Consider the following 288,358-nt stretch of genomic DNA (forward strand, 5'->3'; position numbering starts at 1 on the left):
CATTCCCTACTGATGGCTGATGTAGGTTGTAATTTGTGAAATACTACAGCTGTTTGCTCATAGAGAGTCATTTTTTAAAGACTTCTTCTGGCAAAAATATCGTTTTCTAAACTTCTGTGGTTGATTTATGAAGATGGAGTCTATTGGAAAATTTGACCAGATGATTTTGGAGTTTATCACTATTCCTCATGAACAATAATGATTATACTGTAATACATGAATGGACCGTCAGTGCCCAGAACATCACATATACCCATTTTCCACCAAAAAGAACCTGGTGCTAGTTTGGTACTGGTGCTAGAGCTGGTGCTTAACTGGTTCCAACCTGGTACCTCCAAAGAACTGGTTTGCTTTTCCATAGGCCAAGAGGCAAGCAGAGCCAAGTCGCACCCATGTCGTTATGTCATTGGAAAACGTGATCACATGACTGCGGGTCTGGTGTGGGAGATGCTCGCTTGGAAGCAAATGCTGCTCTTGTATCTTTACAAGCTAATAGTGCATTCCAGAGGCAAAAACCACAAATATTCACTCTGTGGCACGTGTCTTAAACCTAAATATGTGGGTTTCTACATAACATACTGTACACAGAAACATAATGCAAGGATAGTCTGTTAACAGATCATAAGTGAGGTCAGCAGAGCAGTATTGTTACCAGGTGTTTATGTGAGGCACAGGAAAACACAGACAACATGAACTTTATGCATTTCAAATGGATTTATTCACAGTGAAGTGAAAAAAAAAGGCTCAAAAAAAAAAAAAAAAAAAAAAAAGCTTTAAAATCTTTACAAAGGGGAAGAAAAATCCAGGTGCTGTTGCTGTGAATGTGCTTCCTCCTCCATGGACAACAACTGTAAAGAACAAAACAAAGAAACTGTGCTTTAACTGGACATATGCTCCCCAGTGTGGACAATAACCCTGTCTACTGGAACACGGTCCAGTTAATTACTCGGTTTAGTTCTGCCTTTTATGAACCCACTGAGGAAACATAATTTCGGAGACAACACGGAAATCTTAGCAAACCAGTAGCTAGCGTTTTTTACACCTGTAATGTTTGTAGTTTGCTTTAATCTCTAAAGTTGACTTTTTGTGAGCCATTAACGCAGGGGGTCATGTCATCGATTCTTAGTCTGGTCCCGGTTTAGCCCAGTTCAAAGTTAGTGCTTGCCTGGAACTTTTTGGAACCACTTTTTGGAACCACAGATTTGGCCGGTGGAAACACAAAGAAGCGGTGCTAAGTCAGGCACTGGTTCCAAACCAGCCCTGGAACCAGTTTGGTGAAGAGGTAATAGAGAATAGGATGTTTATAGATTGGCCATCGACCGCAGGGATTTTGTCGTACTCTGCTGCATCTGTCTGTCTGTCAGTGTCCGCATGATTATTCTTCACTAAATCATATGATCTTCATGTTTTGGGCTTAGGTGCAACTCTTGGAGAAGGTCTTTGGGTGTCAAACTTGACCTTCATTTTCAAGGTCAAATCGGGGTTGATGCATCAAATTCAGAGGCCAATGTTGACCTATGTTTTTCAGGTATTTTGGGCTCAGTGCATGGTCATGGGGGCAGATAGAAGAAGCACAGATGAGATGAAGAGGCAGTGATACTGGTAGGAGAGAAGGGGACAACGGGTGGCCAAGGGGTCAGTATGAAGCTTAATGTTTTATTCATTTTTATGTTTTATTTAATGACATCCTGACTGATGCGACACTGTCATTGCTGACTGATTCAGAGATGTGTTCTGGTCCACAGCTGCATCACAGTGACATCTATAAATATAACGTTCACAAATCAGTTTTAAGGATGTTCAGTTCTTTGACAAAGAGCTAAAGTCCTGCTCCATGGCAAATTATTTTGAAAAACAGACGTGTATTATTGTATTATTAGGCAATGGAGATACAGTTTTTGAGCCTAGTAAATTTACATGGAGAAGAAAAAAAATTAAACAAGTTTTAGCCATAATTAATATTATTAATAATAACTAGAAAAGCACTTGGAGAGTGCAGACCGCCAAGGCAGATCAGTGCCCCCCGATCGCCACCAAAATGTAATCATTTGTCCCTTATGCCAGTATCAACATTTCCTGAAAATTTCATCAAAATCCTTCCATAACTTTGAGTTATCTTGCCAACAGACAGACAAACCCCAATGAAAACATAACCATAGATTTCAATATCGCTTTTCAAGGCACCCAAAGCGCTTTACATTATTGACCCATTATTCATTTGCTCTCACATTCTCCCTCTGGTGGTGGTAAACTACGTTTGTATCCACAGCTGCCCTGGGGCAGACTGACAGAAACGTGGCTGCTATATCAAACATCCCCTCTGACCACCACCAAACATTCATACACCAATGTGAGTGACACTGGAGGTAAGGTGGGTGAAGTGTCTTGCCCAAGGACACAACAGCACATGACTAGGACAGAGCGGGATTCAAACCGCCAACCCTTCGGTTATTGGATGACCCACTCTACCCCTGAGCCATGGCCGCCCCAAATTGATCTGATGCTTACATTTTTATAACATAATCCTCATCCTGAGTCCAGGAGTTCACATCTTCATTTACTGAATTTGTTCCTAACTGTATTTAGTTCATTTCTGTGTGAATATGTTCACTTCCTGGACTAATGACGTAAGTCTGAGCTCTCATTGGAGGATTAAAGATTCACCCCAGGTCATTCATTTCCACACCCTGGGGTCAATCAGAGCTATTTTTGTTTTCTTGTCTTAATATGATCGGATTATTTTCATTGGGTTGCCATGTCATCTAAGGTACAGATATGAGTAAGACACCTATGCTTTCAGGTAGAATGGCATCCAGAATGAGCATGATAATATAGGGCTGCATCTGAACTGCTGAGTGTCAGTTGTGATCAAGAGATTCCATTCCCATGATGTTCAGGAGGCTTTCACTCTTTGTTTGGGGGAAAAAAAAAAAAAAAAAAAACTCTTCTCCCTGTCTTTTTTATCACCAACCACCACTGAATAAATTGACGCCCTGATCTAGTATGCATTTCCAGATGCAGCACTCTACAGACCCTGTTAGGAACATTTAATTTACTAACAATTCTGAAGCTATTTATTCTATCATCATCAGACTGAGTCTTCCTCTCAGTCTCAGTCCATTTGTTTCTGATTTCCAGGATCCGTTACCGCAGACTGAAAGGCCTGTGGATGCAGTTGGACAGACCTATAACCAATGTTGAGAATAAAATTCACTAAATGCTGTCAAAAATGTGGGACCTCATTCTGTCAGTTAAGCTCTAATATTTGGCTCTTCACAATTAGCATGTTTCTTTTTAAGATTAATTCATTTATTTTTTCTTAAAACCCACTGATGTGAGTTTCAGTGATGGTTTTGACAGCATCAGATGAAACAGATGAAAACGTGTTTTAACAATTATTACACAGTTGTAGTAATGGTCACTTCTATTGCAATGAATTCTGTTGCAATTTTAACTTAAAGTCGAAATTGGCTTTTGAGGCATCACAGCAAAGACAGTAGTATAAGGAAATAAACAAAGAGTTAGTTTTGTATTTATTTTGGTGGACCACCACTGCCTTAGATATTATTTTCTGTTTTATGAGGATGCATTACATGACTGTGCAGAATCCTATAATTTGAGACAATGCACAGATGAAGTAAAGACGAGGCCAAACCCTGCCATGGTGAGAGGGTTATAGAGATAAACTGACGTCACTGTGTCAAATCTCAATTAAATTAGGAAGTTTCGTCAGTGTTTACTCACATATTACCTTGTCTTTTTCATCCATTGCTGTATTTATCTTCTCTCTCTGCTATTTTAGAAAAGAAGATATAAACCCTGCAAAGTTCAAACGTGTTGACTTGGTCAAGGTTTTTATTTGTTTTTCTAAAATTACCTTAGTCAACCAGTTGATATGAATAATGCTTGTTACAACCCAGCTCCACTAGGGGAAGAGCAAGTAATGGAAGTAACTAAAACCAGGTGGAAAAATGGCGGCTTGGGTAAAGTACAATTTTATTGCAGCTCTCAGAGTAATTACAAATCAATTATTTTGAACAGAGCAGGTACTGCCAACAAAAAGGGTATAAGCTCATTTTCCTAGGGCTAGTGGAGGAGCCCAAAAGAATTCAGAATTAAAAAAAAAAAAAAAGAACCACTTCTAGTTATCAAAACACGGGGTGGGGGTGGGGTGTGTCTGATGGCTAACTAGAGTAAGGAAAACGCCTAAATAAAACAAAAAGGCTACTTCTACTCTGGAAGGCCACTCCAACCAAAGTTATAAACAACATTTTAAAGTTTAAAGGGAGCCAAAAGGGCAAACAAAAAGCACTAGCTCACACTGGCTAACAGTGGGCAAAAGACTAACCAAAAAAAGACAATGGGTTCAATTAAAGGTGGTTTCACAAAGACCACAAACAAAAGGTGCAATTCACAGCAGCTGGTGGATCCACTCAGGTCCTGCAACAGATCAAAGCTAAGCAATTAACACAAGGCAAATACTTAGAAAGTTATGTTTAACAAAACACAGAGCAAGCAGAATTCACAAGGGAGCGATATGCAACACAACCACACACAAAAAACATCTGAGACAAACTGAGCAAAACACACACTGCAGCCCAGAGCAGTCAGCTGGAGCTGGTTAAATATGATCAGCTGGTGGGCGGGGCTCAGGCAATTGTCAGCATCATCCAATCAGAGAGCTCCACATTGGTATGCAGAGGAAGGAGGTCTGGAAGGGCAGTCCTGGCCTTTCACAGTAAAAACACACATTATTAACACACAAACAGAGGGAGATGAGGCAGTACAGCCCACAGGGGGAACATGCTAGTACAGGGGTGGCCAACCCTGGTCCTGGAGAGCCACTATCCAGCATGTTTTAGATGTTTCCCTCTTCCAACACACCTGATGGTCATTATCAGACTTCTGCAGAGCTTGATAGGCTTATCATTTGAATCAGGTGTATTGGAAGAGGGATACATCTGAAACATGCAGGGTAGTGGCTCTCCAGGACCAGGGTTGGCCACCCCTGTGCTACACTAAAAAAAAAAAAAAAAAAAAAAAAAAAAAAATCTGTACTTTAACAGAATTTTCACTGTTTATTTTACAGATTTTTCCTGTATTTTTAAGATACAGGAAAATATCAACTAAATGACAAAAATAGACTGTGATTTTACACGTCAAATGTAAAATAGCATGAAAAAACTGCAACTGTGAATAACCATAAAATTTCCATGTTTTAGAAGAAATTTGGTCTTTTTCCTCACAGAAAAATACAATTAAAATACATTTGCAAATACATCGTAATTTCACAAATATTTCTTTTCTGTTTATGAGATTTAACTGTTCATTTAAAGTTAATACTGTAAGAAAAAAAAGTAAAATGAGATGAAATTACTGACAAATAACTGTAAAAGAAGTATTTGTTCTGTTAGTTTAACAAGACTTGTTTGTTAATTGACAAATATCTTGTGGGAGGTTTCACAACAAAAATGTTGAATCATTTTTTTTTTGTGAACGTATAACATGTATAAGCACTGATAAACTGTCAAATTACAGTTTTTATCAGTGGATTGTACAACTTAGTCTTATTAAAAATTATATATATACACACACACACACACACACACATATATATATATATATATATATATATATATATATATATATATATATATATATATACACACACACACACACACACACACACACATATGTATATATATATATATATATATATATATATATATATATATATATATATATATATATACACATACAGGGTGGGGAAACAAAATTTACAATGAACATTTAGTTGTTTTTTCTCAGCAGGCACTACGTCAATTGTTTTGAAACCAAACCTATATTGATGTCATAATCATACCTAACACTATTATCCATACCTTTTCAGAAACTTTTGCCCATATGAGTAATCAGGAAAGCAAACGTCAAAGAGTGTGTGATTTGCTGAATGCCCTCGTCACACCAAAGGAGATTTCAAAAATAGTTGGAGTGTCCATAAAGACTGTTTATAATGGAAAGAAGAGAATGACTATGAGCAAAACTATTACGAGAAAGTCTGGAAGATACTATTAAAGAAGAATGGGAGAAATTGTCACCCCAATATTTGAGGAACACTTGCGCAAGTTTCAGGAAGCGTGTGAAGGCAGTTATTGAGAAAGAAAGAGGACACATAGAATAAAAACATTTTCTATTATGTCAATTTTCTTGTGGCAAATAAATTCTCATGACTTTCAATAAACTAATTGGTCACTGTCTTTCAGTCTCTGCCTCAAAATATTGTAAATTTTGCTTCCCCACCCTGTATATATATACATATATATATATATATATATGTGTGTGTGTGTGTGTGTGTGTGTGTGTGTGTATATGATAGGTAATTTGATTGTTTTAATACATGTAAATATTCTTTATTAAACATTAAAAGTTAAAAAAAAAAAAAAAAAAAAAAAGCAAAATCTCATGTAAAGTTAGGGCAAAAAACTATATTTCAATTATGGAAAATTACTGTATTTTTTATGAGATGGTTAATTTCCGTTATTTTACAATATCTTTTTGGCACCCCTGCTGCCGGAATATTACTGTTTTTTTTACGAGTTTTTTTTTTTTTTTTTTTTACAGTGTAGTACTTCATTTAGACCAGGGGTGTCCAACTCTGGTCCTCGAGGGCTGGTATCCTACAGGTTTTAGATGTTTCCCTCTTCCATCACACCTGGAAGCCATTATATCATTATCAGGCTTCTGCTGAGCTTGATGATGAATTGATCATTAATTAAACCAGGCGTGCTGGAAGAGGGAAATGCCCAAAACATGCAGGATACCAGCCCTCGAGGATCGGGTTTGGACACCCCTAATTTAGACAATATCTATTCTTCAAAACTAGAGATTAAGCCATAAAAGCCTGGTTATTTTGACTGCATTTACTAGTTCTAAAATTCTAATTTGACTTATCAAATAATGAACAAACTCATTTCAGCAATTGTTCAAATTAACATTACAGAGAGAGCGATAAAGAACAGAGTAAAAAGGGTCTATTCAGAGCAGAATTTCCTCACTAAGACAAGTGTTTTCCACAACAGACATTTATCTCTGTGTTTAAACCTCTTTTCAACACAAATGCTGTTTTTAACACCGTTCAAAGTAAACATTTTGAACGTGCACTGAAACATAGATTATATCAGTATATAAGTCAGTTGACTGTGGTCAGCACGGACACCTGTTTTGATTAAATCTATTGAATATGAAGAATACTCTGTAAAGACTTGACAATAAGTTTGTTTCTTCATTGTTTCTCAGCTTCATGACTAAAACCTCAGCATTTGTTGTCGCTGGTATCATCAGAACGTCCACAGTGTCCAACACAAACTATGGTTACACTGTTTCTAAAGGGAAAAGTTGTACAATCAAACCAATCATGAATATCTGCCTCCAATGTAACGAAGAATAGGTGAACAAGTATATTATTTAATTTTTAAACACTTTAACCCATTCTCGAACTTTGCAGAACATATGCAGAAACAGACATAAACATGAGTTGTGTGTCTCTGTGAGTAAAACATAACCCCCCCACACACACACACACACACACACACACACACACACACACACACACACACACTTCTGCTAGATATTAAAATTGGTCAAATCATGAAGAAGCCAACTATTATGCAATTTTTACCAACCAACAAATAGATGCTTATCCTTAAATGAAGCCCTTTTGCAAAACATGGAGGTGGAGGAGACCAAACATTAGTGTAACAGGCTGAACAGGACAAACCTCCATTACCTGTGGCATGTGGACCAGGTGAACCATCTGCTTTGGGTTCATTCTGGAGACCTGGGGCCTCATGTATAAAGTGTGCGTACGCACAAAAACCTGGCGTACACCCTTTTCCACGCTCACGTTCAGATGTATAAAGAGTGAAGTGACCGTGGAAATGTGCGGTCCTTCACGCCAACTCCACAGCTGGCGTACGCACGTTTCTAGTGCTTTGGAACCATTGGCGACACTTAGAGGTGACACTGAGAAACTGTTAATAATGTGAAAAAGGTCATTCCTCCGATTGATGGGCACATCGGAGATACACAGAAGAACAATGAACACACCGGCACATCATCCTGCTGTCAGAGCAGCACATCAACCACCAGAACCAGAACCAATTAGACCCTGTATCCATCAATGCCAATCCTGCCCGGATGGACATTCAGCAACAGCAAAGAGACAAGGACATAAAATTCATTGGTTGATAAATATAGTGTACATGTCTGTGAGAACATTTATTAGTTGGTCCAGTCGCTCATTGACTCCGCCGATTGTCCTCATGATGTCCTCTTGTGACTCGGGTCAGCTCGGACCCATGCTAGTCGGACGGGCATCAGCAGTGTGCTGTGGCGGACGGGAGGACCGGCTAATGCTGGGGAGTCAAAAGGAAGCCTCTGTGACAGGAGGATGACACTGCGTCTGACCAACTACTGTCTCATTGTTGGAAAATAATAAATTGAGTGATTAAAAATGAGTCAAAGTCTATGATTTCCTCTTTGATATCCTGACATGATTACGCATGAATCTTTATTTAGTTTGGCTGTGATCAGACTGTTGTATGACCCGTAGAATGAACTAATGTGTGACTTACACTAATACTAAATATATTTTTATCTTGGGGGTGATCCGCATCAGCCCTGTAAGAAAAGTGTCACAATATCGGCGACTCTTTCCTCAAACGGTCTCAGTTCGTCTCTTTTGTCCTTCTGCCTGTTTCGGCCTCCGCTTCGCGTCCACCTTGACGTCATCGTCTGATCACGCAGACAGGGGAATCCCAGAGGGAATCCCACCTGCAGACCCCGTTTATGCTGATTTGCATATTTAAATGTGGGCGTGGAGAGGGAGGAGTCAGGTACTTCAACATATGCGCTCAATTCCACGCTGATTGGGATGTATAAAGGAAATGTACTTGGATTCGGGCGCATGCACAGTTTTATACATCTGGATTTTTTTGTGCGTTCGGACTTTTCTGGATTTTGGCGTACACCAGGTTTCAGTATGAAATCCACGCAAGTCTTTGTACATGAGGCCCCTGGTTCCTTCTGGATCTCACTCCAGGTGACTTAATGATCTGTTGAAAGTTATCCAATCACATTAAGATAAGAAAATACAAACAACTCAGATCGGTTCCAGGGTGTGGAACTTGGCAACCTGGTGTGAATTTTTAATATGGATCGGGGGGTGGGGGGCCGGGGGGTGGATTGCCAGTTACTGTGGCCTGGTTCCACTCCGCCAATCCCTGGTCAGACCTGGCCCATTAACGTCCCCCTCTGGAACACAGTGACAGACCGTTCTGCGCAGACTCGTTCAGCAGATCCAGACACAGAATGGCATTAAGTCACAGTCAACCATCATATTCAGTCCTGTGTAGAAGTCTTATGTTGCCTTCACATGCTACCGGAAATAGTAACATTCACAAACCGTCAAGTTCAGTCCTGCATAGCAGTCTAATGCTGCCTTCACAGACTGCTCTGTGCAGACTCAGATCACATGGACCGGAGTTCAGCAGATCTGGACACAGGACAGTGAGTCGCAATAAACCGTCATGTTCAGTCCTGTGTAAAAGTCTATAGTCCAGGTCAAAGTCAATACAAAACAAGAGGGCCATTCTATTTTTTCATAATCTGTGTGTGACACCAGTAAGTTTAGCTCAGCTCCCCCATTTTATCAACTCTACTGCTTCTGGAACCTGTGGATTCCCCCGGGTCAATGCGTTAGTAACTATTATATCATAGAAATAATTGCATTTTTTATTTATTTATTTATTTAAATTCATGTTTAAATAGTTATTTGTGTAATTTTAAGTGAGGCAGCATCCCAACATGTGCCCCCTATGGACCAGATACAGCACTGCATGTAGTCATCCAACAGAAGAAAATATCATCAGTGTCAATGGAATGAAATACTCCAGCCAGGAAGTATTGGGAAGTACAGCATCTTTTTCTATTCTATTCTATTCTATTCTATTCTATTCTATTCTATTCTATTCTATTCTATTCTATTCTATTCTATTCTATTCTAGTCTATTCTAGTCTAGTCTAGTCTAGTCTAGTCTAGTCTTTGTTCTATTGTGTACAGAGTGCAAAATGCAAAATGAAGGGTAAGAGGACAGATTTTTTTAGAAAAATGAGGAAGGAAGTTACTGTTTAGAAAATAGTGACGATTGTGTGGACAAAAGCTAATAATGCATATTATCACTTGATAGGGTGAAAAAAAAAATTGCTAATGTTTGGGCTGTGCAATTTGTTATAGGAGGAGCATTCTGTTGTTCAGGGGCTCCTCCTCACATGGGACTGGTAAGTGTTCCCACATCACAGGTAGATAGATGCCTATCATTGTATCAGACTATCCTGGATCCACCCGGTTGCAGATAAACGGTTGTGATTATGAAACTCAGTGCCAGATTGGCTCTGCTCATCAGTCAGAGAAACCTCAGCCTTGTCTCTACGATTATTTCCCATTTAACTAGTTACAACAGACCACAGTGGCAAAACCCCTTTAAGTGCACTGAAAACTGGAGGTTTTAGGCTGAATCCCATTTCACCTCTTGGCCCTCCCCTTTACCCCTACCCCTCCATTTTGCGCGTACACATGAAGGGGTAGTGTTGTCCCGATTCTCAATTAGATAGAGGGGAAGGGCTAAGGCGACATGGAGATTTTCCAGGACCACACAACGAACAGAGGGGTAGGAGAAATTTCCCATAATTCCGTTCGAATCGTTGGCAAGATGGAGGTAAACACAGCCAAAAAGTGCAGCAGTGTGATGACAGAAACACACAAATGTACGTATTTTCTTTGTAAACAACTTAATCATTTGATCGACTGTTTAATGCCATTTCAATGTGTTATACAGGGTGGGGAAGCAAAATTTACAATGAACATTTAGTTGTTTTTTCTCAGCAGGTACTACGTCAATTGTTTTGAAACCAAACATATATTGATGTCATAATCATACCTAACACTATTATCCATACCTTTTCAGAAACTTTTGCCCATATGAGTAATCAGGAAAGCAAACGTCAAAGAGTGTGTGATTTGCTGAATGCACTCGTCACACCAAAGGAGATTTCAAAAATAGTTGGAGTGTCCATAAAGACTGTTTATAATGGAAAGAAGAGAATGACTATGAGCAAAACTATTACGAGAAAGTCTGGAAGTGGAGGAAACAACAAAAAACGTACCAAAGCTTTTATTAAAGCTCTCAAATCCAAAATCCTAAAGGATCCAACCAAATCCATGAGAAAAATGGCAATTGAACTTGAGGTAGACAACAAGACCGTTAGAAATGCAGTAAAATATGATTTGAAGATTTAAATTCTGATGACTTTCAATAAACTAATTGGTCATACACTGTCTTTCAATCCCTGCCTCAAAATATTGTAAATTTTGCTTCCCCACCCTGTAGATCACATTTCTGCGGTTTATAGTTGATAGATGCAAAAAGATGACCAAAGCCCATGGAACAGAGGTGGTTACGGCTGCTGACGGTGTGGTGAATACTTTTGGAAATAAAGTTTTTGCATCTGTTTATAGTGGCATCAATGTCTGCTGATGACGTAACAGGTCGCGAAGGGTTGTTCCATTTCGTAGGGGAATGTTTCAACCCCTACCCCTTGCAGCTCCGTTTCAAGGGGTAGTGCCAAGTGCAAGGGCCAAGGGGGAGGGGTAAGGGGTGAATTGGGGTTGGGCCTTACTGTATATCTCTGTTTGGATGAGAAGGGGATTGGACTTTTGATAGATGTTTGGAAGAAGCCAGGATGACGTTTGTAAAAGATATGAAGAGGCTCGAGCTCAAAATGACAAGGGACACTGAAGAAGAGGAAGACGACGTGAGCGGGTGAGCCATGTAGTAACGGGGAAAGAGGAGTTTGTGAAAATACCGCAGGGAACGCCGGGCAGATGGGCCATCTGGACCTCTGAGCTGACAGCTTGACATGTTCTGACTGCAGCGAACGTGGAGCACATTCGCTAAGCAAGGCCCCCTCTTGAGAGAGGCAACACATTACACAAGAAACGTAATTAGAGGGCTGGTGGGGCCTGCAGTGAGTGTCACCGTGAACAGAACGGTCGAACAGAGATCAATGTTCTGCTCTCTAAATTAATGAGGCTAATGTTGATGTGACAGCCTCGTCAACTCAAATCTGCGGGGAATAGGACAGATTTCATGGGGTGTGAATGTAGATGTGGAACAGAGCTTATTAATTTACAGCGAACCGCCAAGAGGAACAAGGAAACCAGGCAAAAAAGAAAAAAAAAAAAAAGCACAAAAAGTGATTGATGAATGTTTAATTTGACCAATTCATATTGCTCACCAATATTTTCATTATAAAACATACTGTTGAAAGTGAACAAAGAATACAGCTGCTTACTAAATACCAACAAATTCAGGGGGAAAGCAGAAATTTACATTAGAAAATTACCATTTTCCGGTGTAGAAAGAGTTGGGAGGGGCGGGTAAAACAAACAATTCACAACTTAATGCGTCGCAAATATAATTAAGAACTCATAACAGATGAAACACAAGCACACACAGATCTGCAGTCTCAAAACAGGGAGGTGGGCGGATTATTTCAAGGAGGGTGAAGCATGGATTTAACCAAAGTTATCAAATGTAAGCAGTGCTTGAAGTTGCTCAGACAGGGCTCTTCTCAATGAAAAATATCTTTGCAGGATCACTTGTTCACAAAGACGTATACACATTACACACATGAAAAAAATACAAAAAAACAAATTAAGCTGACTTGATACCAGAGCACTGCTAGACATGAGAGAAGTTGAGGCTAGTTTTGATTTTTCTTTTAACAGAGTAAATCCTGGATCAGTTACAGTGTGTATAGGGCGAGCCAAAAGCCAAAAAAGGACCCATTTGGCTCTTTGGTATTTGGTGTTGAAAATGGCAGAAACACATACCCTTAATGTACAACATTAACAACATTATAATTTCAGAAAATTACATTTGATCCCCTTTTAGGAACTGGATATTTTTTCCCATCTTTTGCTTCTGAATGCCCTCCTGTTCTCCGAATCAAACTAGATAGTCAAGGCTTGATTGCAATTAGAAACAACTTACAAAAGAATCTGAAAAAGAGGCAAACAGACAAATAATAATAAAAAAAAAAGAAGCACAAAAAAAAATCTTCACCGAAAGTCGGTTCCGAGAGGATAGTTTCTGTCTTCAGGCAAATTTTCACAGGCAGGCTTCATGTAATTTTCCAGTCGACGGAGCTGATTCCTCTTCATTGACAGATATGCACAAAACCTTAACTCGCTCCTTAAATCTTTCCACTCCGCTGAGGCACATTTACACCATGCTAGCCTTTTTGATTAGTCTTCCATTAAAAAAAAAAAAAAAACTCAAAGATGATAAGGTGATGCTTCATATGGAATCGAAATATGCAAACCCACTTTAAATTATACACAGCTTTGTTTGCGGAGCGGTCAGAGCTACTTCATTAAACATTCATTGCTCAGTTAACACTGTTTAAAGCCTCTTGAATTCGTACAGTCTTCTGCCTGTATAATGTTGTTGTCCTCATGGAGACAATAAGCTATTAGCGTCCGTGAGCTCCAGTTTTGGATATAATTATTATTATTCATAAGTGTTCATGAGTCTTCTCTCCAAGGCTCTGCTGTTCACCATAGGACTACGATCCCACAGCTGCGTCAGGATTTATGAAGTGATAAAGCAGGATGAAATCACGGCAAAGCTGATGATCGAAGACCACAGGCCAAAAAAAAAAGACATTATAAAACCTTCCAATGCAAAAGACAGTATAGTCTCGTATTTATCTTGGTCCGTAGTTGGTTGCCCCGTCCCCCATCCCCCCCTCCCCCCCGACGTGGTTTAGATGTATTCTTGAAGGTGAAATGTGGATCCTGATGGTTTTTCTGCATATGTCGCTCTATCCTGGGTTCCTGTCTCGTCACCATCCATTGCAGTTCCTTTTTTTTTTCCCTTTTAAGCTAATGGATAGTAGGCATGTCTCCCAGCCAGGCACCAGGTAGGGGGCGTGGACACGTGTACTCGTTCTGCAACGGAAGAAAGAAAAAGACAATAAAGTTAAAAGACCATTTAACAGCTGGTCTGTGCCAGTTACAGAGGTGGTGGTTACAATGTAAAGTTAATTACAGTGCCCAGTGATTTGATAACAGAACAATGGGGCTGTGACAGTGCCAGCAAAGCAAATTAGGGTAAGCAATTAAGCAGATGATGAAATCCCATGTGCTTCGAGAGTTTAGGAGGCTGAGGTGGAGTGACTTCTCTAATGTCTGAGATTAGACAAAGCCCAGTGTGCAGAACTCTTACAAGTGTTCATTTAGTAAATGTTAATTAAAACTGAAATAATTAAAAACTTCAATTGAATCTGCCCACCTAAACACTGTATGTCATGCATTGTTTTGTAACTATTGATATTGCAATTAGGGATCTTATGAAGCACAGATTTGCATACGAATAACAGATTTAGTGCCAAAAGCCAGTGTCGGTACATATTAAGAGCTGGTGCTTTTTAAACTATTTTCCTGGTTTTAGTTTTTCTGATTACAATAGAGTGTGAAAACATTTCTGGCATTCATTTGAGAACTGATTTGAAATGGTAATATTGGAGGGCTTTAAAGTAACTGTCTTTAATAGGAGTTCATTTCCATATTTAAACATGGACCACAGAGACTGACTGAAAGAGATGGAGCTTTCATTAGTGGAGTGAGAGGTAAATATTTTGCATTCACAGTGAAAAGTCCCAAAAGCAGCGTTTCATTGGACTAGCTTTAGCGTTAGTATGTTCACAATGACATGCTTTATGACACCAGATGATTACGCAGCGTCACAGTACAGGTCATATGTGTTTCTGTCCATGGTTGTAGTGGTTTTGGTCCTAGATCTTATATTGATGATGGAGAGTCAGGCTGCTGTGTGATTGTTCTGCATCACATCCTAAAGATTCTCCTTGTGGTTTAGGTCCATTTGGATGTTCAGAGACCCCCAACACTGTCACCGTCCACACCACTGATTCCCCAGAAGAAAAAAAAAAAACATGTAGGCATTCTTTTTTAAGTGTAGTTATTGCAAAAAAAAAGGTCACTTTTACTTCAATTTTCTCTTTTTTGATGGAATCACCTTCAACTTTATGCTTTCGTGAGACACTTCTTAATGAATGTGCGAACACTGATTGATTTACCGGTAAAACCCATTGAACAGGGTTGTGGACACTAGTTTTTATCTTCAGTTCATCATAACTTTCTGAAAAACTCACTTTTTTCATCAATTATTTCTGTTTTGCTATGAAAACTTTTGAATCAGTAAAGAATCAGTAAATTAAATATAGATCGGCACCTGCTTTTCACACAAAAAATGTAAAATTCAGATGTTTATATGTATTATAATAAATGTTGGAAAATCACTTAGGAAAGGTTAAATGGACAGAATAATTAATTTCACAAAGATATTTAAAGTTCTAGAAATGAGAAGCTACTTGCTACATCAGGGTTAAACACCTAGTTGCAGCTTGAATATATTAATCACTGCCATAAATGTCCAATGGAAGGCTTTTAAGTATTGATAATAATACATTAAAATCCTATGTATTGAATGAATGCTGCTTTCACACAATACAGTTAACTAAAGGTGAAGCGAAGCATCATCCTGAATGCATATTTACACTTCCTATTGAGGCATAAGCTTTAAGTATATATGTAATCAAGCACCAGCCACTTTCACCTTCATCCTTGTTCCACAGTATCTACTGAGAGTAAATGCAGTGAAAACCTGTGAATGTACAGTTTATTCATAGAACATGTTGTGCATGTTTTTTGCCTTACAGATAATAATTTTCATAAATGATGCCAGAAAGTGAATAATGTGAAGAAAACAAATTTGTTTACATGTATGTATTTATCAGGGACAGTACACAAAAACATTAGACTCAAACTAAAGATGTTCTTTTCTGTGCTAGACTGTAACTCTCAAGGTAACTTCCATAGAAATATGGACATACAGGTGGGAAATTTACAGAATTCATTTAATAAATCAAGAATTTCTTTAAAACTCATGAAAAAAGATGACATTCACACTCAGCAGAAGTTTAAAATGCAACTTGTTTTTCTTAGAATACATTTATTCATTTTGATATTTATTAGTATACAATCATGTTGCATAGATTTTTACCACAGACTAAAGTATTACAGCCCAGGCTAATTTGTAATACCAGTTCATAGCTGCAAGTAATGCACAGTAATGCACAATAAATACACTTCTGTACTTTGATTTTTTTTTTTTTTTTTTACATTAATAAAGCCTTACATCCCTAGGGGTATTTTTGTGGTGACTTCAATTTTTTTTTTTTTTTTTTCTATACAGTTCACCTTGATTTATTGAATTATCACCAATTGTTGTTATGATATCCTATGCATTTTTCATATTTCAGTGAAAATCTGCTTTTTTCCTAATTTTAATTCATTGATCATGTAGATGTTCATAAAAGCTCAGAATAAATTCAAGGTTATTATATGTATCGGCTAAAATTTACTTAGGGGGTCAAATGAGTGGCCATTTATGTCAAAAAAAAAAGGTTGTAAGAAATGCATAGAACTGTGTTGAAATAATGCTAATACATTTGTGCACAGACTACTGATATTATTTGACAGTGGAAGCTCTATTTTCAGAAATATTGGATTGTGAATAGCACGTGTATGTGAAAACTTTTGCTGGTGGACGGATGTGACATTACCCATGATGATCTGGTCAGTGCCAGTAGTTTATTAGTAATAAACTTATATACTTACTGTTGCTAATTCTCCTCTTATTCATAAATGTTAGTATTGTGGATCTAAAACAATAACAGCTGACACAAAAACACAAAATGTGTCAGTGGACGGATGTGACATGGTTGTTACGGATCCCATCATACTGATGCTCGGCAGCCATGTCACCGTTTCCACAAATGATCCCTGTGCAAAAACTAGCATCGTAATTATTGATTGTATAGTTTATCATCATACTAAAGAGTAAATAACAATATAGAATTGTTATTTCTTTATAAAAATGCTTATTATTAGAAAAGTGTTGATTTAAAAAGTGACGTGTGACATTCTAAATGTATGTATTGGCGTAACATAAGCAGGATGGATCAGCACCATACTCCATATTGCAACCTGTAAAAATAAAACATGTGATATGTAGTATATAATCTAGTAAGAAAAATTGGGGAATCTAAAAGAATAGAATATTTCTTTTTCAGGTATGTTCAATTAAAATATAACTTGGCCATTTGTGACATGAAAATACAGCATTAACTGTGATGAAACTAGACATTTTTGAGCTGAAAACATAGTTCATATGACCATCAACATGTTGCAACAGAACTGAAATCCTGTAAATTTGCATAACTTGCATTTACCAACACAAAGTTCCTTTGGGGATTCACTTATATTGATTTCTTATGCACAAAGACATAAATAAGACCTCTAAGCAAATTTTAGCTGATATACGAAAAAAGAAAACTGAAGAAAAACTGACTTTTTCAGTCAGGTATACACACAAAATATACACAAAATAGATCTTTGAATTTTTCAGTTGAATATTCAAAAGAAAGTGTCAACACTGTCTGTTACTGTTAAATCCAAAAGGGGACACATCAAGATTCCATTTTATGCCAAACTTTGTACACTGGGAATATACCCTGAGGATTTTACCCATACTAAGAAACAAACTAAAGTGTTGGATTTGGGACTGTTGCATGCCAGGAGAGCTATTACCTTGAACAGGAAGAGCATGGAAGCTCCCTCTATATAACAAAAATAAAAGAACTATCAGAGTGCATTGGACTGGAAAGACTGACTTATATTACCAAAGGAAAACTGGAGGAATTTGGACAAAAATAAGAGCCACATACAGGGTGCAATTTGTCAAAAAAACAAAAAACAAAAAAAAAAAACAGAGGTGGATGTTTTTTTGTTTGTTTGTTTGTTTTTTGTCGGGCGGGGGGGGGGGGGGGGGGGTGTCAGCAGTTATGTACATGTGGGTGGGGTCCACAACTAACAGAACTAACGCTGGCGTGAAACGAAAGCAAAATTTCACATTCTTTCAACGTCCAACTCCCAGGTTCTCTTCCTCTATTAAACAGCAGATCTTACATGAAATTTTCACAACTTCTAACCTGTATCCACCAAACATTCCATGAATTCGTCACATTTAACCCCCCCCTTTATGGCACCCCAGTGCATGGGGACGTTCACGAATTCTGAGACTGCCGACAGTTCGGTTCAGGTGAACGTTAGTGCCACTAATGTAGGATATAGGTGGAAGAAAACTGTCACAACCTGCCTGTTATTACCATTGGTTGGTTGTCCCCCCGAGGATGAAATTCTTAGAGCAGAAGAAGGGATGTAAAGACCAGAGGGGGGGGGGTTGATTCCCCCCATCCCCTCCAACAAATCGCACCCTGGCCATATATGATCATTATAACATTATCTAGAAAGTAGGGGAAGGACATCCAAATTATTATTGTTTTATTGTTTATTGTTATTACTGTTGTGTTTTAATTTTATTTTTCCATATATGTTTATAAGAAAATATGTATGTGTGTGTTATATAAGCATGTATGTGTGTGTGTGTGTAATCATTTGTTCCTTGTGCCAGTATCAACATTTCCTGAAAATTTCGTTAAAATATGTCCATAACTTTTTGAGTTATCTTGCTAACAGACAAACAAACAAACAAACAGGTAATTAAAGCCATCCTCATTAAATTTGGTTAAAGAAGCCCAAATTCAGCCATACAAATGTATACAGAATGCCGGCTGAAGATATACATACAGTCGTGGAAAAAATTATTAGACCACCCTTGTTTTCTTCAATTTCTTGTTCATTTTAATGCCTGGTACAACTAAAGGTACATTTGTTTGGACAAATATAATGATAACAACAAAAATATCTCATAAGAGTTTCATTTAAGAGCTGATATTTATTCATTTTCCATGTTTTCTTGATAATAACCAAAATCACTTCAGTTCTTGCATCAGTAGCTATGGCATTGTACTGACAAAAACAGTGCTTTTAGGCATTCGGTGTTTTCTTTTCTGTCTGTTTTAGTCACATGATACACACAGGAGTTAGTACTTGATTGCATAACCATTGTTTTTGATGACTTTTGATGGTCTAATAATTTATTCCGTGACTGTAAGTGCATAATGGACCTGGTGAATTTCAGTTCAGTCAGAAGAAGAATAAAAATAGTTGGTTTCAGATGTAGAGCCTGTGACAAAGTGCAGGGAAATAAAATGTGCCTCCTCCGTGTTGTTATTTTATAACTTAATACAAGTGCAGATTACATCTCTCGGCCACTTGTGCATGAACACCGGTGTCTGAAACAGTGTGCATCTCAGATCTGAGTATCTGCTGTTCTGTTGTTTGGAAACGACTACGGAAAGACAGAAAAGGCGTTGGAGCCGTTCGGTGGTTGCACATAGAGGACAGTGCAGATGCTGTCAATGCCTCAAAGAAAACGGCAGGTAAAAGTAATGATCTCTACTTCGTATGTACAGCTGTGCACGGCAGGGCCATCTCTGCTCCTACTGGTCCACTGGTCACAGAGGCGTCGGAAGCCTTTGTGGAAACTTCAAATATTTTTGTCAAGTCGAGGTGTCGGTTGGAATCCACTATGTTGCGCTGCACAAGATACACAAGATGGTTATTTAGCAGCCACTGGCGACCAAGAGCATCTACTGATCTAAAATGTGTAACAACTTCTGAACCATTCAATCATCCGAAGATATTTAATGAAAGGGGATGTAATGGTTTAATTAGAATCTTTTGTTGCCTTTAATGAAGACAGTTTTAATTTAACCTATTTCTATATGTAATTAAAGTCTTTGTAACACTAAAGGGGGATGATTATCAAAAACACTGGCATCAGCTATCAGCCATATTGTCATTATATATATGTATATATATATATATATATATATATATATATATATATATATATATATATATATATATATATATATATATATATATATATCAGCTAAAATTTGCTTAGAGGTCTTATTTATGTCTTTGTGCATAAGAAATCAATATAAGTGAATCCCCAAAGCAACTTTGTGTTGGTAAATGCAACTTATGCAAATTTACAGGATTTCAGTTCTGTTCAACATGTTGATGGTCATATGGACTGTGTTTTCAGGTCAAAAATGTCCAATTTCATCACAATTAATGCTATATTTTCATGTCACAAATGGCCAAGTTATATTTTAACTGAATTTACCTGAAAAACAAATGTTCTATTCTTTTAGATTCCCCAGTTTTTCTTACAAGATTATATACAACATATCACGTTTTGTTTTTACAGGTTGCAATATGGAGTATGGTGCTGATCCATCCTGCTTATGTTACGCCAATACATACATTTAGAATGTCACACGTCACTTTTTAAATCAACTGTTTTCTAATAATAAGCATTTTTATAAAGAAATAACAATTCTGTATTGTTATTTACTCTTTAGTATGATGACAAACTATACAATAAATAATTCTGATCCTAGTTTTTGCACAGGGATCATTTGTGGAAACGGTGACATGGCTGCCGAGCATCAGTATGATGGGATCTGTAACAACCATGTCACATCCGTCCACTGCCACATTTTGTGTTTTTGTGTCAGCTGTTATTGTTTTAGATCCACAATACTAACATTTATGAATAAGAGGAGAATTAGCAATAGTAAGTATATAAGTTTATTACTAATAAAGTACTGGTACTGACCAGATCATCATGGGTAATGTCATGTCCGTCCACCAGCAAAAGTTTTCACATACACGTGCTATTCAAAATCCAATATTTCTGAAAATATAGCTTCCACTGTCAAATAATATCAGTAGTCTGTGCACAAATGTATTAGCATTATTTCAACACAGTTCTATGCACTTCTTACAACTTTTTTTTTTTTTTTTTTTCACAAAAATTGCCACTCATTTGACCCCTTAAGTACATTTTAGCCGATATATGTAATAACCTTGAATTTATTCTGAGCTCTTATTAACATCTACATGATCAATGAATTAAAAATAGGAAAAAAGCAGATTTTCACTGAAATATGAAAAATGCACAGGATATCATAACAACAATTGGAGATAATTCAATAAATCAAGGTGAACTGTATAGAGAAAAAAAAAAAAAAAAAAAAAATTGAAGTCACCACAAAAATACCCCTTGGGATGTAAGGCTTTATTAATGTAAAAAATAATAATAATATCAAAGTACAGAAGTGTATTTATTGTGCATTACTGTGCATTACTTGCAGCTATGAACTGGTATTACAAATTAGCCTGGGCTGTAATACTTTAGTCTGTGGTAAAAATCTATGCAACATGATTGTATACTAATAAATATCAAAATGAATAAATGTATTACAAGAAAAACAAGTTGCATTTTAAACTTCTGCTGAGTGTGAATGTCATGTTTTTTCATGAGTCTTAAAGAAATTCTTGATTTATTAAATTAATTCTGTAAATTCCCCACCGGTATGTCTATATTTCTATGGAAGTTACCTTGAGAGTTACAGTCTAGCACAGAAAAGAACATCTTCACAAAAACATTAGACTCAAGGTATACTGTCCCTGATAAATACATAAATGCAAACAAATGTGTTTTCTTCACATTATTAACTTTCTGGCATTATTTATGAAAATTATTATCTCTAAGGCAAAAAACATGCACAACATGTTCTATGAATAATTCGTACATTCCCAAGTTTTCACTGCTTTTACTCTCAGTAGATACTGTGGAACAAGGATCAAGGTGAAAGTGGCTGCTGCTTGATATTAGTATGTAAGTTTATTACTAATAAAGTACTGGTACTGACCAGATCATCATGGATAATGTCACGTCCGTCCACCAGCAAAAGTTTTGACATACACGTGCTATTCAAAATCCAATATTTCTGAAAATATAGCTTCCACTGTCAAATAATATCAGTAGTCTGTGCACAAATGTATTAGCATTATTTCAACACAGTTCTATGCATTTCTTCCAACTTTTTTTTTTTTTTTTTTTTTTGACAAAGATGGCCACTCATTTGACCCCCTAAGTAAATTTTAGCTGTTGGATGTTTCTTTAGCATGTCATGGAAGATAATGACATTCATCTGGGACAGAGCATTGTGGAGTCTGTCACAACATGGATTTTGAACTTTAAAGTGGATCTCAGAGTAAGAAATACACCATTATGTATAGTAAAGAATATCTGAATCTCAAGTGTTATCTATGAAAAGAAAAAAAATGAATCATTCAGTTATTTCTATACAAAAGTTGGCATCAAAATGTGAACCCCTTTATTTTTGCAACTGTGCACTACTACAGATACCCTTATAACCACTACCAGTTCTACTTAATGGTGTTTTTTAATGACAGGGTTTGTGATTTCCTGATACAGAGCAACAAACACTGATTATAAGGCTACAAAAGAGGCTGTTACTGTTTTATTGGGTGACTCAAACCTGATTCAATGCCCTGTTTGAACTCTGATTTTTGGTGGACCTGCCTCTCTCTGTTCTCATTCACCCAAACCACTGCTGAACAATGTCTATAAACTGATCATTAGAAATTATCTATTAAATATTAGAAGATACAACAGTTTGAGAGTCTTTTAACGTCTGGTTTGCTATTGTAAGATTAGCCTATTTATTTCTTCTTTTTTTATCTCCTATCTCTTCTTTTTTCTTTCATATTTTATTCTTATTCTAGGAAATGTTGTTGTACTTTTAGAATGTAAGCCCCTTTTATGTATTTGGCTGTAAATGTTCAGCCTGAGCAGACTTTCCTATATCTGTCATTGTTTAATGGTTTTCTTCCAGTGTATCAGTACTTTCCTAATCTACGTGATGTTTTATTATGTTGGTTGTTTGTCCAGGACAACAGATGGAAATTAGCTTCTCTGCTAAATCTGGTGCATGCATCTGGTTCTTTGCAACTAATGCCAATACACACTGTCCTCTAATTCAATAAATAAATAAATGCTTTTGTTTGTCTGTTAAATGCTACATGTCAGTCTCCATCCGGATACGACCACCATTAAAACAAGTGGTGCCAGGCACAACGAACACCGCCCCTCGCATGTATTGGAGCTTATTTTGGCATCGATCCAGCTGATGTCATCATGTCTATGCATATGCTGATGTCAGCATATTAATTGCCTCTATATATGTGAGAAGTTTGAAGTAAATTGAAACAAAATTGATGTTTTTTTTTTGTTTTTTTTTAATAAACATTTGAAATTTCGCCCATTATAAGTAAATGGTGAAAAAAAAGATTAAAAAAAAAAAAAAAAACTTGGAAAAAAAAAATTGGAACTTTGACCTACTTTTCCCAAAATGCAATCCCATCTATTCTGGGTCACTGGCAATCTATAAACCCAATTTGGTATGAATTCAACCAATAGTTTTGCTGCTACAGACATTTGAAATTTTGCCCATTATAAGTAAATGGGGGGGGGGGGGGGGGTTAAATTCCTTAAAAAATTTTACTTTGACCTAATTTTCCCAAAATGTAGTTAGTTCTGTTATTGGTCACTGGCAGTCTATAAGCCCAGTCTGGTATGAATTCAACCAATAGTTTTGCTGCTAGAGTCTTAAACAAATAAACAAACAAACTGAACCAAAAACAATATCCTCTTCAGGAGGCGGAGTTAAAAAGTCATTATGTAGATGAAAGTGTTCAAAAATGGACTCCTCTCCTAATGTGCAGGTCTAAAATGGACCTGACCCTCTCTACTGAAATGACTAAACATTCTGAAATGTTATGGGCGATACCTAGGATACATTTCTCCCAAATCATGCGTTTTACATAATTTCCTCATGAGTGAGAGAATGAGGATACATCTAAAATGTTCTTGTACGATCACCTAATCTGATACTGTGACCAACATAGAACACAAAAACATTGTGTACTTTCTCCATTAAGTGAATTAACCTTTAAAGACCTTTAAACATTCTCTGTTGACTAAAAGCATCTTCTGATCTAATATGTTTAATAACTTCTGACCCACTAATCCTATCAATAGAGGTAAATAATTCATGTAAGATGTCTTTTCATGGTCATCGGGTATGACCCATTTGGACATTCAAAGGCTCTGGAGCAAATGTGGAAACATTGTCATCTTCCATAAAACTGATTTAACAGTAAAACTCATTTAGTTTGACAAATGACAGTGGATGGAGATACTTGTTTTTTAGGTTCAGTTAATGATATGTTTTGCTGAAAAACTCACTTTGCTCTAGTTTTTGTCTGTTTTCTCTGTGTTTTACTCTGAGCTTTTAAATTAAATATGGAAAAATGCAGAAGATAACATTATAATAAATTAGAGAAATTACTTTAAGGAAAGGTTAAAAGGGGAGCTGAATTAATCAGAAGTCACCACAGAGTTCGACAGTAGTTTGAAGACAATGGTTGATGCTTGTTTTTATATTCAGTTAATGATATACTTTGCTGAAAAAGTAATTTCTGCTTCAGTTTTCTCTTTTTTGGTATAACCTTCAACTCTCATTTTTTTATGGATATCTACATAGTCAGGAAATTAAATATACGAAATTATACAGGAAAACACACACAAAAAAACCCAACTCTACAGTATGTCACACTAAGATAAACTTATCGACTGTCGTGGCCAAAAATCCTTCTGTTACCAATAACAGATTTAAGACGTAACAAGATGGAAATTAGGTTAAATATGTAGCACGATGTAACAAAAGACATGAACCGTATACAAAATGCAACAAGATGGAAAGGATGTAAAAGTGACGAAAAACAATTTGATAAATTCAAGTGTTTGTATAGGTTAGTATGGAGATTTATTTATTTATTTTGTTGCTTTGCATATTTAACCCATTCTCTCATTAATTCTCACAATTTCACATTTTGGCCCAGGAATGTATCTTGGAAACTGCATTTGGACCAGTGGTGATATTTCATAGACTGCAAGGGAAGCTCGGCTTCTCCAGAAATTACGAAAATTAAATGGTTAAATATGTACGGTTGTGTTGACATTTCATTGACTACAAATGTGTTCGAACACGTTCATCTCACAGATGAGTTCGTTCAGAATCAGCTTTATCACAAATCAGCGGACTCGATGTTGTTCACTTCTCATACATTCCTGTTGCGCTGTTTTCTCATTCGATCTCTGCTCAGTGCATTTGCCTGTAGACGCTCAGCATCCATGCACTTCAATGGGACTGAGTGGAACAGTTTTTTTCATTGCCTCAAAACTGGACGGTAATTGGATAAATGCCACCATGTTGTCCCGCCTCCAGCATCTCTGGGGGTGAATGGAGCTGTGGGCGGAGCTTGGCTGGGCTGGACGCCAGGCTTCCACGTACTGATTGGAGGATCAGTCAAAAGGCTGAACCCCGTTTGATTGACAGCTATTTTGAGATCTACTCCTTCACTGACACAGTTCAGTTTAATACCGTCGTACATTCTGCTGTGAAATTGAGAGAGAAACCACTATGAAATTACTTGTTCATTTCTTGCACTGTAAATAAAACACACTCATTGGGCTCCCTTGTTTCAATTTAACATAATTTCAGCCTTTTCTTGTTTACTTGGTACGATAAGGTCACTGACCATTTTCTTAAAAAGGAATGGAGGGCCGAATTTATATTTAAATAACGTGACCATTTTTTTTAATGTAAACCGACAATGAGCTTCCCCTGTCTGAAAGACGAGCAGCCGCCACTGATTTGGACTTAATTTGTCTTTATTAGTGACTCAAACTTTGTAAAGTTTCACTACTTTTACTCTTTAGGCACTTGTGGACGCAGTTACATAAAGCAGTTGAATGCCAGTGTATTATGACCTTTGACCTGATTACAGAACGCTTGTGAATCATAAACTATACAATATAATGCAGTGCATTGTTTGGCCTGTGAACAGTATCAAGTGCTAAATACTTGTATTTGAAACAAACAGGCTGATTCCCATTGCATAACATATTATTAGATCTCTGGATGGAGTAAATTAGAAGTCATGACAAGTGAATAATTTGAGACCTTTAAATGTCAGACCTTTCCCACAGGTCAACTCGAATATGTTGAGATGTTGTTGCAAATTAGTTCGACATTTTGCTCATTTGAAAGCCACAAGCCTTAAATTGATCTTCACACTGAGAAACACTTTCAGCCTGCATATCCAGGTTTGCCTTCGAGCATTTGTGCTCTGAAACGCTTTACTTTATGACTTAACCTTTTAAAAGAGCCTATGTGGGACTTGGCTACAGGTAAATCCGCATTTCTGTAATAACACAACCGCTGTGCGAGTTCTGTCTGTCTAAGCAATTTCTAAAGCTTTCAAAAAATCTGCTCGAAATTATCCTGGCTCAACTTTTTTGCAGCTCGGGCTGAGATTGTTGTCAGTGTGAAGCAGATCTTGTGTAACATAGGGCTCAGATGAGTATGCCCTGAGCAAAACTTTGATTTAAACGTTATCAAACAGGCTGACATGTCTTCACTCAACTCTTTATCCTCTCAGGTGGATGGATATGAGTGAAGTGGAGACGGCTGCACAAATTGTCATACCTTCGACAATTTCAGCAGCGAGCAAAAAACAGAAACAGCTCGGAGTGAAAGCTCAGACTGAGCTGCGAAAACATTAACACAAGCTCTTGAGTGAGGAAGACAAACACATGAACTGAGGCATCAACTGTTGCACTGGCAGACACACCTAATCCTTTCAGTCAGTTAAAAATACTAGGGAAAACAAAGCCCAACTTTAACAGAAAAGTGACAACAGCAGTTGGTTTCTGAAGGGGTTTCAAAGGACTGATGTTTATGTATGTGACGCCTCGTAGTCGTATGAATAAATGCATATAAAAGAAAAAAAAAAAGCAGCGACAACACTGAGTAATACTAATGTGGTGTTGTTTAATAGGGACAAAATGGCCTCCAAAGGTTAAGGAGGTTGTAATATTCTCTATGGAACTCGCCCATTAACTCGCCTAATTTTATCTGCAAAAGTCTTATCTGCAAAACAAACATTAGGTTTGTTGGCTTAGTACAGTTCTGATGAGCACACATATCGTCGGCTTCCTGATAAAACCTGCTAAGTGACATTTTTGGTTGGGAATAAAAACCTGCTATCTCCCTTATTATAGCTTCAAATTTCAGTCTCCTGTGAAAGTTGTTTACATTCCATCGTAAGTACCAACATTAAAAGGAACAGATTTTTTTTTTTTTCGTCATATTTCACAGTTTCCTGTTATATAAACAGTTTTTTGTTTCTCCTGTAAAATTTGCCAAAAGTCACATAGCAGGTTTTATCAGGAAGCCGACGATATGCATTATCAGTCTGTGTATTAACCCATTAAGACCCAGGGCTACTTTTGTGGCACTTCCCAAATACATTTTTCTCCGTCTTTAAACTTTCTTAAGGAAACCATTTATTATAATATTATCCTCTGTATTTTTTTTTTTCTCAGTGAAAATCATATATTTTCCTATATTTAATTTACTGATCATGTAGATGTTCTTAAAAGCTCAGTTTAAAGTTGAGGTTTATTATATAAAAAACAGAACAAACTGATGAAAAAGTGACTTTTTCAGCAAAGATATAAATAACTGAATGTAACAACAATAGAAGCATCTCCATCCACTATCATTGATCCAACTCCATGGGTTTTACTGGTGAATGAATGTTGTAGACCAGGGGTGTCAAACTCATTTTGGTTCAGGGGCCACATTTAGCCCAGTTTGATCTCAAGCGGGCCAGGCCAGTAAAATGACTTAATAACCTATAAATAATGACCAATCCAAGTTTTTCTTTTTGTTTTGGTACAAAAAGCCCAATTAAATTATGAAAATATTTACATTTTACAAAAAAGATGTGAATAACCTGAAAAAAACAGAAATTTAATTAGAAAAAGTAGTGCAATTTTAACAATATTCTGCCTCAACTTATTATTTATACATGCACATTTACACACAATGTTACATAAACATTTGGTAACAGGCAGAATATTGTTAAAATTTTGGAGTCTGGAACTAAAATTTGAACATTTTCTGCAATATTACATCTTATATTAACACAACTACAGATCACAGTGGATCTATAAATGCACAAAACATTTAGTAACAGGCAGAATGTTGTTAAAATTGCACATTTCGGGTTGTTCATCTTTGTTTCTATTTATGTATTTATTTGCATTTTATTGTGAAAGAATAGTTTTGTAAATGTAAATATTTTCACAGTGTAATTTTTTTTTTTTTTTTTTTTTTTTCACTTCAATTTTTTCCACATAATTTTTCACAAAGAAAATTTGTAGTTGTCATTATTTATGGGTTATTGTGTTGTTATTTTTACTGTAGATCACATTGGTCTGTATGTGGAACCTGAACCAAAATGATTGTGATAACCTTGACTGTTCAGGTTCATTTTTGCACTTTCATCCTGCAGGCCGAAATGGAACCTTTGATGGGCCGGATTTGGCCCCCGGGCCGCATATTTGACACCTGTGTTGTAGAAGATGACAGTGTTTCCACCAACTACACAGCCTCGGAATGTCCAAATGGGTCATATCTGATGAGTGTGAAAAGATGACAAACTGCATTTTACACCAATTATTTCACCGTATTAATAGTATCAGTGGTTCAGAAGTTATTAAACATTTTAGGTCAGTAGATGGTTTCAGTTGGCAGTTTCTGTTTGGGTCTTTATGGGTTAACATACAACCCAGATATATGTGAAAAAACAAAAGGTTAAAACAGCTTCTAAAAACCAAAGTGCTCATATTTAGTGTGACCTCCCTTTGCACTTAACATGTCTTAAACCCTTTTGTTCAGACAATATGAGATTGATGGCGTTCATTTTCTGATATTTTAAACCAGGTTTTCATTTAATATATGTCAGATGTTTTTAATTACTTGTGCTGCTTCTGGTCTTGGGGTCAGAGGTCACACTAAATAGTGACTTTAACCTATACAACACATTTAGTTACTCCACCCACTGAAGGGGAGGCAAGGGGTATTGTTTTTGTTTTTGGTACCTTTGTGTTTGTTTAAATTGGTGCTTTATATATAAAAGTGGATTGGATTGGCTCGGTTTGGTCTGTTTATTAACACTCTAGCAGCAAAACTATTGGTTGAATCCAAACCAAACTGGGTTTATAGACTACCAGTGACCCAGAATAGATCTCATTACATTTTGGGAAAAGTAGGTCAAAGTTCGCGTTTTATGAATTTTTGAAATCTTTGTTTGTCTTCCATTTACTTAAAACGGGCAGAATTTCAAATGTCTATAAAAACATCCAATTTTGTTTCAATTTACTTCAAACTTGGCACATATATAGAAGCAGTTGATATGCTGACATCAGCAAACGCATAGACATGATGACATCAGCTGGATCGATGCCAAAATAAGCTACAGTATGGGTGAGGGGCGGGGTTTGTTGTGCCTGGCACCACTGGTTCAGTCTTTGTGTGTGTGTGTGTGTGTGTGTGTGTGTCCTTTAAGGCTGTGCACATATTTCTGGTATTTTTTGTTGTACATATCTTAAGAAAAGAGAATGAGAAATAAATATTTATGTCCATTTCAACCCTGAAAAAAACAACAAAGCTGAAGGTGGAAAAATACTTAAGCACAGGACTGTATATCAGAATAACTGAGCATCAAATTCAAACAAAGTCATCATTAAATGTAGAAATGAACATCAACATAACTGTAAAAAAGCACCATTGTTTGAGGGACATATTATTTGGCCTCAAACTCATTTCTCCCCACTGAAAAGCCTGATACTAAACATCACCCAGTAGTTGGAAAATGTCTGATCTCCTACAGTTTTCTCATGATGGACTAGAGAAGCATGACCAAAACGAAGCCAACGTTCATGATTAGATAGAGCAACACACAGACATTTAAACATGAGCATCAGCATGTCTTTAAACCTTTGGTTCAGACTATATTATATATATTTATGGCTTTACTTTTACAGATTACAGACTTCTTTATATTCATTTGATAATACAGTGTACATACAGCACAGAGTACATCAAACGAGATTACGTTCAATGATTAGGGACATCCGGGCGCTGCTCCTAACTGGTGCGTTGCCACTGAACCCTTTTCATATACCAGGTTTTCATTCAACACATTGTCAGATGTTTCTAATGCCGTGTTTCCACTACGTGGCACCGGCTCGACTCGACTCAACTTGACTTGGCTCGGCTCGGCTCGGCCTTTTTGCGTTTCCATTATGAAAAAAGGACCAGGAATCTGGTACCCGGTACTAGTTTTTTGGTTCCAAGCGATACTAAAACGTGATGTATAACACTGCAGACCGCTGATTGGTCAGACAGTTTTCTCTGTGACCCGCCATTTTACAAAAAACAGATGTGGAAGTTGACAGTAAATATAGCGGTACATTAATCCACATGATGACAGCCCAAAACTACACCATGGTCGGTCGAGGAGATTCAGTCTTTGGTGGCCGACGTAAAAATTCAGACGAGACGACATGCAACGACTGAGTTTATCAGCAACTCTCTGAACAGATGACACGGAAATAACGTGCCGCATCGCTATGACGTCCAGGTACTGTAAAGTCAGTAGTATCCTGTAATGGCAACGGTCTCCAGGAATACCGAGTCGAGTCGAGCCGAGTCGAGCTGGTTCCACGTAGTGGAAACGCGGCATAGTTGTTTGTGCTGCTTCTTCTTGTGGGGTCATAGGTCACACTAAATAGTAACTTTAACCTATACAACTCATTTAGTTGGGTGTCTTGTGTGTGTTTTAACATAGTGCACAAATTTCCTGAATTATCTTGTTGTATCTGATCAAAAGAGAATGAGAAATAAATTTGTATGTTCATTTCAATCCTGAAAAAAACAGACCTGAGACTTGACACCCCCCCCACACACACCTAACACTAAACTAATGGTTGAATTTACACCAAATTGGGTTTATAGATTGCCAGTGACCCAGAATAGATTTGATTGCATTTTGGGGAAAGTAGGTCAAAGTTCAATTTTTTTTATGAATTTAAAAAAAAATTGTTTTCCCATTTACTTATAACAGGTGAAATTTCAAATGCCTATAAATACATCTTTTTTTTTTTCCGTTTACTCCAAACTTGATACATATTTAGAGTAAATTGATATGCTAACATCACCACACACATAGACATGATGACATCAGCTGGATCCATGCCAAAATAACCTACATGTGCAAGGGGCGGGGTTTGTTGTTGCCTGGCACCACTTATATTGCTTTTGTGTCTAACACCTGGGGCACTCACTTCTGCATGGCGATGTGGCGTTTACTGCTGTCAGCCTGACTTTCTACAAAGACTTTCCCATTGCTATGCTGTCGATATGGTTTCATTTTTCCATAAATTTCTGTTCTATAAAAGGGAAGAGTTCAAGGAGTCATATGAGTTTTCATTCAACCTCAGAGCAGCAAAGAGAGTGAGGAAAAAGGGAGAGAAATCACTCATGGGAATATGTTTTTCATGTCTGTGACATTCAGATTCTGAAGACATTGAAACTACAGTGGAATGTGTTATGTGTCAGTATATGTCAGTCTGACTCAACAGAGCTTTTCTCTGTCTAGTTTTGCTATGAGCAGTTTACCACACATGAAATGTATGAGTATGCTATGTTTTACAAATGATGTTCTGCTGTGTGAGGCCTGACACATGCTTACCTCTGCCCTGTAGTTCTCCCCCGTTTGTCCAAATATAGTCACTACTGGCTCCAAAAAAACAAATATTGCAATGCCTAAATCACCAAATACTAGCTTAAATTACAGTTCCTCCATCCACTAATTATATTCAGTCTGAGTAAAGTCGATTTATAATGATGACCGCTATCAATGTGACAGTAACCACTATGTTCCAGACTTAAGGGCACTTTTGGATCTGCATGACTGAGACCACATCCTGACAGATCAAAGCATAAAGTCAGTCAGGGTCAACCTGAACCTTTGTACAGTTCAGGTACAGTGTATTTGGATATTTGTTACCAATTACAGAATGTTATGCAAGGCTATCATTATGAAAACCTGAAGATAGAATGGGTCCATACATTGGGTGGTGGTGTGTATTTTTCAGGGTTCCTACAGGTTCCTACAAGTTAAATTTAAGACTTTTTAAAGACCTTTTTAAGACTACTAAGAACAGAATTTTATGTCCATTTCACAGCCTATTTCATGACCATACAAAGTCGGCTTGCTTGGGCGACACGTGCGTGACTAACAGCTGCATGTGTTGGGCTGAATGTTCTGTCATCATTTCTCACCAGTGGCTGTAAAGTTCACAATAATTGGTTCCTAATTTCAATATAAATTGTGGGATTAGAATGGATGGAAATGGGGCACCGATGGGGGGGCTAAACATGACAAATTCATGGGGCCCAGCATTTGTGGGGGGGCCGTAGAAAAGTGGAGGGGTCCAGTGGATACAGGCTAAAAGTTATATAAATTTCGTGTATGTTAAGTTTCAGTTTCTTTTACACGCTAGCGTAAGTGCCCCCCCGGTCTTACAGATCGACAGCATACTGAATTTTATGACAGGTTCAACAACGTTTACCTTTCTTGGGGCCCACAATTGGTAGCGGCGCCCCTGGGGTGGAAGTGAGTAGACTAATGCCACATTTCCACTATGTGGTACCGGCTTGACTCAACTCGACTCGGCCTTTTTGCATTTCCATTATGAAAAAGGACCTGGAATCTGTTACCTGGTACTAGATTTTTGGTAGCACCTCTGCTGATGTTTCAAGACTGGGGAATAGATACTAAAATGTGACATGTAAACACTGCAGACCACTGATTGGTCAGAGAGTTGTCTCTGTGACCCGCTGTTTTACAAAAAGCAGATGCGGAAGTTGACAGTAAATATAGCGGTAGGTTAATCCACATGATGACAGCCCCTAAAACTACACCATGGTCCGTCGAGGACATTCAGTCTCTGGTGGCTGATGTAAAAATTCAGCATGAGCTTGACGAGACAACACACAACGAACAAGTTTATCAGCAACTCTCTGAGCAGATGACATGGAAGTAACGTGCCACATCGCTATGACGTCCAGGTACTCTAAACTTGGTAGTATCCTGAAATGGAAATGGTCTACAGGAATAGGACCTGGTACCAGCGTCGAGTCGAGCCGAGCCAAAGCAGGTTATAAGTAGTGGAAACACGCCGTAACGTTACTTTCTTTGCAGCTTGGACACATTTCAACACAACACAACCAACAGGTTTATGGCAACATGACTTAAGACCTACCATATTAAATTTAATACCTTTTAAAGACTTTTTTTTTTAGATATTAAATGCAGATTTGTAAATTCGAGACTTTAAGACTTTTTAAGACCCCGTGGGAACCCTGATTTTTTACCTCACATCTTCAATGTTCAGTTCTGTGGGACCAGAGCTTTTCTGTGCTGAATAAACCTACATTCCAAAAAATAGGACCAATGGCCCTGTAGCTTACCAGCCAAATTAAAAGCTTTGGGAAATGTATCCAGATGCCATTTATTTTCACCCAGTTATGTGTATTTATTATATTACAAAAATAGCCCATGTTTTGGTCATGTAATGTTTTACTACGCTATGTTGCAAATAAATATTAATTTTAGATCACATTTACACTATATAATGTCTATTATTATGGACAGAGGCAGAAAAGCCAGGTGTAAATTACTGCACAAAGTGAGAATTTTATTTTCCTTGGTCAGGATATGTACAGTCAGTCCAGCTTGGATTTACAAGGCTGACAATTAATACAATTAATTGTCAGCCTTCTTAATTAATTTGTTTATTATTTAATTAAGACAATTAATTAACAAACAATAACTCAGACTATGAATTATGAAAGAGCTGCAGCATCTGAAACCAACCACAATGAACATTTGAAAGATAAACAGTACCACAGTGCTTCAGTTTCAGCTTCACAGTTTGTCATGTCTTTTATGGATTGGGATTGTCTCTCTCAACTCACCGTAGATTTTTTATTAGTAAGTTTTTTTTTTATTATTTTAATCAATTACTAGAAATTTAGGCGACCCCATTTTAATTCCAGGCAACCCCACGGAAGGTCCCAACCCCAAGGTTGAAAAACACTGCCTTAACAATAATCCCCTAAGGATCATTACAATATTTTTGGCAGTAAGGTTTGAGGATATGTTTCAAAAACGCTGACATTAGAAAAAAAAAGAAACAAAAAACCCTTCCTGTTTATTTGCTCTCAGTAAAAAGGTGGAATCATTATCAGAGGCTGCAGCTGGACACATATGGCCGTTGATGGCATGGTCTAGTATAACAATGGAAAGAGGCTGAAAAAGGCTGAAATCTGTGGATGCATAGGCTGATCACAGTTTGTCTAACCTTAGTGTTGTCTTTTCTATAACTGTAATTCTTACTTTTACACTATGCTTTGAAATATTGAATTAAAGCCAAAGAACTGGTCATTACAAACCTCCTTCAGTGGCTGTACGGCATCAGCGCTGCTCATTATGTACTGCTAACAAGCACACCTGCTGTGTGGATTGTCCTTTTTACTTCAATGGTAAAAGCCACTAAGGTTTCCAACTCCATCCAAAAGGTTAATAATAGTTTAACTATACTTCAGCTCTTTTGATGCTGTAATAAGCAAGCTTCCAACAAAAGAAACAAAATTAGCTGAAAAGTAAATGTTTGTTTGACATGAAAAATTACTGTAAACACTATTCCATTATTAAAAAATAAAAAATAAAAAAAATAAGAAGTGCACTTAGCACTAATAGTTGCTTTTATTCTGTGACTGACTACTTTTATATTTAATGAAAAAACAACAGCATATATACATTTAAACCAAAGGTTTACCAAGTGTGCGCACACAAAAACGTTGCTAATGAGGTCTTGATCCGTTTGCATTCATTATAATCACACTATTTAAATGAGGCCATGATGAAGGGTCCTATTCTCCCAGGGTCAGGGCATAAGAGTGTTGTTTTGAAGCCTTGTTACAATGGAGAAAAAAAAATGGATCAAATGTATGAAAGATTTTGCACTTATCGTGGGCGTTTCCTATGTTAGTCATACTTTGTCGACTTCATCTAACTAGTCTTATAAGCTACTTGTCACAATGCTAATCAAATTACACTGTTGACATGTATTTTCCTTCTTTTTCTAATCAGTAGAACTATATACATTTTGTTATACAGCTCTGTTGTATTGTTGATATGGCACGAATCCATGTTATGAAATGCTCTTTATGGTTTGGAAATCCTAGTAGAACAACATAAAATGCCACAATGTCTGTGCTTCAGTGAAATGAGAGTTTGTGTGCATCTGTTAGACCGATTATGAAACCAGATCATCAGTTCAACCTCCTCTTTAGGTTTTTGTTCTGAGTTTTGGTCCCACAACAACGCCTTGTCTTGTTATGTGGTTTGTCAAGTTTGTTTCTCACATCTCAGAGACACGCTGTCGGATGTAAATTCCCAGCCTAGTCACTGGAAAATGATGTTGCCACTGTGTTTTTCTGGTTTATTGTGTATGTTTCTCAAAAAATGCTTCATATGAACAATTCTCAGTTTATATATTTTAATGTTATAATGTCAGAATTTCTCCTTCTTGCCTTTTTTCAATAGACAGGACAAGATGGTGGATTTACAAGCAATCAAAACAAGGGAAAACAATTATGGTTTGCTTTAAATACATAGCAAGTATTTTTTTTTTTTTTTTTATCTCAACTAGCATCTTTCTGTAAACAAATACTGTAAGTGCAACAGCCTAACCTGAAAATTGTGGTCATACCTGGATATAAACATAATTTCTGACAAGATGCTTCAAATGCTGGTTCTGATCTTCCTTGAGGACATGAATTTTTCATATACTGTCACACTGCAGAACAGCAAAAACAACAGTGGTAATGCTTCAGCAAATTCAGCGGATCATTATTGCCTAGGCCTTCGTAGTGTTGTGCAGACTGTGTTATAAAGGGGCTGCTATTAATTCAGAATGCTCTTCTTACTAATAGCAAACTATATGACCATCTATTTTGCTCTTTACTTTAATAAATGCTTTAAACACTGGAATAAATCCTATAAAATACATTTATATGCAGATGATAATATATAATTTTACAGTTATAACAAATTACATGACCTTCAATCGTTCCTGATTTAAAAGCCAATTTCACTATTTCAACATTAGATGGTAGATGTGAAGAAAGAGTCAACTCTGATGTGAATATTTATGCAAATGATTGGATGAGAAGCTGGCCTTTAATGTTCACAGAGTTCTGTAGGAAAAGCTGGGACTAAAACTGTCTCTTGGGGTACGTATCCTGCAGCACTTTGCTTTGTAACTAACACTGGTTCAGGCACTACTCACCACTGTATTTAATCTGTAAGATGGACGTACAAAAATGCATATGTTGCCTTTTACTGGGAAGGTATTATTAGGGAAACTACTCCAGCCACTTCTCCTATTGTTATTAATGTTCCCAGGGTGAATCAGACCTCAGTAAAACTACTTTTTCCTGTTTTTGCAACATGGGCATAAAATTAATTGCAAAATGTCCCTTTACTGGAAACATTTCCTTTTTTAAATACCTGTGAAGGAAATGTACACATTATTGAAGAATGTCTTTTTTACATAAACCTCTGTTGATGCACTGACTTAGGGATATCAGTGGTTTTACCTTTTTTAAATTCTTCTCTGTACAATATATTTGTGTTGCTTATATTTAGTTTGTCTGGTATGTGAACATGTGTCCTGTGTGACACTATTTGCTGTTGCTGTTTTGAGGATGATATCTTGTATCTCAGTAGGTCTGCTTCCATTAAAAAAATCAAGCACATTTCAGGCAAACGTTTGAACTGGAAAACATCACGTCAAACTAGTTCCCTAAGCTAATTTGACTCTGTTGTGTTGTTAGTAGGTTAGGCAAGTCTTGGCTACATTACATAGAACTCAAATAAACAGAGTACAACAAAAATACTTTGTTGTTTTTCAATCTAAAATGTCCATGCTGTCTTTTTTCCCCACAGATAAAATATAAATGATTTAATCATCTCATCAGTCAGCACAACCATATTTTCAACTTTATTGAAAAATGTGAGAAAATGTAGCAAACAGCTGAGCAATCACTGATAAATGAATTTCCTTGCTAGTGAAAAAAGCTTTTTTGCAAAATGTGTGAGGTTTTCCATAAAAATTTTCTAGTGTGGAATTTCATCATGCACAGTAAATATGCTTAAGGGAACACACCTTCCTGGATAAATAAAGGATAAATAAACTAAATGTTTAAGGCTATAGTTAATAAAACTGAAAAGGAAGCAAAGTAAAAACAGTGACATATTTCAGTATTTTAACTTCTCATTTTATCATGATGCACAAAATAAAGCTAAAGGAAATTATTATGAACTCCTGCACTTGTGTCAAAGTCTCCATTATACATGATGACATTAACATGTTTCCTATTTTATTTGTGCCTCTGGCAGTAGAATAAGTCAAAAATGGGCACATCTGTGCTGTGCAAACATTTACTGTAACCTCATTTCATTCCACCGGTTGTGTTTTAAGTTTGTCCTAGATGTGGACGTTACGCCTGGACTTGTGAAACGTCGTCTACATCCAGGTCGATACTCATTAATCACCGTCAGCCACTGCCTGCACAACAAAACAACTCTAACAATAATTGAAAGACTTGAATCGTGTTCCTCTGCTTTCTGGACTTTCCTGAGGACGATGACTGACCACTTCTAAGAGTGCATTCCACGCTTTTCATGAAACATGTCCAGAGACGTCGCCGCTTTAATCCCCCTCCTCTAACGTCTTTGTATATTTTTTAATTAGGCTTCTAATTAGACGAATATAAACATGATGTAATTAGTTTGCTCCCTGTCAGGACAGCTGGAAGTAACACAGACATATGCCAGCCACTCTCAAAGGGATCACAAGCCTCTTACTCCACTCAGGGCTCCAATTATCCTGGTTCTATATCCCCACCCTGTTCGCCCGAGCTGCCGTGTGAAGCTGAATGTCCTTCTTTCCCCAAAGACTGAGCAAAGATAGGAAATACTGTGTCAGTTCAGTATGAAAACTAAGAGTGAAGTTAATGAGAGAATTTAAATACTGCATGCTAAAAGCACTTCGGTGTAGGAAATAAGAGGAAGCAAGGTTTATGTACAAACACAGCTGCTCTGTTGTGTATTTGGACACGTTTGACTCATCCACTTTGTCAAAAAGGAAATCGTGACAGACATGGGACAACTTTAATTTCCACATGCAGACACAAACAAAGAATAGCAAGATTAAAACCCAGCATCTAAGCTTATTTCTGCTTAAAGAAGAACATTATCCTAAGAAAGGCTTTCCAGGGAGCTGATACCGGTATAAGCTCTTGATCTGTACAACACACATACTTACACTTCCTCTTAAGCTTGTTCTCACTACTTTCTTAAGTCACACATCTAGTACATAGTCGCACTTTTGATTAATAAGGAATGAAAGTGAAATGTGATTAAACTTGGCAATTTGCAATATTTATTAAGTTCTGAGACATGTTTTAGAAGCTGGAACAGAACATACAGTTGTAAAGAAGCCTGTTGAAGTCAGGTTGAAAAAATTAGAACCTAATCACTGACAAGAAGATGGTGACAGGAAGTCAGATCAAACAAAATATAACATACTGGTCTCCCTGCTGAAGGCAACACCCCCCCAATTCCATTAATTGAAAAGTAGTTTTTTTATGATCAACTTGTGGTGGTGAAGGTTGTAGAATCTGCAGACTAGAGTACTGTGCATGATTATGATTGATAAAAAAAGAACTGAAAAATACAACCATTCTAATTGGTTTGTTGATCTTTTTTTTTTTTTTTTTTTTTTTTAAAAAAAAAGGTCTTTCTTTGGTAGTTAAAACACATAGACAATTACAAAGATAAACAGTGAGAGAAATGTTTTTTTGCTGTTCCCATTCTTTAAGTCCAGATTACTATTAGGGATCTCAGTATTTTCTTTTGCATTTTTACTCAAGTGGTATATGTGTTCCCATACATAGTGGAGAAAATCTCATGTTTTAGTAAGACAAGATAAGATAAGATAAGATCAGATCTGATCAGATCAGATCAGATAATTCCTCTAGTGTCTGTACTTGTGAATAATTAAACCATCAGACTTATACTATAGCAGTGGCACAATGTTAACACTATTAGAGACAAATCTCATGAATTCCACTTATTTACATGATAATTATCAAGTCAAATTTCAGCTTTATTACAGCCTGAACATACGATTGTTCATCCAAACACCCATGCAGTTGTATAGCGAAATTTGCAGACGACACAGCTGTGGTGGGACTGATATCTCACAACGATGAGTCGTCGTACCGGCAGGAGGTGGAAGATCTGGTAGACTGGTGTGGGGAGAATAACCTTTGTATAAATGTGGGGAAGATGAAGGTGCTGGTCATGGATTTTAGGAGGAAGAGCCACACCCCATCCCCCTGACTATTAACAGAGCAACTGTGGAAATGGTCCACAGTTACAAGTATACTGACAGTCAATAGAAACTTTGAGGTAGAAATGTCTGCATATTTGTACTTGTAGGGGGGTTGTAATTATTCATTGTGGATTTATTGATGACTTAGTGCTCCGGTAGTTGAGATAATGATGAGTTGTCATGTTGTCATGGTTCATTGCACATGGGTTGGTCTCTTTGCAAAAGTGGACCAAATACACATTGAGCAATACTCAGTGGGTATCTGCACAATTTGAGGATTGGTTTTGAAGGCCTATATAAAAGCCCAAAAAAGCCCACCATTGTTAGTCCAGTGAACGGCATCATGCCACGTCTGTCACGTGAACAACGTCTCCGGGCACTGGGTATGGTGAAAGCCGGTTTGAGCTCCAGTGATATAGCCAGGCATATGTATGGGCTGTTCCCAACCCACAATCAGAAACCTGGTTGAACGCCACAACACCACAGGATCTGTTGACGATAGACTGCGTCCAGGGTAAGAGAGAGTGACAACTCCAGACCAGGACCACTACTGTTGTGACTTTGTGTTTGGCAGGTGCCATTTTCTTTTGTTAAGTTTTTTGTTTTGAAATTATTCTTGAAACTTTAGATTTTTGTTTCTGTATGCCAATATCCTAAACAAATGATTCATATGAAAAAACTCCAGTTTAGGATTTCAAAATAAAAATGATGTCGAAAAATATGGTCTCAAAGTTTTCATTGACTGTGAGTGTACATTGGAGTTCATATTTCCAGTGATTTTAAGTGGACCATAAACGCCTCCACTATAGTGAAGAAGGCCCACCAAGCTTTCTGCAGGTGTGTGGTGGAGAGTACACTCATCCACTCTATCACCACCTGGTATGAGAACTGCTCCACTGCCGACAGGAAGGCGCTGCAGAGGGTGGTGAAAAGTGCTCAGAAGATCACCCACTGTAGTCTTCCTTTCATTGAGGATTTATACATCAGCAGGTGCAGGGGCAGCGCGGCCTGCATAATGGGGGACCCCACTCACCTGGCCCGTGGATTGTTTGACCCCCTCCCCTCAGGCAAGAGGCAGCAGAGCATTAAGGCCAGAACCACCAGGCTCAAATGCAGCTTCTTCCCAGAGGCTGTCAGACTGGTCAACTCCACGGAACACTGATGCACTGAGGTGTTCATTCTGCTGCTGTTCTTAGCCTGTTTGAACATGCTGCTCATTTTAATCATACACTGCAGTTTTTATACATTATTTATTCATTATTTATGATTAGGTTTTACTGTTATTATAAGGTTTTGCCGTCATTATTTTAATATAGGCTTCATTTTTATAAGATTTTTCGATGTACATTGCTGGTCCTGAGTGCTGATTTTGTTTCACTTACAGTATATACTGAAATGAAGCTCAAATTGAAGATTGGCTTTTATTTTAGAAATAAATCCTGTTTCACATTTTCTGCAAAGAAAAAACTTGTTGAAGCTACCTTTCTGCCTGTCATTGATTATGGTGATCTACTGTACAGATGTGCAGCTACCTCCACTTTAAGGAGCCTTGATTCAGTATAACATGCTTCTTTATGTTTTATTTCTAATGCAAAATCTCTCTCACCACTGCATTCTCTATGACTTAGTGGGCTGGACATCATTAGCCATCTGTAGATAAAAACACCGGTTTATGTTCATCTATAAAGCTCTGCTGGGTAAACTCCCAAAATACCTCAGTAATCTTCTGTCTATTAGCTCTAGTAGTTTTCATTTACGTTCCTCCACGTGGTTGCTTTTGACTCTTCCCTGAGTTCTGACAGACTTTGGAAAAACTGCATTTTCCTACCATGCACCATGGTTGTGGAATAATCTTCAAAAAACTGTAAAACTACATACATTAATTTCTATTAATGATTTTAAAAGTATCATGGAGAATGCAGTGAAGGAGGAATGTCACTGTTTTTCTTGATGCCATTATGGTTGAATAGCTGTTATTGTGTTTTATTGTTCGTTGTGTATCATGTATGTCAGAGTATGTCTCATAGACTGCAAGGGAAGCCCGGCTTCCCCTAAAATTATGAAAATTAAATGGTTAAATCTGTTTGGTTGTGTTGACATTTCATTGACTACAAATGTGTTAGAACACGTTCATCTCACAGATGAGTTCATTCAGAATCAGCTTTATCACAAATCAGCGGACTCGATGTTGTTCGCTTCTCATCCATTCCTGTGGCGCTGTTTTCTCATTCGATCTCTGCTCAGTGCATTTGCCTGTAGACGCCTAGCGTCTATGGACTTCAGTGGGACTGAGTGGAACAGTTTCTTTCATTGCCACAAAACTGGACAGTAATCGGATAAATGCCACAATGTTGTCCCGCCCCCAGACGCTGAGCATCTCTGGGGGTGAATGGAGCTGTGGGCAGAACTCGGCCGGGCTGGACGCCAGGATTCCATGTGCTGATTGGAGGATCAGTCGAAAGGCTGAATCCCATTTGACTGACAGCTATTTTGAGATCTACTCCTTCACTGATACAGTTCAGTTTAATACCGTCGCGCATTCTGCTGTGAAATCGAGAGAGAAACCACTACGAAATTACTTGTTCATTTCTTGCACTGTAAATAAAACACACTCATTGGACTTCCTTGTTTCAATTTAACATACTTTCAACGTTTTCTTGTTTCAGTTACATAATTTAATCATTTCTTGTTCGAGTCTAATATCGTTTATAGATAGTTAAATCAATCAAACTGTCGGCTAGGTCAGAGTGAAAGGAGCATCTCTTGTTTAAAAAGGCTGAAGTCTTACACCCACAACACAATGGGCCAAGGCAATCTAAGCAGCCTAGCTCTGCTGGACATTGAGAGGACACTGGTCCAGTCCCTGGAAAAGACGCTTACTTCGTACGATAAGGTCACTGAGCATTTTCTTAAAAAGGAACGGAGGGCCGAATTTATGTTTAAATAACTTGACAATTTTTTTTTTAAAGTAAGCCGACAATGAGCTTCCCCTGTCTGAAAGACGAGCAGCCGCCACTGATGTATGTGTTTCATGTTGTTGGACTGTGTATGGCTGCTACCTTGGCCAGGTCTCCCTTGTAAAAGGGATTCCTAATCTCAGTGGGACTTCCTGGTTAAATAAAGGTAAAATAAATCAATAATAAAGTGAACCTTAGACCTTGAATGTAGGCAGAGTTAAAGGTTAACTTTTTTAAATTGTCCTTATAGGAAAATGTGGTTTCTGTATTTTACTCATCCATAGTACTTAGCAGTCGCAATACACACATATATGGCGCAGTGAGTTGCCATTGCAGGTGTTCAGGAACAAATCCAGGTTTTCCTCATTGTTCTGGTCAGGGGCACTGACTGACTGAGAATCAATCTACATGCTGTGAGGTGCAGGTGCTGAACACTACACCACCGTGCCACCTGTTATATACGATAATGACAAAGAGAATGTGGTGCTGTGCATCAGGGCCAAACATCTCTTTTATCTCAAGAGGCGTTTCTCAGTATGCCTTCTTGTCTGTTCTTTTAGCCATGGCCTAGAAGGCTGGAGAGTCAGCCTGTGACTGAAGGGTCGCTGGTTTGATTCCCTGGACTGGCAGAAAGTTGTTGGCTAATGTGCCCTAGAGCGAGGCACTTAAACCCCCATTTGGGTGCTTGATATGGTAAGCCCACTGCTCCTAGTCTGTGGTGTGTTCCTGCATATTCTAGTGATGGGTTCAAAGCAGAAGGTCAATTTTGGCATGCGGTGCCTGTCTACTGCACACTGACAAATAAAGAATCTTAATCTTAATTCTTGCGATCTCGTGAAACGTCATAAATTGAGGCCCAAGTACAGTTCCATTTAAAAGTTTGCACAAACCAAGATCAGATGGAATTCCTGGACGTTGTTCTTGTCTCCATGTCCCATATACCGTGAATGCACTGGTTGGTGACTCATGTGAACTGAGATGCATTTTGTGCTATTGTCCACTTGAGACTTGTGTTTTTAGGAAGTCCATTCGTTTGGACCATTCTTACCAAGACTGAACTTGATATTGAGAAATGTCTATTGTTCCACTAGTCTTGTTGTTTGTCCAGATACAACAAGTTGTTTCAGAGAGAAGAGGCTTTGTCCTGGTAACCCTTCCAAAACCCTATCATTGAGACTTGCTTCAGTTTTTTCCAATATTATCTCTTGAACTTCAACATTCTGTATCATAACTGAGGCCTGTTGAGTCAGTTTTTTGCAACTTCTCTGAGCTTTGCACAGTCTGAGCTTGTGTTGATTTTGTAGAAATGGGAAGATTCCTCAACTATCTTGAATGTTTTCCACTTGTGAATAATCCCTCTCAGTGTGCAATGATTGACTTCAACATGTTTGTAAATGGCCTTAGAAGCCATTCCAGACTGATGTGCAACAACAAATGCTTCTCTGAACTCATATCATACTATCATGCTGATGTCTTCCATCATTGGCTTTGTGTTACATAGACCTGAATGCTCCAAACCAGCAAACTATTAAAGCTTCTGCTGTTATAGAGGTGGTGACACTTGATAATTTGCTTAGTAACACAGGAATGCAACTTACCTTCTTATTTTCTACAGCAGTATGGGTGTGGGTCGGGTCCACTTCAGTTCACCCAATGAGTTAAACCCCACCTCCTCCAATTTTGATGAAATTTGGTGTATGAATAGTTCATAGCCAGAAAAGCCAAAATTTCCAAATTTAACTTTATTGGACCAACAGTTTTTGAGATATCATAGGTTATTTTTTTCATTTTTTTGCGAAAAAGACAGTGGCAGCCAAATTTCAAATTGCTGTAACTCAGCAACCACTGGTTCGATTTTAAAAAGCAAGGTATTTCTGTAAAGGGAAGACCATACAGAACCTAAATCTACCATTATTTTGTGCATTTGGGTACTTTTGAGTTGGGACACTGTAGGACACACCCACCCTCTTTGACACCATTATGAAAAATGTAGCCCTATGTGTCAACTACAGCATATAAAAAATTGGAGGGGTTTTCTTTTTTATTTTCATGCAATACCATGTAGAATCTGGCATGCCTATTCCTTCAGAGGTCCATTCAGTGTCATTTCTGTATACATATATATTTTTTTCCAAACAGAAGAAAAGACAAAACTTTTATGTGTACAAGGAACTAAAAGCAGAGCAAATACATTAATAAATAGAGGTGATCAAGACAATATAGCAATTGCCATGTACACTAGTAATAGAATAAATTCAATAAGTATTGTTGGGAAAGGAGTGGGATGAAGAAAACTTATTAAATCCCACCCCTACCTCTCATTTATGTGTTATGTTATAATGAAATTGTGGTATCTCGAAAACCGCTCCTCCAATAAAGTAAAATTTTAAATATTGGTGTTTCTGTCTATGAATTATCTATACACCAAATTTCATAAACATTGGAGGGGGTGAGGTTCAAAAATGCCATTTTTTGGGGGGATCTGAGATGGACTGACCAATGTACTTAATTGTTCACACCTGCTTCTGAAGTTTTTCTAAATAAAAAATACCAAGAGTGGAATCTGGTTTGTTTTGTTTTCTCTTGAAGTTAGATTTAATCATGATGATTTATGCCTTGATGCCAAGAGGATATACTTTTTCTGATGGTTGTAAATAACATAATTAGAGGTATTTATAGTTTCAACTGGTTGCATAAGAACAACATTCCTTATAGACCAGACTGACTAAACAGGGAAAAACAGTAGCCTCTAGTACTGTAGGTTCATGCCATGCAGCACAAGTGAATTTGTGAGCCCATAATCAAATTCAACAACCACAACGCCACCATTTAACTGTGATAGACTGACTGTACAGCTGATGCTTTGGTATATACTGACCTACATCTGCTGCAAACGAGCTCAGCGTAAGCTGCTGCAAAAGGAGTCCATCTAAAGTTAAACAGCGACTTCCCTAACAAGCAGAGATGCAATGTGTGGTCTAAAGGTATAGAGCTTAAAGATCTCTCCAAGGAAATCTGAACCAGTGAGTTCTGGCGCAAGCAAAACCGAGCCAGTCCCTGATGAAATGTCTGGTGTGTACGTGCACGCTGCGGGTATGTAAGTGCATTTTTATCTGTGCATGAGCGTTTTGATTTATGATGATTGTGATTTATGCCGGTGATGGATGACCACATTAGGAGCAGCATCTTTTTTTTCTCCATTCTAGTCCCTCTCCCATTTTCTCTGTGTATTTATCATGTGTTGTTCAATTAATTTAGATTTGCACGCCTAAAACAAAACATACTAAAACAAATAAAGCACGTAATAAATTGTTTCCCTTGTTAAATTAGATGTATCATCTAAGAGGTGATGGCTGACAAGTTGTGTGACTATAACAGATGATGGGGTCGGATTGACATTCATTTCTCATGTAATTCAGATTTAATCCCACTAAAGGCTTCTTCCCACCAATTGCCGTGTCATTAAATCAGAAATATGTTTGTCTTGAAATAATAAGCCTCCGTGCCCAGACTTCTTGCTGCATGTGTTGCTAGGCAACATCTAGACTAGCTAAACACCAAAGAGCTGATACCAGTAAAGGGATTTTGATCATGAGAAGGATGGGATTATGGTATATTTATTTATTTCTAGGTCATCATAAATATAAATTTAGTTTCATTACACTAAGTTTAGATTATGATTGAACTCAATTTACTCTCAAAATGTGGATTAATTATAAGAATAGTATTGATTCATAGAAAGCAGCATATTAAAAGGGTCTTTCCTGCAGAGATTTCTATCACCTGACCATCTCCTTAGTCCTTAATCACACTTTACAGCTCAGACTTTCTCGCTCACGTTCTCACTCTCGAACTTCTGAACTCTTGCCGTGTCGTCATTATCTCTGCAGTTAAAGACGTGTTAGCCTCAGCACTTTCGCCACATTAACGCTCGCCCTTTCCTACATTTGTCCTTCAACTCTGCAGGACTCATAGAAGTGACAGTCTTCTTTTTTTCTCATAAGCCACGCATTCATACTTCCCTAACTCCACTTACTTAAAGCATTAAGAGAATGCAAATAAGATGCTCTGGTCCACCTCAGACCGAGATAAAACCATTTTTGTATCTTCGGTTTTGTACATTTTGTCAGTGATGAAGAATCAACACTGGAATTCAAAGCACTGCATTTACTATTATTATTATTTTTTAATAAATGGGTGCTTCTGTGAAACTGGTCCCTAAAAACGGGACATGGGGGCTAAAAATTCAAACCAGATGTAGACTAATGTTATGAAGCAAGTTTGGAAGCATTTTGGGTCTATTATAAAAATAAGCATTTACTGAGATAAAAGAGAAACTATTTTTCAGATAAAACACATTTTTATATAATTTTTATACAAAAATCTACATGCAACAGCAAAAAGGACACGAAAATTATGCGCTACTATTTTTTCAAGTATCTTTTTATTCTGTCACAGGTACATTTTGGGAATCGAACTAATTATACTATAATACTATTGCAAAATCACTCCCAATATATTTTTATTCAAATAGGCAAGTTCTGCATGGTCAAAACACAGTAATGTCCCATCAAAGAGCAAACTTTAATTGATTGCCATTCCAACATTTATTTGCACTTTCAAATGAAATTGTCTCCAGTGGTCTACGTGACTGACTTTCGATGCTACCACGTGTTGAAAATGTCATGTGATTCAGTCACGGGGCCATGACCATGGACCCCTAAGGGTTAAGTGATTGCCATTCCAATATTTATTTCAATATAAAGTAGCTCCTTGTTTTAGATAATCCCTTATGGTCCAACTAAAGCAAAAATTAATTTAAAAGTAAAATGTGGGTCATTTAGCAACACTAATTTGTCAAATTGTCTCTAAAGTGTCCCGTCAGAGATTTTGAATACCGTGTTTTGACCCTACAGTTGTTAACCCTTCAGGGTCTGCGCCTATTTTGGCCGTTTTTGAATACTTTTGATTTTGCCTTTATATACAATATAAAGAAATGTTTACTATACCCATGTTTGGTACATGCAGTGGTGCTGCTTGCCATTAGGCAAGGCAGGCAGCTGCTTGGGGCCCCTAAGCCAGCAGGGGCCCCCAAAGGACCAACAGACTTGACACGAACAGTCTAAAGAATAAGTTCACTGCACAGCGGCAGTGAGAAGTTGCAGTAACAACTAGCTGTCTCAAATTGTCTGAAGGGGCCCCCTGAGTCCAAATTTTTTATTTTATTTTTTTTGCTTGGGGCCCCAGGGGACCCTTTCTGCGCCACTGGGTACATGGGGGCTAAAAATTCAAACCAGATGTAGACTAATGTTATGAAGCAAGTTTGGAAGCAGTTTGGGTCTATTATAAAAATAAGCATTTACTGAGATAAAAGAGAAAGTATTTTTCAGATAAAACACATTTTTATATAATTTTTATACAAAAATCTGCATGTAACAGCAAAAAGGACACGAAAATTACGCACGGCTATTTTTTTTTTTTTCAAATATCTTTTATTCTGTCACAGGTACATTTTGGGAATCAAACTAATTATGCAAGGCAGTGTTTCAAAAAAATGACCACTATTGCAAAATCACTCCCAACGTATTTTTATTTAAATAGGCAAGTTCTGCATGTATTGCGAGTGGACACAATGGGTTACACACGAAACCTGGAATGAGACTGAGGATTCATGAAAAGTCCACGTCTGGATTAGAAAAACCACTAGGATCCTCAAATTTAACTCTTGGGGGTCTGAGCCTATTTTGGCCATTTTTGAGTACTTATGATTGTGCCTTTATATACGATATAAAGAAATGTTTACTATACCCATGTTTGGTGTCTTTATTTCAGCACAACTTCATCTATCTCATCTGCCTATTATTTTTCACTTTAACCTACTATATCAACACAAAAGGCCAAAAAACACAAAAAACATAAAATCCGGTTTAACAAATGTATATAATTTATTGCATAAATAACACAAAGATGTTTAACAAACCTTTTCGAAGACTTTAAAAGTGAATATTGGTTCCAAATATTAGGTATATAAAATCAAAATTGTAATAAATTAAAACTATACTATATTATCTTTACATAGGCGTTTTCTCTGGTTTTCTCACCCATCCGGTCCTCCCGGTTTCCGCATCCGGCTCAGGTGGGGGTCATTCTCACCCTTACCTGTAATCCACAGATTTGGCCAATTTTGAAAACGGACAAAAAATGACGAAGATACGGTAAGCAATATAACGCCTGCCTGAGCTCATTTTCATACTTTTATTCATGTTTGTTTGCTCCGGGTTTAAACCATCATATCTCCGGTTGTATTTATTCTATCAACATCAAATAAAAAGTGGGAGAGTGTTTCAAGTCTGCACTTTCAAATGCAATTGTCCCCAGTGGTCTATGTGACCGACCTCCAATGCCATGACATGTTTAAAATGTCATGTGATTCAGCCACAGGGCCGTGACTGTGGACCCCTAAGGATTAACACAGTGTCTTTATTTATAATGGTATCTTAGACCATTTCAAGCCATTTTTCAAAACAAAATGCATTGAAACCTGGTAACTTTTCATGTCCCAATTTTGGTCCTATTTTTGGCACCAATATTTGATTAAAATTTCATTAATTTTGGGATGGCTCAGAGCAAGAGTATAATTTTTACATCCTGGAGGGAAATATGTCTAAATTTCTCTTTTATTATTGGGTCTAAAAGGGTGGCAAAGTGCCAGGTACCAAAATGAACCCAGTTTCATAGAAACATCCAAATAGAAGTATCAGTACAGGTTGACCAAACATTTAATGAATGGATTTGCATCTAATTCTCCTTTTCATGCACTTAAACCATGAGTCACCACAACCCTTGTCAGAATCATCATCCTTTTTTTTTTTTTTTCATTATTTAGGTTTTTCTAACTATTTTAAGGCTTAGGTGCAATAATCCAGGATGCTTCAGGCAGAACTTTAAGAAAATGTAAAATCAGCTCTTTGGAAGCTGTTTATCATCTCCTCCAGCTTTTCCCAAATGTGTGTACAAAGTTATGGTGATAATTGGTGAAAAATTATGGGAAGTATAAAAAAATAATATTTTCATGCAGTAGGACAAGCTCTGCGTACATGTGTCTAAAACTTGGACAAAATTTGTAAAAATTCTGCAATGGAGACAATAGCTGAGCCCCCAGACAACAAAGAGGAAACTGGGATTATTATTATCAAACCCAAACTATCACATGAAAAGTAAACTGTAAATGTAGCGAAATATCAGAAACAATGAAAAGGTGTTTATCAAAACTCAAGATGACATCCTGAGAACCCACAGGCTTTCAATTCAGTGTTATACAGTTTGAAAGAAACCACAAAACATTCACTTTGAAGATGATGGAGTGTAATCATTTCAGCCAAATCCATTAATGGACTGCACAGCTTTTGCAGGAAAATTACTCAAAATATTGTGAGTGAAAAAGCAAAATGACAGAATTCCCTTCAAGCAGTGTTGACAAACATGAAACACCAGTGTTGCACTTACTATAGGTCATTTCCATGTATGCAAGCTAGGGTATATTCAGACTGGTACATGCATCACCTTCTCCTTCTCCTTGATTTAAGATTTTTTGACATAATAACCACTGTTATAATGGATCAATTTTCTGCTTAGATTCATTGTTTACATCTACAACGTCAGAGAGAGATGGTGTGCATCATCACATTTATGTTTCGTACTATGACTTATTTCATAGCCTGAGATCTGCACTGAAAAAAAAAAAAAAAAAATTTTGGGTGTAGTAATATTTATTAGGTTAACTGTCACAGTTTTTATTTTCTACTTCTAAGTATCAGTGAGAACTGGAATTATTCAAGTAAAACTAAATATGTCATTTGTGTAATAAATAAACTGTGTGGGAAGAGTAAGTTGTATTATGTATTTTCACATAATATTCAAAGGTTGTAGTCATTGCACATGAAAATAGAAATACCAAGTAAGTTTTAATCGGTGATTTAAACTGTAGAAAAGAAATTTAAAATGTGTAAATGTTACTTATATATTGTCCATTAATAAAAGTTAGAAAAAGTATTAATGGAGAAGGTTAGTGTACTTGTTCTTGTTTTTGGGTTTGTTTGCATGTAAAAAAAAAAAAAAAAAAGGAAATTGTGCAACAATTTATTTTCAACTGATGTCACATATGATACAATGTTTGTATTGCCCAATTTCTGTAAAACTCCAAATAAACAAAGGTTGGAAAAAAAAAAAAATGTATTGTAGCCAGCCACACTGATCATAATGGGGGCAGTTTGTGCCAAGTCATGTGACTCATGTAGTTTACAGTGTCACTGAGTCATGTGACAGTGCGCTACCTTACAAGTTGTAAATATTCGTTAAAAGCAAGTGACAGTGTTGACAGTGTTCTGTGTTCTGTAGTTCTATGACTCATGTTCTGCCTATAGGGGAGAGTAGCAGAGTTAACTGGGTGGAAGGAACATTTCAGTTTGACACCATGACTGAACGGTCTGTGCTGCTGTCAAAGGTCTGGGCTGTTTTACACCAGCGTTAACTGAAAGTACATACCACTGTTTCATACGTGTGTGGTGTACTGGAAACTCAGAAGTGTGACCAGTGATCACCCTTCTGTAACTTAGCTCTACCAAAATGTCACAGTATTTATAAATTAACTTGAAAAGCCATTAGCTTTAGGTGCATTAGCATTTTTCAGTTTGAAGCAGTCAGAGTCTGAGTAAAACTTACAAAGAAGGATGAAGTCAAATTCAGTGACCATATTAATAATCATCAGTAAATTACCTAAGGTTTGCTAGTAAAATAAACCTATATCCGCAAGTAAAGCCTACTTGATGATTGCCCTTGTAGAATTTACTAACAATTCTAAGTGCAAATACTTTCCTAAGTTTTCCTAAGGAAATAACACCCCCAACTTTTTTCAGTGTGTGCTGGTTCTAGTGCACAGGTGTCAAACATGCGGCCCGGAGGCCAAAACTGGCCCACCAAAGTTTCCAATCCGGCCTGCGGGATGAATTTGCAAAGTGCAAGTTAGGGCATCGAACTCAAAAATAATGTCATAATAACATATAAATAATGACAACACCATTTTTTTTCTCTTTGATTAAGTGCAAAAAATGTTAAGTTATGAAAATATTCACTTTAGCAAACTATCCTTTAACAATAAAATGTGAATAACCTGAACAAATATGAACAACCTGTAATGTCTAAAGAAAATTAAGTGCAATTTTAATAACATTCTGCCTGTTACTAAATGTTTTGTGCCTTTGTAAATATCATCTGTAATGCACATGTATAAATGATAAGTCGAGGCATAATATTGATAAAATTGTACTTATATTTCTTAACAAATTGCATTTTTTTCAGGTTATTCACATCCTTTTTGTTTGGATAGTTTGTAAATGTAAATATTGGCAGAATTGAGTGTTATTTTTTGCACTAAAACAATTTGGAGTTGTCATTATTTACTGGCTGTCTTGCTATTATTTTACTGGTTCGGCCCACTGCAGATTAAGTTGGGCTGAATGTGGCCCCCAGAAAAAAATGAGTTTGACACCCCTGTTCTAGTGAATTGGATGGCAGTATTTGGGAATCTCCATAAATATGTCAATTATGTTTTGTTATGTCATGGCCTATATCAACATACTACCCAAAGGTTTTAATGCCCAACAGGAACAAGACCAGCTCTTAAAAAGTAACAGTATTAATAGCTAAATGAAAACGTTCTAACACAAGTGACAGTTCTGCTTTGTAAATAATTACAATAATTGCTAGAATAAAAAGCTTTTGGTCAATTTATTGTTTTTTCCCAGCTTGTGGACAGAGTTTTGGTTTGATTTTCCTTGTATATTTTTAATTCATTATATGTGTCATACTAAGGTGTGCCGATAAACATGTAAGACTTATTAAATGTACTTTGACCAAGGCCACAGGTCAACATTTGGTTTCGGACAATGAGATTGGAGACACTTTAAACCTTATGGTCAAATTCATATAGATTTAACTCAATTGTTCATGCCCCCCCCCCTTTTTTTTTTTTTTTTTTTTTTTTAATAGCATGAATAGTTTTGTTTTCCTGCATTATTTGAGGCAAGAAGTAGACTCGCTTGTTGGGTTCAGAATACACATGTTAGAAACTGTGCGTCTACTCCACTGCATGTATGATAAGACTTTATCCCAGGGGTGTCAAACTCATTTTAGTTCAGGGGCCACATTATGCCAAATTTGATCTGCGGTGGGCTGGACCAGTAAAATAATAATATAATAATATATAAATAACGCCAACTCCAAACTTCCCTCAATGTTTTAGAGCGAAAAAAAAAAGGAAAATTATGCAATGAAAATGTTTACATTTACTAACTATCCTTTAAAACAATGTGAATAACATGAACAAACACATTTCTTAAGAAACCTAAGTACAATTTTAACAATATTATGTCTCAGTTTATCATTTACACATGTAAATTGCAACGTACAGATCACAGTGGATCTACAAATACACAAAACATTTAATAACAGTTAGAATATTGTTAAAATTACACTTCAGACATTTCAAAATGTTCATATTTGTGTTTTTGTGAAATATTAGTTTGTTTTAGTGTAAATACAGTAAAATGAGATGAAAATGTTTACATTTATAAAGGGACAAATTTGGAGTTGTGAGTATTTATAGGTTATTGTGATTGTATTTTACTGATCACACCCACTGGAGATTAAATTGGTCTGTATGTGGAACCTGAACTAAAATGATTAATATCTTCAGTGTAATTTTTGCATTTGACTGGACCTTTTGGCGGGCCGGATTTGGCCCCCGGGCCGTAGTTTGACACCTGTGCTTTATCGCAAATGGCTTCGGCCTTCACACAGAAGAGCAAAAGCCACTGTTTTTTTTTTTTTTTTTCAGTCATATTGTCATTGCGGTCCCTTTGTGCGCAATGGAACGATTTGAAAGCATGCATTTTTCCAGAGCATTGTAAGACTTTTAGAAGAATTATGTGCTTTTGCAAGATATGTCGAATGTTCTGTCAGGTTTTGTGGTTGGTATGTCGTGATTAATAACAACAGAATGAAATTTCTACAGTTTATACTGTTAAAAAAAATGGTCATTTTTTCCAAAAAGGCCATTTTTAGTGCGAAAGTCTTTCATTGACTTATTGTATTGCCCACAAGTGGTGTGACACAGTTGGATATGTGAATTATATTCGTGTGCTGCAGCTTGGTAGAAACTTTACATAAATATCTTTGATGGCTGGCATATTCTCAGGACATATAATGAGACGTGATGACATTTTGCCTCCCATCAAACTGTCTCGGTGTATAAATCTAAATCTGGCCCTGTCGTCTTCTGGAGCCCATTTAAAAACTCGGCTGCATGGGGGGTTGTGGTTTGGTCGAGTCGGTTCCCAGCAGGTTCCCTCAGCTGGGTTCGTTTCTCGTCTTTTCCACTACCGTTGTTCATCTACAGAACACGCTCAAATAAAGTTTGCACGTCTCATGAGGACAGACACCTGAATTCTGGACACTGCAACAACATTTGAGTGAAAATAAAGCAAAGGTAGAAATGTGTAGTGTTTACTCACAGGAGCCCAGAAATGAAGTCAATTTTCTAATTTACTGATATTGACTTTTTCTTTTTTTTTTTACATGGGTAATTAAACTGATAAGTGCTAGACAGACTGTAATGACTTGCTGTATGAAATCAGCCAACAATAATTAATGGAGGGAAGAAAAGTCACCCTAAATTAGACTTGATGTGTATTATTACCGCGCTCAAAGACGGTTCAATTAATCAACAATTTATAAGCACGACCAACTTGCTTTGAGGCAACACAGGGAAGTCAGAAGTCTGTTCTGTGATTTCATATCATGACGTCCTATATTATAATAGGAATGTGTGTGTGTCTCAGGCATCACACAAAATCTAGAAAGAGCTGACTGCTGCAGTTTGGCAAAATTGTGTATTTTTTATCGAGGAAGAGACTAGTGAAAACGGCAAGTTGCTGGGATCAATATTTTGGGAGATATTAATCATTTTGGAATACAATGGCCTTCCAATGGCCAATCACGTTGCTATGCCCAGAATCATAGAATCATCATTGAAGTGGGTTACCTAGAAACAGATAAATAATAGGGTCACGTTGCCATTGTGTAAAATTTCATGTGCAGAAACAGACATGCCAGCTGAGAAGTTATTCAACTGAAAATGCCAGTGGAATTTAGCGAGAAAGTAAAGGAATGAACTGGATCAGTGGATCTAGAACCAATGTGCTAGTTAACCCATAAACATATAATGCCAAACGTGTCATATTTGATACATGAGTTTTGAAGCCCTCTACATGATCAGTGTGATATTTTTTTTTCTTGAAAAACCTCATGTATACAATTAGATACATGCAATACACAGATAATCCACCAGTGGGGAGGAATTCATTCACCAGAGGCCTTTCCAGTGACACTTCAAGATTGTCATTAACCCTTTCATGCACAGTGGTCACTCCAGTGGACAGCTATTCTACAGCTGTTCTCTTGTATATTCATGGATTTTGTTCTTTTCGTTGTTTTTTTTTTTTTTTTTTTAACACATATCTTTATTAAAGTTTCAAGACACTACATATCTTTTCTGACATGAATTGGTATCATTATGTAGATCTCTCCTGAGCATAAACCCCCAGAATCACAAGCCCTCACCAAAGTTTTCACACAATTTATCAGTAAATACATATTTCTGTGCATCAAAAATTAAACGTGTGGTGTCCAGCTGAGTGGACATTTTTGCAACTTCATAAAAAAATAGGTTCATAAGATTTTTTTCTTTTTTAATTTTTAAAATTATTTTTATTTTATTTATTTTTCAGAAGAATTTTTTCAATCGCATTGTTTTTTTCATGCCCAAAGAGGAATAAAAACACTCAGGAAAAAAAATTGATTAAGGTTCTCATTATTCGTGCATGAAAGGGTTAATGAGGAAGGAGGCAGAACTTTGCCAATTTTGAAAAAGAATTACCAATTTGTTGGACACTTTTGTGTTATTTTATGTTTTTGTTCAAAAGTAATAATATTTGAGCATTGAGACCTGATGTATCAAATATGATACAAAACTGAAACTCATGCAAGGAAACTGTTATTAGATTTTTTTTTTTTTTTGGTTGTTCAGAAGGACCAGTAAAGGCTCTGGTTTCAAAGAACTAGAATTTTCTGTCAGTGATTTAATGGTTCAGGTTTTACAAGAATAAAGACCCAAACAGCCACTGGCGACCAAAATCATATATCAATCTAAAATGTTTAATACCCGTTGATCCTCTAATATTATTAATACATGTATTATTAGTATCAGTATTATTTAAATTGGTGTAAAATGCAGTTTGCCATCTTTTCATGGTCATCAGATATGACCCATTTGGACGTTCAGAGGCTCTGTAATTACCATGGAAACACTGTCATTTTCTACAACAGTTATTCACCAGTAAAACCAATGGAGTTGGATCAATGACAGTTGACTGAGACACTTGGCTTATATTCAGTTATTGATATCTTTGGTAATAAAGTCATTTTTTCTTCAGTTTTCTCAATTTCTAATATAATAACCCTCAACTTAAATCTGAGCTTTTATGAACATCCATACGATCAGTAAATTAAACATAGGAAAGTATCAGATATTCACTTAAACAAAGCAAAATACGAGGGTAATATTATAATAAATGGTGATAAAACACTTAAGACAGGTTAAATAGAGGAAAAAAATCATTTGGGAACTACTACAAAGTAACGCTGGGTCTTTATGGGTTAAAATACAACTTGCAGGTTCATCTGTATTTCTGCATGGTGTTAAACAGAAAGACATTATGAGAATAAGTATTAAGTTGGAAAGCACAAGTGCAAAAATTCAGAGTAAAGTCTGTGTGTGAATGTGTGAGTGAATGAATAATGGATCAATAATACAGTATAAAGCGCTTTAGGTGCCTTGAAAAGTACTATAGAAATCCAATGCATTATTATTATTATTATTATTATTATTATTATTACTGTTATTATTATTATTATTATTATTATTATTACTGTTATTATTATTATTATTGTTATTATTATTATTATTATTATTATATGTTCTTAAAAACTGGCTTTTTTCCAAATGTGTCAAATTCTGTCACTCAAGGGAATCACCTGATATGGAAAACAAATAAACAAACAAACCAATAGCATGGTAAACCAGGGCAAGAATCCAGTCAAAGTTGGCCTGATGAAAACTGCTCGAAGACATAATATGTTGGCTCTTGTGTTTTTTCAGGAATTATCTACATAAATACAGCTTTTTCTGTATTTCCTTCTTGGCATTGAACACTTTTTTTCTCTCCAATGCTTGGATTCACTCCTATTTTTACACTTATTTCCCCCTTTCAGAATCAGGCTTTTGGAATCAGTAAAGATTTTTAAGAGTTTTCTTAACTCTTTCCCCGCCATTGACGAGATATTCCGTCAATTGCTTCCCAACGCTTCCCCGCCAATGACGAGATTTTCCGTCAATCCGTGTTTTCACTGTTATACTGTAGTTGGAGGTGTTGTGGATCATGTGAATTACTTTCCTTAGTCCAAAAACAAACAATTAAGCAACTTTTTCGGAAAAATGACGGGCCGGGTTTAACGTTTTTGCACTGGAGTCTCCGTATCCCATGGTAACGCATCCAGCGGCAGTCACTGAATGAGGAAATGAAGACTGCAGGAACCGCGCGCAGTTTCAAAAGCCTTAAAGATGATTATGGAGACAGAGTCTGACAATTCAATATATGATGGAGCTACAGAAGAACCATTTAGAGACAGGAACGGAGAAATAGAAGGTGAGGGAGACGGACACGGAACACGGGAAACACGGAGCGGCTCAGGTCCGACACGGAGGTGCGGGTGTGGGGGGGGGGGGGGCACGGAGCGACACGGAGAAAATGACAGACAGGAGGAAGAGAAAAGAGACATTTCTAGTGGACATTCAAGGAGAAGACAGACAACCAGACGTGGGACAAGACAAAGGAAAGCTAGTCTGCATCTGTTAGAGTGAGTTCAGATTCAGACTGAGGACACAGAACATATTCAGCTGTAGAATGTCAGCAGGACACAGGGAAGACACTGTTGGATTTGGCTTTTGTATGAAATAAATAAATACATATATTCATACAGAGATAAATAACTAGATGTCCATAGAATTATTTACAGATCAAACACAGCAGCTGGTCCAACAGGAGGACCTGGTGCAGCCAAAGGCCAGAAATCTACAGTATTTAGTGCATTTGTTTCTTTTTTTCTTGAAAATGAGGAATATTGAGGTGTTTATATCCAAAAGCTAAACTACTATGTGTTAGACTTATAACTGATGTATGTAAATGTGCAAAGTTTAGAAGGAACCTGGTGCTTTACAAGATGTTCGGTCTAAAGTTTGGTGTGGATTCCCCTAACATTTTGTGGAATGATGGGATATCTTAGAGCTGTTTGTTACTATTATTGCTGTTATTATTATTTTATTTTGTGATTTTGAAGACAGCGTTACTGTTGGTAAATAAGAAAGAGTCAAAAATGTAAATAGGAAATCAGTTTTCTCTTGAAAATCAATATCTTTGAAAAAAATGCAATTTTCTCAGCTTTTTGCTCAAAATTCATTTTTTTCCTGAAAATGACCAATATTCAAATGTTTATATCTCATGAACGAATAAAGATAGAATAAAATAGTTTTTTGTGTTTAAAAGTTGAAGTTCTGTTCTTTCTTTTGATGTATTCAGTGTTCACATACTCCTAACACAACATTTTCAGTGAGCCTCCAAAGATTAGTGAAAATGACCAAAACGGCTGGCGCTGGCTACCAACTCACTGGAAAATGCTCTGGCGGGGAAAGAGTTAATACCAACTTTTATACCTTGGGTTTTTACAGTTTTATTTGCATTTTAATAGGTATTTTAAAAAGAACTGACTGCATTTTATGTGCGTGCCATTAGATTTTATGTTGTATTTATGTATGTCTTTAATTTCATACCATAAAATCAAAGTCTTGTATTTATATTGTGAATTATTTGCTTTTCTAATTTGTATTTTTTAATTTGTGGTTGGAAAAGTGCTCTAAATAATATTACTTACTTCTCCCAGAGATCCCAACAAACTGTTCATCTATGACATCCTTTTTTTCAACATAGTGCCTTTTTTTAATCCCTCAAACAGGACTATAAACTACTCTGACCTTCATAAATCTACTCTTAGTTGCTAACATGTTTCTGAATATTGCTGCCTTTTATATTTTCCTCTTCAGTACAGCTCAGTGTTTTACATAAAAATCAGTTTTTCATTACACTACATACAGTTGACCCCCCCCCACACACAGAATGAAGCTAATGATTCACCATACTGTATATGAGTCACACTTTACATCTACAACAGTCCCTTTAACGCCTCAGCTAAATGATCTATGGCTTCAGATTTTAACAGAGCCTTAGAAAATCCCTGTTTTCCTCTGGTCATACTGTTATAAAATCACACCACAGAGTGTCTGTGTGGAGGATGCTCTCAGCAGATGAAAACATGTTTTGCCGACTTTTCTGACACAAGAGCCGAGAGCCAGACCAGCTGACAGAAACAAGGGGTTTCCAACTGGAGTGTGTTGTCCTCAGGATACGTAGGCTGCTGTATACGGTGGGAACGACCCGATAAACACAGCTTCACAACATCAATACTCTGAAGACCTGTAATTTCATACTGAAAACATAGAAGAAAAATACAACTATACTTATCTTGCATATCATTACCTTCACAAATGTTATATTTTTTAATTTTAAATGGAACATACATAGTCTGCATATCAATCCATCCATCCATCCACTGGATAATTACTCTAGTGATTAATATGTTTGTAGTGGAAACAAGTTTTTTAACCTTAACTGATGCAATGAGTAGCTTCTCATTTCTTAGACCAACTTTTTTGGCTCATGACCCCATTTTAACTTCACAAATTTCTGGCGACCCCAGACATTTAAAAACAAAGACATTTTTTGGGCTAAAATTAATTCATTTTTGATCATGTAATAGTTTGCAATACTATGTTGCAAATAAATGTTAATTTTAGCCAACATTTAGTCTATATAATGTATATTATTATGGACAGAGGCAGAAAAGCCAGGTGTAGATTATTGTCATGTTTTGTCAGATTTGTTAATCATGTTAATGTTTAGTGTTTCATGTCTCATCTTTGGTTTTCAGTGTTTTGTCTTTGTTTGATTAGTCACTTTGTTAAATTAGAGTCGTTCACATTTTGTCCCATCTTGCACTTCCTGTTTTATTTTGTACTCATCTCTTCCCTCTTGTTTCAGACCCTGACTTCCTCCCTTTATGTGTTTTCCCACCAGTGTGACTGTTAGCCCCACCCCTGATTGTTGTCACCTGTGTTCCCCTACCTCATGTATAAATAGTCCTGTCTCCCTTTGTCTTGTTCCAGTTCGTCTGATTCCGTCAGTGTTCACATCAAGCGGCCAACCAGGTTTTTTCCACGTTTGTCAGGTTTTTGTTTCAAGTTTTTCTGAGAGTTTTTTGTACACCAAAGAGATTTTTAGTTTGATATATCCTCCTTGAGAGTGCTTTTTGTTATTCACTTTTTCATTATTAAAATACTTTTGTTAAAACCTTCAATTTTTGTGAGTCGTGCATTTGAATCCTCCTTTTCATATGTCAAAGAGTTTTAACAATTACTGCACAAAGGGAGAATTTGATTTTCCTTGGTCAGGATATGTACAGTCAGTCCAGCTTGGATTTACAAGGCTGACAATTAATACTGAACAAACAAGAACTCAAACTATGAATTATGAAAGAGCTGCAGCATCTGAAACTGACCACAATGAACATTTGACAGATAAACAGAACCACAGTGCTTCAGTTTCAGCTTCACAGTTTGTCATGTCTTTTATGGATTGGGATTGTCTCTCTCAACTCATCATATATTTTTTTTATTAATGAGTTATTTGCTCTTTTTTTTTATCCATTACTAGAAATTTCAGGCGACCCCACATGGAGTCCTGACCCCAAGGTTGGAAAACACTGGCTTAGACTGTTATTAATTTGCAGGAAACACATAGATTAAAGCAGCATATGACTTTCATCTCTTATTTTTCTTCAAATTTGTAAAACCCCAGTGATAGCCTCCTTACCACTAACCAACTAGTCTTTCTTTTATGCACCTAAATCACTTCCCTCACAGTGAAAAACTTTGAAGATGACTCCATCACAAGCAGTCTGTTTACATCCAAACCGATATGTCATTCGGACCTTTTTGGAAATTTTGTCGCAAAGTGAATTGTGGGAATGGGAATTTCACGCGACCGCAGCAACAACAAACACAGAGACAACAAGCAATAAAACCATGTCCGAAGAAATGGAAGGAATCACCGTAAGTCAGCTGTCATCTTATAATGTGATTTAGAAAAACAATACTTAAACATCAGTTTCATGGCATTTTCAGAATATGTCATTGTGTAGGTTTATAACACTGGGTTACAAAAAAATGTTTTTTGCAAGTTGTCTAGGTTTTTTCAACTGAATTAGGACCATTTTGCACCGCTAAATCCAAAAATGACATCTGTTTTTCTCAATCAGGTCAGGTTTTTTTGCTAATTTGATTTTGAAAAATTTGATCTTCTCACAAAATATAATAATTAATACCAAAATAAGATCGGTAAGCACACTTCATGAAACTTGTGACTTGATTCCTGTTAGGTACAATGGTGTATTCACCGCAGATGTAGCAGAATACATCAGGCTTATTTTTGCAAGATCTTCTAGTCGAAGCCATTTCATTCACCTGTAATATTAAAAAAAACAATTATAAATTGGCAAAAGTAAAATCTTCAGAACTCATTTATTGCAAGAAATATGAAAGAATTTTGTATCATTTGATGTGAAAATGCCCATAAATGTAAGCAAAACTGTTAAAAAGCCAATATGTAGCATAGTTCAGAAAGTTGACCTGATTGAGCAAAATTAATGTGATTTTTGGATTCAGCACACCAAAATTATCCTAAATCAGCTCAAGAAACTTAAACAATTAATTTGTTGTTGACCAGTGTAATACACGCTTCACAAGCGTACAGTGTATGGCCAGGCCCTCACCCTCACTCACTCCGTACAGTACATGTACAATAAGTCTACACAATGACATATTCCGAAAATGCCATGAAACTGATGTCTAAGTATTGTTTTCCCTGATAACACACCCTGTATTCTTCTGACCCAGTAGTGGACATGGTTTCATTGTTTGTTGCCTCTGTGTTTGTTGCTGCTGCAGCTGCATGAAATTCCCATTCCCACAATGCACTTTGTGACACAATTTCCGAAAAGGCCCAAGTGACGTATCTGTTTGGTATGTAAACAAATGGACTGATTGTGATGGAGTCATCTTCAAAGTTGGTCACTGTGAAAGAAGTGATTTAGGTGCATAAACACGGTTAGTGATAATTAGGCTATCACTGGGGTTTTACAAATTTGAAGAAAAATACGCTGCTTTAAACATTCCCAGGATTCATTGGATCAAATTAAGAGCATTTTCAGACATGGATTGGACACCACAGAGTCCAGATCTGAACCCCATTGAGAATCTTTAGGATGTGATGGACACTTTTGATAGTGATCCAGCTGTCCATCATCAGTACAAGACCATGGCCAGAAACGAATCCAACCGTGGACATTTAAAAGGTTGCTGTTACACTGCATTTAGTGGCATAAAGCAAACCATGGTGAATGTGTCCTGTCATCAAAGCTAAAGGCTGCTCACTGTAAGGATATTAGGATTAACTCACTTTATTATCCCCACTGGGAAATTCATCCTCTGCATTTTACACTTCCTAATATACGCAACACTTAGCATTAGCATTAGCATTTGGTACATTAGGAGCAGTGAGCTGCCACTGAAGGCACTTGGGGACCACATCCAGACGGCAAAAGAAACCAGAGAATGAAAGAAAAACACACAATACAGAGAGAACAGGCAAAAAGGAAGTGCCAATCACTTCACCACCATAAACACTGGATGTGGGGCTTTTGATTTGACCGTGGTTTAACATGTGATCGATTGTCACCAAAACAACAAAGTCAGTAGTTAGCCTTAGCACTGAATGCAAATAAATACAGAATGGCATTAACCCTAGCAACTCAGCTGAAATCCAATCAACAACATGAAGCACTGATCTGCAAATGAAATCTACTACTATGTATTTGTTTGTTTGTTTGGATTCCCATTAGCTGATGCAGGATATTAGCTACTCTTCCTGGGTTCCTCCGATTCCAAACAGATATACAGTATCCACTTACAAGCATAAAAACAATATGATTCACCCTGATATTACCTTCTTAAGTTCACTTAACAGTCAAACAAAACAACATTAACAATAATAATAATACTGCAAGATAAAATAAAAACCGAAAAAAAAACCCCACAAAAACAAAAAAGTAATGACTAGAAAAGCGCTCGGAGATCGCAGACTTCAGCCAAGGCAAATCAGTGACACCCCCCCCACCCCCACGGTTTGTCTGTTTGTCTGTCTGTCCGTGTGCAAGATAACTCAAAAAGTTATGGACGGATTTGGATGAAAATTTCAGGAAAGGTTGATACTGGCACAAGGAACAAATGATTCAATTTTGGCGGTGATCGGGGTTGGGGGGGCCACGGGGACCCGCTGATCTGCCTTGGCGGAGGTCTGCGCTCTTTTTTCTAGAAAAGCACTCTGAGAGCACAGACCTCCGCCAAGGCAGATCAGCGGGCCCCCGTGGCCCCCCCACCCCCGATCACCACTAAAATTGAATCATTTGTTCTTTGTGCCAGTATTTACATTTACTGAAATTTTCATCCAAATCCATCCATAACTTTTCGAGTTATCTTGCACACAGACAGACAAACAGACAAACCAACGCTGACAAAAACATAACCTCCTTGGCAGAGCTAATAATATAACTCAATATAATCATCATGCTACCAAGGGTAAACGTTTATATTCCAGCTATTGCCACTGAATTTGCTGAAGAACCACCATCAAACAGTGCACCATCACTGATACCTGCACTGCTGACGACCAATCACGTGCCAGTTTATAACCTCACCTCCTGTACTCTTGGTCACATGACAGTCCATGACTTCCTTCCAAGTCCATTCACCAGCAGGAACAGAAACATATAAACCACTTCTCCATCCACAGTTTCAGACTGTTTGCTCTGCTGTTGTTTCCACTCCACCTGTACCTGCTACACACTATTTACTACAATTGACTTAGCTGACTTATTTTTTGTTCAGTCTGAGCAATAAATAAATAGGGATTTACTTGAGGTGGACTTGAGACTCCAGTATCTTTTAGAAAACCACAACATTTATAGCACAGTGTCTGGAATAGTTGCAACTGACAATATTGGATTAGTATTTTTGCTTTTACTGTCCCTAACCGCTATCCATATGCTTCTGGGCTGATTCTCTTTTGTTGTATGGCTCAATTTCCCCTCTTTTTTCCTTTTACAGCAAACCGAAAACTTAGACAGAGATGCCTCCAAATGTCCCATAAACTCCTGACACTAGACCAGTTTCCTTCACATTAAATATTGGTGGTAGTTAACTCTTAAAGACCAACTGTTTTGTGGCAACTTCTATTGAATTGCTCTCTCACTTTTAACGTTTCCTCTAAGCAAGTTATCTTATCTAACTGCATTTTACCTGAATTATTTACATGTATTGACAGGATTAGTGGTTCAGAAGTTATTAAACATGTTAAATCAGTAGATGCTTTTGGTTTAGTTCTTCAAGGGTTGCACTTTAATGTGATACACAACACTAAAATGTGTTTTGAGCTCTGAATGGAATCATTAGATTTAATTGCAAAGTGAAAATAGCTCAAATCTCCTCTTCCAGTGTGAAATTCTTTCTAAGACTTCCCACCTCTTTGGTGATGTAGTTTTGTGCTTTTAAATTGACTCTGCATCATTAAAACACCCAATGTTACCACTTTTAATCAGAGGTGTTCAGTCAGATTCTACCAAAACTCATTTATTTTCAGGCTGAACTGTGGTCATTTTGAAACACTGGACACTGGAGGCAGTGATTTTACCTCCTAACATCTGCCTCAGGTGGTTAATTTATTTGTGGGTTTGTTTCCAAAAAAACACCATAGTGACACAAAACATATTCCACAAATGTATGTTATCCGTCTGGCAAATTTGGGAGGTTTAAGATCACTTGAGGACTTCAATTTCCTGTTAGAAACAACTGCACAATGGCAAAAAAGAAGTGTCAGAAGTAATACAGTCTATATGCAAATGTATGGACTTTTAGGCCAGCTTTCTGAAGTGGTAAAACCAGAACAAAATGTCAAACTAACCTTCACATGGTTCTGCATCAGTGTCAAAACACGGTATTTGAAATCTCTCTGACGGGACATTTTAGAGACAATTTGACAGATTAGTGTTGCGAAATGACCCACATTTTTACTTTCAAATTCATTTTTGCTTTAGTTGGACCATAAGGGATTATCCAAAACGAGGAGCTACTTTAGGGTGGTCCAACAATCATGGTAAAAAATGAAGTTTCAGATAACCTCAATTAGAACCTTGCATTAGGTTTTGGCATTCAAAAGATGATTTAGGAAAAAATTTGGAAGAAAAAGGAGATGTTTTAGAGGTTGCACAAGTTGCTGGAAGTTTCCTGGAAAATGACTAATTGTGCATTTTCAGTATAGCCAAGCTGACCTGCTAAGAGAAGCAGCAGTACTATCAAAACCAAGGTTTTAGTGCTTCATCTAGCAATATATGCATTAGATAAGGCCGCCGACATCTGTGGTACTGGAGTGAAGAATTGGTTGGCCTGGCATTCTTTGACTCCAGTGTGACACCAGAGCAGAAGCAGCTGATGGTTCACAACATGATGGAAAATGAAGTTTCAGAGGTTCCACTAAAGTGTTGGGATGCCCTTAATCAAGCAGATTATGAAGGGAAGCAGATCAGGGATTTTGTCACCACCAACTCAATGCATTTCTTTGAAACTTTGGATCTGCCACAAACATTCTTAAGACTTTCAGAAGGCTGCTAAAATTGTGCATTCCAGAGAAGTTGTCAGTAATGTTGCTGAAAGACGGGTGAAGCTTATTCAAGACTTCAACTGTAGCCGAACAAAAAATGAAGATCACAAACAGTACTTAGTCCAAGTTGTCAAAGATCACAGGAAAATTTTTTGTAATTTCAATAAAGCAACAGTGGTTGCTGGACTTTCTAAGTAACATTTTTATGCGAGTTGCAGTTTGATTTTGAGAATAAAATTACAAATTATTCTAATATGCCTTCCTCATTTGGCTAGTTATGTTATAGTATATAGAGCAATCTTCACGTGTCTTGTGCAACCTCTAAATATTAATTCATTTGCATAAAATTTGGACCGAAGTAATTTGGCCAGATATGGAACCAAATGCAGGGTTCTAATCCAGAGAATCTTAAAAAAAAATTTTTTGGACCACTCCTTAGCTACTTTATATTGAAGTAAATGTTGGAATGGCAATCAATTAAAGTTCACTCTCTGACGGGACCTTACTGTGTTTTGGCCCATCAGTGTCTTGGGATTTTCTGTTTTACGGATGTCCCTGAACTACACCTGTCTCCTATCAACACTGGAACATTCAGACACGGACCACCTCCATCTCAGCCTGATTTTTACTTCGTTGCTGTTAGTGGATCAAACAATGGGTGGCGTTAGACTCAGCTACACATTAAATATGCTGCCTTAGCACACTTGCTGTGAGCGCAGTATAAATTTTACTGTCAGGTTTCACTTATGTTTGCCTGTGTGTTTGTCTTGACTGACACAAATCAGTAAAATCTCTTGTTAAAGAACCTAATGTGTTCATGTTGACTTAATGGAATTGAATCCAGGCTTGTCTCCATCCAACACGATGCGTCTTAATATGATTAAGTATTGTTTTAAACACGTTTATTGTTCCATTATTTCCACCGGACAGTATTTTGGCCACTGATTGAAGGCGGAGACTTTTGGCATCAGTCACAAAGAGAGAAGGATGTAGATTAAAGTGGTCTCTGTGACAATGTAATGGTCATGATAAAAACCTCTTTAGGAGATTGATTTTGCTGCTTTTTGACAGATGTGAATTAACGGTGTAATCTAATTTTACTATTAGCAATGTAGAAATCACTCATCTCGTATTAAGCCAAAAATGCTATTGTTTATTGTCGATGACATTCTGCTGTAGTTTCTATGTGTGGCGTCTTCAGTAATGGATTTTGACCATGCAGAGCAGCCGGTGAGTGGAACATGGAAAATGTATTGATGGTTTTTTGATGGCAGAGTTACAGCTCGCTGGAAAAGAACCACCAGAAAAAAATAAAAATAAAAATAAAAATGCACGCATCAGAACAGGTTAAAAGTGAAACTGCTTTATAAATACAACTAATTTTCAGTCAGAATTTGAGTAAGAATGTAACCGTAAACCTTCATAGTTTTGCATCTGCATTACAAGCTAAATATAAATGTGCAGAACTGACAAATTCAGCTGTATTGTGCATCTATGGAAGTGGAAACAGAATCTGTAGATTAATCATATGCACTTTGAAATTCTGGGGCAGTTTTGACTGAATTTGTTTCTACTCCATGGCAACGGTTCTTGACACTCATGGGTATTGTTGTCAGTCATGATGAAATGATGAGAAAACACCAGAGATTAAGCCGAAATAAGTCAAATCAGTGTCGCAAACACATGTCTGCACGGCTGTTTCATAATCCGGGAAAATTCCATGAGCCTTTGTTCCCTACGATTGATGATGGTAAGGCATAAAAAATGTATGGGAATGGAAAATGTAGGGGAGGGAACACTTCCAGAATCAGTGGCTGCTTCCACTTCACAAGGGACAAAGAGTATAGAAGCAGAGATGGGAAATTCAAAGACTGAAGCCTGTTAAAAATATAGCAATTTCTGACTGAACTGTAGCGGTAACACTCCGATAATAGTAAGAAGAGCTTTGGATTATTTAATTTTAGAGGTCGACCTGTGTGGGTTTTTCTACGTCTGATGCTGATTTTAAAAAATTTGGTCAGCCGATGGCCAATATCTAAAGCCGATTTTTGAGGCCAATATTTAAGACCAATTTTTTTTTTTTTTTTTAAGCACACCGACCGTAAAATACAACTGAAACACTCAGTTAAGATTTTTATGCAGCAACATAAATGGAATTGTTAATACATAAACACGTAGTACTCTTTTAAAATTTACTGAACTTCAAGTGCTGCCCACACAGATGCCTGATTAAATACCTTATAACATTTTTTACTACTGATGCAATATCGGCTTTCAAAAAAAAAAAAAAAAAAGGTGATATTGAAAAAAACTGATATATCGACTCTATATATCAAGCAGCCTATATATCGGTCTAGCTCTGTTTAATCTATATCATAATACTGGAAGGCCTACAGTTGAGGAATAGTCCCGTCTCCACATTAAATATCTCAGCAAGTTGATCGGACTGATATTTTCAGAGATATTAGTCATTTTGGAATACATTTGCCTTACAATCCCAGAAATGCAACACTGCATGACAGGAAATCAAGTTAAAAACAGGAAAGCCGCATTTAGTCCCAGCTTCGTCATGCATGCCAAGAGGTTGTAGTGTAGTTGGAGTTTCCGTGTTTAATAACCAGGCGGGTTTCTTCTCAAACTGTGCGTTTATACTAAAACATGCTGCGGCTACAGAGCACAAACGGGTAACTGGCACTCCACATCTAGAAAGTATAAAGCGGGGTGTCAAACTCACTTTATTTCAGGGGCTAGATTCAGCTAAATTTGATTTGAAGTGGGCCGGACAAGTAAAATAATAACATAATAATATATAAATAATGTCAACTTCAAACTTTTCTCTATGTTTTAGGACAAAAAAAGTTAATTTACATTATGAAAATGTTTACATCTACAAACTATCCTTTCAAAAGATGTGAAGAACATGAACAAACCGTGTCATTTTAACAGTATTATGCTTCATTTTATAATTTACACATGTACATTAGAACTTACAGATCACACTGGATCTACAAATACACAAAACATTTAGTAACAGGCAGAATCTTGTTAAAATTGTACTTAGTTTTCTTAAGGTGTTTCCAGTTGTTCATATTTGTTCGGATTATTCAAATTTTTTTTGCAAAATTATACTTTGTTTTAGTGTAAATACATGAAAATATTTACATTTACAAAGGGAAAAATTTGGAGTTGTCATTATTTATATGTTATTAGTTACTGGTTACTGGTTTGACCCACTGGAGATTGAATTGGTCTGAATGTGGACCTGAACTAAAAGGATTGTTAATATCGTCAGTGAAATTTTTGCATGTCACAGCTTCATCCTGCAGGCCTGATTGGACCCTTTGACGGGCCGGATTTGGCCCCTGAGCCACATGTTTGACACCTGTGGTATAAAGTTTTTCCCTTTTGTCAACACAATCTAAAATTACTTAAATTAAAGCGTTTTCTCTTAATAATTATCAGCTTTGTTATGACTCTCTTTTACTAACAATCAACTGAAATATAAATAAATAAATAAATAAATAAATAAGGCATCCTTTTAATATAAACTTAACCCAACATGAATTGCCTGGTTTTCTTTAAACTCAAATAAATTAGTCATAACAGAGGTATTTCAGTAGAACCGCACAGGGAATCTGACTGGGATCCAAGCTTGGCTGCAAACTGGGCCATTAGATAAAGCTACATCACTGAAATAAATACTTTATTTATGAAAATTTTAAGTGGTGATAATGTTTTTTTTGGGGGGGATGGCACACAAAGCCCTCCCTCACAGTTTCAAAAAATCCATGAGGAAACCCTGAGAGAGATAGATAAAGTACGTCCTGGTACTTACGGAGAATTCCCGCCACCCCAGGTCTTACAAACTACCCCCCCACCCCCACCCCCACCCCCCTTCCGTGTGCTTCGTGTGTACCTCACAATTTTACTGTGCAGGCGCGCCTCGGTATTAATACTGTATATTAATTGCTGTTTACTTTTTAAAGAATGACTTACCAAACATTTTTTATGTCACTACTTATAAAATATAGACTAACATATTTTCCCAAAAGTCAACTCTCCCCAGCATCAAAACTACCACATCTAGAACCCGTCGTTCCCCATGGGTCACATACGAGTTTATCATGTTACTGTTGGAGAAATTCTAACATAACTGGTGGTTTTATCAATATTTTAATTGTGAGGAACTCTTTACTATATACTCTGTCCTCTTACAAACCTGGATGTGCTGACAACATGTTTACAGCTGAAGGTTCAGAGACTATATATTTTTGTGTCCTTTACAAAGGTGTGTACACGCATCTGTTATGTTGTCCTTAAGGTTTGGAGATCACCAGGACTGTGAAACTTTGTACAATGTAAAGTGCATTCAAACTAGATCCTTCAATCTCCTGTACTGAACTTGTTCCAATGAATTTTTCAGGTGTAATACTTTGAGAGTCTTCTAAGCATTCCTTGGTCTTCAGTGTTTTTCTACACCTGCTCAAAAAAAGAAAAAAAAAGTTCCCCATCAATTTTCAAGTTTCTGAGCATGGTGTTTTTTTGAGAACAGCCTTCAGCGAAAAATAGTAAAAAAAAAAAAAAAAAAAAATGAGTCTGCTGCAGCTGGTATCATAATACAGCCCAATGATTTTGAAGATTCTGACATGTAGGTGTAACAGAAGCATGGCTTTGATCTGCTTGAATGGAGTCTTATGTTCATACGTAGATTGAAGAGTTATTTTAGTGAAAACTCTTGGTTCCATAACAACCAGTTGACTGTTATGATGATCCTACACAAAGACTAGGACATTACGATCCCATTCCATAAAATCTGAGACGTACTAAATGATTGTTTTGTGAGTTTAAAGTGTTGCAGCAGACCCATTTATGGCAGTGCTACAGTTTATGATGAAGCCAAACCTTGAACCAGACAAATTAATTTACATCTCTTTATTCCGTCATATTGTCAAAACTAAAGGTAAAATAAGGAAACTCACCACACATGTCATTAATCCCTCTCATCACAGAAAACCAATCTACTTCGCTGAACGGTCTTAACTAGGGATGGGAATCAAGAACCGGTTCTTCTTGAGAACCGTTTCCCAGTAGTTCAATTCTGCTGCATCGTTGGCCTGCCTGCTTAACGACTGTGCTTATCGATTCCGCCTTTGTTGCACATGTATGATGACATCACACGCACGCTGCATTGTTTTGGTCAGAACGTAGTCAACCCGGCGTTAAGAATGCAACGCTCCAAAAATACGACACCAGGTCCACTTGGAACACTTGCAAAGCTTCCACTTCTTCAAAAGGGAGAAATCTCTCCAATATGCTCAAACGTTTGTCCACGCAGCTTGTGATTCATTTACAGGAATGTCACGTATTTGATACGCTCCTTAGTGACGCTTGTGATTCTAGTGGCAGAGTGAACACCAGGCCGTCATCCAGGCCCGGGTCTGGTGTGGGCAACAAATGTCCTGCCCCCTCAAATAAAAGTTTCTGAAGGTAGGAGAAAGGAAATGAGGTACACAACAATGGGAGACATAGAGGAATTAGTAAAGTGTCTTAAATTTCACTTTCACTGAAACACCCCCCCGACGTCATCTGTTCTTATTATTTGTACATACTGTATATGTTATATTTTCTGTGCAGAGATGAAAATATAAAAGACAGTTGATGCACTGTACTCTTTTATTCCCTCACCCAATATGAATTGTTTAGAGAATCGATAAGGAATCGGATCGATAAGCAAAATTGATAATGGAATCGGAATCATTAAATTCTTATCAATTTCCATCCCTAGTCTTAACTGTCATTAACCTTAGGAGAATGTTCAGCGACATCAGGGAACTGATATGATTGGCTCACAGTGATGGTAAAGCTTAAACGAATTAGTCACAGTTTAGCCGTTCTGTTTTCATACACTGTGAAACTGGATTGGAATCTATAGTTCTTAGTCCATCTATGTCTGGTGATGTCTTGTTTAGTTCCGATATAGAAGCAACAAGTCAGGGAAGGACAAGAAGCTACAGATGGGACCAATCAGGCGGTGAATGTAGGCACTGACTGTATGCCAATATTTCCAAGTGTGCTTTTTTTTTTTTTTTTTTTTTTTTTTTTTTTTGTCCAAACAGTGATGCATCCCAGGGTTTCCACTCTAAAAGAAGGTCAAATGTTTTGTGGAAACTAAAACACCAGAGTACAGTGGATGAAAACACAACAGAAGTGATGCATTTTAAAACAAAAAGCTCTTAGACACAGTGCCACTTTTCAACACATCATTTTGAGCCATTTTACTTTGTAAGGGCAAGACCTTCCATTTTATAGAAAAAAAAATCAAACAAATCCCCTTGCTAAAACTCCCCTTTCCCTTTTTCCTCTTGTGTGTCTACGCTGTGTTCTTTGTCAGACATCATAAAACTGTTGTGTTGACACTGAAAACCTGCATCGAACTGATAAGAATTGGGCCCATTAGCAAACATGACAATGCTAGGGCTTATTATTGCTATTATAATGACTTTCTACATCAAGATAATTCTATTTATGGCTATACTCTTTTCTTTTTTGTCTTGTTACTGTGCAAAAAACATCACTTTTGTTTATTATTAGAAATTTTCCAAATGTCTTGAGTAAAGAGAAGTCAACCTTTACTTGAAAAGAATCACGCTATCACTTTCCCGTTTCGGTTACATAATTGAGACTGCATCTGCATCCCATGTTGTGGAAAGGACATTTGGATTTGTTGACAATGCTGCTGATATTAAATCTGAAACTCTGAGGAGAACACACTCGAAGCCAACATGTCTCATTCAGTTATTTTAGGCACTTGTTGAAAGGATGAAAAGTATTAGTCATGTGCTTTCCCACCCCCATCTCTGAAACTGTGAAAAGATTTGACCTTCTGATCAAAAACGTGTCTGACGGAGCTTTCTAGGGCATTGATAAGGTTTGGATTTCCATTGATATATTTGATGTAATTATTACCACAATGCTAAACTCATTATTGCAAAAAATAGATGTGTCTTTTGTAGAGTTTCTGCATGCTGTGAGGGGAGGACATTCCTAATGTTTCATCAGTTCCTCGGCTTTATACGAACGGATAAAACCAGACATTATGAAACTCACTTTGCACAGAATTGACAGTCTCTCAGGAAATTTAAATGCATCTAAATATAACAGCCTGTGTCCTCCTTTTAATTCAAGAAAAACAAACACTTTTCTTTAGGCGGTTTTAAAGTTTCGTGGACAAAAGGACATGTTTGTCAAGGCTCCAAAAGATGTCCAGCTAAATTTGTTCATCGATGCTATGATGTTAACAAAATTTTATGTTTTTTTTTCTTCCCCTTCTTTGTTTAGAGCTTTTTTTTTGTGTAGTTTCTGTTCTGGTGCTTACAGTCGGCTTTGACTTTCTGATATAATAAGACTTGATCCTGAAAAACTGCCAAATAGCTGCAGGAGACATCTTTTTCATTTTGCTCCCCCTTCCCACTGGAGTGGCTGTTGACACTTGCCAAAGGGTGCAATAGTGCAATTAGCACTCCTACTGCAACTCATAGTGACACTGTCATACTCAACTGTTATTAAATAGCGAGCGTTATCTGGCATTTAACAGGGAATGGGATGCAAATGATATTATGATTCTGCATCTGATACCCCGAACCTTCTCAACATTGTAGAATAAAAACACTGTGGATGCCAACCTTCAGCAGATATGAAAAAAAAAACAAAAAAACAAACAGTTAGGTTTTATCTGATGCGGTTATCCTAAAAATACCCGCTTTATATAAAAATACGCCATCCCACCCGCTTTCTCTCCTTTTAGCACATTAAACACGACTTTTAGTGAGAGTATATTTGCACTAACTTCAGCTCCACTTCGTCTTTGGTTCCACCTTATGAATCACCGTTTTTACCGCCTCCTCTATATCGCTGAAATCTCTTCCTCTGGTTTTCTGTTCATGGGAAGACGTCTGTGTACTGTTGGCACATGCATACATTGTGTGGGGTAATGGGCCGTAAAGTTCAAGATGGGTAACCTCTTAAAGGCTTCTTCACATCATTAGGTTTTACAGGAGATGATCAAAGGGGAGTGGAATTACTTTGGCAGTATTATGTGACGGGAGAAAATATTTTAATCAGCAGAGAAATAGGCCAATGAAAATGTCAAAATCAGGTGCTTTGATAAACTGATGGATCGGTGTATAAATAGACTTTTTTTTTTTTTTATTCTGTTTTTATTGAAAGAATTCAGATTTTTTTTTTCATACATTGAAAAAACAAACAAATACACAAACTATGCACATCCAGAGAGTGGGTGTAAAAAAAATAGGACCAATGGCCCTGTAGCTTACCGGCCAAATTAAAAGCCTTGGGGAAAAGTATCCATATGCCATTTATTATCACCCAGTTATGTGTATTTATTATATTACAGAAATAGCCCATGTTTTGGTCATATTCCAATCAGATCTGAAAAAAATTCAAATTCCAACTTGATATCATTGATACTTACTGATTTAATGGATCAATCCATTTCCTATCTGTTATAATGGGAAAATTTTTCAAAGTCGCACCAAATCCAGAATCAGATCCGGATTGAAATAATTTCAATACCTTGTGTTGACATGATCATAAAGAAGCTGTATACCAAGTTTGAAGTCAATCAGAGCGGTAGTTTTGGAGAAAAAGACTATTGAAATTTTTTCCCCGTAAGAGCCCATGTTAAATTTACCATAAGTTCCCGGATCCAGAAGAAGATCCTGATCAGCATGTGGCCATTATGTTTTGGTCATCTCCCCATCAGGGCTGGACTGTAGAAATTTACACTGGATATCATTTATATTTACTGAGTTATTGCATCAATCCACTTCCTATCTCTTATAATGGGGAAATTTTTCAAAGTGGCACCAAATCCAGAATAAGATTTGGATCCAAATAATTTCACTAAATTTTGTTGACATCATCATAAAGAAGCTGTATACCAAGTTTGAAGTCAATCGGAATTGCAGTTTCGGAGAAGAAGACAATTGAAATTTTTGTAACAGACAGACAACGACAGACGCCGCATGACAACAGTAACTTACGACCTGTCAGCCGGTAAGCTAAAAACAAAACAAAACCATTTACAGCAGCTCATCATGGTCCTGGCATACAGGATCTCAAAATAAAGAATCAATGTATAAATAAAGATAAATAAAAAGACAAAAACATATTTTCTTTAGAGGATTTTTGGGTTCATATTCATGTATTCATTTCAGCAAAATCAGATCTCAAAGGCTTTACATATGTCACCTATCCCTCCCAATGTTGCACAAAAAAATCCCTCTTCAAATTTACAGTGAAGGTTATTGTTTCCATCCTATAAATTCCCATGGTTATGTCTATCCAATTATTTATTGTTAGTTCTTCTTGTGTCATCCATTGTCTAGTTATTGCCCTTTTTTCCTGCAGCTAGTAATACACGGAATAAGTACCTGTTTATGTTTTTGACCTCTGGAGAAATGTATCCCAAATACATGGTTCTGAAATCAAAAGGTAAGTAGGTATTAACAATGATTTCTATGGCTTTATGTATTTCTTTCCAATAATGGTTAATTTTTGGGCATTCCCAGAATATGTGGAAATGATGTGCAGTATATAGACTATTATTAAAGCTGTAATATGTATTATTCCCATGTTAAAATATCCCAAAACAACCATTAAAAAAAAAAAAAAAAAAATCACTTAAATCCATCTTTATTTATATTGTGCCCAGCATAATGAGGCTTGCCACATATGTGTTGACAATATCTAGTTTAAATATGGATATATTATTACTATATTACTATATAGGACAATATAGAATACTATATGTATTTATATAATATATGTATATGTTTTGTTTTTTTTGTTTGTTTTTTATAGTTTTATTAATATCTGGTAGGATAATTTGTAAATGGGTATTATCATATTAGTGTATATAGGAAAAAAGGATGTGTGGTATTGTTATACTATTATTGTTATTGTTGTTATTATGATATTGATATTTATATAAAATAATAATATATAGTGATAAGGAATAGAGATAGAGTAGGAGTATATGAGTTTTTACTTCTTCCTACTCCTTTTCGAGCATGTATAAATGATAATAACAATAACAATAATAATAATAATAATAATAATAATAATAATAATAATAATATATTTTTCTTTGTTTGTTTGTTTGCTTATCAACCTTTTATGTACCACTACTTATATTTTGTTGGTTGATTTTTGTTTTGATTTCACTGTCTGCATGTTCAAAATAAAGATTTCAATCAATTTAATCAATAATCGAGGTCTTAAAAATTCTATATTGAGAAGAAACCCCGCAAAACCTCAGAGAGCAAGCCAGGAGTGACAGCATGAAGTAAAAACTTCCTTTATGGAGAAGAAAAAACTCCCACTGAACTATGCTCCGTGTAGGGACAGATGTTCTTGACTTGTGTACTTGTATTATGATAAATCAACAATAAACTCAGAGACATGTATTCACTATGGCAGTTTGCCTTTGAATGGGGTCACATCCCTGGTATTAAGATGACGCTGAGATAATGTTAGTGTTAATTGTGGCTGTTTCACTAGAATGAGGTGTCATACTGTGGACACATATAATTAACCCTCAGAGACCTGAACCACCGCCGGCGGCCTAAAGCATCTACTGATCTAAAAGGTTTAATAACTTCTGAACCATTAATTCTATCAAGACAATTAAATAACTCGGGTAAAATGAAGTTTGTCATGTTTTCATTTTATCAAATATGACCCATTTAGAGGGTCAGTGAACGTGGAAACGCCATCATCCTCTCTGACTGTAATTCACCATTAAACCCATGTAGTTTAATAAATGACAGTAGTTGTAGACGCTTGTTTTTACCTTCAGTTAATACTAACAAAGTAACTTTTGCTTTTTGCTTAAATTCTTTATTTTCATATTTCCCTTCAACTTTACCCTTAACTTTATTTACTGACCATCTCCATGGTCAGTAAATGAAATATAGGAACTAATTTTCACACAAAATACAGGGGATAATAATATAATAAATGGTGATAAATCACTTAGGAAAGGTTAAATGTGGGGAAAATTTCATTTGGAAGTCATCCCACAAAAACAGATCTAGGTCTTTAAGGGTTAAAACCATATGAAACTTAACTGCTAATCTGCTAATACTTTGATTAAGAGACACCAAGAAACTGTATATTGTGATGACTTGAAATCTTGCATAGATCAAGACTGAAAATATATCATATCATATCATATTTAAAAATAAATCAACAGTACTGCCATAGGTTGTCTCTTCATTCTGTTCACATATAGGTTTGTAGCTAGCACAGGTTGCTTGACAACTAAGGTAATTTAATTTGGTTTATAATAATACTTTCACACCTGTCTGCACCTTAGACTGTATATGATTAGTGATGAAGGAAATGTGACGCCACCCATTGCTTTGTGAGCAGTTGTTCTGACCACAGTATTTTTGTTTTAGCCGTTGCCATATTAGTCAGAAGTGACCATATTTGGACAAAAGGGGCAGGACTAGGGTCCCCAAGAGGTCTAAGGTGAGCTAATGGTAAGTGTTAGCTTAATGACACAGTCAAACAGTGAACAAAGTCATTTTTCAGTCTTGTTATGAGAACTTACAATTACTGTAGAGCTGTATATGTTTGACATTAAAGTTTGCTTTCTTGAGATCTGATTAACAGAGGAATCACTTATAACTAGAAAAGCACTCGGAGAGCGCAGACCTCCATCAAGGCAGATCACCCCCCCCAGCATCAACATTTCCTGAAAGTTTCATCAAAATCCTTTCATAACTTTTTGAGTTCCCTTGCTAACAGACAGACAAACAAACAAAAAAATCTGTCCCTCCCCCTCGATCACCACCAAAATTTAATCATTTGTTCCTTGTGCCAGTATCAACTTTTCCTGAAAATGTCATCAAAATCCGTAACTTTTTGAGTTATCTTGGTACAAACAAACAAACAAGCAAACAGATAAACCCCGAAGAAAACATAATGTCCGCTGTTCATTGGCGGAGGTAATTAAAAATATATAACATTTGTGAAGGTGACGATATGCAAGTGTAGATTTATTTTTCCTCTATGTTTTCAGTATGACCTAGAAAAGCAAGCCCCCCCCCCCCCCCATCACCACCAAAATGTAATCATTTGTTCCTTGTGCCAGTATCAACATTTCCTGAAAATTTCATGAAAATCCATCCACAACTTTGAGAGTTATCTTGCTAACAGACAAACAAACAAACAAAAAAACAGACAAACCCTGATGAAAACCTAACCTCCACCATTCCTTGGCGGAGGTAATAAATTAAAAAGAAGAATCAAATTGATGGAAGTCCATTGTAAATCAACAGGATCAACAGTTTATTGGAACCAACCCCAGTGGCTGACAGTGGTATTACAACTTTAAGAAACTTCTGCATTGGCTTCATCATGGAGCTGAGGTTCTTGCTGCACTGGTGTTAGTTTAACCTAGTATGTGTTTTGCTTCTACTGCTGAAAATAATGACTGATGAAATAACATGAGGCATTATTGTAAGAATGACCAAACCTCTGTCCAGCTCCTGAACACTGATGTGCGGTGAGTCTGTTTAACAAAGATACTTAAATCCCTATCCACATGGGATTGGCTCTACCTTGACCCTGTGTCTGTTATTTGTACAGTAAAAAAAAAAATCACTGCTAATGATCTCTATTTCAGCAAACCCAGAGGTCCAGTGATAATATTACTACTAATCTATGTAATTTGGTGGAATGTGCAACAGCTTTTGTTTCCTCTGTGTATTTCTTATTGCCCTTTTCTTGCCTGAGAACTACAGAGGCTGCACTGATCATTACAAATAATATTTTTAAGTGTTTTAAGTGGAAATTGAGGAAGCTTAGATACAGATATTCAGATAAAGAGCACACTTAAAAACTATCAGAAATGTAGAGATTGAAAGTATGCTTGACATTGAGAAGCACAGAACTTCCTTTTTTTTCCTTTTTTTCTTTTTTATCCTTTAACCATTATCTAAGTGGTGAAACTGCCCTTCACACCATACCCAGGGAATAATATTAGTAAGTCAGAGGAAAAAAGGGTTTCAATGAAACTCAGATGTAGGAGGTTAATTTACACAGGCCCAGAGCTGTTACAGATTTATATACAATTAGGAGAATAGACTTTTTTTTTTTTTTTTTTTTTACTTCATTTACATTTTGCTTCAATATTGGTAATACTGTGGACCCAAAATGTTGCAAATATGTTTCTAAAAGCTATCACACACAGCCTTGGCCTCCAGGAACAACAACAAAATAGGATCTTTGTCTCTGTATCTCATTGGCGTGTTCTATCAAGAATCAATAACAACTTGACTTTGCAAGGTTGTCAGGTTCTGCTGCTATGGTAGAGTCCTGTGGTCTTGATGCAGGAGATCAATCTCCTGATAGAAGTGGGTGGTACTTTCACTGGAGGAGAACTCAACTCATTAAATCAAAGTCCATATATGACTTCCTATCCGTGCTTAAAGGTGGGGTCTGAGATGTTTTTCTGGAGCATTTTTTATTATATTCCTTAAAATCCCCTTCACACCCCGATTACAACTAATTAATTAAATGCTCTAACACAAAAATTAAAGAAATCAGTCACCTGTGGAACAGACATGACTGAAAAAAAAACATCCAATCATTTTGAGCGCCCACTGGAAATGATTGAACGGTGATATGTCTATCAAACTTAACTGCCATTCACCCCTCCCCCCTTCCCCCTTCCCCCCTCTTCGCATTCCCACAGGCTGGAGCGCTGGTACAGGAAGCATAGCCAGAGCTTGGCTATATTAGTTATATTAGGATGGAAAGTTCACCGGCAAACTGTTTTGTCACTAACATAAACCACTAGGAAATGTAACATTAGTCACATATGTAGATATGAACTGGGGCTGTTTTGTAAGAGTGGGGGTGTTAGAGGAAACTGAATGAGGATATGCAAGCCGGAGGCTCAGCCGGGGCCGTAGTTGGGGTAGGAGCCCGAGGCATACGGGAGCGAAGCAGGGGACGATGGAGCCTCAGCCGGTGTCAGAGACGGTTCAGCCGGACCGGACCGGAGACGGTGTTGGAGCCCAACCTGGGTACGGAGCAGAGCAGAGCCTCAGCCAGCAAATTGTTGCTGTGCAGCGCTCGTGAACCCTCGAGAACAAGCATTGCAGGTGCCACTACTCTGGAGGCGTGGCTTCAGAGGGACGTCTGAAGAAAGGAGTTTGGACTTTTGAACTGAGTGTTTTCAAAATGTAGCTAGCTTGAACCATTTTTCCAAGATATCAGACCCCACCTTTAACAGGAACTACACTGCAAACAGAAAGTTAAGGATATTTTTAATTTTTGGGCTATTTTTTTCAGTTGGGATTCTTGTACAGTTTTTACTTTTTTGTGTGTGAATTGAATTGAAACACATTTTTTTAATGACCAGACACTGTTTTACTTACAAATGGCAAAAATGACAAAACAATTGACCAAAAAAAAAAAAAAAGAAATATCCTTAAGTTTGTGTTTGTAGTGTATATTTATATCTCTAACCATTTCCATGTTATAAACCAGGGTTTCTCAACCTTTTTTGAACCAAGTCCCACTAACTTCATCATGAGCCTACTGGCACCCCCCTATGCCTGAAAAAATTTGTGGGACCAGGGAATGGGGGGTAATGTAACTGTCTGTAACGTGACAGACCTGTAGGTGGAGGACGTGGTGGGTTCTACAGCTCTGTACACTGAACAAAAATGATTTTTTGGTTTAGTAATATTTATTAGGTTAACTGTCACAGTTTTTATTTTCTACTTCTAAGTATCAGTGAGAACTTGAATTATTCAAGTAAAACTAAATATGTCATTTGTGTAATAAATAAACTGTGTGAGAAGAGTAAGTTGTATTATGTATTTTCACATAATATTCAAAGGTTATAGTCATTGCACATGAAAATAGAAATACCAAGTAAGTTTTAATTGGTGATTTAAATGGTAGAAAAGAAATTTAAAATGTGCAAATGTTACTTATGTATTGTCCATTAATAAAAGTTAGAAAAAGTATTGTAGCGAGCCACACTGATTGTAATGGCGGCAGTTTGTGCCGAGTCATGTGACTCATGTAGTTTACAGTGTCACTGAGTCATGTGATGGTGCGCTACCTTACAAGTTGTAAATATTCGTTAAAAGCAAGTGACTGTTCTGTGTTCTGTAGTTCTATGACTCATGTTCTGCCTATAGGGGAGAGTAGCAGAGTTAACTGGGTGGAAGGAACATTTCAGTTTGACACCATGACTGAACGGTCTGTGCTGCTGTCAAAGGTCTGGGCTGTTTTACACCAGCGTTAACTGAAAGTACATACCACTGTTTCATACGTGTGTGGTGTACTGGAAACTCAGAAGTGTGACCAATGATCACCCTTCTGCAACTTAGCTCTACCAAAACGTCACAGTATTTATAAATTAACTTGAAAAGCCATTAGCTTTAGGTGCATTAGCATTTTTCACTTTGAAGCAGTCAGTAAGTAAAACTTACAAAGAAGGACAAAGTCAAATTCAATGACCATATTAACCCTTTCATGCATGAATTGTGAGAGCCGTAATCAAGATTTTTTTTTCCTGAGTGTTTTTATTCCTTGAGGCATTAAAAAAGCAATGTGATAGAAGTTGTTTTTATGAACCCATTTTTCATGGAGTTGCAAAAATGTCCACTCAGCTGGACGCCATGCTTTAAATTTTTGAAGCAAAGAAACAAATTTATTGATAAACTGTGTGAAAACTATGAAATGAAAACATTTTTAATGCAGATAATCTGATGTTTTCTCACATTTTAACATACACTAATACTAGTCATTACTCACTTCATGGAGATAATGTGCAAAAAAAAAAGTAAAAAAAAAAAAAAACAAACAAAAAACTGTTAATTACAGTTTAATAACAATAACTAGCAACTGATTTTCACTCAAACATGTTAGTGCAGATCAGGTTTACCAAGAACCGTAAAGTTACAGTAACGGTATGAATTGTAGTGTATGGGATGGTGCATGCACTGCAAAAATCTAAATCATACCAAGTGTATTTTTCTCATTTCTAGTCAAAATATCTCATCACACTTAAAATAAGACATAATCACCTAAAGAATAACTTTTTTTTTTCTTTTTTTTTTTTTTTGCTTAATTCATGCAAAAAAATCTGCCAACTGAACAAGTGAAAATTATCTTGGTAAGATTACTTGAAATCAGATTTTGCAGATCTATTGTCTAAAAATAGTTCTTATATCTAGCTGAAAAGTTACTCTTTAGGTGATTCTTAGTGTGATGAGATATTTGGACTAGAAATAAGAAAAATACACTTGTCACAGTATTTATAAATTACCTCGAAAAGCCATTAGCTTTAGGTGCATTAGCATTTTTCAGTTTGAAGCAATCAGAGTCTGAGTAAAACTTACAAAGAAGGACAAAGTCAAATTCAATGACCATATTAATACATTCATTCATTCATTCATTTTCTGAACCCGCTTTATCCTCACTAAGGTCACGGGGTTCACTTGGAGCCTATCCCAGCTACATAGGGACGAAGGCGGGGTACACCCTGGACAAGTCGCCAGTTCATCGCAGAGCTGAACACATAGAGACAAAAAATCACTCTTGTATGGATGGATCTTGAAGGAAGCCGGAGTACCCGGAGAGAACCACGCAGACACGGGGAGATCATGCAAACTCCACACAGAAGGGTCCCACCCCCCGTCAACTGGTGTTGGAATTGAACCCAGGACCTTCTTGCTGTGAGGCACAAGTACTAACCACTGCACCACCGTGTCGCCCACCATATTAATAATCATCAGTCAATTACCTGAGGTTTGCTAGTAAAATAAACGTGTATATACGCAAGTAAAGTTTACTTGATGATCGCCCTTGTAGAATTTACTAACAATTCTAAGTGCAAATACTTTCCTAAGTATTCCTAAGGAAATAACACCCCCCATTTTTTTCAGTGTAGACACAGCTGTGACAAAGTGAAAGTGAGTTCCCCTCACCTTATCATTGACAACCTGCTGCCCCCAAATACAAATTTGTGACCAGGGGTGGGAGGCGCACACACACGATGTGCCGAATGATATGATATTCCCCCACTCCACCCCCATGGACCTCAATCTGGACCTCAATACGTAATTCTACAAGTACCTCGACGGACCTGTATTTGGATGACGTGTAAATAAAACTGTGAGAAAGTGAAATTTGATGTGCCGGACGATATGCCCCCCCCCCATCCCCATGGACCTCAGTCTGTACTCAATCCGGACCTCAATACGTAATTCTATTGTGTTAAACTGTGAGAAAGTCATTTGGATCCCCCCTCCCCGTGCTCACGCACCTCAATCTGACACATGAGAAGGGGGAGTATGTGCCAAGTGATTTATAATGTGATGTACAACAGTAGTCGCTAACACAGCCCCATGTACGCACAACAATGTCACCCGCGACACCCCCCTCCATGTGCTTGTGCCCCACTGGGAGAGTGTCTGCGCCCCTCTGGGGGGTATCATTGTTATAAACTATCAAAATTAGTGGATTGCAGACATAATGAGGTTTTTACATATGGAGAAGATTAGATGTACATTAGCAGGATCCACTGCAAAATTCTATAAAGCAGCCTTTTCTAAAATTCACAGAAACTTATAGAATGAGCAACATATCATGAATTTAACACCACATCACCACTCATTACCTGGATAACTGTAGGTATGGTACATATTTTATTTCTGTCTTTTTTTAAAATATATGTATAATTGTTATCTATTCAATTTTATTTTATGTATTTATTTTTGCTTTTACTATGTTTTCATATCTAGACTTTGTATGAATACTATATGCCTCCTGTTTGTAATCCTGATGTCTTCTGGTAAATATATTTACATGTTAATGTTTATATTTAAGTTGGGGGTGGGGACTTGTGTTCAAAAAGACAGTAGAAATGTAAAGATTGTATGATCCATCCATGTTATGCTGTTGAAAATCCACAAATAATATTGTTAAAAAAAAAACAACAACATCAAAATATGGCCCATTATAAGTAAAGACAAATTTCTAATATTTCAAAAATGTGGCAAAAATTCAAAAATCAAAAAATCTACATTTCTCAAAACTGTGATTAAACTTTGTAGACACTGTCCCAGCGAAACTACATATATAATTTGAAATGAATTCGACCAGTAGTTTCAACGGAGAAGACGTTTGAAGACATTGCTAACTAAGACAGTGATGATGAAGCTGATGGACACATGGCCTTCACACTAGCTCATGGCCTGTTGGCTGGTGAGGTAAACACACATAATTCTCCCTCAGCAGATACGGTCCAGCCCTAGGGATGGGCAACAAACACTCATACTAATTGGGCCCAGGGGGCAAATAATTAAACACAAGAGTATCCGTAAGCTCAGAAGTTATTGGTTTTCCTAACGGTACTGGGGAAAGAAAAAGAGGTCTCTTATGTATCACAGGAACAGAAAAAAAATTCTCACCAACTTCATTTCTGGGGTTTGACGGTGATACATTTTTGTGGATTTTCAGTCCAGATCAGAGACCTATATTCAAGTCTCTGACAGCGGCCAGTGTTCAGAATACTTTAAAAGTATTGGATCAATAAAAAGTATCGATCAAACTATAGTACTCATCCCTATCCAGGCTTATTATGTGTTTGTCCAGCGCTTTTATCTTGAAAACCAAGAGCAAAGAGGTAAATCTGCTGCAGGTGAGACTGTGAAGTAATAAACAAACGACCTGGGGCTCGTTTCTAGGTTAACGAACGATCGCAACTTTAGCGAACCCTTTAACGCAAATAGCGAGCGAACGCAGAGGCTTAACAAATCCAAAATCCATTTCTGGGCTGGTTGTGTTTGTTAATGTTAACGCAATAATTAACGAACTAATGAATGCCTCCACTCCCGCTGTTACTGATGGAATTCACCATAACTGAGGATAACCTCACTAAAGCCAAATCTCTGCTTTGGTTCAAAAAGTATTTATTTTGTATTTATTTTATTAGTGTATGATAAAACACAATACGATTTTATGTGATTTGAAGCATTCATAATGTTGATTAAGATTGGGTTCATTCTCCTACGTCAACCCCCCACCCCCCCAGATCCCCCTCTAAGATATTATCAAAATTGTGTTAAAAATCTTTTGCGTTTTCAAAAATACATAATATGTCAAAGGAAATACATTACACACTTTTCTCTCCCCCAAATGTATGAATCTGTCAGTATTATGGTTAGAATGAAGAATTATTATATTCACACATATTATCGTGTCCGGCTGGACGTCCAAGGATGACCCGACTTATTCTGCACTGGTGACTTTATCAACAGAACTCTAAACGGTTACTGATGGTCGTAACCACGATGAACAACAGGACAAAAGAACGGAGAGAAAGCTGAACTCTGCTCTGTTCCCTCATCCACTCACTCACCACACTCATACCTCATCACACACACACACACACACACACACACACACACACACCAGTTCACTGGCTCCGCCCCCATACCCTCTCATTCATTCACCCACCTCTCAAAGCCACGCCCACTCTGTCCTCGGTTGTACGATGTCCTAAGGTAATCTATATCGATAAATCAATGCGGAGAATAAAATTCAGTGAGCGAATCAATCCTCACAAGGTAAATTTATTTTTGTCAGCGTAAAATGTCCAGAGGAAAAATCTGATATTATCAAAATATTATCAAACTTCTGTAAAAAAAAAAATATTCTTTTTCAAATATAAATAATATATCAAAGACAATACTTGACAGAAATAGAGTGAAATGAAGCTACATCCTCCTGCTAACACAGACCTCTGCAGGTCCACCTTAAAATCAGTCCTGGAACTCAGCATTTAACGAGTGCAGACTTTTAACCAACTAGCCCAGAAACAGGATACCACATTTTGCATTGTGTTGAGGTTAACAAATTACCGAGCAAGCCAAAAAAAAAGGGTTATGCAAAATGTGTTACATGGACGCATTTTGCGTTGTGTTGGGGTTAGCGATTTAACAAGCGAGAGCAGAAAAAAAACTTCTGGTTCAGACTATAAAGCTGTGGTTTTATTATTTCATAACCCGATAGCTGCTCCCACATATCTTTAAAACATTACTTTATCTGTAAATATGATTTCTTCCAGATTCACATAGTTGTCTCTCACCCATTAAAGATGCGTGACACATTTTACTCAAACATGGATAAAAAAAATCCTCAGTAGATGAAAATTGTTATAGTTTGCTCGGAGCAAAAATTCATACTGTATAAATAAAGTGAAAATTCTAAGTTTACACATAGATGTCTGTTTATCCCTGTCTGTTTCAACAACGTCTTGGCATTTTTTAATATCTTATTTCACAAATCTGACTTTTTTTCTGCTCAGAAACCAAATGAAAAAACATTCAGTAAACAACATCAGACACATACAAGTCACACACACACAAATAAAAAAAAAAAAAAAAAAATATATATATATATATATATATATATATATATATATATATATATATATATATGTTTTATGCAGTTACTTAGAAGCCACTTCAGCAGCAGACAGATGTAAAATTTGTTATTTTCACAGCGTAGAAACATGACATCTTGTTCACTTTGGCTTTAAAAGCTCTCTCAATTTACAGGGTTTGTTGGAAATGGGATAAGGAAGAAATGATTAAATTTTGGTGGTGATCGGGGGTGGGGGGGCGCACGGGGGGGGGCCACTGATCAGCCTTGGCGGAGGTCTGCGCTCTCCGAGTGCTTCTAGTTTATTTATTTATTTATTTTAAAAAAAGTAAACATTTAACAATGTAACATTTTAAATTTGTAAATTGATGTGTTGGTAGAGTTGGTAGAGCAGCTCGTCCAATAACCAAAGAGTTGGTGGTTCGAATCCTGGCTCCAGCTGTCCATATGTCAAAGTGTCCATGGAAGACACTGAACCCTAAATTGCTCCCAGTCGAACCTGGTGGTTTTGGAAAGAGCTTTGGAGACCGTGAAGGTGGAGAAAATGTGCTAAATAAGTGCAGTCCATTTACCATTTAAATCTACATGTTTAAAATGTTAAATCTACATGTTACTCCATAAATATGTTTACAGTTGGATGTGTTTTTTACAGTGTTGTTCTGGAAACCACAGCTGCCAGTTTTTTTTCCGTAAAAACAACAGGATTTTTTTTTTACAGTGTGGTTTATGTTCACTTAATGATAGATTTTCTGAAAAAGTTACTTTTTCTGCAGTTTTCTCTGTTTTTGATTTAAAAAACCCAACTTTATCTTGAGCTTTTATGACTATTTTCATGATCAGTGAATTAAATACAGGAAAATACCTGATTTATACTGATAAAAGGCAAAATACAGAGGATATTATAATAAATGGTGATAAATCACTTAAGAAAGGTTAAATTTAAAGAAAATTTCAATTTGGAACTGACACAAAAGTAGTGCTGGTCATTTATGGGTTAAAATGAATGTATTTTTTGTAAGAAATATCAGGTTGTCAGGTTATTCACATTTTTTGTGAAAGAATAGTTTGTAAATATAACATCTCCGTAATGTAATTTCACATTAAAACAAAGAGAAAAAAAAAATCAGAGTTGTTGTCATTTATAGTTTTATTATTATTTATATTATTTTACTGGTCCGGCCCACTTTAGATCAAATTGGTCTGAATGTGGTCCCTGAACTAAAATGAGTTCTAGGGTTTCCTCACTTAAAGTCACAGAAAATAGAAGCTCTTGTCAAGTAGAAAAGCAACTCTGGATGGCGTTGCTCTTTTCTGGGTGGCGTTCACTACTGCTCAAAAACCAGGAACACACACATCATGCCTATAGGGCACCATTAAAAAGTATGTGATCTCCACAAATGTATCTGCTCCCCTCTGAAAACCACACTTTAATAATTCAAACATTTGCAGAGATGGAGCCAGAGTCTTGTAAAATTAAAATTAATGTGACAGGAGGGAAAAAAAGAGTACCATAAACACAATACATTTTCAGTAAAAAAGAAAGACTGAAAAGAAAGAAAGCAGCCATTAGCGAAAATCTAAAGGCAGTACCAGGGCATAGACAGATTATGAGCTAACTTTATGAATTTTATTTTCAGAAAATAACACTGAACCACAAATGAGGTACAGAATGTAAAATCCCTACTTAAAGCAAAATCTAAGCACACTTGATAGTGAATAGATGCAAGCTGTTTACTAATCTTTGTGCTCATTATCTAACCTTTCCTAAATGATTTATTATCGTACCATTTAATTTTTCTGCGAAAATAAAGTATAATTAATTTGCCGATCATGTAGATGTTTCAAATGTTATTGTATGAAAATTAAGAAAAAATGACTTGCGAAGCAAACAATATCATCAACTGAACATATAAACAAGCATCTACAACCACTGTCATTTGTCAAACTCCATGGGTTTTATTGGTGAATCAGTGCTGCAGAGGATGACGGTGTTTTCACATTCACTACGGCGTCTCTGAAGATGAAACTGAAACTTCTTTACCTGAATTATTTAATTGTAAAAAGTGGTTAAAAACTTATAAAACATTTTGGATCCCTAGATGCTTTTGGTAAATGGTGGTTATTTCTTCGAGGGTAAAACAAACATCATAAAAATTGGAAAATCAGGTTCTTATAAACGAAGGGTGTGCGGTTCGAATCCCGCTCTGCCCTAGTCATGTGCCGTTGTGTCCTTGGGCAAGACACTTCACCCACCTTGCCTCCAGTGTCACTCACACTTATGTATGAATGCGTATGAATGTTCGGTGGTGGTCGGAGAGGCCGTTTGGCATACAGATGTAGTTTACCACCACCAGAGTGTGAATGTGAGAGGAATGAACCCATAATGTAAAGTGCTTTGGGTGCCTTGAAAAGCACTCTGGAAATCTAATTCATTATTGTCATTATTATTATTTTGGCATTGTTCACCCTGAAGAAAGTAAATTGCTGCTCATTTTTGGTCAGTGGTGTAGTGGTCCCTGGAGAAATGAGTATACTCTAAATTTTTCCCCCGCCCCCCCTATTTTTTTGTTTCTTTTTTTTTAAGTAGTCCAGGAAAATGCCATTTTAGAAACAGTGACTTGTCAGACTACTCTATTTAGTTTACCCAGAAATCCTTCAGTAGTATTTGATCACTATTATAAAATGGTCATGACTTGATCAGGAGCAGTTTGTAGGTTTTCCTGGTCACACAAGCAGCTGCATGAATGTAAATGTATTCAACATGAGGCAAACATAGGATAATGTTAGCCTTTCATAACGTTAGCCTACTCACACAGTTTAACTAATGGTGACAAAATCTCTTCTCCTCTAAATGTGCAGTCATATGACCAGTAGTTTAAAACAGTGACTCATTCTGAAACCACCTTAAAACTTACCTCAGAATTATGTATTCCATGAAAGTAGGTTCTCTCAATATGTGCCACTTATTTGAAAGATGTTTATTCTGCCTTTCTTGTTCACATTTCCAATAATCGTGCATCTTTCATTGAGATGTGCAGTGACTTGTCAATCAACTGGGGTGGTACTGGCACCTGAGGTGTCCAGTCAGGTTCCACCGGTGGCCACCGCTAAGCAGAGCCCCAGGTCTGGCGCTAAGTTAGCAATATTTTCCTTGGCATGACTCGCCCTACTCTGTCTCTTATTGGCTCATCAGTCCTCACATCTAAAGTTAACCACCAATCTAATCAGTGAAGGTACCAAGTACTAGCCAATCAGAGGCAGAGTAGGGCGGGTCATGGCTTCACCATCCTAGGGGAAAACATGGGCAAAATGGCTGCAGATACTACTGAATGGTGCACATCAGGGGGATTTAGAAGTGGGTATACGTGATGATGACTGAAAAATAAGAAGTACCGCTGTATACCCTGGACTATACCACTGTTTTTGGTTAATAAAGTATTGTCATGGTCTTCTTTGGGTGTGGGATTTGAGTGGGAGTCACATTTACATTATGCCCTTTTGTATCCCTAGACAAGGGCGTAACAGCAAAACTAATCAATAGATTAAGTAATTATAAAACTAATCAATAGCTGCAGCTAGGGATGGGAATCGAGAACCAGTTCTTTTTGAGAACCGGATCCCAGTAGCTCTATTCCTTGGAATTGTTTGCCTGCCTGCTTAACGATTCAGGTTATCGATTCCACCTTCGTTGCACATGCGCGATGATGTCACATGTACGCTGCATTGTTTTAGTCAGAACGTAGCCAACATGGTGTTGGAGCAGAAGTGGTCTAAAAAGACGACACCAGGTCCACTGGAACACTGTCAAAGCTTCCATGTCTTCAAAAGGGTGGAATCCCTCTAATATGCTCAAACATTTGTCCACAGCATGTGACTCATTTACAGGAATGTCATGTATTTGATACGATACTTAGCGATGCTCGTGAATATAGCGGCCGAGTGAAGGCCGGGCCCAGTTCCGGTTCCGGTGTGGGCAACAAACGTCGTACCCAAATACAAGTTTCTGAAGTTAGGGGAAAGGAAATGAGGTGCACAACAACGGAAGACGAGCCAAGCTGAGTCGAACTGGTTTGACGTAGTGGACATGCAGCAATAGAGGAATTAGTTAGGCATCTTTAGTTTCACTTTCACTGCCCCCCCCCCCCCCCCCCCCCCCCCCCCCCCGGTCATCTGTTATTATTATTTGTACATACTGTATATGTTATATTTTCTGTGCAGATGGAAATATAAAATACAGTTACTACAAACACACCCTTTTGTACTCTTATTCCCTCACCCAATGAGAATCGATAAGGAATCGGATCGATAAGCAAAATTGATAATGGAATCGGAATCGTTAAATTCTTAATGATTCCCATCCCTAGCTGCAGCTCTGTTTTTCATCATTACTGGACAGTAAAGTCTGCCAGTGTCTATTGTCAAAGTTATGAGTGAATGTTAACTCCAGCTTTGAACTGTAAATGCCTAATGTCTCTGAGGAAGAGACAGAAGAGGCATTTAGCTGTCGTCGATTTCAAGGCTCATGGAGTCCATCTGGCAGGGACGGCTCTGTCTCGACCCGTCAGAGTTGAAGTGGACTGATGCGTCGCCTTAAGCCTCCATTAGGAGCTGCAGCCGTTCTATCTCCCTTTAGATGTGATTTCATGCTACTTCTTGGCTGATTGCACCTTATCCACCAGCCTCACTTTAAATAGCACCTGCAAAATGTGAAGAAAAAAGCCTCCCGTCTTTTCTCTTCTGATATTAGCACATTTCCTGAAGGCTTTTCCGCCCCAAGTTTTCTTAACTCAGTCAAACCTCTGCTTGATCTCAATGGGCAATAAACTGCAAGGGAGGAATCAGATAAGCGACAAGGAAGGTTTAATAAGACAAATAGATCAGGGCTTCAAAGCAGCAGGAGCGCTCCTTCCCAGCAGCAATAAAGCATTACACTAGGGATAAAACTAATGATTACTTTCATTAAAGTTTCAGATGTGCTGATTATACTTTTCTAATGATTAAACAGTCTTCTGTTAAATTTTCCAATCAATGAAATAATCCAAGGTGGGGATCAGGAGGTACGGGAATAAAAACCTTTTCTTCTTTAGCTTTGTAAGTGCACTGAAGATCTTTGCATAAATAGTTGTATTTAAGTGAAATAAACCAGAAGTATATCATACCCTGTACTTACAGTTTCTGTTCAGATGTGAGCTATACAGGGTGTATCAAAAAAAAAAACTATACATTTTTAAAAATTACCCCCAGTTCTGCATTTGATAATTTTTGGAATTTTCTTTTATGGATGTCAGTAGGTAGGGGATTGGTGGATATTTGTCCAAATTTACAGACCCAGGTTTTCATGCATGAGTGAGCAGGGGCAAACTGCGCAATCCAAGTTAAAACTGGTTTGCGCAAAGTAGCAGTGGAATGTAAATCCAATCAAAGGTCATGAGAGGGGACAGTGGGCATCCATATTGTTTTCCACAAACTTGCCTGGTTACAGCATCAACACTTTGGCCACCATGTCAATTTCATTTCTTTACCCATGGCCTTTCCTGCCTTTCAATGTTAATTCAACATGTTTAGGCCTGAAAATGTCACTGAGGACAGACCAAGTTAGGGTTAGGGTTAGGACTGGATTTAAATCCCACCGCTACTTCGCGAAAATCAGTTTTAACTTGGATTGCGCAGTTTGCCCCTGCTCACTCATGCATGAAAACCTGGGTCCGTAAATTTGGACAAATATCCACCAATCCCCTACATACCGACATACATAAAAGAAAATTCTAAAAATTTTCAAATGCGGAACTGGGGGTAATTTTTCAAAATGTGTAGTTTTTTTGTTTTGTTTTTTTACACTCTGTAGTGTGGATATTTTGCAAAACAAGTATTTTTCCTCTATATTTGAGCCTCTTGTCCACATGAACAAAAAGGTTTAATGTTGCAAAAGTGTCTGTTCATGGAAAAACATGATTGGAAACCATGGCGTCACATCCAATTTTACTCATGTCTATTATTGCTTTGTGTGATGAATTTGCACCTGAAACATCAAATCCAGGTTTATAAATCAGTGTCTGACCTGCATTAGATCGAGATCAGCACCGTTATCTTTGGGAGATGGACTGAACCGTCCTTATGGACAAATCCACATCATATAAAGAACACACTTCCACAACCACAACTAAAACTTAACCCAGTGTTTTTCAACCTTGGGGTCGAGACCCAACATGGGGTTACCTGGAATTCAAATGGGGTCACCTGAAATTTCTACCAATTGATAAAAATTTTTTAAAAAATTACTAATAAAACCATTTTTAATGATTCAATATATATTTAATTAAAATCAAAACACCACACACTTTTCCTAATAAAAATTAAGTTCAAATAAAATGCGTCATGCATGTGAAGTTAACGTCACAGAAGAACTCAGGCTTAGCTTGCTTTAGTTATTCCCACCTTTAGAAAGAACATTCATTCATTTATCTCTCCTTCAGTCACAGATGCCTAAATAAACCTAAAATCCAAATGGTGAACTATAAACTGGACACAGCTTCAGTTGGATAAAATGTTAATATACAGTAAATTTAGTCAGATCATATTTGTAACTTTTGGTTTTTAAGAAAATGGTTTGTAAAGCTATTTTTGAAGCTTATAAATGCAATTAATTATCTGTTGTTGTTGTTTCTTTGGAGGTTGGTAGCCTAAAAAGTTGTAATATAGGATAGGCTTTGATAAGCAGTCTGCTTCTGCCTATACCTTTTCAGTCATTATTCAACATATTATTCAACACCTGATTCTTGATTTTGTGATTCTGTGATTTTTTTTTCTTTCTTTTGTGTGAAATGTCAATACTGTGTACAATATTTGGTGTTGTCATGACTGAATAAACTACTACTACTACTACTACTACTACTACTACTACTAACTCTTTAACTCTAACTGTAGCAAGAAGAATGATTGCATAGGCTGGCAAATCTGTGCAACTAATTTACAGCTTTATCTTGTATTTATTTATTTCATATAATCCCATGAACTGGGATTCATTGCAACAGATATGAGTGGACTGGAGGGTGAGGGTGACTGACTGCCTGTTTATTATTTTAGGCCTATTTCTGTTCCAACTGTGATGGAAAACACAAACTTTTCCACCATACTGTCCATGTTTTCAGTAAACAACACCGTTCATAGCCCACCCTCAGAGAATAACATTCCAAACCAGTGGGGGCTGGTGAAAATATTTTTTGGTGTGGCGCAGTATCCAAGTCAGTTTTCAGCTGCATTGTAACCACATATCACCACTAGTACACGCACCACTATTATAAAATATTAATTTAAAGGGGTCGTATTTTGTTAAACCCACTTGTATTAGTCTTTGGTTCATTTATTTGTGTATTTGGACCCTAATAGTTCATAAAGTTTGAATGTGAACCCTCCAGGTGCTGCAAAGCTATCTTTATATTCATTCTGGCAAAAATCGAGTGGATTTCTACAACCTGTTTCAATTCCTGCTTAATTTGTTACCTCTATGACTAGTTACATCACAACATTTGGACATATAAGGTCAAGACTTCCGACAAACATTTCTCTGAGTACAACATAATTGTTCATCAGCAGCAGCGGTTGTAGTCCATACTGAAAATATGTCCAAACTTTGAGCTGATTGCCTAAAATGTTCAGTTGTTGGTTGAATGGGACCAAGCAGCACAGCCAACAAGCTGGAGGGGGCGGGGCCTGAAGTGGCTCATGTGCATTTAAAGGGCCAGCGCTCAAAATGACCTTTCTGGTGTCATTACTCAGAAATAGGGTTGAAGATGGACCTGTGGAGTTGAATTAATGAAAAATTCAGACCCAAGCATAGCATTTACAGTTTATGTAGACCACAGGGAAATGTTTTAAAATGCATAATTCCATTTAAAAAAAGCAAAATATCACTCCCTTAAATTCCAATAAAAATACACAGTATGTGTTTTCAGTTGTGTATTATTTATATGTACATTTCACCCGTCTATCCTTCAGACAAGCACATTTTTCTATGACTATTATTAAAGTCAGACATGTATCTGACAAGTGTCTTTTCACTGATAACATGGACAATGTATTTAGACCAGGGGTGAAGGTAGTGTGAGTCAATCGCATGGCCTTGAAAAAACAGAAAATCAACATAAGGGTTAAAAACATATCAGCGATAACACTTGCACTGACAACTGTAGTCCATTGTGATAACCACTGAATTATTTATGAGTTAACCTTAAGCAAGGGTTACCACGGGCTCTTACTTCTCAAAGTATTGGCAGTAATGGCAATATTGGCAGCATTCAACTTTCAGTAAAGTATATATAAAGACAACTTTGAGAAGCGGTCTACTCAGTGACTACAGTGACATGGCTCCTGCTCCCTCTGAACATACAAAAAGGTAAATAAAATGTATTATCCAGCTCTGCATTAACAACTGTAGGGTCAAAACGCGGTATTTGAAATCTCTCTGACGGGACATTTTAGAGACAATTTGATAGATTAGTGTTGCTAAATGACCCACATTTTACTTTTAAATTCATTTTTGCTTTAGTTGGACCATAAGGGATGATCTAAAACAAGGAGCTACTTTATATTGAAATAAATGTTGGAATGGCAATCAATTAACCCTTTGGGGTCCATGGTCACGGCCCCGTGACTGAATCACATGACATTTTCAACACGTCGTAGCATCGGAAGTCAGTCACGTAGACCACTGGAGACAATTTCATTTGAAAGTGCGGACTTGAAACTCTCTCCCACGTTTTATTTGATGTTGATAGAGCAAATACAACTGGAGATATGAAGGTTTGAAACTGGAGCAAACAAGCAATATAGCATTATTTTAGCGATATAAAGTGTTATATTTCTGACCATATGTTATGGTAAGGGTGAGGATGACCCCCACCTGAACCGGATGTGGAAATTGGGAGGACCTGGGGTGGGGGGTGAGAAAACCCGAGAAAACGTCTATGTAAAGATATGCTATCATGTCAAATATTTGAGTATAGTTTTAATTTATTACAATTTTGATTTTATATACCTAATATTTAGAACCAATATTCACTTTTAAAGTCTTTGAAATGGTTCGTTAAGCATTTTTGTGTTATTTATGCAATAAATTATATACATTTTTCAAACTGGATTTTATATTTTTTGTATTTTTTGTCCTTTTGTGTTGATATAGTAGGTTAAAGTGAAAAAAATAATAGACAGATGAGACAGATGAAGTTGTGCTGAAAAAAAGATACCAAACATGGGTATAGTAAACATTTCTTTATATAATATTTAAAGGCAAAATCAAAAGTATTCAGAAATGGCCAAAAAAGGCTCAGACCCCCAAGGGTTAAATTTGAGGATCCTAGTGGTTTTTCTAATCCAGACGTGGACTTTTCATGAATCCTCAGTCTGATTCCAGGTTTCGTGTGTAACCCATTGTGTCCACTCGCATTACATGCAGAACTTGCCTATTTAAATAAAAATAAATTGGGAGTGATTTTGCAATAGCGGTCATTTTTTTGAAACACTGCCTTGCATAATTAGTTTGATTCCCAAAATGTACCTGTGACAGAATAAAAGATATTTGAAAAAAAAATAGCCGTGCGTAATTTTCATGTCCTTTTTGCTGTTACATGCAGATTTTTGTATAAAAATTATATAAAAATGTGTTTTATCTGAAAAATACTTTCTCTTTTATCTCAGTAAATGCTTATTTTTATAATAGACCCAAACTGCTTCCAAACGTGCTTCATAACATTAGTCTACATCTGGTTTGAATTTTTAGCCCCCATGTACCAAACATGGGTATAGTAAACATTTCTTTATATTGTATATAAAGGCAAAATCAAAAGTATTCAAAAACGGCCAAAATAGGCGCAGACCCCGAAGGGTTAACAACTGTAGGGTCAAAACACAGTATTCAAAATCTCTGACGGGACATTTTAGAGACAATTTGACAAATTAGTGTTGCTAAATGACCCACATTTTACTTTTAAATTCATTTTTGCTTTAGTTGGACCATAAGGGATTATCCAAAACAAGGAGCTACTTTAAATTGAAATAAATGTTGGAATGGCAATCACTTAACCCTTAGGGGTCCATGGTCATGGCCCCGTGACTGAATCACATGACATTTTCAACACGTCGTAGCATCGAAAGTCAGTCACGTAGACCACTGGAGACAATTTCATTTGAAAGTGCAAATAAATGTTGGAATGGCAATCAATTAAAGTTTGCTCTTTGATGGGACATTACTGTGTTTTGACCCTGTAACAACTCCAAAGCATTGTTATGAAAAGGTTACTCTGAAAAGTAACATTAGACTACTCAGTTCAGAAATTAGCGATCCATTAACTGCCCATTAATTTCCAGAGCCTTAATAGTTTCACTGCTTTATCGCTACCTGTATGTGTTATGTTCCTGGCCTGTGAGTTACTTCTAATTGTCATCTTAATTGCCTGTGAAACAGTGGTGAGGTGCTAGTTACCCACACTTCTGTTCAGTATTGGCAAATTTTTTTGTGTCTGTCTGCATGTGTGCCCGCGTTACAGACAGAATTAGATGTTTGTGTGTTTTCGGCAGAACAAGTGAAGGTGGGTGGGTTGATGCTACAGTTATCTGAGGATGAAGTATATACAGCGTCTGCCAAAGCCTGCGGCGAGAGGGGAAGCAGGGAGGGGGCAGGTATGAGATTATAAAATTCAATTTAGGGCAATAGAGGGGGTGGATCTTTTATATAAGGTGCCACTGAGCTGTTTTCCCCTTTTTGGTCTGAGACACAAACACACAGTGAAAAATCTGCTGTAGAATCTCTCTCTTCTCTCTCTCTTTCTTTCTCTCTCTCTGTTGTTGTTGTTGTTGTGATATCCAGTAAAACATAAGATCCCTATTTGTCTTCGCTGCAGGGCCAAGCCAGGCTCCAGATGCTGCTAATAATACACCGCTCATTGGGGTTTGAGTTGAGCATGTGCGCCTCTGTTCCAGCATGTGCGATAGATAGGGAGCAGCGCCTAGGGTGAGGAGCCCCGTTTACACCATTTCAGTACATGCATCATCATCCGGCAAAGCCTCTGCAGGGAGGAGTTCTTTTGAGGATGACCCAGCAATCGCGGGAAGAGGGCATGAAATTGCCCCTCTGAGATAGTTAAGAGGTTGTTGCACTGAATAAGTGGAAATACTTCTCACCGAGGGAGTTTATGTTCGCCATCATCCGAGCAGCTGTTTGCGCCATCCGCTTTATTTTTTTTCCAAATGATGATGGAGACGTTTTTTTCAGCCTTTCCCAATACCACCGAGTTGAAGGGAGAAAAAAAAAAAAAAGCATACATCTCACTCTTATTAGCCTCTGACGCTATTAATGGTCCATTTATTGGCTGTGATCTTGCTTCAGCTTTAGTGTGTCACACTGGGAGTTGGAGGACCTCACTGAATAGAAACCGAAAGGATTTCTATTAAACTTTTTAATAATTCAATCTTTTAAACCCTATCCTGCTTGATCGCAAAAATGATGAATTTAATAATTCACGGCTGAAGAGGATTTCATGATGCACATATTAGAAGGCTGGCCTTTCAGCAGCTCAAAGGGAAAATTTAGCTGGGGAAAAAAAATAAATAAATAAAAAATTGAAGTGCAAATTACTTAACTAGAATCAGGAATATGAGACCTACTGTATATTCATTGCGGCGTCTCTGTGGTGTACGCCTTCGTGCACTTAAGCTCTTAATGGTTCCCTAAAACTGATGAGGTAAAGGGGAGAAGGAGCGGAAAATGAAAGTGTTCTTCTAAATGGTTTTTGGAGGAACGCCTGTCAAGTGGAACGAGACTGGAGGGGAAATTAGCCGGGGGACATGCAAAGTGAGCGTTGTGACTGGCTGTGTGACAACCTCCTCTCTTCAAAGCCATCGGAGGAGGGGGCGGTGGGGGTGGGGGGGTGCAGTATCTCTGAGATGCAGGGAGTGCTTCAGGAAAAGACCAGGGAGACGGTGAACTGCCAGATCGCTTTTTTTTTCGTCCTTATCTTTTTCATGATACAATTGCAACCTTCATTACCTTTCATCATTACAAGTCTGTTTGTGAAGTTTTCCATACGATGGTGCTTTTTAACACCGCTATCACCAGTGTTGTAAACTGCATTTCAGAACAAAATATAGAATATAAGCCCTCTGATGTGATTTGTAATATATTCCGTTCCCATTGTTGTGATGATAAATGTAGCCGTGTGAATGTATTTGGGTACTTCTATGAAACTGGGTACATTTTGGTACCTGGCACTTTGCCAGCTTTTTTAGACCGAGTAGTAAAAGACAAATTTAGACATATTTAACCCCAGAATGTACCTGATAATGACCTCAGATAAATGCAAAAAATATATACTCCTGCTCTGAGCCATCCCGAAATTTATGAATTTTTAATAAAATATTCAGGCCAAAAATCAGACCAAAACTGGGCCATCAAAAACTACTTAGGTGTCAGTGCATTTTATCTGGAAAACATGGCTTGAAATGATCTCATATACCGCTATAAATAAAGACACTGTGTGAAAATTGTCGATCCTAGTGGTTTTTCTAACCTAGACATGCTGGTTTTTCATGAATCAGCAGTCTCATTCCAGGTTTTGCATGTAACCCATCGTGTCCACTTGTGTTACATGCAGAACTTGCCCAGTTAAATGCGTATAAATCACAAATGATTTTGCAACAGCAGTCATTTTTGTGAAACACTCTGCCTTGCATAATTAGTTCAATTCCCAAAATGTACCTGTGAGAGAATAAAGCGATTTTTAAAAAATAATAATTGCGTGTAATTTTTGTGTCCTTTTGAACATGTTACATGCAGACTTTTGTATTAAATATAAAGTAAAATAATATGAAAATGTGTTTTATCTGAAAAATAGTTTCTCTTTTATCTCAGTAAGTATTTATTTTTAAAATAGACCCAAAGTACTTCCAATCTTGCTTCATAACATTAGTCTACATCTGGTTTGAATTTTTATCCCCCATGTCCTGTTTCATAGAAGCAGCCATGTGGCTTTTACCTGAAGTAAATAGAAGCTAGCAGTTTCTGTTCAGATGTGAGCTATACAGGGTGTATAAAAAAAAAAAAACTATACATTTTGAAAAATTACCCTCAGTACTGCATGTGATCATTTTTGGAATTTTCTTTTATGTATGTCGGTAGGTAGGAGATTAGTGGTTATTTATCCAAATTTATAGACCCAGGTTTTCATGCATGAGTGAGCAGGGGCAAATTGCGCAATCCAAGTTAAAACTGGTTTGTGCGAAGTAGCGGTGGGATTTAAATCCAATCAAAGGTCATGGGAGGAGACGATGGGCATCCATCTTGTTTTCCACAAAATGTGACATTTCCAGACCTAAACAAGTTGAATTAACATTGAAAGGCAGGAACAGCTGCCATGGGTAAAGAAATGAAATTGACATGGTGGCCAAAGTGTTAATGCTGTAACCAGGCAAGTTTGTGGAAAACAAGATGGATGCCCATTGTCCCCTCCCATGACCTTTGATTGGATTTAAATCCCATCGCTACTTCACGCAAACCAGTTTTAACTTGGATTGCGCAATTTGCCCCTGCTCACTCATGCATGAAAACCTGGGTCTGTAAATTTGGACAAATATCCACCAATCCCCTACCTATTGACGTCCATAAAAGAAAATTCCAAAAATTATCAAATGCGGAACTGGGGGTAATTTTTCAAAATGCATAGTTTTTTTTCATACACCCTGTATATGGAAACAAAAAGGTGATGTGATGTTTTGTTTGCAACGATTAAGACTATTTACAACAGCATCCATTTTGAGTGAAAGTAAGTAAATAGAGAAGCATGCACTGGTGCACAGCTGATCATTTTGTCACAGTTTCAGATACATACAGTACCGTCCAAACATCAGGTGTGCTAGTTCTGGTGAAGTTCTAATGTCCACACACATGCACTTGTCAGCCTTTATATTAAGATCCAGTCTGGATAAATGTGAACTATGTACAGCAGTAAAAACAGCTGTCTAATACACAGCAGAACCCACTGTTAACACTTTCAGTGCCATGGGCCGATTAAATCGGCTTTACGAAAACAACCTGTAAAGTGCCACGGACCGATCAGATCAGCTTTGGAGAACACGCCATATTTGTGTACAAACAAACCATCCACCCCCATTTCTTCTCACATTTCGATGACGTTCTTTCTGTGTCCCCCTTTTGAGACCAAGCAGACGGGAATTTGAGGTCACGCGACCGAATAATATTTTTATATCTTTTTAATGTTTCTTATTCTCCGGTGTTTCATCAGAGGGAGCCCTCCATGCCGGGGGGCGGCTGTGGACTCCGGGGGCTGTGGCGCCTTCTCTCACTGGGGTCCGCTCCTTTCTGGTGGGTGGGGGTCCCAGTTGGCCGTCTCCCACTAGTTGGGATGCGGGGCTGTGTTGCTGGTGCCTGGTCGCCGGGGTCGGCGGCTGCCTCCTGGTGCGGATGGCTCCCTGAGACAGCGCCTCCTAAATTGATGTTTTACTTTTACTTGTACATTTTTGTTCTGGTCTACCCGTGCTCAGTCAGTCTTCTTAAGTATGTGTGAGCTTGTGGGTTTGCATGTATATGTGTGTGTGTGTGCGGGTGAGTGGGTGGGGGGCAGTACTGATTTTTAAACTGATATGTAAAGCACTTTGTGCTACAGTTTTTAATGTATGAAAAGTGCTATATAAATAAAGATTATTATTATTATTATTATTATTATTATTATTATTATTATAAATTATGCAAATTACGATCAATAATGAATCGGCTGCGTCCGGTGCGTTTTGGATCTAATCAGTGATTGGTCAGATGTTACCGAGCAGTTTCCTGCAGGATTCTTCAAATATTACTGAAATACTGAAAAACGGCCAAATTCTGTGGCACTTTTAAGGCTTACTAGCCCCTTAACTGTCTGGCACTTAAAGAGTTAAGGCAGACTCTAGTCAGTATCCAATGCTTTTATAACAATAAATCTGCTAGCAAACCATCGGGGGCCATATCAATAAACCTCATCTTTTGAACAACATAAACTGCATTACCACTAACAAATGTCATGTCAAATCATCAGCAAGAAAGTTATGAAGCTGAGATGCACTCAGTGTGGGAGTCTGGTTTTGTTGGTGTAGAAACTGGTCACTTCTATTTTGCTCAGTTTCATGTTGATTGTGAAACACAGCTGCCAACTCTGACAGCAGATGTTAATTTTCTCACAAAAATAACTTTACAATTATATTTTTACAGAGCAAAGACATGACACTGACAGGGCATGAGGGAGATGAGGGAGCTAATAACCATGGCGACAAGAATTCTCTGTGTCTAATAATAATAATAATAATAATAATAATAATAATAATAATAATAATTATAATCATAGCAAAACACAGAATTTCAACTGGAATTTTCTAAATTCTCAAAGATGCTTTACTTTAGAAAAGCAAAAACAACTCAAAAACAAAATCTTGAACACCTCATTAGTGTAAACTAGTAGCACAACATAATTTTATATCTCTGGATTCATTTGGTTGGTTTCATTTACAGGAACATCATGGTGCATTCAGGGGTACCTCATAAACTATTGCCGCAAAAGCTATTTAAACTGGAATGTTTGAAAAAATTGTACATTTTCTACAGTCTACTGTAACTTTCCTACAGACAGTACGGTGCCGAGAGCCTTATTCCAACTTTAGCTTTGTTGTTTTTTCAAGGTGGAAATGAGCATACATGTTTATTTTAGTCACTGTTTCCCTCAGATACAACAAGAAAATATAGGAAATATGTGCCCACACAAAAAACTGAACTAAATGTGTTGTAAAGGTGAAAGTGACTGTTTAGTGTGACCTCTGACCCCATGATGAGACACAGCACAAACAATTAACATTTAACATGTGTTGAATGAAACGCGGTATAACACATCAGTAAATTAGTGCCATAAATCTCATATTGTCTGAACAAAAGGGTTACAGACATGTTAAGCACAAAGGGAGGTCACACTAAATACAACCACTTTTGTTTATACAGGCTGTTTTTTCTTGAAGCTTTTGTTTTTCCTTCTGTACGTACTTCACATTCATCCAGATTGGATCTAAATACAGAGACAAATGCTTATGTGTGGACATTAGAACTTTACTAAACCAACTAGGGATGCAAATTATTGATTAATTCATCAATCATTAGTTGGCTGACCTTATTGATCGATTAACGATTAACTGATAAGTAGCGATTTTCCTGAGAACCTGAATTTGTCTTTCGATAGGATCTATAAGAATAAAAGTTAAATATTATTTATATACTAAATTAAAAAATCATGTCATTTTCCTTAATGATTGATTTATTGAACCATTGGATACAGAACAGACAATGACATTTATGGAGTAGAACTAAAGAAATTCAGCAGAGAAATTCAATTAAATAAATGGATCTGAAGAGGGGCAGTGTAGAAGAAATGGGCATTTCTGACTTTGCATCACTGACATGATGGAGCCAGATTCCAGAGGAGATGCTGCCCCCCCCCTGTTTTTCGTGGCCACCGGGGTGACCGCGGGACATAATGTAGGACATACCTGTGGTCTGGATCAGGGGCCTAGAGGATGTTTTCAACTTCTGTCCCACTGACCAGATAGTCCAGATGACCGCGGACTAGACCAACCTCCAGGGAAAATGCTCCGTCCAGGACCCGACCCCACATTTTTGTGTGTGTTTAGGTGGGGGTGCATCGCTCCCACAAACAGACAGGCCGGTCTGTGTTTGACTCCACCATGTCCCTAAAGAGATTCTAACTCATCAACACCATGATCAAGTTCAATGACTGGCTATCCCAGCCACGGCATTGTTCAGCTTCAGCGATGAAGCCTAGTTTGGGCAGTGGTGCCACAAATCCCACTGTGGAAAAGGGCAATTAACCAACAATTAATAATTTAATCGAGCAAATTCTTATCGACAATTAATTGATAGCCGATTAATTGTTTACACCCCTATAACCAACAAACTAAAGTTAGACTGGGACTTTTGTAAAGTACTGTATATACACTTGGACTCAAAGAAAAACATGACCGTAATCTGATTTCAACCCATTTCATTTGGAACTGTAAGTAAATACGTGCCTTTGTGTTTCAGATCACTATTACATTACTGCACCACTACGTGCTCAAGGACAAAGTGGTTTGGAAAATGAACGATTGAATGAATATTCCAGTATCACATATTCAGTTACTCCACACCTCCTGCTGTCACAGACATCACTGATAATTGTTTTGTTGCTGCCTTAAACAGAAGTAGGCACATTGCAGATAAAATACATTAAACATTGTGTGTGGGTTTTGATGAACTCAGCAAACTCCCAGCGCAGCCTCGACTCCAGCACAGGACCAATCAACCAGAATAAATGATAACTCCTCTTTGGGAAAGCTTTCACATTTCCAGCCCAAAACCTTTAAGGACCAAAATGAAACAGACATTTGAGCGTTCATCATGTTTTTCTGCAGGGGTCTGACACCATTCTGCAGCGGTCCGGACAATACCTCACTGTATCCTACACAGCGGGGAAAATGTGTTTTGTTGGCTTTTGTTTCCCTGTATTGCCATCCACGGGGACTACTGGCACTGCACAGGCCTATAATGAAAGGCACAACCAGCTGTACCGGCCAGCAAGATGGCACTTTCATCAAACTAAACCAGGCTGACGCTAGCTTCTCAATTATTAAACGCCTGAAATAAGCAACAGTGTAGACCCCCACCTCCCATCAAACTACTGCAGGCGCCCTTCAGTGGTTCTCAAAAGGAGATGGCTTTGAGATGATGAGATTTGGATTATGTAGAGAAAAACAATACATGAACACTGATTGTTACAGAAATATTTGCAGTGTTTGAAGAGACAGAATCAGAACACTGCTTTTGTTTCGTAGCGAACTGCAGTCAAGCTGAGTGTTGATGCCAGATGCGTGACTAACACAGCAGGTCTGCTAAGCCTGGGTATAATAACCTCTTCTGGCCCAAAATAAACTGGCATGTCAGACTTCACATAATTTGTTTTTGACATACCATGAGTGGAGAATAGCATTAGGAATGTACAGTCATTGGAATCTTGACAGAAACATCAAACATCCATTTGAAGATGTTCAGTGTAAGGTTTGTGTGTGTTCATGAGATTATCTGAAGTTTGTGGTGGATGCCCAGTGGCGTTAGCTTACGGCTTTTCTAGGGTATCACTGGTCTACATGTTTTTAGAAATGATCTGCCACAGTGATTAAAAGTGCTAAATGTTACATACATTAAACCTTTATCGCAGAGGTGATTTCTCATAGACTGCAAGGGAAGCTCAGCTTCCCCTAAAATTACAAAAATTAATTGGTCAAATATTTACGGTTGTGTTGACATTTCATTAACTACAAATGTGTTAGAACACGTTCATCTTACAGACGAGTTTGTTCAGAATCAGCTTTATCACAAATCAACAGACTCGTTGTTGTTCCCTTCTCATACATTCCTGTTGCGCTGTTTTCTCATACGATCTCTGCTCAATGCATTTGTCCGTAGACGCTCAGCGTCCATGCACTTCAATGGGACTGAGTGGAACAGTTTATTTCATTGTCTCAAAACTGGACGGTAATTGGATAAATGCCACGATGTTGTCCCGCCCCCAGATGCTCAGCATCTCTGGGGGTGAATGGAGCTGTGGGCGGAGCTCGGCTGGGCTGGACGCCAGGCTTTCACATGCTGATTGGAGGATCAGTCGAAAGGCTGAATCTCATCTGATTGACAGCTATTTTTAGATCTACTCCTTCAGTTGACAGAGTTCAGTTTAATACTGTCGTGCATTCTGCTGTGAAATCGAGAGAGAAACCACTACGAAATTACTTGTTCATTGCTTGCACTGTAAATACACAAATATACAAATCACAAGGGATGGAGGGCTGAATTTATGTTTAAATAACTTGACAATTTTTTTGATGTAAGCCAACAATGAGCTTCCCCTGTCTGAAAGATGAGCAGCCGCCACTGCTTTATCGAGCACAATAATACTAGCAAAATAGACTACTGGTAATATTATTATTTTATTATTTTATTTTTATATTATTACAACAATTATTATTTTCTCCCTAACTCCCCCCTCTCTTTTTCTCACTTTCATTCACACTCCCCTCTTCCCCTTTTCCCTATCGCCTCTAATCAAGCTATATTGTTTAGTTGCTCTTTACATTTATGATCTTTTTCATTGTAATATAATGTTGTCGTTGTTGTTTTTCAATTCTCTGTCGTTGTTGTTTTTGGTTTGTTTATTTGTTTGATTTTCCCTTTGTTTATGTGTTGTTGTTTTTCTGTCCATAATGTCTTGTTAACGATCACTAATAAAAAATAAAATAAAATAAAATAAAACCTTTCTTGAACAAGTGACTATTTTTAGTCATTTCGCACATATTACAGGACAGTGATAGCAAGAGTTCCAGTGAGGACAGTGAGACAATAATCTCCGGTCCAATGTGGTCTTCAGGGTCTGTAAGGTCCACCTCTGCATGAACAGTGAGTGTACCTGCTTTGTTAGGTACCATGGAGTAATGGTACTAATGTAAGGAATGATGTTCAAAGGGATCATGTGGATGTGGACAGGGGTCTGGATCTAATGATGTAAAATACATGTTCCTTTGACATTACATGCATTTTTCTTGTATTTTTTTTTTTTTAATATATACTTCTTGTACCATCACACACACACACACACACATACGGGCAAGGAACTAAATATGGTAACTTCATTAACCTGGATTTTCCACATGACAATAAAACATTTTGCAAAATTTCACAAAAGTAATACATTCTGGTTATGTACTCCAATAACACACGAAGGCTGAAATTTGAAATTTCAGAGTATTACTATGTGTGACCTATAAAGGGTTAATAGGGTGAATTGAAAAACAAATGATAAAAGTGCTGGTTAGCTCAATGTTTTTGATGTATGTGCTAAAATGCTATTACACATTGGTTCATGGACTTTTATCCAATAAATGTCTAATTCTTCCAGTATAAAGAACCTGTAAAGTTAACATTGTAATGTGCCGACAATGTTTTAAAGTAGATCTGGTAGAGACGAACATACCTTTGGAGTAAAACCCATTGTCATTCATTCTCAATATTTCACATTTTGACACAAGATTCTTGGAATCTGCAGCCAACCAGCATTTTCTTTTTTTTTTTTTTTTTTTTTTCCTTAATTGGTCTTTATTAATGACTCAAACTTGGTAAAGTTTCACTACTTCTGTTCTGGAGGCATTTTACTCATAGATCAGTGTAATTAGTGCTGCAGTCTGTTACAGAAGAACTGAAGAAAGCAACAGCATAAATAAAGGATTTTTGTGTAAAATCTAAACTAAAACCTTGAAATTGGTCCACTGTGGATCTTTTCCTGGATGTATGTAACTGAGACCATCATCAGCATCTTCAACTCAAGTCAAGCTGGATGTTGGCAATTCACTTTCCGTTAAATAGCTACAGAATGGTTTATCTGTTCTGTATAGGTTTATGAGCGTTTGTATAGCATCCACAGTTTATGAGGTGCCTCTGAACGCACCATGACATTCCTGTCCAACAGAAAAGAGAAGCTGGTTGCCTGGAAATGATACCTCTCTCTAACAGAGCTTTTATATGACTACAACACTATTACAAACATGTATCCAACTGTTCGCACAAAACACAGCATTCCTATCAGCTGTTTCCCTGGCAAACCCTGTCTCCATAGTCCGGGTTTTCTCTCCTCATTAGATTAGCATTAGCACCAACAGAGCTGCTCTGGGAGATGAATAAATATTCTACCCTCTCCTGTGTTATTGTTTTCAGTATTTCACTGGTATATTTCAAGATGTTATGAAATATATCCAGCTACAAAAGAGCATAAAAAGCAGGGAGCTAGAATGGATATGAGGAGATGGGTTGCTATGGAAACGATACACTGTGATGTCACATTGCATTGGTCTGAACTGGCAAAAATTCAGTGTTTTATAGACCAGAGTTTGGCAAGTAGGTGCATTTTGAAGATCTTTTTGTTGCATATCTTTGGTCTGAAATGGTCTGAAGGCCATGGCAGGTAAAAGTAATCCTCTGATGATTCATGACTGCTTGGTTTTTGATCATATCATCCCCTTTGCAAAGTTATTTTTTTTCAGGAAACGCAAAAAAACAAAACAAAACAAACATAACCAGAAATTGAGTATTTAATGATTTAGGCAAAACGTCATTTTTTAGCTTACCAGCCGACAGGCCATAAGCTATTGTCGTCATGCGGCGTCCGTCGGCGTCATCTGTTATCCGTTACAAAAATTTCAATCGTCTTCGTCTCTGAAACTACAATTCCGATTGACTTCAAACTTGGTATACAGCTTCTTTATGATGATGTCAACAAAAGTTAGTGAAATTATTTGGATCCGGATCTGATTCTGGATTTGGTGCCACTTTGAAAAATGTCCCCATTATAAGAGATAGGAAGTGGATCGATGCAATAACTCAGTAAATATAAATGATTTCCAGTGTAAATTTCTACAGTCCAGTACAGATGGGGAGATGACCAAAACATAATGGCTACATGCTGATCAGGATCTTCTTCTGGATCCGAGAACTTACGGAAAATTTAACATGGGCTCTTATGGGGAAAACATTTCAGTCGTCTTTTTCTCCCAAACTCCAGTTCTGATTGACTTCAAACTTGGTATACAGCTTCTGTATGATGATGTCAACACAAGGTATTGAAATTATTTCCATCCGGATCTGATTCTGGATTTGGTGCGACTTTGAAAAATTTTCCCATTATAACAGATAGGAAGTGGATTGATCCAATAAATCAGTAAGTATCAATGATATCAAGTTGGAATTTGAATTTTTTACAGATCTGATTGGAATATGACTAAAACATGGGCTATTTCTGTAATAGAATAAATACACAGAACTGGGTGATAATAAATGGCATCTGGATACATTTCCCAAAGCTTTTAATTTGGCTGGTAAGCTACAGGGCCATTGGTCCTATTTTTATTAAAATTATTGTTGTAATTAGTTTACTGTTGATGATCTGTAGTTCAGGTGTGTTTTGCTGGTCAGTGTGGACAGCACAAATAACCTGGAATTAGACATTTTTACTTCCAAACATAGTTCCTTAGATATAGATCTCTCCCTCTGATTGGGTATTTATCGCAATTCAGCGCTGGTGGAAATCACTTGCTCAAAAAAAAGTTTGTCTTTCTCTTTACTCAGATTCAGAAACTTCTATATGAAACTCTAAACCAGTGGTTCTCAACCTTTTTAGGTCATGACCCCATTTTAACATCACAAATTTCTGGCGACCCCAGACATTCAAAACGGAGACTTTTTTTTTTTTTTTGCTAAAATTAATTTGTTTTTGATCATGTAATAGTTTGCTATACTATATTGCAAATAAACATTAATTGTAGATGACATTAGATGACTTGAAAACCTGCTCCGTTTACAAGTGTTTTTATAATGCTACAGAAAAATGGCTCCTAAATAACCAGCACTGCCAACACATATATACATTCTAGTGTCTATGGCAAAGACTCCAGTCTGGTCAAACAAATGAATTACTGTTCTAATCTGTGCACACATGTATTGTATAAACTGTATTGGTTAGTTCTATTGAAGTTTTTAGGACAATAGTTTTTATTTATACTTTTTCTATGTCTGATTTGCAATTGCATAATTAGCTTATTCATCTATTTATTTAGTTATTTATTTATTTTTCTTGCTCTTTTTTTCCCTCTCTTTCTCTTCTTCTCTCCCTCTCATTCTATCTTTTATATCTTGTTCTTGCTCTAGGAAAGTTAGTGTATTTTTAGAATGTAAGCCACGTTTTATGTATTTGGCTGAAGCCTTTCAATCTGAGCAGACTTTCCTATATCTGTCATGTTTAACAGTTTTCTTCCAGTATATTATGACTTTGTAATCTAAGTGATGTTTATTATCGTAGTCGTTTGTCCAGGACAACAGACGGAAATTAGCTTCTCTTCTAAATCTGGTGCATGCATCTTTTTCTTTGTAACTAATGCCAATACACACTGTCCTGTAACTAACTAACTAACTAACTAAATATATAAATATTTATGTGAGAATTTTATTTTCCTTGCTCAGGATATGTACAGTCAGTCCAGCTGGGATTAACAAGGCTGACAATTAATACTGAATAAACATGAACTCAAACTATGAATTACACTGGGGAACAATTTGAAAAAATTTTTCTGTTGAGTTAGATTTTTACGCTGATTTAATCTAAAATTGGCATGCTGATTCCAAAATTGCAGTCAGTTTTTTTCTAGCACGTCAAGTTTTTCCTCCACAGCTTACCCTCCAGACAAGCAAAATTCCACTGATTAGCTGTAGTAAGACTTGCCAGATGATTACGACTGGACTCATCTACAGCTACGTGGCAACTTGTTTGTGCAGTCACAATTGAGACAGTGCGGTGAGAGGTGTGTGCAGCTCCTAATAGGTCAGTACTATCAATATCTGCAAACAGAAAGCTAGCATAGTAGGAATTAAGAGGATTTGTGCTGGCTTTTCTCTTAACCTTGTAACCATGGGCATACCGTTGTAAGTTCTATTTCGTTTTATGCTGTTTTTTTAGTTTCCAAAGCTTGTAACTATTCCATCTTAGTGTTTTATTTACACAGGTATATATTTCCTTTGTTCCAGATCATGTCTGCTCCTGCTACTTCTCGTTGTAAATGCCTGAACAACCCTGACTCCTTTTGCTTTATTTGTGGTAGTTTCACCATTCCAAGTCAGAGGGCAAACATCAGTGCATTTGTCAAACAAGCATATTTTGCATATTTTAAAGTGAAACTCAGTGATCAAGACAAGCCATGGGCCCCTCACAAAGTGTACAAGCAGTTGGCATTTGGTATCCCCATGGTTTGGCGAGAGCAAAAAGACTGCACAGACTGTTACTTTTGTTTAGTGAAAACATAAGGATTTGACAAGAAAAATAAAAGTAAAATAGAATATCCTAATCTACCGTCAGCTATAAGACCAATGCCTCATTCAGCTGAAATTCCACTGCCAGTTTTCGAACAACTACCTCCTCTACAAGATCTGAGTGATGTGGAAGAACGCAGTGACAGCAATGATGCAGATTTTGAAATTCACGAGGATTCAGTTCGTAGGGGATTTGATAGTTCATTGTATATGTCAATATTTGAAATTTTTTATAAAACAAGCACATATCTGTTAAGTACAGTATTTTTCATATTTTTTAAGAAAACGGGGATCCTATAGTTCAAAAACTTGATGTGATAGAGAAAAACTGAGATCAGTTTTGGATTCCGCACCCAAAAATTAGTTAAAAACAGTTGTCAGACCTAACTCAACAAAAACTGTGTTCCCCAGTGTTATGAAAGAGCTGCAGCATCTGAAACCGACCACAATGAACATTTGAAAGATAAACAGTACCACAGTGCTTCAGCTTCAGACTCACACTTTGTCTTTTATGTATTGGGATTGTCTCTGTCAACTCACCATACATGTTTTATTAGTAAGGTTTTTTTTTTTTTTTTTTTTTTATCAATTACTAGAAATTTCAGGTGTCCCCATTTGAATTCCCGACCCCAAGGCTGACAAACACTGCTGTAAACGCTGACTTCATTTGCCTCCATGTTTGGTTGTATGTGACAGCTTTGTGCTTTGTGTACATACAGGTCAGATCAAGACTGCGGCATTTAAAGAATAAAACTTTACAACACTTTTACAGTTTGGAGAGTAGCTCAGCATTAGGCAGATGTTACTATGAATGCTTTAGGACCTGGTTGCTACAGAAACATTACACTTTGGTTTTTAATCGTTTTTGTGTGGGATGAAATCAGTTCAGGCCAGAATGAACTGGAGACACGAGTTGCATTCAAAACTAAGTGACTCTTCTAGGAGAGCAAATTCACAAGGAGTCAAAACTTTCTGCCTAAATAGAATACTAATTGGCTCAAGGTAACATCAGTGTCACCCCTTTATCTCCACTAGACTGTGAAACTCAAGAGCTCCTTCACTTGCAAATAGTGCAAAGAAGACAGTTGCTGATTGCTTCATTAGCTGCTCTTATTAAATCATATGCAGACAGATTGCAAGCACAACTTGCAGTGTCACATAAGGAAATCTGTGGGGAAAGATAAAAAATAACCTCCTTTAAATTGTGCATCATATAGACCCATTCTGTCTTTACTTGGCTGTTGCCACTGAACCATATAAACATTTATTTACCACAGTTGTGAGTTGGTTAAAGTAAACTGTGAGCATAAGGCATCTGGGAAATCTAATATAAAAAATTACAATAACAAGTAGAGCTTGAGGACAATTTAACACTTGACGTAAAGAGGTAAATGCTGGAGCTGCTCCACCATCATCACATCAAGACATGTATGATTTGAACAGAATGAACAGTGAATTACTCAAGATTCATTTTAGTTTTGCAGGAGTTATCTGTAAAAGTAAACAGATCCAGTCTTGATACTTTATGAAATCTGAGTATATTCTGGCTTTCTCTCTACCACAAAAACACAGATGAAATGCAGTCCTTACTATTACTATAATGACAGTCAATAGAAACTTTGAGGTAGAAATGTCTGCATATTTCTACTTGTAGGGGGGTTGTAATTATTCATTGTGGATTTATTTATTTATTATTTATTTATTTGTGTTCTTTTTTTTTCTCTTCTTTTTTTCTTAATGGGCTCCGCTGGCTGACAGGCAGCTGTCTGTACCGGTAAGGCAGCAGCCGACACCAACTGTACTCCCAGTCATCATTGCCCATTTTTTTAACACCTTTGCTTGTGTATCCTCTTTTATTTGGACATTTTACCAGGGAGTATCTCACACTACTTTTTTTTTTTTTTTTTTTTCATTGTGGATTTATTGATGACTTAGTGCTTGGGTAGTTGAGATAATGATGAGTTGTCATGTTGTCATGGTTCATTGCACATGGGTTGGTCTCTTTGCAAAAGTGGACCAAATACATTGAGCAATACTCAGTGGGGATCTGCACAGTTTGAGGATTGGTTTTGAAGGCCTATATAAAGGCCCAAAAAAGGCCACCATTGTTAGTCCAGTGAACGGCATCATGCCACGTCTATCACGTGAACAACGTCTCCAGGCACTGGGTACGGTGGAGGCCGGTTTGAGCTCCAGTGATATAGCCAGGCCTATGTATGGGCTGTTCCCAACCCACAGTCACAAACCTGGTTGAACGCCACAACACGACAGGATCTGTTGATGATAGACCACGTCCAGGGCGAGAGAGAGTGACAACTCCAGACCAGGACCGCTACTGTTGTGACTTTGTGTTTGGCAGGTGCCATTTTCTTTTGTTAAGTTTTTTGTTTTGAAATTATTCTTGAAACTTTTGATGTTTGTTTCTGTATGCCAATATCCTAAACAAATGATTCATATGGAAAAAATTCCAGTTTAGGGTTTCAAAATAAAAATTAAGTCAAAAAATATGGTCTCGAAGTTTTCACTGACTGTGAGTGTACATATCAGCTCAATACAGTTTACCATGGTGCTTTATGTTTTATTGCTGTCTGTGGAAATCTCTCCTTGGGCTGCTTATATTTTTATTTACTTACACACACGAGTGTAAAACCCAAAAGCAATATAGTCTGTGCTTTCATAACATTCTACAAATGCTAGTTTAATATACTGTCCCTTTGTCCTGGAATAACAATAAATACATAAAAAAAAACTACCAGAACTCATTATTTTGGGGGGGGAATTAAAGCCGTATTTGAGGAATAATACTCTTGGTCAGTGTGATTTCTTCTAAATTTGCACTAGAATGGGTGTGGAGGTTCTGAATTAATCTTGGTTTTATGGTTTTATTTAATTGTTTGGTCATTATATGCTGTTGTAACAACGTCACTCTTATAAAACAGACTTTAATCTTAATAAGGAGCTCATCTGGTTACATAAAGGATAGAATGAAAATATATATTATACCATCATGAGGAATCTTTAGTGTTCATTTAAGCCATGTGCAAGTTGTAAATTCTATCTTAAATGGGACTAGAGGTGTGAATATTAACATTTTTTTTGCACATTCAAGCTGTTTTGTGAAAGTTCTCTCAGATTTATAGAAGTGCACTGATACTATGTATGATATAGGGTTGTGTGAGTCACGAATAAAACAAGATAGTGGCTTATTTATTTATTTTCTTCTTCTTCTTCTTTCTACTTGTGTGATGTATTTGGTTTTAAGAGCCAACCCTGTGAAGCTAAGCTATATGAGGGAAAAAATTCCTAAGCAACGGCCACCTAGATACTGGCAGTTCAATGCAAAAAGATAAGACATTTTGACATTTGACAGCCCATATCTATGTGAACGGCTACACACACACCTTGTGCAGAAGAGTGGCCTAATTTTGCATTTTACTTGGTGTAAATGGATTTTCTGTAATTCATTTTAAGGTTTTTATCAATTCCCTGTTTTGACTCTAAAATCTTAAGTGTTACACTAAAGGAACTGAATTCAGGAGGAACAAAATACTAGAATTAGACAATAAATACCTTCTCTGTGCAGCTATCCAAGGTTATTATCGTTAACGAAAATGAACAAAATGACGAAAACTAAAATTGAAAAAAACATTTTTGTTAACTGAAATAAATAAAAACTCAAAATTAAAAGAAAAAAAACGATAACTAACTGAAACTGTATTGTGTGCTTACAAAACTAACTAAAACATATGAAAATTATGTATAAAATTCCCTTAGTTTTTGTCTTTGTCAATGTTGATAAAGGATAGAACGTGAAAATTTCGACTAAGATCAGCGGTATAAGAGAAGTATATAGAAGTCGGGAGGCCAACGGTGAAAGTATGGAAAGTTTCAGTTTCATTTTCAGGTAAATGACGTGTATGGATCGCACCCCCACCTACATTACCCCCTGCAACCTGCTACAGGGAATTTATCCATCATACTGTACATATGTTTGTGTCTCTGCTAAATCAGAGCCGCCCTAACCCGACCCCCAAATAAAGTGTCCAGGGTCACCTCACTTATTTCTTTGAATAGGATGGTGAGGAAGATAAAATATATGAAAAAACTGAAACTAATACTAAAACTAAACATTCAGAAAAAATGACAACTAACAAAAACTTGCAAACCTGCTCTAAACACTAATTTACACTAACTGAATTAGAGAAAAAAAAGTCAAAACTAAATAAAACTAAACTATAATGAAAAATCCAAAACTATTATAACCTTGAAGCTATCTCCAAATGAAACAGAGAAATATAAACACAGACGAACCTGACAACATTTCCTGCTGTTATAGAAAAGTGAAGTGTTTATGTTGAGACACAGATTAGACCAATAGTCACATCCACAATGAGTCTGAAAAAGGCTGTGATTAAAAAAAAAAAGTCTCTCTCCTTCAGTAAATTTTCTATAAGCAGGATTTTTGCTAAATGAGGCTAAAAAAACATATCAACACTGTAGCTTCAACTGAATCAGTCAAAAATAAATTATATTCACCAGTATCCCAATAATTACATAATAATTAAAACTGCAATATCAGATTTATTTGAAATAACAGGAATTATTAAAAAAAAAAAATCCTGATAAGTATCTCTATATATGCACAGGTGAAACTAAAAGAGGAATAATATTTTATCATCATTTGTGCATAAGCTGTCACCTTTTGATGACATCATCTCCCTGTGACCCATCCCCCTTCTGCTGTTTTCAACCACTGTTGTTTTATTTATTTATTTATTTGTGTTTTTGCAGCCATAATTCACATTTCAATTTGATTCTGTACTTTTGTTGAATTGTTCAGTGATGGGCTTTGTTTAACCTCCTGAGACCCAGGAAAGTTAAAGTTTTCACTTTTTTTTTTTTTTTTTTTAACATTAACTAATTGTCTTGGTTAGAAACACCATAATGCAACCACCATTTTGTTTTTTGTTTTTATTTTGTTTTTCTTCCAGATACATTTCTTTTTTTAAAATGGAATTTCCTTTACAATGGACAACGCAGTAAAAGCAACAAAAATCAAATTTATTTTATGTTAAATGTACGAATGCTAAAAAGTCTTGATCTTTGTAAGGTGTATGTGCTAAAATAGACTATTATATGACTGGGTTGAGGTTAAAATAATAAACAATAATATCATTTATCATCATATCATCACAGCAACTGTTTTACAATCATCAGCTCAAATTCTAATATGATGTATCTGCTAACTACTGTTAACTAGTACTAATGCTTACCATAAAATACTTTTGACATATTAGATAAAGGTCAGCCTAGATCTAAACTAACAGCCAGGAGAGATTATTTCAGGGCTCAGGTTTTAAACATGGATGTTTATTTGTCCTGTATTTCACTAATTGACTTGTTAATGTGCTTCCAGAACCTAGCAGATCCCTACAGCTCATGTACCAGTTACACACTGCTTTTACACCCCATAAAGCCAGTTTCATATCAGTATTATCAGGCATCTGTTCACTTTTCTTTTATAATTATGCAACATGGAATTGTCAGACTGTGGATTATCACATAGTTTAATCCACAACCATATTCTATCTCCTTACATAACTTTGGCACTGTGCAGATAACACTAATGCCAATCTGGATCTCTGTAACTTAAAGCAGCGTATGACTTCCATCACAAATTTGAACAATGATGAACAACTTTGAAGATGACTCTATCATAAACACTGTCTGCTTATTTACATAACAAACAGAAACATCACCCGGGCCTTTTCGGAAATTTTGTTGCAAAGTGCAACAATTACGGTAGATGAGCTGCAAGGAGCAAATGTGCCTTCCGGACAACAAAAGTAAGGGCTCATTTCTGCTCTACGTTAAAGACGCAGAGAGATACGGACAGAGGGTTCTGTCCGTTCTTTGTATATTACTCACGTAATTCTGTCCGTTTTGCGGGAGCTTGCAGATGTGAACCCAGATGGAAAATATGGAGCAGTACAACTGGAAACTGCAGAGGCAGTGTTGAGTTTTGAAGAGAATCATTTCCATAAATAGTGATACTTCTCATAGAGCAACTGTATGAGTATGAGTACTGCGTACTTTTGGGGTAATCCTACAACAGATCCCCTTCCAAGCTACAAAAGTATGTTTTTTCGTCTGAAATAGGCTTTAAGACTAAATTCAATGCTGAATAAAATAATTTTTTCCAATAAGTACTTCATGCATTTGGTATTTTTGGTATTAGTACTTCATATACTATTAGCACAAATACTATGAACTACTTTTACTGTGTACTTTTGGAGTAATCATACACAAAAATCCCTTCCAAGCTCCAAAAGTGTTTGTTTTTTCGTCTGAAATAGGCTTTAAGACTAAATTCAATGATGAATAACATTATTTTTTCCAATAAGTACCTTGTGAATTTGGTATTTTTGGTGATAGTACTTCATATACTATTAGCACAAATACTATGAACTACTTTTACTGTGTACTTTTAGAGTAATCATACTCCAGAATCCATTCCTCACTGCAATTCTGTTGGTTGTATTCAGTGGTTGTAACAGATAAAATGTAAAAAAAAGATTAAAACTTTTAAAAGTTTATAAGCTCTGTTATTTTTTGTGACTCCAGACTATTTTTTTGGGCAGAAGAGGGTGCAAAATGGCTCTTTTGATAATAAAGGTTGCAGAGCCCTGGACTAGACTCATTGGACTGTATCATTTTACATTGCAGAGATCTGGCTCGGTTTCTTGCCAAATCTGTGAGAAACCGCTTTCACTTGGTCGCCATTCCAACAATCCACTTTGCAACAAAATTTCTGAAAAGGCCAGAGTGACGTTTTGGTTTGTTATGCAAATAAGCAGACTGTGTTTACAATGGAGTCAGGTGCATGAGTACAGAAAGAGTAATAGATTAGTGATAATCAGGCTGTGGCTCGGATTTTACAAATTTGAAAAAAAATTGTGATGAAAGTCATACGTAGAGATGTAACGATATGGAAATTTCATATCACAGTTATTGTGACCAAAATTATAACGGTTATCACTGTTATCACTGAAACATGCTCAAAATGTTTAAAACGTACTTATACACACACTGAAATAATTTAACCAAGTTGTATTTTGAAAAAAACTAATAAAATTACAGAATCATTAAAATATTAACATGTAAACATCAAACATACAAATGTGCATTAAAGATGGCACCTTATGGCCATAACAGATATCTGCACTAGGGGTGGGAATTGATAGGGTTTTATCAATATCAATACCATTGTTGATTCTGCTTACCAATCCAATTCCTTATCAATTATGTTATTGATTCCTGAGTGTTAGACAGGTCCTAGTGAAGCTTGTTTGACCGTTTTCCATATCAAACCATTCTGAATGTCACAATGAGAGAGAGAGAGAGAGAGAGAGAGAGAGACATGTATGTCTCTGTATGTATGGAGGTGTGTCGGGAGTCCACTATCTGTGGATCTCTGGAGCACTGTCCGTGCAGGTGCCTTCAACCATGTTTTCAGAGGCCAAACATTGCAAACTGCACATACATGCCTGGAATGCCACTGCTTCTCCAGGAAATGAGCAGTATCACCAGGAATTTTCAAAGTGCGGTAATCGAACAAGGTTTTAATGATAATTAGAATTTGAAGGGTCGAGAATTTTCCCGCAGTGTATTGTTATACCGGTAATCGTTACATCCCTTGTTATGACCCTGGGTCATAATCTATGTTTATATATGTGTGTATGTTCTGTGTTCTCCCCCAGTCCTGTAGGTGTGCTGTGTCTGTCTTGTGTCTTTCGTTTTTGGCAGGAAGCTGATTGGTGGAGCGTGATTGCCCGGCCCCTTTAAAAATGGCCCTGGATCCAGCCGTTCGGTCTCTCTTGGTCTGCTACCAGCTCCAAACCCTGATTCCTGTGTGTGTTCTGACCGTCAGTCGTCGTGTGTTCAAGTGTGTTTGTGCATTTGTATATAGTTGTAAATAGAACTTTTGTAATTCAAACCGTTTTTCTGGTTGGGGAGGACGGCTCTTTTATTTTCACGTTTCCTCCTGTTTTTTCATAGGAAGATTAGGTTAGTTTTCTGTATTTTATGTCTTGTATTTATTTTTGTTTAGGAAATTTAGTTTTGAAGACTTTTGTTTGTTGTTTTAGCCATGCTCTCCCCTAACCCTTCTTTAGTTGTTAACAAAATAAATATTGTGAACTTTAGTTTTGACTGACTTGTGTGCTTGGGAGCTGGGAGGGGACAAAGAGCGCATATTATGTACGTCCTGGTAAACCCCTAGGCCGGGGCATAACACCCTAGTCATACGCGGCTTTAAGTGTGACAAGCCTTAATTTACCTGACTGGAAAGTTTAATGTATTTTACACAGCAATGCAATGATTACAAACACAAATGTCACTTGAAGTAAATTTATCAGTGCTGGTAGTTTCACACAAATTAATAATAATATCTATTGGACCAAACTATTCCGTCACCCAAATGAGGACAGGTTTTCATTAATGTGATATGAAGGACCCATTCCCAGACAGTATTAAATTCTGTTTTCACACCACCCCACGGCACATTATCAACAGTGTGAGTAGATTAATACACACTCATTCTGTCTCTCACACACAACCTTTAAACATCTGTGAGCCATGCCATGCTGAAGTAAAGTTAGTAGCTGTGAAAACCATCAGACTGTATCCAATTATTCGCGGTCCCTCAAAATCAGCAGTGAACAAGGATGTGAAGCTTTGAAAAGTGAAACCACCATGACAAATGAAACAGGAATACAATGGTGCAGAACAGTGAAATTGTTGAATAATTATTGTTATGTGTAATTAAAGCCACACTCAATTGACCTCAGCAAACACAAAATCGGTTAATGCGTCGTTGGCGTAATGAAGCAGTCTGACCTCGTGTCATAAACTGCTGGCCCTGGTTTAGATGATCATTTCTATTTTACACTTTGGGATAAAACTTAGGAGCAAAAAAACCCGAATAATTGGACACGTCTAACGTTGAAGTCAAGCGTGTTATGAATCAAGAGACAGAGGTGCTTAGTTGTGATTCAACATTGGGTTTTTACAGGGCGTATTTGATAAAGGATTTACCTCTCTGTTGAGCCTTTGTGTTTTGATTTTGAGTTTTTATTTTTAGGCTGATGCGATGGGTCATACCTCACACTCCCTGGAGCCAGAAATTGTGCAAGTGCAGGAACCGGTGCCATTTCCCAGCACCTCCAATGCCTCTGGTGTGGCAGCAGGGTTGTAGCTCATATAATACTCTTGCAGCTGGGAGCTCAGGTCCTGCTCGGGCTCTGGGCTCTTTTTGCGGCGCTTCCGTCCCACCATAGATCGCTGCTGCAGCAACCTGGTTGCACTTGGGTAGCGACGCCACAACACATAGATAATTGTCAAGATCAGAGACATGGTGAAGAAGAGTGCCACGCTGCCAACCACCACCTTGTGCAGAGTCATGTGCTCAATCTCTGGTGGTGGCGGATGAGTTGGTCTTGCGCGAGAAACGGAGTCTCTCGGGTCTTTGCTCATGTGTCCCGGGAAGGTAGGGTGAGGAATAGGTCGTGGTCTGAAAGGGGGTAGAGGACCAAGAGTGTTGGTTGACGGAACAGGTGGAGAACCACTAGTAGGGCCAAAGGTTGGTTCAGCAGTTGCCTCAGAAATAAGCTCTGACATCGGTGATGGTGTTTCTGTCAGAACATAATCAGTTTCCTCACAAATACCATGGTTCCGAGTGACTTCCATTATTTTCTCTCCCTGGAGATACTTTGGGCTGCTGCATATCATAGTGGTGTCCTTACTACCCCGGAAATTCCTCAGCCAAGCCACAAGGGGGCATATGCCAGGTCCACAGTCCCACATGTTACCAGCAAGGCTGATGGAGGTCAGGGAGATCCAAGCAGAAACCGCCTCCTGAGACACGTTAGAGAGTTTGTTGGATTCCAGGTTGAGGACTTGAAGGTTGGGCAAGCAGTGAAACACAGCCGGGTCCAGGATCTGGATTTCATTCCCAGACAGATCCAATTTCTGCAGTGTGTACCAAGTCCACGGAAGGCCTTGGTTGACCACCCTTATCCGGTTCCATTGCAGATAGAGTGATCTCAGGTTGGCTAAGCGTGGAAACAGAAAAAAGTTGATCCGAGAGAACTGGTTGTGCTCCAGATGCAACTCCATGAGCTTCTGGAGCCCTAAAAAGGTTGTTCGGGTCAGAGCCTTAATTCGATTGTAGCCCAAATCCAGAAACTCCAAACTTCTGCACTCCAGAAAAGCACGAATGGGGATGTTAGAGAGACCGTTGGAGCGAAGGTGAAGGTTTTGCAGCTTTCTTAGGCCGTGGAATTGACCTGGCTGCAGGATTTCTAATTTGTTATATGACAAGTCCAGACTGCGAAGATTAGGAATTCCATGGAATGTTGAATTGTGCAGAGATGTGATCCTGTTGGAGCTGAGTATGAGCTCTTTAAGCCTTCGAACCCCTTGAAATGCTCTGCTGTCCACTGCAGAAATCTGGTTGTGGTCTAGGTATATCCAGAGAAGTTGGCTAAGATGAGCAAACTGATATGGGAGCAAAGTGTGGAGATCATTGTAGCGCAGTGACAGGCCCTGGCAGCCCACTGAGATGTTCTCAGGAACATCCAACAACCCGGATGAATCACAATGGACTGTTTTTCCTTCACATCGGCAGTTATTGGGACAGGTACGTTCGCCAAAACTGTACAACAGGGGGGCTCGCAAGAGAAGGAGGAGAGGGAAGAGGAGGTGGGCCAGTCGTCCATCACTCATTAATGGACCTGTAGCAGAAAAAAGAGACAGAAAAGGAAAGAGAGCAATAATTAAACCACTGACAGTTACCCTTTTTATTACTTAAAATGCATTCACTGAAAATCCTCTGTACTTTTTAAGACATGAAACTTTACATACATCTCAACACAGACATAATTTAAAAAGAAATCAACGACCCTAAAAGTGGTGATTGGAGATTTTGTACTTGAGCTTTAATAAAAGATGGGTCCTCATAAGTGTAAGGAGCACACTAAAGCAACATAAAAGATATTATATTATATGTTTTATAGAGGACTGCAGTAGATTAAAGCATTTTAATCACATCTAGGACAGAGACAGCACTTACTGAAATATCCAAGTTATGTTTTCACTTATGTATCAGCTTCTAAAAAGTTGTAAACTAAGGTAAATACTCCTGCAATTACAACTACTACTACTACTACTACTAGTACTAATAATAATAATGACAAAAGCCCATGTACAATCAGTGAGCAGCCAACGCAGCTTTCAAATACAGCCTTTTTTTTGTTAGTAGAGTACTTCACTGGTTCTTGCTTCCCAAGATGTTGCACCTCAGAATAAACCATATTAATATTCTACACATGACTATTTCAAGGAACATGCACGTCTGGATTAGGATTCTGCACATTTGCTCTGGGTCAAGACATTTGTTCACTCCCAGCTTAAATATACATGTAATGCAGCATGGCAGCGAGTTGGCAAGTTTTAGAGGAGCTCATGAAACTATTGATGATGATGTCTCACTTAAAGTGTATATATGCTTCTGATGACACTGTCTTATACCAGTATATCATACTTATCTTGCCAATGAACTGGAGTTGTTTTGTCATCACTATGTAAATCAGTGTTTTTCAACCTTGGGGTCGCTACCCCACGCGGGGTCGCCTGGAATTCAAATGGGGTCACCTGAAATTTCTAGGAATTGATTGAAAATTTTAAAAAAATAATAATACCAATAAAAAATATCTGGTGAGCTGAGAGAGACAATCCCACTCCATAACAGACATGACAAACTGTGAGTCTGAAACTGAAGCACTATGGTACTGTTTATCTGTCAAATGTTCATTGTGGTCAGTTTCAGATGCTGCAGCTCTTTCATAATTCATAGTTTGAGTTCTTGTTTGTTCAGTATTAATTGTCAACCTTGTAAATCCAAGCTGGACTGACTGTACATATCCTGACCAAGGAAAATAAAATTCTCACTTTGTGCAGTAATCTACACCTGGCTTTTCTGCCTCCGTCCATAATAATATACATTATATAGACTAAATGTCATCTAAAATTAACATTTATTTGCAACATAGTATAGCAACTATTACATGATCAAAAACAAATACATTTTTGAAAAAAAAAAAAAAATCTCCATTTTGAATATCTGGGGTCGCCAGAAATTTGTGATGTTAAAATTGGGTCTGGAGCCAAAAAAGGTTGGGAACCACTGACTTAAGAACTCTATTTTATGGAACTGTTTACAAAATGTCAGTATCACTTGTAGAAAAAAAGATATAAAGATATAATCAAAATAAAATGAAACCTCAAACAGACTAAAATATGTAAATACACCATTAACTTGAATAATAATATTTGTTCTTGCTTGTATAAATGATATTTTAAGTCTGTCAGTCTGTGGGAACTATTTATTCAACAGTACAAGAAGATACTTGGTTAGGGTTTAAGGTTAGGTTCTAACCCTAACCCTAACTTGGCCTGTCTTCAGTGACATTTTCAGGCCTAAACAAGTTGAATTAACATTGAAAGGCAGGAACAGCTGCCATGGGTAAAGAAATGAAATTGACATGGTGGCCAAAGTGTTAATGCTGTAACCTGGCAAGTTTGTGGAAAACAAGATGGATGCCCATTGTCCCCTCCCATGACCTTTGATTGGATTTAAATCCCACCACTACTTCGTGCAAACCAGTTTTAACTTGGATTGCGCAATTTGCCCCTGCTCACTCATCCATGAAAACCTGGGTCTGTAAATTTGGACAAATATCCACCAATCCCCTACCTACCAACATCCATAAAAGAAAATTCCAAAAATTATCAAATGCAGAAGTGGGAGTAATTTTTCAGATATTACTTCATTTTCATTTATATACATATATATATATATATATTTTTTTTTTTAATACACCCTGTATAGTAAATTGATGGTTGTTTAAGAAATGAGTTCTTCACTGGATCACTTAGAATTTCATGCATTATATTAATCACTATAGTAATGATCCAATGAATGGCTTTTAGTTAAATTCAGGTGGGGACTTTGGGAACTTCTTTTTTGACCGGGCCATTTATACTTTGTTAAGAATCTTTTACCTCTTTTGCCCTTAGAATAACTGATGTTTTTTCAGGATAATGACCATCCACATCAGTCATTTTTTAGGCCCAAAGGGTACAGTGTCAAGTCCATCTCCTCACCTCAGTCCAACTGGTTGTGTGTTTTAGGAGCTGAGGACCAGACTGAAGGCAAACAGCCTCCCTGAGTAAAGATGACTGCAGCTCAGGCCTAGGGAACATCCCAGGGGAGGAAACTGACTGTCTGGATATGCCGGTAGGTCAGATTTCAGAGAGTCTTATGTTTACCAGCCAAATTAATTTCTGTCACCTTAGACTTGAGGGCCAGACTGTAAAAAAAAACAAACACCTTAACCCATAAAGACCCAAACAGTCACTGTTGACCAAAATCATCTACTCATCCAAACTGTTTAATACCTGTTCATCCACTAATCCTATCAATACATGTCAATAATTGGTGTAAAACGTAGTTTATCATCTTTTCATGGTCATCAGATATGACCCATTTGGATGTTCAGAGGCTCTGTAGTGAACGCGGAAACACCGTCATCTTCTACAACACTGACAACAACTCAGGAGGTAGAGCGGGTCGACCAATAACCAAAGGGTTGGTGGTTTGAATCCAGCTCTGTCCTAGTCATGTGCTGTTGTGTCCTTGGGCAAGACACTTCACCTTCCTTTCCTACAGTGTTGCTTTCACTGCACAAAAAGCCCACAAAAAATATAAAATCCAATTTGAAAAATTTATATAATCTATTGCATAAATAACACAAAGATGCTTACCGAACCTTTTCAAAGACTTTAAAAGTGAATATTGGTTCCAAATATGAGGTATGTAAATTCAAAATTGTAATACATTAAAATGATACTCAAATATTTGAGATAAAAGCATATCTTTGCATAGGAGTTTTCTCCGGTTTTCTACCCCCCACCCCCCACCTCACCACCCCTGGTCCTCCCTGTTTCCGCATCCAGTTCAGATGGGGGTCATCTTCACCCTTACCTGTAATGCTAATGTAGTCTGTGGATTAGAATCCACAGATTCGGCCAGTTTTTTACATTTCGAAAAAGTACAAAAAAATGACAAAGCTATGGTCAGGAATATAACACTTGCTTTATATCACTATAATAATGCTATCGCTTGTTTGTTTTGGGTTCAAAATGTCATATCTCTGATTGTATTTGTTCTATCAACATCAAATAAAAAGTGGGGAGTGTTTGAAGTCTGCACTTTAGAATGCTATTATCTCCAGTGGTCTATGTGACCAACTTCCGACGCTATGACGTGTTGAAAATGTCATGTGATTCAGTCACAGAGCTGTGACCGTGGACCCCAAAGTGTTAAGAGTTGAATCAGTGACAGTGGATGGAAACACTTGATTTTACTTTCAGTTATTAATCTATTTTGCTGAAAAAGTTACTTTTCCTTCAGTTTCCTCTGTTTTTGACATAATAACCCTCAACTTTAATCTGTGCTTTAACCCTTTCATGCACAGTGGTCACTACAGTGGACAGTTCTTCCACAGCTGTTCTCTTGTATATTCATGGGTTTTGTTGTTTTAGTTCTATATCGACCAACACAGTGGACACTTACGCACCATCCCATAATAATACACTGACATTCAGACCATTACTGTCACTTTGCTGTTCTAAATAAACCTGATCTGCACTAACATGTTGAGTGGAAATCCATTCCTAATTGTTATTAGACTGTAATTAACAGTTTTCTGGAAAAAAAAGGTTTTTTTACCTCCGCCAGGAGGTATTGTGATCGCTTTGCTTTGTGTGCGTGCATGTTTGTTTGTTAGCAAGATAACTCAAAAAGTTATGGACGGATTTTCATGAAATTTTCAGGAAATGTTGATACTGGCACAAGGAAGAAATGATTAAATTTTGGTGGTGATCGGAGGGGGGGCAGACCTGTCTTGGCGGAAGTCAGTGCTCTCTGAGTGCTTTTCGTGTTGTAAAAATGTATCTGAAAAAACTGTTGCATTATGCAGTTTCCAATCAAGACAATTTTTTAATGTGAAAAGCTAAAACTGTCAATTTCCTGGGTCTCAGAGGATTTTATCTTCATGAAATGAGTAATAACTAATATTAGAATATGATAAAATGTGAGAAAACAGTAGCAATTTAGCAATTAGCGGCATTAAAAATGTTTTTATTTCTCAGTTTTCACACAGTGTATCACTTTCTGATGATGAGTTTTAAATACATGTTTCTTTACTTCAAAATTAAACACATGGTGTCCAGCTGAGTGGACATTTTTGTAACTCCATTTAAAAAAGTTACAAAAAAATTCAATTAATTTTTTTTTCATGCCTAAAGAGGAATAAAATAACTCAAAAATGTTTTGACTAAGGTTCTCATAATTCATGCATGAAAGGGTTAATGAACATCTGCATGACCAGTGAATAAAATATCAGAAAAAACATGACTTTCACTAAAAAAAAACACAAAATACACAAGATAATATTATAATAAATTGTGATAAATTGTGCAACAAAAGTTAAATAGAGAAAAATTCATTTGGGAACTGCCTCAAAAGTAGTACTGGGTCTTTATGGGTTAATAATTCACCACTTGGTCCAAATGTGAAAGCCCTTACATCAAGGTTGAAATTCAGCATTTTAACCTTCATAATATTTCATTTAATTTGAAATAAACTGTAAGACACAACAGAGGTGGCATATGAAAACGATGTGGCACAGTTCTTACACATTGTGACAGCGCTATATGTCAGGGGACGCATCCTTGACCCAGGGCTTTCTTCTGGTTTCCTTCTGACTAATGCTCGTTCTAAGGATATTCATAAATCATGGCAGTGCTGCTCTCAGATGTACTTTTATCTCTCCTTGGGCACCCATCCTCTCTCATGTTCAGTTTTGAGGCAGCTGCTTTGGTGTTTCAGGTTTGACAAATGACAAGAAACTAAGTAGTCGGCAGGAATTTAGAAATGAGGCGAGTTTAATTGTGTTTTGACAGGTTGAGTGTTGTAGAAAAAAAAATCCCAAAGCGTACAATACAACAAGGATCTAATTAGTTTTTTTTATTAATGTTACACAAGGTCCTGTGATTTTTAATAATCCATGCTGCCACAAGTACGGAGTTCACGCTTTGAGTGACAGGAGGGCTATCATTTGTTGAACCGCTGAGGTTTTGTTGTAATTGCACGTACGGTGAAAGAAGAAAATAGGTTTCTCCCAAAGATGGGCTGTTAGGAGGCTTAAAATAGAACGAAGAACCAGATTGAGCCAAATGAGGCGGAATCTGAAACGTTTCAATAACACTCTCACTGTCTGCTTGGAATCAAAAATCTCAGTGTAGCCCAGAAGATTGACCTGAGCTAAAAAAAAAAAAAAAAAAAAAAAAAAGCACAGAAATGCATTTATTATAAGATAGTATCTCAGTTTGAGTTGCTGCTCACTCTTCGTGTACTGCAGTAGTTTTGACACCTCCTCCAGCTCATTATATCTACGATGTGGTGTCTGTGAATCTTACAGTCGTATTAATTACGGCACAGATACAGCAGAAAGGTAATTACAACATAAAACAGGATGAAATATAATCCCTTCTACGTTCCTGTACTTTTATATCATTGTTGCCCTCTCTGACAGTCTTTCAAGTATTCTGATTGGGTTATATTATTACCTTTTCGGCGCTACTCATTCACAACACTTAGAGATAAAAGTCTCTATTTTAGGGGTTTTTAAATGAAACAACTGCAAGTGAATGATGTGAATACAAAAAGATCACTAGTAGAATTCTGTGAGAGGTATGATATGGACAGAATGACAGTGTACAGAGTAATGAGGAATAATGATGGCCTGTGCAAAAAGTGATGATCTGAAATGTTCACACTGCGAATTTCAGTTCGAGACAGCCCTAACATGTTTCATAATGCACATATTCAGCTTTAATGAATGACTTTATTGTGTGGCAAAGCACCAGGACAGGACTTGTGAAAGCTAACCTGCTGTTAAAAGACGTAGACCGTTCCCTGGTCTACAATAAACATTATGCAAATCACATTATTATGCATCATTACCAAAACTTGAGGGTGTCACACAGCGCGGTGTACAATTTCATGCTAAACTGGGAAGCATGATCTACATAATCAGCGACCACTCCACTATGCTATACCTCACTGCAGGAAGGTTTGTGTGAAGGCATGGAATTACACAGAAGGAATGACACTTTTCACCTACAGAAAGTAAAGTTTGACTTATGTTTGCAGTACCCTGTAATTTCAGTTTCAGAGTTCCTGCCAATATGATCTAAAAAGTCGGGTTTCTTGCTGCAGTGACATATACATCCTCGACTCCTCACCCTTCAACCACTGAGATACAAGTGGTGAGTCGAGGAGAGAGGAGTTAAAACGCCTCACCTTTATCTAGTAACAATCTACTACTGTGTTGTTGTTTTTTTTGTTTTTTTTCCCCAACCTTTGCTTATTTGGAGTTTTGCAGAAATTGGGCAAAAAATGCTGTTTTACTTTTTACTTTTGTACTTTATTACAATTGAGAAGTTGTACTTTTTTACTTTTGCTTAAGTAAAGGAGTTGAATCAGTACTTCAACTTTTATCAGAGGACATTTTCACACAAGTAGCTGTACTTCTGCTTAAGTACAGAATGTAAGTACTTTTGCCACCTCTGCTTATGATTAATTTTTAATCCAGTTCACAACAGGGTATAATGTATCAGTAGGCAATGTAGGGATGTCATGTATTTTTAAGTTTAATTACCACATACAAGTGTGATCATACATTTGATCATTTAATATTAATACAACCCATGTTGAGGAAAACTTTGATGTTCATTGTGAATCTTTGAAGTGTCACTGGCTGGATCATCAGAGAGTTTTGCCAAGGACACAGCTATGCATCCTGGGTCATTCCATCCCAAATCAACCAGATTTCAAAAAGTGCCCCACATGACCCCCTCAGAAAATTCTTTTCTGCCATCATACTGTTAAAAATGTCCTTTACACCTATGTTTGTATACAATTTGAAGACAATATAGTCATGCAGTTAAAAAATAAATAAATAAATAAAAATAGAACCAGTTCTATCCCAAAGCTAAAATTTTGTGCACAACATCTTGAAACATACATGAGGACATGGTAAAAATTTCTAAATTTTCATTAACTGGCCACATGGTAATTTGGGTGGTCAAAGAAAGAGTATTTTTGTGAAAAACTGAAATTGACCCATTTTATTCGTCGCCTCACAGCAACACTTTCTATTGAAATGTAGTGTTTTTGCAGTATATTGTTGCATCTTGACCATAAGAATCCATGCAAAAAAATGAGGTCTCTGCATTCATCCATTTTGGCACAGTGCAAGCCTGAAGAGAGAGGACATTTTGAAGAATTAGCCTTTTCGCCTGATTTCAAGGCCTCATGAACCGAACATGAAGGCACCTACAATTATTTTGATGCAAAATATAGTCTTTTCAGGGGGATTTCACCCCAGACTGTAAGTTTCAGCAGTGTGGCTTGAATACCTAAGGAGAAATAGCTCCTCAAAGTTGGATCAAAAGCAAATTTGCAAAATTAAAAAAAACAAACAAACAAACATTAATTTTCAAAGGGCTGTATCTCCAAACTATTACAGATATGACATGTGTTCGTTTATCTGGTAGGTGAACAAGTGTGATTTTTTTCAGAATTTTCTGAGGGGGTCATGTGAGTACCACTGGTTGAATTGCCATAGAATGACCCTCCTTGGTCCTTTACCCTCAGTCGTCCACATGCATTAAAACACCCTAGATCTATTTCATGGTCACAATCAAGATCGAAGAGTTGAAGAGGTGAGAAATATTAAGACAATAGCCTTTAAGTGGTGGAGCACTACAGATTTTTTTTTCTTTCTTTCTTCTAAACAAGCACTTCTAGTATTTAATGACAACATGACAATTGAAATAATACAGCGACTGCTTGTATTTTATCAAACTTTGACTAAACAAAATACCTAGATGATAACATTTGTTCACAGTCTTGAAGAAAAATAAAAGTTAGACGATTGATAACACTGTAAATCCTTATCATCTCCCTACACAGTTGAAAGCCCCCTTTAACACTTGTTAATTCAGTAACTCTATTTGGTAGAAAATTACAGTAACACTACATCAGTGCACATACTGCAGGTGTAGAACAAGTAGAATCAATGTTTGTCCATGAAGTCCAATCAAAACTGGAGGTGGCACTTTTTTTTTCATAAAGGTGGACACTTGTTAATCCTTTCAGCTGAAAAAAAAAAAAAAAACATGTAGTGTTCACATTTGGACATACAACATTCTGATTCTGGCAATATAAGTCTTCAATTATCCTAATGTGATTAATAGCTGAGTGATTTATTAAATTAACCTGAAAAGAAAATATTAGATTTCAGATCAGAGCATGTTTTTAATGCTGTATGATATTATCCTGAGACACTACACTGATTTGTGATTTTGTACAGTAAATACACAGAGCAACCCTGTTACCATAGTAATTAACTTTCACTTCCTCCTCACCTCAGTATGCCTTGTCAGTGGTGTCTTCCTGCAAAGGCATCTGTTATGAAGTTATTTTTTACTGTGAGAAATTGGACTTTTGGGCTGAGAGTTGGCAGCTCTGCTTTATAAAGAACAAGAATCTGAGCAGATCTTTGAACTGAAGCTTATGAGAATGTTGGTGTTGTATCTCTCTTTATATTTCTTTTGGCCTTGAGGAGGTTAACAAAAGAGAATTTTCTTTTTATAAAACATAATATAGTTGTATCGATGTGTAAATGGCTTGTTGTGAAATTTTGCAAACTGATGTTATAACACTGGACTGAACTGGTATACTGGTTTTGTAGTTAGCATCACACTTCCACTCAGCAAAAGAAAAGAAATGAGACTACCAAAGCACATTACTGGTGTAGTGACTCCAGTCAACTTTATGGCTGTAATAAACCACTGAGCTGGTTTGGAAACTACTATTAAACACTAAATAATAAGAGGAAGAAGCAAGAGAAATACAGCACTGTCTTCACTACGCTCAAGATGTATAGAGCTCGACTATAGCTGCACCATAATCAGATCCATCATGACTTTTTTCATGTTCTGTTTCCAGTGTTTTTCAGCTGATTTCTTTCAGTAGCTTCATATTGAGCATGTTGCCATACTGGGGCAGTTTTAGTCTGTATTGTCCATTCTCATGTTGCTCTACAAGGCACATAAATAACTATTGGCTTCAGCTTGATAGTAAATCATTGAGTGGCTCATTAGTTTGTTTATAGCAATACTAGTGTGTTGTCCTGTCCAGAGCCCAGCGCACCTCCTCCAACCCCTCACACCCATACAATAGACTGTTCACGCTGCTGACCTCGAGACAGTTTCTTCCCCCTGGCCATAAGACTGGTGAACAGCCAAAGAAAATAGGATCTGCTCCAAACCTGCTGCTGCCCCGTTACAGCAATAATTTGAAGCACTTTATTGCACTATGCACTTTAGTTTTAGTCTTTTAAATTTTTTTTTAGTTTTTTTTTTACATATATATTCAAAGTGTTTACAGTATTTTAGGCTAATTTTATATTTCGCGAGGTGTGTTTTTATTTATTTTTTATATAAACTGACACTGTGGTGAGCTAAGCACTGAAATTTTGTTTAATAAAGTACTGATGGTGGATTATTGAATGACAATAAAGTAAGTCTGAAGTCTGAAGTCTTCTAGATGTGGTACATAACTTACCTCTGATTAGGGCTGCATGATTTTGTCCAAAAATAAAATCCTGTTTTTTTCCTCTAAAAATTCAATTTTTGGGTAAAACTAAAAAAGACAACAGAAGTCGACATGTTGTTCTCTTGTGTAGCCCACAATGCAAGGCACTGCTCCCTACTTCAAATCTGTGACGGTATCACAGAATCCCCAAAAATTCCATGATGGGCCCACAGAAGTTATACCAATATAAGTCAGTGACAGGCATCAGTCGTATGTGCGTGGACCACACAGATGAGTGATCCATGTGTGGAGGAGACTGACCCAAGACACACTGGAGGGATTATATCTGTGGGTTGGCCTGGGAACGCCTCGGGAGTCCCCCGGAGCTGGTGGATGTGTCTGGGCAGAGGGCTGTCTGGGCTCCTCTGCTGAGGCTGCTGCCCTCACGACCGCGACCCGGATCAGAAGACGACAGTACGGCACAGATCTGTGCACGGACAACATAAGATGAGTGATCTCTATGCAGTTCTATTTGAACTGGGGGATCTGTGTGTGGACCATGGTTTACACTGGTATCACTACTGCGGACCCAGCACAGATTTAACCCTTTCATGCATAGTGGTCACTACAGTGGACAGTTATTCTACAGCTGTTCTCTTGTATATTCATGGATTTTGTTGTTTTAGTTCCATATCAGTCAACACAGTGGACACTTATGCATCATCCCATACACTGACATTTATATCATTACTGTAACTTTGCTGTTTTTGATAAACCTGATCTGCAGTAACATATTTGAGTGTAAACCAATTGTTGATTGTTATTAGATTTGTAATTATCATTTTTCTTAACAACATGTTTTGTTTTTTTTTTATATTATCTACATGAAGTGAATAAAAACTAATATTAGAGTATGTTTAAATATGAGAAAACATCAGATTAGCAGCATTAAAAAACATTTTTATTGCATACAGGGTGGGGAAGCAAAATTTACAATGAACATTTAGTTGTTTTTTCTCAGCAGGCACTACGTCAGTTGTTTTGAAACCAAACATATACTGATGTCATAATCATACCTAACACTATTATCCATACCTTTTCAGAAACTTCTGCCCATATGAGTAATCAGGAAACCAAACGTCAAAGAGTGTGTGATTTGCTGAATGCACTCGTCACACCAAAGGAGATTTCAAAAATAGTTGGAGTGTCCATAAAGACTGTTTATAATGGAAAGAAGAGAATGACTATGAGCAAAACTATTACGAGAAAGTCTGGAAGATACTATTAAAGAAGAATGGGAGAAGTTGTCACCCGGATATTTGCGGAACACTTGCGCAAGTTTCAGGAAGCGTGTGAAGGCAGTTATTGAGAAAGAAGGAGGACACATAGAATAAAAACATTTTCTATTATGTCAATTTTCTTGTGGCAAATAAATTCTCATGACTTTCAATAAACTAATTGGCCATACACTGTCTTTCAATCCCTGCCTCAAAATATTGTAAATTTTGCTTCCCCACCCTGTAGTTTTTACACACTATATTAGTAAATACACGTTTCTTGGCTTCAAATATTAAATACATGGTATCCATCTGAGTGGGCATTTTTGCAACTCCATGAAAAATGAGTTCATAAAAAAAAAAAAAAATGTCAGTTGCATTGTTTTTTTCATGCCTAAAGAGGAACCATGGTCTTGTCTGATCTTGTCCCTGTATACTTTCATCTATATGAGCCCTCCCTCTATGTATATGTATACGAGCAAGGAATGGATGAACATGCAAATATGAAGTTTGAGATTGTTACTCAAACACAAGCTGTAATTAAAAATAAATAGTTCAAGATTTTTCATTTTGTCTTCTTATCTTAATGATACAGGGGTTATTTTCTTTTGTTCTGAACAAAAGAAAATAACCCCTGTATAGTTAAAAATGAAGTTGTCCCCCAAAGGGGGGGGGGGCAGGTTAAAAAAAAAAAAAAAAAAAAAAAAAAAAACAGGGAAAAATCATGATTAAGGTTCTCATAATTCATGCATGAAAGGGTTAAGGTCAGTGGTCATTACACAGACTTTTGTGAAAGACCGCTCTCACAGTTAGGAGGAGGAGCCTACGGTAGCCCAGAGGCATGCAGCCCGGAGACATGAGAGAGATGAAATCGATTTGATGATTTCCCTTTTTAAAAAAATTGTCCTAATTTAAAAAATCTGATTTCGCTTTAAAATCAATTAATCGCGCAGCCTTATCTCTGATACAGCTCATTCCTTTACGTTCTTGGTAATTTCCCCTGGCATTTTCAGTTGAATAACCTCTCAGCTGGCATGTCTGTTTCTGCACATGAACTTTGACGCCATGGCAACGTGGTTCTATTATTTATCTATTGCTAGGTAGCCCTTTTCAATTCTATGATTCAGTGATTCTGGGCAAGGCTGTTTTAAGGCTATTGTTTTCCAAAATTACTAATATCTCCCAAAATATTGGTCCTATCAGCTTGCCGTTTTCGGTGGTCTGTTCCTTGACCAAAAATACATAAGTATGCTAAACCCCATCAGTCAGCGCTTTCTGGACTTTGTGTGATGCCTAAGACACACAGAGTCCACTTACCTTTTACAATGTAGGATGATATTATGTTTAGCATATTATCATATTGCTCAAATAGTGATGCAAGACAAGTTTGATTTAACACTGGAATATCATTGAAATCTGGTTGCTGAAGTAGCACACTTTATACTTGTCACAAAACATGTAAGTCCAGCTGATGCTTCTACACCACGCCAGAAACTGTGTAGTGACTATTTAAATATCTAAATGATATTCATCCATAAGCATCCTGACTGACACTAGTATCTAAATCCACTTAGTATTTGGCTCTCAAGCACTTCTCATCATCTTTTAACAGGTTTTTCAATCTGCTGGAGAGAATTGTGCTGAATAGATAATGTTAAATACCAGTGAAGTTTTATGAAGAGTAAATTAGAGGAGCATTCAGTGAAGCAGAGCAAAATAACAGATGACGGATATAAATGAAGTGTAAAGAATGTGAGTGTTTAATCAAGAAAGTTAAAATATCCTAAGAATAAATCCCAGCACTTAGATGCTTAGCCACTAACTCAGCAAACTGGTCAAAAGTCTTAACCAGCATTGAGAAGTGTTAACGAGCCTATTTACATGAATTCAATAAACTGGGAATAATCCGATAACACTGGTCTACAAGGAAAATGCTTCCAGAATAAAGTAATGAAATTTTACCACATGAGAGTCACTGATAAAGAAAAATCGAGTAAAAAATGCTGGTTGGCTAAACTTTCCAAGATACAGCCTTGGGTCAAAATGTGAAATTCAAGAATTAATGAGAGAATGGGTTTGACTCAAAAGGAATATTTGTCTCAGAGCTACAAGATCTACTTCAAAACACTGTCTGCACATTAGAATACATTCACTTTACAAGTTCTATTTAGTGGAAGATTTATAAAACTATTATATAAATGTACATAAACCAATATATACGTGTAATAACACTTAATCATATACCCTGAAAACATAAGCAAACCGGCACTTTTGTCATTTATTTTCCAATTAATCTTATTAAAATACGTAACATTTAGCACATTTAATCTCTGAAGCAAATCATTTCTAAAAAAATTGTAGACCAGTGTAATTGTAATAATCGGATGTGATGTGTTTACATGCACTACAGAAACGCGATAATTGGAAAGCCCTGGTTTAGACATTTCAATCCATTTCGGATTTGTGACGGTAGAATCAAACTTCCTATTAGTGATGTCATCAGAACTGATACTCACGATACCATTCGATACTATGATGAAAAAAGGATTGTCAATACTCACTTTTTTAATAAACGGAAAAACCGATGCCTGCATAAGAATCGATACCATCAATAGGCAAATACTCTTCCTGAATTGAACTAAATGATACTTCTCCTTGCAATGACTTTATGAGACAAAGATTTAATATTGAGAAAAAGAACTGTGTTTTTTGTGAATTTGAAATTGAATCTTTAGAACATTTATTTTTTGACTGCCCATACACCAGGACATTTTGGACAGCATTTCAAGACTGAACATCTAAGAAGGACACTCAATCTTCCAAACTGGAATATAAAGACATTAAATTCGGAGTTATAATGGAAAACAAAAAAAGAGAAATTATGTATAACACTTTGGTTATTATGGCCAAACAATTTATAAACAGCACTGAATGAAATAACAAACTTCAAAAAGACACTGAGACATGTGAAAGCCAAACAAGCCTTGATTGTTTATGAAAATTTGAATGTATTGATTCCTGATTAGACCTATGACTTTATTTTGATATTTATTTCATTTTATTTATTTTATTTTAATTTATTTTTATGTTGTTCTTTACTAATACTGTTCAGATAAGTTTGATATTGTTGCTCAGTCTGAAAAAAAAGTCTTTTTCTATGGAATTCGACTGAATGTAAAACTAGATTTTGATTAATAAAGTTGAAAAAAAAAAAAAAAAACTCTTCCTGAATTGATGGCATCAGTACGCGCTGACAGTACACATGCAACAGGTACTGGAACTGATGAAAGAATGGACACAGCTGCAGCTAAAGCGCCGCCTCCTCTAATGGACAAAAAAGGACCAAAAGTCGTGTGTGGAAGAATTTCAGGTAGAAGACCACAACGTGGTTATGGACATGCATGCTACTGTGTAAACGTCACATTTGTGGAATTCAAAAAAAAAGGGGGGGGGGGGGGGGGGGTACCACGAACCTAGCAAAGCACCTTGGAGACAGGCATCCAGATCTGTTTAACTCTTTCAGTGCCATGGGCCGATTAAATCGGCTTTACGAAAACAACCTTTAAAGTGCCACAGGCCGATCAGATCGGCTTTGGAGAACACGCCATATTTGTGTACAAACAAACCATCCACCCCCATTTCTTTCTCACATTTCGATGACGTTCTTTCAAATCTTCTTGCAAATTATGATCAATAATGCATCGGCTGCGTCCGGTGCGTTTTGAATGTAAGTAGCAATCGGTCGGATGTTACCGAGCGGTTTTTGACCAAGGAAGAGCTCGCGTTTCGTTTTCTGCTTGGGAAATTTTATGAATGAATTTATGAATGAAATCATATGCAAATTAGATGGCCATTTTGTAGTAATATCGTAAACACAGCGATCTGTCAAAACAGTCCCATCTGCTAGAAAATGAGTTCTCATGACGATTCAGACTTCGATTATAAAAACGACACGGAATACTGAAGAACGGCCAAATTCTGTGGCACTTTTAAGGCTTATTAGCCCCTTAACTGTCTGGCACCGAAAGAGTTAAAGAATTCAAGGTGAGTTCAGTTATTCAACATTAAACATGTGACATGTGATATCATCAGGGCTCCACATTAGCACTGGTCCGATGGTCTGACGTAGTTTTTATAGCCTGACCGTTCGGACCACCGCCGATATGAAATGCTGGCAATAAGAAACTATACCAGTGGTCACTAAAAGGCAGACTATGGTCCAGAAGCAGACCCATACAGACCTGGACCTACAGCCGGTAGTGGAGTGCTTCTATTTGAACCAGCGCAGCTTACAGTAAAGTAGATGAGGAAACACACAGACCAATTACATGTATTTAGAACCATCCCACATGATACCACTCAGCCAATCAGGTCTGTGCATTCAAAGCAGTAAACTGTGACTGACAGTGACACAGATGAGAGAGTTGGAGGAAATAGTAATATTCATTTATATGCAGATACTTAAAGTATTTCTTGTTTAAGTTTATGGGTTCTTCTGATTTTAATCTTTTACAGTTTTTTTTTTTTGCTGTGGTATTGATTTGGTATCGAGAATCATGTTCTTTTAGTAGTATCGGTATTGATTCCTGAATTTTTGTAATCGTGACATCCCTACTTCCTATTACAGTCTCCTGCTCATGTTTGACTACATCACTTCTGTTTCCTATGATTTCTTCTGTTTTTTGTTTTTTTTTTAACACATGTGCAAATGTAAAAGAACGAAATAAATTAGACTAACAGGTAAATAAAGTCATCGGAGTATTGGGGAGAAATCCAGATGTAATAATCCAGTTTATCGTAATCAGATTACTGCTGTTATCTGATAAATGCTCTTTACATGATCACTTGAATAATCTGACAACTGCAGAAATTGGAAAATGATTGTAATATTAGTGTGCATGTAAACCGGCTCAGTGTTGTGATACTTATGTAAATATCACCGGTCACATGAGGAAAACTATATCTGAGATCTCTGATTAAGTGTCGTACAAACATGTAAACTCAAAATGATGGCGGATCGAGAGAAACGGCGGAAAACCCAAGATTACAGTATTAAATAAAGAGGCAGAAAACTCAGCTCCTGGTATGTTTAGTCATGTGCTCGGCATGGATTTAATTTCCACGAAGAGCACGGTAATAAAAACCCACTGGACTTGTGTACATCAAACCCCCATGGGAGGCATTACAGCGCAGAGAGGACACTTTCACTTCACTACACACAGATTATCCACTGAATGGTATTCCACACAGGCATCACCGGCTTTTCCTCCAATTTGGTGCATCTTATTCCGTGAGAACTTTAAGACTTCATGCTTAAGGTGAGTCATGTTTCTTGGCAGTTTTGCAGCAACACTTCAAAGACAAATGGAGCAAAACAAAGCTTTATGATAGACCTGGTCTCTGTTGGGATGCTAATGAGGGCAGGAGAAGAAAAACACTGCACATCCACCATGTTTCCAACACCAGCCAATGTGGGGGCTCTTTCTGTGTGGAGTTTACATGTTCTCCATTGTCTGTGTGGGTACACCGGCTTCCTCCCACCACCCAAAGACATGCACCAATAGGTTAATTGGTTTATTTAAATTTCTCATAGGTGTGAATGTGAGAGTGATTGGTTGTTCATTTCTATATACACTGAACAAAAATATAAATGCAGCACTTTTGTTTTTGCTCCCATTTTTCATGAGCTGAACTCAAAGATCTAAAACTTTTTCTGTGTACACACAAGGTTTATTTCTCTCAAATATTGTTCACAGATCTGTCTACATTTGTGTTAGTGAACACTTCTTCTTTGCTGAGATAATCCATCCACCTCACAGGTGTGGCATATCAAGATGCTGATTAGACAGCATGATTTTTGCACAGGTGTGCCTTAGGCTGGCCACAATAAAAGGCCACTCTAAAATGTGCAGTTTTGTCACACAGCACAATACCACAGATGTCACAAGTTTTGAGGGAATATGCAATTGGCATGCTGACTTCAGGAATCTCCACCAGAGCTTTTGCCTGTGAATTGAATGTTCATTTCTCTACCATAAACCATCTCCAAAGGTGTTTCAGAGAATTCATGAAGAAGACTGCATGGGGAAAATGGTGGTCACACCAAATACTGACTGGTTTTCTGACCCCCTGGACCACCCAATACAGTAAAACTGCACATTTTAGAGTGGCCTTTTATTGTGGCCAGCCTAAGTCACACCTGTGCAATAATCCTGCTGTCTAATCAGCATCTTGATATGCCACACCTGTGAGGTGGATGGATTATCTCAGCAAAGGACAAAGGAGAAGTGCTCACTAACACAGATTTAGACAAATTAATGAAAAATATTTGAGAGAAATAGGCCTTTTGTGTAAATAAAAAAAGGTTTAGATTGTTGAGTTCAGCTCATGAAAAATGGGAGCAAAAACAAAAGTGTTGCATTGGTATTTTTGTTCAGTGTATGTCAGCCCTGTGATGAACTCCACGTCCAGGGTGTACCCCGCCCTCGCCCATGGGTAGCTGGGATAGGCACTAGTACCCCTGTGACCCTCTGGAGGATAAAGCAGTTCTGAAGATGAATGAATGAATCAGAACTTTAAAGGAGTGATATTTTGCTGTTTTAAAATGGAATTATGCATTTTAAAACATTTCCCTGTGGTCTACATAAACCAGTGGTTCCCAACCTTTTTTGGCTCGTGACCCCATTTTAACATCACAAATTTCTGGTGACCCCAGACATTCGAAACAGTGATTTTTTTTTTTTTTTTTGCTAAAATTAATTAGATTTTGATGATGTAATAGTTTGCTATACTAGGTTGCAAAGAAATGTTAATTTTAGATGACATTTAGTCTATATAATGTATATTATTATGGACAGAGGCAGTAAAGCCAGGAGTAGATTACTGCACAAAGTGAGAATTTGATTTTCCTTGGTCAGAATATGTACAGTCAGTCCAGCTTGGATTTACAAGGCTGATGATTTGCATGTTTGAAATAAATAATAGGCCTGTAACGGGATACATACCGAACCGAACCGTTTCAGTACACACCTGTTTGGTTCGGTACACAGCTGTACCGAAACGGCACAGTATGTTGAAAAAAAGAAAAAGGAACGAAAGACGCTGTTCGATGCGGAACTTTAAATCCACGCAAGTTCTACACGGATATATTGAAGGAGAGAACATTGACCTGAAATATAAAATAGCAGCGGCCATAAGGCTAAAAAAAAAACAACAAATATGATGTCAACCTGGAAGGAAGAGACTGAAGACCCTCAACCATCAGTCCCATTTGGGATCACATCAGGTCCCGGTGAAAGACAATAACGGGGAAAGAGAAGATAAGACGAACGTTGTTTGGCCCCTATGACCTACTGTAGTTCTCAAACACTTACACCTGCTCTCTCTGTCTGTGTCTGTCTCTCACACACACACACACACACACACACACGCTGTATAATAAGAGGAATAGAACCTGGGATTTGGACAGTGAAAGAATGTAAAGTTTCACTTTCGTTTCACGCCAGTGTTAGTTAATTCAGTTATGGACCACACCCCACGTATACCCCCCCCCCCCCCCCCCCCCCCCCCCAGCTCCAAAAAAACAAACATCCCCCCTTTGTGTTTTTGACAAATCGCACCCTGCACACACATACACACAGACAAAGTACACAAAGTGGCCTAAACAGTTTGATAGCTGTCCTAAAATAAATAATTTGGTTAGTTTTGTTGTCCTTGTTGCTCTTCAGTTTGTTAAAACAGAATACGAGTTTGCCCTCTTGTTAATGTTGCACTTCATGTGGAATTTTTTGACTGACAGATGTCAGACTGACTGACTGAATGATTTTATAACTGACAGAACTGTGATTTGATTTTTGCTGTTTGTTCAAAACTACCTGTCAGGGAAAAGTGCAATACTAATGTTTAAAATACATTTAGTAATATTATATTCATTTTATTTTCTATTTTATATATAGCAGCAGAATTATATTATTCCAGTTTTTCTATATTCTATTGTTTCCAAAAATTTTGAGAAAAATGTTCAAAAATTCATAAATGCTTTAAAGACATTTTGAGGGGTTTTCTTTCTTCCTGTACCGAACCGAAAAAAAAAAAAAAAAAAAAATGAACCGTGGCTTTGAAAACCGAAAATGTACTGACCTGAAAATTCTGTGTACCGTTACAGGCCTGATAAATAAATAAATAAATAAATATAAATGGTTCCCGACAAGAATATAATATGTCTATTCATCTGACCACAGACCAGTTTTCCATTGTGCCTCAGTCCATTTTAAATGAGCTTTGGCCCAGTGCTGCGTCTGGATCATGTTCACATATGGCTTTTTCTTTGCATGGCAGAGCTTTAACCTGCATTTGTGCATGGCACAGCAAACTGTGTTCATAGACAATGATCTCTGGAAGTGTTCCTGAGCCCATGCAGTGATTTCCATTACAGAATCATGTCTGGGTTTAATGCAGTGTCGCCCAAAGGTCTGAAGATCAGCGGTGTTCAACACTATTTTTCAGCTGAGTTCTTCACACACACAGACTTCTTTTCATTATATTATGTACTGTGGATGATGAGATATTCAAAGTTTGAAAATGCTATGTTTAGGAGCATTATTATAAAATAGTTCCACACTTTGTAGCTGCAGTTTTTGGCAGATTGGTAAACTTCTGCTGATCTTTACTTCTCAGAGACTCTACCTCTATAACATTCTCTTTTTAATACCCAATCATCTTGTTGTTCTGTTCCTAATTACTCTAATTAGTTGTAAAATGTTCCTCCATCTGGTTCATTTCATAGCCCATCACAACATTTTGGAGGCATGTCACTGCCATCACATTAGAAATTACCTTTTTTCTTTTCTCACAATGGAACTTCTCACTTTATATTTGACATGTCTTTCATGTTCTATTGTGGCAAAAATGGAGGTTTATGATATTTGCAAATCATTACATTCTGCTCTGACTTTTTTGGAACTGAGGTTGTAGAAAAAACATTTATATTTGTCTCCCTGTTTTGTGATCCATTCCCCCCTAAGATAAACTACAAGCTGCTAAATTAACAACTGACTGACTATAGTTTATAATTCAAGGATAGTGGACATGGCTTGTGTTAAAAAAAAAAAAAAAAAAAAAAATGGAGCGCTATATCAATAAAAGGTGCAGATATTCAGAATGGCCTTAACAGAATCCAAATGATACCCATTTATAACACTGACAGTAGTTGAATTGGCAAATGGTTTAACATTACAAATAAATAAATAAATATTAGTTATAACATAAATCCTGGATTGGCTCCAATATCTATATTCACACCACAAACAAATTGCTTGTGTTTTTTGGCTCGTGATCTAGCTTTTCTCACTTGGATTAAAATAGCTAATAGACAATTAAACAACCAACGGAGTAATAAAGGTAAAAAAAAAAAAAAAAAAAAGAGGGAAAATCCTAAATCTTGGCAGACAACTAATGAATGGGGGTGAAAGGCAACACAATCCATAGAGGCAATAGAAAGTCAGGGATGAAGAAGATAAATGAGGTGTGATGACAGTGAGCATATGAGCATGAATGTGAAATGTGCTATGAATAAGCCCAGTGAGTACTCACTGAAGCACAGTGGCTTCCATTGGGTGAAAAGGAGTTTGACTTTGCATTTCACTAGTTTCTAAAATAGGTAAAGTTGAAGAGGAGTTAGGATGAGCTAGTGAATAACAGGGAGGAGATGAAGGGAAAAAAATATGGTGGAGGAGAGATGTAAAATGTGATTTACTATAGCAGAATTAATCACGTTACAGTGGACAGATCATCAGCTGTTGAGACATTCTGAAGAGGTGCTTCAAACTGAACCATTCTCTGTCTTTCACAACCATATTCGACAAATGACTCTTGTGTTGTTTAAAAAGACAAATGGTTAAAATGCCAGCGATGATTTAAAGTCTCAGAGTCTTAATGCTATTCAATCCCATCTAATTTCTCTCCAATACACTATATCACAGGTGTCAAACATGCGGCCTGGGGGCCAAATCTGGCCCGCCAAAGCGTCCATTCTGGCCCTTTGGATGGATTTGTGAAATGCAAAAATTACACTAAGATATTAACAATCCTTTTAGTTCAGGTTCCACATTCAGAACAATTCAACCTCAAGTGGGCAGGACCAGTCAAATACTATCATAATAACACATAAATAATGACAACTCCAATTTTTTCTATTTATAAATGTAAATATTTTCATATATTTACACTAAAACAAAGTTTATTTTGGAAAAAAAAGTGAATAACCTGAACAAATACGAACAACCTGAAATGTCTTAAGGGAAGTATGTACAATTTTAAAAATATTCCGCCTGTTACTAAATGTTTTGTGCATTTTTAGATCAACTGTGATCTATAAGTTATAATGTACATGTGTAAATGATAAACTGAGGCATAATATTGTTAAAATGACACTTATTTTTTCAGTTTGTTCATGTTATTCACATCATTTGAAAGGATAATTTGTAGATGTAAACCTTCTCATAATGTAAATTTACTTTTTTCGCTCTAAAACATAGAGAAAAGTTTGGAGTTGACATTATTTATATATTATTATGTTATTATTTTACTGGTTCGGCCCACTGCAGATCAAATTTAGCTGAATGTGGCCTCTGAACTAAAATGAGTTTGACAGCCCTGCACTATATGGACAAAAGTATTGGGACACATTGAATTCAGGTGTTTCTTTTCTAACAAGGGTCTGGGATACAAAATATAGTTTCATATTGTGATAAATATCACTACATTGGTTAAGTTGGTTTAAATTGTTATCTTTGCTTCCAAAATGCCTCAGAGATGGTTTTTAGTTAAAGGGGTCATATTTTGCTAAACCCACTTTTATTAGTCTTTGGTTCTTTTAATTGTGTATTTGGACCCTAATAGTTCATAAAGTTTGAATTTAAACCCTCCAGGTGCTGCAAAGCTATCTTTTAGGGCATTAACAGAAAAGCTGGTTTGTTGACGTCTGTGGCAGAAGTCGACGTTACTTTGGAGGAGTCGACTAGTCATGTGTTATTCTCTCTTTCTTCCATCACCTGACAGCATGTGAGCCTTCATTCAGTGCATGTCAATACTCTCATCTTTCTACTTGAAAACATGGAACGCAAGGTAGTGATGTGCAGATCTGGGTCTGGTTGATGAGGGCCCAAAAAATGTCACTTATGCTGTGGGGCAGGTCAAATAATTCTACAAAAGCAGGTTGAAAATTTGAAAAAAAAAGGTGCATCAGTAGCGCAAGGCCAAGACTGAAGGAAGAAGACGACTCAGAGTAGGAACAAAACTGACTGTGATCTAGAAAAACTATGGTCTCAGGAATGTTCTGTGAACCATGTAAGCACCACCAATACTGAATAATAATTTGGACAGACAGTGCAGAGAAAACGCCTACGTAAAGATATGCTTTTATGTCACATATTTGAGTATAGTTTTAATTTATTACAATTTTGATTTTATATACCTAATATTTGGAACCAATATTCACTTTTAAAGTCTTTGAAAAGGTTTGTTACGCATTTATGCAATACATTTTTCAAATCAGATTTTATATTTTTTGTGTATTTTGTCCTTTTTTGTTGATATACTTAGTTAAAGTGAAAAAATAAAAGGCAGATGAGATAGATGAAGTTGTGCTGAAAAAAAAAAGATCCCAAACATGGGTATAGTAAACATTTCTTTATATAGTATATAAAGGTAAAATCAAAAGTACCCAAAAATGGTCAAAATAGGCTCAGACCCCTAAGGGTTAAACTTTAAGGAAATGTTGATGTTTATAAACTATATGGACAAAAATATTGGGACACATCGTGGCTACAGCTGGTAAGATATCCTACTCATGCTGATTTGAGATATAAACATTGTTTTGTGGCCCCAGACCCCTGTTAGAAAAGAATCACTTGATTTCAATGTGTCCAGATACTTTTGTCCATACAGTGTATGTCTGGGAAGAACAGGATTTAATAATGCAACCGCATCCACATTTGTTTACCTGGCTTTCTGTTAGTAGAGCGTAACCAATCAGAGCCGAAGGGGTTTGGAGATTGGAGATTTAATCATATTGGGTTCAATCGTGGACAGTGGATGTCTCTGAGAGTAGAGTAATAATTGAGTAAACAGTGGTGGTGTAACGGACGGAAAGTTTAATCATTAGAGCTTAGGCTGCTGCCCCTGCAACCTGAGCTGGATAAGCACAAGGTGATGCATGGATTGATTATCATTGTGTGAAATGTAGTTTTACCACAAACACAAAGATTGGATTTACTAGAGGTGACATGTTAAATGGTGGTGGGAAAGCAATAATGGATCTCCACCAGGTTCACTAATTCAGCTGAACCCCAAGAAAAAATGGATTTATGGATCTGCAGCAACATTTTACAGGTTCTTCCATGTTCTACCCTTCCATCTACTTTTGGTCTTATTAGTTTTGTTGTAATCTAGCACAAACAAACGGATAAACACAAATGATCGTGTTACCTCTGCCCTCAATAACACAGGATATAAACTACAACAATAAATATCCAGCTAGATTTCATTTGTAGAAAAAACTCTGCCCAGTAATTTAAATGGTTAAGTCTGAGATTAGTTTCAGTGAGAGGAATATAAAAGTTTGAACCTGGTTGTACTCATTTAGTCTGTGTTTTGTTCTGAACATGCTTGAATTTCTCATTAAAGAATACACCTAAAACATCTATCAGCATCACATTACATTTTAATCTAACAAGTATAATATTAAATGTTTGAAATTACGGTTTCGTTTAAGCAGTGTCCTAATGAATGTTGCCCAAGGCTGGATCTGAATGTTTAGTAGTTGAATACTCAGCAGGTAGAAATCAATTTCTGTCTTTTTTCTATCTAAACTGTGGCAATGAGGTAAAATATGCAGAACGTGAAACATAGCAGCGTTAACTTAAACTTCATTCGTCTTCAGGCCAGCAGCTACTGTCTGTCCTGGTGTCAACACTTCACTCTGTTTACACTAGTTTGACCTCATTAACTCTGTAAAGCCTGAACCACTAAACCGTGGACAGAAAATTCCAATTCTTTGAAATTGGAGCCTTTATTGGTCCTTCTGAACAACCCTTTTTTTTTTTTTTTTTTTTCAAATATCACGTTCCTCCAGGTGGTTGCTTTTGACTGTTCCCCGACTTCTGACAGATTTGAAAAAATAGCATTTTCCTACCATACACCATGGTCGTGGAATAATCTTCAAAAAACTGTAAAACTACATCCATTCATTTCTATTAATGATTTTAAAAGTATCAAAGAGAATGCAGTGAATGAGGAATGTCTTTGTTTTTCTTGATGCCATTATGGTTGAATAGTTGTTATTGTGTTTTATTGTTAGTTGTATATCATTTATGTGTTTTATATTTTTTGGACTTTGTATGGCTGCTACCTTGGCCAGGTCTCCCTTGCAAAAGAGATTCTTAGTCTCAATGGGACTTCCTTTTTAAATAAGGTAAAATCAATCAATCAATCAATTTCCATGTATGAGTTTCAATTTTGTATCATATTTGATACATCAGGTCTCAAAGCTCAAATATTATTATTTTTGAAACAAAAACATATAACACAAACATGTCTAAGAAATTGGTAATTCCTTTTCAAAACTGACAAAGGTCTGCCTCCTTCCTCATTAATTTAATCTTACAGTGTCACTGGAAAGGCCTCTGGTAAAGGAATTCCTCCCCCCTGGTGGATTATCCATGTATTGCATGTATCTAATTGCATACATCAGGTTTTTCAAGAAAAAAAAAAATCACACTGATCATGGAGAGGGCTTCAAAACTCATGTATCTAATATGATACATGTGGCGTTATAGGGTTAAAAGTGTTTGGTCCATTGTCTTTAACCTGCTGATCCTTGTGTAAAGTGTTTCAATGTTGTTGTAAAGTCATGATATCGAACATGAAACATCTCCAGATTGTGTTCAGCTGCAGATTCCCAAGAATGTGGTGACTTTGGGTCACAGTGTATCAGAAACATCCCACTTCATGCATCAACACTAATTTACACTAATTTTGTCTTCTTACATTTCTATGTGTTCTGTTTTATCATCTTTACTGTTCACTTTATTATGTTGTTGTATGGATTTCCTCCGTTTTCCCCTCCTATCAAAAATAACTATGTTAGGTTAACTCTCCTGTCAGTTCCCTTGACCAAGATACTCAGATCTGGAGTTGGTTGTCTGCTTTCAGTGGCAGCTATTGCTCATTATGTACAGCAGTGGCTCCCAAACTTTTGTGGCTCGTGACCCCATTTTAACATCATACATTTCTGGCAACCCCAGATATTCTAAACGGAAACATTATTTTTGCTTAAATTAATTTGTTTTTGATCACGTAATCGTTTGTTATACTATGTTGCAAATAAATGTTAATGTTAGTCGGCATTTACTCTGTATAATGTATATTATTATGGACGGAGGCAGAAAAGCCAGGTGTAGATTACTGCACAAAGGGAGAATTTGATTTTCCTTGGTCAGGATATGTACAGTCAGTCCAGCTTGGATTTACAAGGCTGACAATTAATACTGAACAAACAAGAACTCAAACTACGAATTATGAAAGAGCTGCAGCATCTGAAACTGACCACAATGAACATTTGAAAGATAAACAGTACCACTGTGCTTCAGTTTCAGCTTCAGGGTTTGTCATGTCTTTTATGGATTGGAAATGTCTCCGTAAACTCACCATATAATTTTTATTAGTAAGTTTTTTTTTTTGTTTTTTTTTTTGTTTTTTTTATCAATTACTAGAAATTTCAGGTGACCCCACTTGAATTACAGATGACCCCATGTGGGGTTCCGACGCCAAGGTTGAAAAACACTGGTGTACAGTATGTATACTGTTACCCATGAAGTTGGAATAAAATATTTTTACTTCTTGTGAAATAATTGTGGCAATGTGACTCTTATCCTTGATCCATAAAGTGTAAGTGGGACTGGGTATGTAATGATGGCACCTGGTTAAAGGTGTTTATGGATCTGTATAAACAGGAATAAAAAGAGGGATGTGTCTGAAAACAAAATTGCTGCAGTGTATAAGGATGGGTGAGATGGATATGGGAACTTTACTTTATGTGTTATTTAAATGTATGTTACATTGTCAAAGCTATGATGCTGTGAGGTATTTTACTGCAGTGCTGGATTCCTTGTCATGTGAGCACCCCCACACACGTACACCACTGAGGCTTTACTGGTGAAACCCTGGCCCCCAAAAACCTAGACCAGGGGTCGGCAACCCGCGGCTCCGGAGCCGCATGCGGCTCTTTCATCCTTATGTTGCGGCTCTGCATGGCTTGGGAAAATAAATTATAAGTGTACGATTGAAGTGTATGTTATTTGTCTCAAAAACGTGTATCATGTCTTCTTATTAAGTCAAAGTTTTTAACTTCTTTCTTCAGACCTTGTGCAATTTCGGTGATCAGCATTCGCCTTCTTCAGAGACGTTTGACAGCATTTGACGTGTCAGCCGGCAGCCGGCATGCATGGAATGCCCTGCGACACCAAAACTGCACAATATCTGAACAAAGTATTTTATTTGTGTTTGTTCATTTGTTTAATTGTAGTTGTAAATTGTAAGATTTACAACTACTTATTGTGATCTCGAAATATTAAATAAAATTATATATATGTATATATATATATATATATATATATATATATATATATATAGTATTATTTTTCGTCGCTCAAAATATGTGTCACACTCTCCGACAGCCCGCCAAAACGCCGTACATTTATCGAGACTTTCAACCCCAGGTAGGCCAAATCTAAGAAAAGAAAAATATCTGAAGAAAATAGAACATTTAATGATGCCAGGTGCCATGGCACGACCAAGGTGCCGCGGCACCTCGGGGCCAACGCTAGGTGCCATGGCACTGCAGTACTACGGCTCAGTGCCAGGTGCCGTGGCACCACGGTGCCACAACTGGGTGCCACCGGTGCCGAGGCACCACCGCGGTGCCACGGCACCTGGCACCGAGCCATGGTACGGCAGTGCAACGGTACCTAGCGTTGGCCCCGAGCGCCGCGGCACCACCAAGGTACCAATAAAATCGTTGTATAAGCCGCGTCAGAGTATAAGCCGCAGTGTTTAAAGTGTGGGAAAAAAGTAGTGGCTTATAGTCCGGAATTTACGGTATATATAGGCTAACATCTTCATTTCAGATGTCAAAAAGTGTTTGCGGCTCCCAGTGTTGTCTTTTCCGTGGAAACCGGGTCGAAATAGCTCTTTTAGTGTTAAAGGTTGCCGACCCCTGACCTAGACCAAACTCAAATGTAGTGGACATGGATGGCCAGTGTCATATCCAATCCAATCTAATCCAATCCAACTTTATTGATAAAGCACTTTAAACAACTGCAGTGGACCAAAGTGCTGTACAGAGGAAAAATTAAAACCAAAATAGAAGTATAAAATACAGAATAGATTTAAAGACATAGAAACTCTCCAAAAAAAAAAGTGCTATACAGAAGAATAAATAAAACTCAAAGAAAAAGAATAAAATACAAGAACAGATTAAAAGTCATGCAATTAAAAACAACATATGTCCTAAGCTTTATAGATTGTTGTAGTTCCTTGAGTAATAAATAGAATCTGTGCAGTGATTTGAATGAAGCGTTTTCAGTTTTGGACATGGTTTTTGGGTGATCCCATTTTTTGGGTTTAGTTCCTGTTTTGTGTGAGAGGCTTAGAGCGTTCCGAGTGAAGAATTTAAGAATACACTTGATGTCACCTCCAGTAAAACTTGTCCTTGGTGAACTCCTCTTGAAAGCACCAAGATTAAGAGCTCTGTTTATCTGTTGTTTTTGACACTTAATTTAATATCGAGGGTTGCATCTTAATCCTGGATGAAACAGTCTTTGCTTTAGTTTAGTGATCCTGTTACAGAAGGACGAATGAGCACTTGTCTCCTTTTTGTTTTCTTTTTTGTACAAGGATTATTGTATTTGATGCCACTGGAGCCAATAAATCACAGTTCAAGATCAGACTATGTGCAAATTCTCCCTCTGGTTTCATCCACTCAGACTGAGAAGAGTTTGTGGTGGGATGAAACTATAAATGGGTCTCGCCAATGCACACAAATTTTTTTTACTTAATATACAATTTCCTAAAACATATCTTTCCCCCAGTTACCTCACCAAAGGTCAGGCTCCAATGGTAACCTTTCTGAAATCTCATAAAAGTGAGCCCACTTCCCCCCTCAGAGACCGGAGTGGATTCTGGCAAACCCGGCATTCAGCTGTCATCTTCCTTGGCGTTGCGACAAGTTGATATTTCATTTGAATGCATGGTGCTCAGAGCACTGATGCAAAGGCTATTACCCAGAGTGCCCAAGTGGGTTGGCCTTCATCGCGAAGGCCATGTGCTGAAGCACTTCAAAGAAATGAAAAGTGTGCAAAAAAACAAAATATACAGTATGTACTATTTCTTATTAAATGGCTTACTGTACCACAAACCACAGGAGACGGACTCACACAATGGCTGTCTTTCTCTGTGGCAGCAATTCAAGGTTATGGGCTAACAAAACAACACAAAACTTTATTGTTAGAGCTACAACTGTGTATATTTGTGCTGATTATGATGCATTGCTTCAGTCCTTTCCATTTAACTGATTTCTTTTGATAATGTAGTCATAGTTCCAAAACTTTGTGACAATTTGTAGCTGACTTTAAGTTGAATTAAGGATGCACCCATACCACTTTTTTCCAGACCGAGTACGAATACTTACATTTAGTACTTGCCGATACAGAGTACCGATACGAGTACTTAATAATCCCATTCCAGTTCTTAGTTCCTTTTGTAAATGTGCTTTATTGTCGTTGTCATTAGTCTGACTGGAACAAAGTGCTGCTACTGACATTTAATGTGTTGGAATGAGCGTTTCACAATTAATCCACCAGGGGGCGCCGCTCTAAATTAACCATACTGGACAAACACCATGAAGAAGAGTAAAATTTTTTGAGAAGAAGAAGAAGAAGAAAGTCAGTAATAACAAACATGGAGACAACAGAGGTAACACTAATGTGATACTAATATTGCAGCGTTTTCACTAGTAAGGTTTAAAAGCGAAGCTTCAGCAAGTAGAGAAAAGAGAAATGAGTGATAAGTTTCGTTTTCACTTCCGCTGGCGGCAGTCCACACCGTTCCGTACTCCCAGTGGTATTTTCTGTCTCCACCAGCACCTGGAAAATGGATGGATTTGTATGCAGAGGACGGACAGAACGCTGCGTCTGTATCTGTCTGTGTCTTTAACGTTACTTGCAGTCAGCGTTACTTTTATCACCGTCGTTTATTTCAAAAAATCTCCACACTCTTCTCACTCCCCACACATTATTCCACCGCTGCGTACCTACTACACTGAACTGTGAATGTAAGTAGTATCGTAGTAGTAGTAGTGTAACTGTGAATGTAAGTGGTATCGGTGCATTTGTATCGGATTACTTTTACGAGTACGAGTACACACACTGAGTATCGGAGCCGATGCCCGATACTGGTATCAGTATCAGAGCATCCCCAAGTTGAATAGTTTCAAATGCTTTTCTTTTTACATCCTCCGTTCTTTATAATTGGAAATCATTTATTTATATATTTATCCTTTACTTAACCAGGTAAAAAAAGCCACATTGAAATTGCAAATCTCTTTTTCAAGAGTGGCCTGGCCAAGAAAAGCAACATAACACACAGTTTCTGACAAGACAAGACATAATCAACACATAAAAAAACTTACAATCGATAGTGACCAAACAATCATTTGTGCAAGTTTAAAAACAGTTATATTGACCAAGCTCAGTGATTTCACGCTCCATTAAAATAGCTTTAAATTCACCTATAGCACAGGTGTCAAACATGCAGCCCGGGGGCCAAAACTGGCCCACCACAGGTGCCAGTCCGGCCAACGGGATGAATTTGCAAAGTGCAAGTTAGTGCATGAAACTCAAAAATAAAATCATAATAATCTATAAATAATGACAGTTTTTTTCTCTTTGATTTAGTGCTAAAAACATTAAATTTTGAAAATACTTACATTCAGAAACTATCCTTTAACAATAAAATATGAATAACCTCAACAAATATGAACAACCTGAAATGTCTAAAGAAAATTAAGTGCAATTTTAACAATATTTTTCCTGTTACTAAATGTTTTGTGCCTCTGTAGATCTGATCTGTAATACACATTTAAAATGATAAGTCGAGGCAGAATATTGATAAAATTGTACTTACATTTCTTAACAAATCTAATTTTTCAGGTTATTCACATCCTTTTTGTTTGGATAGTTTGTAAATGTAAATACTGGCAGAATTGAATGTTGTTTTTTGCACTAAAACAATTTGGAATTGTCATTATTTATTGGCTGCCTTGCTATTATTTTACCGGTCCGGCCCACTTCAGATTAAATTGGGCTGAATGTGGCCTCCGGAAGAAAATGAGTTTGACACCCCTGACCTATAGTAACAAATTCAGATAGATTTAGGTTGTTTTGCAGGGCATTCCATGCAGAGGGAGCAGCATATTGAAATGCAGTCTTGCCTAACTCTTTCAAAATGGAGATTGAGGGCAAATGTATTCGGTATCAGAAATCAGATTTAACCTCATTTATTTGAATATTTTAGCAACTTACATTTTGTTATTTTATACTTGTTTTGTCCATTTTTCTATTGGTTATAACTTGTCTAAGCAACAATACAAAACTGACTACAAACTAGTCTTAAGTCTCAGACAAACCATAGTTGTCCATCGTGTGGACACCGTGGATAACACTGGGCATAGCAGACACAGAGGCTTTAATCTGTCATCAAGGTTAACTATATTCACACTATGTTGCACTGATGTCAACAAAAATGCACTAGTTTCACCTTTTTGCTTTCATGATATTTTCTTTGGTGCTCTCTGAGAACTGAGTATAGTTTGTTAATCATCATAAACTTCCTATACATTTAGTTTGAAGCCTGTCTTATAGAGTGAATACTTGTAAATGCTCATTTGATTTCTTAGACCAACGCTCCATGAGGATATTTTGCAAAACAGATGTTTTATTCCTCTATTTCCTTAAATTCTGTTCACACAACAACACAGACATGACTCCAAACATGTCCTGAGTCTAAGACAGTGGTTCCCAACCTTTTTTGGCTTGTGACCCCATTTTAACATCACAAATTTCTGGCATTCAAACATTTCTGACATTCCAAAAAGAGACATTTTTTTGCTAAAGTTAATTTGTTTTTGATCATGTAATAATTTGCTATACTATGTTGCAAATAAACATTAATTTTAGATGACATTTAGTTTATATAATGTATATTATTATGGACGGAGGCAGAAAAGCCAGGTGTAGATTACTGCACAAAGGGAGAATTTTATTTTCCTTGGTCAGGATATGTACAGTCAGTCCAGCTTGGATTTACAAGGCTGACAATTAATACTGAACAAACAATAACTCAAACTATGAATTATGAAACAGCCGCAATATCTGAAACTGACCACAATGAACATTTGAAAGATAAACAGTACCACAGTGCTTCAGTTTCAGCTTCAGGGTTTGTCATGTCTTTTATGGATTGTGATTGTCTCTGTCAACTCATCATATATTTTTTTTTAGTAAGTTTTTTGAGTTTTTTTGGTCAATTACTAGAAATTTTAGGGGACCCCATTTGAATTCCAGGCGACCCCACGTGGGGTCCTGACCCTAAGGTTGAGAAACACTGGTCTAAGACAAACCATAGTTGTTGTTGTCCAACCTGTGGAAACGATGGATAATACTGGATGTAGCAGACACATAGGCTTTAATCTGACATGAAGGTGAAGCAGCAACAAGTTCAGTTGTAAACTTGCGTTACCTTAAAGGTGGGGTAGGAGATCTTAGAAAAATGGTTCGAGCAAGCCACATTTTGAAAATACTCAATTTAAAAGTCCAAACCCCTTTCTTCAGACATCCCCCCAAAGCCACGCCTCCACAGTACTGGCACATGCAATGCTTGTTCTTCAGGGTTCATGAGCACTGCACAGTAACAATTCACCCGGCAGCCCCAGCTCCAGTGGCCCCAGCTCCGGCCCTGATCCATGCATACCTCATTCAGTCTCCTCTAACACCTCCGCTCTTACAGAACAGCCCCAGTTCATACCTATCTGGCTAACGTTACATTTCCTACTGATTTATGTTAGTGACAAAACAGTTTGTCGGTGAACTTTCCATCCTAATATAACTAATATACCCAAGCTCTGGCTCTGACTTCGTTTCCTGTACAAGTGCTCCAAACCTCTAAAAATGCATGATTCATGCATGAAGAGGGGTACACACAGAGGGGGGAGGGACAAATGGCAATTGAGTTCGATAGACATATCACCGTTCAATCATTTCAAGTGGGCGCTCAAAATGATTGGATGGTGTTTTTTCAGTCCTGTCCGTTCCACAGGTGACTAAATTTATTTATTTTTGTGTTAGAGCATTTAATTAATTGGTTGTAATTGAGGTGTGAAGGGGATTTTAAGTAATATAGTAAAAAAAAAATGCTCCAGGAAAACATCTCACACCCCACCTTTAAGTGTTGGTTGTGGTTGTGGAAGCGTATTCTTTCCATGATGTGGATTTGTCCATAACACCGGTCCGTCTACCAAAGGTATCGGTGCTGACCTCCATCTATTGCAGGTCATACACTGATTTCTACGCTTGAATTTGATGTTTCAGGTGCAACTTCTCATTAGAAAAGTTAGATCCGATGTCATTGTTTTCCATACTCTATGTTTCCATATACACACAAACCAGATTTGATAAAAATCTACACTTTTACCGTCTATGACTGCTGTGGCCGAGGTGTTGGCAAAACAAAAAAGCTTATTTAAGAAATGATGAGAGAAGAGGAAAAAAATCTACACTTTTATGACCGAAACATATCCACTTTTCCAACCTAAAAAAACATTTCCATGTGGAAGAGCCACCCAGACTTGGAGAAAAATACCCCATTTTGAAAATATGCATATTCGTATTTGAAAAAGAAGTCTGGTACCTGCTTAAGTGAAGAAAAGGGAGGGTACCAAATGGGTAATCTAGGATCAAATGTTCTCCAGTGAAAGCCCTGAGTGCATATCTTTGAAATAAGACTAGGCAATGAAGAAATCAGCAAAAATGTGTGATTTTACCCATTTTTCAGTGTCAAATGACCTTGACCTTGTCTAAAATCATGTGACCTTGACCTGTACATGATTTGAGACCTTCATGAATGACAGTAGCATCCCCCAAAACCTCTACTATGACATTTGCATGAGCAAATATGGCAGAACTAACCAACAAATGCATGACTTTCCAATGAAAAATGGGTTTTCTGCACTCGGCTGACGGGCACCCTAAAGATGGCGGTAGGGGGGGTCTAAAACTTTATGGATTGGGCCAAAAATTTTTTCTGGGAGTTACTAATATATAACAGATTAACTGGTCAAATTAAGAGTTTGATTGGAAAAGAAGTCCCAAAAGTGGGACGCCCTAATATGGATGACTCTGTGTTTTATGTCCTCACATGTTTTCCCTGGATCATCTCTGGTCCTGCTGCTGTGGTCCTTCTTCTCTCCCGCCTTCATCATCATCACTCATTTGTCCATATGGTTGTGACAGTGTTTATTATATTGTTACATAGATGGTAGTGGTTTGTATTATTTGTACTAACAGCTACAGTAGTAGTAGTAGTATATGCACTGTTAGTACTTGTATTTGGAGTAGTATTAACAATTATGGACATTTGTTCTAGTTACTGGTAATTATACTAGTACCAGCTGTTATAGTTTTTAACAGTTCTAGTTCAGTTTGCTGTGCATCCATGGCTTCTTTTACACAGCACCTCTGTTACAGGAGTATTTCGCCTTTATTCAGAACGACATGTGTGTAAACGAAATGGTGGGATCATTCGGTCCCGCCTTTATCGCAGCTTTGTAACACCTCTGGAGGTAGAAACAGAGCCATGATAAAGGTGGAATCATGACTCATGAACATTATGTAAAAAGAACACCTCTTGTTCCGCAACCAAGGTGTGACATTTTGATGATGGCAACCCCCGCACCGGAAAGACTGCGGGCAAACATGAGGGTACTGGATTTGTGCCACTGGTGCCACCACGGCTTTCGTGCCATTTTCTCCTGGGGCAGTTGCTGCAGAATCCATACCAGTGCCTTCATATACGCCTGCTCTCTCCCACACCAGGGGGATTTAAAAATGAGTGTACAGTAAACAAGCATATCAACGAGACCAGAAAGATGTTGAACTGGGGAGCTGTTGTCATTCCAGGTGGAGGACTCTATCCATGCTAACATTTGTGAAACGGTGAATAACTCTGGAGACTCATGCTTGGGGTATTTACGACACAGAAGTTGTATGTCACACTATACGTTGTGCTGCGTCACCGCCCCTTTGATTGTAAAAGTCCAGCCCAGGGGTGTCAAACTCATTTTAGTTCAGGGGTCACACACAGCCTAATATGATATAAAATGAGCCGGACCAGTAAAATAATATAAATAATAGGATAAAAACTTTTGAGTGAAAAAAGTAAATTCCATAATGAAAATGTTTACATCTACGAATTGTACTTGAACATAGCATGAACAAATATGAACAACCTGAAAATCTGTTCGTAAAATAAGTGCGATGTTAACAATATTACGCCTGAGTTTATCATTTATTAATGTGAATCACAACTTCAAGATCACAGTGGATCTACAAATACACAAAACATTAAATAACAGAGAGAATATTATTAAAATTCCACATACTTCTCTTAAGACATTTCAGATATTCACATTTTTTTGTAAAAGGCTAGTCTGTAAATGTAATTATTTTTGTGTAATTTTACTGTTTTTACACTAAAACAAAGAATCAAATTTGTAGTTTTCATTTTTTACAGGTTATTATGATAGTATTTTACTGGTCTGATCCACTTTAGACTGAATTGACCTAAAATTATTTTAACATTCTTGATTGTTATATCACTGAATATCTTCAGTGTTATTTTTGCGTTTCACAAATTCATCCCAGGGGCCGGATTGAACCCTTTAGCGGGCCAGATTTGGCCCCCGGGCCGCATGTTTGACACCTGTGGTCCAGCCTGTCTCACCTCTGTTACTCCTTTGGCTTGGCTCCTGTGTTGGTCATTCATTCATTTTCTGAACCTGCTTTATCCTCACTAGGGTCACGGGGGTCGCTTGGAGCCTATTCCAGCTACTTATGGGTGAAGGCGGGGTACACCCTGGACATGTCACCAGTTCATCTCAGGGCTGACATATAGAGACAAACAATCACTCTCACATTCACACCTATGGGCAATTTAGATTAACCAATTAACCCTTTCATGTATGAATTATGAGAACCTTAACGGGTCAAAACACAGTAATGTCCCGTCAGAGAGCGAACTTTAATTGATTGCCATTCCAACATTTATTTCAATATAAAGTAGCTCCTTGTTCATCATAGAGATTTTAGTAGTTTTATATATCCTCCTTGAGAGCGCTTTTTGTTATATCTCTTTTTCAACATTAAAATACTTTTGTTAAAATCTTCAGTTTTTGAGAGTCGTGCTTTTGAGTCCGCCATTTCGTATATCAAGGAGACAAAAAAGGTTGGGAACCACCGCCATCAGCCAAAAGCATTCTGCTCCTAAATTAGAAATGAATCGCTTAGAAAACAGTTAATATTGTCGCTCTTTAACCCATGATCACTTAAATAACAGTTTCCATTGTTGTTTTTAAGCTCATAACCATTTAGAATACAGTCCCTATTGTTGTCTGAGTTAGCCCCGTCCAACCTCTGGTCAACTTTTATTACCAAACACTGTAGAAATTGTCCACCACCGGTTCATTCAACAGACAGGCCACATCTGTCTTGTGATACACTCTGATTCACTGCACACTAAATAAACCTGCCTGAACCAGCCACAGAGTCGGGCTTGAAAAAGATTTCTTCACCACTGGTTAAAGAATAAAAAGAAGATCCAAATGATGTTATTGATTCTTTCCAAAATACCTAGTCCATACATATGATTTGAAAACACACAACCACCCAGAGGTCATAGGTTAAATGTCCCAGATCAACATGGAGAACGACGGCACCAAATGAAATACATTTGATACTATTAACCCTTTCATGCATGAATTATGAGAACCTTAATCAAGATTTATTTCCTGAGTGTTTTTATTCCTCTTTAGGCATGAAACAAACAATGCGATTGACTTTTTTTTTTTCAACCTATTTTTCATGGAGTTCCAAAAACGTCCACTCAGCTTGATAACATGTATTTACTGATATATTGTGTGAAAACTATGAAATAAAAAACATTTTATTGCTGCTAATCAGTTGTTTTCCCAGATAGCAAATATTTTGGCGGTATTATGGCATACATTTGGCATTTTTGTCTTTCTTTTGGCATTATGAAAACCTTTAGGCTTAACTGTGGTATGACTAAGGTTATCCATAATAGATATGGAGGCACCAGCAATATACGGCTGAGTTATGGCATATCTCTGGTTAACCACAAGACTGGGCAAAGAGCGGGATCAAGTATAGGGATGGTATGGCATGTTTATGGCAAGCCAGAAGATTGATGAAAGAGCAGGAACATCTTATTCCATATATGGATGTGTTTTGGTTGTGTTTTGGCATATTTTTGTAAAGCCAAAACACTACACAAAGAGCGGGAATTTCTACCCAGAAGAAAACCCCACTTCATTTTAAAAGCATGATCAACACAAATTTTGGGTGAATTTTGGCCTCCTTTTGGCCTCTCTTTGGCTCAGTTTTGGCTACTTTTTGGCTGGATTATGGGGATTTGGGGCTTTTCTGGGACAATTATGACTATATTTTGGAAGTCCGCACTTAGTTTTGGGTGAATTTCGGCTTCCTTCTGGTTTGATTTTGGCTTGCCTATTTTGGGCCATTTAGAGCCCATACATCCGCCTAGAACTTTGCCAAAATGGCATGTCAGTTTTGGGCCACATTTAAGCCATAATGATTTTGCTATCTGTGTTTTCACATTTTAACATACTCTGATGGTCACTACTCACTTCATGGAGATAATATGCAAAAACAAAAAAAAACTTTGTTAAAAAATATTGATTGTAGTTTAATAACAATTGCAAGCAACTTATTTACACAAACATGTTAGTGCGGATCAGGTTCATCAAGAACAGCAAAGTTATCATAATGGTATGAATTGCAGTGTATCGGATGATGCATAAGCATCCACTGTGTTGGCTGACATGGAACTAAAACAACTAAACCCTGAATATTCAAGAGAACAGCTTTGAATGGCTGTCCACTGTAGTGACAACTATGCATGAAAGGGTTAATAAGAAGAAAACCGTGACAGACTGCATTTAAAGCAGGAGGAATAAAAGAGGCAGGGGAGCGCTTTATACGGCTCTATATATAAATAACATTGTGAATTTACTGAACAAAACCTGGTCAGACTGGCTGAGAATTCCTTCTGCTTTCTGGACCATCTGCTACTCCCAGAGGGACGACGAGTCTTTCTGCTCAATTCCAATTATTTTGAGCAAAATGTTACAACACCATTTAAGCTGTCTTTTTGCTTCACAGAGAGATAACCCATTAAACCAGTAAAAAAAAAAAAAAAAATTAAAAATGCAATAAGACTACATAGAATATAGCCCAGATCCAGATGCAGTCCTCCATCCAGGCAGAACACTGTTTCAACAATGAATGTATATTTACGTAGAATAGGAATATTAAGGAACTCTTTTAATGAGGAAGCTGTTGATTGTTCATGTTTTTCTACAGCAGGACAAAGAACATAATAATTATAGAGACAATGCACCACATGTGGACTAGCATTGATAAAAAAAAAACTGGACCATTAAGATAATGAGCACTCATGTCATATTAGTCTAATACAGCAGTGACGTGTTGGAACACACTTCGAGTTCACTAAGGCACAGACCACATGGATCTATAAATACACAACATTTAAGAACAGGCAGAATATAATTAAAAGTGATTCTTTGGTTGAGAAATTACTTCTGTCAAGACATTTTTGTTTGTTTTTTTTTTGTGATCAAATTTTTTATTTTCATTTAACAAATTAAATCAAACAGAGGTATTTCAGGTTATACAACATTACTGGAATGGATTGTCAGTGCAAGAATACCCACAGTGAGCCCAAAAACATTTTATATTGTTCATATTTGCTCTGGTTATTCACACTTTTTTTGTGAAAGAACAGGTTGTAAATATAAACATTTTTGGGTAATTTTACTTTTTTACACAAAAACAGAAAGAAGAATGTATGGTGTATATTTTGTTTTATTTTTGTATTTGTGTCTAAATAATGCACTTTATATTCATGCACTTTGTCAAAGTGAGTGTCAGTCGATCGACGGAGGCACCTGTCTTTTTATTATTCTTATTCATGTTATTTTTTCATTGCTTTTTTTTTTTTTTTTTTTTTACCTTCTACTGTCTTTTATGTATTTTAAGGCTGAGCTCTTGCAATTCGTTTTCCAATGCAGTTTTTCTGCAAATGGCAAATAAATTGATTCTGAGAACAATTTGAAGTATTTTACTGGTGAGATCGAATTGGTCTGTATGTGGAACCAGAAATAAAATGATTTCCGAAGGTAGGGAAGCTCAGAGGAACTAGTAAAGCATCTATAACAGTGTTTTTCAACCTTGGGGTCGGGACCCCACGTGGGGTCGCCTGGAATTCAAATGGGGTCCCCTGAAATTTCTAGTAATTGATAAAACAAACAAACAAACATATCCATAACATATCCTGATCAAGGAAAATAAAATTCTCACTTTGTGCAGTAATCTACACCTGGCTTTCCTGCCTTCGTCCATAATAATATACATTATATAGACTAAATGTCGCCCAAAATTAACATTTATTTGCAACATAGTATAGCAAACTATTACATGATAAAAACAAATTAATTTTAGCCACAAAAAAAAAGGCTCCGTTTTAAATGTTTGGAGTCACCAGAAATTTGTAATGTTAAAATGGGGTCACAAGCCATAAAAGGTTGGGAACCACTGGTCTATAAGTTTCACTTTCATTCTGCGCTTGTACTCATTCTGGGGTCCAGTTGTGATGTGCGAGTCTTTTTTCAACCCGCAGGGCTTTTGCGGAATTATTTGACCCGCCCCAACCTGCCCCACAAATAAACAGACATTCTTTTGACCCTCCCCAATCCGACCCGTGAGTATCCCGCTTCCCATCACTAACGCACAGCACCAAACACACCCCATTATGATACCTGGACAGACCTGTCCATACACACACTACAGCAGTGGAAAATATAAGGCTCTAATTTGTCCCACAGAATGAATTTGGATAGTTCAGGTTCCACATTCAGCCCAATTGTGATCTCAAGTAAAATAATAGTATAATAACCTCTAAATAATGACTCCAAATTTTAATCAAAATTTCATTGTATAAAGTCCATATCGGATCGCTATTGGCAAAACTAATCCCTAAAAAATTCTGATCGGGTCGGAAGCAAAAAAATTCCAGATCGGGACATCACTAGTTTGTAGCCCTGGGGGACATTAAATCCTGCCCCTATACTGTCACCTGTGGGGTCCCCCAGGGCTCTGTGCTCGGTCCAACCCCCTCGGTCGTGTCGTCAGTAAGCATGGAATACAATTCCACTGCTATGCTGATGACAAACAACTATACCTCGAGGTCACTCCCTCCTCCTGTCATTCAACTTGGCTCCGGCCTGGAGGAGATAAAGGCATGGATGAGTGAAAACTTTCTACAACTAAATAGCTCAAAAACTGAGGCTATTCCCATCGTCATCCCTCACCAGCTCTGTTCCTCTCTCATTTCCACCATCTCTTTTCTTGGTCACAACTTTTCCCTCTCTCCTTCCATGACTAATTTGGGAATCAGGTTTGAACCCCATCTTACCTTTGACAACCACACCACCCACATCTGCAAAACGTCCTTCTTTCACCTTCATAATGTCGCTAAACTCTGACCATCTCCCTCTCTCTTCCTGCTGCAGAAAAGCTCGTCCATGCCTTTGTCTCCTCCACGTTGGACTACTGTAATGCATCATCAGGATCCCTGGTAAGAGCCTCCAAAAGCTCCAATATGTTCAAAACAGCACTGCCAGGGTCTTGATGAGGGGGCCAAAGCATAAGCACATTACCCCCATCTAGAGCTGCACAATATATTGTTTGAGCATCATCATTGCAATGTACATGTGCGCAATAGTCGCATCGCAAGTCCTGCAATGTACGAGACAAATAGACTCAATGTGTTCTCATCTAATTTCATTCTGGGTATCTGACACACACTGCACACAGCAATCCACCAATCACAAGCGTTCTTAATCAGTTTGCTGAAGCAGACCACGCCCCTAAACATGGAGTGGTGGACTGGTAACGACATTTAAAAATGAGCAACGAACAAGAGAAAATGACTGAAAACGAAGACTTGGTGCCAAAAATAAAAAGCAACGTCAGTTATCTGGAATTATTTCAGCTACAAGAAGGATGATACTGAAACACATGTTCTGTGTCAACATTGCATTGCACCTGTTGCCACAATGAGAGGAAACACAACTAATTTATTTGACCATTTACATCAGCACCGCACAGCTATTATATCCTCCTGAGTATTTTTTCATATCCCAATATATATCACAGGGTTTTTAAAAAATCGCAATGGCAGTTTTTTCCAGTATTGTGCAACCCTACCCCCATCCTTCGCACTCTGCACTAGCTCCCCCTCCACCCCCACATTGAATATAAAATCCTCCTGCACACCCATCACTGTCTGCATGGTGTGGCCCCCACCTACCTCATGAACTCCTCAGCACACACACACACACATACACCTCAGCCAGAACCTGGTCAGGCCAACTGCACCGTCTGCGCTCTCTCAGGAATCTGCTCAAACCCATGGGCGACAGGACCTTTGAGGCTGCTGCTACCCGTCTGTGGAACCCCCCCCCCAGACCACCTCAGGGCTCCACAGACGATGGATGCTTTTAAAAAGGACTAAAACCTGTCCTTTTTAGGTTGATTTTATCGTGGTGTTTTTTTAATATTTTGTTGCTGTTTCTGTGGTTGTTTTTGTTTTGTGCACCTTTGAGATTTGGTGTTAAATGTAAAGTGCATTACAATTTATCATTATTATTATTATTATTATTATTATTATTATTATTATTATTATTATTATTATTATTATTATGTTGTTGGAGCACACTTAGGGTTGAATGAATCTGACACTTTCCGGACATCTGAGAGTCTAAATAGGACATTTTTTGGATCATTTCCAGCCATTTAAGGACAATAAATATGGGTCATAACGGACTGGATGCACTAACCAAATATAAGGCCAACAACTACAGTTTGTTTAAGCTTTTATAATCCAGTCAAATGATCACATAACTGTTTTTTTGAGGCAGAGGGAGGTTTCTAGAGGTTTTTGAGATAGGTCCATGAATCATAATATTCTCACCAATATAAAATACAACCAAGTTACAACCAAACTCCTCTGGTTTTCTCTGGTTTGTGCAGGATTACACTGACCTGAAACTCAGAACATTATGTCCACACATATGCATTTGTCAGTCTCTGTATTTAGATCCAATCTGGATGTATTGGAAGTATGTATGGAAGGAAAAGCAACTTTCAGAAAAAATAATTAAATAAAGCTTCTATAAACCAAAGTGGTCATATTTAGTGTGACCTCCCTTTGCACTTAACATGTCTTTCAGCATTTTATTCAGACAATATGAGGTTTACTGCATTCATTTTCTTATGTTTTATACCAGGTTTCATTCAACACGTCAGGTGTTTCTAATTATTTGTGCTGCTTCTTGTCATGGGGTCAGAGGTCACATTAAATAGTGATTTTAACCTTTACAGTTCAGTTTGTTGTGTCTTTTAAGGCTTTGCACATATTTCCTGTATTTTCTTGTTTTAGCTGAAACAAAGAAAATGAGGAATAAATATGTATGCTCTCTTCAACCCTGTAAACACAGCAGAGCTAAAGGCTGCCAAAGATGTCTGCACAGTACTGTATGTCAACTTTTCGCATATGCACAAATATCTCAATGCTGACTTCTGCAGGAAGGGGTTTAAAGTTTACCACAGTTGGTAAATTTTCACAAAATCCTGTTTCAAGCCTACGAAATAAAACAGCTAAAACATTTTTTTCCCATATTTGGACATAATAAACCACATATAGGATATATATTAATAAAGTTCTGTTTTTCAAGAAAACAGCACAATAAGAATAATGTTAATAATAATGTTATTTTGGACAGTGTAGAACGACCCTACGTCTGGAGGTTCCTGTGAGATGAGATATTAAATATTGAGGTTACACTGAAAAAATTCAACATTGGCTTAACTTAAAAAAAAATTGAAGTAATCTGTCACACCTAATATTTTTACATTGATGCAATGTAAATAATTCATTTAGTCTGACCTAAAATATTTAACTTCATGTAAACCAATTTCGAAAGGTAAAGCAAACCAATGATTTCAACTTTTCCTAAATTAAAATAAATACATTGGCTTTATTACTTAATGTAAATAATCCACTTCGTTAAACGTGTGTACAAAATTGAACTTTAAAAAAAAATAGCTTTTAATACATTTTGATTTGTACTCAAAACACATTCTTATGTATTGTTCAGTGGACATTATTTTAGCCAAATGGCTAACACTACATTTTTTTCAAAATGTATAAAGTTGAACAGTAGTTCTCAACCAGGTTTTTTTTTTCTCAAATACAAAGTGCAACCAAAAAACATTTGCATTTTCAAGTTAATACACTGTATATGGGTACATTTTGTTTTCACTGAACAGAAACTAAAATACTCAGTACCTGCTTTTCCATTGACCCTCAAATTGTGCAAATATAACTTGTGCATAAAAATTTGCCAAATGGAAAAACAACAATTTTGCCAAAAGTCTCATTTTTCGATTAAAAGTTTTTGCGCTGGCAAGAGGTGGTTTTTTGGGCATAGCGCAAATGGTATATCATGCAAAACTGCAACGGAAAGACCTTTTTCGCAACTAGAGTCAGGTGAATTAAAAAACATATGTTGACGTATGTTACAACAAGCGAAGAAGAAGAAGAAACATGGCGTGGCATGTGTGGATGCACCAGGAAACCCAATCATTTTTTAATTTAGTACGAGATAGAGGGGTAATATATAATAATAATGAATATATCAGTAAATCAACACCATATTTACATTTGTCACCATGTTTATGGAATGACTTCTTTCATCTTGCGATAATAAACAAATCATCGCATTTGTGATTTAATGGAAAAACCAACATCACGCACTTCCGTTTTTTCAATATTTAGTAAATATCAGTAAAGTTTTGCATAGATGTCCAATGGAAAAGCGACTAGTGGCTAAAATATATTACAAATAGTGACAGAAAATACACAGTCAGAGAGGAATAATTCCTTGAAATAAAAAGGGCTATCAGATGATTTGTGTGACTCTCCTCAGCTCTATGAGTGTGTTCTGAGCCCCATCTCCACCTGCTCTGCCTTCCCTCTTCCCTCCACGACTGTCTTTTCCTCTAACACAGGAGCCAAGGGTTTTAAAGTGTGTGATGTGTGATCAAGCTTAGGCAAGCAAAATTCTAGGGCACTACAGCTCGTGTGATATATTACATTATTGAGTGTGTTCACTCAGATTTAAGGCACATAAAATTAAAAATACTTTTAGGGCACAGGAGTACGTGACATATTACCAGTCACGGGGCCCATCATGCTTCTGTGATTAATTGGACACGCTGGCATTACAATATTGAAATGAAGTACCTTTTACACACTTAAAATCCATTATTTTACACCCATTAATTTGGAAATTGGAGTCAGCTGCATTTTTAACTCACAGCAAAAGCATGAAGTGGTGTGAGGAAAAAAAAAAAAAGGGGGGAAAAAAGCTGATTTATGATAAAAGCTTATTTTACAACTAGTGGAGCTGCACATAGCATACATGCAGTGATGGGAGGAGCAGCCCATCCTAAACACATACAAAACTGTGCAGCTGGAACAAGATCTATTGAAAAGTAGAGCTTCACTGCTTAATATCACACATTTGTGGCAAACTACAGCACAAATGGGCCAGCATTCATTAGAGAATTGAATGAAATGAGCAGCCAATTTTGTTGGCTCAGTTATTCTGTCTGGATTTGTGAGGGATGCATTAACAGAGGTCTGCTGAGTCCATGACCTACTGAGGCGTAGCCGCGAAAGACGGGAATAAAGATGGACCGATAACTCCGGCTTTGTCTGCCAGCCTCTTAGGAGTAACAGAGAAGCCTGAATTATTCCCACTTAAACACCCGATGCCATGATTAGGTGTATTGATTTGCTAAATCTAAGCATTAACATTCTAGATCAATGGGATTAGAAACATGCAGTGTATATGGAATTCTTATCAATCCTCAGAGAAACTGGTTGTAACATACATCATGTCCTTCAGTTGTACATTATACACACATGAGTTTGAGCTCTTAATATTACTGATGACTAATCCATCACACAGGGTTATTGATTAATAGATTTTCTTTGTTCTCCACTCAAATGCTATTGTGTAGAGAAACTAAATGCCCATCATAGCTTTCCTGCAGGCAAAGGCCTTGTATTTAATTGATTATTTTAGAACCAGCAGCTACAACATAAAAAGCTCAGTCTGATATTCTGCATCCTACGCAGCGACGCCTCATACATATTGTTCATTTTACAGAATAATTGTATGTGGATTACGACAGAAACTGTTAAAATATAACACACATGACTTATTTAGGTATTGGGACTGATCAGAATGCATCTTTTAAGTCTCATATTGAGGGCCTTGTTCATAAACTGAAACTAAAACTAGGTTTTTGCTTCAGTACCAAATCCTATTTTTAGTTCCTGCCATGAAATACCCAACTACTGCAACTTTGTCACTGGATTAAGTTGATCTGCTCTTTATCAGTGTTGGGAATAACAGCTTTACTAACGCTGTTATTGTTTCCAGTGACGGGTAATCTAATGAATTACTATTTGAAACGTTACAACGTTGTTACCGCTACCAGCAGTGAAATGTAGCGCGTTACTATGCACTGATATCTAACAGCTGTTAACCGTCCTGGCTCGCTCAGCCAGGCACAAGAGGTGTGACGTTCGTGGACGAGTCAAGTCTTTTGAACGGCTCCCTTTCAGTGAACGATAAGAACCGATTAATTTACGAACCGTTCTTCTATTCAAATTGCCCACACTGCCTTCATGCTTCACCTGTGTGCCCATGAGTCTGAGTTGTCCACGTTACCTTCACCAGAACAACTAACGACATCTCCGAGTTTGACTTGTCCACAGCACCGCCCATTCACTTGAAAGCAGCTACGTGTGCAGCTAATTTAGGGGAGGAGTTATCAGTGAGTCCGACTGACTGGACTGAAGACATTTACTGCTGTATCAGGGAGGAGTGACTGAAAAAAGTGGAGATGTGAGATTAACTGGAGGAGCATCTTCTTCCTATAAATACAGATATGCATTCATGTGGTGGAAAAGCCGGGCCCTGGTGGACCCCAGCCTCACCAAAGTCCTGGTATGAAGTACCTGTCTGCTGTTCTACTCTATGCAACTGGCCCATGAAACATGCTCAAAAATCAGTTTCCTTTTACATATTTGAAGGTTTTCCAAAAAAGTAATGCAATAATTACTTTCCCTGGTAACTAATTACATTTATGAAGGAGTAATTCTGTTACTAATTCAATTACTTTTTAGTAGGTAGTAGCTAGTAGTATTAGTAGCTATAATTAATTACTTTTGAAAAGTAATTTGGCTAACACTGCTCTTTATGAATGCACCTAAAGAACACAGTTTACCTTTGTGCTTTATGTTTTCTTACTGGCTGTGGGAATGGTGTCCACTGTACTGTCTATGCTGCTGTTAAACCTCCTGCTTTGAATGTCTGTAGACTCTCACATCAGTTAAGTTTCATTAATAAATCTCTCCTTGGGCTGCTTCTATTTTATGTTTGCACATATAACCAAAAGGAATACAGTCTAGAATCTCTGAAATGTTGGAATAGTTTGATTCACTGCCCGTTCTCCATGGACCGAGTTAAAGAAGGACCTGAATCTGTCAGAACTTTGGAGGAATTTAAGTCTGTTTTAAAGGACTGAGAAAAAAACACACCTGGACAATCTGCATTGAAATCGTACTTTATTTACCTGAGTCTTTTACTCTGTATAACCAGGGTGTGATTTGCTGGGGGGGATGGGGGAGATCAACCTCCCCTCTGGTTTTTACATCCCTACTTCTGCACAGTGAATTTCATCCTGGGGGGGGGGGGGGGGCGCAACCAACCAGTTGAAATAACAGGCAGGTTGTGACAGTTTTCTTACACTTATATCCTACATTACTGGCACTAACGTTCATCTGAACCGAACTGTCAACAGTCTCAAGATTCGCGACCGTCCCCATACACTGGGGTGCCATAAATGGGGGGTAAACGTGACAAATTCATGGGGCCTATTATTTGTGTGTCCAGTGGATACAGGTTAGATGTTGTGAAAATTTTGTGTAAGATCCACTGCATAATAGAGGGATAGAACCCAGGATTTGGACGTTGGAAGTATGTAAAGTTTCACTTTCATTTTATGCCAGTGTTAGTTACATTAGTTATGCCCCCCCCCCGGGAAAAAACAAATAAATAACATAAAAAACATCCCTCCTCTGTTTTTTTGACAAATCGCACCCTGTGTATAACTAGATATTGTATTTAATTTTAGAGTATGAAAGTTTACTTGTTGTGACTACATTATATGTGAATGAAACGACAATGCACTGCAAATTAAAAACTTCCCACATACATTTAAAAATTAAAAATCAAATTCAGCCCATAATAGTCCAGCTAGATGTTCTACAAAAAATGTCATAATATGTACCCAATATCAACGTGATGAGAACGCAGGCAGAGAAGATCATTTAAATAAAGACCTTGGATATCTTTCAAGAAAGAATTTTCAATATTTTTATGGCACAGACTGAATTGCTTATGTAACACTGAATACTGAAAAATACCTCCAGGAGGATTCTTCCTTGATTATATGGCTTCTGGCATATATCCTAAGTTTGTAGGAATTGGGCCCTCTCAACAAGAAAAGTTGAACTTTTTCAATAAACAGATATATACTTTGGTGCCATATCAGTACAAGGAAAATCAGATAATAGAAAAAAACAAAAACATTTTGAAAGATAAGTGTACACCCACTGCAACCAACTATAACCATTAGATCTGAGACAAAAATGCACATTGGTTTAGTATCATTTCAGTTTATATGGTATTGGTTTGGGTGCAGTGCATTTGCTGGTAAGGGGACCACTGATGAGGTTTACAGGCATAAATATACCATTTTATACTGAAAAAGAGAAATTTCCAAGTGTGAAGTCAGCCTCCCTCCCCAAAAAAGCCTTTTCAACATTTACCTGTATACAAAAACCTATTGATATTGTCTTTCATTGTGTTTATCAGAGGGTGTCTTTATTGTTCAGACCAAAAATGTGCATTATTCTCTAGATCCATTCCTACTAGAGTGGATCTTTTTCTCTTCTCCACCTGACAGTGACCACGGGTTGTGTGACACAACTTGTAGTGAAACAAAATCCACACAACCATCATAAAACTGAGTTATTATTAGTGTCTCATACTAAAATACACCAGAATAACCAAATGGAATATAGGAATCACATAACACTTAGCCAAATTAATTATATTTTCGTATCCCCAATGCAATATTACTGTGCATGTACAGTGTGTATAAGACATGTTCAGACCCATGGATGTTTTCCATTTTATTGATCCCACACATGGACTCTTGCTTATACCTGATCCCTGTCCAAACTGACAGAGAACAACCAGTTTTTGCAAAGAAGAATGGAGTCACATAAAATTGCAGGGCCTGGATATGCAGCCTGATTGAGACTGAATGCAGTTACTGTGGCCATATCTGTGGCATATCTACTGAATGATGACTAATTTGTGGGATCATTTAATTTACATTATTATTTATTATTTGGCCCTTGATCCTCACAAGGACTAAGCGATTGGGATGGATGGATGGATGGATGGATGGATGGATGATATTACTATGTAGAAATTTGTTTTTAGTTTGTCATTTACTATTTCTTTAGTAATTTTTTTCTCCCAATTTCCCAATTATATTGACCATTTTTGCATTTTGAAAAACAATAAATGGCTAAAACATCCAACAGTGAATACATGTTATAGACAATGTATTTATACTCATTGGACTCATATTGTTTTGTACCATTCCAATACCCCATCAGCATCTCTGTATGCAGGGCTCACAAACAGCTTTTATGCACTTTATTTAATCCTTAGGGGTCCGCGGTCACAGCCCTGTGACTCAATCAAATGATATTTTCAACACGTTGTAGTGTCGGAAGTCGGTCATGTAGTCCACTGGAGACATTGCATTCGAAAGTGTGGCCTTGAAACACTCTCCCACGTTTTAATTGATGTCTATAGAGCAAATACAACCAGAAATATGACGGTTTGAAACCGGAGCAAACAAGCGATATAGCGTTATTATAGCGATGTAAAGTAATCGTTATATTTCTGACCATATCTTCATCATTTTTTGTCCTTTTTCAAAACAGAAAAAACTGGCTGAATCTGTGGATTCTTATCCACAGACTGCATTAGCATTACAGGTAAGGGTGAAGACGGCCCCCATATGAACTAAATGCAGAAATCAGGAGGACCAGGGGGTTAGAAAACTGGAGAAAACACCTATGTAAAGATATGCTTCTTTGTCAAATATTTGAATATAGTTTTAACTTATTACAATTTTAATTTTATATACCCAATATTTGGAACCAATATTCACTTTTAAAGTCTTTGAAAAGGTTCGTTAAGCATCTTTGTGTTATTTATGCATTAATTATATACGTTTTTCAAATTGGATTTTATATTTTGTTTGTTTGTTTTTTTCCTTTTGTGTTGGTATAGTAGGTTAAAGTGAAAAAATAATAGGCAGATGAGATAGATGAAGCTATGCTGAAATAAAAAAAAAAGATACCAAATATGGGTATAATAAACATTTCTATATATAGTATATAAAGGCAAAATCAAAAGTATTCAAAAACGGCCAAAATAGGCTCAGACCTCTAAGGGTTAATGACAATATGTTACCAGACATGTTGACAAAACCCTGTACTAGTTCCAGATCAAAAATATAAACAATGAATAACATGCAATTTATAACCCATGGGTGTATTTATAATGCAAATATCGCATCTATATAACTCAGCTGGATGTTTGTTTATATTTATTCAAATGTTATATCTCTTGTAAACGACCTTGTGCGTCCTACATGCAGTACTGTCACCACTCACCAGGGGGCAGCGCCTCACAGTTTTTTGCCTAAATAACATGACACCAAAGATCGAAGAGTAAAGCTGAGTAATTTGTTTCATAAATTGCTCAAAATGATGGAATGTAATTTTAGGTGCATACATCATTCAGTTCATGGTTTCTGCACCATTAGAGACAATGTCCGACGCCGCCTTCTCTGCTTTCTAGGAAAACTTTACTTTAAGCGTGACCTGCGAGACAAACAACAAATGGCAATTAACTAAAAAAAATACCTTTGTCTTATGGTGTTGTGCAGCCTATTTGTAGAGACTACTTACTCGTCTTGTCAGGGATGTAGAATATAATTTGCGAAGAGGGAGACCTTTAAAAAGGCTAATTGGTTATTGTGAATGTCAACGTTTCTCCACCACCAGGTTTGGTGTGCGGCCACGAACACTGGCTGCTGCTGAAAGGATGTCGTAATGAGAAATATTGGATGGAAGTATATTTGGAAAAGTCACTTTCAAGGAGCCCTGTACGGCCAAGTCTTCTGGTCCGGTGCCTACAGTTTTCTCTGAGCCATCATGCCACCCGGTGTGAGGTTAAATCTGAGCCCAACAAATCCCCATTATGCTACATATGTTTGGTTTGTTGTATCTGTGCTGCACTGTTCTGAACACTTCCCATTTTAAACTGTTATTTTGCTTGTGTGTAATTAACTATTCCAATAACCCAAACTGTGCAGCCCCTCTTTAGAAAATCCACAATCTGAATAGTCCATGTTTCCATTAAAACCTTCATTATGTCCTGCTTCTAGTGTTTTTCATCTGACAAGGTGTCTGCGCCTGATGAAGATCCATTAAAGATTGAACACTGCAGCAACAGATAATTAGTTATGAGACAGGGCACACATTGTATTGTTTTCCTAATATCTCCTGTTTAATCCACTCACTGTACTCCTTGTCTTTCTTAGACAGTGAAAGCAACTTGATTTTTCAGTCATTTAAAAAAAAGATATATTCATTCATTCATTTTCTGAACCTACTTTATCCTCACTAGGGTCATGGGGGTTGCTTGGAGCCTATCCCAGCTACTTATGGGTGAAGGCGGGGTACACCAGTTCACCAGTTCATCACAGGGCTGACATATAGAGACAAAAAATCACGCTCACATTCACACCTATGGGCAATTTAGATTTGATTTGATTTGATAGAAAATTTGCTTAGAGGTCTTATTTATGTCTTTGTGCATGAGAAATCAATATAAGTGAATCCCCAAAGGAACTTTGTGTTGGTAAACGCAAGTTATGCAAATTTACAGGATTTCAGTTCTGTTGCAACATGTTGATGGTCATATGAACTATGTTTTCAGGTTAAAAATGTCCAATTTCATCACAATTAATGCTATATTTTCATGTCACAAATGGCCAAGTTATATTTTAACTGAATTTACCTGAAAAACAAATATTCTATTCTTTTAGATTCCCCAGTTTTTCTTACTAGATTATATACTACATATCACATGTTTTATTTTTACAGGTTGCAATATGGAGTATGGTGTTGATCCATCCTGCTTATGTTACGCAAATACATACATTAAGAATGTCACATGTCACTTTATAAATCAACAGTTTTCTGATAAAAAAAGCATTTTTATAAAGAAATAAAATAAAATGGATAATAGTGTTAGGTATGATTATGACATCAATACATGTTTGGTTTCAAACCAATTGATGTAGTGCCTGCTGAGAAAAACAACTAAATGTTCATTGTAAATTTTGCTTCCCCACTCTGTATATATGGGATTTTTTCTAACAATAAATAAGTAAAAGTCACCATGGATTCCGATAAAATGACATCTATTCAACATACTATTGCAGTACTGTCAGTTTCAAGGAAAAAAAAGGTAAATTTTTCTACTTTTAAAAATCAGCCACAAAAGGGAATATGGTGCGGTCTAGCTGAGAACTGACTGACCCACACTTGGCATCTCTTTTAGTTGCCAAGGCCGAACAATTAATCAAAAAATATTATTGAAACTGCAATACGGCCAAGTGCAATATCCAAATGGCAGGAGCCGCAACTTTTTGATCAACGTAAAATGTGTCACGACGTACCATTATAGATGAAGCATTGTGGTCCCGCAGAGAAGACTTGGCCTTTAAATGATATCCACAGGGATTATGTTTGTTTGGTCCCCAGGAAAAGTCACATCATCATCATTTTTTTTCCTCAGTGTAAATGGAAAGCAAAAATAGGCATCTCTTGTGACTTGTGCTGCATTTAAGACTGTGATATGCGTGACAATACTGGTTTCAATTCAGCAAATTGTAAAGGGGTAAAGGGGCTGTATGTAGTATTTCTAGCTTTAAATTAAAAAAAGAACAAACATTGTTACTAATGTTTAGAATAAAGAGTTCTGATGTTGTGTCAGAGAGGCAGGGATCATCTAAAAGTATCATTAAAGTCCTGAAGTTCTGTCATAGATGACTGGAGAGACATGAACTGAATTCATTTACACCAACGGGCCGTTATGTGACACCTAGAGGGAGTAGTGAGTCACTCTGCTGGCCTACCATAGTCAGGAAGTGACCAGATGGGATGAGAACCACGAAGAAACAACTTTTAAACTCAAAGAAAAGAAGTGATAAAAGCAAAAGTTGTTGATTCCTCCACTGGACACAGCTCTAAATGAAAAGAATGGAGTTTGATGCTGAAATGTCAGGGTGAGTTTGATTCTGAGACTGAATGTACAAAGTTATTATGGGATGTTCTTATCTTTGCCAAGTTTCCGTTTGTTGATCCACGGTTCAGACTAAACTGTAACAGTTCTGACCTTGTTTAGACAATTCCAAACAGATCTTTAGTTCAACTACTGATAACACAAACCAGCAGAAAACAAAGGTGATTTATGGTTTTACTGTGGTTGTTTTCAGTCTAAAAACTGAGCTAAGCTAACAAAGCTATAATGTAAACTATCAGCTGATGCAGCACCTGAGGATTATAGCAGGGTTATTTTGACTGGCGGTCAAAATAAGCATCTATGACAGTATATTTCAACCTTGGGGTCGCCTGGAATTCAAATGGGGTCACCTGAAATTTGTAGTAATTGATGATAGATAGATAGATAGATAGATAGATAGATAGATAGATAGATAGATAGATAGATAGATAGATAGATAGATAGATAGATAGATAGATAGATAGATAGATAGATAGACAGACAGACAGACAGACAGACAGACAGACAGACAGACAGACAGATAGATAGATAGATAGATAGATAGATAGATAGATAGATAATAAAAACTTACTAATAAAAAATCTATGGTGAGTTGACAGAAACAATCCCAATCCATAACAGACATGACAAACTGTGAAGCTGAAACTGAAGCACTGTGGTACTGTTTATCTGTCAAATGTTCATTGTGGTCAGTTTCAGATGCTGCAGCTCTTTCATAATTTATAGTTTGAGTTCTTGTTTGTTCAGTATTAATTGTCAGCCTTGTAAATCCAAGCTGGACTGACTGTACATATCCTGACCAAGGGAAACAAAATTCTCATTTTGTGCAGTAATCTACACCTGGCTTTTCTGCCTCCGTCCATAATAATATACATTATATAGACTAAATGTCATCTAAAAGTATAGCAAATTATTACATGATCAAAAACACATTAATTTTAGCAAAAAATGTCTATTTTGAATGTCTGGGGTCGCCAGAAATTTGTGATCTTAAAATGGGGTCACGAGCCAAAAAAGGTTGGGAACTACTGATGTATGAGTTTTAGTTTGAAGAAGACAACTTGATACCATAATACAGATGTGTGGAAACAATGAATTTTATCCTTTATTCAGTGAGTGATACAGTCTGGAATTTCAGTTTCGAATATCAATACGACACAGAACCCCTTTAAAGGAAAACTGTCAGAGGAATGAACACATGGACAATTACATCAAATCTGACAGGAAAAAAAGAATAGTGACATCTGTGTTTGCATTTATTTAATGGTCGACACTGTTCTTTGCAGGAATTAATCCAACAGATTACAGGCTGCTCAATGACTGATCTATTGATCGAGCTGGAGATATGGTCAACAGATCATATAATGATCCCAATCTGTGTTAAGAGTTATTATTCCAGTAGTTTCCTCTACCAGGGCTTTGGCTGTATTTGTGATGCTTTTCGTTGTTTATATTAAAATAAAAAATGCATTTTGCATAGTTTTAAAGCGATGTCACTGTTTTGACAGAAATCTAAAACAAATATGCTCAGCTATGAAGTAAGCCTTAATTGCATTAATTATGTGGACTGTGGTGGACTAGTGTGTCCCTCTGGGGTTCTATGGTTTTTTTTAAACTCTAAAATTGTGTTTTGCATCATTAGACATACAGCAGTCATCACTGTCAGAGGTATTATGTCGTCAGCCACAGCAAAATAACACATCCCACAAACCCTACAAGCTAAAATGGAGAAAAACTAAACACTTTAGGGCAGACACATGATCAAGAATCACTTTAACCCTATAATGCCAAACGTATCATGTTTGATACATGAATTTTGAAGCCCTCTACATGATCAGTGTGATATTTTTTTTCAAAGTCAGAAATGTCCATTTCTTCTAAACTGCCCCTCTTCAGATTCACTTATTTTATTGCATTTCTCTGTTGAATTTATTTAGTTCTACCCCATAAATGTCATTGTCTGTACTGTATCCAGTGGTCCAATATATCATTAAGGAATATGACATACTTTTTTCATGAAATATATAAATAATATTTAGCTTTTATTCTTATAGACCCTATCGGAAGAGAAATTCAGGTTCTCAGGAAATTTGCCTCTTATCAGTTAATCGTTCATTGATCGATAAGGTCAGCCAAGTAATGATTAATGGATTAATCGATAATTTCCATCCCTAGACCTGATGTATCAAATATGATACAAAATTGAAATTCATACATGGAAATTGATATTTGAATTTTTTATTTTTTGGTTATACAGAAGGACCAATAACGGCTGTGATGTCAAAGAACTGGAATTTTCTGTCAGTGATTTAATGGTTCAGGCTTTACTTGTTGCAGGAGCTGCAAAAACTGAAAATCTGAAAATACAGCCTTTCCTTCAGTAGATCTAAAGTCCCAGTCCAAATCCAAAGAATAAATGCAAATGTAGATGAACTGACAACATTTAACGTTGTATGTAGTGACATGCAGTAGATCAGTGGAGTCACATCTGACAAAAATTGATCATTTATCTGATCAATTACAGCTGTCAATCAACCTCCCTGCTTGTTCATGATTGGATAAAAGTAAATCATCTACAACCTCAAAACACAAGAAAAGAGCAGATGCACAAGATTCATGTTCTCTCAGACCACATGACTTACAATGTAATAATAAATACATTATATAAATAAATAAAATACATTTCTGCCCGGAAACTGACGCTTGCCACAAAGAATTTATAGTGCAAAGTACAGTTAATGCACTGGTACTCAAGCCATTTTATATAATTGTTAACTGAGTAAGAAAATTCTACACAATCCTCTGAAAAGTGGAAAACACTGTGATTATATTTCATCACCCTGCTTAAAATTAGCCTGTTATGTCCATTATTTTCCCTATTTGCCTACTTATTGTATGGGTGCTAAAATGTCAGAGTATTCAGAAAAATGTTGATCGGTGATAATTTCCGCAAATGTCCCAAAGACACACAATTTACTGTTCTCAAGGAGCAAATAAGACAGAATATATTTGGTTTTGCGAAACTGAAAGACAAGTCAAACTGGTAATTCAAACAGGTAAGTATTCGATTAATGAAATACTTGGTGAAAATTGAAGTTGAAGAATAGTTTATTTGTAAAGATTGAATTATTGGCCAATATCAGCCCTAAAAACTGGATAACTGCAGAACTAAACTATGTAGTATTTATTCAATATTTATTCAAATCTAAATGCACTGTTTTTATAGAGTTCTATACACATACATACTGTTAATATTGTTAATATTGTGTCTATGCATATTTTATATCTATTTCTACTTTTAGTGCAATTCTCATTTTAATTTTTGTACTTTTTTGATGTTTGCTCTATTCTTATTTTCTGACATTGTTTTTTTTATTCATATTTTATGCACTGACTGGAATACCACTCCTAATTTCATTTAACAAATAATGAGAATAACAGCTATTCTGATTCTAATTTAATTTAAGATGAAGCATCAAATGCAAGAAATAAAATCTGAAAAAAGAATATCAAACTGGAAGAAATAGGTTAAATACTGGAACTCTTATTTTCCCTTAAAACCAGTATTTCCTGTTGCTAACACATGCACCTTGTTTGCCTAATCTTACCTGTATATATCTTTATTTGTTGTCAGTAGCGGCTGGTGAAATTATTTTCCAGTGGGGTGGTATTTTATTCTGAAATATTGAATATAATTTCATTTGTCTTGTGTTTTCATTGTAAACATTCCTTAAGGTGGCGTTATATCCCCATGCTTTGACAGTGAGATCCTTACATTGAATTTTCCCCCACCAAAAAAAAAAAATTTGCAGTCTACAGATAACTTCCAGTTGTGAATCGGTTCTTATCGTTCACTTAAAAGAGCCGTTCAAAAGACTCGATCACAAACACCTCATCTCTAGTAGATGCTCATCTGTCTCTACTTCATAACTAATCAATTACCCAATTATAATGAATACAGTATCAATAAACATATCATGACCCATTCCGTTTCCTTAAAACTCTTAAAGTAAAATATCTGACAAAATAAATGTCAAACTCCTTTAGTTTTTGGACACATTTCAGCCCCAGTAGCTGCACCCAGTGAACTAACATCTACTCCCACAGTGTTAAAAATCTCGACTCTATTTATCAAACGACTGGCAGCTGGAACTCCTCACCGGCCTATAACATCACACAAATCAAACCAGTGTCTTTACTGACAGAGGCCTTCCTCACAGACCCACAAAAACACACACAGTGACACACAGTCGCACACAAAAGAAGCTACTGGCTGGGAAGTTGACTGCAAAGAGGCAGAGCTCTGATCGATACAAGCGCTTGTGTCAAAAGATCAGCACAATCCGAGATGTTTTAGCAGCAGCAGGCGAGGAGTCGATGTCACGGATTGGCGAGTGTGGGTCTGTGTTTGTGTTTGTGTGTTCAATGCTCATCAAGAAAGGTCACGAGTGTCGCAAATTCTTCCCACCCGTTCTGGAGAGCAGAAAGGGGTATTTATATTTAATCAGCATTTAGCGGTGATTAGCCGTGGGTCACAGTCGATTTAACTCTTTCTGCAGAACAACTGGAGCATTTTACCTTGAGAAATGAAGTAGTATATCTTTAATAATCTTTACTCCTTTGTACAAAGATGCAAATATGGACAAATATCTGTGCAACAAAATAATCAATAAGCAACTGATAATGGTCACTTAGTGATCATTTCTCCGTATAGATTTTACAGCCAGAATCAGCGATAAAACCTACAAAACAAAGATACAATAGTTTTATCCATACTACAGTGACATTTGTGGCTTCATCTTTTACTGAACAGTACGCTCAAATACTACTTGTGACCTGTACATAGCAGCATACTGTGATTACATGTGGGCGCAGAGCATCTTATTTTATATATACTGCCCACTCTATGGCTGTTGCCACGCTTTAAAGAGATCTATTTTCACCAGACCTCTGCTGGAGCTCCTTCCTTCCTTCCTTGAAACAAAGAAATGCGGGGGGGTGTGGGGGGGACTGCGTTGGTTGTTGCTTTGTGCACAGTTTCTGTCATTATTTAGGATTAAAACCCAGAGTGGAGCTGTATCTTTATATCCCCACAAAGAAGGTGAAGATGTACTAAGGACTAGATTTTTGTAACTACATTAATTGTGTGATTTTAGACGCTTAAAGTGCTTTTATTTAGTATTGATATCCCAACCTCTCACCAGCAGGGGGCTGTCTGGCACCAGAAGAAGAACCCAAAACCACCAATGAATCAACACCATGTATCCACAGTCACTGAATAAAGTATAAAGCTTCCACACATCTGTATTATGGTATCATCAAGTTTTCTAAGTCAAACTAACACTCATGGCTGCTTATTATTCAAAATAACACTGTCTTATAATCTTCATTAGCTGATAGTTTACATTATAGCTCTGTTAGCTTAGCTCTCTTTTTAGACTGAAAACAGCCACAGTAACACCACTAATCCCCTCAGTTTTCTGTACAGCTTGTGCTGTCAGTAGCTGAACTAAAGATCTGTTTGAAATTGAGCAAACAAGGTCAGAACTGTCACAGTTTAGTCTGAATCAACAAACAGCAACTTAGCAAAGATAATCACATCCCATAATACCATTATACCTTCATACGCCTCATGATCAAACTCATCCACATAGAAGAAACGCTGCCATTTCATCATCAAACTTCATTCTTTTCATTTAGAGCTGTGTCCAGTGGAATAAACAACAACAGTGCTTCTAGCGTCTTTTTCCCAGTCTCTTTCTTTGACTCTAATGCCTCGTTTCTACTACGCAGAACTGGCTTGACTCGACTCGAATAAGGTACCAGGTGCTATTCCTGGAGACCGTTTCCATTACAGGATACTACCAACTTTAGAGTACCTGGGCGTCATAACAACACGGCACAAAACTTCTGTGATATCTGCTCAGAGAACTGCTGATAAACTCGCTCGTTGCGTGTTGCTACGTCAAGCTCACGCTGAATTTTTTCGTTGGCCACCAAGGACAGAAATGTCTGAACCTTCTCAACCGATCAAGGTGTAGTTTTGCGAGCTGTCATCATGTGGAGTAACCTACCGCTAAATTTACGAGGGGCGATTGAAAAGTTTTGAGCCTAACATGGAAAGGACTAAGATATGAAGACCAAATTTGGTCCATGAAATCTTTCACATATCTTAATCCTATCCACTAAATTTCTTGGTCATAGCAATCTTTTTTACAGGTGTTTTACAGGTCCCTGAACTTTCTGTATCAGGTGTATCCTGAAAAATGGACAAACTTGAGTATCAGGCTGTCATCAAGTACGTGTACGACCTTTGCCTTCTTTGGGGTTGGTGACATGGGATGTTTCCATTGTTTTGACTGCTCCTTGGTCTCAGGATGATAGTGATTGGACCCAAGTCTCATCCATAGTCACAAATCAGCCTGATACTCAAGTTTGTCCATTTTTCAGGAAACACTTGATACAGAAAGTTCAGGGACCTGAAAAACAGGGAAAAAGATTGTTATGACCAAGAAATTTAGTGGATAGGATTAAGATATGTGAAAGATTTCATGGACCAGATTTGGTCTTCATATCTTAATCCTTTCCATGTTAGGCTCAAAACTTTTCAGTCGCTCCTCGTACTGTAAACTTCCACATCTGTTTTTTTTTTTTTTTTTTTAAGTGGTGGGTCACACATTGATGATGCAATGTTGCAGAGACAACTCTCTAACCAATCAGTGTTCTGTAGTGTTTACACGTCACCTTTTAGTATTTCTTCCCCCCTTTTGGAACCTTGGCAGAGTAGATACCAAAACACTAGTACCGGGTACAAGAATCCAGGTTCTTTTACGTAATGGAAACGCAAAAAAGGCTGAGTCAAGTCGTGTCGAGCCGGTACCATATAGTGGAAACGTGGCATAAAAGTTGTTTCTTAGTGGTTCTCATCCCATCTGGTCACTTTCTGATGCTTTGGTCAAAGGCCTTGTGGTGTTTTCCTCTCCATGGGAATTCAGCAGAGTGACTCACTACTCCCTCTAGTGGTCACATAAATCCCCCCCTGCCCGTCTTTGGAAATAAATTCAGTTCCTATCTCTATAATCCAATACACTGGTATTTCTGACAGAACTTCAGGACTCTAATTATACTTTTAGGTGATATTTCAGTATTTTAAATTAGAAAAACATAACCATTTAACCTTCAACAACTAACAACACTGACACATTTCACTCTGATTAATTGAATCTGTTTTTTGTTATAAGTTAAAGAAGGCTCCACTATAAAAGGGGATTAGTCCTTCCTCTAGAGCTTTGCTGCACAACAGATAGTAACAAGTGGTCCCAGGCACAACAAAGCCCGCCCCTCACAAGTATTGTAGCTTATTTTGGCATCGATCCAGCTGCCTCTAAATATGTGAGAAGTTTGAAGTAAACTGAAACAAAATTGATGTTTTTATAGACATTTGAAATGTCATCAATTATAAGTAACAGGGAGACTAAAAAAGATTTTAAAAATTCATTAAAAATTTGAACTTTGACCTACTTTTCCCAAAATGTAATCACATCTATTCTGGGTTACTGGCAATCTATAAACCCAATTTGGTAAGAATTCAACCAATAGTTTGCTGCTAGAGACATTTGAAATTGTGCCCATTATAAGTAAATGGGAAAAAAAATAAAAAATAAAAATTCATGAAAAATGTGAACTTTCACCTTCTGTTCCCAAAATGTAATGAGATCCATTCTGGGTCACTGGCAATCTATAAACCCAATTTGGTATGAATCCAACCAACAATTTTGCTGCTAGAGTGTTAACAAACAAATAAATAAACAAACCAAACCAAAAACAATACCCCTTGCCTCCTCTTCGGGGGGGGGGGGGGGGGGGGGGGTAAACATATGTCTGATTAGTGTTTTATGGGTATTAGGATGCCCATGAGGTACAACTTCTTAACAACTCTTCTTCTGGAGATAAAACTCAGCGACAATGAAACTTAACACAAAACCTATGAAATACACAAGATAATGACATTACAGCCTCAACTATCCAGCGACTAAACATGCAAACAAAACAAACTGTCAAAACTATAATAGTTTACATATAACCCAGAGTAAGTTGATTAATCACTAGACATTTACTTTAATGACTTAGACTTCCATGCAATTGTATCTCTCTCTAAATATTAAATTAACTCATCATCACATGTAAATTACCACTAATTTTCCTTCTGTCTTCCCTTCAGTGCAGAAAGGATTGAAACTTGTGTTGTAATATATTTATTATAAACACATTTCACCATTGATTTCCAACCAGTGATGCTTAATGTAAGAAATAACACTCTTCATACCACCCCCCCATCTGTAAAATAAATAAATTACAAGCAAATGCTGTAGCGTTTGCATCTCTAATTGCTTGTAGACTTATCCTCTTCAACTGGAAATCAGATAAAGCCTCATCTTTCCCACAATGGGTGAAGGAGGTACTTTCCCTGCTACCGCTGGAAAAGCTTAGATACAGAATAGATTAAAAGCTTAGGGATTTCACTTTAACTTGAAACCCTTTTGTAAACTTTATTCAAGGCATCCCCTTTCCAGTAGACTTCTTCATTCTTTCTCTTTTTTCCTTTTTGTCCTCATCTTTGCAGTGACACTTGCTATCATATAACTGTTTACAAATAACAAACTATTAACACAACTGTTATGCATCAGACTGTAATCTGTATTTAAATTTCTTTCTTTTTACTTAATAAAAGTCAGTCGAGCTGTGTGCCCCCTTTTCTTTTCTTTTTGTTTTATTTTGTTCATGTATTTTTCCTTCTCTCTGAGCTTTTGGCTGGGTGGGGTTTGATGTTTGTGTGTGTTGTTCTGCCTTGGACTAGTCCATTTGTCCTATGTTGATGTAGATGTCTATTTAAAAACTGAAAAATAAAGTCTTTAAAAAAAAAAAAGAAAGAAAGAAAGAAAAAGAAATAACGCCCTTGCAAGTACTTTTATTGTGAATATTCCACATATTCGTAATCATTTTTATTAATAAAACCATTGTAATCATGTTTTGTCTGGAGTCTGGGGCGCCGATTAGGGAGGGTAAACATGACAGATTTATGGGGCCCAACATTTGTGTGTGTGTGTGGGGGGGGGGGGGGGGGGCATAGAGCAGTGGAGGGGGTCCAGTGGAGAAAGGTTAGATGGTGTGAAAATTTTGTGGAAGATCCGCTGTATAACAGAGGCATAAAAGTTGGGAGTCGGACGTTGAAAGCATGTTAAGTTTCGTTTTTGTTTTCACGCTAGCGTAAGTGACGTTATGTACGGACCCCCACCCCCCCTGCTCCAACAGCTCGAGAACATCCTGAATTTATGAAGGATCTACAACGTTTATGCTTTCATGGGGCCCACAGTTGGTAGCGGCGCCTAGGGATGGGAATCAAGAACCAGTTCTTTTTGAGAACCGGATCCCAGTAGCTCGATACCTTGGAATCGTTTGCCTGCCTGCTTAACGATTCTGCTTATCGATTCCGCCTTCATTGCGCATGCGTGATGACGTCACACGTACGCTGCATTGTTTTGATCAGAACGTAGCCAACATAGCATTGAGGCAGAAACGGTATAAAAAGACGACACCAGGTCCACTTGGAACACTTGCAAAGCTTCCATTTCTTCAAAAGGGTGGAATCCCTCCAATATGCTCAAACATTTAATAATAATAATAATAATAATAACAATAATAATAATTAACAATACATTGATTTTATATAGCGCTTTTCTAAGTACTCAAAGACGCTTTACAATAAACAGCCAAGGGACAAACATACATCAAACAGGTAAACAGATACGAAGTTAATACTAAATGGTAATCAAAGAACAAATACAGAGACAAATACAGACAAAAAAAAAAATTGTCCACTGCATGTGATTAATTTACAGGAATATCACATATTTGATTCGCTACTTAGCGGCGCTTGTGAATCTAACAGCAAAGTGAACACCAGGCCGTCATCTGGGCCCAGTTCCGGTTTTGGTGTGGGCAAAGACCGTCGTACCCCCTCAAATACAAGTTTCCAAAGGTAGGGGAAAGGAAATGAGGCGCACGACAACGGGAGACAGGCAGAGTCGAACCAGTTCCACGTCGTGGAAATGCAGTAATAAAGGAATTAGTAAAGCGTCTTTAGTTTCACTTTCACTGTACACGCAACCCCCCCCCCCAAACCAGGCCCGGCATCATCTGTTCTTATTATTTGTCCATACTGTATATGTTATATTTTCTGTGCAGATGGAAATATAAAAGACAGTTAATGCAAACATAACTGTTTGTACTCTTTCATCCCCTCATCCAATGACAATCGATAAGAGAATCAATAAGGAATCTGATCGATAAGCAAAATCGATTATGGAATCGGAATCGTTAAATTCTTATTGATTCCCATCCGTAACGGCGCCCCTGTCTGGAGTTCACATAGACGTAAATAAATCAGTTAAAATGGTGAATCATCCATAACGCTGCACAAATCTAGATTCTATTGTTTTTTTGGCCGTATCTCACTGTATATTGTCTTTGTAACGGTAATATTAATCATTGGGAAGTTGCTGACAAATACAGTATTATGTCTTTTAGGTTGGAGGACAAAACAAAAAGGATTTTTCAGGTACATCCAGCCACACATATTTGTAGGCTTTAGTGACACACACAAAAAAATACACAATCCATTATCATGTGGCATGTGCTTGTTGCTGCAGTCAGCTCCCAAGCGCTCGCTGCCAGACTTTGTTCTCACTTTTGTGTGTCTGCCCATATTTCACTGCATGAGTTCACCGTGCAGCTCGCATTGTTTGGGAAAGTCTTTCACAGTTATTTTCAAATTCTGAGAAAAATACAGAGCGGCGAAGAAAAGACCCGGTTGAAAAGAGCCCCGCCGTTGAAGATGGCCGAGTGCTCTCCACAACGACAGGGACACAAACACAGAATCCATAATGTCCAGGTGTGTGGGAAAGCAACGAGATGTGCTGTGTTTTCATGGTCTGATTTCATGTGTGGAATGTGAATATTACTAAACTGCTGCAAAACTAAAAAAAAAAAAAAAAATAGGAGAAATGGCCCTGTAGCTCACTGGCATGTTCTATTAAGAAATAATAAGAACTTTAGTGTGCAAGGTTGTCAGGTTTTGTCTCTATGTTCGAGTCCTGTGGTGTGGATGCAGAAGTGGGCGGTACTTTCACTGGAGGAGAACTCAGCTAATTACATGAAAGCCCATATTTGATTTCCTATCAGTGCTCAATAGGAACTATATTGATATCTGTGACCATTTCCATGTTACAATGCAGGGGTGTCAAACTCATTTTAGTTCAGGGGCCACATACAGCCTAATATGATATAAAGTGGGCCGGACCAGCAAAATAATTTAAATAATAGGATAAGAACTTTTGAGTGAAATTCTGTAATGAAAATGTTTATATCTACGAACTGTACTTGAACATAACATGAACAAATATGAACAACTTGAAAATTCTTAAGTAAAATAAGTACAATGTTAACAATATACATGTGCATCACAACGTATAGATCACAGTTTATCTACAAATGCACAAAACATTTAATAACAGGGATAATATTTTTAAAATTCCACATATGTCTATTAAGACATTTCGGGTTATTCGCAGTTTTTGTGAAAGGCAAGTCTGTAAATGTAAACATTTTTGTGAAATGTAACTTTTTTTTTACACTAAAACAAAAAGGAAAATTATCAGTTTTTATTATTTATAGGTCAATATGATAGTATTTAACTGATCTGATCCACTTTAGGTTGAATTGACCTAAAATGATTTTAACAGTTTGATCGTTAATATCTTAAGTGTAATTTTTGAGTTTCACAAATTCAACCCACAGGCGAGATTGAAGCCTTTGGTTGGTCGGTTTTGGCCCCCAGGCTGCATGTTTGACACCTGTGTTATAATTCATCAAAATATGGACCATTACGAATAAAGGCACATTTTTAATAGTTAACCCATAAAGACCCAGTGTTAAATTTCTGGAAGTTCCCAAATAGAATAGAATAGAATAGAATAGAATAGAATAGAATAGAATAGAATAGCCTTTATTGTCATTAGACAGCACAGTACAATGTACAGTACATCAAACAAAATTAAGATCAATGTAGGGCATCGAGCCGCTGCAACCTAGTGCTCAGCCACAGAGCCCCTTCTTCAAAGATTACAGTGAAAGAACAGAGAGGATAATGCAAGCACATAAATAAGACATCATACATTATAAACACAGTACATGTGGTCACATGGTGGCACTTTTTCAGTGGATGTGGTGGGAGGGGGGGGGCAGGAGGAAAGAAAGAGGATGAGGGCAGATGGGATGGGAGGGGGGAACATGCATGTGAGTTCATGATTGGATGATTTGAATTATTTTCTCTTACGATTGAACCTTTCTTAAGTGATTTATCACCATTCATTCTAACATTATCCTCTGTATTTTTCATTTTTCACTGCAAATCATGTATTTACCTGTACTTAACTTCCTATATTTAATTTAGATGTTTGTGAAAACTCACAGTAAATTCAATGGTTATATCAAAACAGAGAAAACTGAAGAAAAAGTGACATTTTCAGCAAAGATATCATTAACTGAACATAAACATTAAGTGTCTCCTCCTATTGTCATTGATCCAACTCCATGGGTTTTACTGGTGAATCAATGTTGTAGAAGATGACAGTGTTTCCACAGTAACTACAGAGCCTCTGAACGTCCAAATGGCTCATATCTGATGACCATGAAAAGATGACAAACTGTATTTTACAACAGTTAGTTACATGTGTTGATAGGATTAGTGGATCAACAGGTATTAAATATTTTAGATCAGTAGATGCTATTGGTTTCCAGTGGATGATTGGGTCTCTATGGGGTAAAAAAATTCATCAAAAATTCAAAAATCTAAATTTCTCAAAACTGTGAACAAGCTTTGTAAACATTGTCCCAATGAAGCTACATAAAAAAATTTGAAATTTTCATACCAGTAGTTTAATCAGCGAAGATATCTGAAAAAAATTGCTAATGAAGATGATGCAGACGATGACGGACATAGTGCCTTTACAACAGCTGGTGACCTAAAAAGTGTCTGATGGTGGACTTTCACTCAGGATCACACTGACACTTTAATCCTTATTGACGGTTTTAACAGTTTTAGATGCTACACTGCAAAAATCTAAATCTTACCAAGTGTATTTTTCTCATTTCTAGTCAAAATATCTCATCACACTTAAAATAAGATATAATCATCTAAAGGGTAACTTTTCAGTCAGATATAAGAACTTAGTTTTAGACAATATATCTTGAAAATCTTATTTCAAGAAATCTTACCAAGATAATTTTTACTTGTTCCACTGGCAGATTTTTTTGCTTAATTCAAGATTTTTTTTGTGCTTAATTCAAGCTTTTTTTTCTTAATTCAAGATCTTTTTTGTCTTAATTCAAGATTTTTTTTTGCTTAATTCAAGATTTTTTTTATTGCTTACTTCAAGAGTCTTTGCTTAATTCAAGATTTTTTATTTTTTTTTTTGCTTAATTCAAGTTTTTTTTCTTAATCCAAGATCTTTTTTGTCTTAATTCAAGATTTTTTTTGCTTAACTCAAGATTTTTTTTCTTAATTCAAGATTTTTTTATTGCTTAATTCAAGATTTTTTTTTTTTTTTTGCTTAATTCAATTTTTTTTTCTTAATTCAAGATCTTTTTTGGCTTAATTCAAGATTTTTTTTTGCTTAACTCAAGATTTTTTTTCTTAATTCAAGATTTCCTTGGCTTCATTTGAGTTTTTTGGGTTTTTTTTGCTTAATTCAAGATTTTTTTTATTTATTTATTTATTTATTTTGGTTTAATTCAATTTTTTTTTTTTTTTTTTTTTTTTTTTTTACTTAATTCAAGATTTTCTTTTCTTTTTTTTTTTTTTTTTTTTTTTTTTTGCTTAACTCACCATTTTTTTTTGCTTAATTCAAGCAAAACATCTGCCAAGCAAACATATGAAATTATCTTGGGTAAGATTTTTTGAAATAATATTTTCAAGATCTTTTGTCTAAAAATAAGTTCTTATATCTCACTGAAAAGTTACTCTTTAGATGATTATATCTTATTTTAAGTGTGATGAGATATTTTGACTAGAAATGAGAAAAATACACTTGGTAAGATTTAGATTTTTGCATTTGTACTACAGCTGCAGACTTAAACCCCTGAAGGTTACTCACTTTTTCTTCACCTACTCCACAGTTTTGCGTTGACACTTCGCATGGCTCTGCTTTTTTGGGTGGGGGGTGGCACAGAAACATTGTTTTGCAATTAAAAGCATTTATTTAATCCAATTAACACTTGGCATCTTGACTAATGATACATTTATAGAGCCGAGGTCCAAAGATGCATAATGGCCTTGAAGCTGCTTTAAACAGTCGACATTTTGTGCCAGTAGAAAACCTGTGAATAACAATGCATTCTCCTAATTACCTACAATGTTATAGGCTCAAAAAAAAAAAAAAAAAAAAAAAAACTATACTCTTACTTAACTTTTCTTCAGAGAAAATGTTTTCCGAAATGTACTCTGCTGACCAATTACTGTCTGTGTCTGCTCTGGGAAACTGATGGATTATTGAATAAATTGAAGGTTATTTGAGCGTAATTGCCCCGTTGCTCTTGCTTAAGCATTTCCACCACAGGAGATAAGTGTGTTCACCCAGACAGCAGACCACAGTACAGTCCTGTGTTGTTCATTATGACTCCTGTGTGGCTTTTCCTTTCCTTTCCCTTCCCTTTTTCTTTTCTTTTTTTTTTCACTTCCAGCCGATTATGCCGCTGCTTTGTTCATGCTTTAGTTGTTTGAGAAAGCTAAGGTTCCACTGCTTTTATCCACCAGAACCTATTTGAGATAACTATGGAGTGGTGCTGGAAAGATGAGAAGATGATTCATAGAAGAAGAAATGATTGAATAGTTATTAATTAATTCAGCTGATATCATATATCACCAATTATTTTTGATAGACGAGTTATTTTTCCAGTGTAGTATTTTATCATTTCTGTATTCTACAACCGCAACCTCAATAATAATTATGTGTTGAGGACATAATTTGGTGCTTTGCAAAAAAACTGATCAATATTTCTTCACCATTTTGTGAAGTTTTAAGTACCAGCAACTAATTGATTAACCAAGAAAATAAGATACAGATTAATCAGCAGGAGTTGCAACTAGAGCAATTAATTCATCTGCAATTGCAACGTCAGCCTGTGCTAATATATAATTTCAAGAGGCTACAATTTATACGTCCAGTGTCTGTTCTGTGTGAAACGTGCAAAATAGAAAACAGTCCTTAGTTAAAATGTTTTTTGCTTGTCTTTATGTTTGTATTGTTGAGTTTTGGGGGAGGGGTTAAGTAATCCAACATGATCAGTAATCAGATTACATCCCTGGATGACCAAGGATGTAGTTTCAGACCGCAACACTGTCCATAATAATCAAAAAATGGACTTATTTATGCACTTTGTGACCTTTGCACTTCTTTGTATTTGTCCATAGCACTTACATCATCATGTATTCTACCCTTTATACCACAGGTGTCAAATATGTGAATATGTATGTATGTATGCATATGAATTTACAAAGTGCAAAATGCAAAAATTACCCTGAAGATATTAACAGTCAAGGGCATCAAACTCGAAAATAACAGCATAATAACCTAGAAATAATTCCTCCAATTTTTCTTCTTGGTTTAATGTGAAAAAAAATAATATGGCATCATGCCTGTACATAATGGCAACACTATTTTTTTCTCTTTGATTTATTGAAAAGAACATTAAATTCTGATATCCTTTAAAAAGAAAATGTCAGTAACCTGAACAAATATGAACAACCTGGAATGTCTAAAGAAAAATAAGTGTAATTTTAACATTATTCTGCCTGTTTTGTGCCTTAGTAGATCTGATCTGTAATGCATATGTAGAAATCATAAATTGAGGCAGAATATTAATAAAATTGTACTTATTTTTCTTCCGAAATTTCAGTTTTTTCAGGGTTTTCACATCTTTTTTGTTTTGGATTGAAATAGTTTCATCATTTAATGTTATTTTTTGCACTAAAAAATTTGGAGTTCTCATTATTTATAGGTTATTATGCTATTATTTTATTGGTCCGGCCCACTTCAGATCAAATTGGGCTGAATATGGCCCCTGAAAGAAAATGAGTTTGACACCCCTGCATTATACTCTTTATGACCAATATTGCTGCTATTGTACTTCATCTGAATCTGAAAATTACTTTTTCACCAAATTATGCAGCTGTAATGTTCATATATTTAATGATAACTTTAAAAATGTCTTCTTAGAGATAAATGTGGATATTATTGTTGGAGAACTTATCACTGGTAGATTTCTATAAGTCTTTAAAGTCATCTATCTTCTGAAAATGTCAAAAATTACTGGTTTGATGTTTTTATTGAGAATCTGCCAGAAAACTACTTTGTAGCTACCTTCAAATCAGATGTTCTGACACTATCCTCTGTATTTCGCCTGTTTTTGTTTTGTTTTTTTTTCTTCAGTATTTTCCTCCATTTAGTGTATTGATAATGTAGATATTCACAAAGCCTCAGAGTAAACACAATAGCTGTTGCATTGAAATGAGGAAAACTGTAGAAAAGGGGATTTCTTTTTTTGAAATATACATCAATAACTGGACATAAAAATAAGTGTCTTCGACCACTGTCTTTTGTCAAACTAAAGGGTTTTATTGATTATTCCATGTTGCAGATGATGTTCACCATTGAGCCTCTGAATTTCCAAATGGGTCATATTTGATGATGAAAAAAAAAAAAGTTGAGAAACTGTATTTTGCCTGAAGTGTTTACATGTATTGATGGGATTAATGGATCAAAAGTTATTAAACCTTTTAGATCAGTAGATGCTTTTGGCCGTCTGTCATGGCTCATTAAGGGTTAATGATCTAACGATACTGGTGTCACATCCTGTATATTAACCCTTAAAACCTAAACAGCCGCTAGTCTCAAACAAATGACATTTGTCGTAGATGCTTGTTTTTATGTTTAGTTAGTGATGAAAAAATCCGGTTTGCTTCAATTTTTACTGTTTTTAATGTAATAACCTTCAACTTCGTTATTAGCTTTTATGAACATCTGCATGATCAGGGAATTAAATATAATAAAATACCTGATTTTTACAGCAGAATGCAGAGGATAATTTTCCAACAAATTGTGGTAAATCACTTGATACTGTGTATTCTTTAGTAACTTTTGATCCATTAATCCTATCAACCCATGTAACTAATTGGTGTAAAATACAGTTTGTCATCTGTTCATGGTCATCAGACATGACCCATTTGGACATTCAGAGGCTCCGTAGTGAACATGGAAACACCGTCATCTTCTACAACATTGATTCACCAGTAAAACTCATGGAGTTGGATCAGTGGCAGTGGATGGAGACACTTGGGTTAGGTTGAGTTAATGATATCTTTGCTGAAAATGTCACTTTTTCTTCAGTTTTCTCTGTTTTGATATAGCCATTGAATTTACTGTGAGTTTTCATGAACTTCTAAATTAACAAGAAAAGCACTCGGAGAGCGCAGACCTCCGCCAAGACAGATGTCCCCCACCCCCACCTGATCACCACCAAAATGTAATCATTTCTTCCTTGTGCCAGTATCAACATTTCCTGAAAATTTCGTAAAAATCCGTCCATAAATTTTTGAGTTATCCTGCTAACAAACAAACATGCAAACACACAAAGCACAGTGATCACAATACCTCCTGGCGGAAGTAAATATAGGAACTGATTCACCAGTAAAACCCATAAAGTTTGACAAATGAAATTTGTTGTAGATGCTTGTTTTTATGTTTAGTTACTGCTGAAAAAATCATGTTTGCTTCAATTTTTACTGTTTTTATATTATAACCTTCAACTTCATTATTAGCTTTTATGGATATCTAGATCATCAGGGAATGAAATATAGGAAAATAACTGATTTTTACTGCAAAATGCCCCATTTGAATGTTAAGAGGCTCTGTAGTTACCATGGAAACACCGTCACCTTCTACAACATTGATTCACCAGTAAAACTCATGGAGTTGGATCAATGACAGTGGATGGAGACACTTGGGTTATGTTGAGTTAATGATATATTTGCTGAAAATGTCACTTTTTCTTCAGTTTTCTCTAACTTTTGATCCATTCATCCTATCAATACATGAAAATAATTGGTGTAAAATGCAGTTTGTCTTCTTTTCATGGTCATCAGATGTGCTCATTTGGATGTTCAGAGGCTCCGTAGTGAATGTGGAAATACTGTCATCTTCTACAACATTGATTCACCAGTAAAACCCATGGAGTTTGACAAATGACTGTTGTAGATGCTTGTTTTTATGTTTAGTTACTGCTAAAAAAAAAAAAAAAAAACAAAACAAAACATTTTTGCTCCAATTTTCACAGTTTTTATATTATAACCTTCAACTTCATTATTAGCTTTTATGAATATCTACATGATCAGGGAATGAAATATAGGAAAACACCTGCAAAATGCTGAGGATAATGTTCCAACAAATGGTGATAAATCATTTAGGAAAGGTTAGAGGTAGAAAAGTATTCACTTGGAAGTCAGTATAAAATAGTTCTTGATTTTTATGGGTTAATGACAAGATTGAAAACTTCTTTGGTGCCTTTTGGGAATACCATGAGGTAAACACCATCCAGATATGGTGCTACTGTAAAAGAAACCGTTCCCCTAATTACTGTGTTGACAGTTGAACAGAAATAGTCGGTGCTAATGTGCAGCACTAAACTGACTTGGGAAAATGCCACATTGCACAGATGTGTAGGCAGCGTACATTCCTCCAGCCTCTTAAAGACTCACAGTTCATTTAGGAATATAAATAAATAAATAAATAAATAAATAAAGGCAGCAGAAACTCAACCACCAAGAAGCCAAGACGATGCAAAATGACTCTCTGGAGAGCACTTAGAGAACAATTGAAGCAGCTCTCTGTGCTCCTAACCTTCTGTCAAACATGCCCCTGTTGGTTTCCAGGTGCGTGCGCACGGAGCGTGTGCGCGCCTCCGTATGAATAATAGCCCCTTGACTGCAGCAAAGTAAAGTTACATTTTACAACAACGGTTTGGAAATAGCATGAGAATATCAATCAGAGAGTGCACATATGTTTTCATCACACATTCCGTGACTGAGCACCGGGATTTGTGCGTCCGAGCCAAGCAAAACGCACACACACTCACACATATGTATTAAAAAAAAAAAAAAAAAAAAAAAAAACGAGTGAAGCTGCGGAACCTAAAGCAGCTGAAACACTAAAGTGAAGTGTGGGTTTGTGAGGTTTTAATGCTAAGCGGTGGGTTGGAGCTTTGGAGCACCCACAGTCAGTAAAATGGAGGAGGTGATCGGCAGTGTGGGATGAGCCTGGAGGTGCCCAGAGCTGTCAGGAGGAGGAGAGAGGACCGAGTCACAACATGTCAGAGCTTTGAAGGAAAGGGGGGAAAAAAGACTGAAAAGAGCAGGAGAGGAGAGAAGGGGTGGGGGTGGGGGGCAAACTAAACCCACATGTTTCGCTCAATTATTGCGGCCGTTTAAGGTCATCCGGTAAATGTGGGAATAAACTCTGCGTTAAAATGAACTGACAGATAATCCTCCTTCTGCCTTTTTTTTTTTTTTTTTTTTTTTAGCTTTGCTGTGCATGGGGAGGCAGAATATGGGATCGACAAATTCAGATCACTTCAGCATCACTAAGGTGTATGTATCATCCTCCTAACATTCACATGCATGAGCATCCCCGCCCGCAGCAGCAGCAGCCTGGGCAGCCTCTAAAAATTATGACTCGAAGGAGGAAAACCCCCGAGGCGCACAAATGACATGATTGTGGAAAATGTTGGCACAAAAATATAATAAATAAATAAATAAATAAATTCAAAGTGCAGAAGAGGTCAGCTTGTTGCGCAGAAATAAGCAAATTGGATTAAGAGAATTGTTTTTCCAATATAGAAACTCAGTCACTGATGCGCCACAGGAGATAAATAATCAGCTTTATTTGCGCAAAAAAAAAAAAAAAACCCTCAAGTGCGCACAACTACTACTAATAATCCTGACTCCACGGGGCTCTCTCCATCGGTACAAAAAAAATGAGACAACCGTCCACTCAACTTACCCATGTTGGCTCATCCGTCTGTTCCCTCCGTCCTCCGTAGCGCAATCCGCCGCACGGCTCACGACTTCCCCCGCGCGTCTATCGTGGATTTTCTTCCTATTGAGCCGCTACGTGTGACTCACCTGCCTTCATGTTCAAAGAAAAACTGTCAGTCGATTATGAAAAGCTGGTAAAGTTTGCGCCCATGCCTCCTGACGCAGCGCAACTTTCCACAGATACCCGTGCCATCCACAGTTCCAAGTTGGAAGTCAAAAACGCTCGCACGGTTTCTTTCCACCGGATGGAGACGTCCACTTAAAACATGTGCAAATAAAAAATACATATATATATATATTTACATGTATCTGGAAAATGCCACGCGCGGCGCAAAAGTTAAAGAGGTGCAAAGGAGCTGCGTGGCGTCGCGTGGATCGGTGCAGAGGCAGGTGTCCTCTGCGCAAACATCCAGAGGAGCGGCGGAGGAGACGCCAGCCACGCGCGGTCACTGTCAGGGCTCCTGCGCACGGCAATCGGCGAGCAGGTTGCGTGTGCGCGCCTGATTGCGTGGGAAATATGTGCACGCCTCTGCGGTCGCGCGCATGTGGGAGACAGAAAGAAAAAGAAAAAGAGAAAGAAAAGAGCGTCCAATGCAGTGTTTAGCAGCTGCAGACACACATGGGCAAAGACATTTCTATCTATCAATCCATCCATCAAATGTTATTTATATAGCCCTAAATCATAACAAAGGTTATCTCGTGACACTTTACATACAAAGCTGGTCCAAAACAGAGTCTCAACCTAATGTACAGGATATTTGTTTGGTTTTCTTCTTCATGTTCCTCTGTGCAGACTCTTCACCCTGGTTTCTGTTCACTCCCATAAGTCCAAAAGCGGAGGATATGGGATGTATGTGGTCATCATTAGAGCATAAGTGGGTAGTGGGTAGACTGCCTCATCCACCTGCTATTGCATAATTATAAGGATGACAAAGGGTTTGGTTCAAGCAGAGGATAACAGGGCACTTCCATCATAAATACTGTACAATGCAGTAGTACAAACTCACTGGGTCCCATTAGAGAGGACTCTTTATTCATACTGTTTCAACTTGCATGTCCGTACAAACTGATGACTTTTATTTATTTATTTTACTTTAGTTATGCTGTTTTTGCCCCAACAAAAGTCCTACTGCGTTGTCATATTTGTATAAAAGTTTTTGGCTTTTTTTTTTTTTTTTTTTTTTTTTTTTTTTTTTTTTTTTTTAACATTAAATAATTGCCTTGATTGAAAATGGCATGATACAGTGTTTTTTTTTTCCAGATAGGGTACTTCAAAAAAACAAACAAACAAAAAAAAAACCTTTAGTTATGCTTTTTTGCCCCAACAAAAGTCCTATTGCATTGTCATATTTGAATAAAGGTTTTTTGGGTTTTTTTTCCTTATTCTTTTTACATTAAATAATTGCCTTGATTGAAAATGGCATGATACAGTAGTTTTTTTCAGATAGGGTACTTTAAAAAAAAAAAAAAACAACTTTAGTTATGCTTTTTTTCCCCAACGAACGTCCTACTGCATTGTCATATTTGAATAAAGGTTTTTGGCTTTTTTTTTTTTTTTTTAAACATTAAATTCCCTTGATTGAAAATGGCATGTTACAATAGTTATTTCAGATAGGGTACTTTTTTTTTTTTACTTTAGTTATGCTTTTTTGCCCCAACAAAAGTCCGACTGCATTGTCATATTTGTATAAAGTTTTTTATTTTTTTTACATTAAATAATTGCCTTGATTGAAAATGGCATGATACAGTAGTTTTTTTCAGATAGGGTACTTAAAAAAAAACAAAAAAAACAACAACTTTAGTTATGCTTTTTTTCCCCAACAAAAGTCCTACTGCATTGTCATATTTGAATAAAGGTTTTTGGCTTTTTTTTTTTTTTTCAAACATTAAATTGTCTTGATTAAAAATGGCATGTTATAATAGCTATTTCAATATGGTACTTTTTTTTTTTTTACTTTAGTTATGCTTTTTTGCCCCAACAAAATTCCTATTGCGTTGTCATATTTGTATAAAAGTTTTTGGCTTTTTTTTTTTTTGTTTTTTTTTTTGTTTTAGTCTTTTCCACAACCATCTCTAGGACCTTGTTAGAGTGTAGTTTTATCTTCTTGGTGTAACTACAGACAGGAATATTGATTAACCAGTTACTGGACCTTCAAAGCTCATCTGTCTTTACACTAACACCACTTGAGAGACATTCACTGACCTCAGGTATTCTCAACTTGACCAGTTGTGAGGCGACTACCACTAACTAAACCTCTGGACTCTACTGGTCACTTTTAACATTTATGAAATAATTTATTTTACATTATGTTTTTAATTAACCCTCAGGGGTCTATTTTGCCTATTTTGGCCATTTTTGAGTACTTTGGATTTTGCCTTTAAATATTATATAAAGAAATGTTTACTATTCCCAAGTTTAGTATCATCTTTTTCAGCACAACTTCATCTATCTCATCTGCCTGTTATTTTTTTTCACTTTATCCTACTATATCAACACAAAAGGACAAAAAACACACAAAAAATATGAAATCCGATATGAAAAAATGTATATAACTTATTGCATAAACGACACAAAGATGCTTACCAAACCCTTTCAAAGACTTTAAAAGTGAATGTTGGTTTAAAATTTTAGGTATATACAATCTAAATTGTAATACATTAAAACTATACTCTAATATTTGACATAAAAGCACATCTTTACATAAGTATTTTCTCCAGTTTTCTCACCCCCACCCTTCCACACACAACCCCCGGTCCTCCCGGTTTCTGCATTCGGTTCATGTGGGGGTCTTCTTCAGCCTTACCTGCAATGCTAATGCAGTCGGCCAGTTTTTTCCATTTTGAAAAAGGACAAAAAAAATGACGAAGATATGGTCAGAAATATAACGCTTGCTTTATATCGCTATAATAACCCTATTGCATGTTTGCTCCAGTTTCAAACCGTCATATCTCCAGTTGTATTTGTTCTATCAACATCAAATAAAATGTGGGAGAGTGTTTCAAGTCCACACTTTCAAATGCAATTGTCCCCAGTGGTCTACATGACCGACTTCCAACGCTATGGCATGTTGAAAATGTCATGTGATTCAGTCACAGGGCCGTGACTGTGGACCCCTAAGGGTTAACATCTATTTACATTACTTTATAGAAATTTATTTTCACTGTGGCAAGGAAGAATTTGTCTTTTTCTTCTTTCAACCCCCCCCCCCCCCCCCCCAAAAAAAAAGGCATTGAATATGATTCCATTTCTAGATGCAATAAAAGGGCTAAACATCCATTGAGGTTAATACTTTCCTTTAGGCACTTTATGTCCTAGTGTATATATTTAAAAGACACCAATTTGAGCCTTTTTTTTTTTTTTTAAATTTTGCTAAAACCCTGAATTGTCCATAACACCATACTAAATCAACATTTAATTTTTCTGTCACATTGCCCAACTCTAATTCCCACAGTCCATAACACTTGAAATTAATAAAAGTCCTTACTCATTGAATCACCTCATGTTGTGATTTATTCTTAGGACTGCGTTGCGTCTACCAGTTGGTACTTAATACAATGATTCAGACCCAAGAGACGAAAAAAAAAAAGACAATAAATATTCAATCTGGGCCCATTATCAGAAATAGCCCCAGCTGAGCACGACTACTGTCACACTACAGTGACTCGGTGAAAGATTTATCACAACATGACCATGAAAATAAAAGGTTCAGAGTGAATAGGATGGTCAGTAACCTCACTTTACGTCTCCAGTGACATAACCTGTCCATGTATATCAGTCTGGCCAAAACCATATGAACATCTCTGGGTTTTGTATCCTTGCATCTTGGCCACTTGTTTGCTATTTTTCTTGCTTACATAAAAGACTCCTCATTAGAGCTGGATCTCACTGAAATCAACCAGTCTTCCTGAGGTTGACAGATAAAGGAAATATAATTAATTTAGCGGATTAAATTTATATCAACATCAATATACTCCACTAAAACAGTGGCTCATGTGCGACGGAACATAGTGTAGAACCTGACATACTCCACAGTTCATTTGCATTCCAATAAATGCCTCAGCACGTTTGTCTAAAATTGATGACTTACTTTTAATTGGATGGATTCAGGGAGGTAAATTACTCCAGTCTATTATTACTCTGTAAATGACACCGTTCTTCAGTGAAAGTCTCGGGGCAGGGTTACCTCTACATGACAGTGCAAATCAGATGGGGGTGAGGTTTAGTTATTTGTCAACTATTTGAGTGAATAAATGATAGGGTTTTTTTGTTGAGTTAACCCTCTGGTATCCCATCCAGCAAGGCCCTTACTAAGCACCAAGTGTGCCTTTTTCGCACATTTGTGGAATAATGTCAAAAAAATGTTCATACAGTTTGTTTTTAATTCTTTTACACTTTTTTCTATTTCATCAACTTGAGCTGTAAGAAAAAACACCAAATACTTAATAATTGTTACATTTGTTAACCCTTTAAATGCCATGTTTTTAATGTAAACAAACCATTTTTTTTTTGGGGGGGGGGGGGGCACAAAAATTTTTTTTTTTCAATATATTACAGAAAAAGTGGATTCCATATTATTAGATTTTTTTCATCCTGGCATATGTCAGTGATTAACAGCAACATTGGTTAATTTGCATTATTATTTTTGGCGCTAGATCAAATGTTCAAAAATTCTAGGATCTGTCACCAAGTGTGCCAAAAAGGCACACCTATAAATCAAACTATTAAATATTACATGTTGATTTGTTTTTCTGCTCTAATTTGATTTTATTTTTGTAAATCCAGGTCAGCCCTAATCATACATACACTATATTGCCAAAAGTATTTGCTCACCTGCCTTGACTCGCATATGAATTTCAGTGCCATCCCATTCCTAGTCTATGGGGTTCAATATGACGTGGGTCCACCCTTTGCAGCTATAACAGCTTCAACTCTTCTGGGAAGGCTGTCCATGAGGTTTAGGAGTGTGTTCATGGGAATTTTGGACCATTCTTCCAGAAGCGCATTTGTGAGGTCACACACTGATGCTGGACAGAAGGCCTGGCTCTCAGTCTCCGCTCTAATTCGTCCCAAAGGTGTTCTATGGGGTTGAGGTCAGGACTCTGTGCAGACCAGTCCAGTTCATCCACACCAGACTCTGTCATCCATGTCTTTAAGGACCTTGCTTTGTGCACTGGTGCACGGTCATGTTGGAAGAGGAAGGGGCCAGCTCCAAACTGTTCCCACAAAGTTGGGAGCATGGAATTGTCCAAAATGTCTTTGTATGCTGAAGCATTCCCAGTTCCTTTCACTGGAACTAAGGGGACAAGCCCAGCTCCTGAAAAACAACCCCACACCATAACCCCCCTCCACCAAACTTTACACTTGGCACAATGTGGTCCGACAAGTATCGTTCTCCTGGTGACCGCCAAACCCAGACCTGTCCATCAGATTGCCAGATGGAGAAGCGCGATTGGTCACTCCAGTGAACGCACCTCCACTGCTCTAGAGTCCAGTGGCGGCGTGCTTTACACCACTGCATCCGGCGCTTTGCATTGCACTTGGTGATGTATAGCTTGGATGCAGCTGCTCGGCCACGGAAACCCATTCCATGAAGCTCTCTGTGCACTGTTCTTGAGCTAGTCTGAAGGCCACATGAAGTTTGGAGGTCTGTAGCGATTGACTCTGCAGAAAGTTGGCGACCTCTTCGCACTATGCGCCTCAGCATCCGCTGAACCCACTCTGTCAGTTTACGTGGCCTACCACTTCGTGGCTGAGTTGCTGTCGTTCCCAAACACTTCCACTTTCTTATAATACAGCTGACCGTTGACTGTGGAATATTTAGGAGCGAGGAAATTTCACGACTGGATTTGTTGCACAGGTGGCATCCTATCACAGTTCCACGCTGGAATTCACTGAGCTCCTGAGAGCGACCCATTCTTTCACAAATGTTTGTAAAAGCAGTCTGCATGCCTAGGTGCTGGATTTTATACACCTGTGGCCATGGAAGTGATTGGAACACCTGATTCGGATTATTTGGATAGGTGAGCCAATACTTTTGGCAATATAGTGTATCAAATGGAAGAAATAGTGCGTTTTAGGCACACTTGGGACACAGATGCTAGTCTTGTAATTTTCTTTTGTTTACAATGTGCAAATTTTAGTTGGTGGCCAGAATTTTAAAGATCATGCACAAATGAACAACTTTTGAATTCTAACCTTATTTAAATTGTGAAAAATAATATGAGGTTTTTTAACACGAAGTGCAAAGTGTGCCTAAAAAGTGCACCTAGATACTGGAGGGTTAATCGAACAGCCGGATGATGTTGTCGCTCAGAGTTGAAATCCTTGGCTGAGAAGATTCTCTAACACGCAGGTGTCAAACAAAGCAAAGAGGGCCAAAACCAGCCCACCAAAGGGTCCAATCCAGCCCCTGGAAGGAATTTGTGAAATGCAAAAGTTACACTGAAGCAGTGGCGATTTCTCATAGACTGCAAAGGAAGCCCGGCTTCCCCTAAAATTACAAAAATTAAATGGTTAAATATGTTCGGTTGTGTTGACATTTCATTGACTACAAATGTGTTAGAACACGTTCATCTCACAGACGAGTTTGTTCAGAATCAGCTTTATCACAAATCAACAGACTCGATGTTGTTCACTTCTCATACATTCCCGTTGCGCTGTTTTCTCATACTATCTCTGCTCAGTGCATTTGTCTGTACATGCCGGGCATCTCTGGGCTTCAATGGGACTGAGTGGAACAGTTTTTTTCATTTCCTCAAAACTGGACGGTAATTGGATAAATGCCACCATGTTGTCCCGCCCCCGGACTCCAGGCGTCTCTGGGGGTGAATGGAGCTCTGGGTGGAGCTCGGCCGGGGTGGACGCCAGAATCCCACGTGCTGATTGGAGGATCAGTCCAAAGGCTGAATCCCGTTTGATTGACAGCTATTTTAAGATCTCCTCCTTCACTGACACAGTTCAGTTTAATACCGTCGCGCATTCTGCTGTGAAATGGAAAGAAAAACTACTACGAAATTACTCGTTCATTTCTTGCACTGTAAATAAAACACACTCATTGTACTTCCTTGTTTCAATTTAACATAATTTCAGCATTTTCTTGTTTCAGTTACATAATTTAATCATTTCTTGTTCGAGTTTAATATCGTTTTGTAGATAGTTAAATCAATCATACTGTCGGCTAGGTCAGAGTGAAAGGAGCATCTCTTGTTTAAAAAGGCTGAAGTCTTACACCCACAACACAATGGGCCAAGGCCATCTAAGCAGCCCAGCTCTGCTGGACATTGAGAGGACACTGGTCCAGTCCCTGGAAAAGACGCCTACTTGGTACGATAAGATCACTGACCATTTTCTTAAAAAGGAACAGAGGGCCGAATTTATGTTTAAATAACCTGACAATTTTTTTTATGTAAGCCGACAATGAGCTTCCCATGTCTGAAAGACGAGCAGCTGTCACTGCACTGAAGATATTAAAATTCAAGGATATTAAAATAATTTTGGGTCAATTCAATCTAAAGTGGGTCAGACCAGTAAAATAATATCATAATAATCTATAAATAATGAAAACTGCAAATTTTTCTCTTTGTTTCAGTTTTTAAAAAAGTTAAAATTACACAAAAATATTTACATTTACAGAAATAGTAGGTAGTTCACAAAAAATGTGAACTACCTGAAATGTCTTAACAGTACTCTAATTTTACCAATATTCTGCCTGTTACTAAATGTTTTGTGTATTTGTAGATCCACTGTGATCTGTAAGTTATAATGCACATGTATAAATTACAAACTAAGGTGTAATATTGTTCAAATTGTGCTTATTTTTTAAAAGAATTTTCAGGTTGTTCATATTTGATCATGTTATGTTCAAGTACTGTTCATAGATTGAAACATTTTCATTACAGAATTTGACTTTTTTTCACTCAAAAACACAGTGCAAACTTTGGAGTTGACATTATTCATAATTTGTTATCCTATTGTTTATATTATTTTACTGGTCCGGCCCACTTTATAAAATATTAGGCTGTATGTGGCCCCTGAATTGAAATGAGTTTGACACCCCTGCTCTAACAGAACCAAACCAGCAGATTTTGTCATTTTTAGATGTGGACCACGCTGGTGAGTGATAGTTCAGATCAGGGGTGTCATTCATTTTAGTTCAGGGGCCACATTCAGCACAATTGGATCTCAAGTGGGCCGAACCAGTAAAGTAATAACAGTGAAACAATTACAATTATATTATGATCAGGTTTACATCCACAAAGTTTCCTTAAAAATCTGAATAACAAAAACAACTTGAATTGTCTTAAGAACAACAAGTGCAGTTTTAACAATATTCTGCCTCGGTTTATCAGTTTATAATTTATACATGTGCATTACAATTACACAAAACATTTAGTAACAGGCAGAATATTGGTAAAATTGCATTTACTTTTCTCAAGACATTTCTTTTTATTCATATTTGTTCAGGTTATTCACATTTTTTGTAAAAGTATAGTTTGGTAATATAAATATTTTCATGTAATTTTCCTTTTTTACACCAAAAAACAAAAAGAAAATTTGAGGTTGTCATTATTTATAGGTTATAATGATAATATTTTACTGGTTCTGACCCACTTGAAATCTTTTTGGACTGTATGTGTCTGTATGTGGAACCTGAATTGAAATGATTTTGACACCATTGATTGTTAATATCATCAGTGTAATTTTTGCATTTCACAAATTCATCCCGCGGGCTGGATTGGACCCTTTGGAGGACCGGATTTGGCCCCCGCGCCACATGTTTGACACCTGTGGTCCAGATGGTAGAGAGTCCAAGAATTAGAGAATTACAGACCTGATCCAATATCTAAAAATATGGAGAACATGTTTTGGGCACATTTTATGCTCTGTCTAAGGTGGATGATTATAAAGGACCAGGACCAGTAAATTCCAGGTTGTAGGAAGAACATCAAAAAGTCTTAAATTTGATTGTCTTCAGCTGAGCACTTAATTACCCTTAAAATTTATGCGTAATCCATAGCCTCTCAAACCTGGTTTGTGTTGCCGTGGCAACACTACGCAACACATACACATGCAGTACATCCACATGACTAGGAGAACGTCACCTAAAAGCTCCACAAAACGAAGTGTTGGAAAACAGAACGCTTTTATTTATGTGAATGTAAAATGTGAGATTTGACTAAAGATGCTTTGAAAAATGTCTTAAAAAGTCATATATTCAGCCTCATCATATGCAGGTACCCTGATTGTGTATTTAGTAAATTTTGTGTGTATTTTAGCATATTTTATATGTTTTTTTTGTTATGCTCTTTTATGCATTTTAGTTTATTTTTGCACATTTTTGTATTTAATAGGTCATTTTTGTGTGTGTGTGTGTGTTTTTTTTTAGCATATATTAGTGGATTTTTAGTTTTGTGGATGTAGCTGTATACTAACTACAACAACCATTCATGGGAGGAGGGGTTTCAGGCATGAGATCTAACCACTTACAGCAGGGGTGTCAAACTCATTTTCTTCCGGGGGCCACATTCAGCCCATTTTAATCTGCAGTGGGCCGGACCAGTAAAATAATAGCGTGATAGCCGATAAATAATGAAAACTCCAAATTGTATTAGTGCAAAAAAAAAATTACATTCAATTATGCCAATATTTACATTTACAAACTATTCAAACAAAAAGGATGTGAATAACCTGAAAAGAATGAAATTTGTTAAGAAATATAAATACAATCTTATCAATATTATGGCCTCAAATTATCATTTATACATGTGCATTACAGATCAGATTTACAAAGTCACAAAACATTTAGTAGCAGGCAGAATATTGTTAAAATTGCACAGAATTTTCTTTAGACATTTCAGGTTGTTCAAATTTTACTGTTAAAGGATAGTTTGTTAATGTAAACTTTTTCATAATTTAATGTTTTTTGCACTAAATCAAAGAGAAAAAATTGGTGTTGTCATTATTGATAGGTTATTATAATATTATTTTTGAGTTTGATGCCCTAACTTGCACTTTGGAAACTCATCCAGATTGGAACCTTTGGTGGGCCAGTTTTGGCCCCCCGGCTGCATGTTTGACACCTGTAATTTAAAAGGTCAAAACACAGTAATGTCCCGTCAGAGAGCGAACTTTAATTGACTACCATTCCAACATTTATTTCAATATAAAGTAGCTCCTTGTTTTGGATAATCCCTTATGGTCAAACTAAGGCAAAAATTAATTTAAAAGTAAAAATGTGGATCATTTAGTAACACTAATCTGTCAAATTGTCTCTGAAACGTCCCGTCAGAGAGATTGCGAATACTGTGTTTTGACCCTTTAACAGCTTGAACGTCGGTAGCACAAACATTAGTCATGAACAAATGAAAATGTAATGTTAGCTGGATTGGAACATGGTTAAGACTGGTTCAAACACTAACTACGAGGCCTGTTGGACTGTTATTTATGTGAAAGGAATGTCTTAAAGGGGTCGTATTTTGCTAAACCCACTTTTATTAGTCTTTGGATCATTTATTTGTGTATTTGGGGACCCTAACAGTTCAAAAAGTTTGAGTTTGAACCCTCCAGGTGCTGCAAAGATATCTTTATATTCATTCTGGCAAAAATTGAGTGGATTTCTACAACCTGTTTTAATTCCTGCTTAATTTGTTACGTCTATAACTAGTTACAACATTTGCACATATAAGGTCAAGACTTCCAACGAACATTTCTCCGACATAACTGTTTATCAGTAGCAGTGGTTGTAGTCCATACTGAAAATATGTCCAAACTTCAAGATGATTACCTAAAATGTTCAGTTGTTGGTTGAACGGGAAAGAGCAGCACAGTCAACAACCTGGAGGGGGTGGGGCGTGAAGTGGCTCATTGGCATTTAAAGGGCCAGCGCTCAAAACCACCTTTCTGGTGTCATTACTCAGAAATAGGGTTGAAGATGGACCTGTGGAGTTGAATTAATGAAGAATTCAGACCCAAGTATAGCATTTACAGTTTATGTAGACCACAGGGAAATGTTTTCAAATGCATAATTCCATTTTTTTTTTTTTTAAATAGCAAAATATCACTCCTTTAAATTTGACCAGAGATGCCTTGAAAAATGTCTTGAAGAGTCATAAATTTGACTTCCCCAAACCTGCAGATACCCTGATATGCACACAGACATGGTAACAGGGTTTTCCACTGGTTCATAAGCTCTTACATGCTTGGTAGGGGTCGTGTATTCAATGGGGTTTGGGAGATTTTATCTTATTTGACTGTGAATTTTCAGGTCATATTTAACTGTTATCATTTCAGTGTTCATGGAGGAACACATGGGTGGTAGATTTTCATATTTTACATTGATTACACACCAACAATAGCAAGAAAAATGTGACACAAATGAACATAATGGACGGATTTAAGATGCATTTAAGCATTATCATTAACAACAACAAAACACAACAGAGAACGCTCAACATAGCTTTTCTACCGTTGTCATTTGGCTGTAGTGCAGTGAAAAGAACATGGAAAACCCTGGATAGATGTAGTTTAGGCTTAAAAAACAATTTACGTCTCCACTCAAAGATCATGCATTTAGCTGATATATATAACCTTCAAAGACTGAGAGCTCTGTGTGTGGATAAAACGGTTATTTTAAATAAGTACAGCACCTTTTGAAGTATTAATCCTTTCATATGCTTTAGAAGTCGGGTAAAGTGGAGTTTCTCAGGTTTCTAGATGCATCGTATTTGTCTTATTTAAACATCCAGAGGCTTTGTAGTGATGTGAATTCCTAACGTGATGCAGCTTTGATTAATCATTATTTAATTTGAGTTAATAAATGGCTGTAACTTGGTTAGTAAAAGTTACATGTAGATGAAGAAGTCATTTGAAACCAGAGCATTTATGTTCATCTTTAGAAATAAGCAAAAACCGTCTCCCTAAAGGTTCTGCCTGATGTACACATTAAAAACACTGCATTTTTTGAGAGGTTTTTAAAAGTAGAGAAAATTAGATTTTCAAAATGGGGAAACTTGAACAAATTCTACAAAAACTGGCAACTGTTTATAGATTTTTTTTTTTTTTCATAATTATTCAAATTTTTTTGGTTATGTTTATGTCACCAGGTTAATTATTTTATACAGACTATGTCTTAGTATTCTTTTCATCGTATTGTTTGTCAGGTTTCATTGTTACTTTTTCCCTATTCTGTTGTTTTTACTTGGTATTTTTATTTCACTGTTTTTAAGTGTACAGCTGCTTTTATGTCTTTTTAATCTATTCTTGTATTTTAGTCTATTATTTTGCTGTTTATTCTTCTGTACGACATCGTTTTAATTGTACAGCTGTTTTATTTTTTTTTAAATTTATTCTTGTATTTCTCTTTCATTTTTGTTTTTTCCCCTGTAAGTCCCTTTGGAAAAAGGCATCTGCCAAATGCATAAATGTAAATGGACATAGTTAATGCTGACATCAGTGTGCCCTGGTATTTGTATGTACCTTTAATTCTCTTGTATACACTTCAATAAAAATATGAAAAAAAAAAAAAAACACTGCGTTTTTACAGCAGAATTGTCTTAATTTTTTGCAAATTCCTTCATTCTGAGATGATGCAAAAGTAAAACTGTGGCTTTAAATGAACCACATGAAACTTGAGATTTTCCTGAATGATACAGAACCTGAATTAAGCTTTTTCAGAATGGAGCATTTTCTGTTCACAACAGTACGATATGTCAGGATAAACAATGTATTATTTTTATTCAATTGTTTTATTTGGTATTGGTTTATTGTTTTTTTTTTGTTTTTTTTTTTTTTTAAATTGTACAGCTTTTTATGTTTTTAATCTATTCTTTTATTTTCATTTAATTATTTATTTTTAATCTATTCTTGTATTTTACTATGTTATTTTGTTTTTTTATTTATTTTTCTGTACAGCACTTTGGTCCACTGTGGTTTTTTTTTTAAAGTGCTTTATAAATAAAGTTGGATTGGATAAACATGGTTTTATGAGGATTCTTTGGAAATGTATGCAGATGAGTGAAATGCAAAGGGTGAATTTCCTTATGGGGATGCTAAAGTTAGTTCACCTCAGTCTTAACCTCAATTAAAACATAGAATTACATTAAATATACCTGTATAGACTATTATAAATACTATAGATGAAGATAAAGTGTTTCCCCTCAATTCCCCAAGGTATCCTCATGTAGTTTCATAAGACATTCTAGATTTGCAGTAATGAAAACAGAGTATGTTGAGAAATATTCAGTTTTATTCTTAAAAGATAACTTACCTAATAAACTGTTTACACTGAAAATAAAATGATTGTTCCATGAATATTTCTGATTAAATGCAGAAGTTCATACCTTGGTTAAAGAGTTTTGTCTTTATTCTTTTATAGTTTTTCAGCGGTCAAAGATGTTGAACTCTTTTCTTCCCTCAAACACCGTCTGGTAAAGATCAGTCAATAATCCCTTACATTCCTCAACCTGTCGATATTGTCTGTCATAGTGTTCAACAGTAGGTTTATTCTACTGCAGGTAACACACAGTACAGTGAATCATTTCTTTTCTCCAAGATCAAACTTAATCAATATTAAACTTTCAGGTGAGGTATTGGATAATGCTTTATGTGATCCACTCGAGCACTGAAAAATAGCACAACTGGGATTTATGGCGGAGATACCCTTCACATTTCAGTTCTCTAAGTAAAAATAATAAAATTATTGACAATAAAAAAAATAAAAAAAAAAAAAACTTCACCTGCAGCCAGTTTTTAAAGCTGTGGGAGACTTTTGCCACCAATTTTTCATCAAATCTGTAAAAACCTGAGTCATAGCCTAAGTATCACAAATCTGTAAGTATTTCTGTGATTACTCACCTGATTCTCTTCCCTCACAGTGAACAATTTTGAAGTGTACATCACCATAAATAAACCATTTGTTCACAAATATAGCCAGTAAGTCACTCAGGCATTTTCGGAAATTTGTCGTGAAGTGTATTGTGGGAAGCAGAGGTTCACGCAAACATGACGCAGAAACGATTGGAGCACCAGGTAGAGCATTTCCATGCACACCTGTAATGCTGACAGACCTTGAAGAATATATATATATATATATATATATATATAAATAGACTTTATTACTGTACATTCCTAAACTTAGGAACATCAGCTACAGACCTATGATGAAACATTCTCTTTACCACATCTAAGGCTATGTTCAGACTGCAGCCAAATGTGGCCCAAATCCGATTTTTGTTAGAACTCCTTGACTTATGAAATGGAGGACTCAAATGCACGACTCACAAAAACTTAAGATTTTAACAAAAGTATTTTAATAATAAAAAAGTGATGAACAAAAAGCGCTCACAAGGAGGATATAAAAAACTACAAACAAATCTGTATGAAAAACTCTTAACAAGAAAAACTTGAAGCACAAAACTTGACAAACATGGAAAAACCTGGTAGACAGCTTGACATGAAACACAATGACGGAATCAGACGAACTGGCACAAGACAAAGGGAAACAGGACTATTTATACATGAGGTAGGGGAACACAGGTGACACCAATCAGGGGTGGGGCTAACGATCATACTGGTGGGAAAACACACAAAGGGAGGAAATCAGAGTCTGAATCAAGAGGGAAGAGATGTGTATAAAATAAAACAGGAAGTTCAAGACAGGACAAAATGTGAAATTCTAACTTACCATAAAGTGACAAATCAAACAAAGACAAAACACTGAAAACCAAAGATGAGACATGAAACACTAAACATTAATAAGATTAACAAATCTGATGCCACATGAGAATTTTTTGCCACTATCTGACATATATTTGACCTGTTAAAGACAGTTTGAACAGCACAAATCCAATTTTTTCAAATCTGACCCAGGCCACTTTCATATGTGGTCCTAAATCCAATACATATCGGATATTTTGCAATGCGACATCAGTCTGAACGGCCAGGTCGCATTTATCCGACCTTTACGCCACTGAAATGCCAGTACAGACCAACTGCAACAGGCTTGCGAACAGATATAGGTTGCTGGAGATGAGTCTCATGTCATTAGAGTGTTACGGAGAGGCGGTCACAGATATATTTAAACGTTCTTCTTGTCATTCGGTAATTATGAATGAAGTCTGTGTTAGTGAAGCTGCTAACATCACTATCCCACCACTCCTGACTCCGCATCCAAATACTCCGTTGTACAGACGTAGCAGCCATTGCACCACAAAAGGCCAAAGCAAAAAACCTGGCTCTCCTCTTTTTTAATCCTCTACTTTAAATTATTTGACTGTAATGGTGCTGACTTCAGTTGTAGAGAAACTTTATCAGTGCCACACACACCGATACCAGATGCCTCCATATTTACTTCCGTAAACACAGTGCGTGCTGCGTTGTCACGTATTACATCAGGACCTCTTTTGTGCATGCGGGTCACTTCAGGGTCGCATTCAGTTCATACTGAGAACTGATAGAAGTCGCATTTAATTTATAATATGAACGAGCACACAAAAAAAACGGATTTCACACAAAAAATCCGAATTGTGCATTAAGACCTGCTGTCTGAACATAGCCTAAATATCCTCAGAGCTTTTAAAGTGAATTTTCCCACAATGTGAGATTGTCAGATTCGCATACGTATTGGTTGTGAGAGCAAATTATTTAAAGTCAAGCCACAACACAAAGAGCCTCATCAATGCTCTTAAAGGAAACAACTGTTACGAGGACAGCAATTTCCTCTGACATGTTGGTTATTTGACTTTCATCTCTTTAGCCACTTTTTAATAGCTCTGTGCATGGGTAAGAGACAGCTGGAAAAAGCTGGAAATGAGACAAATCTCAATATAAACCGAGTAGAGGAGATAAGAAAAACAGGATGTCATCAATACCTAAATATAATTGCTTTTCATGCTGCGAGCAAAAGGGACGCGGTATCCTGCCTTTTTTTGTTTTGTTTTTTTAGCCAGACTGACAGTATTATAGTAATTTCTTTTGGGTCAGAGCTTCAGTTTCTTTGAGATGGTCACATTGAAGCAGTTGTCTATTTATTTGACTATATTTTATTTTATTCTATAGCGTCTTTTGCCTAACAAGGCAATTGTTTTTTCTCCCAGAAGAATGTCTGCAGGTTTATACAGTCTTCATCTCCTCACAATGTTGTTCTGAACATGCATTCCTGGATGTATTTTCCAGTTTTTTTGCACATTTGTGAAATAGGTCCTCATGATGCATTTTCCTTTTTTTTTTTTTTTTTTTTTTTGTGTGTGTGTGTGCATGTTTTTAAAATTGGTTCTCGTGATAATGTTTGTTCAGTGAAGTGGAGCTCAGCTTGGATAGACACTTGAGACCAGGACTGACAAGAGCTATAAAATTCATTTAACAAGCACAGGGATCTGTTCTATAGGTTTGATGTTCACCTCATCGCCTGGGAGCACAGAGTGAAGGGGGAAGGGCTGTAAATCAGTAGAAATATGTAGGACCCCCCACCTCCTCCTCCTCCTCCTCTTCCTCTTTCCACAGACAGGGTCATGATGGGGTTGCTGTGACTACAGAGATGCCAGATGGCTGAGGAGGGCAACCATGACAGAAGGCAATTGTCATTAGACAGACAGTGGAGAGTTCAGGTGATGTCGTCAGTTAATAGGGTTGGTTTTATGTCCCTGTTCAGACACGCACCTTTTCTCCATTAATCGGGCAGTAATTGAACATGACGGCTTTGTGTCTGGAAAGGCATCCCAGTGACTTTTTTTGTTGAAGCTGGTCATCGAACCTGGCATGAAAATTAGCAGGGAAAATCAATTCATGAACAGAAATAAGAATAAAAACTCAACAATGAATGAACAAATGAGTTACAAAATGAACTAGAATTGACCCTTTGCTCAGTCCCACCCTATCTGGTCTCTGTGGCTTTGTTTTTCAGGCTTTGGCAGGTCACCTTATGGCGTTTTCACTGATACTGGCAAGATATTCCCAAGAAAAAAATAGGATGGTTCTGCAAAAGCAGTAATAAGAAGGAGGCACAGATAAAGGACTAGAGGGGTCACCTTTACATAATAGTGTATATTTGCACCTTTACATAATAATGTATATTTGCACCTTTACATAATAATGTATATTTGCACCTTTACATAATAGTGTTTATTTGCACCTTTACATAATAATGTATATTTGCACCTTTACATAATAATGTATATTTGCACCTTTACATAATAATGTATATTTGCACCTTTACATAATAGTGTTTATTTGCACCTTTACATAATAATGTATATTTGCACCTTTACATAATAATGTATATTTGCACCTTTACATGAAAATGTATATTTGCACCTTTACATGATAGTATATATTTGATCGACTAAGGTAAGACGCAAATGAACAGTAAGTCATGCAGTTATCAGCAAAGAGACAGTTTAACTGTTTTAGACAATGAGTCCATTTAGATGCACAATAATACCAGTGTTGGGGAAGCTACTTTATAAGCGTAGCTTGCAAAACTACAAGTAGTTCAAACAAACTACATTCCTCCAGGGGTAGAAATGCAGTTTGTAAAACTACAGCTAGAAAAAGTAGTTTCAGTTCTTTTAATTTCAGCATTAAATTGAGACTGTAAATGTGGTGTATTTGAAGCAAAATATGGTCATAGTTGGGGCAGCACGTCGCTATCGGGGGGTGGGAGGGTTGCCCGTGGTGGTGACGACCACACAACGTTAGCAAAATGATGGCACATCTGTGAAGCATTAGAGTACTGCCAGGGCAAGCCAATCAGAGGCAGCGTTGGCTGTGATGTCATGACATGAGCATGCCTTCAAAGCAATTCAGGATGAAAGAAAAAGTGACTGTCTTGCGTTCAATGGTGAAATACAATTTATATTACAAAAAATTAATCTAAAAAAACCCTTAATTTTATGTTGTTGGCCAAAATTGTAGTTTGCAAATAGTAGTAGTTAAGTAGTTAAACTACAAAAAATTACCCAAAAAGTACTTGAACTACTTGGCACGGCACAAAATATGAATGTAGGTTAACCACATAGTTCAACTACATGTAGTTTAAGTCTCCCCAACACTGACTAACACAAGTTAATGAGTTATCAGATTATTGAAGTGCTTTATCAGATAACAGCAGTTATGTAAAAATAAATAAATAAATAAATAAATAAATAAATGTGTGTGTATATATATATATATATATATATATATACACACACACACACACACATATATATATATATATATACACACACACACACACACACACACACACACATATATATATATATACATACATATATATATATATATATATATATATATATATATATATATATATATATATATATATATATATATGTATACACAAATTGAAAACAGAAGTGATGTAGTTAAATGTGAGCGGAAGTTTCCATCTACCATCACATATGTACCAGAGGTGGTTGCTTTGAAACAGCTGAACTTCCCCTAACATTTCAGGAAATAAATGAGCAGAATTCCACTGTTGAATTAAAATAAAGATACAAATAACATTTACATTAAAATTGCACAAGCATGCACCTAATTTTATTGCTATGTCGTTCTGGTCAGCTGTTTATCGTTTGCTTTCCAACATTAATTCCCCGATTCATTCTCATATCAGTCGCCTACACTGTTGAATTCCCCACTGACGTCCAGTGTCAGTGGGTCGTCTATGAGGCAGCACTGAGCTGTTTTTTTCACTGCAGGGAAGCGTGGTGCTCATTGGATAAATGCATAAAATCATCCAACCCAAAACCCTCCCACAGACATTCAGCGTCTCTGGGGGTGAAAGGGTCAGTAGGCGGGGCCAGGACACTGGACTTTGGATTGGATGAACTGTTCAAAAGAGTAGGTATTGGTCCAAAAGGCTGAAGCTGTTTTGACTGAAAGCGATGTTGAAACACACCGGCATCATGGAAACCTTGGAGCTCAGACCCATGTGGATATCAGTGGAAGAGAGGACGTTTGACAAAGTACTGTGACTACATCAGCTGAAGAGAAAATGGGTGAAATCATACACCTGCAAGTGTGTGTTCCTGTGGTTTTATGGTATAGATCAGGGGTCTGCGACCTGCGGCTCCGGGGCCACATATGGCTCTTTAGCATCTGTCTATGGCTCCTCTGGTCAAAAAACATAAGGAACATTTTGAAATGAACTGAATGAGTCATTACTTTTTAACACTGTTATAGGCCTGAATCTATTCTAACTTTGTCCATCTGCAGAAATGTGCAGGCTTTATACGGAATAAAATAATTTTTTGACAGCATAAAAACCAAAATGGATAATTTTCTTGCCGAATTTAATACAAGATACTCAATTTGCATTTGTTCGTTGTTTGTAAGACACTATAACATGAAAGTTGCGCTTTTTCTCCATTACACAACGTACGAGGGCCGTTCAATAAGTTCATGGCCTCATCCAGAAATACTGGTTGTTATAATACAGGATGTTACATTCTTTCGTGATGGGATAGTGATGCTTGAACATCGATGGACCAAGTGCATTGCTGTAAATGGAGATTATGTTTAAAAATAAAATATAAATTATCAGTCTGTGTTGATCTGTTCTGGGTGAGGCCATGAACTTATTGAACGGCCCTCATAATTATGTTTTGGAAATAGTGTCCATCATTAAAAAAATTGTTTAAATCTTGAGTGTTTTCTTTCTTGTAGTTGTATAATTTCATAAATGCACCAGACATTGCATTATTGTAATGGAAATACAAAGTTAAATAGCAAATTAATCACAAATAGCTACAACAGAGCAGCCACCTCATGGTCAAATGTAGATGGGTTTAAAAAAAATTCTCATGACTCCAGTCAGATTTCTTTCTTTTTTTCCAGACAAAAATGGCTCTTTAGGTTGTAAAGGTTGCTGACCCCTGGTAGAGATGAAGCAGAACCGCCTCAATTAAGCTCTTTTGATTTTGAATTGCTTTGCTATAATACGACAAGTTTTATGACGGAGCCGTAAGATGAGCTTCCCCTGTTTTAAAGACCAGCAGCCTCTACTGCACAGGTGTCAAACATGCAGCCCGGGGGCCAAATCCGGCCTGCCAATGGATCCAATCTGGCCCGCGGTATGAATTTGTGAAATGCAAAAATTACACTTTAGATATTAACAATCAGTGATGTCTAAATCATTTTAATTCAGGTTCCACATACAGACACATACAGTTCAATTAGATTTCAAGTGGGTTAGAACCAGTATAATATTATCATAATAACCTATCAATAATGACAACCCCAAATTTTCTCTTTGTTTTTTTGGTGTAAAAAAGGAAAATTAGATGAAAATGTTCAAATTACCAAACTATACTTTTATTAAAAAAAAAAAAAAAAGTGAATAACCTGAACAAATATTCATTCATTCATTTTCTGAACTCGCTTTATCCTTATCAGGGTCACGGGGGTCACTTGGAGCCTATCCCAGCTACATAGGGGCGAAGGCGGGGTACACCCTGGACAAGTCGCCAGTTCATTGCAGCTGAACAAATATGAACAAATGGGAATGTCTTAAGTAAAGTAAATGCAATTTTACCAATATTCTGCCTGTTACTAAATGTTTTGTGCAATCGTAATGCACATGTGTAAATGATAAACTGATAAACCGAGACATAATATTGTTAAAATTGCACTTGTTTTTCTTAAGACGATTCAAATTGTTCATGTTATTCAGATTTTTAAGGAAACTTTATAGATGTAAACCTGATCATAATAGAATTTTACTTTTTTCACTGTTATTATTTTACTGGTCCAGCCCACTTGAGATCAAATTGGGCTGAATGTGGCCCCTGAACTAAAATGAGTTTGACACCCCTGCTCTACTGGTATGTATGTACTCTGAGAGAAATGAAACAAAGGTACTAAATATCTATACCTGGGTTTTTCAATTATCACATTTCTGAAGTGCAAGTAAATACATTAGATCTAATTATCTGATTATCTGATTTTTATGGTCGTGTAAATGGGCTCATTGTTGTTCATTTCAAGTTTGCTTTAGGCCAGTGTTTTTCAACCTTGGGGTCGGGACCCCATATGGGGTTGCCTGGAATTCAAATGGAGTCACCTGACATTTCTAGTAATTAATGAGAAAAAAGCATAAAAAGCCTTACTAATAAAAAAATATATGGTGAGTTGAGAGAGACAATCACAATTCATAAAAGACATGACAAACTGTGAAGCTGAAACTGAAGCGCTGTGGTACTGTTTATCTGTCAAATGACCAAGGAAAATAAAATTCTCACTTTGTGCAGTAACCTCAACCTGGCTTTTCTGCCTCCATCCATAATAATATACATTATATAGTCTAAATGTCATCTAAAATTAACATTTATTTGCAACATAGAATAGCGAACTATTACATGATCAAAAACAAATTAATTTTAGCAAAAAATGTCTGTTTTGAATGTCTGGGGTCGCCAAAAATTTGTGATGTTAAAATGGGGTCACGAGCCAAAAAAAGGTTGGAAACCACTGTTTTAAATGGAATATATACTGAACACCACCTTAAATAAGGGATAGTAGTAACACACTGTTCTTTATTTTGTGATACATCAGTCATTTTCCAAATTGTGGATATTTTGGAAAACAGAGTAATTTGGGCTTCTCATCCACATGTAAATATTATTTTTGGTGTGCACAGATGAAAACAGTGGTGTCACACTTCAACAACACATCTATTTCTATTTCACTTCTGAACATGACAGTGACAGTGAGTGACTGTCAGTGATTCAGTGAGGCATTTATGGGAATGCTTTGGGAGTTTTTAATACTTTTGTACTTGACAACACTATTCCTTGACGTTTCTGCCTGTCATGTAGTGGAGGGATATGACACATCAGAAAGTATTACTCGTTACCTTTTGGGCTTCAACAACTGATGCGATACCAGTCAAACTGTGGGCAAAGAAAAATATATACTTAACGCTACTAAAAACATGTGGATCAGAATTTTATATATATATATATATATACATACATGTGTGTGTGTACATATATATATATATATATATATATATATATATATATATATGTATATATATATATATATTTGGAGATATATTAAATTAATTAGTTTGGGGTTACCTTCATATTAAAGAGGAAAGCATTGGTCATTAGAGAATGAACTGTGGACAAATTGTGACCAACTTAACAGGTTTATTCAGTCACTGAGTACAGGTACTCAGAAATTGAAAGTGTCATCATTCAATATGGGGTGTGTCCACCTCTGACTTCCAAACAAGCAGTGCAGCGACAACGCATGGAACTGATCTCATGATCCTGTTCTGAGGGATCCCATCAGTCAGACGACAGACTGTATTTCGATGACAGCGCAGATGGAGAGCGACTTCACTGAGGCGCAGATGTAATATCAGGCGTAACATGCTAACGGCACGTTCTTTCTGTTGTATCGTAAGTCGTGGCATTTTGATCTGGTAAAAACATTTTGGTGTTTTCTTTGCAGCCTTTATATCAGCTATTGACCACACCTAAAGATACCAGTCAAGCGTGACTCTGTACAAGAGATTCAACTCAATGTCCGACATTAAGGGATTAGTCCAAACACCGACATTGTGCACATTGGGAATGAAAAAAATACAGCTGTTTCTCATCTCATGAACAAATACAAAATAGGCACCTGAGTAAATCATTTTCTGGAAATTACACCACATATTTGGAACGGGAGTTTTTAATGGCGCTAAGTATAAATATCTTGGGAGTCAAGTTTGACGAAAACACTGAGTTACTTGTCAAAAGAGGTCAACGAAGAACCCATGTTGTGCTCTTAACATTTCCAAACCTGTTTTATGTTGTGTTTATTATTCTTTTATTGAAAGTCTTTTAACCTTTTCTTTTCTTTGCTTTTATAATGGGTAGCAGTATCATTAAAGTTTGCACCAAAATTGCAGGAGTCCAACTAATGGACTTGAATTCTTTGTAGAAGAAACAGGTTGTCCAGAAAGCCAGAAGAATCTTCAGCCAAGCAGACATTGTCCTCAAAGATAAGTTTACTTCAGTGACGTCAGGGAGATGTTATTAAAGGCCTCAGAGGAGAACAAATGGATACTCAAACTTATTTATTCCCTCTGCCATCAGGCAGATCAATGGGTCAGGGTAGTAGTCGGTTTGAATTGCCTACATTGTACCTGTTGACTCACATATCTCTCTGTCTGTCTGTCTGTCTGAATATACATCGCAGAGGTGTATATATCCATGGGCTACCTACAATAGATTGTGGTCAGTAAAATATGTATTTACTATAAAGAATACGCCTCCCCATCCCCAACCAGTACTTCATGTAACATAAGTTTATAATTGAAGTTGTCGCTGGTGCTTCACCTCCATGACAGATTAAACCAGTGGTTCTCAACCTTTTTTGGCTTGTGACATCATTTTAACATCACAAATTTCTGGTGACCCCAGACATTTAAAACGGAGACAAATTTTTGCTAAAATTAATTTATTTTTGATCATGTAATAGTTTGCTATACTATGTTGCAAATAAATGTTAATTTTAGATGGCATTTAGTCTGTATAATGTATATTACTATGGATGGAGGCAGAAGAGCCAGGTGTAGATTACTGCACAAAGTGAGAATTTTATTTTCCTTGGTCAGGATATGTACAGTCAGTCCAGCTTGTATTTACAAGGGTGACAATAAATACCGAACAAACAAGAACTCAAACTATGAATTATGAAAGAGCTGCAGCATCTGAAACCGACCACAATGAACATTTGAAAGATAAACAGTACCACAGTGCTTCAGTTTCAGCTTCCGATTTTGTCATGTCTTTTATGGATTGGGATTGTCTCTCTCAACTCACCAGGTATTTTTTATTATTAAGCTTTTTTTTTTTTAATTTTTTTCACTGACTAGAAATTTCAGGTGACCCCATCTGAATTCCAGGTGACCCCACATGGGGTCCCGACCCCAAGGTTGAAAAACACTGGATTAAAGCTTCTGCATCTGCTACATCTAGTATTATCCACAGTGTCCACAGGTTGAAGTCCACTGAGTAATTACACACCATTTGTAGATCATTTGTAAAGTGAAGATAGTATGGAATTAGGTTCAGGACCCGGGTTGGAGAGCTGTTTTTATTTAGTTGCCAACTCTCAGACTATGACTGATATTAAGTACAAATTAATTTTGCTAAGTAGGAAGGAAGAAGAGTCTCCTCTGGAAGGATTTAATGATACAACAAAGTGGAAATGGCATAAGATAAAAATAAATAAACTAAACTAAAATAGATGAAAAGATGGAAAATATTTAATGGAAAAAAAATGACCTAAAGGGTGCAACATGATAATGATAGGACATGAGAGATGCAAGATTAAAAGATGGAATTTTTGTTATAATTTTGTCAACTTTGATGCAAGGAGACAGAACATTTACCTTTTAGGTCTCTAGCTAAAAACATTCAGCCTCAAGAAACCACAGTTTTTATCAGTATTCACTATGGGTAGATTATGAAAGTAACTCCTAAATGTGTGAAGTCCTCCTTGTCTACCCTCTCTGATATTGAAGAACAAATACTTTAGATATTCAATCTGTTTGTTATTGAACATTTAATTGCTATAATGTCATAAAACAATGGACAAATCCCATTGCAAGTTCTCAGAAATCCTTAAACTAAAATTCACACCAGATATCATTTTTAGACCCTGAAAGTGAAAAGATACAGTGAAAGGTCAGTTTCATGTAAAAAAAATTCTATTACCCCATAACAACCCAAACATCCACCACTGACCAAAACCATCTACTTATGTAAGCTGTTTAATACCTGTTGATCCACTAATCCTATCAATCCATCAGTAATTGGTGTAAAATGCAGTTTGTCATCTTTTCATGGTCATCACATATAACCCATTTGGACGTTCAGAGGCTCTGTAGTGAATGTGGAAACACCGTTATCTTCTACAACATTGATTCACCAGTAAAATCCATGGACTTGGATCAATGACAGTGGATGGACACACTGGGTTTATGTTCAGTTAATGACATATTTTACTGAAAAAGTCACATTTTCTGGAGTTTCCTGTGTTTTTGATATAATAACCCTCAACTTTAATCTGAGCATTTATGAACATTTATATGATCAGTAAATTAAATACAAGAAAATACCAGATTTTCACTTAAAAATGCAAAATATAGAGCATAATATTTGAGTAAAAAGGTGACAAATCAGTTAAATATAGAGAAAAAACTATTTTGGCATTGCCACAAAAGTAGCACTGGGTCTTTATGGCTTAATTTCTACTTCTTTTCATCATCACTGTATGTGTCTGTCATGAGTTTCTTTCCTGAGTACAACGCACAAACTGTTTTCTCGTGTTTTTCTCCCAGACTCATTTTATCTGTTTAGTGTTGGAGTGGTGTCTTATGTGATTTTGTCTATTCTTCACCCATCGTTCCTTTTGTCCTCATTTTGTCCTCAAAAAGAAAACTATCTGGTATTTTTCCAGTAAGCTTACTACACTTGATCAATTATTAGGGTTTGTCCTGAATAGTGAACAACAAAGTGGCTACCACCCGCAGCCTTAGACAAAACTCTGATATTTGACTTCAAAAATGAAATTTTCGAACAACCATTGGACTTTTGGATTTCTGTCATTTATAACCGCTAGGGAGGCATTATGCACAAGTACTGGAGCTGTGCACAATCAGCCGATACCCTGAGAAAGGCACATCCAACAGATGAAGAAACGAGCTGTCAGATGTATCTATTTACTGGAGTAAAAGGGAGCTTTTAGTCTTTTCTGTTGACTGTCAAATGAATAGTTCATCAAACTGATCCTTTTTTTCTTCAAGATCTACAACTTTGTTTTTGTCTGAGCTTCAGGCTGAAAGATGGCAAATAACATGTGCAACTTTTGACAAAAGTTTTTTTTTTTTTTTTTTGTTTTGTTTTTTTTTTACATTTTGTCTAAAGTTGAAGCATTTCCTGAAGAAATCAGTCAACATGCAAGTTTTTTCTTATGGGTGTTCTGTGTCGTATCAATGTTCCAGACTCTCACCAGCAGGGGGAAGTTACATACCACAACACACTTAGTTCTGCCAAAACCACAAACGAATCAACACTACGTATCCACAGACTGTATCACTCACTGAATAAATAAATAAATCTCATTGTTTCCACACATCTGTATTATGGTATTATCAAGTTTTCCTCTTCAAACTAGAACTCAGACATTTATTTTGACAGTCACTCAAAGTAACAGTCATAATCTTCATGTGCTGCATCAGCTGATAGTTTACATTATAGCTCTGTTAGCTTAGCTCTGTTTTTAGACTGAAAACAGCCACAGTAAAACCACTTATCCCCTCAGTTTTCTGTACAGTTTGTGTTGTCAGTAGCTAAACTGAAGATCTGTTTGGAATCAAACAAACAAGGCCAGAACTGTCACAGTTTAGTCTGGACCGTAAATCAACAAACAGCAACTTAGCAAAGATAATAACATCCCATAATAACTTTATACCTTCATAACGTATAAAGCTATAATCTTCTGAACTTTTTTTGATTCATTTATTTATTTATTGATCTATCTATCAATGCATACTTTTATGTACCTACTTGCAATATTGCGGAACTTGCATTTTACAGTTTTTAATGTGCGACTGACTGTGTGTTGATGTATATGGAATAGGTTTTAATGCAATTTGTTTGCATAAATGACATGCAATGACAGTAAAGGATTTTATTCTGCTAGTGTGCTGATAGTTTACTTTATCTCTATTCGCGTACTTCACAAATTGCCAGTTTGCACAATAGTGAATACTCCATCAGAAAACTTGCCAATGGTTTTATAGCTTTTAAATTATATCCCTGGTTGCTTTGATTCATTATTCCACTACAGTGTAATCTTTGAACCATTTAAGTATTATGACAGATGTACAATATGTATGTACACATACATGTTCCATTTATTAAACTACTTGTTACCATTACAGACAATTTAGCCTTACGTCTTCATGACTGTGGGTTTATTTTCCTTTGAGCCTTTTCCATGCATTGGAGAGAAGTAGTAATGGAAAGTTCTATTTCATGTTGAATTTTTAAATCCCTTTACCATAAATTATGAACGTATGTATCCACTGAATAATTTGGAAAGTTCTGCAAATCTATGGATGAGAAAAAGAGAATGAGGAGGGTTTGGATTTAAGACATGAGTAGTTCAGGGACATGATAATTACAGAGAATGCAAAGATATCTACTGAATGATGGTCTGAAAGGTATTTTGTTCTCTTGAGCCACTTAACAAAATTACTTTCATGTCATGTGCATGTTATTTTAAACATCTATTCACTGCTTTACCTTGCGCTTCGCATGAATACACCAGTCCAACATTTTTCAGTCCAAAACAGGAAGTAGTTTCCAGGCTTTGCGAATCTCTCATATAAACTTTCCAGTCAGTTTATTAATAAGTAGGGTTTTGTAAAGTATGCATACTTCAAAGAGTTATATATTTGTATCATTGATCATGATCAAATTTTAAAAGGTGAAACATTGTTGGAGAATTTTATTTACACTGGCAAAACAATGTACTACCACACATGCAGCTCTGGAAAAATTAAGAGACCACTGCATTTTCCTGTGAACTCAGCATGTGTGCATGTATGACAGCCATTCCATTCCTGTGTCTGTTGAATTCCAACACAAGCACACCTTAGTCTACTGAACAAACACCTGATCCAAGTCTTATTTAAGAAGTAGAAGTATAAAAGTGTAATCCACTACTGTGACCATCACTATCTTTTTACAATAGGCAAAAACAGTGCTATTAGTACCGCAAAAGTAATTGGAATCCCAAAAATAACTACTGAAAACTACTGGACTTCTGCTCTGACAATGTTCCCAAACTCTGAGGACTGGTTTTTCTATCAGGACAATGCTCCTGGCCTCAGCTAGGTCAATAAAGGTGTGGATGACAGACCACCAGATGAAGACCCTGTCATGGCCAGCCCAATCTGCAGACCTGAACCCACACAGCAAAAATTGGAGAGTTGAATCAATTCCCACAGAGTTGATTTTAACTCTTTTTCAGAGTTTATATAGGTCCACACTTTACAGAGTTAAATTAACATTTTCATTGAAGTTAATTATTTAACACTATGCCAGAGTTGCCTTTTTAACTCAGAAACCTGAGTTAACTTAACACTGACTGATTTAACTACAACACTCACAAGAATAAATGGTCTGAACTTATATAGTGCATTTTCTGCACCTTCATGGTGCCCAAAGTGCTTTACAATTCCTCACATTCACTCACACACCAGTGGGTGACTTCGACATGTGGATAGTCGGAGCCAGGATTTGAACCACTGACGCTTTGGTCATTGGACAACCCGCTCCACCAACTGAGCCACAGCTGCCCTTCATAAGCTCACCAACCTGGGTTAAATTAACCCATATGGATTTATTATTTACACTGTCAGAGTTTCTCCTTTAACTCAGAGTTAAATTAACACCATGAAAGTAACAAAAATAACACTCATTTTACTTAATTTTCACTCTGAAAGAAGTGTAAATTTTAAAAATAAAAGAAGTGAATCCATTAAAAATGACTTAAAATTCAATGTGAACAGGATGATTCAAAAAAAGCTGATGCATTTTTTTTTTTTTTTTTAGAAAATTAATTTTTCCTCTTTTTTCTCTCTGACAGTGACAGTCTGATAGAAATTGCACAGGTTCACCTGGTTTGAAATGCCGGGGCCAGGCAAATTAACACTGGAGAGACACAAAACAACACTTCTCCTGAGTTAATTTCCACAGGCTTGACTAACTCTTTTCATTAACCCCAACTCTGAGTGACATTTAACTCACAGTGAGTTAAAACTACACTTTGAGAGTGAAAATTGACTCTCAAATGTTTAACCCTGAAATTTCAACTCTCCAATTTTTGCTGTGCACTTTGAAAACTTCTAGAGGAACATAGATGGTCACAAGCCAGGGAACATCACTGAGCTTCTTGAATTTCTATTCCAGGAGCTGCATAAAGTCATCCAACAGTAATAGAGGAGAGATAAGACACATGAAAGCTGTCACTGAAAATCAGGGTTATTCCAACAAATATTGATGTCTGAACTTTTCCCAAGTTCTAACATTAGTGTTGTGTTGTTTAGAAATGAATATGAACGGGTTTTCTTTACATTATTTGAGCTCTGAAAACACTGTATCTTTTTGTTCTTTTATTCATGTGTCGTGTTCAGAAAATACATGCTCTAAATAACAATAACAATATTTTTATGTGGAATTGTGGAGAAATGTTATTGGTAGTATAGAGGATAAAACAAAAATCTTCATTTTATTCAAACACACACCTATAAATGGTAAAATCAGGGAAAGTGATCATTTTGCAGCGGTCAGTTGTGAATAGATGAACTGCTGGTTGGGTCAGTATTAGAACTTTGCTTCCCTAACTAGAAAAATACTCAGAGAGCACAGACCTCCGCCAAGGCAGATCAGTGGGCCTCCGTCGCCCCCCCACCCCCAATCACCACCAAAATTTAATCGTTTGTTCCTTGTGCCAGTATCAACATTTCCTGAAATTTTTACCCAAATCCGTCCATAACGTTTTGAGTTATCTTGCACACAGACAGACAGACAAACAAACCAATGCAAACACATAACCTCCTTGGTGGAGGTAATAAAAGACAGAACAATAAATTGGTAGTACCTTGACTTGCAAGTGCACCAACTTATGAGTTATGAAAGTCGCTCTGTCAAATTTTTGTTTTGAGATGTGAGTCAAAATCTGAATTATGAGCACTCTTCAGATATGCCACCGCTAGTTGTCATAGCCAATAAAAAGAAAAATGTTAGAGGACAGCCCGTAGGTATCCTGGTGGTGGATCCTCCCTCTCACCATGGCATCTTGAGGAGTACTGACGGGTTCCTAATGTGATGCCCATTTATATCTAACCTACCAGGCGGCTCCGGAGCCACATGAGGCTCTTTCATCCCTCTGCTACAGCTCCCTTTGGCCTTGGAAAATTAATAATAAGTATTTAATTTACATTTATTTAATTTTAGTTGGTTAGTTTTTTAAATGTAATTCTAAATTTTGAAGATTATAGCGATATTAGGTATTATAGGTATTGTCTCCTGCTGCACAGCAAAGTCCAGTCGCTGTCCAGAGGGGAGGTGCTGAAACGCTTTGGCGCATGACTGGAGGAGGTGAAAAGAGGTCATCCAGAACATGTCAAATATGTCTACATATGTCAATATTTGTTGGATAAGTTCAATATAAGTTACACAGGGGTTCAAAGCACGTTACACATAGGTTAGAAATTATTTTTGGATACGCTAGACATTATCTCAGCATATTTTGACAAGGGAAAATTGATTTGATGTATTAGCAAATTGAGTTACAAGCTTGGTCAGGGAACAAATTAAACTCATAAGTCAAGGTACCACTGTATTGCATTAATATACTACTAGTAGTTCATACAAGTCTCCTAAATTGATGGATGGATTAGTTTTAAGCTCAGTTCTAAATTTATTGATCCAACACTTTCATTAATAACTTTCATTGTCATTTCACAGCTTTCATGTACTCATAGAAATGCCTACCTAGTTGGTGTACCACATTTTAATCTGGCTAAAATGCTGCGTTATTTTTGTTAAGTCGGAAGCAGAAGCAGACAGGGAGACGAGACTGGGTTAAGCTTCCACAGAATCCTGCCTGAGGAAGAAAGCTCAGACACATGAACGTATACTGCTCTGCCAAAAACACAAGTCACACACTAATACTACCTACCGCCTTCAGCTTTGATTACATGCGGCATTTCTTGGATAGACATGAGCATTACGTGGCATAAATAATACCATGTAATGCTTATACAATGTCACAATAAAGGTAAACTTTTATTTCCATCCAGAGTCGCAATAATTTTTGGCCAACTTCTTGCATTGATGATAGTCAGACTGTCACTTAAAGTATTCTTCATTACATCCCAAAGATTCTCAATGTGGTTCAGGTCTGGACTCTGGTGTTCAAACCATGTGTAAAATGAGTGTCCATGTGTCTTATGATCCGGAACCACTTTTTCCCAATTTGACCCTGATGAATCTTGGTGTTGTCATCTTGAAATAAACCAGTGTCATCAGCATAGGAAGAAATCCACTGATGTTCAGACCTGGTCATTCAGTATGTTCAGGTTCAGCTGACCTCATTTTATGGACACATAACATTGTGAATCTAGACCTGACCAACTGGATTAACCCCAGATCATAACACTGCCCCCACAGGCTTGTACTGTAGGCACTAGGCATGATGGGTAATCACTTCATCTGCCTCGATTCTCACTCTCATGTTGTCATCACTCTGGAACAGTGTGAATCTGGACTCATCACACCACACGACCTCTTTCGATTGAAACACAGCCCAGTCTTTATGCTCTCTACAAACTGATGGTTGTTTATCTTTATTGAGCAAGTGACTATTTTTGGTAATTTCTGCATGCATTACAAGAGTGGCAGCAACAGTTACAGTGAGGATGGTCAGTCAACAATCTCAGGTCCAGTGTGGTCTACAGGGTCTGTAAGGTCCACCTCTGCATGAACAGTGAGTGTACCTGCTTTGTTAGGTACCATGAAGTAATGGTACTAATGTAAGGAATGATGTTCAAAGGGATCATGTGGATGTGGACAGGTGTCTGGAACAGCACTTACGTTGGTCTGATGTTCTAAAAGTGATGTTCTAACAGTCTAAAATATATGTTCCTTTCATCTTACATGTGTTTTTCTTGTATTTTTTATATTTACTTGTATTTTTTTTTTTTTTGTCACTTACAGGTAAAGAACCAAATATGGTTACTTCATTTACCTTAATTTTCAGTATAACAATAAACATTTTTGAAAAATATCACAAAAGTTAGAAAGTCTCGTTATGTCCTCCAATAACACAGTAAGGTTGAAATATTGAATTTCGGAGTATTTCTGTGAGTGCCCTACAAAGGGCTAAGAAATGAAAAGAGACTCACTGCATTAGTGAAAGGGTTAAAAAACTGAAACATATTAATCACCAGTTGAAGGCTCTCATCTGTGCGGTTAGTTGAATCTATGTGGACACACTGCAAAAATCCAAATCTTACTAAGTGTATTTTTCTCATTTCAAGTCAAAATATCACATATCACAGTGAGATATAAGAACTTATTTTTAGACAATAGAGCTGGAAAATCTTATTTCAATAAATTTTACCAAGATAATTTCCACTTGTTCCATTGGCAGAGTTTTTTTTTTTTTTTTTTTCTTAATTCAAGCAACAAAAAAAAATCTGCCAATTCAAGATGTTTTTTTACTTAATTTAAGCAAACAAAATCTGCCAATAGAACAAGTGAAAACTATCTTGGTAAAATTTCTTGAAATAAGATTTTCAAGAGCTATTGTCTGAAAATAAGTTCTTATATCTCACTGAAAAGTTACTCTTTAGGTGAAGAAGTCTTGTCAAGTGAAATTACCTTGCTGCATGGACAGATATTTCACTTGTTTTGAGTACCTTTTTCCCTTGGATTAGTGTATTTATCTTTTTTTATTAGACACCCCTTTTTTGCAGTGTGGAAACTGTTTACCTGACACTGGATACCTGTTTAGATCAGATGTCATAGTAGGAGCTGTACTTTTTAAAAAAATCTGTAATTTAACAGAATTTTCACTGTTTATTTTACAGATTTATTCTGTGTTTTTAAGATACAGGAAAATATCAATGAAATTACAAAAATAGACTGTGATTTTACATGTCAAATGTAAAATAACACGAAAAAACTGACTGTAAATAACCAAAAAATTTCCATTTTTTAAAAGAAAGTTTTTCTTTTTTCACAGAAAAATACAGTTAAAATACATTTGCAAATGTATCATAATTTCACAAATATTTCTTTTCTATTTATGAGATTAAACTGTTAATTTAAAGTTTAATACTGTAAAAAAAATAAATAAATAAAACGAGATAAAATTACTGACAATTAACCGTAAAAGAAGTATTTGTTCTGTAAGTTTAACAAGACTTGTTTGTTAATTGACAAATATCTTGTGTAATTAGGTTTCATAACAAAAATGTTGACAAAATTTTTGTGAATGTATAACATGTATAAGCACTGATAAACTGTCAAAATACAGTTTTCATCAGTGGATTGTACAACTTCATCTCATTGGAAATTTTTATATATATACATATATATATATATATATATATATATATATATATATATATATATATATATATATATATATATGTAATTTGATTGTTTTAATACATGTAAATATACTTTATTAAACATTAAAAAGTAAAAAAAAATGCAAAATCTCATGTAAAGTTAGGGCAAATAACTGTATTTTAATTATGGAAAATTACCAGATTTTTATGAGACGGTTATTTTCCATTATTTAACAGCATTTTATTTGGTACTCCTGCTGCTGGAATAATGCTGGTTTTTTTAATGTTTTTTTTTTGTTTTGTTTTTTACAGTGTGTTTGAATCACAATATATTGTGTTAAACTGGCTAGTATACTATTTGTCATTATTATACCAGCTGAGGTTAACAAGCCTTAAGACAAGATGGTAAGCTAATGTGAGCTAATCAGCCTCACTTGTGACAATGAAGAATGTCTCATTGTTCAGCTCCCATATGGCAGCAGTGTCAATGATCCACTCAGATGTAACTCACATACAACTGCCTGTTCTGTGTTCAGTTTCGTCCTGGTGGTAGTGTTAAAGGAGGGCTTCTCCTGAGACATCTCAACTGTACGTAAACTAGTGATGTGCAGATCGATACTGAGATATGGATATCTCCGATACCAGATCTTCACACTTTAGAATCAATTCGCAAATCAAAATATCAATACTTTTGATACTTCAGTCATTTGAGGTTATGTACATCAGGAATGCAGTGGAAAATAGCTGAACTATTGAGATCTTCTCTAAATGAAACACAATTGGTGGGAACTACTTCTTCTTCCGCCTGGGTAAGTGTGTACTGTGTCACGCTTCTCAGTCAGTCAACTCTAACTCAGTCTGTGGAAAAAAATGGCAGAACAGAAAAGGAGTCGTGTGGAGCTATTTTAGCTCCACAAACAGCCAAGACGATCATTAATAGACGAGTTTTCATTTTTTATAATAGTTCTTAATGATTAATAATAATTACTCTCATGTCTTGTATTCTTTATGAAGTTATGATTTGAAATACACTATTTTTATTTTCAGACATTAAGTTTATTCGTACAAAGTATTGGATCAGTATTAATGATTAATAATAATTACTGTTGTGTCTTGTATTCTTTATGAAGTTATGATTTGAAATACACTATTTTTTTTTTTAGACATTAAGTTTATTCATACAAAGTATTGGTATTGGATCAGTGTCGTCAATACCAACCTGAATTTTACTTGGTATCGGATCGTAAAAAGGAAATCTGTGGTATCAAACATCACTAACGTAAATATCCAAGCGCAGCTCTAGCAGAGACTTTTCTGTTTTTGATGACTGACATTCTGCAGTGAAGCTGTATATGAATCACAACTGTCAGAAACATGCCACATATCAGGTTGAATTCTTTTAGAAGTGATCTAAGAATTCATGACTTCAACCCATAAAGACCCAAACATTAACCAGTGACCACAACCATCTACTGAGGTGAGCTGTTTAACTCTTTCCCCGCCATTGACGAGATATTCCGTCAATTGCTTCCCAACGCTTCCCCGCCAATGACGAGATTTTCCGTCAATCCGTGTTTTCACTGTTATACTGTAGTTGGAGGTGTTGTGGATCATGTGAATTACTTTCCTTAGTCCAAAAACAAACAATTAAGCAGCTTTTTCGGAAAAATGACGGGCCGGGTTTAACGTTTTTGCACTGGAGTCTCCGTATCCCATGGCAACGCATCCAGCGGCAGTCACTGAATGAGGAAATGAAGACTGCAGGAACCGCGCGCAGTTTCAAAAGCCTTAAAGATGATTATGGAGACAGAGTCTGACAATTCAATATATGATGGAGCTACAGAAGAACCATTTAGAGACAGGAACGGAGAAACAGAAGGTGAGGGAGACGAAGACGGAACACGGGAAACAAGGAGCGGCTCAGGTCCGACACGGAGGTGGGGGGGGCGGGGGCACAGAGCGACACGGAGAAAATGACAGACAGGAGGAAGAGAAAAGAGACATTTGTAGAGGACATTCAAGGAGAAGACAGACATACAGACATGGGACAAGACAAAGGACAGCTAGTCTGCATCTGTTAGAGTGAGTTCAGATTCAGACTGAGGACACAGAACATATTCAGCTGTAGAATGTCAGCAGGACACAGGGAAGACACTGTTGGATTTGGCTTTTGTATGAAATAAATAAATACATATATTCATACAGAGATAAATAACTAGATGTCCATATAATTATTTACAGATCAAACACAGCAGCTGGTCCAACAGGAGGACCTGGTGCAGCCAAAGGCCAGAAATCTACAGTATTTAGTGCATTTGTTTCTTTTTTTCTTGAAAATGAGGAATATTGAGGTGTTTATATCCAAAAGCTAAACTACTATGTGTTAGACTTATAACTGATGTATGTAAATGTGCAAAGTTTAGAAGGAACCTGGTGCTTTACAAGATGTTCGGTCTAAAGTTTGGTGTGGATTCCCCTAACATTTTGTGGAATGATGGGATATCTTAGAGCTGTTTGTTACTATTATTGCTGTTATTATTATTTTATTTTGTGATTTTGAAGACAGTGTTACTGTTGGTAAATAAGAAAGAGTCAAAAATGTAAATAGGAAATGAGTTTTCTCTTGAAAATCAATATCTTTGAAAAAAATGCAATTTTCTCAGCTTTTTGCTCAAAATTCAGTTTTTTCCTGAAAATGACCAATATTCAAATGTTTATATCTCACGAACGAATAAAGATAGAATAAAATAGTTTTTTGTGTTTAAAAGTTGAAGTTCTGTTCTTTCTTTTGATGTATTCAGTGTTCACATACTCCTAACACAACATTTTCAGTGAGCCTCCAAAGATTAGTGAAAATGACCAAAACGGCTGGCGCTGGCTACCAACTCACTGGAAAATGCTCTGGCGGGGAAAGAGTTAATACCCATTCCATCAATATATGTCAATAATTGGTGTAAAATGCAGTTTTTCTGTCATGATGGGATGTGAATGATTGGACTCAAACGCATGATGCTGAAGGGAGAAACACAGTGGTATAGTCCAGGGTATACAGCAGTATATGGAGTATACCTACTTATTTTTCAGTCAGCATTGTGTATATCCACTTCTAAATCCCCCTCATGTGCACCATTCAGTACTATCTGAGCCAAATTGCCCATGTTTTCCCCTTGGATGGTGATGCCATGACCCACCCTACTCTGCCTCTAATTGGCTAGTACCTAATACCATCATTGATTAGATTGGTTAACTTTAGGCATGAGGACTGATGAACCAATCAGAGGCAGAGTAGGGCAGGTCATGCCGAGGAAAATATTGCTTACGTAGCACCAGAGCCAGGGCTCTGCTTAGCGGTGGCCACCTCTGGAACCTGACTGGACACCTCAGGTGCCAGTACCACCCCAGATGATTGACAGGTCACTGCTCGTCTTGTTGCAAGATGTGTGATTATTGGAAATGGGAACAAGAAAGGCAGAATAAACATATTTCAAATGAGTGACACATATCAAGAGAACCTACTTCCATGGAATACATAATTCTGAGGTAAGTTTTAAGGTGGTTTCAGAATGAGTCACTGTTTTAAACTACTGGACATATGACTGCACATTTAGAGGAGAAGAGATGTTGTCACCAATAGTTAAACTGTGTGAATAGGCTAACATTATGAAAGGCTAAATTTATCCTATGTTTGCCTCATGTTGAATACATTTACATTCATGCAGCTGCTTGTGTGGTCAGTAATACCTACAAACTGCTCCTGATCAAGTCATGATCATTTTATAATAGTGAGCAAATACTACTGATGGATTTTTAGGTAAAGTAAATAGAGTAGTCTGACATGTTACTGTTTCTAAAATGGCATTTTTCTGGACTACTTTAAAAAAAAAAAAAAAAAAAAAAAGGGCAAAAAATTGAGAGTATACCCACTTCTCCAGGGACCACTACACCACTGGATAAACGGATTTATTAACAAAGGTGAGGGATAAACAAAAACCTGAGGATGGTGACAGTCAGAGTCTGTAGGAAGGGGAAGGAGTCCGGGTTACGGAGAGGTAGAAAAAAACCCGACAATGATCCAGTGCTGCACAGCTGCGGATATGAGCTTGTTATAGAGGTGATTAAGATGCACCGCAGCCATGCAGCGCGCAACAGGTGGAAATGATTGTGAAGGACGAATGGAGAGCAGGCCATGACATTGTCATCTTTTCATGGTCATCAGATATGACCCACTTGGACGTTCAGAGGCTCCATAATGAACCTGGAAACACTGTCATTGTCTATGATATTGATTAATGACAGTGGATAGAGATGCTTGGTTTATGTTCAGTTAATGATATGTTTGCTGAAAAAGTCACTGTTTCTTCAGTTTTCTCTCTGTCTGTTAAAATAACCCCCAATAACCACTTTAATCAGAGCTTTTATGAAGATCTACATTTGCTGTAAATTAAATATGGAAAAATACATGCTTTTCACTGAAAAAAATGCAAAGTAGAGAGGATAATATTACAATACATGGTGATAAATCACTTAAGAAAGGTTACACATAGAGAAAAATTCATTTGGGAACTGACACAAAAGTAGAAAATGGACAAATGGATAAAATAAGCAATGGATAGATGAACCACAAACCTCTGATTAGAAGGTATTAATATCGATTTTTTTTTTCCAACACAAATTGCATGAGAAAATCCAGCAACAGGGAAGGAAGAGTCAATGATTTTAACTTTTAACCTATGTGTGTCATGTATTATCTATGTGTATCATCTCCAGCATTGACATGTTAACCCTTTCATGCATAGTGGTCACGACAGCGGACAGCTATTCTCCAGCTGTTCTCTTGTACAGTCATGGAAAAAATTATTAGACCATCCAAAGTCATCAAAAACAATGGTTATGCAATCAAGTACTAACTCCTGTGTTTATCATGTGACTAAAACTGACAGAAAAGAAAACATGGAATGCCTAAAAGCACTGTTTTTGTCAGTACAATGCCACAGCTGTTGATGTAAGAACTGAAGTGATTTTGGTTATTATCAAGAAAATCATGGAAAATGGCTAGATATCAGCTCTGAAATTAAACTACTATGAGCTATTTTTGTTGTTATCATTATATTTGACCAAACAAATGTACCTTTAATTGGACCAGGCATTAAAATGAACAAGAAATTGAAGAAAAAAAGGGTGGTCTAATAATTTTTTCCCTGACTATATTTTCATGGGTTTGGTTGTTGTAGTTCCATATCAACCAACACAGTGGATGCTTATGCACCATCCCATACACTGACATTCAGACATTACTGTAACTTTGTTGTTCTGGATAAACCTGATCTGCACTCACATGTTTTTTTTTTTAAATCAGCTGCTAATTGTTATAATTAATAGTTTTCTTAAAAAAAAAGTTGTTTTTTTTTTTTTTGCATATTATTTCCATGAAGTGAGTAATAAAAAGTATTAGAGTATGTTAAAATGTGAGAAAACATCAGATTAGCTGCATCAGAAATGTTTTTATTTCATAGTTTTCATACACTATATCATTTTCTGATGATGGGTTTTAAATACATATTTCTTTTTGCTTCAAAAATTAAACACACGGTGTTAGGCTGAGTGGACTCCATGAAAAATAGGTTCATAAAAAAAATTAAATTGCATAGTTTTTTTAATGCCTAAAGAGGAATAAAAAAATCTTGATTAAGGTTCTCATAATTCATGCATGAAAGGGTTAAAGACATACCATTCAGTTTGCAGCTAAAAAAGCATGCTTTCATTTGTCATGTCATTGTAAGATATTTGTTATTAAGGGAGAATTGCAAATGAGAGGGGCATTGTATTTAGATTACTTGAAAAAATGTGGTTTCAGATAACAGAGGAGAAAAGGTGACATTATGTTTCCTTCTATTTTGCACAAAAAACTTGGAAGTAATCCCAAGTTTGGTATTTTATTATTATTTTTTTTTCTTAAACTGACCAGAAATTGGTTGAACTCTTGCCAGTGTCTTTAGCATCTTGGATCACTGATACTCTGCTGCTGTAAAATACTCAGGTTGAAATTAGAGTGAGGTGTACCTGCAGGTCTGTTTGAGAGCTGTTGGAATATCATTCATTAATTTGACTTAATCATTGGAGGGGCTATTAGACAGGATCTTGTCTTCATCGTGAAGGAAAACTGCAACTGAGTCATACTTGGAGCGAGTACATTAGCAAGTTAAATTGTTATAAATTTAGTCAGATAATGTTTTTAATTCAGCATTAAAACTTTAGAAATGATGATTTACAGTGATAGATTTGTGGAGCTATTTTGCATAATTGTATTTTCATACAATCACAGTAATTGGGCTTCATCTCAACAAATATGAGTGGTCAGGAGGCTGAACATGAGTGATTGTTAATTTTTATTTCAGTTCCAGCCTTGGCAATAAAACCACATTTTTCAAAAGGCTGTGCATGTTTATAGCCTGCATGAACAAAACAGTATGAAAGCACAAGGAAACATATTTAAGGTACACTGTTCTGTAGTTTCAGTGATAAGAATAAAAATAAAACACAAATCTAGAGTTTATTATGTTCAACTCAGTATGTGTTAGATTTAAACAACACTTAAGCTGTGAAACATGGCTTCAAGTCAGTTCTTTTCACACCAGAATTACAATCCTAGTAGATTTTGGTCCGTGATTAATTGTGTGTGACTTTAAGAAGGGTTAGAAATAATACAGAGATTAAAATATTAATAATATTATTAATATTAAAATATTAATTGTTCTGTAACTGTAGAATTCCCTGAATGAATCATTTTGTTTACTATATTATCTGTATTATACAATCATCAGGTTTTCTCCTTTTATCAAAAAGTCTATTGATCAAAATAACACTGTCTAAGAATCTTCACATGCTGCATCAGCTGATAGTTTACATTATAGCTCTGTTAGCTTAGCTCTGTTTTTAGACTGAAAACAGCCACAGTAAAACTACTAATTACCTCTGTTTTCTGTCCAGTTTGTGTTGTCAGTAGCTGAACTAAGGATCTGTTTGGAATCGAACAAACAAGGTCAGAACTGTCACAGTTTAGTTTGAACCGTGGATCAACAAACAGCAACTTAGCAAAGATAATCACATCCCATGATAACTTTATTCCTTCATAAGCCTCAGAATCAAACTCACCCGGAAAAAAAAAATACTGCTATTTCAGCATCAAACTCCATTCTTTTCAATTAGAGCTGTGTGCAGTGGAGAAAACAGCAATGATGCTTTGTCACTTTCTTTGACTACTAAGGTACTTTTATTATTATTATTATTATTTATTTATTTATTTATTTATTTATTTATTTATTTATTTATTTATTTATTACCGTTCTTACTCCAGCTTGTTATTCTGTTGAGTTAGTGTTAAGGCGAAGACACACAAACCTGATTTTTGGCGGTCAGACGTCGTCAGGCAGTCTGGCAAGGTCGGTGACATGTGTGTGGTTGGTGTGTTCCATGCAATTGGCCATCATTAATGCTGTCGCCAGTCTTTTCAGACGATTCAACATTTGTAGTCAGCCACTACCCATCGTTCAGTCGGACAAATCTGATTGGTGGAGGAAAAGCCCTTGACTAGTGAATCAGTGAAGGAGAAGCTTCCATGTGAATACAGCTATGCCAAGCAGTGTTGGGCAAATTACTTTTAAAAAGTAATTAGTTATAGTTACTAGTTACTTTCCCAAAAAAAGTAATTGAATTAGTAATGGAATTACTCCTTCATAAATGTAAATAGTTACCAGGGAAAGTAATTATTGCGTTACTTTTTTGAAAAACCTTCAAATATGTAAAAGGAAACTGATTTTAGAGCGTGTTTCATGGGCCGGTTGCATAGAGTAGAACAGCAGACAGGTACTTCATACCATAAGCGTGGTGAAGCTGGGGTCCACCAGGGCCCGGCTTTTCCACCACATAAGTGCATATCTGCATTTATAGGAAGAAGATGCTCCTCCAGTTAATCCCACATCTCCACTTTTTTTACTTGCTCCTCTCTGATACAGTGATAAATGTCTTCAGTCCAGTCAGTCGGACTCACTGATAACTCCACCCCTAAATTAGCTGCACACGTAGCGGCATTCAAGTGAATGGGCGGTGCTGTGGACAAGTCAAACTCAGAGATGTCCTTAGTCGTTCAGGTGAAGGTAACGTGGACACCTCAGACTCATGGGCACACAGGTGAAGCATGAAGGCAGTGTGGGCAATTTGAATAGAAGAACGGCTTGTTAACAAATGGCTCGCAACGAATCGGTTCTTATCGTTCACTGAAAAGAGCCGTTCTAAAGACTCGACTCTTCCACGAACGTCACACCTCTCGTGCCTGGCTGAGCGAACCAGGATGGATAACAGCTGTTAGATATCGGTGCGTAGTAACGCACATTTCACTGTCAGTAACGGTAACGGAATTGTGACGGTTCAAATAGTAATTCATTAGATTACCCATTACTGGAAAACAATAGCAACGTTAGTAACGCTGCTATTTTTAATGCCGTTATTTCCAACACTGATGCCAAGGTACTTCACACTAGTATTGTCTTCTATAATAGGCCATGAACTGCTCATATTCTATCTGAATGAGTGCCAGTCAGTGTTGCTGATGGACTTCATTCATTCCATGAAGTGAGTACTGTTAGCATTGTTAGCATAGCACAATTTCTCCTCAGTTTTCGCCTGAGACATCTTTTTTCTTCCACAAGAAGAAGCCTGAGAGCTGACAACACCAGTATTTTCTTATTACTAGCCGTCCATTCAATGAGTACAACAACAACCCTTCTTGACTACTCAACACTCTGCTGACAACAATGACTGATGACAGTGAACTCTGGGTTTAGAGAGATGTTCTGTCATTTTCCCGTTTTACGTCTCATGCAAGCGCGAAATGTACGCTGAAGTTGGTAGTCAATTTGGTGTGTTCTTCACAGTTGTGTTGGGGAGACAGGAGCTGACTGATAGTCGGGCTACCTTTTCTGGTGACGATCAGCAGTCAGGTTGGTGTGTCTTCGCTTTTAGACTCTTAGGCAGGAGGTAGGCTGACTCAAGGCTACAATGACTCACTGCTCCCTCTGTTGGTCAGTGTATGTAAACTGAGTGAATATTTTTACAGTCCATCACACAGATGTAACATTAGAACTCTTTTTCCTGAACCTTCTAGTCATAATTTTAGATAATTTGTGATACTTTAACCCATAACAACCCAAACAGCCACTGATGACCAAAACCATCTACTGATTTAAACAGTTTAATACTTGTTTATCCGTTAATCCTATCAATCTATGTAAATAATTGGTGTAAAATACAGTTTGTCATCTTTTCATGGTCATCACATAAGACTCATTTGCACATTCAGAGGTTCTGTAGTTACCATGGAAACACCGTCATCTTCTACAACATTGATTCACCAATAAAACCCATGGAATTGGATCAATGACAGTGGATGGACACACTTGTTTTACAATATATTTGCTCAAAAGTCACTTTTTCTTCAGTTTCCTTTGTTTCGATTTAATAACCTTTGAATTTACTGAGTGTTTACGAACATCTAAATTAAATATAGGAAATTAAAAATAGAAAAATACAGGATTTTATGTGAAAAATGCAGAATACAGAGGATAATATTAGAATAAATGGTGATAAATCACTTAAGAAAGGTTAAATAGTGAGAAAAATTCATTTGGGAACTGCCTGAAAAATAGCACTGGGTCTTTATGGGTTGAAGTAGAGATACTAAAATACAGTGTTGTTACTGAGGGACACACTATGAAAATACTATGGAAAAAGGAAGTTTTGATGTTCTTTCACCATAAAAAAAGTTCACAATAACCCAGACTGAAACATGTAGTTTATGTCTATTTCTCACATCTATAGTCACCACCCTCAGTCAGAAGTGTCCTGGAGCCTACCATCTGATGTGACAGACAGGAAAGGGTAATTGACGGAAACAAGAATTCATGGAGTATATAAGAATACAGGAGAATTAATCATACTTGTGTTTTTTCCCAACTGAAAACTCACATGTTCCAGGACCATATGAGAATTACATTAAATCTTAAAATAGAATGTAATATGTTCCGTTTTCCTGCTCTCACGTGTCTGTTTTAAAAGTACCTCTGAGTGACAGGTGGAAATGACTGAAGCATGAAGTCAGTTCATAAAATCAATAATAGGCCTCTGACAGATTAGACTTAAGCGAGGCAGAATTACCCAGCACATACATGTAATTGAAGGGTGCAGTCTTACTTATCAAGAAATGACGCAGTTGTATTCACAACTCGGTATTTGTCAATGGATACGTAATTTAATGAATTACACATCTGACAAGTCTGAGTCACTTCCTGCAACAGACATATGTAAATTAAAGAGCCATTTTAAAGGGACTCAAGAATGACCACTGCTTATACATTTTCTCTTAACCCTTTAACCCCTGACGTATCTATGGTGAGCGTTCTGAATGTATGATTTATTTTAAATGTTTATAAAAATTCAACCATTTGATCAAGAACAACTATTTCAAAATGTGCTGATAGAATGGACCCTGTGCTTTCCATAGACATCTGAGCATGCTCAGTGCACACCCTGCCACTTGTGTAATGGAGGGCAAAACACAGAGCAGTGAGTGAGACTGACTGGCTATGAAGATAGATGGTTTATTTTTTTTAAACACTTTTTTTTTGTTTTTTCTTACATTGTTTTACCAGGTAAAATCAATTGAGAACAGCTTCTCATTTACAATGATGACCTGGCAACAGACAAAAACAAAACAGAAGAAAAACAAATAAAAGGAAACAGTACAGATGAATCCAGGACTCAACCAATGGTGAAGAGACTATGAAGTTAAAGAATAAATAAAAATAACTAACTAAATAAATAACTTCTACAGTGTACGCGGAGAGAGCAGAAGGGGAGTCAGCACATGCAGCAGTCAACTAGGGAATGTTGTAGTTTCTGTTTTTGCTGTTGTTTGCAGTGATTTTTTCTTTCATTTTCTACTGCGTTTTCACCAAGTTTTGACCGTGTAACAGCTTTTTGGAGTTCAACCAGGTGCCAAAAGCAGCTGGACTGATTTAGAAAAAAAAGAGCCCAAAAAACTAAAACTACTGGTCCAGAATTCAAACATTTGTTCAGTGTGTTCCAGATCACAGTTCATGTTCAACATCCTAAATCTCTTATTGATGTAAATTCTGCCTGAAAATCAAAACCAGACAAAAAAGAATACAACCACATACTCACTGCCAGGGGCGTAGCCAGGAATTTTTTCCAGGGGGGCCAACAAGGTCCAGTTATGTTACTGGGGTGGCATTTGTGCGTTAAATAAAACTCATGTGTAGCACAGAACTACGTATTAGAGTGTGGAGCCATTAAAAAGGTAATAATTGAAGGCACATGGCATTGTCTTCAGTCATTTTGATTTCTAAACTTAAAGTGTAAAGTGTAAAGTATGTAGGATTGTGGCAAAAACTGGTACTGCAATCACATTCAAAATACTGTGGAGCGTGGTATCCTCTCCGCCTCCCCCCAGACTAGGGGTTGCCAGATCCAGCATGAGTGTCTACTACTAGCATTTCCACTAATCCTTGCCACCACACCATAAATTTCATACAAAAAAAATCATCACCAGACTTATTATACATAAGTATAATATATAATAGGCCAGGACAAATGTCCTGCCCACTCAAATGAAAATTTGCGAAGATTCAGGAGATAGGGAAAAGGGAAATGAGCCTTAAGTTTCACTGTTACTTCTGCGAAGTACAAGTGGCACGTATCGCTACCGTACACACACCCCCACACCCCCCCCCCAATATTATAAGAAACTGGCTGACCCCTGACCCGCCCCCCCTTTCGGATTACGCACTGCTACATGAAGAGGTCACTTCCATGACAAGCCCTACACTGGTACCCTGTCTGTTCATCATTCCCGGACTGGCAGTCTCTTCACCAGGGCCAGGAGAAGAGACCGCAGCCCGGCCCCGGGAGAAGACACCGACGGTCTGGGACCAGGTGAAGAGGCCACGGCCCCGGCTCTCAGTGGTTCTTACTGGGTGGTGAGACTAGCTGGCTTTGGTCTTCAAATTCTTCTCTGCTTTCATCCGTCTCCATGTTTCGAAATCATCTCCTACACATATCCTTCTGTTTCTCACTTTGTCATGACGTATTTGGGAATAATACGAGGCCTTTTAGGTTTACTAATGTCAGACATTTATGATCAGAAATGTTCCAGCTGCAGCTCAGTGGGAACTGGCAACCTGGATGCTGAAAGGCTACTGACTTGGTGATTGGAAGATAGGTGATGGGCTGAGCATCAGACCAAAACACACAATACCAACATAAACATCATTTAGGGGCTGACACTGAGCTTTTCAAATGCAAATATTCTGGCTTGACTACTTCTGTCAGTGAGATCAGTATTTGAAATGAACATGATTCCTTAATGTCTGGTGACAGTCAAGGCCATTTTATAATTATTTAGAACATAATTCCTACATACTGCACCTTTAATGAACATTATGACATGCTTTCTACAGCAACTGTATTCTGTGATTTCTATGATTTTTAGCAAATAAATCCACAAGCCCATCCAAATGTAAAGACTTTGCCCTTTTGCCTTCTATGCTTGCGTCTATTCTCTGCCATTATGATCCTGAGATATGTTTTTTATTGGCTTCAAGGACGAAAAGCTGTGTTCTCAGGCAGCTGTGTTGGCAGACAGAGCTAGTGCAATTTTACAAAGTCTGAAGAATGCATGAAAGACTTCGTGGTAAGGTTCAGGAAATGCAGCAAGGTCTACAATGCTAGTTGGTCTCTGCATACCATGTTTTATTATAATAATAATAATAATAATACTATACCCGCTTTATCCTCACGGGGGTCGCTGGAGCCTATCCCACCTACTTATGGGCGAAGGTGGGGTACACCCTGGACATTTCACCAGTACATCACAGGGCTGAACATATAGAGACAAACAATCACTGTCACATTCACACCTATGGGCAATTTAGATTAACCAATTAACCTCTCAGTGCATGTCTTTGGATGGTGGGAGGAAGTACCTGGAGTGAACCCACGCAAACACAAGGAGAACATGCAAACTCTACACAGAAAGGTCCCACCCCCATCGATTACTCTGTGCCCCCCCCCCATTCCACAAAATGTTAGGGGAAACCAAAGTCTACACACCAAACTTTACACAAAACATCTCCTAAAACACTGCATTCCTTATAAACTTTACACATTTACATACATCAATTATGAGTCAGTCACATATTAGTTTCAGCCCGTTTCACTGGAATAATGTCTCAGGGGTTAAAGGGTTAAACCATGTTATGTAATTATTTTTCATCTCTAAATGAAGATGCTGTTCACTTTTTTAGCATTCACCTTTCTTATTTTATGTAATTTAAGCCCCAACTACAACATACACCTAACCAAACCTTCATTGTAGTATTCTGCTAACCTAAATATAACTGTTATATAGTATTTTATTTATTTCTATAGGCAGTATTTTGCATCCGTAAATTATTAGTATACATGATGTTCAGTGAATCCAACCATTCTGTCACAGAGGATTGAGAGTGGGTTGCCTTTAGCTGCACACTGCAGGAGATCAGTCCTGCATTAAACAGTGAACTCCACTGTGTGCATAATGTTGCATCATGTCCATACAGCGTCATGTTTATATGATTGATGTTTCCTGTGGTGGGGTATTTTCACAGAGCCCAAATCCCTGGATGGTGCCCCTGGCCACAACCCAATACCATGGACTTTAAATGTACTGGCATGTTGTTTCTCATAAAATACAAATTAGCCCTGTAAAGCCTGAACCATTAAATCATTGACAGAAAATTCCAGTTCTTTGAAACTGGAGCCTTTATTGGTCCTTCTGAACAACCACAAAAAAAAAAAAAAAAAATTCAAATAATTTCCATGTATGAGTTTCAATTTTATATCATATTTGATACATCGGGTCTCAATTCTCAAATATTATTATTTTTAAACAAAGAAAAACATAATATAACCCAAACATGTCTAACAAATTTGTAATTCCTTTTCAAAATTGCCTAAATTCTGCCTCCTTCCTCATTTATGTCAATCTTGTAGTGCCACTGGAAAGGCCTCTGGCAAACAAATTCCTCCCCCCTGGTGGATTATCTGTGTATTGCATGTATCTAATTAGCGCAGAAGTCAGAGAAGTGAAAATGAAAACACTAGGATCTGGACGACAGAAAAGAAGACCGACATGAGATTAACACCGCTGAATGTGAACCTTAATTGGGCAGGAGTTCAGGTGGGTGACTCACCACTACCACTGGGGTTTTCTTCCATTTCACTCTCTTTACCGCATACGTTCCTCCGCTGTAATTCACTCTTTCTTCACTCAACTGCAGCCGACAGCAGCAGGCTCACGTGTTGTAAAGATCCTTTACCATTGGTTGAGGGAAGAGGTGGCGGCGGTTCTGCATTTCTGGGCGTTTGTAATGCAGGCGTGAAATAAAATGCTTAAGAATCGTCCGTGTTGAGAAATGAGATTGCATTCCTGTGTGAATCGAGATCGCAATCTTTTAATGATTAACTGTGCAGCCCTACTGCAGACCACTGATTGGTCAGAGAGTTGTCTCTGTGACCCGTCGTACAAAAAACAGATGCAGAAGTTGACAGTAAATATGGTGGTAGGTTAATCCACATGGTGACAGCCCACAAAACTACACGATGGTCAGTCCAGGAGGATCAGGTGTAAAAATTCAGCATGAGCTAGACGAGACAACACACAACGAGCAAGTTTATCAGCAACTCTCTGAGCAGACGGCACAGAAGTAAAACTCCACATCGCTATGACGTCCAGGTACTCTAAAGTCGGTAGTATCCTGTAATGGAAACGGTCTCCAGGAAGAGTACCTGTTATCCGAGATGAGCTGGACCGAGTCGAGTCGAACCGGTTCCACGTAGTGCAGGGGTGTCCAATCCTGGTCCTTGAGGGCCAGTATCCTGCATGTTTTAGATGTATCCCTCTTCCAACACACCTGATTCAAATGATAAGCCTATCATCAAACTCTGCAGAAGCCTGATAATGACTGTCAGGTGTGCTGGAAGAGGGAAACATCTAAAACATGCAGGATACCGGCCTTCGAGGACCAGGATTGGACACCCCTGACGTAGTGGAAACATGGCATTATACTGTGTAGGTTCCCCTTTTTACACAAATTCAGCTCTGATCTGAGGCCTAGACTCCAACAGACCTCTGAATGTGTGCTGTGGTATCTGGACCAAGACGTTAGCAGCAGATCCCTGAAGTCCTGGAAGTAGAGAGGTGGACCTGCATGGACCGGATATAATAATATATTTATTTTTATTTATAGGCGCCTTTCTTAGCACTCAAGGACAGTAAAACAGGAGAGTATAAAACAAGCAATAAAACAGAATAAAGAATAAAAGGCAGGTTAAAAAATTGGACAATGCAATTGTGTTCACAAAGAGAAAGCGGTTCTAAACAGATGGGTTTTGAGTTTGAACTTGAAAAGCGGGAGAGAAGTGATGTTTCTGAGATCTGGTGGCAAGGAGTTCCAGAGTTGGGAAGCAGAGCGGCTGCATGCTCTGCTCCCCATGGTGGTGAGACGGGCAGAGGGAACAGTGAGGTGGAGAGAGGAGGAAGATCTAAGGGTACGAGAGGGAGTGGCAACATGAAGGAGATCAGACAGATATGGAGGGGCAAGGTTATGGATGGCCTTGAATGTCAATAGAAGTATTTTAAATTCAATCCGGAACTTAACCAGGAGCCAGTGGAGCTGTTGGAGGACAGGAGTGACATGGTGAGTGGAGGGGGTCCTGGTGATGATGCAGTACCTCCCACAGATGCTCAGTTGTCAACAAAATAAACAAAAATGATCAAAAATTACCAAAACCAAACAAATGATTGAAATGAACTTGAAATGAATATGATAATCAACACAGTGAAGTCAATAGTCAACACAATGAACAAAAAAAAACAAAAACAAAAGTTAACTAAAAACAAACAAAATACTGTGTCCATGGATCAGATTTATTCATTAAACCCCTCCCACAGATGCTCAAAAGCCCCGATATTGGGATGTCCTTCCTTAATCCATTTTTGGTCAGTACTAACCTGCAAACCAGGAACACCCAACAACACCTGCAGTTGTGGAGATGCTCTGACCCAGTCATCACCGATACAATATGGACCTGGTCAAAGTCACTCAGTTCCTTATGTTGATCATTTTGCTGCTTCTAACACTTCAGCATTTCTTGACCAACTCCTCCAGATACAACCACATCAGCCCCATCCTCTCTTCTCTCCACTCGCTTCCAGTCTGCCATCACATTGATTTAAAAATTGTATTGTTTGTTTTTAAAGTTTTAAATGGTCTAGCTCCTCCCAGTTTATCTGAGATTTTAATACTTCATCGCCCCAGCAGAACCCTCCAATCATCCTCTTAGATGGTTTTGGATGTCCCCAGGTCCCGATATAAGCAATGGGGTGATTGTTCATTTGCTGTTGCTGCACCAAAACTGTGGAACTACTGACTTGCAAGTCCTCACTGACCTGTCCCCATTCAAGTCCAGGTTAAAGACACATCTGTTTAGACTGGCTGTTAACCCTTAGCACTGAGACACTATTAGGTTTTAATCTGTGGTCTTTTTTTTTTTTTTTTTTTATCACTGTGGCCTATTGTTTTATGCATATTTCTGGTACTTGACTAAACTGTTTCTATGTTATAATTTCAACATGCTTTTAGATGTAAAGCACTTTGGGCTTCTTTATATTGTTGTTAAGTGCTATATAAATAAATGTTGATTTGATTTGATCAGCTTAGAATAGTAGATGTTCACTTACTGCCTATTATATGCAACTAAGTGAAAGGTACTATCATAATAAAACAATATTATTATCACGTAATTTTCAAAATTATGTGGCTGATCTATGCATAATTTTTTTTTTTTTACATTTTTAAAATAAATATACAATACTTATATTTTCTTCCAATGACCAGCTAACATTAGCTAGCAAGCAAATATCAGCTATAAGCTATCCAGCTAACAAGAGGTTTCCAGTTCAAACAGATTGAGTATAAAACACAAAATAATCAGTTTTAAAACCTAAAAGATTTATGACTTTTGAGGAGAGCATATAGCACCAGTATGTTTAACTATTTAATAACTAACTGTACAGATTATTTTCATATTTGTGCATTTTTTTCTGTTATTACATATTGATCTAATTTTTTATTGTCGTAAACATATTGCTTTATTTTTGCATATTGCTTGATTTTGAAGACAGACATGTTTATTCATTTTTAATCTTTCATTTCATCACCACTAATATGAAAGTCTTAGACAGTGTTTAGACTTATGTAAACTATTATTGGACATAAATTAAAGTAATAGCATAAAGTTAACAGAATAACATGATTAATCACAATATTAATATGACAGTTGTCAACAGTTATGTCAGTATTGTCTCTGTTGCCCTGGTTCCACATAACTTTTTTTAATTTTCTGCATAATAGTACTTCACTGTTGTGGCTGCAATTATGACATATAAAGACATTTTTTAGGGATTTTTTTATGGAAGAAAAGAAAATCTGCACTTGTTAGTTTAGTGTGATTAAGATGAGGATCTGTGTGGGAATCTGTTGTTGAATTAGTTGAAATTTAAGTCAGAAGTGAAAAGTTTTTGTCATATCTAGGACAACAAACCTTGTTCTATGAATAACAAATGTTAAAAGCAGTCGTCTCTCTTTATTGTTTCACTCCTCATTTGTAAGCCATTATTGTCTGAGCCTGATCATCTGGGATCTGCTGCTGTGAAGGCTCTGAAATCCTCTGAAAAGTTCGTTCAAACCAATTTCTATTCATTTAAAAAGCTGGCACGATGATGTAAATTTTATTTTTAAGGTTTATGTTGATAAGTGGGCTTTACATCAATACAGATGTTTCTCAGATACAATAGCTTTTGACTGAAATCCCCTTTTTATTGTGTTTTTGAGAAGATCATTCATTACATTTTGAGGTCAGTGCCCCACTATCACAGAGCAAAAACTCAAGTGTTTAGGGATAAAGTCTCAGCTCAGAAGGCAGAGATAAAAAACAGAATCCCACAATGCAACGCAGCCACCACACATGATGTAATATGTCCTCTTGATCATCAGCTAGTTGACCTCCGATTCTACTGCTTTTTGATTGAACACACAGCGAGTTCCTATCAGATTCCTGTAGGAAATCAATAACAGAAGTAGAAGTGGGATGAAGAAACCCAGCATGAAAGACTTCAATAAAAGAGTGAATTTAAACACTTCATTCACTGGATTGAACAGAACAGAAACTTTCAATTTATTACAGTTCGGTTCATTCCACTTCAGAAATGAAAAGTTCAAAGCTGATTTTTCAAAACAACCTGCCCACACTGCACTGGTGATGCAGATGGATTTACTTTTACTTCTCCAGGTTCTAACCTCTGTCTCTGAGGGAGAAAAAAAAACAAAAAACGGAAGTATGGCAGAGTCAGTTTTTTTTTTTTTTTAATGATCTATTAATCATTTTGTGCACTAGTTTCTAGCTCTTTGAAATGTAGTTATTCTACTGCCTTCTTGTCCTACGTGGCAGCTGAGTTCAAACCTCTGGATCTTTTACTCTTGGTTTGACAGTATTGTCTGACATTCTGACAATAGAACAGTTAACCAGTATGTGAACTGGCAGATAAATCATCTCCATTATACGAATGCTACCTGCATGACTTAACACATCTGCTCATTAAATTACTTGTGGATTGCCATAGTTCATCAAAGCATGTTCCACACATCATTAGATTCACATGACTTATCTGATCTCAGTGATATTTTTTAGATTATGCAATAATTCAGGTGTAGATCTCAGTGGCATGCTGCTAATATTAGATCTGCATCTCATTGTGGTCCTTGAGAACCAGACTCCTGCTGGTTCTTTGTCCTACTGGGTTGGTAATTGTGTTTTTCGAGTTTCTGAAGTCTTAAATTACAGCCTTATTAGTCGCCTGGATTTTCAGACAGCAGTTGGATGCTGCCGCTATATGAATCAAAGCTCTGCTCTGTACACGCTGCCTTAGAATTATTTTAAGACAATAACTGTAGTGAGCTGAAGTTGACTTACTTTGGAAAATATGAATCACAGGAAAATGTCTCCAAACTGTAACTTCAGATAAAAAAATGCTTGAAAACTAATCAATTATTAAGGATGATAACCCTATCATGCCATTACTTTATGCTATTGAAATACTGCACCAAGGCTGCCATTGAGACTTGGTGATTAGAATAATCTGTCCAGTGTTTCAAGTTGATTTATTCCAGATCCACCTTTTTGGGCAGTCGGAGGAGAACTCTGATCTCTGGACTTGGTTGGTACCAATATTTGGCCCAGAATATCTGGTAATATGCCAGGTTAATTTGGATAATTACATTTACACTAGACTTTTTTTCTGCCAGTAGTGCAGTCATTACTATTCTGTCCATAGACAGTATACAGAGAAGTAGATGAGGTCAACCATTAGGTCTTACACTGTCATTTTAAGACTTTCGTTCATTCATTTTTGGAGCATGCGCGCACATAGCACTGGGGACGGAGAGGACGTGTCCCCCCAGATTTATAATGATCCGATCTGCCCCCCCAAAAGTATACAATACACTGATTGAAGAAGGTGGCGGGCTGGAGCCTGGAGCAGATCCTTGCTGAGTTGGGAAAACAAGGTGTTTAATAATTTTCTACATAATCCTCAGTTAATAACACTGCACAGCTGGTCCATTAACATCCCAGTGTTTGCGCTGCCTTACATGCCTATGACTAATGGTGCGTTCAGTTGTACTTGAAAACCAGAGTTTTGAAGTCAGAAAAGCATTGAAACCTAGCATCTATATGCATAAACCTTGGGGCTTTGTTTCATTTCATTAACTGTCAATTTTTTTCAAATTCCATGTTCCTTGATGTCGTAGTTTTTAAACTGGGGAGGGCTTAGTTCGGATGTTACAGTTTCAGAGCTCCATGTTCCAACTTCCAATGTAAATGCAACGCACCATCTCGACTCCGGGGGAGAGATATCGCCCAGCAATATCTTCAGGGAAATGATAGGAGGAGATATGTTATTGAGACCTGTTGAGTCTGTTTCTAGAGGGTACATTTGTTTGGCTGCAGAGAGAATTATTTTTTTTTTAATCTATTGTGTTTATTTGGAAAAAAAAAAAATGCACATATGTATGTACATATGTGCATTTTTTTACAGCGGGAATTCCTGATATTTCATTCAAAGTGTGAATTTCATTTCACATTTCATGCCATGTAGGCTATACTTATTTAATTTTATTGATACAAGTCGGTTGTTTAAGTGTATACTTCTGTTATCATACACATTGTTATGTTTATTATCGTTTACACACAGGCACAATTGGGAATCACTTCAGTTTTATTTTATTAATAATTTTTGCACATAGGTTCTTTGCTTTTTTTGTCAGAATTCAGTTCAAGTTTCTGTGCTGAGAATGTTGAAATCAGCAAATGTTTAAACAAAACGTGCAGAAGGCATGAAGTTTTGTGATATGACATACTAGACAAATAACAGGTTGATCATGTATGGCTAGTGTTGATCAGGTAGGCCTTTGTTTGCCAATATTCATTCAGTCAGAAAACTAAAGATTGTAATGTTTATATATATATATATATATATATATATATATATATATATAAATAGATAGATAGATAGATATATGTGTGCACACACGCACACACACACACACACACACACACACACACACACACATATTTATATATATTACATATAGCTTGGTCCCCCCCAGTTCCAAAATCCTATCTGTGCCCCTGGGGTGGAGCCCAATCTCACTACCAAGGGGTACACCCTGCTGGATGTGTTGCCAGGTCATTGGAGGGCTTACATACAGTTGAACAACCATTTTAAGCCTGTAGTTTGCAATTTGGCCGTCACCATGGTGAGTTTTAAGTGACCATATTTGGACAGAAAGGGCAGTTCAGTGAGGAAGGTACGTTTGCAAGGGATCAGAGGTGAACTAATGCTAAAAGCTTTCTCTCTCTCTCTCTCTCTCTCTCTCTCTCTCTCTCTCTCTCAGTAAACGTCACCAGGTGTTACCTGAGAAAGTCATTTTACAGTCTAGTAGAACCTATTGATTCCAGTGACAGTCAAACTGTTTGTATTATTCAATTAAATGTATTTATCCACACTCTGAAACTCCAGCACACCAGAGAAATAAGAATTAACCATCTTAATTTGTATATTTTATATGCAGACATGCAACAGACACTGAAGTTGAACGTCTGCATTTCATAGCTGAACATGTAAGAATATACATTACTAGTATGTGACCTAAGGGGGAACCAAGGGTCATAGATATGGTAGCTTTTATACTGAGGAGCAAACTTTTTGGGAAAAGATGTTAGTTAGATGTTTATAGTCTATAGAGTCTAGATTTTCTAAATAGTGACATAAAAATTGTTTGGTAAGTCATTCTTGAAAATGTAAACGACAATTAAAATAAAGTATTAATACCCTGGTGCGCCTGCAGAGTGAAATTGTGAGGTACACAAAAAGCACACAGATGAGGGTGGGGGTGGGGTGTGAATAGTTCATAAGATGTGGGGGGTGTTGTAAGACCAGGGGGCACTTGGTGGGTGTTCTCCATAAGTACCAGGACGTACCTTACCTATCTCTCTCTAGCATGTTACTGTGCTTCCGTGATTGTAAGGCAGTTGTATTCCAAAATGACTGAATATAGGTCCTATCAACTTGTGAGATATCTATGGGGAACCATGGGTCCTATTAATACTGATATATAAGGACTGAAGCTAGTAAATGCATCATTCCTGCTTTGAACTCCATTTCCCGTCATGCAGTGTGATACTGTGCTTCCGGTCAATCACGTTATGTGATTGTAAGGTTATTGTATCCCAAAATATTTTCCAAAATACTGGTCCTATCAACTTGCCAAGATATTTAATGTGGAGACAGGACTATTCCTCATCTGTAGGTACCAAATCAGCCAGTTAAGAACATCCCAGTTTGTCAGAATTGTGCTGACACACAAACACAGATGCTCTGAGACCTTCCAGTATTATGATATAGATTCCAGTTATTTCCAGTGTGCAATGGTTGTTTGGCCATTAATTTTAGTTTTTTATTATTATTATTATTATTATTTTTATTATTATTATTATCATTATTATTATTATTATTATTATTATGGTAGTACTACTGTCGTGTACAATTTACAACCGCAAGTGGGAGACATGTCTGGTCTCTTTGACGGTCTTCCCCAGTTGAATTTTGTCTCTGTACTCCCATCTATGTAGTGGAGCTTCGTTGAGTAACAGTCACACAGAGCCAAAGACAAACTCAGAGATCGAGCAGAATTGGAGCCGCATAAAGTGTTTATTCATGCATAAAATAAACACTGAGTTGATATCTGCAGAACCAACAGACTTTTCGCTCTGGGAGACCACTTTTTGTCAAAAGTAGGTTGGGTTTAGCTACAAACCACTTTTTTTAATCATATTTTGAACATTAATCTAGTCACATCAGAAACCCTCCTTTTAGCTCGTCTCCGATAGGGTATGGTCTTTTTTTGGTGTCTGTCACGATTGGTCAAAACATATACATATGCAACTAATTCCCAGTATTAGTTTATCATATATCAATTTATAACTTTTTCCCAGAATATGTAAATTATTTCCCAGAATGTCCAAAATTTCCACTCACGTGTACTTCTTTTGTGCACCATGTTTTCTGAAACTTTCCATGAGCTCACATGTTCTTTCTGCCTGCCCTGTTTAGTAACTTTCCATAAATTCAGGCGTTCTTTCGATGGCTACACTTCTTTTGTGGGTCTCCCAGGAACAAAAAGTCAGATACTCTGGTATAATCTACACATTACACCTAGAACACAGGTGTCAAACATGCGGCCCGGAGGCCAAAACCGGCCCGCCAAAGGTTCCAATCTGGCCCGTAAGATGACTTTGCAAAGTGCAGGAGATATTAACAGTCAAGGGTGACAAACTTGAAAATAATAGCATAATAACCTAGAAATAATGACTCCAAATGTTCTTCTTGGTTTAATGTGAAAAAAATTATCTGACATTATGTCTGATTTATTGCAAAGAACATTAAACTCTGATATCCTTTAATAATAAAACATCCATAACCTGAACAAATATGAACAACTTGAAATGTCTAAAGAAAATAAGTGTAATTTTAACAATATTGTGCCTGTTTTGTGTCTTGGTAGATCTGATCTGTAATGCACATTTATGAATGATAAGTTGAGGAATAATATTGATTTAAAAAAAAAACGTATTATTTCTTCTTCTTTTTCTTCAGAAATTTCATTGTTTTCAGGTTATTGACATCTTTTTCATTTGGATGGTTTGTAAAATGTAAATGATTTCATAATTTAATGTTATTTTTTTCCTATAAAAAATTTGGAGTTGTCATTATTCATAGGTTATTATGCTATTAATTTTACTGGTCCGGCCCACTGGAGGTCAAATTGGGCTGAATGTGGCCCCTCAAAGAAAATGAGTTTGACACCCCTTATCTAGAATAACTTCTGGCATGCAAATGAATATAGGTTAAATACTTTTGAATACAAATTGAATACTTTTGATTAAAATACTGATTTTTTGACACCACACTACTGTGCAATGTTCAGCTTTTACTACCGTTGACTTGGTGATACCAGTTTTCCAGAGCTGTGTTGAATTGTGAAATTGAAGACACTACCTAATCCCATAACAAAGTTCACCTTAGTTTTTGCAGGCTTATGTCAACCCTGGTACTGTACTAAAGCCTGGTACAGGACTTCAACAACTGATGAAATAGACAGTCAAGACCCTGTACTGACACTGACATTACCTACAAGACTAGACTTGACCTGACTTGAACTGACAGTAAAAATCTCACCTCAGGTTCTCACATTGTCCACATCTTCCCTACTCTTTTCTCACCCAGACTTGTAAAAGCCAATACTTTTGGTTCTTTCTTTTTCTTCTCTGCTCAGCATCGCTACATGAAGTTTTTGTTTACATCTCTGCACCCATGAGATCACATTAAATGGTGCGTTGCTCCCTCGGGCAAGATAATCTTAACACTACCCTGTGTGTGGTGCTCCATTCTCTCCTAATATTGTGGTACGTGCATGCTGGAGATTACAGAGAAGATGTGAGTATTCACCTTATATGCACGATTCAGACAAATTGGTTAGGTTTCCTTAAGTGTGAACCTGAACACACCATCTGCCTCACCTGTGCCTGACACACGCATATGTGTGTGTTTCCATCAGGAGTGTGTTACTGCAGCTCTGGTTTCTACAATGAGTTTCTCTTTGATGATGGCCAACAATATGATTTCATTTCATCATAAATTTAATTCATAAGAAAAGTAAAGAGTCCAACCTGTCAAGACAAAGAGAGAGAGTGCACTAGGTGTATTTCGCACCTTGCATAGACATTGAAAATGCGTCTGTTATGTAAAATATTAATGTTGTGATGTCAGTTTTACTATCAACAGGACTGCTCTCGTTTTTTTTTCTTTTTTTTTTTTTTTCACAGATCCACTTACCTCATGCATGAATCATAGGTGTTGCTCCTCTTCTTTGGATGATGTGCTGCTACCGTGAAGCTCTCACAATCTGTAACATGTTAATATGGGCCGTCAAATAAAAATCAAGAGGTGAAACAACCACCACGCACAGGTTACGTAGGCGGTGTCTTCCAGGCATTACTCAACAGGGTTTCATCAGGTTGAACTGTTTTCATTATAGGAACTGGGGGGAAATGAAATAATTTTACAAAAGCACACAAGGACAGTCAATGAGGAATTAAAAAGATGAGAAAACCAAAATTAAATTTGAGACTAAGGTAAAAAAGAAAAAAGCAACAAGAGTCATGAAGAAGTCAGAGGCACTCCAGCTTATCCAAGAGGTAATGAAGGACTTTTATAATCAAAGCAAGTCCACTCTTAGCATCTTCATCAGGGCGCTCATAGGATACCTGCTATTAGTCATTAAGACAGTCATTTTTTTTTTTTATCTCAATTCACATCAGCCCCGTCCTTGTTGAGCATCTAATTTTCTACATTCACTCACATTACTCCTCGTAGTATAACATTGCAATGGGAAAGTAACCCATTAATTTCAGGGCCTTGATGATCTCCAATATACATCTAAATATTGCACAACATGTTTGAAGTCAACAGTAAAGGTGATAAAACAGAAAGAGGTAGCATGGCAAAATAAGCAGAAAAGTTCCTCCAATATTCATAAGTTGTTGACACATAAATGGGAACATTTCCAGTATGCCCAGTGGGACAAATGTTTTAAGTCTGACATCTGGCTTAATGACAGTAACAAAAACACTTTACAGAAAGTCCTGCAAGAAAAATTAAAGAACCAAACTCTTTTAATGCTGACACACTTTTAGGACTCAGTAAGACTCACTATTATTATTATTATTATTGTTGTTATTATTTTTATTATTACAGACATACTATATTGTTATATATATCGTTGTTACAACTACTGTACTATTATCACTTAATTAGAACTTTTATCCTGTTATGATTGAACTATATATATATTTGTGTTTGTGTGCATATTGTAATATTATAACATTTATTATGATGTAGTAATATTAATAAATCATAATTAATGTTATATAAATGTTATTACTGTCTTATAATTATTATTATCAATATTTTCTTGTTGTAGGCCATTTCTATGTGTACAGCTGGCATTGTGCTTCTATTGGAATATCTGTTTCCTGAGGGCTCTTCCCAAGTGATCAATAAAGTTCTATCTAATCTAATCTAAAAGAAACACCCACTAGTTTATCCTTAAGTCCCTTTTACACAGCACTTCTCTTCTGGGAATATTTTACCTTTGTTCTGGAACGGCATCTGTGTCAACAAAATGGTGGGATCATTTGGTCCCGCCTCTGGAGGTAGATAAAGGTGGAATCATGATTCCGGAATGCTTTGTAAAAGGAACACCTCTAGTTCCATAACCAAGGTGTGACATTTTGATGACGTATTGCGTGTGTGACCACCGCACCAGGGGGATTTAAAATGAGTGTGGGCCATGTACAGTAAACAAACATATTAATACAACCAGAAAGATGTTGAACTGGGGAGATGCTGAGATCCGCGAGCTGTTGTCACTTCGGGCAGAGGACTCGATCCATGCTAACATCTGTGGAACAGTGAAAGATGGGCCGACTCTGGAGAGGTTAGCAACACCACTATGCTCGGGGTATTTCTGACACACAAGCTATACATCGCACTATACGCTGTGCTGCGTCACCACCCCTTTGATTCTGGAACGCAGGTCTACTGTGTAAAAGTCCAGCCTGTCCCACCTCTGTTACTCCTTTGGCTTGGCTGTGGAAATCTGTCAGTGGTGAAAAAAAGGTGGGATCACCATCTCGCCTTATTTCCGGGATCTCTGCATCATGGGGTGTTAGCATTACGGCAGCCACTTTTACACAGAGTAGTGATTCATTACCCTGTGAGTGTAAGGAGTTAATATGATTCTTGTCCATCTTAAAAGCTAGCATGAGATAGAGAGTGTTAGGCTCTACATCAGGGGTCTCAAACATGCAGCCCGGGGGCCAAATGCGGCCCACTAAAGGTTCCAATCCGGCCCGTGGGATGAATTTGCAAAGTGCAGAAATTCCACAGTCAAGGCTGTCGTACTCATTTTAGTTCCGGTTCCACATACAGACCAATATGATCTACAGTAAAATATTAATAACATCATAACCTACAAAAAATGACTTCATATTTTCTTCTCGGTTTGATGTGAAAAAAATAATGCCTATAAATAATGACAACTTCAAATTTTTGTCTTTGTTTTAGCACAAAAAATAACATTAAATTATGAAAATATTTATTTTTACAAACTATCCTGGAACAATAAAATTTTAATAACCTGAACAAATATGAACAACCTGAAATGTAGAAAGAAAATTAAACACAATTTAAACCATTTTCTGCCTGTTACTAAGTATTTAGTGTCTTTGTCATTCGGTTCCATAATGCACATGTAGAAATGATGAGTTGAGGCAGAATATTGTTAAAATCGCACTTCGTTTTCTAAGAAATTTCAGTTTTTCAGGTTATTCACATCTTTTATGTTAGGACAGTTTATAAAAGTAAGTATTTTCATCATGTAATGGAAGGTTTTTGCACTAAAACAAAGACAAAAATTTGGAGTTGGAGTATTATTTTACTGGTCCAGCCCACTGGAGATGAAATTGGGCTGAATGTGGCCCCTGAAAGAAAATGAGTTTGAGACCCCTGCTCTACGTGATTACCTCTACCCATAGAACCCCCTGAGGCCACAATAATAGAGCAGAGGGAATTGTTGGTTAATTGTGGAGACATGGGTCCATTCACACAGCATTTTTGCTCCGATTTCTCGCTCAGGGTGGGGAATTCAGCATATTGCTGTCAAAAGGCTAATGTAAATGTAAATGCAGAAAACTGACTAATTATTATTTAAGTGCTTTCCTAATGATAAAGACAACAGAGGATTACAGTCTGGATGGATATGAGACTATTATAAATGCTTCTGCTGTTGTCGTATCTGCTGCAGGTTCGTTCCATTACGCACCTCCTCACCTTGTAACCATAACTGTATTGCACTACCGTTGCTATTGTAAATCGGTTTGATTTAGATGTTTTATATTCAATCATAGTTTTATAGTTTATCTTTTATACCACTTATTTATTCTTATTCAATTCGAACCTATTTTTTATTGTAAGGCATTTAATAGCTAAGTGAGAGAGAAAGGGTATCTCAATTCTCTGTAGCTACAGTATGTCATGTGTATATAGTGAATTGACTAAAAATCTTTGTATTGTTTGAATCTTTGAATGTATATTTCCATGATAAATGACATATTTGAACTTGATAGCTAAAGTTAGCATTTAGCCACTTCCTGTCTAACAGCACTGTCTGAATGTTTTACATGGTACGATTGAATTAATTTACACATTTTCTACTGCATTATATAACAGTATTAGACATTAATGTTAGCTTAGAGGTGGTTGTACTAATGTTAGCTGTTGTTTGTTGTCTACCAGGCTATAAAATATCCATCCATTTTCCAAACTGCTTAGTCCTTTGGAGGGTCATAGAGAATATTCCACTTACCAATGAGCAACGACGGGATATTCCAAAGAAGATTCCCATCCATGTACTAACTAGGCACAACCCTAGTTAGCTTCTGAGATCAGACCAGATGGGGTGTGTTCAGGACAGTGTTGTATTGTAACTAAGTAGCAATACTTAACTACTGTACTCAAGTATGCTTTGGGAGAATTTGTACATTACTGAGGTTTTTTTTTTTTTTTTTTTTCGGTTTAGTTTCACTTTTACTTCACTACATTTCCTAACTCAATTGCATACTCCTACTCTGATGCATTTTAAATGCACAGAATTGTTACTCATTGCAAAAGTAGATCAAAGGAAATTTGGTGTTTTTACCGCTGAGATAACCGGTGACTGCAAATAAGTCAGGAAGATGATTTGTCATTGGGTCTAATCGTCTAATGTGCAAGTGCATACAATGGTCCACACTCAACTTGGTGATCTGTAGACGGAATGGAAAGTTAAATGAAGCTACAGGTTGTTGTTATTTCAATGGTTTAGACTTTGGTTTCCTTGTTTGTGAAATGTAATGTAGGCTCCATGTTTTGAGGTGCCACATAAGCTTCATAGTTTTCTAGCTTTTTTTCTTTTTTCTAAATTCTGACATTTCTAATATCAGTAGTAGCAAGCAGGGGTGTCAAACTCATTTCAGTTCAGGGGCCAAATTCAGCCTAAGTTGATCTGCAGTGGGCCTGACCAGTAAAATAAGAACAGTGAAGAAAGTAAAATTAAATTATGGTAATGTTAATGTCTATAAAAATCAGAATAACATGAACAACTGGAAAAGTCTTAAGAAAAACAACTGCAATTTTAACAAAATTCTGCCTCAGTTTATCAGTTTATCATTTACACATGTGCATTACAACTTACATTACAATTACAAACACACAAAACTTTTAATAACAGGCAGAATATTGGCAAAATGGCATTTACTTATCTTAAGACATTTCAGGTTATTCACATTTTTTGTAAAATAACAGTTTCTTAATATAAACATTTTCATGTAATTTTACTTTTTTACACTAAAACAAAGAGAAAATTTGCTGTTTTCCTTATTTATAGGTTTAATATGGTAGTATTTTACTGATCTTACCTACTTGAAATCTAATTGGTCTGTATGTGGAATCTCAATTAAAATGATTTTGACACCATTAATTGTTAATATCTTCAGTGTAATTTTTGCATTTCACAAATCCATCCTTCGGGCCAGATTGGACCCTTTGGCGGGCCGGATTTGGCTCCCGGGCCGCATGTTTGACACCTGTGCTTTAAAGGGTAACATGTCCTCATTTGTCCTCTTTATTTATTAATTTGTTCAGCTAATGTCATGAATAATATCACTGAAGTGCCTATGAATCCAGTTAAAGGGGAAAAACAGTACATCAGAAACACTGAAAACTAATCAGCCTGATGAAATGTATCTAAAAAGATGACTTGGAAACATTTATTTGACATGCACCTTGAATTTAGAGTCAAAGCTTATGGCCTCTTGAATGTCATCCTGGAAGAGACCACTTTGATATAGTTTTTCTTTTACTATTGACCTCTGTATCTCAAAAGAAAAACAATATACTTTGTAAAACTGGGATTTCTAACAAAAGATTCTAAGAAATGTTGAAATTTAACTTGAAGGTCAGAAGGAAACGACAACTTTTTGTGCTCAAGGCTGATGTAATACAACAAAGCACAATTATTGTCAGTTTTTGTAAAAGTATAAAAGATGATGCCTCTAGCCTTTCCTTTTCTTTTCTTTTTTCCTACAGTAGACTAAATGGTGCATGATAAATTTGACATTGGTTGTGTATATGTGTGATGACTACTGGTCATTTTTAACAGAAGTCAGTCAAGCACATGGGGCCACATTATCATAATACTGTTAGCCACCACTCATCTTCACTACTAAAAGCTTCACAAAACAAAACACTCGAGGCAAATATGGCATAGAGATGACAGCGATGGTCATATACTTTATTTACACAGCAACTTTAAAAACAAAATGGCAAAAAGTGAAGATAAACCTGCTTATGAAGTAACCACAACTTCTAATTGATTGTATGTTTTATGATACATTTAACTACATAGTGTAGATCAGTAGCTGCTGTGCCAAACACTTTAAATGTATATGCATCTGTAGGAGCCAAATACAAGCTCAGAATCTGAATTTAGTTTGTTTTCAGGCATATGTAGCCAAATTGCTGCTACTCTGAACACATCACGTTTAATATATTCATTGCATTTGGTCTTGGCCTGGTGTGCATACTGTGCTCAGTCCTTTTTTCTGTTATGAACAACTACATGCATCTAAATCCATGGTCACTGCTGATCAGTCAAGGGCAGAGTGATGCAACATAGTCTTCCACCTGTGTTATTTAAAGCTGTGGGAGACTTTTGTCACCAATTTTTCATCAGATCTGTAAAACCCCAGTCAAAGCCTAAGTATCACGAATCTGTAAGTCTTTCTGTGATTACTCACTTGAATCTCTTCCGGTGAACAATTTCGTAGTGTACTCCACCATAAACAAACCATTTGTTTACAAACAGAGCCTGTAGGTAACTTAGGCATCTTCGGAATTTTGTCGTGACGTGCATTGTGGGAAGCGGAGGTTCGATTTGGAGTGTTCTTCACACTTTTTTGACTGCCTTGGGAGACACAAGCCGACTGATCAGTCAGGCTACCTTTCTGGTGACGATCAGCAGTTGGTGTGTCTTCACCTTAAAGCAGCCAACCTTTTTTGGCTCGTGACCCCATGTTAACGTCACAAATTTCTAGCAACCCCAGACATTCAAAACTCAGACAGTTTGCTATACTATGTTGCAAATAAACACTAATTTTAGATGGAGATGTACTTTTTTTGAACGCATCGTCCAAGTATCTTCAAATGATTGACACAGTCTGTCATGCTTCTCTGAGGTTTATTACTAATTCTAAAACTATGACACATCATTGTGAGTTGTATTCCAGAGTGGGCTGGCCTGCCCTGTCCACTAGGAGGCTGGGACACTGGTACACCTTCATTTATAAGGCCATACTTGGGGTACTGCCTTCCTATATCTGTAGTTTAATAACAAGAAGAAGTGTTGATTCTTACCCAGATAGCAAAGAGACACTGGGCCGGATCTGGAACAAAATCGCTGACCGAGTCGGCCCGGAACCGTTTGGCGGATCTGGCCCAGTGTCCAAACGCACAACGGGCCAAAATTGGTACAGCTCCGCGAAACGGATATGGTACAGAAGCGGCCCGACTCTGGCCCAGCTCCGTCCCAAATAGCAAAAAGAGATATTGGGCCGGACCTGGAACAGAATCGCACCCCGACACGGCCCGAAGCCATTTGGCGGATCTGGCCCAGTGTCCAAACGCACAACGGGCCAAAACTGGTACGGCTCCGCGAAACAGATCTCGTACAGAACCTGCCTGGTTCTGGCCCAGCTCCGTTGTGCCGGAGTCTCCCGCATTCCACATGCGTTTCAGACCCGTTTGCCAGATCGATGCCAGACCCGTTAGCCCTGTAGAAGATCTGTTTTGCGGAACAGTACCTGTTTTGTCCAGATGTGCGTTTGGACCAAGGTTATAATAGTTTTGGATTTTTAATTATAGTTTAGTTTTAATTAGTTTTGACTTTTTTTTCTCTTATTCAGTTAGTTTTAATTAGTTTTTAGAGCAGGTTTGTTAGTTTTTATTAGTTATCGTTTTTTTCTGAATGCTTAGTTTTAGTTTAGTTTAGGTTAGTTTCAGTATTAGTTTTAGTTATTTCAAATATTTTATCTTCCTCATCATCCTATTCAAAGAAATTAGTGAGGCGCGGATATGGGTTACCCTGGACACTTTATTTGGGGGTCGGGTTAGGGCGGCTCATGGACTGAGCAGAGACACAATGTACCGTACAATGTATAAATTCCCTATAGCAGGTTGAGGGGGGATGCAATCCATACACAACGTCACTTACGTGAAACAATGCGAAGATGTGCAAAGCATGAGAGGAGATGCACAAAGCAGCCAGCAGTTAAACCAGATAGAAACATATATAACCAGCTAACCAGCAGTTAAAGCAGATAGAAACATATATAAACCAGCTAACCAGCAGTTAAAGCAGATAGAAACATATTATAAACCAGCTAACCAGCAGTTAAAGCAGATAGGAACATATTATAAACCAGCTAACCAGCAGTTAAAGCAGATAGAAACATATATAACCAGCTAACCAGCAGTTAAAGCAGATAGGAACATATTATAAACCAGCTAACCAGCAGTTAAAGCAGATAGAAACATATATAACCAGCTAACCAGCAGTTAAAGCAGATAGGAACATATTATAAACCAGCTAACCAGCAGTTAAAGCAGATAGGAACATATTATAAACCAGCTAACCAGCAGTTAAAGCAGATAGAAACATATATAAACCAGCCAACCAGCAGTTAAAGCAGATAGAAACATATATAAACCAGCTAACCAGCAGTTAAAGCAGATAGGAACATATTATAAACCAGCTAACCAGCAGTTAAAGCAGATAGGAACCTATTATAAACCAGCTAACCAGCAGTTAAAGCAGATAGAAACATATATAACCAGCTAACCAGCAGTTAAAGCAGATAGGAACCTATTATAAACCAGCTAACCAGCAGTTAAAGCAGATAGGAACATATTATAAACCAGCTAACCAGCAGTTAAAGCAGATAGAAACATATATAAACCAGCTAACCAGCAGTTAAAGCAGATAGAAACATATATAAACCAGCTAACCAGCAGTTAAAGCAGATAGAAACATATATAAACCAGCTAACCAGCAGTTAAAGCAGATAGAAACATATATAAACCAGCTAACCAGCAGTTAAAGCAGATAGGAACCTATTATAAACCAGCTAACCAGCAGTTAAAGCAGATAGGAACATATATAAACCACTTATAAACATATCTAACCCAGTTCCTCATCAGTAAACCACACCTTAGCAGATATCTCATATCTTAATCATCTCCAGTTCCATTATTAGCCAACTTTGCTTCAGTTCAGTTCAACTAGCTGTAGCTAGTAACATCAAACGTTTTTTAACATTCTAACAGGTTCCATACCTCTGTAATTGGATTAGTTTTCATCCTCCTCTTTTCTCCTCTTCTAAACTGTGCAGTTCAGGGCTTGGAAGGCCTTTTCATGGTGATAAACTCTCCAGTTTTAACCTGGATGCTAGTTCAACACTGACTGTCCTTTAGCTCTGCTCTGTCTCTGTCACTCACGCGCACACACACGGTACGCCAAAAAAAAAAAAAAAAACTCGACCCATGTATCACTACAGTAAACCCCAGACAGGACTGTGCTGCTTTGTCCCAGCTTTAGTCTGTATGTTCCAGGTAGAGTGGGGACCAGAAGACAACTGGAAACCACCAGTGACCAGACATGACAGACTGTGAAGTGTAGTATGGTGTCACCAGCTCAAACTGCTGGAGCGAAATAAATCAATTTGATATCAATCCGATATTGACAAAGACGAAAACGAAGGGAATTGTATCCATAATTTTTATACGTTTTAGTTAGTTTTGTAAGCTCACGATACAGTTTCAGTTAGTTATCGTTTTTTTCTTTTAATTAGAGTTTTTATTAATTTCAGTTAACGAAAATGTTTTTTCAATTTTAGTTTTCGTCATTTCGTTCGTTTTCGTTAACGATAATAACCTTGGTGTAACGGGTACAACTGGAACCCAGAAGCAGACCGACACAAAGGTATGAGTTTGTAAACCTTTACTGAAGCTATGTAGTAGCAACAGGAGTTCAATACAACAGTTACAGTTTTTAACACAGTCACAAACTCAGAGTAATCCGACAGGGGTAAGGCAAGGGGGGGCGTCGGGGACAGGCAGATAGTCCAGTAACCGGGGGTCCGTAGAGTCCAGTGGGCTGAGACAGAAGGCAGGGTCTGAGGCGGAAACAGGTCGGTACCAGGCGGCAGGCGGAGAGACGTGGTCAGGGACAAAGGGCAGGTCGAGCACCAGGGAAACGGACAAAAAGGCAGAACCAGGCAGACGGGTCAGACGGGGATCAGACGACGGGCAGCAGAGCAGGTCAGGGACGAACAAGATCAGACACAAGGAATCAGGTAGGTACAACGCTGGAAAGTTTCTCACGAGTAGAAGACAATCTGGCAGAGAACAAAGGAGAGAGAGGTGAATATAAACCCTCTACCTAATGAGCCAGGTGTGCTCACAGGTGAGGGGAATCAACTGATGAGGAGGTATGACAGAAAGAGCAATGAGGAGGTGTGGCTGAGAGTGAGACCGAGGAAAAAAAAAGAAAGAAAGAGAAACAGCAGACAAAAAGACAGAGATGTTACACTTGGTTTGGACACCGGGCCAGATCCGCCAAACGGTTTCAGGCCGTGTCGGGGTGCGATTCTGTTCTAGATCCGTCCCAGCGTAACCGAGCGTGTGGAAGATGAGCCCTGACGGCATGATGTGTAAAAAGGATGACAGTTTTAACTTTGGAGGCACTTTATTTCTTCACAGCACTGTCTTCAACACCAGCATGAACAACCTGCGTTTTTACACACATAACACACTTCCTGCCTTCACAATAAAAGCACTCTGTATTACATCCTGTCAGTCCGCATGAATAAATCATTCTATAAATCGGCAGCACAGAAACATTGCTTACACCAGCATCTCTTTGCTCTCTGAATTATGTATGGCATTATTATTGCTTTTGTTGTTGTTATTATTACTATAACTATCATCATTAACTGGCCTAATGCTGTAGTTGTTGTTTAGGCTATATGTAAAATACCAAGATCAGACCAGTCTAGACAGGTCATGAATTTGCAGGGGCTAATACCTGACTGTGGAAAAATTAAGACCAAAAATATCTACACGCAAATGAATGTTTGAAGCTGAATCAAGGATGTAGTCTATGTATCTGTTTAACATGGCTTACTTTTTAGTCTGAGTCCTGTTTGTCTGTACAACTAGATCTTCAATCAAGAACCAATGCATATAGATGAAACAGTTTTATTTAACGCTAGGCCATATTAACAAACACATGTATGAAAAAATTTAAACAACTGATAGAACACAGTAAATTGCGACAAAAACTGAACTGACTGTCAAACTGACTGGAAAAGCCCGAAAACAAAAACTTAATGCCTGGCTCAGCGTTGACGCCTCTCTCCCTCTCCTGATGCCCGCTCCATCCAAACCATCTTACAGCTGCTGACTCCACTGGTGGCGGATCTGGTGGAGCCGCATTTTCTCACAGTACCTATAATGTAAAATAGACACAAACAGAGTGAATATTTTTTCAAATAATTTTTTAGGTAAGCCCATAGCTGCCTGTGAGTATGTGACAGTGGGAAGAGTGCATAAATGACAGAACAGATTGAATGAATATGTAATATGGGGCGTTGACACGCAATTGTGCGTGTGCTAGGAGTAGAAAATGTAAATACAGTATATTCAATCCAAACCCCCCACCCCCCCTACACACACACACCTTTAAAATGAAAAATGAGTGAATGAATGAGTCATGCAATACCTTCTATGACTAGACTCCTCCAACGTTACATTTCCATGCATCTGGATCATTCAGCGCACTGTTACCATTAGTGCTGGTGTATCCCACAGCAGTTTCTACAGCGTATTGTCTCCAGTAGCGTACACAAAACCCTCATTTAAATAGGGCTGTCTGCAAGACTTTGCACCTGTTGTTATTTGCGCAATCTTTGTAAATCACCCACAAACCGCGGTCCAGCCCCACACACAAAATTGTGCAAGCAAATTACTAAACGCAAATTATGATCTTCGTAGATCTGGCCCTTAATGTCCAAAAACTGCAATCAATCATCAACAAATTTATTTAATAAATTGTCTGTCTGTTTGTCTGTGTGTGTGTGTGTGTGTGTGTGTGTGTGTGTGTGTGTGTGTGTGCGTGTCTCTAAAATATGAAAAATGAAAAATCCATCTAATAAATGGTAATGATAAGTAACCTTTAAAAATAGAATAGAATAAGAACAAGTCCATCTCTAATCTGTTGATCTGCTGCTGTTTTCTGACATGAAACTACATTAAGCTTTTTCTCTAATGTGCACCTGATAAAGCTTATCATGACAACATCCATAATATTAGGGTTTTTGTTTTGATTTTAGGAGAGGTGAGAGTTGACATGATTAGATATGTTCACACAAAATTTGGTGACGATTGATCATAGTTTTCAGACATTAATCCACCTTAAGCTTTTTTTTTTTTTTACTTTCACAGTTTTAGACTGTTCATCTGCAGCCCTGTTATATGACCGTCATATAGCTTAGCATAGCATGTTAGCTAATATAACGGATGCTAATAGTTTGGTCACTACATTACCGTGTAATGTGTGACTGACGTTCACCTCTTAACTAGCATTTGGCATCCATATGCGCCTCAAAATTCACTACACAACATTACTATAATTTTTATTTTCAATCATTATTCAATTTATTTACATTATTTAATCATTCTTTTTCATCAGACACAGTCACGGCAGCTTTCCCCTTTCCAGACTGTAACAACCGACTGTTCTACTAAAACAGACAAACAACTGACTGAGGTGAACAGAGTTATGTTTGGAAAAACTGTTACACCAATCATCATACTAGTTTGACATACTTTGAACCAAATACTGCAAATCAGAACAAAAAATCAGAGTACTCACCTGTAATGTGGAGTGTGTCCATACATCTGCATCCGGATGACAGTGGAGCTGGACAAACTGGACCAGTCAACTTCACTGAATGGGGTTAGACTTAATGAAACAACTAATAGATTTTTTTTTTTTTTCTCATTCCTTTATTCAAAAATATGATTACTTATAATTAATTATTCAATTATGACACTTTTTATATTTAAATGTATTTATTTACTATTATTAATTCCAAAAGGTTCAGACATATCAGAGGACATACACCCCCGTGATTTTTTTTTATTTGTTCCATTCCATTAAATTCCGGCGCTTCTGGCGTAAACCTGTAACACTGATGTGGGCCAGGTCCGTGTACCTGTCCTGAGACGGAACCAAATCTCGCTCTTACACAGTTTCGGCACTTTCGGCTGAGTTCCGTCAAACGGCATTTCAGCGGACTGGCAGGAATGTCACATTTCCATTGAGTTACTTCCAAGGGTAGTAACTCAATGGAAACTCAATGCAGAGTACCCGGCCTTCTTGGAGTCTCTGGGAGGGGTGCTGGATGGTGCTCCGACTGGGGACTCCATTGTTCTCCTGGGCGACTTCAATGCCCACGTGGGCAACGACAGTGAGACCTGGAGGGGGGTTAAGGGGAGGAACGGCCTCCCTGATCTGAACCCGAGTGGTGTTCTGTTACTGGACTTCTGTGCTAGTCACAGTTTGTCCATAACAAACACCATGTTCCAACACAGGGATGTCCATAAGTGCACTTGGCATCAGGACACCCTAGGCCGGAGGTCGATGATCGACTTCATTGTCGTATCATCAGACCTCCGGCCGCGTGTTTTGGACACTCGGGTGAAGAGAGGGGCAGAGCTGTCAACCGATCACCACCTGGTGGTGAGTTGGATCCGCTGGCGAAGGAGGAAACCGGACCGACTCGGCAGGCCCAAACGTGTTGTGAGGGTCTGTTGGGAACGTCTGGCAGAACCCAATGTCAGTGTGGTCTTCAACTCCCACCTCCGGGAGAGCTTCTCCCAGATCCCGGGGGAGGCTGGGGACATTGAGTCCGAGTGGACCATGTTCTCCACCTCCATTGTCGAAGCGGCTGCTCGGAGCTGTGGTTGCAAGGTCTCCGGTGCCTGTCGTGGCGGCAATCCCCGAACCCGGTGGTGGACCCCGGAAGTAAGGGATGCCGTCAAGCTGAAGAAGGAGTCTTATCCGGCCTTGTTGGCCCGTGGGACTCCCGAGGCAGCTGATGGGTACCGGAAGGCCAAGCGTGCTGCAGCCCAGGCGGTTGTGGAGGCAAAAACTCGGGTCTGGGTGGAGTTTGGGGAGGCCATGGAGGAGGACTATCGGTCGGCCTCGAGGAAATTCTGGCAAACCATCCGGCGCCTCAGGAGGGGAAAGCAGTGCGCCACCAACACTGTTTACAGTGGAAGTGGGGAGCTGCTGACCTCAACTGGGGATGTTGTCGGGCGGTGGAAGGAATACTTCGAGGATCTCCTCAATCCCACTGCCACGTCTTCCATAAAAGAAGCAGAGGCTGAGGTCTCAGAGGTGGACTCGTCCATCACCCAAGCTGAAGTCACCGAGGTGGTTGGCAAGCTCCTCGGTGGCAGGGCACCGGGGGTGGATGAGATTCGCCCTGAGTACCTTAAGTCTCTGGATGTGCAGGGACTGTCTTGGTTGACACATCTCTGTAACATCGCGTGGCGGTCGGGGACAGTACCTCTGGATTGGCAGACCGGGATGGTGGTTCCCCTTTATAAGAAAGGGGACCGGAGGATGTGCTCCAACTATAGGGGGATCACACTCCTCAGCCTCCCGGGGAAAGTCTATTCCAGGGTACTGGAGAGGAGGATCCGACCGATAGTCGAACCTCGGATCCAGGAGGAACAATACGGTTTTCGTCCTGGTCGTGGAACGCTGGACCAGCTCTATACTCTCCATCGGGTGCTCGAGGGTTCATGGGAGTTCGCCCAACCAGTCCACATGTGTTTTGTGGATCTGGAGAAGGCGTTCGACCGTGTCCCTCGTGGTATCTTGTGGGGGGTGCTTCAGGAGTATGGGGTCCGGGGCCCTTTGCTAAGGGCAGTCCGGTCCTTGTATGACCGAAGCAGGAGCCTGGTTCGCATTGCCGGCAGTAAGTCAGACCTGTTCCAGGTGCATGTTGGACTCCGGCAGGGCTGCCCTTTGTCACCGGTTCTGTTCATAATTTTTATGGACAGAATTTCTAGGCGCAGCCAAGGGCCGGAGGGGGTCCGGTTTGGGGACCACAGGATTTCATCTCTGCTTTTTGCAGATGATGTTGTCCTGTTGGCCTCATCGAACCTGGACCTTCAGCGTGCACTGGGGCGGTTTGCAGCCGAGCGGGATGCGAGCGGGATGAGGATCAGCACCTCCAAATCCGAGGCCATGGTTCTCGACCGGAAAAAGGTGGTTTGCCCTCTCCGGGTCGGTGGGGAGTCTTTGCCCCAAGTGGAGGAGTTTAAGTATCTCGGGGTCTTGTTCACGAGTGAGGGAAGGATGGAGCGTGAGATTGACAGACGGATCGGTGCAGCGTCTGCAGTGATGCAGTCGCTGTACCGGTCGGTTGTGGTAAAGAAGGAGCTGAGCCGAGAGGCAAAGCTCTCAATTTACCGGTCAATCTACGTTCCTACCCTCACCTATGGTCATGAGCTTTGGGTCATGACCGAAAGGACAAGATCCCGGATACAAGCGGTCGAAATGAGTTTCCTCCGTCGGGTGGCTGGGCGCACCCTTAGGGATAGGATGAGGAGCTCAGTCACCAGGGAGGAGCTCGGAGTAGAGCCGCTGCTCCTCCGCGTCGAGAGGGGCCAGCTGAGGTGGCTCGGGCATCTGTTTCGGATGCCTCCTGGACGCCTCCCTGGGGAGGTGTTCCGGGCATGTCCCACCGGGAGGAGACCTCGGGGAAGACCCAGGACACGCTGGAGAGACTATGTCTCTCGGCTGGCCTGGGAACGCCTCGGGATCCCCCCGGAAGAGCTGGAGGAGGTGTCTGGGGAGAGAGAAGTCTGGGCGTCCCTGCTTAGACTGTTACCCCCGCGACCCGGCCCCGGATAAACGGAAGAGAATGGATGGATACTTCCAAGGGATAAAGCGATTTGGGGATGTGGCCGCAATTGTCATTATTGATCATCAGTGATCCCAGATCATTAATGGGGGTAACCCATGGGACCTGTGGGTGGGGCTGGGGTGGGTTAAGAAAATGTCACTTTATTTGGGGTCGGGTTGGAGCGGCTCAAACAGATACATCAGATCCAGCTGATGATGATGATGATGGCGGGGGTGACAGCTGACTGGTCCCCCCCCCCCGTCCGTTCGCTGACCACCCCCACCCCAGTCCAACAAAGGAAAATACAATACTTTTCTATAGCCTTTGTGCTTTTCATCTTAATAGAATATTTCATTTGAATAGTCAGCAGAGCCTTTAAAAATTATGTGTAAAAGTCAAATGAGGCGCAGTGGCCACAGATTTGCATCTGAACACTTTACATATTGAACTAACATGGGCTTTAAAGTTTTACTGTGATTCCCCAGATGGCAAAGAGATACTGGGACGGATCTGGAACAGAATCGCCCGAAACCGTTTGGTGGATCTGGCCTGGTGTCCAAATGCACATCAGGCCAAAACAGGTATTGCTCCGCCAAACAGATCTTCTAATGGTCCGGCTCTGGCTCAGTTCCGTTCAGTCACATCTAGAATATACACGAGAATCATGCTGGCCCAGATTTGTTTTACGACTCTGGTCCAGATTCGTATTACGATTCTGGTCCAGATCAGTATTACTACTTTGAAAATCAGTCTTGGTTGTGTGATGGGAGACTGTTCTGGGCCGAATCCGTAAGCCAGCACAACTCCAGAACTGCTAGAGAGAGCTGGAAGACGGATCCGATGCAGATTTGGTCCAAAGTCAGAAAACGGATGTGAGCTAGAAACGGATGTAAAGGCTTTCATGTGGATCCGGCCCAAAGGTAATTGCTATCTGGGTATTGTCTGTGATCGAATGAGCATTTGTTCCTCTTTGTGCCATTCGCCCCATACAGAGCTGGGTAAAAGGGCATTTGTGTACTCTGCTCTGCCCACATAGAATATGTTTCTAAAAGACTGGAAACTGTCTGAATTGATCTCCCTGAATATTTTTAAATCCAAACTCAAAGTGCTAGAGAATAACTCAATGACTTGCACGTGTTTTTCATAGGTTGAATTGTCCTGTAAATTATTGTTTGTTGTAACTGTATGAGGTAACTGTATGTTGTAACTATGTGTTGTGTTTCATGCTGTCTCTTGGCCAGGACTTCCTTGGAAAAGAGGTTCTTAATCTTAATGGGATCTTTTTCCTGGTTAAATAAAGGTTAAATAAAAAAAATGAAAATAAATAAATTTGACATTAAGTCTATCTAATGTATATTATTATGGACGGAGGCAGAAAAGCCAGGTGTAGATTACTGCACAAAGTGAGAATTTTATTTTCCTTGGTCAGGATATGTACAGTCAGTCCAGCTTGGATTTACAAGGCTGACAATTAATACTGAACAAACAAGAACTCAAACTATGAATTATGAAAGAGCTGCAGCATCTGAAACTGACCACAATGAACATTTGAAAGATAAACAGTACCACAGTGCTTCAGTTTCAGCTTCAGAATTTGTCATGTCTTTTATGGATTGTGATTGTCTCTCTCAACTCACCATATATTTTTTATTAGTAAGTTTTTTTATTTTTATTTTTATCAATTACTAGAAATTTCAGGCGACCCCATTTGAATTCCAGGTGACCCCATATGGGGTCCCAACCCCTGGGTTGAAAAACACTGCCTTAAAGCCTCCATCGACCTTTACCACTGAAATATCTACACTTCACAGCAATCTGTGGACCTTTTTCAGAGCAAGCACTTTCCCATGTAAAAGCAGGGTACAGGTTAATGCATGTTGCAGTATACTATTAACCATAGCACTGTTTAGTTGCGTAATGTGGCCATTCCTGTGGACCTGAACATATAATTCCAAACCATCACCTTAATGCACCGTAACAGAATGGAGTCATGCTGGTTGCACCTGTGTGGTTTGGCTTCACATGTAAAAATGAAAAAGCTAATCACATTTGTCGTGTGTAAAATATGTTTGCTGTCTGTATTGTACTTTTACTGGCAATACTAGCAGCATTTGGCTGTAAATGAACTGCTGTCCATAATCTGTACTGACTATGACTGTATAATCATTGTTGGTGATTTTAACATCCGTGTTGACAACCCCCAGGACAGAGGGGCTAAAGAACTGTACTGTACTCTGGACAGCTTTGGGCTGAGTCAGCATGTGTCAAAACCCACACATAACAGGGGGCACACTCTGGACCTGCTTATCTCCAAGGGTTTAAACATACACAAGGTTGTTGTGAGCGATGTGGCCCTGTCTGATCACTGTTGTGTTTTCTTTGAGAGCTCTATCTCTGTGCACACAAGTAATCAGAGAGAAGTTATCAAGAAGCGATGCATTACTGAAAACACCAGTGAAATGTTTAATGTACTTTTTTCTTCTACAGCAACCCTGCCTTGTGTTTCAGTCAATGAGCTAGTGAATAACTTTAATTCTAAAATGTTAAATGTGATAGACGCCATTGCTCCCATTAAGTTGAAGGTTGTCTCTAGCAAGAAAAGATCTCCATGGAGAAATGCCATGGCAGTGAAAAATGAAAAAAGAGAGTGCCGGAAAGCTGAATGCAGGTGGCGAAAAACAAATCTCCAGATTCGTATTTGACATCTACAAAGAGAAACTTCACACTTATAATCAACAGCTGAGGAATGCAAGGCAGTCTTTCTTCTCAAACATTATCACCAGAAACAAAAATAATGCTCGAGCACTGTTTTCTACTGTTGACAGACTAACAGACCCCCCTGTGTTAATAGCACCTGAACTTCACTCTGCCAGGGCCTGCAATGACTTTGCTTTGTTCTTTACAGAGAAAATTCAGCACATTAGACAGGCCGTGAATTCCTCAACACCAGGTTCAGGATCTGTGCTGTCTGAAAACCATTTAAACACCCTGACGCACTTTAATCCAATCAATGACAAAAATCTGGAGGACATTCTACACCAACTGAGCTCTTCCTACTGCTGTCTAGATGTTTTACCCACCGAGTTTTTCAAAAAAGTTTCACATGTCATGGCATCTGACCTGTTACAGATTGTAAATGTGTCTCTCAGCTCAGGAGTCTTCCCACAGACCCTAAAAACAGCTGTTATTAAGCCGCTCCTAAAAAAGAACACTCTAGAAAAGACCTCAATGAACAACTACTGGCCAATATCAAATCTTCCTTTTTAGGTAAAATCATTGAAAAGGCTGTGTCCCAACAGCTGAATTACTTCTTAACAGTCAACAGCTGCTTTAACGTCTTTCAGTCAGGTTTTAGACCACATCACAGCACTGAGACAGCTCTGCTCAAAGTATTTAATGACATTTGCTTAAACACAGATCATGGCAGATCTTCAGTTTTAGTGTTACTGGACCTCAGTGCTGCATTCGACACAGTCGACCATGATATATTACTTGATCGACTGGAAAATTGGGTGGGACTATCTGGCACAGTTCTTGATTGGTTTGCATCCTACTTAAAGGGCAGGGATTAGTTTGTGTCAATCGGTAACTTTAAATCTGAGCAGACCAAAATTACATGTGGAGTCCCCCAAGGCTCCATCCTGGGGCCCCTTCTGTTCAACATCTACATGCTTCCACTGGCTCAGATCATAGAAAAAAAACAAAATAGATTACCATAACTATGCAGATGACACACAGCTCTACATTTCAATGTCCCCAGGTGACCATAGCCCCATACAAGCACTGGGTAAATGCATGGAGCAAATATCTGAATGGATGGGCCATAACTTTCTTCAGTTAAACAGAGAAAAAACTGAGGTAGTCATTTTTGGACCCAAGGAGGAGTGTCTTAAAATCAGCATGCAGCTCCAGTCACTTCAGTTAAAAACCTCAGACCAGGCCAGGAATTTGGGTGGTGTCATGGATTCAGACCTGAATTTTAAAAACCACATTCAAACAATTACAAAGTCAGCTTACTATCACCTCAAGAACATTTCTAGAATTAAAGGACTGATGTCGCAGCAGGACCTTGAAAAACTTGTCCATGCATTTATCTTTAGTCGAGTTGACTACTGTAACAGTATCTTCTGTGGTCTGCCTAAAAAGTCTATTCGACGACTGCAACTGATCCAGAATGCTGCTGCTCGAGTCCTCACCCAGACCAAGAGAGTGGACCACATCAGTCCAGTTCTGAGGTCTCTACACTTGCTCCCTGTCTCTCAGAGAATAGACTTTAAAATTCTCTTACTAGCATATAAAGCACTGAATGGTTTAGGCCCAAAATCCATCAGAGACCTTCTAGTCCAGTATGAACCATCCAGACCACTCAGGTCATCTGGTGCAGGTCTGCTCTGTGTTCCCAAAGTCAGAACTAAACATGGAGAATCAGCGTTCAGTTTCTATGCTCCGTATATCTGGAAGAAACTACCAGAAAATATCAGGTCTGCTGAGAGTCTGAGTTCTTTTAAGTCAAGGTTAAAGACTCACCTGTTCACTGCTTCCTTTGACTAAAAGGCTTTTGACTTTTTAAATTTTACATTCTCTTTGAAACTCTGCACTGCAACTCTTACTTTAATATGTGTGTTTTTATTTTTATTTTATTTTATTCTATTTTTTTTTTTTTTTTTTATGTGTTGTTTTATTACTCGCTGTTTTTAATCACCTTTTACATGTTTCTTTTATAATGTTTTAAATGTGTTTCTTTTTGTTTCTTTTATTTCAATGTCCTGTGTGAAGCACCTTGAATTGCCTTGTTGCTGAAATGTGCTATACAAATAAACTTGCCTTGCCTAAAATGTCAGAGGAGGGTTGTGTCACTATGCAGCATGGAGACCCTTTCACTGAAAGACCAGGTTCAAATCCTCAAAAGATGATGAGCAATGCATGACATTAATGGTAGCATGTGGTAATCAGCATTTTTTTTCCATCAACAGGCTTCGCAATCATCACACGGTAGGCTGTTCACTTGGAGCCATTATGAGAAAATGTGTGTAAATGTGAGGAAAATGCACAGATGACTTATTAAAATGTGCAGATGTATGAAACATATACTGTACATATACTGCTGAGGGCAAGCTCTTCATGACAAGGTCCCCATCTAATACTAGCTCCAGGTATGTCTAATTATCAGTGATGGGCTGTCAGGGTCAGAAAGGCCTAAAGAATCAGAATCACTGATCTACATTAACACCGTACATTTTTACATTTGTTCTGTGAAGGTGTATTAAATTAATCCCAATAGTCTATTCTCTATTTTTTTTTTTTAATATCCTGTCTCTTGGTCACTGCTTCCAGTAGTGCATGTGTCTGTTGGAGCATTTGTCCAGTTATATTTCAGCTATCATGTGTTGCCGGGTAAAAGAAATCTATCTAGAGACTCTGAATCAACAGTGCAGCCTCTGGAGCTTTAAATAAATGGAATGAACTTGTTGATTTAACCAATTGGATTACATGTTGGCCACATGGGGTGATACAGCAGGTGTACAATAACATGGGCATTTTGATGTTGTTTGATTGGACAGTCACGGAGCGACTAGTGAAAGCAAACTCAACAACAAACCACATCTGTGGTGAATTACATAAGATAAAATATATTGGTTTAGATTTAATCACTGTTTTCAACCCACAATAGTCGACAGAGGAGAAAAAAAAGGATTTGGTCTCAGATGAACTAAAAAGCAGGCAGTAGTTGTGATGAGCACAATGTATTTCATGAACATTTGTATGTTTTTGTCATTTTATCGAGTAAATATCACTGATTGGATGGAGATGACATACGTGGTGAAGCTGTGGTTGTAGTGAAAGGAGACCTGCTGGGTTTTGTTCTTTGGATTTTTTGCTGTAATGACTTTCATTCTCACTACATCATACACCTGTCTGTGATGCAACGCCCTGTTGTACTGCATTGTTTCTTCAGTACTGATGGTATAGTATTGATATTAAAAGGTAGATTAAGACAGGTACACTATAAAAAAAAACAAAAAAACAGTATTATTCCGGCAGCAGGGGTGCCGAAAAAATACTGTAAAATAACGGAAAATAACCATCTCATAAAAATACGGTAATTTTCCATAATTAAAATACAGTTTTTTGCCCTAACTTTACATGAGATTTTGCTTTTTTTTTTTTTTTTTTTTTTTTTTACTTTTTAATGTTTAATAAAGAATATTTTCATGTATTAAAACTATCAAATTACCTATAAATATATATATAAGTAATTTTCAGTGAGACTAAGTTGTACAATCCACTGATAAAAACTATGTTTTGACAGTTTGTCAGTGCTTATACATGTTATACATTCACAAAAATACATTTATTCAACATTTTTGTTGTGAAACCTCCCGTAATTACACAAGATATTTGTCAATTAACAGACAAGTCTTGTTAAACTTACAGAACAAACACTTCTTTAAAGGTTAATTGTCAGTAATTTTATCTTGTTTTATTATTATTATTTTTATTTTTAATTTTTTTTTACAGTATTAAACTTTAAATTAACAGTTTGATCTCATAAATAGAGAAGAAATATTTGTGAAATTACGATACATTTGCAAATGTATTTTAACTGTATTTTTCTGTGAAAAAAGAAAACACTTATTTTAAAAAATTGAAATTTTCTGGTTATTCACGGTTACAGTTTTTTTGTGTTAGTTTACATTCGACATGTAAAATCACAGTCTATTTTTGTAATTTCATTGATATTTTCCTGTATCTTAAAAATAAAGGAAAAATCTGTTAAATTACAGATTTTTTTTACAGTGTAGAACACCACTGAAGGATTAGACGTGGAAATATATGGTCTGACACTGTTCCCTTTACTCTCGCATGTCTAATTTTACCAGTAGGTGTCACACATTCCTCTGAAGACGCCTCTGATTCAAGGTTATAATAGTTTTGGATTTTTAATTATAGTTTAGTTTTAATTAGTTTTGACTTTTTTTTCTCTTATTCAGTTAGTTTTAATTAGTTTTTAGAGCAGGTTTGTTAGTTTTTATTAGTTATCGTTTTTTTCTGAATGCTTAGTTTTAGTTTAGTTTAGTTTAGTTTTAGTATTAGTTTTAGTTATTTCATATATTTTATCTTCCTCATCATCCTATTCAAAGAAATTAGTGAGGCATGGATATGGGTTACCCTGGACACTTTATTTGGGGGTCGGGTTAGGGCGGCTCATGGACTGAGCAGAGACACAATGTACCGTACAATGTATAAATTCCCTATAGCAGGTTGAGGTGGGGTGCAATCCATACACAACATCACTTACGTGAAACAATGCGAAGATGTGCAAAGCAGGAGAGGAGATGCACAAAGCAGCCAGCAGTTAAACCAGATAGAAACATATATAACCAGCTAACCAGCAGTTAAAGCAGATAGGAACATATTATAAACCAGCTAACCAGCAGTTAAAGCAGATAGGAACCTATTATAAACCAGCTAATCAGCAGTTAAAGCAGACAGAAACATATATAAACCAGCTAACCAGCAGTTAAAGCAGATAGGAACATATTATAAACCAGCTAACCAGCAGTTAAAGCAGATAGAAACATATATAAACCACTTATAAACATATATAACCCAGTTCCTCATCAGTAAACCACACCTTAGCAGATCTCTCATCTCTTAATCATCTCCAGTTCCATTATTAGCCAACTTTGCTTCAGTTCAGTTCAGCTAGCTGTTGCTAGTAACATCAAACGTTTTTTAACATTCTAACAGGTTCCATACCTCTGTAATTGGATTAGTTTTCATCCTCCTCTTTTCTCCTCTTCTAAACTGTGCAGTTCAGGGCTTGGAAGGCCTTTTCATGGTGATAAACTCTCCAGTTTTAACCTGGATGCTAGTTCAACACTGACTGTCCTTTAGCTCTGCTCTGTCTCTGTCACTCACGTGCACACACACGGTACGCCAAAAAAAAAAAAAAAAAAAAAAAAAAAAAACCCGACCCATGTATCACTCCAGTAAACCCCAGACAGGACTGTGCTGCTTTGTCCCAGCTTTAGTCTGTATGTTCCAGGTAGAGTGGGGACCAGAAGACGACTGGAAACCACCAGTGACCAGACATGACAGACTGTGAAGTGTCGTATGGTGTCACCAGCTCAAACTGCTGGAGCGAAATAAATCAATTTCATATCAATCCGACATTGACAAAGACGAAAACGAAGGGAATTGTATCCATAATTTTTATACGTTTTAGTTAGTTTTGTAAGCTCACGATACAGTTTCAGTTAGTTATCGTTTTTTTCTTTTAATTATAGTTTTTATTAATTTCAGTTAACGAAAATGTTTTTTCAATTTTAGTTTTCGTCATTTCGTTCGTTTTCGTTAACGATAATAACCTTGCTCTGATTGGGACTTAATGAGACTAGTAGAGTGGCCAAACCTCTTTTACAAATATCTAAGTGCAAATATAGCCATTAGGGCTAGACCTGAGAGTTCAACAGGTAGACATCTGTTTTTTTTCAATTTTAATATTTGAACATTTGATTGTTTAATTGGAGGTGAGCAAAACAAAGTGTAATGCTGTCAAAGTAAAATAGTGATGTTAGACTTAAAAATGAGTTTGGATCATGTTGGGCTGCAGATAAACATAGGTGGTTAATTTAGGGACCTCCCACCTCTTCTTCTAGGGCTGTACGAAAATCCCGATATTTTCCTCTAAAACCTCAATTTTTGATTTTTTCGTAAAACAGCAAAAGACAACAGAAGTCAGCATGTTGTTTTTGTGAGCACCCTGCAATGCAAGGCACTGCTCCCTACCTCAAATCTGTGATGGTATCACGGAACCTGTATCTGTGGTCTGGCCTGGGAACGCCTTGGCATTCCCCCTGAGCTGGTGCATGTGGCTGGGAAGAGGGCTATCTGGGCTACTCTGCTGAGCCTGCTGCCCCCCCGACCTGGACCAAGATAAGAGGATGAAGATGGTATGGAACTGTGCATGGTCAATATATGAGTGATCCCCATGTAGTTATATTTGAATTGGGGGATCCGTGCATGGACAGTTTTACGTTGGTATCACTACTTCGGGTCTAGAACAGATTTAACCCTTTCATGCATGAATTATGAGAACCTTAGTCAATATTTTTTCTTGAGTGATTTTATTCCTTTTTAGACATGAAAAAAAAAACAATGCAATTGAATTTTTTTTTTTTTTTTTAAATAAACATTTTTTTCATGGAGTTACAAAAATGTCCACTCAGCTGGACATCATGCATTTAATTTTTAGAAGGAAAGGAACATTTACAGGGTGTCCCATAAGTCTCCATACATAGGAGACATAATACATTCCATACATATATGGTTCTAACATGTATTTCTTTATATTTCTTCTTGATAGTTCTTCAGCAGTGGAGGACACGCATTGAAATGTGTTCCCGACAAAATGGCAGTCATATAGAGCATATTATATAAATAAAAAGGATTTATGTCAAGAAACGTTTATTTTTCCTATGTATGGAGACTTATGGGACACCCTGTATTTAAAACCCATCATCAGAAAGTAAGATAAGATAAGATAAGATAAGATAAGCTTTATTGATCCACCAAGGGGGAAACTGAAGTGTTTACAGCGGTGCAAGACAGTATGCGCCAATGCAATAGAGAAATAAAGAGATAAAAATATAAACAATATAAACAAGTTTGTTAAAGTGGCTAAAGTGACAAAAAATAGCAATCGTAACAATAATAAAGTCATATACTGTTTGAAAACTATGACATAAAAACATTTTTAATGCCGCTAATCTGCTGTTTTCTCACATTTTAACATGCTTTAATACTAGTTATTACTCACTTCATGGAGATAATATGGAAAAAAAAAAAGATTGATTTTTAAATGATTTACACTAATACATGTTACTGCATATCGGGTTTATCAAGAACTGCAAAGTTACAGTAATGGTATGAATTGCAGTGTTTGGGATGATGCATAGGTGTCCACTGTGTTGGCTGATATCCAAATAACACAACAAAACCCATGAATATACAAGAGAACAGCTGGAGAATAACTGTCCACTGTAGTGACCACTATGCATGAAAGGGTTAAGGTCTGTGGTCATTGCACGGACTTCTGTGAAAGACCGCTCTGACAGTTAGGAGGAGGAGCCTGTACATGCACGGCCCGGAGACACGAGAGAGATGAAATCGATTTGACGATTTCCCTTTAAAAAAAAAAAAAAAAAAAATCCTAATTCCTAATCCTAATTAAAAAATCCATTTTCGATTTAAAATTGATTAATTGCACAGCCCTACCTTCCTCAGTGCTTCAGATAGGCAATGTTAGTACTGTTTCAGGAGCCCTGATTGCCAAATTGGTGCAGTTTTAGTCTCAACACCCTGTCTTTTTATGGGTATTTTGCAAACCAAATATTTTCCTCTACACTTGGTCCCCTCCTCTCCACATAAACCAAATATAATCACATTGTCATGGCACATATTCCTAATGAAATGCTAGTCAGATGCAGCGCTGCGTCAGTATTGGTACAGGTTGCTTATGTAGGACACGCTTTTGCAAATATTGGTTCAGCTGATGAAAACTTGGACAAATCAGAAACTGTACTAACTCTTGTTGTGTATGCATAGGATTGAACCAGGTTTCTGTTGGAGGCTGATTCCTCACATTAACATTGTCTTTACTAAGTTGAAGTACCACACTGGCTGCTAAGGGCTTTGTGTTGATGTGAAAATCTAAGCTCCGATCATACTGTACATAACAGTGCTTTTATTAATAGCTCCTTCTATGTGTTTCAAATTTAAAAAAAAAAAAAATCCAAGTGATTTGTTGTGGCATGTGTACAAAGCCACTCTGGACATAAATTGTAACATATTGAAGTGGAGGAGTATGATTAATCTGCATTCAATAGTTTGACACTTTATTTTCTATAATGGCTCTTCAGGGTAAGAGGGGAAGTGGCTGAAATAGTCACACTGGACACCAGATTGCTACTTTTTTTTTTTTTTTATTGAAGCCTAGTGCTTCCTACTATTTTCAGCAATTTTAGTGACAGATCAGATTTGCCGACCACAGCAAGATGGAATGATCTACTGACAACGCTTAGGAATCATCTGGACTATTTGAGTGTAGTCCTGTCAAGAGAAATGTCTGCCTTCGACTGTTATCAGATACATTGGGATTTCAGAAAGTTTACTGCTGAATTTTTTTAAGTGTTGTACACAGGTTGTGGAAATAACTGTGCCGTCACTCACTATTGATGTTATGAATGGCAATTTTCCTGGAATGCTTTTAACAATATAGTTGCATATTCTTTTGCAACAAGATGTCTACATTTATGACTTCTTTCATCCTACTATAAGAACTTTACATCATTTCAGGAATTGTCATCCATTTTGTAGTCAGCATCTGAAAGCCCTCAGCTTTAAGGGTAATTTCAGTGGATACATGATGATCATGAAACTAGTGCAGAAATGTTGTAAAGTTGTAGGAGATGGCTTCTAAAAACACTGGGTCACAACGGTCAGTATTTTTATTTATTTATTTTTTTTGCAGGAGTCAATCCATGGTGTTTTATTTGGACTCTGTATTAAGTGATCTGGTCCATCTATAAAGTTTTCTACATCTTTAGTAAGATCTTGATGTCTGCAGTTTTGGGCTTTGGTTGACAGCTTGGACTTTTGAGTCTTAATTTACTTAATTTGATGCATTTTTTTCCTGACAGACAGCTTTCACTGACAAGAATTTTTTAGGCAGTTCTTTATGAAGTTTACTATTTTACAGAGTTAATAAGCTGGTGCTTAGCATTACGTCACCCTTAAACCTTTGGGCTCGTGCAGATCCTTCCCTTTTATCCAAATATGGTCACTTCGAGACCCAAAAAAACAAGATAACAGCCAAATCAGCAGCTGATGGCTTCAAAACAGCAGTTCAGAAAACAACAGGTCTCAGCAGTCTATGGTTATGTTAAGACTGCAGGCAAATGTGGCCTAAATGCAATTTTTTTGCCCATATGTGACCTGTATCTGATCTGTTAAAGACAGTTTGAACAGCACAAATCTGACTTTTTCAAATCCGGCCCGATATGTGGTCCTAAATCCAATATGTATCTGACATTTACCTCTACCAAGGAACAGCGGAGGTTATGTTTTCATCGGGGTTTGTCAGTTTGTTTGTCTGTTAGCAAGATACCTCAAAAAGTTATGGACAGATTTTGATGAAATTTTCAGGAAATGTTGATGTTGGCACAAGGAACAGGGGCCTCATGTATAAAGACTTGGGTTGATTTCATACTGAAACCTGGCATATGCTTAAATCCACAAAAGTCTGTACGCACAAAAAAATCCAGATGTATAAAACTGAGCGTACGCCCGAATCCAAGTACATTTCCTTTATACATCCCAATCAGCGTGGAATTGAGCGTATATGTTGGAGTACCAGACTCCTCCCTCTCCACGCCCACATTTAAATATGCAAATTGGTATAATGGGGGTCTGCAGGTGGGATTCCCTCTGAGATTCCCCTCTCTGCATGATCAGTTGATGACGTCAAGGTGGACGCGAAGCGGAGGCCAAAACAGGCGGAAGAAGAAAAGACGAACTAAGACTGTTTGAGCAGAAAGTCACCACTATTGTGGGTGACACTGGTCTGACACGGATCATCCCCAAGGTAAATAAATATTTAGTATTTGTGTAAGTCACACATTAGTTCTTTCTATGGGTCATACAACAGTCTGATCACAGCCAAACAAGATAAAGGTTCATGCGTAGTCATGCCAGGATATCAAAGAGAAAATCAAAGACTTTGACTCATTTTTAATCAGTCAAATTATTATTTTCCAACAATGAGACAGAAGACGGTCAGACCCTGTATCAGCCTCCTGTCACAGAGGCTTCCTGTTCCTTCCCCAGCGTTAGCTGATCCTCCGGTCCAACAGTCAGCTGCTGATGCCCATCCGACCAGCATGGGTCCGTGCTGACCCGAGTCACCAGAGGACATCGAGAGGACAATCGACAGCATCAAAGAGCGACTGGACCAACTTATAAATGTTCTCACAGACATTAATATTAGATTCAATGCATTTATCAACCAATGAATTTTGTGTCCTTGTCTCTTTATATGGTTGTTGCTTAATGTCCTCCTGGGCAGGATTGGCATTGATGGGTCCAGGTTCTGGTTGGCTCTGGTTCTGGTGGTGGATGTGCTGCTCTGACAGTAGGATGACGTGCTGGTCTGTTCATTGTTCATCTGTGTATCTCCAAAGTGCCCATCAATCGGAGGAATGGCCCTTTTCACATTATTGACAGTTTCCTAATATCACCTCTAAGTGTTGCCAAAGGTTCCAAAGCACTAGAAACGTGCGTACGCCAGCTATGGACTTGGCGTGGAGGACTGCACATTTCCACGGTAATTTCAGTCTTTATACATCTGAACGTGAGCGTGGAAAAGGGTGTACGCCAGGTTTTTGTGCGTACACTTTGTAGATGAGGCCCCAGATGATTACATTTTGGTGGTGATCGGGGGGGGGACTGATCTGCTTTGGCGGAGGTCCAGGCTCTCCAAGTGCTTTTCTAGTTTGTAATGCGACTTCTGTCTGAACAGTCAGGTCGCATTTATCCGACTTTTACGTCATTGAAATGCGGCAAACATCATAATTCTGCGCCCCAGGAGGAGGAGCAGCGGGAAAAACATATTTACTTTCATAAACACAGTACATGCCTGCGTGGTCACATATTACATCAGGACCTCTTTTGCACATGCAGGTCACTTCAGGGTCACATTCAGTTCATACTCAAAACTGACAGAAGTCGCATTTAATGTGTAATATGAATGGGCACACAAAAAAATCAGATTGCACCAAAAAAACTGTGCATTAAGACCTGCTGTCTGAATGTAACCTATACCATTAACCTTTGAACAGAAAGGGAAACTCTATCTAACCTACACAAAAGAGAAGGATATGGTTGAGGAGGAAACTGGCATGCTTTTAAAAAGATATTCCCAGGCAAATAGAGCTGGCAGCTTTAACATATTTACATGATCTGACAGTGTTTCCCAACAGCTTAGTGCCTCCAGCTTACCACGAACAGGTGGCATCTGTAATTATTACCACTTCCCAAGAGGATGTGTAATCTAAAGGGGACCTCTGTGGGCTCTTTACAAGGCTCAGTGGGTTATCAGAGTGATGCTGCTCTGGAGCGTCTGTGCCCTCGGGTGGAAGTATAACAATCATCTTCTGCCATCTACATATGAAAGAATCTGCTGCCGCGCAATTGGAGTATATTGATTCCTTTGAAACAAGACAATCTGCAAAACATTTGCCCATGTAAGGCATGTCGCTAGGGTGCAACGAAATGTTTTGTGCTGCCAGATGATGAAATTGATCACATTACATTTTTACCCTCCTGAAACTGGCATTAAAAAAAACAGACTAAACCCTTGAAAAGACTGATTACCCAGAGGAGAGATATGAGCTCCTCTTTGTTGCTGAAATGGGATTAGATTGGATTACTTGGTTATTTTTGCTGCCTGTTAACTGTCTGACCAAGACTGACAGTTAAAGTTTGTTCTGGGAAACTTTAGAGCCTTCTGGTTTTCCAGGGACCAGGGATCTGGGACCTCAGGACTAGAGGTAACCTGATAATGGTTTACTGAAGACTGATACAGTAATGATAGTTTGGACCATTGTCAGGTTATTTAGGATGTTTCTTAAATTTTACAAAATAATTAATTCTTAAATAAATCCAAATCACTCAACATAAAACTCAAATAGGTCAGATCAAGCGATGACACAGGAGCACATTTCATGTACATAAAGTTTTGTTTGTTTTTTTTTAAACTAAATAACATATCTCCATGTTTAATATACAGGGTGGGGAAGCAAAATTTACAATATTTTGAGGCAGGGAATGAAAGACAGTGTATGACCAATTAGTTTATTGAAAGTCATGAGAATTTATTTGCCACAAGAAAATTCATATAATAGAAAGTGTTTTTATTCTATGTGTTCACCTTCTTTCTCAATAACTGCCTTCACACACTTCCTGAAACTTGTGCAAGTGTTCCTCAAATATTCGGGTGACAACTTCTCCCATTCTTCTTTAATAGTATCTTCCAGACTTTCTGGTAATAGTTTTGCTCATAGTCATTCTCTTCTTTCCATTATAAACAGTCTTTATGGACACTCCAACTATTTTTGAAATCTCCTTTGGTGTGACGAGTGCATTCAGCAAATCACACACTCTTTGACGTTTGCTTTCCTGATTACTCATATGGGCAAAAGTTTCTGAAAAGGTATGGATAATAGTGTTAGGTATGATTATGACATCAATATATGTTTGGTTTCAAAACAATTGACATAGTGCCTGCTGAGAAAAAACAACTAAATGTTCATTGTAAATTTTGCTTCCCCACCCTGTATGTATGGATAGGTCTCAGCAAGTACTTTCACATGATACATGTGTCAAAACCTGGCTCTAGGCCATGACAAAAAGACAGGAGAAGTCCACAGTGCTAAATTTATGGTCTTAAACTGACCACAATGAACATTTGAAAGATAAACAGTACCACAGTGCTTCAGTTTCAGCTTCACAGTTTGTCATGTCTTTTATGTATTGGGATTGTCTCTGTCAACTCACCATATATTTTAATTAGTAATTTTTTTTTTTTTTTAAATCAATTACTAGAAATTTCAGGTGACCCCATTTGAATTCCAGGCGATCCCACATGGAGTCCCGACCTCAAAGTTGAAAAACGCTGTCATAAGCTAAAACATTCACCTATTTGAGAAATGATAGGTGAAACTTTCATATGTGACACGGATGTTTACTTTCACTTTCTGGCCCAAACCTGTTCATTAATAAATACCTGAACATCAAACTCATTCAAAAATCTAAAGGGGAACAATGTTTATCTTTTGAGCTGTGTATTATTTCCTTATTAAGTCTCTTTGTCTGTTTGAGAAGCTGCTCTTAGACAATTGTTCCCAGACTTCAGCTGAAATGACATCTGAGAAAATGCTCCATCTATCTTGACTCAGGATCGCATTGCCGTATCATTGTTGATGGTTGCGAAAGGGGACACAAGGAGCTCAGAGACTACATGTCACCGTGGGTAGTCCATCATGCAGGTGATGCTTCCATGTTATGTTGAACATCTCAGCATGTGCGCATATTCAACCCAGGTTCCCTGAGATTTGTTCATATATGACCACGTTTCAAATCCAATTCCTTCTGTAGGAAAATGTAATTCCACCTGCATTAAGTTGGGTTAAGGTTACTTCAGAATTTCCCAGAGGAGAATATTGTCTTTGAATGCAGGAACTGCTGCATTGTTTCATCATTATTGCATTCTGCAACAGATGTATGCTTTTATTTAGTTTGCAGAGAAATGTAATTTGTGCTGTTGAAGGATCTTTTTTGCCCTCTAAATCTGTCGAAGCACATCGGGATGGATGGTGGATACAATAAGTCCTCGGCTTTGAGACTAGACATCATCCCATCTCTGTGTTTCGCAGTGTTTTTCCCTTAGTTTCTTCCCCTGGATATAACTGGTTTAATAATCTGTATCTTGCATTGGCAGTTCTTTTGGCAAAAAACAGATTATGTTTATGTTTCCATTGAGGATCACCATTTTTGCTACCTGGAAATGACCTCAAAGGTGGGAAAGGAGATCTTGGAAAAATGGTTTGAGCAAGCTATTTTTTCAAAATAAACAATTCAAAATGGCTGTGGAGGTAGAGCGGGTCGTCCAATAACCGAAGGGTTGGCGGTTCAAATCCTGCTCTGTCCTAGTCTGTCCATTGTGTCGTTGGGCAAGACTTTTCACCCACCTTGCTTCCAGTACCACTCACACTAGTGTATGAATGTTTGGTGGTGGTCAGAGGCGCAAATTGGCAGTCATGATTCTGTCAGCCCACCACAGGGCAGCTGTGGATACATATGTAGTTTACCACCACCAGAGGGAGAGTGTGAGAGTGAATGAATAATGGGTTAACATTATAAAGTGCTTTGAGTGTCCAAAAAAGCTATAGAAATTCAATCTATTATTATTATTATTATTAAAAGTCCAAACCCTTTCTTCAGACATCCCCCCTGAAGCCGTACCTTCAGGGTACTGGCATATGCGATGCTTGTTCCCGAGGGTTCCCGAGTGCTGTACAGCATCAATTCACCCGGTCCTGGCTCCGGCTCACGGATCCATGCATACCTCATTCAGTCTCCTCCAACCCCCCCGCTCTTACAGAACAGCCCCAGTTCATACCTATCTGACTAACGTTACATTTCCTACTGATTTATGTTAGTGACAAAACAGTTTGCCGGTGAACTTTCCATCCTAATATAACTAATATAGCCAAGCTCTAGCTCTGGCTTCATTTCCTGTACAAGTGCTCCAAGCCTTTGAGAACGCACAATTCATGCACGAAGAGGGGTACACACAGGGGGGGGGCAGTTTAGTTTGATAGACATATCACCATTCAGTCATTTTGGCTGGGCGCTCATGATGATTGGATGGTGTTTTTCAGTCCTGTCCACAGGTGACTACATTTTTACCTCTGCCAAGGAACGGCGGTGGTTATGTTTTCATCGGGGATTGTCTGTCTCTCTCTGTCTCTCTGTCTGTTTGTTTGTCTGTTAGCAAGATAACTCAAAAAGTTATGGAAGTGCTTTTCTTGTTTATCTCTGTGTTAGAGCATTTAATTAATTGGTTGTAATCGGGGTGTGAAGGGGATTTTAAGCAATATAGTAAAAAATGCCCCAGGAAAACCTCTCCTACCCTACCTTTAATTGAACATTTCGTAGTCAGCTCCAGGCCCGGACTGGCTAATCGGGAGGACCGGGACAATTCCCGGTTGGCCGGTATAATATTTAGGCCGCGAGGGCTGGAGTTCACTTTAAATATGTATTTAATATTTTATTTATTTATTTTTTGGGGGCCGGTGTTCAGTCATAGCACTGAGTTGATCACGTAATCTGCAGCCGCTGTTCCTGGGCCCCACCCCCTCTACGAGCAAACTGTTTGTTTTCTTCCTCTTATTTGCAGATGCACCGTGACCTGGCGTAACATGTCCTTGCATATGGTTAGTAGTTCTGTACTGTAGCTGTGGAGCATATACCATCTGTGCTCTGTAGGCTGTGGATGGTCAGCTGTGTTTGCTGTTTGAAACATGGATAATAGAAAGAACAAGGGTGGTGTGGAGAAGCAAGAATTAAAAAGAGGAACGTTCTGGAAGCAAACGCAGCCAAATGTGCCAAAATCTGCAACTTTTTCACAAAAACGACTTCCTGGTTGGAAACAACTAATGAGGACGATGAACCGGGTAAGGTGAGCTGTTGGAACAGACTGTGTGAACAAGCATTAGTTCCACTAAAACCACTTTCTAGACCCAAATGATAGTACTGGCCTATTTTAATTTTTATTATTAAAAGTGAGACAGTAAATACACAAAGCCCACAACTGAAAGGCAATAGCATAAAGTAATATCAAATAAGCCTGCATATTTTGCCAATGTAAATATCTGAATTGGCTCAGTAAGTCCAAATGTCTGTAGATATTATTTTTTATTGTGATACAGGTGCAGGTGAGTCTAGAGAAACTGGAGGAAGAGTGAAAGGGAGAGCAGAGTCTACTGATGACAGAGGAGCAGCTCAGCAGCACAACCCTGAACCACTAGGCACAAATGACACAGATGAAGAGGAGTCTGCTGTTAGCTTTGGTTCCTCTGCTCACCCTCAGTCACAGGATATACAGACATTTTTTTCTTATCATCCTCGTCAAACCCCTAATATCACTATACCAAAAGTTTTCAATAGCAAAGATGGAACAAACCGCAAGTAAGTTGTGATGGAAATCTTTTGTTGCCGAGGATACAAAAATGATAGACTTATTAGAAATTGCAGCAAGCTTTATTTTTCGTATTATTTTTAACATATTTTTATATATTCTTTCATTTCATTTCAAACATTTTAAAGGTTTGAAAAATGTTAACACTTATAAGAACAAAAATATAGATTCTGTTATTGTTGCGTTGTGAGGAATAATAATGTTGGAGATGTCGATGTGCACTCACTGTTGAAATAAATCCACATTGTGAAGCAACCTTTACTTGCACTGAATTGGAAATATTTTAGAAAATACACTGAATTAGAAGGCTTTGCTGAACACTGTGTAGACCTAACATGTAAGGTTATAATTGCATGCAATAATAATCGGTCGTGATCTAAAGTGGGCCGGTCTGAGGTATGAAACTCCAGGGCTGAAAATGAGTCTCAGTCCGGCCCTGGTCAGCTCTGTTAAATATTTGAGTCTAATTGGTCCAATATGTCACTTGTTTCTCTGTTGAAGTGAATTCCTTCTTAGGTCTGCATGGTAAAGGAAAACTGGCAATGTGGAACCAATATGCAATACATACCCTCAGTAGTGGTAGTATGGAATGTAGTATTAAGTCCTACCCATTCAGACTGTCTTAAAAGATAATTTTATATATATTTTAAATCAAGTCAAGCCACTGTTTGTTGTAAAACTGTTCCATGATCAGAGGGATTCTAAAAGAAGGACTTGACAGACGAAGATGTAACTGTCTCCGTCCATGATCTGTTCTGAGTGACATGACTCTCCAGCTTCAACATGAACAGACATGGAGATTTTCACCTCTTTTAATACTTTCTCACCTTCCTCTTGAAGAATGACCTGAAATGTGCCAGGATTGGTGTTGGTGATTTCACTTGACATGTCCATGAGCTGCGTCACAGTAAAGCAGATTCTCCTTCCCTATCATACTCCAAAAATCTAAATCTTACTAAGTGTATTTTTCTCATTTCTAGTACAAATATCTCATCACACTTAAAATAAGACATAATCACCTAAAGAGTAACTTTTCAGTGAGATATAAGAACTTATTTTTAGACAACTTGATCTTGAAAATCTTTTTTCAAGAAATCTTACCAAGATAATTTGCACTTGTTCAATTGCCAGATTGATTGATTTGTTTATTTTTGCTTAATTCAAGATATTTTTTGCTTAATTCAGGCAAAAAATCTGCCAATGGAACAAGTGAAAATTATCTTGGTAAGATTTCTTGAAATAAGATTTTCCAGATCTGTTGTTTAAAAATAAGTTCTTATATCTCATTGAACAGTTACTCTTCAGGTGATTATGTCTTATTTTAAGTGCGATGAGATATTTGGACTAGAAATGAAAAAAATAGATTTGGTAAGATTTAGATTTTTGCAGTGATACCATAGCTATTGATGTAAGAACTTAAGTGATTTTGGTTATTATCAAGAAAACATGGAAAATGGTTAGATATCAGCTCTGAAATTAAACTGTTATGAGCTATTTTTGTTTAATCATTATAATGGAGGTGGGATTTAACTAGTTTTCTTCTTCCACTCCTTTTTGAGCAGTATATATTGAATTTATTTTGTTATTACTGGTGTACATGAAAATTGCTATTTTGTTTTGATCATCTTTATTTATTAATGTATTTACTCAGTTATTAGTTCCTTGTACACAAAAAAAGTACATTTTTTTTCTTCTGCTCAAAACCAATAAATAAATGAATGAAAACAAATGAATATATTTGTCCAAACAAATGTACCTTTAGTTGTACCAGGCATTAAAATGAACAAGAAATTGAAGAAAACAAGCAGTGGTCTAATAATTTTTTTCTGAAATGTGATGCCATAGCTATTGATGTAAGAACTTAAATGATTTTGGTTATTATCAAGAAAATGTGGAAAACTGATAGATATCAGCTCTGAAATTAAACTCTTATGAGCTATTTTTGCTGTTATCATTATAATGGGGGTGGGATTTAATAAGTTTTCTTCTACCCACTCCTTTAAGATTTAGATTGTTGCAGTGCATCGCCACAAACTGCAACTTTCTCAACTTGTAATAGAGCTGATGAAGTTGAAAAATGTGCACATGGTGGCACAAAAAAATGAAATTAAAAAAAAAAAAAACTATTGGTCTCTTGCCATTGACCACAGTTAGTTAATTTTTTTTTTTTTTAATTTATACAATTTATTTTATTAATCAAGGTTTTGCTTTCTGAAAACTGCAAATGTGTAGATTGCATTATCAAGATTATTTGTGAAGAGACCTGAACAAAAATTCCAGATGCAACCTGTCTGCTTCTTGCAATATATGAACTCTGAATGTGTTTGTCCAGTCATGACAGTAATGAAAGAAAATATTTGAATCAAGTTTAATTTTACCATACTTTCCGGTCTATAAGCATGAGTATAAGCCACACCTGAATATAAGCTGCACCCACTGAATTTTAGAAGAAAAAAATATTTGTACATATATAGGCTGCACCTGACTATAAGCCGCAGGTGTCCATGTTGTAACATGAGATATTTACACAGTGTAAGAATAATTGTACATAAGTTATCACATTCATGCCATACTTATGATGTTATTATACGCTATGTTGAATGAGGGCAAAGTGCTCTTAGAGTTCTTTTACAGGTTTTGCAGAAGTGAAAGCACCCCAGAGGATGGGGACCATGCCTTGGAGACCAGTTGACCCATGTCATCTGATCGAAAGCAGAAGTTCACGCAAAGGCTACACAGATGCGTCTGAACGATTCAGTTTTGACATTTAATAAGAGGAAAATAATCATGCACCCATGTACTAACAATGTGATCAATATGTAAACCCTCAGACTAATCACACCCATGTAACTAGGGAACACCCAAATGAAATAAAGGCGGAGAGCAGGGGCAGGACCCTCAGAGTGAGTTGGGACATTGTAACTGAGCAGTGTTCTGTCAACTACTCTCCTCGCGAGCTAGAGATACTTGACTCCTGTGTGTTCTTGTGTCTTTCTTTATATCTAGGTGTTTTGAACCTGACACACAGAAAGATGGTAAACAGACAGATTATTTAAATATTTATTTCTAAACCTTAAAG

At 37.3% G+C, this 288,358-nt stretch overlaps 1 protein-coding gene and 1 long non-coding RNA gene across 3 annotated transcripts; both read right to left on the minus strand.

The window, feature by feature from the left end:
- Positions 1–13,976: 13,976 nt before the first annotated feature.
- lrrtm4l1 (leucine rich repeat transmembrane neuronal 4 like 1) lies at positions 13,977–193,793 on the minus strand. Of its 2 annotated transcripts, none has more exons than XR_003936887.1 (3): positions 193,343–193,793; positions 119,093–120,789; positions 13,977–14,071 (listed from the first exon to the last, which is right to left on the minus strand). XR_003936887.1 is itself a non-coding variant. In XM_030150053.1 (3 exons), the coding sequence occupies exons 1-3, from the start codon at positions 193,344–193,346 to the stop codon at positions 14,006–14,008; spliced, it is 1,701 nt and encodes a 566-aa protein (XP_030005913.1). In that variant the 5' UTR covers positions 193,347–193,793; the 3' UTR covers positions 13,996–14,005. The 2 variants fall into 2 exon arrangements, 1 of the variants encoding a protein (XP_030005913.1); XM_030150053.1 differs by having other exon boundaries at positions 13,996–14,071; positions 119,159–120,789.
- On the minus strand, positions 36,520–54,682 carry LOC115430159 (uncharacterized). Its single transcript, XR_003936888.1, has 3 exons — positions 54,558–54,682; positions 45,336–45,341; positions 36,520–36,530 (listed from the first exon to the last, which is right to left on the minus strand). It is a non-coding gene; the product is annotated as an uncharacterized LOC115430159 (long non-coding RNA).
- Positions 193,794–288,358: the final 94,565 nt, after the last annotated feature.

The sequence above is a fragment of the Sphaeramia orbicularis genome, chromosome 12, assembly GCF_902148855.1.
Source record: "Sphaeramia orbicularis chromosome 12, fSphaOr1.1, whole genome shotgun sequence".
Classification (NCBI taxonomy): Eukaryota; Metazoa; Chordata; class Actinopteri; order Kurtiformes; family Apogonidae; genus Sphaeramia; species Sphaeramia orbicularis.

What these genes read in the sequence shown, in the direction of transcription:
- lrrtm4l1 (XM_030150053.1), bottom strand. An exon ending in CTGGCTCCAGGGAGTGTGAG is followed by an intron (nt 14,072 to 119,158) that starts GTATGACCCATC and finishes CTTCCGTTGCAG; the next exon opens with AACGAGTACACGTGTCCACG.